General features: G+C 38.1%; 2 protein-coding genes and 6 pseudogenes across 10 annotated transcripts; all 8 read left to right on the forward strand.

Annotated features, from left to right (window-relative positions):
• The first annotated feature begins 231 nt into the window (after window positions 1-231).
• On the forward strand, window positions 232-160,213 carry LOC108713301 (protocadherin gamma-C5). Of its 9 annotated transcripts, none has more exons than XM_041588773.1 (4): window positions 232-2,788; window positions 144,401-144,462; window positions 153,794-153,882; window positions 158,837-160,213. In XM_041588773.1, the coding sequence occupies exons 1-4, from the start codon at window positions 374-376 to the stop codon at window positions 159,040-159,042; spliced, it is 2,772 nt and encodes a 923-aa protein (XP_041444707.1). In that variant the 5' UTR covers window positions 232-373; the 3' UTR covers window positions 159,043-160,213. The 9 variants fall into 9 exon arrangements, with proteins under 9 accessions (XP_041444707.1, XP_041444702.1, XP_041444703.1 ...); XM_041588768.1 differs by lacking the exon at window positions 232-2,788 and adding an exon at window positions 14,523-17,128; XM_041588769.1 differs by lacking the exon at window positions 232-2,788 and adding an exon at window positions 20,575-23,326.
• Window positions 39,847-42,748, forward strand: LOC108712501 (protocadherin gamma-C5). Its single transcript, XM_018254699.2, is given in 2 exon segments — window positions 39,847-42,587; window positions 42,590-42,748. Coding segments are annotated over 2 exon segments (2,337 nt in total). The 5' UTR covers window positions 39,847-40,337; the 3' UTR covers window positions 42,677-42,748.
• On the forward strand, window positions 69,106-71,768 carry LOC108712504 (annotated as a pseudogene).
• On the forward strand, window positions 76,743-79,516 carry LOC108713297 (annotated as a pseudogene).
• LOC108713298 lies at window positions 83,957-86,689 on the forward strand (annotated as a pseudogene).
• Window positions 89,608-93,308, forward strand: LOC108713299 (annotated as a pseudogene).
• Window positions 96,671-100,914, forward strand: LOC108713300 (annotated as a pseudogene).
• Window positions 104,508-108,418, forward strand: LOC121402218 (annotated as a pseudogene).
• Window positions 160,214-265,915: the final 105,702 nt, after the last annotated feature.

The following is a 265,915-nucleotide window of genomic DNA, read 5'->3' on the forward strand; positions in this document are numbered from 1 at the left end:
TTTTTCCAAATTCTTAGGAAGAATTGTCCAAGCAAACCCACAAAGTACGGGTTGTTCTTCTAGTCTATTAATATGTTTAGTAATGCCAAGACAATTTTAGTCATTGGAGGAGTGGGACCAACTCTCAACCAATAATCATATACGCTAACACATAATATCTGCTTTTTTACTGTCTTATTTCTGTCCTCCTCCAGTAATGACTCACCCTCCCTCTTACATGCTGATCAGTACAAAGTATAAAACCATCCATATACCAACTGCTTCACTACAAGAAACACTTTCAGCTAACTACATTTGTCTTGCTGGATTTATTTAAACTAGATCCTAATTTTTCATTACTGATTTTACAATCCAAGGGAAATATCTGGTTAAAATGGACTGTCATCTCCTTTGGAAAGCTTGGACATGGCAAGTAATTTATATCTTTTATTTTATTTGCTGGGGATGGTCAAATGGACAACTTCATTACACTGTTGTAGAGGAATCAGACCCTGGAACATTGATAGGAAACGTAGCAAGGGATTTGGGATTGAATGTGGAACATATTTCTGAAAGGAGATTGAGGCTAGGATCTGAGGAAAGTAAAAAATATTTTGCTATTAAACTGGAAATGGGTGATCTGCTTCTGAATGAAAAGATAGACAGAGAGACTCTTTGTGGCTCTGTTACTAGCTGTTTGTTGCCTGTAGAACTGATTATAGAAAAACCGCTGGAGTTGTTTCGCTTAATTATTGAGGTTTTGGATATCAATGATAATTCACCTCATTTTGTTAATTCTGAGCGCCTTATCAAAATCGCAGAGCTGGCAGCTCCAGGATTGAGGTTTCCATTGGAGAATGCTATTGATCCAGATGTGGGGACCAATGCGGTTATCGCTTACAAGATGAGTCCAAGTCAGCATTTTGCATTGAGTGTTAAACAGCTCAAAGATGGCAAGCTCTTGCCTGAATTAGTTCTGGAGCATTCGCTTGATAGAGAGAAGATAGGGGAGCATCAGCTAATACTTACTGCTTTAGATGGGGGACATCCACCAAGATCTGGGTCAACTAAAATGACAATTCATGTTTTGGATAACAATGACAATCCTCCAACATTTGATCAACCTGTTTATAAGACAAGCTTATTGGAAAATATTCCATTGGATACTTTGCTCATAAAACTCAATGCTACTGATCTGGATGAAGGCTTAAACAGTGAAATTGAGTATTCTTTTGCGGATCATACGGCCAACATGGTGGAAAGGTTATTTAGGCTTGACCCCATTAGTGGGGAAATACATGTTCAAGGAGAGATTGATTTTGAAGAATCAAGTTTTTATGAAATTTATATAAGAGCCAGAGACAAAGGTATACCTGTAATGGAAGGACATTGTGTTATCCAAGTGGAAATTGAAGACTCAAATGATAATGCTCCCGAGATTTTCGTAACTTCCTTGGAAAATTCGACTCCTGAAAACACACCAGTTGGAACTGTTGTTGGATTGTTCAACATAATCGATCGTGATTCAGGCAAAAATGGTGAAGTACAGTTACAACTCTCAGCAGAACTTCCTTTTAAATTTGTATCTCTTGAAAATCATTATTCCTTGGTGACGAATGCAATTTTAGATAGGGAAACTATGCCGCAGTATAATATACACTTTATAGCCTCAGATTTAGGCGTTCCTCCAATGTTCACTGAGAAAACACTTGTTCTTAATATATCAGATGTCAATGATAATGCACCATTGTTCTCACAGCCTTTTTTCTATGCCTTTATACATGAGAATAACTTGCCTGGGATGTTGCTATGTAAAATATCTGCAACTGATATAGATGAGGGTAAAAATGCCCTCCTTAAATTTTCAGTTATGGATTCTTATATAGCAGGTTCTCCAATATCATCTTTTATTTATATTAATGAAAACAATGGAAATGTTTATGCTCAGCACTCCTTTGACTATGAGCATATTCAACATTTAGAAATTCCAGTTTGTGTGGAGGATAGGGGCTTGCCAATATTGAGAACAAATGCAACTATACATATATTTATATTGGACCAAAATGATAATCATCCAGCTATTCTATATCCTGTGTGGACTAGAGAAACCATTGAGCATCAAAAAGTACCTCGTCATATATCTATGGGTTATTTGGTCACCAAGATAACAGCTGTAGATGCAGATTCAGGTTACAATGCTTGGCTAACTTATAGTATACTTCAGGCAACTGATACCTCTCTATTTCAGATTTCACCACATACAGGGGAAATAAGAGTAATTCGATATATACTTGAGACCGATGAGAATACAAACACCATATTTGTCTTAGTTCAAGATAACGGGGAACCAGCTTTATCAAGCACAGCCACTGTCATAATATCTTTTGAAGAAGTTGATCATGATGAAATTCCTATATCACAAGATTTCCAGATATCTTACAATGAACAATCAGATGTGACTTTATACTTAATCATATCTCTTGTTGCAATTAGTATAGTGTCTCTGGTAACTTTCACTGTACTAACCATAAATTGTTTAAAGACAGAAAATGCTCCAACAATGTGTGAAAGTTTTCCATGCCACCCTGAACTCAATCTCCAGTTACATTCTGAAAGTACCTTAAAGTACATGGAAGTTCAGACAATACCACGTTCTTCAACCCAAAGTTATAAAACTAGTTATTCACCAGTCCTGGACAGAACAGATTTTACATTTTTGAGACCTTTGGATTTCCCTCAGCTAAAAGATATTCTAAATGATCCGGATTCATCTTTCTCTTTCAATGGCGATTTTGATGAACTTAACCAGGTGAGGAATCATAAAATAATTGTTGGCTTAACCTATTTTAACAGCTTCATTTATTATTTATTTGGTGTGGGAAAGCAGAAGTTGCATGAGAGGAGTATGCTCAATAGTCATGGCCATAACTTGACAAGTGAAATAATCAAAGGCACTGACATAATTAAATGTTTATTGTCTTCTAATGCTAGAAAGCAAAACTGGCAGGACTAACAGTAGTAGTTGGCCAAGGTCTCCAGAAAAGACCTGAGAGGTGTAGTTTATGTTCATACTCCATAACGCCTAAGAGATATCATGGGGGTCATTTACTAACAATCACATTTTGTTTTGTTTCCACAAATCAAGAAAAATTCTTTTTTTTTCTTTATTTCTAAAAAAACCTCGATTTATTAAATGAAAAAACACAAAAACCTCTAATGCAAACTTCTATAGAAGTCTATTAGGCCGCTCAAATCAATTTGGATTTTAGAGGTTTTCAGATATTTTCTTCTAGAAATTTTTCCAGGTATTCACATTTTTTAGCGCATCGCACATGCTTTTTTGATCATAATTTTTTAATTCAGATTTTTAATTAATCTCACGGCATTCGTAGTTTTAGGGGCAGATTTATCAAGGGTCGAAGTGAATTTAAAGGAATTTCAAAGTCATATTTTGGATACTTCGACCATCGAATATGATACTACGACTTTGACTTCGAATTCGATTCAAAGCAAAATTGTTTGAATATTCGACCATTCGAAAATCTAAGTACTGTCTCTTTAAAAAAACTTTGACTTTAATACTTCGCCAAATTAAACCTGTCAAAGTGCTATGTTAGCCTATGGGGACCTTCTAGAGCAGTTTTCTACGTTTTCTGAAGTCGAAGAAAAATCGTTCAATCGATGGATGAAATCCTTCGGATCGTTCGATTTGAAGGACTTCATTGTTCAATCGAACGATTTTACTTCAACTGCAAAATGGTCGAATTCGGTGAAAAAAACCTCAACTTCGATATTCGAAATAAAGCCATTCGATGTTCGAATTTCGAAGTATTTATCACTTCGAAATTCGACCCTTGATAAATCTGCCCCTAAGAGTTTTGTTTAGTTTAGTCATGGTTTCAAAATATTCTAAAACCACTAAAATACAATCTTTAATAAATAAGCCTTGCATGTTAACATTAGCAGCTAATCCAGCGTGAACATCCCCAATTTGGCCAGTCTTTCTTCATTGCCAAGATTTTCCATAACTTTTACCAGCTTAGTTGCCCTTCTCTGTACCCTCTCTAATACAATAATGTCCTGTTTGAGTGATGGATTCAAAAACATTTCAGCATATTCTAGACGGGGCCTTACCAGTGCTCTATACAGTGGAACAATGACCCCTTCCTGCGTGAATCAATGCCCCTTTTAATACAGCTCAAGTCCTTGCCCTTGATGTTGCTGACTGGCATTGCTTGCTACAGCCAAGTTTATCATCTGCAAGGACTCCAAGGTCCTTTTCCATAATGGACTTGCCTAGTGCAGTCCCATTAAGGGTATAAGTGGCTTAGATATTTTTCCATCTAGGTGCAATTCTTTACATATATCAACAAACTGTATATATAATATTTCAAAATATAAGGAGTCACCAAGGAGTTCTGTGACCATATAAAACTACAATGCCAAATTGGCTGTGGGAGTTTTTGCATGAAGAATTTTATAGAGTTTTACCTTCAGTATACATCATTTGATATATGTCCAGATGAGTTTATATAAGCTCATTTGAGGTGTATATGTATTTTTTTCTTTGGTGTGCTAGGGTTAATTTAAATATAACTATGTCTTACTTTGAAATATTGGGATAAATATTGTAGTTGCTGTTATTGGGTCGAAAATGCTAACAAATTAAGCCTTTGTTATGTTTCTAGCTGCCACCTTGCAAATAAAGTGTGTAGCTAAAACCTAGTTTAGAGTTAATAAGCAAAAAATGTTGTTTGCTTAATTGTGTTGCTTCATCATTTTGTTCTAAGGCAGCAGGGAAGTCTGAACTGTATTTACCTATAGGCATTAGTAGCTCTTGCAATCAGAAGATAATTTGCTTTTATTATAGTACTTAGGGGCAGATTTATAAAAGGTCAAATTTCAAATGTATGTGTTTTTTTACTCTAATACATTTGAATGTACTCAAAATTTGACTGGGAGGTTATTTATGAAAAAATGTGATTGTCTAAATTTCAATTGAATGGAAACGACCCAAAAATTGAATTCATATAAGAATCGAATATTAACAAAATTTGAATCGAATACCTCTGCCATTGACTTTTAAATGAACTCGGCAGGTTTTAGGTGGTGAATATTTGAATTAGAACTGTTTCCATGGTCAAGTTGGGATAACTCTCCCATTAGAATTTACATTGAAGCTGGTGCTTTTTAATTCAAATTTGGAAGTTTTGACACGAAAACAATTCAAAAATTCGAAATTGAATTTACCATTCAAGCCTTAATAAATCTGCTTCTTAGTGTATTTTTTTTGGAAGGTGTAACTCTTGTATGGTTAAATGTTTTTATTTACAATTGGTAAGATTACATTTAGAATCTGTATAGAGAAGCTCCTTATATAAAGAAAAATGTTTGCATATGTTCCATTGAAAAATATTCCACACACCCTAAGCTACAGATGCAGTATTTTTATTGGTACACAGGGCTTTGTGGAGATTCCATTTCCTTTGAAGGTTAATGACTAACAAAAATGTTTTAGTTTTAATTAGTGCTAGAGCTTGTTTTGTTAAGTGTTTAAAAAATGTTTTCAGTTGTGAAGCTATAGCCAATGATAGGAGCTGTTACTGCAACCAGGCCCAGATCCACTTTAACTTTCACTGGTTTTAGCTTTTGCTGGATCTAAAACATGCAGTGCAAGTTGCAGTTTAATGTGGGATAACCCAGAATCATACAGAACAAGATTGAATAAAACACTGTTAAAATGCTTTTGCCCTTTTGCAGCTACATCCTATTCATTTTAATAGAATTTATATCATTGCTCACTGTCACTGCCAGGCAGAAATCACTTTAGTCTGAACTCACAGTCTCAAAAGGAGTAGGTGGTGTGCTCTTGATCCCATCACAAAAAGGTTTAAGGAAGTGCCTAAGTTGCAAATATTAAAAGAATAGGCAAGTTTCTTGTGGTGCTTTATCTGTAAGGTCTTTAAAGGAAAGCATATCTTTGGTAAGCGGGTTAATCAAGTCCCTTTCTGTCTGGAATTGAGTAGATCGCCATCTGGTGATAAAGTGGTGGGAACTTCCATCTTGAAATTTGAGATGGTTTACATGTCCCTCTGGTGAGAAAGCATTCTTTTTAAAGCTCCAAATGCTGTTTGAGGACCATCTTGACCATGCTAATACTTGTCTAAATTGAGCAGCCTCATAATATTTGTGGAAAGAAGGAACTCCCAAACCTACATTGTTAGAAGAAGTTGTTAACAATTTACCTGAGATTCTATGTCTGATATTGTTCCATATAAATTTGTGACAGCATGACTTTATTTCCTTTAACACATATATAGGGACTGGGATGGGATGCGTTTTAAATAAGTACAAGAACTTAGGTAAAATACTCATTTTTACAGTGGATATTTTACCAAACCAAGATATTGGATATGTGGGCAATTTTTGTAACAATAATTTGCCAAATTAAGGGGTTAAGTTTTGTTTAAAAAGGTCAGAGTGTAATTTAGGTCCCTAGGTACGATATTGATGCAGTTTTCCACTTACAGGTATACTGAAAAGTTCATTGTAGGGCCAGTAGAGTGTTCCGGGGGACATTGAGCAGGAGTGCCTCTGTCTTGTTGACATTCATTGTATAATTGGAAAGTTTGCTTTACAAGAACCTTGTGTAGATTCGGCAGAGAGATTTGCGGGTTTGTCAGCATGAGCAATACGTCATCAGTGAACAGCGCTTTTTTAAATAGTGTCCCATTGATACTGGACCCTGAGATATCTAGTGAATTTCTTATTGTAGCGGCTAGGGGTTCTATGCTAAGTGCATACAGAAGTGGGGAAAGAGGGCACCCCTGCCTTGTGCCGTTCGTGATATTGATACTGATGCTGTTTGGCCAGGGAGTTTTAGCTGTGTAGTCGGAGTGCTATAATGACATGTATTTTTATTATGCAGCGTTTTAAAGACTTCCCATTTTTGTTCTGTGTTTAACCCTGTGAAAAGCATTTGCCACTTAATATGTTGCAGAGATGTCCTTATACTGTCAAAGTTTGCACATCTGAAATTTAGTGTTTTAGTTACTCCCTTATAGAATTGCTTCTGCAACAGAATCTCAAAGGAGACCATGTTATGATCACTATTCCCTAAATGCTCACCCACACAAATGTTAGAGATGAGTTCAGTATTATTAGTTATTACAAGATCCAAAAGAAAGTTATTCCTAGTAGATTCTTGTACGAGCTGGAATAAAAAGTTGTCATTCAGCATATTTACAATTGCGCCTGCGTCCGCTTTGCCGCACTTCGCCAGGTGTATTTTCGCCAGTGCTACGCAAATTCACTAAAATTTGAAGTTGCGCTGAGGGGAAGCGTAAGGTTGCGAAGTTGCGCTAGCGTTAATTCGCAAAGCAAAACAAAGTTATGCTAGCGATGCTTAATTTGCATACGGCGCCAAATTTAAGTTACAATGGAGGTATATGTAGCAGCACTACACAAGCCTGGGAAACCTTCAAAACAGCAAATAAAATTTTTATTTTGCCTTACACATGTGCCCACTGTATAGTTAAAGGGCATGTAAAGGCAAAAAAAATAAAATCCCATTTTTACTTTCTTTAATGAAAAAGAAACTTATCTCCAATATACTTTAATTAAAAAATGTGTTCCGTTTTTATAAGAAACCTGTCTGTATGCAGTGAAATCCACACAGCAGTTGGATAGCGAAAGCAAAATTTATAGTTGATAATTTACCTTTTTGAAGCTCTGCTAATTTGGGCTTATTATTTCTATTTGAATTTGCTGCAATGGCTAATTTGTTGGCTGTGAAGTTTTGATCATTTACCTTTAGTAGGTTTAGGGGATGATTCAAATGTTATGTTAGTTGGGGTGTTGATCTTTTGATATAGCTGTGTGAGTTATACATGCAAGAATGGTTTGTATGTTATATTTTAGATTATACTATAATGGGTACACTATGGACCAGGTCCAAAGCTCATGTTGGAAAAGGAAGACTACTTTACATATTGCTCTGAAATTTGAATGCCAGAGATGTCAATTCCGGTCCAAAGGGATCTGGGTGCATCTTGGACACAACTATCATGGCCCTGGTCCCACCTCATACCCTCCCTGCTCTGCCTTCATCCCACCCCTCTCAGACTGCACTGTATACTTACACTAATGTAAGAGATTGCTCTCTTATATTATTTAATTACAGTTCTGTAAATGCTGTTTTAATAGTTAGTGCTTATTAAATAGAAGAATCCATTTGGATGTAACCAAATGTAACTTTCCACACAAGCCAAGGATATCATTTTCTGACTTTTCTTATGTTATACTGTATGATACTTATTGTTGGAGCAAATATTAGGATAAACCTTTAATGCCTTAGATCAGAATTTTGTTCGACTGCTTAAAACTTTTGAATACATTCTAACAATAAAATACAGGAATTGGGTTTGATAAATTTCTTAAAAATGTCCCTGACTTTCATGAAAATGTTTTCCACAATCAGGGATGTTTTTAATAATAGGAAATACATCAAATAGCAGGGACAAAATTATATTTATCACATGAACAATTCTATAACATAACATGATTAGAAAAACTGAGATAATGAGCATTTTATTATAAAGATATGTAAAATGAAACAATATATCAGCACAACAGAAATTTTTAGGCATAGTCAGCAGAAGTGTGGTAGTTTTTGTCTTTGTTTTGGCCTAATGTGGATTAGTAATGTTGCAAATACACTGAAACGTTGCACTTGGTTGGTTGCTTACTTATAATTAACAATGTAATTATGCAACTGCATGGGATGAAGTAGAGTATTTTTATATTTCTTAATTTGAAACACAATTTTATATTGTTTAATCAATAGCTAGAGTGCTCAACAATACTGTATAAAAAAAACATTAAATAAAGTAGAATATAAACATTTTCAAGATTTTATTCACAAAATGAAGTTAGCAATTTGGTCAGCAGAGGGTGGGCTTGTCATCCTTTCACTTCATTTCCTATACAAGTAAATCTTCACTTGTTATCCTTGCAATCTCCTCCCCTTGGCTCAGTGAGTCAGCCTCCCATTATTGCACAGACAACAAAGAATTGCTGCCGTTCAATGGATATATATATTTTCAAAGCATTAATTGGGATATTTACCTATTATTAACTGCAAGATGAAAAACAGCCATGAGGGATTATGCTAAAAAATATATCTGATGGTATCCAAAAGAAAGGACTTAAGATATGGACATCCAAAGCTCTGCAACGGCGTGGAAATGGCAAGTAGTGTATTCCTTTCTCCTTTGTAGCTGGGGCTGGGTTTCTGGGCAGATTATTTTTTATGTTGGTGAAGAAACAGAGCCAGGGTCAGTTGTGGGAAATACAGCTCAGGTTTTGGGGATAAACCTGCCAGATATATCTAAAAGGAGACTGCATTTAGGCTCTGAGAGAAGCAGGAGACATTAAATGGAGATCTAAGAGTAAAAGAAAGGATAGACCGAGAGAGCCTTTGTGGATCCAGCTCTACTTGTGTATTACCTATTGAGATTGTTGCTGAAAATCCCTTGGAACTTTATAGTCTGGAAATTGAAATCAATGATATAAATGATAATTCACCAACCTTCTCTGCTACTGATCACATAATAAATATTACTGAGTTACTGACAAGCCCTGGTGTTCTATTTCCTTTAGAGATTGCACATGATCCAGATGTAGGTAAAAATGGCATTAGCCAGTATAAATTGAATCCAACCCCATATTTTTCATTGTCTGTGAAGAATCGAAAGGATGGAACTCTTATTCCTGAGCTGGTATTAGAAACAATTCTTGACAGAGAAGAAAAAGAGGAGCATAGACTCATTTTAACAGCCCTGGATGGTGGTGAACCATCCAGATCAGGATCTTGTCACATTACAGTAAATGTATTGGATATCAACGACAATCCTCCAGTATTTGATAAATCAATTTACAAGGTAAAACTATTAGAAAATCCAAAATTAAATACAGTATTAACAACATTAAATGCCACAGATCTGGATGAGGGCAGGAATGGAGAAATAGAATATTTCTTTGACAGCCATACCTCTGAATCTGCAAAGGAATTATTTCATTTAAATTCACAAACTGGTGAAATTTATATTAAAGGCATAGTGGATTATGAAGAATCAAATTTTCATGAATTATCAATTCGAGCTAAGGATAAAGGAGCCCCTAAAATGGAAGGACGATGTTTACTTCAAGTGGAGGTCGAAGATGCAAATGACAATCCTCCTGAAATAATTCTGACATCTACGTCAACTGATGTCCCTGAAAATGCAGCATTAGAAACTGCTGTGGCTTTTTTTATTGTTAGAGACAGAGATTCTGGAAAAAATGGAGACATGACAATAACGCTTTCTCCAAATCTACCTTTTAAAATAAGAGCTTTGAAAAATCACTATTCTTTGGTCACTGATCAATTGCTGGACAGAGAGAAGATCTCTCAATATTTCATCCAAATGACTGCAAAGGATTTGGGTTCACCCATTTTGCAGACACAAGTTGCATTTAGCCTAAATATATCTGACATTAATGATAATCCCCCACTTTTCCTGCAAACTAATTATGATGCTATTATACATGAAAATAAAAATCCTGGTAGTTTTTTATGTGCAGTTTCTGCATTTGATTCAGATGAGGGCGTTAATGCAGAATTGACATACTCTGTGGTGAATAGTAAGATAGATGTTTTTTCTGTACCTTCGCTTGTTTACATTGACCCTAAAAATGGTAACATCTATTCCCAGCGTTCTTTCGACTATGAAAATATTCAGGTTTTTCAAATTACTGTAAGAGTAGAAGACTCTGGCTTTCCAAAGTTATATTCCAATGCCACTGTGTCTATATTTGTATTGGATGTTAATGATAACTATCCAACTCTGTTATACCCCAAATATTCAAGAGAGCTCATCATAGATGAAAGAATCCCAAACTCAGCTTCCCCTGGTTATTTAGTCACAAAACTCTCAGCAGTGGATTTAGATTCAGGTCACAATGCTTGGTTACTCTTTAATCTTGTTGATGATACTGATACCAGTTTATTTAAAGTATCTGCAGACACTGGGGAAATAAGAACCATTAGAGACTTGCAAGAAATGGATTCTAAAGAGCAACGTCTTGTCATTTCAATCAGTGACCATGGGGAACCCCCTTTGTCAACAACAATCATCATACTTGTCAATGTAATTGAGAACACTGAAGAAAAAAAACCTAAAACTCAGGACTTTCATATAGATTCCAAACCAGCTTCAGACCTGACGCTTTATCTGATCATTTCTCTGGTGGCTATAAGTTTAGTTTCCCTTATTACCTTCATAATATTAATAGTCAAATGTCTAAATAAGGCAACTTATGACAGCAGTCTTTGCTGTTTTACAAGCAGATCCTATTCAGATCAGAATGTAGATCAGTATAAACCAACACTTTACCTGAACACAGACGGAACCTTAAAATATATGGAAGTGCGGATGGTTCCCACAGATCCTCAGGGACAATGTTATCAAAACTGTTTCCAAACAACAGCAGAAACACCTAATGTCAGCATAATGAAGGCACAAACTTTTCCTCAATTAAATAACTCTGTCAATGAAAATAAAGTGTATAATGACACACACTGTCTAAAAGACCCACAACAGGTGAGTGTTTTTGTTTATTCATTAATTTTGTAATACTGATAAAGTAGTTTATATATTTATTCATTTTAATGAATGTACTTTTGCCACATTTCTGATCATGTTGTCTCTAGGAAAATAATCTTTATGATAATATTAAAATGTTTAATATTTATGCAATGAATAACTTTTCATATGTAATTTAATATTACTTTGTTTGATTTGTATGGTAGACAGTAATTTATGAAATCTTAGATTGATGCTAAAGATCTTTGGCTGATGTATGTCAACTAAGGGCAAAAATCATCATTATTATCATATGCAGTGCTTTACCTTAGTTATAATAATACCTTAGTTATAATAAACAGGGAATAAATGGTGGATAACAATCAAGGGTTACAGAGTACTATAGGATTAGAGGGCCCTACAAATTAGAGTTTCCAAACTAAAGGTTAGGGTACAATTGACACATTAGGATTTTAGAAACAATTTTGTGATTTATGATACAGCAATGATTGATTAATGAAGGTACATTGAATAAGCTTCTTTAGAGGTGGGTGGGTCTTTAAGGAGCACTTGAAAGTTTGGAAAGAAGGAGAAAGCCTGACAGCTCGAGGCAGAGAGTTCCAGAGAAAAGCAGAAGCCCGAAAGAAGTCTTGTACACAAGAATGGGCAGAAGTGATGAGAGGAGAAGCGAGGCGAAGATCAAAAACAGAACGAAGGTTTCGTGAAGGAGAGTATTAGGAGATCCAAGATGAAATATAGGGAGGGGCTTCATTATTAAGGGCCTTGAATGTGAGTGTTAGTAATTTGAATTTGATTCTAGAGGAGATTGGGAGCCAGTGAAGGGACATGCATATGGGAGCAAAAATATGGATTACATCCCAGCTCAAGTAAATTTTACAGACTAACTGGGATAATGTGTACAGTATATGCTGTAGAATACAAAATATGTAAGTTGCTGCATGTCAAGCCAAACACATTCAAACTTGTGTAAAAATATTCTGATTCTCATCCATAATTATTAAAAACATGAGAAATTAGTTTTTTTCTAGATATTTAAAAATGGAGGTTCGAGATACATAAATGTTTTCTGTTGTATATACTGTATCTATACATTGAACAACAAATATTTCATGATATGGTATCGTAGTAGAATTTTATAGTTTGCGATCCTGCACAATGTATGTGTTAAAACTTTTTACTGAAAACATTGTTACACTTCCTCCAAAAGTTTATACCACCTTCAAGTATGTGCTAAGTGTGCAATGCACAATTAAAATTTGCATTGCAATAAAAGTCTAGTAAAGAATATTACATTGCAAAATGCAATTGTATATTCTTATTTTTGAGGACATTTTATTATTTTTTATTATATGTCCCCCTATGTTTTTAAGCAGATGATTTTTTTGGTCTCTCAGAAGCTGCCAAAGGGCCCAAATGATTTAGAAGTTGATATATTTACACCTCATATTAATTTCTACCTTTCTGAATCTCTGCTAATTTGGGTTAATGTTTCTTTTTGAATTTGCTGCAATGGCTGATTTATTGGCTGTGAAGTTACCTTTAGTAGGTTTAGGGGATGATTTAAATGTCAAAGTTAGTTGGGTTGTTGATCTTTTGATATAACTGTGTAAGTCACAAATGCAAGAATGGTTTGTAGGTTATATTTTATACTATACCATAATGGTTACACTATGGACCAGGTCCAAAACTAATGTTGGAAAAGGAGGCATACAGTCCCTTTACATATTGCTCTGAGATGTCAATTCAAGTCCAAAGTGGTCTGGTGGCATCTTGCACACACCTATCATGATCCTGGCACCACCCAATACCCTCCCTGCTCTGGCTTCATCCCACCCCTCTTCCACTGCACACCCTGCATCCCACCCTATACCGTCACCTTCCACCACCCCCTACTGTGTTCTCTGCTTTACTGCTCAGATGCTATTGTAGAACTTTGGGTGACTATGTTATGCATTGGTTAAGTTAGGTTTCGGGGCATTACTAGCAACGGGAGAAATTATTCCATTATTTGCTGTTTTTACTTTGACAGTTAGTGCTTATTATAGAGCAAAGTCCATTTTGATGTAACCATTTTGTTTCCCACGCCAGCCCAGGAGGTCATTTTCTGAATCTTATGTTATGTAATACTTATAGTGGAGCAAAAATTAGGACAAGTCGTACTGCTCTGCAGAGCACAGCTTTAACTCCATAGATCAAAAGTGTGATTGTCTGAATCAAACTTTTGAATGCATTCTAACAGTATAACACAGGTTTCAGGTTTGATAAATCTTGCAATGCAGTCAATTTTCTTGGCTTTAATGAAAAACTTGCCACAACCAAGAACATTTTTATAAATAGGAAATACGTCAAATTGCTTGGACAAAATTACAATATTTATCACATTAACAATTCTATAACACAACATGAGTAGAAAAACTGAGATGAAATATGTATTTTATTATAAATATTGTATATGTAAAATGAAACAATATAACAGCACAACAGAACATCTATGGTAATCAGCAGAAGTGGTAGTGGTTTTTGTCTTTCTTTTGGCCCAATGTGGGTTAGTAATGTTAACAAATGAATTGAAGAGTCAAGCTTTGTTGGCTGTTTTCTTATAATTAAAAATGTAATTCTGTAACTACGTAGGATGTAGTAGAATATTTTCACATTTCGGTGTACAGCCTTCTTGAATTTGTTTCACAGTTATATATTGCCACAGTGCTTAACAATTCTGTAAAAGAACATAAAAATAAAGCAGAATATAAACATTTTCAAGATTTTATATAAAATGAAGTTAGCAATATTGGCCAGCAGAGGGTGGGCCTGTCATCCTTTCACTTCATTTCCTACACAAGTAAATCTTCACTTGTTATCCTTGCAATCTCCTCCCCTTGGCTCACTGAGTCAGCCTCCCATTTTTGCACAGACAACAAAGAATTGCTGCCGTTCAGTGGATATTTTGAAAGCATTACTTTGGAATATTTACCTTTTATTACCTGCAAGCTGAAATACAGGCATGAGGGATTATATTAGAAAATATATCTGATGATATCCAAGAGAGGACTTAAGATATGGACATCCAAAGCTCTGCAACAGCTTGGAAATGGCAAGTAGTGTATTCCTTTCTCCTTTGTAACTGGGGCTGGGTTTCTGGGCAGTTAATTTTTTCTGTTGGTGAAGAGACAGAGCCAGGATCAGTTGTGGGAAATATAGCTCAGGTTTTGGGGATAAATCTGGCAGATATATCTAAAAGGAGACTGCATTTGGGGTCTGAGGGAAGCAGGAGACATTTTGCTCTGAATCCAGCAAATGGAGATCTAACAGTAAAAGAAAGGATAGACCGAGAGAGCCTTTGTGGATCCAGCTCTACTTGTGTATTACCTATTGAGATTGTTGCTGAAAATCCCTTGGAATTTTATAGTCTGGACATTGAAATCTATGATATAAATGATAATTCACCAACCTTCTCTGTTAGTGATCACATTATAAATATAACAGAGCTAGTCGCAATCCCAGGTATTAGATTCCCTTTAGAGATTGCTCATGATCCAGATGTAGGTAAAAATGGCATTAGCCAGTATAAATTGAATCCAACCCCATATTTTTCATTGTCTGTGAAGAATCGAAAGGATGGAACTCTTATTCCTGAGCTGGTATTAGAAACAGTTCTTGATAGAGAAGAAAGAGAAGATCATAGACTCATTTTAACAGCCCTGGATGGTGGTGAACCACCCAGATCAGGATCTTGTCAAATTACAGTAAATGTATGGGATATCAACGACAACTCTCCAGTATTTGATAAATCAATTTACAAGGTCAAAATATTAGAAAATCCAAAATTAAATACAGTATTAATAACATTAAATGCCACAGATCTGGATGAGGGCAGGAATGGAGAAATAGAATATTACTTTGACAGCCATACTTCAGAATCTGCAAAGGAATTATTTCATTTAAATTCACAAACTGGTGAAATTTATATTAAAGGCATAGTGGATTATGAAGAATCAACTTTTCACGAACTATCAATTCGAGCTAAGGATAAAGGAGTTCCTCGATTAGAAGGACAATGTTTACTTCAAGTAGAGGTCGAAGATGCAAATGACAATCCTCCTGAAATAATTCTGACATCTATGTCAACTGATGTCCCTGAAAATGCAGCATTAGAAACTGCTGTGGCTTTTTTTACTGTTAGAGACAGAGATTCTGGAAAAAATGGAGACATGACAATAACACTTTCTCCAAATCTACCTTTTAAAATAAAACCTTTTAAAAATCGCTATTCTTTGGTCACTGATCAATTGCTGGACAGAGAGAAGATCTCTCAATATTTCATCCAAATGACTGCAAAGGATTTGGGTTCACCCACTTTACAGACGCAAATTACATTTAGCCTAAATATATCTGACATTAATGATAATCCCCCACTTTTCCTGCAAACTAATTATGATGCTATTATACATGAAAATAAAAATCCTGGTAGTTTTTTATGTGCGGTTTCTGCATTTGATTTAGACGAGGGAGCCAATGCCGAATTAACATATTCTGTGGTGAATAGTAAGATAGATGTTTTTTCAGTATCTTCACTTGTTTACATTGACCCTAAACATGGCAACATCTATTCCCAGCGTTCTTTGGACTATGAAAATATTCAGGTTTTTCAAATTACTGTAAGAGTAGAAGATGCGGGCCTTAAAAAATTATATTCCAATGCCACTGTGTCTATATTTGTATTGGATGTTAATGATAACTATCCAACTCTGTTATACCCCAAATATTCAAGAGAGCTCATCATAGATGAAAGAATTCCAAGCTCTGCTTCCCCTGGTTATTTAGTCACAAAACTCTCAGCAGTGGATTTAGATTCAGGTCACAATGCTTGGTTACTCTTTAATCTTGTTGATGATACTGATACCAGTTTATTTAAAGTGGCTGCATACACTGGGGAAATTAGAACCATTAGAGACTTGCATCAAACAGATTCTAAAGAGCAACGTCTTGTCATTTCAATCAGTGACCATGGGGAACCCCCTTTGTCAACAACAGTCATCATACTTGTCAATGTAATTGAGAACACTGAAGAAAAAAATCCTAAACTTCAGGACTTTCTTTCCAATGCCAAACCTGCTTCAGACCTGACCCTTTATCTGATCGTTTCTCTGGTGGCTATAAGTTTAGTTTCCCTTATTACCTTTGTAATATTAATAGGCAAATGTCTAAACAAAGCAACTTATGGCAACAGCAGTCTTTGCTGTTTTACAAGTAGATCCTATTCGGATCAGAATTTAGATCAGTATAAACCAACACTTTACCTGAACACAGATGGAACCTTAAAATATATGGAAGTGCGGATGGTTCCCACAGATCCTCACGGACAATGTTATCAAAACTGTTTCCAGACAGCAGCAGAAACACCTAATGTCAGTATAATGAATGGACAAATTTGTCCTCAATTAAATGACTCTGTCAATGAAAATAAAGGGTGCAATGGCACAGACTGGCTAAATGACACACAACAGGTGAGTGAGCTGTTTACTCTTATTAATTTTGTAATATTCGAAAAATACGTTATACATTAGATGTGATCATATTAGCACTATGGGGCCTATTTATCAAGCTGTGTAAAATTATTTTTTTACATTAAAAAACAGTAGTGCTAAATAAATTTATTGTGTGAAACAATATTTTTTGCAGTGAATTACAATCTCTGAAAACTTCTACAAAAAACAACTAGTGGCAATATTTACACCATTATTTTATATCAGCTCAGACTGGAGTAAACGGATCAAAAAACGTAGGCGGTGAGCAGATACCATCGTAACAGGTGGTGTAAAAAAACACAGGTTGTCTCAGTTTATGATAAGGTGCCCAGCAGGCTTGGCCCGGCCCTAAAATTAAGAGTCATAATAAGTAATTTGCTGTACTGTTTACAGTGTCCACCAAAGAGGAATTATTGTATTTATTTACAAAATAAGGAGATGGGTTTTGAATTATTTTCCTGTCTTATATCTAAGTCAAGGTGCTTTGCTCTTTGCTTAAACTGTTATAATACAAGGACTGATACATTCCCTTTTTAATGTTAATGAAGTATAAATTATAAATATATATTACATAATATATAGTATAAATAATTATATTTGTAGTTGTCTAGTCATAGTTATTTAGATGGGTTTGTGGTTTGCATGTGCTTTTTAAAGTCTTATGATCTGTAGCACACTTATGGTGACTATTATTTCACTGAATAATAAGCCAGTTAGTCTTAACGTCAGTGATAGGAAAGCTTTTCGAAGGGTTACACAAATGAGGAACCAGTAAGTGAAGGTTTCCTTCTTAACAGTCCCAATTCTAGTAATACAACTAATGATGCATGGTTCACACATGAAGAAATTCAAAAGAGACTAGAACATGTTAAGATTAACAAAGGTCCAGGGCCAGATGGTATTCATCCCAGGGTAATTAGCGAGCTTAGCTCTGTGATTGCCAAACCTCTTTACTTAATTTTTCAGGATTCATTGAGATCTGGCATAGTAGCGAGAGACTGGCGAATTGCTAATGTGGTGCCTCTATTCAAAAAAGGATCCCGTTCTCAGCCTCAAAACTATAGGCCAGTTAGTCTGACGTCAGTGGTAGGAAAGCTTTTCAAAGGGTTAATAAAGGATAAGATACTGGACTTCATAGCAAATCATAATACTATGAGTTTGTGCCAGCATGGTTTTATGCGTAATAGATCTTGCCAGACTAACTTAATTTCTTTTTACGAGAATGTAAGTAGAGACCTCGATTCTGGGATGGCAGTGGATGTGATTTACTTAGACTTTGCTAAAGCATTTGATACAGTGCCACACAAAAGGTTACTGGTTAAATTAAGGAATGTTGGCCTGGAACATAGTATTTGTACCTGGATAGAGAACTGGCTAAAAGATAGGCTACAAAGAGTGGTGGTAAATGGAACATTTTCTAATTGGACCAGTGTTGTTAGTGGAGTACCACAGGGCTCTGTACTAGGTCCCTTGCTTTTCAACTTGTTTATTAATGACCTGGAGGTGGGCATTGAAAGTACTGTTTCTATTTTTGCAGATGATACTAAATTGTGCAGAACTATAGGTTCCATGCAGGATGCTGCCACTTTGCAGAGTGATTTGTCTAAGTTGGGAATCTGGGCATCAAACTGGAAAATGAAGTTCAATGTTGATAAATGCAGGTTATACACTTTGGCAAAAATAATATAAATGCAAGTTATACACTAAATGGCAGTGTGTTGGGAGTTTCCTTAAATGAGAAGGATCTGGGGGTTTTTGTAGATAACAAGTTGTCTAATTCCAGACATTGTCATTCTGTGGCAATTAAAGCAAATAGAGTTCTTTTTTTGTTTCTTGGACAGACAATATCAAAGGCTATTGTGATACTAAACTCTATAGTTAGTATAGATATGTGTATATATAATTCATGTGACGGTATGGAGGGGTATTTGTATGGATGCTGGGTTTTCATTTGGAGGGGTTGAACTTGATGGACTTTGTCTTTTTTCAACCTGATTTAACTATGTAACTGAATTGAAATTCTATGTATGGTGGAACATGTTATTAGGCCCCAAAATGGCATCAGTGTTTGTGTAGTCATATAACTTAAACCTATTCTTTTTTTTTATACTTCAAAATAATATAAATACTTTTGCATTTCCTAGAAGAAGTTCTTCATCAAAAGTACACTTTCAAAACATATCCACTGGTGTTAGAAAATATATTTTATTTCCCAAAGGTTAAATACATTAATACAAATCTGAATTGGATAGCCATCGGGTGTGTGGAAGGCCACACAGGCTGAGCCATAGTGAGAATGGAATGGAAGGCTGGTCTATACTGAAAAAAATTGTGCTTATATGGTTGGTTCAGCAACATAATTCAGCAATGTAATTCAGCATGCTAAAGTACTAATACTCTTAATATATTTTATATAAATTGAGTAAGAGGGAGGGAGAATCTCAGCAAAAGGGGGCAGAATAAAATTTAAATCTATAAATTACAGGAAAAAATATTCAGTTCATACAATACAAATTGAAAGCTCTACATAAACCTTTATAATATCTCCACATGCAGCACTGAGAGGTACAACACATCTGTCAATTAACCTGTTTTGGTTTTTGTTATGTTGTACGGTATATTTTGAGCTAAAATATGACTGTTCATATTGTACATACATAGCAGATTTCTTTTTACATGTACTCCAACTCATGGCCCAGACAGAGTTTGTTCTTGTTGTATCCATATTTGCATTACTTGCATTTTTATGGAGATACGATCCATGTGGCCATTATTTGTTGTATTTATTGGATTCAAGCTAATTAAGCACATTTTCTAATTTTGATTTGACTTTTTTGTATTGCGGGGAGTACATGGATTTTTGCAGTAAAGAACTAATATGTTCCTAGCTGTGAATAACTGTTTGAAATAACATAGGGGTCCAGTTCCTTAGCTTGGAAAACTGTATTTTAAACATATTGGCATATGTTGACTGCAGCAATACAGTATACTGTAGTTGTCATGAGAAAAGTGGTGAGGATGACTGATCATTAGCAGTTATTGTGGTTTAGATTATTTTGACAGAAAAATCTATGCCTATTTAAACAGAAAATCATATTATCATATCTTATTAATTATCCAGCAGAGCTTTGGTTTTACTTTAATCTACATCTAGAGAACTGACTAAAATAAAATTTTCTTTAGTGTCTCCAAATTCTTTACTACTTAACAAATTAATCTTTACTTTTCACTCATAGATCAGTTAAATTGTATTGCTGAAATGTTTGCAATCAAACTCTGACACGTTTATGTGATTGATGAAAATCTGTGTTATGGTGACCAGAAGGTTTGCAGTGTCTCTTTATTTTAAGATATTATTTACAATAAAGTATTTTGTTTTTCAGTTTAGTCGATTTTATATAGCAGCAGATTTTAATTTAAATTATTATCTAATAACATGGAAAACAAAATATGACAGTATTTTCTAAGTCAAATGTAGTTAGCAATAATGTCCAGGAGAGAGCAGACCTGTCATCCATTCTGTATATCTGTCCCTGTTATCCTTCTACTCTCCTCCCCCAAACTCTGAAAATCACCCTCCCATCGTTTCAGTGCCACACAAAGAATAGCTGTGATTTCGTTGAAATTATGGAAGCAGTTTCAATACATATTTAAGGATTTTAACTTGAAGCTCATGGAATTACAATAGGAAAAAATTTCTGGATGATAACTGAAAGCAGTAGTTAAGATATGAACATCCTAAGCTCCAAGAAGGCTTGGCAAAGGCAAGTAGTATATTCCTTTTTCCTTTGTATCTGGGGCTGGGTCTCTGGCCAGATTCGGTATTCAATTGTTGAAGGGTCAGCGACAGGAACGGTGGTGGGAAATGTAGCTCAGGATTTAGGACTTCACCTGACAGATATATCTACACGAAGACTGCATTTGGAGTCGGAGAGAAGCAAAAGACAGTTTACGGTGACACAAGCAAATGGGGATCTAATTGTGAAAGAAAGGATAGACAGAGAAGACCTTTGTGCATCCAGCTCTAGCTGCATTTTGCCAGTAAACATTGTTGCTGAGCATCCTTTGAAACTTTTTAGTTTAGAAATTGAAATTGTGGACATAAATGATAATTCACCATCTTTTTCAGTTAGTGATCAGATTGTAAAAATAACAGAAGTATTTGCTATTCCTGGTGTTCGGTTTCCTTTAGAGACTGCCCATGATGCAGATGTGGGCATCAATGGCATTAGGCAGTATCAAATAAACCCTAATCCATATTTTTCATTATCGGTGAAGAATCGAAAAGATGGAACTGTAATCCCTGAGCTGGTTTTAGAAAAGGCTCTTGACAGAGAAGAAAGAGAGGAACATAAGCTTGTTTTAACTGCCTTGGATGGTGGGGAACCAGCCAGAGTAGGAACTTGCCAAATTACTGTAATTGTTTTAGATATCAATGACAATCCACCAATATTTGGTAAATCAAGTTACAAGGTAAAATTATTAGAAAATGCTAAATTAAACACAATATTAATGACACTTAATGCCACAGATTTGGATAAAGGTGCAAATGGAGAAATAGAGTATTATTTTGATGGCCATACATCAGATTCTGCAAAGAAATTATTTTATTTAAATTCAAATACTGGAGAAATTTATATTAAGGGATTAGTGGATTTTGAAGAATCAAATTTTCATGAACTTTCAGTTAGTGCAAAGGATAAAGGAATCCCAGAGCTGGAAGGTCGCTGCTTGATACAAGTGGAAATAGAGGATGTAAATGACAATACCCCTGAAATTATTCTGACATCTGTATTAAATGATGTTCCAGAAGATGCAGCCTTAGTAACTGAAGTAGCCTTTTTAACAGTAAGAGACAGCGATTCTGGGAAAAATGGGGAGGTAAAATTAATGCTTTCACCAAATTTGCCATTCAAAATAAAGTCATTACAAAATCACTATTCTTTAGTCACTGATGGGTTACTGGACAGAGAGAAAATATCTCAATATCGAATTCAAATCATTGCTATTGATTTGGGCTTGCCACCTTTGCAGACAGATACTGCAATTGTCTTAAATGTCTCTGATGTTAATGATAATTCTCCAGTATTTCTACAATCTCATTATAATTCTTTTATGAAGGAAAATAATAATCCTGGAAGTTTTTTGTGTATTGTATCTGCAACTGATGCAGACGAGGGTGTTAATGCACAGCTAATTTACTCTGTAGTCGATAGCCAGGTAGATGGTTTTTCTGTTTCCACTTTTGTTTACATTAACCCCCAAAATGGTCATCTCTATGCCCAACGTGCCTTTGACTATGAACAAATTCAGGTTTTTCAAGTAAGTGTAAGAGCAGAAGATTCTGGTGTTCCGAAATTATTTTGTGATGTTACTGTATCTATATTTGTATTAGACACAAATGACAACTATCCGGTAATGATAAACCCAGAATATTCAAAAGATTTTATCTCAGGTGGAAATATTCCAAAATCTGCTTCCCCTGGTTATTTAGTTACAAAAATATCTGCAGTGGATTTGGATTCTGGACATAATGCTTGGCTACTTTTTAGTCTTATTGACGATAGCTATTCTCCTTTATTTAAAGTGTCTGCTCACACTGGTGAAATTAGAACCATAAGAGATTTTCAAGATACAGATAACAAAGAACAGCATGTTGTTGTTTTAATCCGTGACCATGGGGAACCTTCACTGTCTACAACTGGAACTTTAGTTATTAACATCATTGAAAATGTTGAAGAACAAATCCTTAAATCCAATAATTTTCTTGCAAATTCCAACACTACAGTAGACTTGACCTTGTATCTAATTGTTTCTCTTGTGGCCATCAGTTTAGTTTCTCTTGTTACTTTTATCATATTATTAATGAAATGCCTGAAAAGAGAGCACTACATTGATGTTGGCATCTGCTGTTTTACAAACGAATCACATTCTGCTCAGCATGTAGACCAATATAAGCCAGCACTTTACTTGAACACAGATGGAACCTTAAAATACATGGAAGTGAGGATGGTTCCTTCCAAACCTCAGGGACAATGTTATCAACCGTGTTTCCAGACAGCATTGGGGAAACCAGATGCCAGCTTCATACAACCACTAAATCGTCCTCAGTTAAAAGACACTTTCAATGAAAATGAAGTCTCCTCTGATGCAAGCATTGCAGACCAAGTAACTAAGGTGAGATGCCAATGGTCTAGGGTTTTTTCTTTAATTTTTCAGCTCACAATTTATTACATTCTTTTTCTTTTAATATACTTTTAATTTTAAATGGCATGACTTTTTTTAATGGAAAATTATTTTTTTTTGCTTCTGATTCACTGAAACAAAAATATTTAGGGGTGATTTGTTTTGTGTGTGTGAAATTAGAACTTGCTCACTTTCTATTTATTCCTGTGGGATTTTTAGAAGCGTATTTATCAAATGGTGAACTTTAACTTTCTGTCTCAAAGGGGGAAATGTACTAAAGAGTGAAGCAGGTATTTTTAGCGAAAAATTCTCTCCAACAGAAGATATCTCCAATTTACTAAAAGGTGAAGAAGGCAATTCACTAGTAAAAAAAAGAGCATTACCTTTTTCGACCAAAATCTATTTCGCCAGGTTCTGGCTGGCAAATTGATAAGATGAAGCTACATTGTCAAAATTATTATGTCAGTGACTTCATATCCTGTACTCCAAAAAAGTCATAAAAAATTCATATCTTAATGTGGGATTATGTATGTTGTAGCTAATAAATATATGTTTTTTACACTTTTTGAACCATTTCAACTCAAATCACATTGTTTTAGGGTGGGCGCATGTCTTGGACATTTTGAATTATAAGTGGCTACTTCCAGCAATTTCACCAACATCACTAATAAAGACATACATATGACCTTTATGTAGCCGCCATATTTAAGTTGACATAAACATTTAGTACTTTAATGAAGTTTCGCTAGGAAGATAGTAACGCTAGAGAAATTTCACTAAGAAACTTTCGCATGGACGGATTTTCACTGGCAAAAGACACCAGCATTCATTTGGCAAAATGTTGTTTTGTATTTTGATAAATACGTGTATTCACTAGTGATGGGCGAATTTTTTCACCAGGGAAATTCCGCTCTTCGCCACCTGCATTTTTTTTTTTTTTTTGTGAAACTGTTGGAAAAATTGGCTGCGACAAAAAAAGTACGTAAAAATAAATTGCTGCGCATAAAAAATTTTTTTGATGCCCTTTGACTTTAATGAATTTGAACAAAAGAGTTGTGCATGTAAAAATTGTCACGCACATCAAAATTTTACGCATCAAAATAATTTTGATGCCCATTGACTTTAATGTGTTTCCCGATTTTTTTTCTGAGTTTTGTAAATTATTGGCTAAGCAAACACGACAGATTCACACATCACTAGTATTCACCATGAAATAACGTCTGCCGTATTTGCGCAGAATATGGCAGAGCCTTCCGAAGCAAATATTAACATGCAAGTAAATATGTCGCACAGTCTATAGTATGCATTTAGCATAGTACATTGTTTTTATTGGCATGAAAGCAGAAATAATGCATTAATATTAACATAAAATATATATATTTATAGTTTACCTAGACTAAATTCCACAAATCATTGAAAACGATTAACTTTCCTTTCATAATTAAAGCACAGTAAGTGGTTGATTTGTTATCTGTTTTTCTACTGTTAAAATCCATTTACTTGCATCAGAAAATAAGTTTTGGGATGGATATTAGTGCTTAGTGCTGCTGAGCTGTGCAATGCACTAATACCTCATAGAAAATTGGGTGCTTCTCAAAGCAGTCCAATTTATTCTGGCATATTGCTCAGTTTAAATACATATGTTCATTTATTGCTGAGCGACAGGAAAGCTCTTAAATTACAATATGAATGCAAATGGCAGTAGTCCTTCTATATTCACCACTTCAATATTTCATAAATGTTACCTGTACTTGACCCAGAATTCGAGTTTTCTTTCAAAGTGTATGAAACTGGTTTGTGTTCCTTACTTGTAACCTTTGAAAAAAAATGGCTTAATTCAAAATGTACTACAGTTATGGGACCTGTTATCTAGAATGCTCAGGACCTGGGGTTTACTGGATAATGGATATTTGCATATCTTCATACCTTAAGCCTACTAAAAAATCATGTAAACATTAAATACGCCCAATAAGCTGGTTTTGTTTCCAGGATTACTTATATCTTAGTTTGGATCATGTGCAAGGTTCTGTTTTATTATTGTAGACAAAAAAAGAAGATCATTTTTAAAAATTTGGATTATATGGTAAAATGAAGTCAATGGGAGATGTTACTATGTTACAAGCTGTTTCCATGAGAAATATTCAAAGTGCATTTTGGGTTACAAACAAATAACATTTCAGTCTTCTATGGCCATGGTTTTAGTTTTTGGTAAAGCATATTACAAATATAGATTTGTATTGGGTAAATATATACACTACAAACTCTGTATATTCATAGTGCTGAACTTCATACTGTACATGCCATAGTGATCAACTTATTTTACATTATAAACAGACACATATGTTATACATAGAAAACATATTTTATGTCCAGGAGAGGGCAGACCTGAATTCTTTCTTTAGTAGTGAATAAATTTGCCTGGCAAAAATTAGTGGCGAATTCCTGTGTTTCGCTGCTGGTGAATAAATTTGCTGGTGAAAATTCGCCGGCATCAATTTTCGATTTTCACTGTTTTTTCGTTAAAACGTTCGAATTGCTTGAATTTTTCGTGAAAACGTTCGAACTGCTTGATTTTTTTATGAAAACGTTCATGGAAACCTTCAAATTCACAATTTTTTTGTTTTTTTGTTTCACGATTTTTTTGTTTAAGCGATAGAATTTCATGATTTTTTCCGTGAAATTTCCGATTTCAGGATTTTTAGTGAATTTTTTGCAGTTTCGTGAATTTTGCGGGAAATTCGCAAATTGTTTTGCAAAGCGAAACGGGAGAGATTTGCCAATCACTATTCTTTAGCTACAAATGTACACGAATTTCCTTCAAATTTCCATTCTCCTTTCCATTTGTTCAATTCTAGTGGTTTTAAGAACTAATCATTTGATGCCAATTACATTTTTAATAATGGTCCTGCAAAAATATTATATGTCGTGGACTCTGGTTACAGCAGAAAATAGATACAACTGGTATATAACAATTTCCATTTCATTACGTAATGTTAAGTCATGGCTTAAAAACTATGGGGCCCATTTACTAAAATTCTGTAATGTTTACAGGGTGGTCGATTGGTTACCAATTCACAAACATACTGAACATTTTAATTTTAACCTTATTGTTACCCTTTTTCTTGTGATTTGCAACTGGGATTAACAATTGTGCTTTGTTTGATTAAAATCAATCCACAAAAATGTTCCTGATAGTCAGGAATGTATTCATATAAGTAAAATATTTAAACTGTTGTGAATGCATATGGATTCAGTTAAAAAGTTATAAGTAAATCTGCTTCTATGCATCTTTTAAACTATACCAATAGCACCTACTAAATCTGTATATATACTTTTAACAGACTGTTTCATCCTTTTAACAATCTGCTTTTCATTTCCTGACCACCTGTAGTTTACATCTATACCAAAATATATGATTAATGTTCTTTTATACATATGTTTTTACTCACCATTGAGCTCTCGGCATAGAACTGACACCCAAGTCCCTAGTTTCTACTGCAAAAAGCCAGAGCATTTAAATCATTATCCTAACATGAATGAGAGAATAAACTCTGCATGTAAATCGAATAGAGCTGTGTTTCCAAAATGTATATAGAGTGGGTTTAATAGTAGCATGCAGCAAGCCCAACCATATTCTTTCCTAATGACATAAATAATATGTAGCGTGTAACCCAAATGTAAAAGTAAAGTCTGTTCCATTCTTTAGTATAAAAAATAAATATATGTGTGTATATATATATATATATATATATATATATATATATATATATATATATATATATATATATATATATATAAGTATATGATATATACATGATTAAAAATAGGGGGTATACCAAGGCATAGTTTAAGAGTTTAAGAAAACATAGAAGACATGTTCAACACAATTGACTGCTACTATACTACTATATTCATGGAAAAAGCTTTCTCTTCTGAAACAACATTTGAACAGAAATGTTAATTGCTATAATGGTTTGCTTGGGCACAAAATGTAGAATTTTGGATGAAACCCAGAGTTTACACATCTTTACTAGCCGTCTGTGACTGCAAAACTATTGTTTCCTTTATAAATACAAAAGCCTTATTAGCATGTTATGAAAAATTGTCATTACGTTTAATTTTGTTGGCCCTTTTGGGTAGATTTATGTAAACAATAAACCTTGCAATGAAAAATGACAGAAGTGATGGGAAATAACATTTTTCTTCACTAAAATGTTAATTGCATTGCATTACCAGATACACCAATTTATATGAGTTGTGCGGCTATATCTAGCTGACCCATTTATAGCAGTGCGTGGCTTGTTTCCAAAGGATATATGTAATATAATTTATAAGGCTGTTTTAACAATTGCAAAGCAATAAAATGGCAGCAAAATTGTGTTTGTACATTATTTACAAAGGCTGCTACACAGGCTCATTACAACTTGTGCATATCACCATTATATTAGGCCTACTCTGATGAACTGGGTACAATTTCAAAGTACAAGATTAAACAATGCAAGTTTGACCTGGATATAGATCCTGCATGAGTAGTTTCTACTTCCAGAGTTCCCATAGTGTGTTGAGCCTACCCAGCAGCTGAGCCGCACCATGTCAATAATTCACTAATGTTGTTATTGATGTTTGCGCCACAAGTGACACTATTCACACACAGCTTTGCTAAAAAAAATGTTTCAATTATGCTGAGATTCCTTTATTTAAAATACCTACAATGTAGAGATTACTTTATGGCAGGAAATGTGTTACTACAGCTTCCTACACACAATAACATATGTTTAAATAAAGCATGCAACACAAGGAATATGCAGAATAAAGCTAGCAGAAATATGCAGAATAAAGTAGAATAAAATCTAGCACAGGTATGGGACTTGTTATCCAGAATGCTTGGGACCTTGGGTTTTATGTGGGTCTCCATAACTTAAATCTACTAAGAAATCATTGAAATATTAAATAAACCCAATAGTCTGCTTTTTCTTCCAATGGGGATTAACTATATCTTAGTTTGGATCAAGTACAAGCTACTGTTTTATTATTACATTTAATATTTGTACAGAGAAAAAGGAAATCATTTTTAAAAACTTGAATTATTTGCATAAAATTGAGTTTCTGGGAGACAGCCTTCCAGTAATTTGGAGCTTTCTGTATAACGGGTTTCCGTGAATGGATCCTATACCTGTATTGAATTCAATGCTGTATATACTGTAAATTGATTGTTTAATTCTATATGTTGAATGCTTGCATGGTCAATCATATTTTAGTTTTGTTGTTAAGTGAACTAAATTAATTATTATTATATTAAATTAACGTAAAATACAGTTTAGGATTTTTGTGACTTTTTGTGTTTGTGTGTGATATAAAAGTAGTATAAAACATTATGAACAAAAAAATTAATTGACATGAAAACATAAATCCATATAATTTGAATTCAAATTATATTTTATCCATATATTGCAGATCTTGGTTCTTTCTTTCCAAGAGTTTAAGTGACCTACATTTGTTCTCATGCTTGTTTTCGTATTCAAAAAATGAATAAAACTATGTATTTTGCTTGAAATTGTGGTTGACGTTAACACTATTGACCAGAAGAGGGCACACTTGTCATCCAGTCCATTTTAGCTGAACCACTAGATCAGTTCATAATGTTATCCCTCTCCACTCCTCCCTCTTACAAAAGCACCCACCCATCTTTTCACTGCCTAACAAAGAATAGCTGCTGATGTTAGTCGGTATGACAATTCCAGGGATATTTGCAAAGGAAAGGGTTTTTTTCTCATCAAAACCGTAGATTCCTGGATTTTTATATGGATTTATAATCAACTTTATTAACATAAAGGGATCTAAGATATGGACTTCCAAAGCCCAGAGAAGGATTGGAAATGGCAAGTAGTATATTTCTATTTCTTTTATAGCTGGGGCTGCGTCTATGGACAGCTTCATTATTCAGTTGCAGAGGAGTCAGAGCCAGGGACATTGGTAGGAAATGTGGCTCGAGATCTGGGGTTGACTCTGACTGATATTGAGAAACGAAGGCTGAGCTTGGGATCTGATGGAAACACCAGATATTTTATTGTTGACCAGAATACCGGAGAATTGACTGTTAGAGATGGGATTGACCGAGAATACATATGTGGTTCCAGCTTAACATGTCTACTGCCTTTAGAGCTAATCACTGAAGATCCGTTCGAGCTGTTCAGTGTAGAAATAGAAATATTGGATATTAATGATAATTCCCCCACATTTTCAACAGCTGATCAGATTATTAAAATTACTGAGATATTTGCAAACCCAGGTGTTAAATTTCCACTAGTCACTGCTCAGGATTTAGATGTTGGATTCAATGGCATGAGTAAGTACCAGATAAAATCAAACCCATATTTTTCGTTGTCTGTAAAGAAGCGTAAAGATGGGGCACTTATAGCAGAATTAGTGCTCGAAAAAATATTAGATAGGGAAGAAAAAGAAAAACATGAACTATTGCTCACTGCATTGGATGGGGGAGAGCAGCCAAGGTCTGGTTCTACTCAGGTAACCATTTTTGTGGTAGATTTTAATGACAATGCTCCTGTATTTGATCAAGCCAGTTATAAAATCAATATATTAGAAAATCTCCCTATAAATACAGTTATTGTAAAACTTAATGCCACAGATCTGGATGAGGATCTTAATGCTGAAATTAGTTATTCTTTTGATGAACATACATCAGATTCAGCGAAAGAGATATTTGACATAAATAAAAAAACAGGGGAAATATATATTAAGGGCTTTGTGGATTATGAAGTCTCACATTCTTATGAGTTATTTGTCAAAGCGATAGATGGAGGGACACCAATGCTAGAGGGACACTGCCTTGTCCAGATTGAAGTGGAAGACATAAATGATAATAACCCTGAAATTATATTTACCTCTAAGACCAAAGACGTGCCTGAAGATGCTCCAATAGGAACTGTGGTTGGATTTATCACTGTGAGAGATAAAGACTCAGGGAGGAATGGAGAAGTACAGTTGGATATATCATCAAATTTGCCATTTAAAATTAAGCCCTTCAAAAGTAGATATTCATTGGTGACTAGTGAATATTTGGACAGAGAGAAGATCTCACATTATATTATTCAAGTCACAGCTTCTGATTTAGGATCACCGACTTTAAGCAATCAGACTACAATTGTACTCAGTGTTTCAGATGTCAATGATAATCCTCCAGTGTTTTCTCAATCTGTTTACAATGCCTATATAAAAGAAAACAATGAACCCGGTGCTTTATTATATACTGTTTTTGCCATTGATCCAGATGAAGGATCAAATTCTGATCTGACTTATTCAATAAGTGAAAGGCAAATTGATGGCTCTTCTGTATCTACATTTGTGTATATTAATTCAAATAATGGTGATATTTTTGCCCAGCGTTCTTTTGACTATGAACAATTTCAAGTTCTTACTGTAACTGTAAGAGTGGGAGATTCTGGAACACCAAAATTATTTTCAGATGTGTTGCTCTACGTATTTATTTTGGATACAAATGATAATGCTCCCACTGTGCTATATCCAGGAGAATCAAAGGGATTTATAGCCCAAGAGAAGATTCCCCAGTCTGCCTCTGCTGGTTATTTGGTTAGCAAAATATCTGCAATGGATTTGGACTCTGGACACAATGCTTGGCTTAGCTACAGGATCATTGAGCCTGTAACTCAAACTTTATTTGAGATCTCTCAATTTACAGGAGAAATAAGGATAATTCGAAGTGTCCTTGAAATGGATAATGCTGAGCAACATCTTGTCATTTCAGTCAGTGACCACGGAGAACCAGCATTATCATCGACTGTTACAGTGATTATAAATTCTATTGATACCATTGCACAAGATTTACCACAATCTCAGGACTTGATCCAAAATTCTCAAAAATCCCCAAATGTAACTTTGTATTTAATCATTTCACTGGTGGCCATAAGTTTAGTCTTTTTTATTACTTTCCTCATCTTGCTAGTGAAATGCTTAAAAAGGGACAGCTATGGAAGTAGCTTTGGATTTTGTTTCTCAAGCAAATATCAGACCGAGCATTACACAGACCAGTATAAACCAACACTTTATTTAAATACAGACGGGACTCTGAAATACATGGAAGTGAGGATGGTTCCCCCAGACTCACAGGGGCAATGTTATCAAGCTTGTTTCCCTACTGCTTCTGAAAACAATGATTCTACTGTCATGAAAACAATGAATTTTCCCCAGGTAAATTTTTTTTACGTGATCAATAATAATATGAGTGTAATTAGGTTTGAAAATCTTTATATTATTAATAATGTTTCTGTGTCCAATAATTAATGGGTATATAATTATTACATAAAGTTGCTTTCATTAGAAATGTGGTTTAAACAAATTTATTTTAGCAGATAGAATATATATTTTTTGTTTAACTAAATAATTATATCAAACTTGCCTTGGAAAACATCTATTTCCTTGAAAAAAATGTTATTTCCAATTTCTACCTTCCTGTCAGGAGTCCCATGGTTCTGATATAGCACAAAGCACTGCGTATCTTGACAGCGCTATATAAATAAATGATGATGATAGCACGTCAGTGCAGGCATCAGGCTCACTGTGGTTTTGATGCAGCAGGTAAGGCTCAGAGTGGTTCTGATGCAGCACGTCAGGCTCACTGTGGTTCTGACGCAGTGCAGCATCAGGTTTGCCGTGGTTCTGACGTGGCGCATGAGCGTGGACATCCCTTTGTTTTGGGACGTCCATTACGTCATGACTTGAGAATCGTGATGCAGCACTGCTGGTGTAGGGGAAGATAATTGTAGTGTTCTCAAGGTCAGGACTTTGCTTAGACAGTGTCTTGGTGTTTTCCCAAACTGTACTAATCTTTGAACTTTTGTCCTCTGAATACTGACTTCGGATTAGCTTACCGACTATGCTCCTTAAACTTCCCAGAATTGTTACTATGCTTCTTGGATTCTCTCTGATTGTCCCACTCTGGGAACGCTTGCCTTCCTGGTTTGACCTATTGTTTCTGGTGGTTTTCCTGCCCATCCTGACCTCGGCCAATCTGACTTCCTGATTCTTCACTACAGAGAGTCGAGTTTGACAACTACCATTCATTGGTTAGCGGCTCTCATACCTTCCCCTAGCAGTCGTTCCTCTGTTCAGTTTGTGGACATACGGTGGGGTATTGTAAAAGTGGTCGTCCTTCAGCAAATTGGTTCCAGACTCCGGTAAGCCTTACACTTACTGAACAGTGGTTCCGATCACGGCCTCAGCACTTAGTGAACATCCAAAGAGTTTGTAGTTGGTATCATTAACATTTCTGGTTATCATAAGCATTTGGGTCAAGTCTAGACTTTTTTTCAAGGGTTATTTGTGAACCAGATTTTTAAATATTGTTCTGCTTTAATACCTTGGGAATTATGTAGTACAATATTTTATAAAATGCAAGTTGTTTATAGTAAGGGCTGCAATTTATGCAGCACATTTACTGCACCATTCAGTTCCTTTATTCTTTATAAATATAAATCACATTATGAGGTCCCCTGAGAGTGTTCTGCTCACTATTCATAGTAACTTCCAGTAATGTGACCAAGTTTGCAGTAATCCATAAATAGTATTCTATTTGAAATGACATTGTTTTTGAATACCAAGTATTATTACTTTAATATTTTTCCTGTATAATTTTTTAAATGTATTTACCTTTTTGCAAATTAAATTGATATTGCCCAAAAGCATGCTCATGGATTAACTGGCTTCTGATAAAAATCGACTATATTGCTTGTGTAGCAGGTGAATGGGTTAGGGTCTGCCTCAACCTTCCTTGGGTTACTATACACTGGTTCCAGAAGCCAGGAAAGGGGTCCAACTCCCAGCAATTTCTGGTAGGCACACTAGACTTTATCTTCGAGAGGGGCCCGCTTATGGGATAGAGGAAGGAATTACCACTTTGGTATTAGCACACACTTAACAAATTAGTCAAAATGTGTTTACTTCATTCTTTCAGAATCCACAATTACAGCATACCAGTGTCGGACTGAGCTGGCGGGACACTGGGAAAAAACCCGGTGGGCCCCCCGCCCAGACCTGTCCCCCGTTCAGGTGCCCCGTTAAAAAACTTGTGCCGCTGTACCTCAGCACAGGCATGCGGCATTATGACAGCACTGGGTTTCGCACAGCAACGCACATCGGCATTCGCGCAGGTACGCAATACACCTGCAGGCGCACACTACACCGTCATTCGCACAGGCATGCGCTGATGTTAGTTGGGAAGGGGCCCCCGGTGACTGCCTGGAGGGCCCACCTTCTCGGTGGGCCCACATTGCTCCAGTCCGACCCTGCAGCATACAGACAGGCAGGTACCATTTTGTGAACATTATCAGCATAAGGTTTGCATCATCCTTAGGATGTGTATATGCAACAGTGCAGGATTGTGAGACTGTGAACAGGAGAGGAAGGGAAAGTGTAATATGTGAAGTGGTTGCTATAATAGCAGCATAGAGGCAGGGGGTGACATATCTGGTTGACAGTTAAGGTCTATAAATATGTTTTAAAAAAAATTTGGGGTTCATGTCTAATTTTAGATGGGTCCTCTTTAAGTGCTGCTGTTCGCTGTGCTATTTCATACTGGTAGTGATTGCACCATGTAATTCTGTGGATCACTGTATGCTTTGATACCATTTAAGATACTTTTGATTGCAGGACCATTTCATATTAGTAGTCACCTTTATGCCTTAATGTAGAAGGAATCTACAACAGCTGGCAGACACTGTATCATTTTAATAAGCAGACTAGACTGATCCTATATAAAACAAGTTTTATGTAACTGCTAAATTCACTGTTGTCTCTTAAAGGGGGGGTGAGATCTTTGCAAATTCCTGGTATATTCTGTTATACAGTATTCTATCCATCAATAGACCCACTGAAATTTGACACCTTTACTCTCTTTTAGCCCTTAATCTAGTCCTGTCCACAAGCACATGATTAAAAGTATATGTATGCATTTCAACATTTTTTTAAGTACTTTTTTTAAGACTGAAATACAATAATCATTTGAGTGTTACATTATTTAGAAGAAAAACAAGGCACACAAGTATTTTGTTGTGGGAGCTGTTATTTACATTAGAACTACTGTATCTATACTTTTGTCTGTATTAATATTTCAAATAAACTCAAATTTGTTTTGCCTGAAATATTTGTGCTGAAATGAACACTTTTGGCCAGGAGAGGGCAATCCTGTCAACTATTTTTTAAGCTAGACCATTTTTCAGCTATTCACCATGTTATACTTCTATACTCCTCCCACTGACAAAAAAACACCCTCCCATGTTACTAACAAAGAAAGGCTGCTGTTGCTATGAAAATCCCAGGGATATTTTAAAGGATTATTTTCTTGTCAAAGCATCAACATCAAAACAGAAGATTCATGGATTTCTAAAAGGATCTATATTCTATTTTATTTTATTTAAAGGGATTTAAGATATGGACCTCCAAAGCCCAGGAAAGGATTGGAAATGGCAAGTAGTATATTTATTTTTCCTGTATAGCTGGGGCTGGGTCTCTGGGCAGCTTCGATATTCTATTGAAGAGGAGTCAGAGCCAGGAACATTGGTAGGGAATGTGGCTCAGGATTTGGGGTTAAACCTGGCAGATATTGAGAAACATCGACTGAGTTTAAGATCTGGTGCTAATGACAGATATTTTATTGTTGACCAAAAAACTGGAGCTTTGATTGTTAGAGATAGGATTGATAGAGAAAGCCTGTGTGGTTCCAGCTTAACATGTTTATTGCCTTTGGAGCTTGGCATTGAAAAGCCTTTTGAACTGTTCAGTGTAGATATTGAAATATTAGATATTAATGATAACTCTCCTTCTTTTTCATCAGCTAAACAAATTATAAAAATGACAGAGATATTTGCAAATCCAGGTGTTCGAGTCCCTCTTAATACTGCTGAGGATTTAGATGTAGGAATTAATGATATTAGCCAGTACAAGATTACCCCAAACTCATTCTTTTCGTTGTCTGTAAAGAATCGAAAAGATGGGACACTCATTGCAGAATTAGTACTTGAAAAAAAATTAGATAGAGAGGAAAAGGGGCAACATGAATTATGGCTGACTGCATTTGATGGGGGAGAACAACCAAGATCTGGTTCTACCCAGATAACCATCATTGTCTTAGATGTTAATGACAATGCCCCAGTGTTTGACCAGCCAAGTTATAAAATCATTTTAGCTGAAAACCTCCCATTAAGGACAGTGGTTGCGAAGCTTAATGCCACAGATCTAGATGAAGGAGTAAATGCTGAAATGACTTACTTCTTTGATCATCACACATCGACTGCAGCAAAACAAGTATTTGATTTGGATTCAAACACAGGGGAAGTATATATTAAAAAATTTGTGGACTTTGAAGACTCACATTTTTATGAGTTATATGTAAAAGCAATAGATAAAGGCACACCACAACTAGAGGGACGGTGTCTTGTCCAGATTGAAGTGGAGGATATAAACGATAATAGTCCAGAAATTATTTTTACCTCAAATACCAATGAAGTGCCTGAAAATGCTCCCAAAGGAACTGTGGTCGGGTTTATCACTGTGAGAGATAAAGACTCAGGGAAGAATGGAGAAGTTCGTTTGGCAATATCATCAAATTTGCCTTTTGATATTCAACCTTTCAAAAACAGATATTCATTGGTGACTAGTGAATATTTGGACAGAGAGAAGACTGCACAATATACTATTCAAGTTACAGCTTCTGATTTAGGTTCTCCTGCTTTAAGCAATCAGACTGTGATATTTCTTAATATTTCAGATGTCAATGATAATCCTCCCATTTTTTCTCAGGCTGTTTACACTGCCCATATAAAAGAAAATAAAGAACCCGGTGCTTTATTATGTACTGTTTCTGCCACTGATCCAGATGAAGGATCAAATTCTGATCTGACTTATTCAATAAGTGAAAAGCAAATTGATGGCTCTTCTGTATCTTCATTTGTGTATATTAATTCAAATAATGGTGACATTTATGCCCAGCGTTCTTTTGACTATGAACATTTTCAAGTTCTTACTGTCACTGTAAGAGTGGGAGATTCTGGAACTCCAAAATTATTTTCAAATGTGTCAGTGTACATATTTATTTTGGATACAAATGATAACGCTCCCACTGTGCTATATCCAGGAGATTCAAAGGGATTTATAGCCCAAGAGAAGATTCCCCAGTCTGCCTCTGCTGGTTATTTGGTTAGCAAAATATCTGCAATGGATTTGGACTCTGGACACAATGCTTGGCTTAGCTACAGGATTATTGAGCCTGTAACTCAAACTTTATTTGAGATCTCTCAATATACAGGAGAAATAAGGATAATTCGAAGTTTCCTTGAAATGGATAATACTGAGCAACATCTTGTCATTTCAATCAGTGACCATGGGGAACCAACATTATCATCGACTGTTACAATGATTATAAATGCTGTTGACACCATTGCACAAGAGTTACCACAATCTCAGGACTTGATCCCAAATTCTCAAACATCCCCAAATTTGACCTTATATTTAATAATTTCACTGGTGGCCATAAGTTTAGTTTCTCTTATTACTTTCCTCACTTTGCTTGTGAAATGTTTAAAAAAGGATAGTTATGGAAGTAGCTGTGGATTTTGCTTTTCAAGCAAATACCAGGCCAAGCATTACACAGACCAATATAAACCAACACTTTACCTGAACACAGATGGGACTCTGAAATACATGGAAGTGAGGATGGTTCCCCCAGAATCACAAGGCCAATGTTATCAAGCTTGTTTCCCTACTGCTTCTGAAAACAAGGATTCTGCTTTTGTGAAAACTTTGAATTTTCCTCAGGTAAAATTTATTTACGTGAATCAAGTTTATTTCCAATAAATGTTATATAGCAATAATTATTAAAAAAGTAGTTTTAGTTGGGAAGTTGTACTATTGGCATACAAAAATGTCTTGGTCTAAACAAATTTTTTGCTGTAGCTATAAAACCTTGTTTTTTGTTTTTTAAGGGTAATGTTGAGTTCTCCTGGTCTTTTAAAAAAACATGTATATACATAGTGGTGTTATTCTTTTATAGTCTTATATGCAGTCAATTGATTTTATGGGGTTTAATTTAGCATATAGATAAATAGATAGATAGATAGATAGATAGATAGATAGATAGATAGATAGATAGATAGATAGATAGATAGATACAGAGATAAATGGAGATACATATACAGATATAGAAAGAGAGAATGATAGATAGATAGATGAGAGCTGTATAAATAAATATATAGATAGATGATAGATACAGTAGATGTAGATGATAGATAGATGATAGATAGATAGATAGATAGATAGATAGATAGATAGATAGATAGATAGATAGATAGATAGATAGATAGATAGATAGTGAGCATCCAGTTTGTAAATGGTATGATCAACATTTGTGGTTTGATTGGGAATAATACTTTATAAGTTTCAAATTGTAGATGTTCTAGTAAAAACATTAAGAGCTTAAATTCCTATTCATAAACTAGTTACTACCTTTTTTAAATCTTTAGATCCCCTGTGTTCACCATGTCACTTTCACTTATTTTGCCAAGATTACATTAATTCTCAAACTATCTATTAGCTTTCTATTTTAATAATTTATATAAGAATAGAGAGGGGATGCACACTCAATAAAGAAAATAATACTTAGTTAACAAAGGTGGTATTTTAAAAATTCTCTTTTATATAGTGTATAGCAAACAAATATGCATCAGACGAACTGATATATTATGCACAACAGTATTAGCACAAATATATACATACCACCAAGTCACAAGACCAAGGCAAAAAGGGACAAACCACAGGGTGCAGATACACTTGCCAATGATGTTCACAAATAAGTTATTGTAGAATTGTTTTGTTTTATTAATTTACCTCTTTGCAATTCAGTTTTGAATTTCCCAAAACATGCTCTTGGATTAAATCTCTTCTCTAAAAAATGCTTATGGATTTGGTGGGGAAATAAGACCATAAATGTGGCACAGAATGATGGGAATGATTAAACATTCTCTCAATATAGTACTGTGTAGCATGTTCTACACTTATATATTGTATTATAGATATGTTCAAGATAATAATAATAAATATGCCTTCCCTTAAAGACTTTAACTGTTATTCAAACAAACCTCTATTGCGAAGATTAAAATTAAATTGTACATAGAGGGGCAGATTTATCAAGGGTCGAATTTCGAAGTACAAAAAACTTCGAAATTCGATTATGATTATGATTACTTTAAAATGGATTGTCCTAGTTTAAGGCAGATTTAAGTATATGCTTTCATGTCTGGAGGGGCAATTTTGATTTAAAATAAGCCTTCCTTAATACAAAGCCAACGCTTATGACCTGGATTAAGTTGGGGCATCAGTTTGCTTTTTAGTGTACATTAGATCTATGTAAGCATAATGGTCATTTCAAAATAAGTACCAGCACAACAAGACAATTTCCTTGATGATTCATATGTTCACAGCAGTGGTGTATGAAGCTGGGCCTCTAGATCTCATGGATCTTCCATACCACTTGAATGGGGAAAACATATTAAATACAGTAGGAAGGAGAAGGGATGTGAGTTGAAGTAATGTATATGGCAGCAATATTGAGGCAAGGAAGGATATATAAGGATATATAATAATCGGGGTTTCATGTTTTTTACTGTGCTATTTAGTAATGTACGTCACTATACCATATCATTTTTTGGATCCATGTTTTAATGTAAAAATTAAGAAGCTGTGGGTCCTTGAACTATTTCATGCTGGTAGACACTGTGCCATGTGTCGGGATTTACTATAACATTTTGGGGCAGATTTATCAAGGGTCGAATTTCGAAGTGTAAAATACTTCGAAATTGGACCATCGAATTAAAATACTTCAAATTCGAATATCGAAGTCAAAGTATTTTTCACCGAATTTGGCCATCGAACGGTCGAAGTAAAATCGTTCGATCAAACGATTAAATCGATTTAAAACGACAGTACTTTGATTATCGAATGGTCGAATATTCGAACGATTTTTACTTCGAATTGAAGCTGAAGTAAATTTGAAGTCATAGTATCCTATTCGATGGTCTAAGTATGCAAAAAATTACTTTGAATTTAAATTTTTTTTACTTTGAAAATTCCCTTGAATTCACTTCGACCCTTGATAAATCTGCCCCTTAATTGTGGTAGACAATTTGGGTCCCTGGACCTTTTATGTAGTAGTCAATATGGCAGTTAAGGCAGGGGGGTTCTGCAACAGGTGGATCATTGCATTATTTGAGATACAAATTGGACAGATCCTGTTTCTATTGAGTGTAACTTAATTTTCTCTTCTGTTCTGTCTGTGCGAATTCCTGGACTGGAATGTCCTGCTATACTGTATGATGTACATGCAAAGATTTTGCAGCGCCATTAGGTCCTTAATCAAGTCCTACCCATGAGTAGATCATATAAGTTTATTTATTTCTAACATTTTTTAAATATTAGTACATATATATATATATATATATATATTAAATATCATTAATACATTTGAAGAGTTACAATCAAATTAATACAAATGTTTAGGACTTCATTATCTGGAACAAATACTTTAATTTTGCTTTTGTTCAAAACAGGCAATTATTTATTAGCAATCAATTAGCAATTAAATTGTAATGTCTAATAATATAACAAATGAACACATTCTTTAATCCGAAGAATTTGGTGAAATTAATACTTTTGGCCAGAAGAGGGCAATCTTGTCAACTATTTAAAGCATGTTTTCAGCTGTTCGCCATGTTATACCTTCACACTCCTCCCTCTGACTCACTAAAAGCACCCTCCCATCATTTCACTGACTAACAAAGAACAGCTGCTGTTTATATGAAAAACCCAGGGATATTTTAAAGGATTATTTTCTTGTCAAAGGATCAACATCAACACAGAAGACTCATGGATTTTTAAAAGGATCTATATTCTATTTTATTTAAATAAAGGGATCTAAGATATGGACCTCCAAAGCCCAGGAAAGGATTGGAAATGGCAAGTAGTATATTTCTTTTTCCTGTATAGCTGGGGCTGGGCCTCTGGGCAGCTTCGATATTCTATTGCAGAGGAGTCAGAGCCAGGAACATTGGCAGGGAATGTGGCTCAGGATTTGGAGTTAAACCTGGCAGATATTGAAAAACGGAAACTGAGTTTAAGATCTGGTGATAATGACAGATATTTTATTGTTGACCAGAAAACTGGAGCTTTTGCTGTTAGAAATAGGATTGATAGAGAAAGCCTTTGTGGTTCCAGTTTAACATGTTTATTGCCTTTGGAGCTTGGCATTGAAAAGCCTTTTGAACTGTTCAGTGTAGAAATAGAAATATTGGATATTAATGATAATGCTCCCACTTTCTCATCAGCTGATCAAATAATAAAAATTATTGAGATGTTTGCAAATCCAGGTGTTCGATTTCCTCTAGATACTGCTGAGGATTCTGATGTAGGAATCAATGGTATTAGCCAGTACAAGATCAGCCCAAACCCATTCTTTTCATTGTCTTTAAAGAATCGGAAGGATGGCTCACTCATTGCAGAATTAGTGCTTGAAAAAAAGTTAGATAGAGAGGAAAAAGGGCAACATGATTTATTGCTGACTGCATTTGATGGAGGAGAACAACCAAGATCTGGTTCCACCCAGATAACCATCATAGTCCTAGATGTTAATGACAATGCCCCAGTGTTTGACCAGCCAAATTATAAAATCACTTTAGTAGAAAATCTCCCAATAAGGACAGTGGTTGTGAAGCTTAACGCCACAGATCCAGATGAAGGAGATAATGCTGAAATAGGTTACTTTTTTGATCATCACACGTTACCTGCAGCAAAAGAAATATTTGATTTAAATTCAAACACAGGTGAAATATGTCTCAAAGGATTAGTGGATTTTGAAGAGTCACATTTTTATGAGTTATTTGTCAAAGCAATAGATAAAGGCACACCACAACAAGAGGGACGCTGCCTCGTCCAGATTGAAGTGGAGGATATAAACGATAATAGCCCAGAAATTATTTTCACCTCAAATACTAATGAAGTGCCTGAAGATGCTCCCATAGGAACTGTGGTTGGATTTATCACTGTGAGAGATAAAGACTCAGGAAAAAATGGAGAAGTACAGTTGGACGTATCATCAAATTTGCCTTTTAAAATTCAACCCTTCAAAAACAGATATTCATTGGTGACTAGTGAATATTTGGACAGAGAGAAGACTGCACAATATACTATTCAAGTTACAGCTTCTGATTTAGGTTCTCCTGCATTAAGCAATCAGACTGTGATAGTTCTTAATATTTCAGATTTCAATGATAATCCTCCCATTTTTTCTCAGGCTGTTTACACTGCCCATATAAAAGAAAACAAAGAACCCGGTGCTTTATTATGTACTGTTTCTGCCACTGATCCCGATGAAGGATCAAATTCTGATCTGACTTATTCAATATTTGAAAGTCAAATTGATGGCTCTTCTGTATCTTCATTTGTGTACATCAATCCAAAAATTGGTGACATTTATGCCCAGGGTTCCTTTGACTATGAACATTTTCAAGTTCTTACTGTCACTGTAAGAGTGGGAGATTCTGGATCTCCAAAATTATTTTCAAATGTGTCAGTCTACATATTTATTTTGGATACAAATGATAATGCTCCCACTGTGCTGTATCCAGGGGATTCAAAGGGATTTATAGCCCAAGAGAAGATTCCCCAGTCTGCATCTGCTGGTTATTTGGTTAGCAAAATATCTGCAATGGATTTGGACTCTGGACACAATGCTTGGCTTAGCTACAGGATTATTGAGCCTGTAACTCAAACTTTATTTGAGATCTCTCAATATACAGGAGAAATAAGGATAATTCGAAGTTTCCTTGAAATGGATAATACTGAGCAACATCTTGTCATTTCAATCAGTGACCATGGGGAACCAACATTATCATCGACTGTTACAATGATTATAAATGCTGTTGACACCATTGCACAAGACTTACCACAATCTCAGGACTTGATCCCAAATTCTCAAACATCCCCAAATTTGACCCTATATTTAATAATTTCACTGGTGGCCATAAGTTTAGTTTCTCTTATTACTTTCCTCATTTTTCTTGTGAAATGCTTAAAAAAGGATAGTTATGGAAGTAGCAGTGGATTTTGCTTTTCACGCAAATACCAGGCCAAGCATTACACAGACCAATATAAACCAACACTTTACCTGAACACAGATGGGACTTTGAAATACATGGAAGTGAGGATGGTTTCTCCCGAATCACAGGGGCAATGTTATCAAGCTTGTTTCCCTACTGCTTCTGAAAGAAATGAGTTTACTTTCATGGCACCTACAGATTTTCCCCAGGTAATGAATTTTAATGTGTAAACTATAGTTGTGCCCAGTATTAATTATGAAAAACAATCATTATTAATTACATTTTGTAAATGTTTCCTAATGTGGATATACTTATTGTGTACTTTGCTATTAGCTTTAAAAATGGTAGCTGTACAGTTAATACAATAATGTCCCTTTTAAATGTATTTTTACAGCCAAAATACAGACATGGTGAAAGAAGTGTTTTCCCAGTTTGCTAGAAAAGTAAACTTTAAATACACAGATATTTACTTATTACAATTGTTTTTATTATATTTGTTTAATGTAAAATGTATGTAGCTTATACAGGCATATGGGACCTGTTAGTTAGAATGCTTGAGACTCGTGGTTTCTTGCATAAGGGGTCTTTTCATGATTTGGATCACCATATGTTAACTCTACTAAAAAATCATTATGACATTAATTAAACTTAATGGGTTCTTTTGCCTCCAATAAAAATTAATTATATCTTAGCTGGAATCAAGTACAAGTTACCATCTTATTAGAGAAAAAGGAAATCATCTGATAAAAATATAGTCTATTAGAGATGCCCTTTTGTTAATTCTGTGTTTTCTGCATAATGTGTTTTTGGATTAAGGAACCCATACCTGTATTTTATGGTGTTCTTAAAAAAAATCTATCTGATAGAAATAATATATAATAGTTTGTTTATATAATGCTTTTAATTTTTAAAAACTTAACCCTGTCTCTCAAAGTTATGTTTATACAGGTATGGGACCTATTATCCAGAATGCTCAGGACCTGGGGCTTTCTAGATAATGAGTCTTTCCTTAATTTGGATCTTCATACATTTAGGGGGTATTTACTAAGCCCCGAATATCCGAAATTCCCTGAAATTCCCCGAAATCCCAAAAATTCACGATTTTTTGTGTTATAATAGGCTTTTAAAAAAATCACGAATTTTTCGGAATTTATTAAACCCCGAGGGCTAAAAAGCCAGAATATAAAAACATGGCATCTCAAACCTGTCGAGGTTGCATAAAAGTCAATGGAAACTGTCCCATTGATTTTTGGTTGTGTCGAGGGTTTCGAGCAATTTTATGATGTTTGCAGAGTTTTCGGGGAAAATTCACGAAAAAAACGTGAAAATCTGAGTTTTTCCCGCCAAAGGTAATTTTTCAGGAAAATGTAATAATAAATAAGCGTTAAAAACCCGAGCGGGTTAGATCAGAGTTTGTAGCAGCCGATATTGAGATAAATTCGGATCTTGATAAATAACCCCCTAAGTCTACTACAAAATTATGTAAACATTAAATAAACCCAATAAGCTGGTTTTGCTTCCAATAAGGACTAATTATATCTTACTTTAGATCAAATACAAGCATTTGTTTTATTATTAAAGGAAATTGTTTTTTAAATTTAAGATTATTTGATTAAAATGGAGTCTATGGGAGATGCCCTTTCTGTAATTCAGAACTTTCTGGATAATGGCTTTCCAGATAAACAATAACAAATTAACTAAGATAAGGCTCGATAAGGTTATATCCGACTACAAGTATTGGGGTGTCCACAAAATTAGGAATATGAAAACAGGAACCACAAGGGACTTTTAACTCCACAATACAAGTGTCAGGAACGATCTAAAGATAATATGAGTAATTACACCTCAAAGTAGGGGCGTGGCTTGCCTGACTTCGTGGATGGCTGTGTGATTCTGAGCTCTGCCTCAATACGATCTGGAAGGGTGAGCAATTGAGCATTAAACATGGGGAAAACATACCGAACGAAAGCTGACAAGGAGGGCACCCCAGCTAGACGAAAAACGCTACCCCAAACTGACATAGCGCCCTTATTTTTAACTAAAAAGAAAGACCGTGCGCAAAACAAAATGGCGCCGAGAGCAGCGCAGCAGGGAGACGAGGGAGACTCGCAGCACCCAGACACGTCGGATATAGATAGTGAAGGAGAAGAAAACGCAGATTTTCATACTTACCTAAGTAAACTCCCTTCCAAATCCGATATAAAGGAGATGTTGAGGGAAGTCACCTCCTCCATAAAAGAAGAGCTGCAAGATATAAAGAGGGACATGCTCTCCTTAGCAGAGAGAACAGACAAAGTGGAAACAAACCAAAGCACACTTATACAGAACCAGAAGGCACTAAATATAAAGATCAAATCGCAGAAGCACTGCATAGAAGAAATGCAGAGACACATTGACGACCTAGAAAATAGGGGTCGCCGAAATAATATAAGGGTCAGAGGAGTGCCAGAAATAGTAAAAGCTGAAGATATACATGCTGTACTTTTACAAATATTCAATGGCTTACTCAACAAAGACCCTAGCTCAGAAATTGTGATTGATAGGGAACACAGGGTCCCGAAGCCGAAAGGAGCCCCCTTAAATGCTCCAAGGGACATATTGTGCTGCATTCACGATTTTAAGACAAAAGAGGAAATCCTGTTAAAGGCAAAGGATGTGAACAACCTAACATATGAGGATTGCAATATACATCTTTTCCAGGACATTTCACGGTTAACCTTGATTAAAAGAAAACAACTAAAGCCTCTTACGGCCCGGCTGAGGGAGAAAGGGATTATGTACAAGTGGGGATATCCCTTCAGCCTAATAGCAAGATATGAAGGATCTCAGCATACCCTACGCTCACCGACTGAGACAAAGGACTTCCTCAAGAGGCTGCACATGGATGACATTTCTTTACCAGGATGGGATGAAGAGACAGTGGCCGCACAGGAGATGGACTTTACACTACAAGGGGAATGGACTAGAACAGGGACTCCAGGCAGGTCCCCACATACTCCGAGATTCAGAGGAACACGTGAGCATAGCTTATCGGCAAGAAATATGAATGACTGACAGGACTCATGGTGCATTGAATCTAATACTTATATATGCCTTTAGTAGGCATCTGGTGAGAAGTGTCTTATAATACTTTAATGTTGTTGAAATGCTTAAAAGTTGCTAACAAGATCTAAGGTTATTGAAGGTCTGTTATTAATATACCCCATGTTATACGTTATAAAGTTATAAAGATATACACCTTAATTCTGTATTTTTTGGGATGGTAACATCTTATTACACCCAACCAGTTCTAAAGGAGGTAGACCATACCTTCGTTGCAGGTGATCACTGCCTGTACTTACTTAATTGTGAGCCAAATTCTTTCCCCGATAACCTCAAGATTAGCTCTGAGGACTTATTGGTTTGGCTTTTACCTCTCTTAACTATCATATGATCCTTTTCTCCCTTTCCCTCTTACTACCCCCTTCTATCCTACCTACTCAGAAACTTGAGAAAATTCTGTCCCGCAGAAGAAGATTTTTGCATAAGCATATTGGTGCTTGTAATAAGAGGAAAAAAAAAAAAGCAATATGTCCAACTTCAAATATGGTGTTAGACAACTGTATTATTTACTCGCTGAATGTTAATGGATTAAATGAACCAAAGAAAAGGGCGCAGATCCTTGGTGAATGCAAACGAAAAGGTGCTAAAATTGTTCTCCTTCAAGAGACACATTTTAAAGAAACCAAAATCCCTAATATACCGACTACAACGTATAAATATATATATACTAGTAATAACAATAATAAAAAAACCTTGGGGGTCATGATCCTTATCCATAAAAATGTACCCTTTACATATATAGATGCCATTAAGGATTCAGAAGGGAGATACATAATTGTTAAAGGCAAATTGGGAAATTCATTGATTACGATAGCCAACATATATGCCCCTAATAAAGGGCAGCCACATTTTATTGCTCATTTTCTAAAACAATTGGAAGCATTCGCCAGGGGTATCATCCTTGTTGGTGGGGATTTGAATATGGTGCTAAACCCTTTGGTGGACTCATCTAAAGGGGAAAACAAGTTTAGCTTATAAACAGTTAAAAAGGGTAAAAACAGCGTTATCACACTTGAATCTTATGGACATATGGAGATGTCATCATCCTAACACAAAAGACTATACACACTACTCAAAACAATTTAACTGTTATAATAGAATAGACTACCTATTTATAAATCAAAACTGGTTACATTTAGTAAAGAAAACTGATATTGGATTAACAACACTCTCTGACCATGCCCCAGTTGTGGTAGAAATATGTATACCCAATTCCACTAAACCAGTTTATAACTGGAAACTTAATGATATTTTACTCCATACTGAAGCCAACAGAACACAAATCGAACAAGCTATACGACAAACTATTTCAGAAAACAACTTACCTGGAACTGACCCGGGGATTTTATGGGAAACCCACAAATGCGTTATTAGGGGTCTCCTTATCTCCATGGGTTCAGTTCTAAAAAAAAAAAGAGAAGAAAAGGTTAGAAAGTTAACTATAGAAATACAGAAATTAGAGAATACTCATAAGGAATCGTTAGCAACTAGTACCTGGGACATATTAGTAGGGAAGAGATTGCAACTTAAAGCGCTATTAGATGAATATTCATATAAGTCCTAATTAAAATGCAAACAGAAATCATATGAACTAGGAAATAAATGCAGTAAACAGTTTGCTAACAAATTGAAAGAATTATTACCCCTTACACATATACAAGCTATTAAAGACAAGAGTAATGTAATGCAATTCACCTCCCCAAAAATAGCTGGATGTTTTAAAGATTTCTATCAAGAGCTATACAATTTAAGGACAGATAAGCCTAACACTAAAGAAGAGGAGAAAATTAAGCAGTTCCTAGAAGAAGCCAAATTGCAATCTTTGACGCAACAAGAGACAGAATGGCTAGACTCACCCTTCACAAGGGAGGAATTAACTAAAATAATACAAGAACTCCCAGCAAAAAAGAGCCCAGGTCCAGACGGGTTTGGAGCAGCTTATTACAAGACTTTTAAAGATAGCATTGTAACCCCTCTTCTCCAATATTTCAACTCTATAGGTTATTCATGCAAAATTCCAATTCATGCCCAAGAAGCCCATATAACGATCATACCAAAACCTAATAAAGACCCCCAGCTATGCAGTAATTACAGGCCAATTTCACTTATTAATGTAGATAATAAAATATACGCTAAGTTAATTGCCAATAGACTAAGAAAATTCACCCCACATATCATTAATCCGGAACAAACAGGTTTTGTCCCTAATAGGGAGGGAAAGGACAACACTACCAGGGTCATCTCCTTAATCCATTATGTTGAGAACAAAGGCATACCTACTATGATATTAACAACAGACGCGGAGAAGGCCTTCGATAGGGTGTCCTGGCACTTTTTAAAGCGAACGTTAGAGGGATTCGGTATAGGGGAAATAACAATTAACAGGATTATGGCATTATATAGTTCTCCCTCAGCAAAAGTAAGAGTTAATGGAATCTTATCACCACAAATTATGATAAACAACGGCACAAGACAAGGTTGCCCCCTGTCCCCGATCCTTTTCGTATTGGTTATGGAGACACTACTAAATACCATAAGACACAACCCAGACATTTCAGGCCTAGTTATTAATAAAAGAGAACACAAAGCAGCCGCCTTTGCAGACGACCTGCTCCTATTTATTACAAGGCCAATAACATCACTACCGAACTTAATGAACCTCTTTAGTAGGTTTAGTGATATATCCAATTTTAAGATTAATTTCCACAAGTCTGAGGCGATGAATATCAATTTACCCCAAAAAACAGTAAAACACCTAGCCGAGTCCTTCCCTTTTCAGTGGGCAAAAAGAACTATAACATATCTGGGGATTAAAATATCTAAAGACCTTTCAGCCCTATACAAGGATAATGTGGCCCCGCTACTTGACTCAATCCCTTTGCTACTGGGTAAATGGAAAAAATTGGGTTTGTCATGGATGGGGAAAATCCAGGCAATAAAAATGATAGCAATTCCAAAGATTTTATTTTTTCTGCAGAATATACCAATATTTTTCCCAAAAGTATTTTTTACAAAGATAAAAGCAATACTGTCCAATTTTATATGGGGTGAAAAAAAAGCTAGATTGAGTTATCATCTGTTAACAATGCATAAACAGAAAGGGGGCCTATCAGTGCCTGATGTACAAGGATATTATAAAGCGATCCATCTAGCTAGAATTTTGCAATGGAATAAGGAAACTTCAGAAAAAATTTGGGCAGAAGTAGAACAAGCTGAATCATCTATCCCACTAATAAACTTGATTTGGGCCAAAGAAGAGAATATTTTAGCGAACTTAAAAAAACACCCAACAATTGGAGCTACCTTGAAAATATGGTTTTTGTCGAGTAAGTTACATGGGTTATCAGAGTCTCCATACATCCTCCAACCATTAAATCAAAATTTAAACTTCCCTCCAAGCATGGATAAACAAGCATTTCGGCATTGGGAAGTATACAATAACAGATCTACTTTGATAGCGGACTTTGTAAAGAATAATAAAGTGATATCCTTGGCTAAGATACAAAGAAGGTGGGGATTCCACCCTAGAGACTCTTGGTGCTACAACCAACTACACCACTTTATAAGCAAAAGTAATTTAATAGGAGGGAATAGCCCACTTACGTGGTGGGAAAAGACACTTACATCTCCAATTGCACTTAAAAAACCTATGTCTGTAATTTATAGATATCTACAGGATAACGCAGTTCCCCAGACAATCAGATACAGAGAGGTTTGGGAAAAAGAATTGCAAGTATCTCTCACCAATGAAAACTGGACAGCTATTTATAACTCGACCCATAAATCAACAATAGCATCCAAAACACAGGAAATGAATTTCAAGTTACTATCTCGATGGTATTACACACCTGAGAGACTCCACAAGATATATCCTAATTCAGAAAACCAGTGTTGGAGGTGTCACAATGCTGAAGGTAGCTACATACACATATGGTATACTTGTAAACCCTTAAAAAAATACTGGAATAAGATTCAAAAAATGATGAGTGTGATACTTCAAGAGAATGTTGCAGCAGAATTTCTACCTAAACTTATTTTACATTTTGATATACAAAAGAACAAGATAATCAAAAACAAATTGTTATTACATATGATTCAAGCTGCAAAAGCGTTAATTCCTAAGAACTGGAAAAAAGTAGACCCTCCGACTTTTTCGGAATGGGTTCAGATGGTGGAGGAGACGAGAAAATTGGAGGAAATAACAGCAATTAGTCATAGTAACAGCTCTAAATATTGGGAAATCTGGAAGCCATGGTTAGATTATATGCACTCAAGTGAGTAAAAGTAACAGGTTGACAAAAGACTGAAAAGTGATATATAAGAGAAGATAATGGAAACATTGACAAGCATAGAAAATAGAGTAATTAGGGATAGGATGGACTCTTCTCTTCTCTTTACCGGCTTATAGCATCTGCTATGATGATAGGATGATGGAAAATTTTATGTGGATTGTATAACCTAAAAATTGTTTATATAATATATGATGTACTATGCTGGTACTCCCCCCCCCCCTCCCTAACCCTTTCTTCTTCTGTACCCCTACTCTCCTTTATTTTTTGGAAAAATAAAGATTTCAAAAAAAAAAAAAAATTACACCTCAAAGTAAAAATAAAAAAGCGATTTTTATTCACCACCATGCCATATTGATCAAATGGAATTAAAAACATTTAAAACAGATAACAGATCCCATACCTGTAGTAGTATCATAAACATTGTGGATTGATGTGAAGGACACAAAATATATTTAGGTCAATTCTACTTTTTTCAAGAGCAGTTATGTATTATTTTTTAATCAGATGAAATTTCATTCAAAGCTATAGTGGCTTTAGTGTGAAATTTTTTAATGTAGTCTCCAAGTTTGCCATGTAATTTTGCATGACCTATAGCAAATTAAATTATCTAATAACTTTAGTACCCTTATACATTCTATATATAAACCTGAATAGTTAACTGAGTTTTTGTAAAAAATGACCCAATGTTTATGCATTTGTGTGACAGTAGTAGGTAGGGTTGCAGCCTTTTCTAAAAAAAATACAGGCCTTTGTATATTTTAACCTTACTTCTATATTAATAATATTAGGAACAAGCATAGTTTTTACCAACTAGTCTGGTAAGATACTGGCCAGGTGACAACCCTAGTAGTAGGTAAAATAAATCAGGCATGGAGTGAATGAGTAAATATTTGTTCTGTCAAGTGTTGTATATTATGTTTACACACAGTCATATGAAAAAGTTTGGGAACCCCTCTCAGCTTGAATAATAATTTACTCCACTTTCAACAAAAAAGATAACAGTGGTATGTCTTTCATTTCCCAGGAACATCTGAGTACTGGGGTGTTTTCTGAACATAGATTTTTAGTGAAGCAGTATTCAGTTGTATGGAATAAATCAAATGTTAAAAACTGCCTGTGCCAGTAATTTTGCTAATTTGAATGCATGTAACTGCTCAATACTGATTACAGGCAACACCAAATTGGTTGGATTAGCTCGTTAAGCCTTGAGCTACATAGGCAGGCGTGTCCAATCATGAGAGAAGGTATAGTACAGTATTTAGGGTGGCCAATTGCAAGTTGTGCTTCTTTTTCACTCTGCCCTGAAGAGTGACAGCATGGGATCCTCAAAGCAACTCTGAAAAGATCTGTTCAATTTCATGGTTTAGGGGAAGGCTACAAAAAGCTATCTCAGAGGTTTCAACTGTCATTTTCAACTGTAAGGAATGTAATCAGGAAATGGAAGGCCACAGGCACAGTTGCTGTAAAACCCAGGTCTGGCAGGCCAAGAAAAATACAGGAGTGGCATATGCGGAGGTTTGTGAGAATGGTTACAGACAACCCAAAGATCACCTCCAATGACCTGCAAGAACATCTTGCTGCAGATGGTGTATCTGTACATTGTTCTGCAATTCAGAGCAATTTGCACAGAGAACATTTGTATGGCAGGGTGATGAGAAAGAAGCCCTTGCTGCACTCACGCCTCAAACAGAGTTTGTTGTTGTATGCAAAAGCTCATTTAGACAAGCCACAGTCATTTTGGAACAAAGTGCTTTGGACTGATGAGACAAAAAATTAGTTATTTGGTCATAACGAAAATTGATTTTCATGGCGGAAGAAGAACACCGCATTCCAAGAAAAACACCTGCTACATACTGTCAAATTTGATGGAGATCCCATCATGCTGTGGGGCTGTGTGGCTAGTTCAGGGACTGGGGCCCTTGTTAAAGTCGAGGATCGGATGAATTCAACCCAATATCAACAAATTCTTCAGGAAAATGTTCAAGCATCAGTCACAAAGTTGAAGTTACACAGGGGTTGGATATTCTAACAAGACAATGACCCTAAACACACTTGGAAATTTACAAAGGCATTTATGCAGAGGGAGAAGTACAATATTCTGGAATAGCCATCACAGTCCCCCGAATTAAATATCATAGAAAATCTATGGGATGATTTGAAGCAGACTGTCCATGCAGCCATCAAATTTAACTGAACTGGAGAGATTTTCTATGGACGAATGATCAAAAATACCGGCATCCAGAATCCAGACACTCATCAAAGGCTATAGGAGGCATCTAGAGGCTGTTACATTTGCAAAAGGAGGCTCAACTAAGTATTGATGTAATATCTCTGTTGGGGTGCCCAAATTTATGCACCTGTCTAATTTTGTTATGATGCATATTGAATATTTTCTGTTAATCCAATAAACTTTACGTCACTGCTGAAATACTACTTTTTACATAAGGCATGTTATATATTGTATTAAAAGGAAGTTGCTACTATGAAAGCTCAGCCAATGATTAACAAAACTCCATAGAATTAAGAGGGGTTCCCGAAATTTTTCATATGACTGTACATGTTATGGATGATTAAAATGCCTTTACTTCAAAACTGAAACTGTTAAAAGGGAAAAGGTATAAATTGCACCAGAAGCAAATAAAAGACTTTGGCAATATGTATATATTATTATTGCTTACAAAATACTGCAAAACACTATTTACATAAAGATGGTTAGAGGTAAAGGACATTTACATTTTGTGCTATACATTCGAATGAATCTTGTTTGCTGAGTCTAAGCTGCCATATTGTTACTAATCAAAACAACCAATTACAGCTCCAGTGAAATAGTATACTCCAGTCGCCTAGTTGTCATGAAAATTACAAAATGACAAAAAATGTTTGTTTTGTTTTCCAATTATTTTTACAAACTTACACCTCTTATTTCTTGGATTGTTTGTGTTTTAATCAGCAAAAAAAAAGCTATAATGAAAATGTTTTATGCGTGAATGATCAGTAAAAAAAATATTTCATGTTCATGAAGTTGATCCTGTCTCAAACCGTTTTGCTATTAAGCTAATGTCTCTAGAGGTGTTTTTGTAGTGGGAGTGAGAACAATTTATACAGTAGCTCCAATAGTAGAATGTTTTAAAATGAACAATATAAACCTATGGAAAGTATAGTAATAATAGCACTGTTTTTTCACATGCATTAATTTTCTTCACATTTTATTTTTACAATTTTTCTTTTACATTTTATATAATTTATTACACAGGGTCCAGTTTGCAAATTCTTAAAGGGATAATGGCATAGTGAAGTTTTTTTCAGTTAATAGTGCTGCTCCAGCAGACTTCTGCATTGAAATCCAAAAGAGCAAACTGATTTTTTTATATTTAATTTTGAAATCTGACATGGGGCTAGACATATTGTAAGTTTCCTAGGAGCCCCCAGTCATGTGACGTGTAAAAATCTGTATAGTAATAAGTTATTTCAAATTAAACACAAAACACTTTATTATTAAACAGCAATACCTGTTATAAAGGTAGTTAAAAATCTCAGCCATCAATCATATTGACAATTAATTGCATACCTCTGCATTGGACACCTCATAATCCTCCTCCCAACTCACATCTTATTGTTCTGCCAGTGCATGGACATGTGCAACAGGTCCCCTATTCTGGTGCATAAACAAGATTTTTAATTGATACAAATCTTGTCTGAATAACGGTGTTCACAAAATGGTGCCTGGCTGCTTTCTGTGATTGTCAATTCCAAGACTGAATGAAACAATATTTCTACAACAAGACAAAAACAAAAGAAAATAATTTTAAAGTATTTCTAAGGGTGTCAGGTCCCTGTTAATAATATAAATTGGTCACTAAATAAACAAAGTACCTTGGAGTTACCAAGACATTTAATTCTGTGTGTCACTCTGCCTTTTAATACTCGGAGTACTGGTGCCTTTTTGACACTGAGCCATGTATTGTGCTAGCACTGTGCATGAGCTTGTAGCGTTTCGTAGTGGGGGTCACTGCCATTTACACTAGACACTGGATATAGCCTATAAAACTCACATCTAGTAACTAATACTGCAAAAGTAGGGATGAGCGAATTTGACCCATTTTGGTTCGACAAAAATTTGTGGCCGGCGAAAATATCGCAGATGCCCGTTAAAGTCTATTTTTTGACGCGCGTCTTTTTTGACGCACAACGCCATACAAGTCTATGGGTGTCATTTTTTTGGCGAAAAAATTTGCACATTCCTATGCAAAAGGTGTAATGATCTCTAGAATTAGGTGTAGTTTAAGCAAATTTATAGTAATATACAAAATTATTTGACTAGTAGGCCAGTTACGGTGTTATGTGTCTACACCTATTAGGCAATTAATCCAGGCCTGACATGAGCATGTCAGATCTAAGATTGTGTACTTATAATTATCATGGCATTCATCATAAACGTTTTAAGCAGTCAGTTTTATATTTGACTATATGTTAGGCACCAAGCTAGTGTTGCCAGGGGAATCACTTATCTCACTCATCTCTTTCACTTTGTCTACCTACTGTATCTACATTAACCATTTTTGACCAGGCACACCCTTCCATTTTACCTAATTATCATATAACAAATTCACTGACGGATAGATGGGTGTTTAATCAAATAGTGAGACCCCTGCAATCTGTCGGGCATTAGTTTACACCAATTAACAAATTACACAAATTAACAACTGACTGTAAAAGGACCATGATATCATTGTGACTAGATTACACTTTCACACATCTGTGAGTTTTGACCAAAATCAACTGGATAAATTCAATGGAACCATTGTGATTGGATGTCTGGGTCTTTACTACCCTTAAGGGTATGAATGCTGGGGAATTCCTGACCACACAGTTCAACTGAATAAGTCACTTGGATGAGTGATGAAACAAGAAAACTCCAGTTGCTTTAGAATTATTGAAACTTCTGGAGAGGGACACACTTGTTGCTTAAGTGACAAACACAAACTGCTGAACAATTCTTAACAATCCTTAAAAATGCAGACAGACTGGATAGAACAGAGACAGAATGACCGGGAGACATACCAAAAATCAGTCTACATGACTGTAGAAAGTCAAAATAGTGATCAATGGTTTTCTGGAAAACAGACCAAATGAGTGTACTACTGCTAAATATGCAAAAACATCTGATTCTAGAGCAACTGTTTAGGAGATATTCCTATGCAGGTGGAATAGAAAATACTAGTAAGGAGGACTACAGCGAGAGAGAACTGTTGCAAAGTTGGTGTGGCCATGAAGAGTTTGTGCTAACTGGTGGAGAGTGACTAAGCTGAGTTGTAAAGTAAGAGGGACTTCTAGGTAACATTTTTGTAAAATACAATGTAAGCTCTACAGGATCTCCATCCTCTTGTCTCTGACCCTTAGCTCTTAATCTTTAGTGTAACTTTACTTTGTATTCATATGTATTTATTATTGTGTTGACCCCTTGTTTGTTCTGTTAATTTATTGTTCTGCTGCACAAAAATATTTTGCATTGTATGATAAATGATTTATATTGATTTGAGCTTTTTTAAATCATTCTAACACCTATATTTCGCCTATATATTTCTAAATGTTTTTATGGTTGTAAAACCAAACTAAATATTCCAAATAAGTAAAAAAAAAATAAAAGTAAATAAAAGTCTTTATTCTTTAGCCTGAAATATTTTGTGAAGTTAACACTATCAGCCAGAAGAGGGAGATCTTGTCAACCATTTTTAAGCTGCACCAGTAGATGTGTTCATCATGTTATACCTCCACACTCCTCCCTTTGACTCACAATAACACACTCCCATCTTTTCACTGACTAACAAAGAATAGCTGCTGATGTCGGTCGGTATGAAAATTCCAGGGATATTTATTAGCAAAGAAAGGATTATTTTCTTGCTGAAGGTTCAACAACCAAACAGACACATGGATTTTTAAAAGGATCTATATTCTATTATATTTAAGTAAAGGGATCCAAGATATGGACATCCAAAGCCCAAGAAAGGACTGGAAATGGCAAGTAGTATATTTATTTTTCCTGTATAGGTGGGGCTGGGTTTCTGGGCAGCTTCGATATTCTATTGCAGAGGAGTCAGAACCAGGAACATTGGCAGGGAATGTTGCTCTGGATCTGGATTTAAATCTGTCAGATATTAAGAAACGGAAAGTGAGTTTGGGATCTGATGGAAATGGCAGATATTTTTTTGTTCACCAGAAAACCGGAGCTTTGACTGTTAGAGATAGGATTGATAGAGAAATCCTCTGCGGATCTAGTTTAACGTGTGTATTACCTTTGGAACTAGGCACTGAAAATCCTTTTGAACTCTTCAGTATAGAAATAGAAATATTCGATATCAATGATAATTCTCCAATGTTTTCTTCAGATAACCAAATTATAAAAATTACAGAGATATTTGCAAAACCAGGTGTTAGATTTCCTCTAGATACTGCTCGGGATTCAGATGTAGGAATCAATGGTATTAGCCAGTACAAGATTAACCCAAACCCATTATTTTCATTGTCTGTAAAGAACCGAAAAGATGGGTCACTCATTGCAGAATTAGTACTTGAAAAAAATTTAGATAGAGAAGAAAAGGGGCAACACAAACTATTCCTTACTGCCTTTGATGGAGGAGAACAACCAAGATCTAGTTCTACCCAAATAACAATCATTGTCTTAGATGTTAATGACAATGCCCCAGAGTTTGATCAGCCAAGTTATAAACTCACTATACATGAAAATCTCCCTTTAAGGAAGGTGATTATGAAGCTTAATGCCACAGATCTAGATGAGGGAGTTAATGCTGAAATTACTTATGTCTTTGATCATCACACATTGGATGCAGCAAAAGAAATATTTGATTTGAATCCAGACACAGGGGAAATATATATAAAAGCAATGGTGGATTTTGAAGAGTCAAAATTTTACGAGTTATTTGTCAAAGCAATAGATAAAGGCACACCAAAACTAGAGGGCCGCTGCCTTGTTCAAGTTGAAGTGGAGGATGTAAATGATAATAGACCAGAAATAATTTTTACCTCTAAGACCAAGGTGGTGCCCGAAGATGCTCCTATAGGAACTGTAGTTGGATTTATTACTGTGAATGATAAGGATTCAGGGAAAAATGGAGACGTTCGATTGGATGTATCATCAAATTTGCCTTTTAAAATTCAGCCATTCAAAAGCAGATATTCATTGGTGACTAGTGAACAACTGGACAGAGAGAAGACTGCACAATATACAATTCACGTTACAGCTTCTGATTTAGGTTCTCCTGCGCTGAGTAGTCAGACTGTGATAGTTCTCAGTGTATTTGATGTCAATGATAATTTTCCAATGTTTTCTCAGTCTGTTTACAATGCCCATATAAAAGAAAACAATGAACCTGGCACTTTTTTATGTACTGTTTCTGCCACTGATCCAGATGAGGGATCAAATTCAGAGCTAACTTATTTTATTGCTGAAAGTCAAATCAATGGTTCTTCTGTATCTTCATTTGTATACATCAATAAAAATACTGGGGACATTTATTCTCAGCGATCTTTTGATTATGAATCTTTTCAAATTCTACAAATAACTGTGAAGGTGGAAGATTCTGGATCTCCAAAATTATCCTCAGATGTACCAATCTTTATATTTATTTTGGATACAAATGATAATAACCCCACTGTATTATACCCACAAAATGCAATGGGGTTTATAGCCCAAGAGAAGATTTCACAATCTGCTTCTGTTGGTTATTTGGTTAGCAAAATATCTGCAGTGGATCTTGATTCTGGACACAATGCTTGGCTTATGTACAGGATTCTTCAACCTGCAAGTCAAACATTATTTCAAATCTCTACCTATACAGGAGAAATAAGAATAATTCGAAGTTTCCATGAAATGGATAATACTGAGCAACATCTTGTCATTTCAGTCAGTGACCATGGAGAACCAAGTTTGTCAGCTACTGTTTCAATAATTGTTAATATAGCGGAAAATATTGCACAAGAGTTACCACAATCTCAAGACATGATCCCAAATTCCCAAACATCACCAAATGTGACTTTATACTTAATCATTTCATTGGTGGCCATTAGTGTAGTTTCTCTTATTACTTTCATCATCTTGCTTGTGAAATGCTTAAAAAGAGAAAACTATGGAAGTAGCTGTGGATTTTGTTTTCCAAGCAAATACCAGGCCAAGAATTACACAGAACAGTATAAGCCCACACTTTACCTGAATGCAGATGGGACCTTAAAATACATGGAAGTAAGAATGGCTCCCCCGGAAACAGAAGGACAATGTTATCAGGCGTGTTTCCCTTCGACTACTGAGAAAAAATATTTTACATATATGAAGCCTATGGATTATCCCCAGGTAAATGATTTCTTAGGTGATGCTGAGCCCAATAACACAACCAGTACTAATGAAACAAACCAGGTAAGCAAAGTATTATGCAATACAATCATAATTACTCCAAAAAAAAAGATTACTTGATAATAAAAATAAGGGACTTTGTGGTACTATTGGCAGTTGCATTTGTTTCCTTTACTTGACAGATGTTTTAGCTGGTTCCTATGTTTTCTTGAACTAATGATACCTTCCGGGTGCCCCTCTTGTAACTTAGAATGGATGAAGTGTTGTGTTTGTTGATTTTATGTAAGTTGCAGGAGTATAAAGTGAAAAGTAAAAAGAAAAAAGAAAATAGAATACAGTTTATTGATTAGTGTTTCAATATTAAAATTGTGGCAATAATAATATACGGACAATGAAAACTAACTATGCAGCACTGTACTGGGATTTTCCTGGTTCTTTGGTTTCCTTTCATACTGACCATAGGGTATGTGTGTTTTTGATAGTGAACTTAGATATTATAGTCCACTTGGGAAGGGACGAATGTAAATGATGATCATTGTCTTCAAAATGGTACAGACATTTGTCAGATCAATATAAATGAAGAATAACAATAATAAAATCCCCATGCTTATTTAAATATAATTTACTGGGTCACTAATGCAATTTAATTTACACTAACTGGTCTTTACATCTTTATACCATAGCATTATTAAAAAAGTTACCAACATGTGTAGCAATTTTGTAATTGTTGTAAAATATCAAGTTGCTTATTCATTATAATATTGTTTTTATCACTTTAATAGTATGTATTTAGTCTAATCTGTTATTTGATAATATTTTAATAGAGTTTAAACCTCAAATGTTTTTCTTAGAGGGAATCCATCCTGCTACCTAGGCAGAGGCAGCCTTAGTTTTGACAATCTCTATAGCAATTACACTATTAGGGCTATGGCACACTGGATGTAATCTTCACTAGCCTATTTTAGTTATCAAAGAAGCTCCCACATCTGTTTCGCCTTATGCGTTTCGGGAAAGCATTCCCTTAGTCATGCCTATGACTAAGGGAATGCTTTCCCAAAATGCGTAAGGCAATGATGTTACCCATCATGACACAATAAAGATACCTCTTTATACTTATCAGAAGTGCCGCCTGGAACATTTTTCTTTTTTAATAGATTTTTTCAAATTTATTAAAGGTTACATTTTTCTGGTCAGGCTTTTTGTCTCTTAAAATCTGAAAAAGTATCGGAAAAAAAGGGGAAACTTTATGGGATTTATTATGCGACAAAACTGCAACAAATACTGAATCTGAAAATATTCCAGCTAAACCCGTCGAAGGTATGTAGAAGTCATTGGCAGATGTCCCTTTTACAATTGAAAGATGTTTTTGCCTTCATGATCTTCGAGGGTTTTTGATGTTGACTTTTGAGCAACAATTCTAAAGACAATTTGAAATGCAGCACTATTTTTTTGCAACTTTTCTGGCACATGCTTTTTTTCTTCAGATTTTTTTAGTAAATTAAGATGGTTCTTGGTTGTTTGTTTGGTTGAATTTTTTTTTTTATAAAAATTAGAAAAAAACTAGTTTTAGTAAATCCCCCCCCTTAATTCTGTTTGTCATTTTGCCTATTAATACTTGAAGTACCTTTGCCTTTTTTTATGCTGAAAGGTACTGTTCCATTTAATATACTAGCACCGTGTTGTTTAATGCTAGAAGTCACTGTGGCATTTGACTCTGTAGAACATTGTGTCTTTTAATGCTGAGATGTAATATTTAGTGTAGAGGTTACTGTAGAAATTGAATGTTGAAGAGAAGTCACTGTACTGTTTAATGCTGTGGTCACATTGGGATATTTATTGCTCCATCAGTTTGTGCCATTTTACGGTGGAGGTCATGATGCCATTTTAGAGTGTACATTGGACAAAACCTATGGAACATACTAATGACTATGGCAGTAAAAGTGGGAATGGTCTTTAAAAGTGGGTGTGGTTTATGTAAATTTCAGTGATGCACACAATCGGCCATTATATTATTTTACCAGTGGGCAAATTAACATGTTGATTTATCCATGCCATTTTTAAAGCATTTGATGTTGCATTATCTTACTAGCAGAATTGCATCCAAGTGAACTACTTAGGGGCAGATGTATTAAGGGTCGAATATCGAGGGTTAATTAACCCTCGATATTCGACTGGCGAATTAAAATCCTTCGATATCAAAGTCAAAGGATTTTGAGCAATTCGTTCGATCGAACGATCGAAGGAATAATCATTCGATCGAACGATTAAATCCTTCGAATCAAACTATTCGAAAGATTTTAATCCATCGATCGAAGGATTATCCTTCGACCAAAAAAAGATAGCCAAGCCTATGGGGACCTTCCCCATAGGCTAACATTGACTTCAGTAGCTTTTAGGTGGCGAACTAGGGGGTCGAAGTTTTTTCTTAAAGAGACAGTACTTCGACTATCGAATGGTCGAATGGTCAAATAGTCGAACGATTTTTAGTTCGAATCGTTCAATTCGAAGTCGTAGTCGAAGGTCAAAGTAGCCCATTCGATGGTCGAAGTAGCCAAAAAAACACTTCGAAATTCAAAGTATTTTTTCTTCTATTCCTTCACTCAAACTTAATGAATGGGCCCCTAACTGTTTCAGTATTCTAAACTGGATGTTTTGCTGTGCAAAGCTGAAGGGGACAAAACAAGGTGAAAGAGTTTATTAGGCAACTATGTAGTGGTGCCACTCACTACTGTATTTCTGTAGAGGAAATGAGACACAGAAAACTCACATTATCTTTTTCACAGATGAATACATATTGTATGTAAAATGTAAAATGTTGACTACACAATGGACTTTTGCAATCTGTTTGGTTTTTGCCATTTTTTAAAACATATTAAAACATATATGGAATAAAAAATAGTTATAGCTTCATATAAGCAAATTGTTTAAGAGACATACCAAAAGTGATATTACATTACTACATGGATGTAGAAGGCCAGAATATCAGAGTGATACAGTTGCCTGTTGGAAAGCCATTGCACTGTAAAACAGTCTTATGGGGAAACATCTCTTAAGGAGACATTCCTTTGGATATGGAATAAAAGCAAGTTATTATGGAAGTGTGGTTTTGTACAAATTACAGGAAGTAGAGCCACAATAAGAGAGACTGTTGCAAAGTTGATGCTGGCATAAAGAATTATATCTGTCAGTAATGAGGTCTGGGGGAGCAGAGTTGCAGGATGCAAAGTAATATTTTCATAAAGTACTTAAAAATAACAAAAACAAAAAATCTTTTGATTTGTATGATAAATAATTTGCTTGTAAGATTTATGGGTTTTGGATTTTCAACTAGTTCTGAAAGTTCTAGCAAATTGTAGCTATCTTTCTAAAAAAAATTGATGGTTGTAAAACCACTGTAAAAAAACTAAATATACCAAATGAACTCTTTAATATTTAGTCTGAAATATTTTGTGAAGTTAACACTATCAGCCAGGAGAGGGCGATCTTGTCAACCATTTTTAAGCTGCACCAGTAGATGTGTTCATCATGTTATACCTCCACACTCCTCCCTTTGACTCACAATAACACACTCCCATCTTTTCACTGACTAACAAAGAATAGCTGCTGATGTCGGACGGTATGAAAATTCCAGGGATATTTATTAGCAAAGAAAGGATTATTTTCTTGCCAAAGGATCAAAAACCAAGTAGACACATGGATTTTTAAAAGGATCAATATTCTGTTATATTTAAATCAAAGAATCTAAGATATGGATTTCCAAAATACAGGAAAGGATTGGAAATGGCAAGTAGTATATTTCTTTTTCCTTTATAGCTGGGGCTGGGTTTCTGGGCAGCTTCGATATTCTATTGCAGAGGAGTCAGAGCCAGGAACATTGGCAGGGAATGTGGCTCTGGATCTGGGTTTAAATCTGGCAGATATTGAGAAGCGGAAACTGAGTTTGGGATCTGATGGAAACGGCAGATATTTTTTTGTTGACCAGAAAACTGGAGCTTTGACTGTTAGAGATAGGATTGATAGAGAAATCCTCTGCGGATCTAGTTTAACGTGTTTGTTGCCTTTGGAGCTAGGCACTGAAAATCCTTTCGAATTATTCAGTATAGAAATAGAAATATTAGATATTAATGATAATTCTCCAATGTTTTCTTCAGATAACCAAATAATAAAAATTACAGAGATATTTGCAAATCCAGGTGTTAGATTTCCTCTAGATACTGCTCAGGATTCTGATGTAGGAATCAATGGTATTAGCCAGTACAAGATTAACCCAAACCTATTATTTTCTTTGTCTGTAATGAACCGGAAGGATGGGTCACTCATTGCAGAATTAGTACTTGAAAAAAACTTAGATAGAGAAGAAAAGGGACAACATGAACTATTCCTTACTGCTTTTGATGGAGGAGAACAACTGAGATCTGGTTCTACCCAAATAACAATCATTGTCTTAGATTTTAATGACAATGCCCCAGTGTTTGATCAGCGAAGTTATAAAATCACTTTACCCGAAAATCTCCCTTTAAGGACAGTGGTTCTGAAGCTTAATGCCACAGATCTAGATGAGGGAGTTAATGCTGAAGTGACTTATATTTTTGATCATCACACATTGGCTTCAGCAAAAAAAATATTTGATTTAAATCCGGACACAGGGGAAATATATATAAAAGCAATGGTGGATTTTGAAGAGTCAAATTTTTATGATTTATTTGTCAAAGCAATAGATAAAGGCACACCAAAACTAGAGGGCCGCTGCCTTGTTCAAGTTGAAGTGGAGGATGTAAATGATAATAGACCAGAAATAATTTTTACCTCTAAGACCAAGAAAGTGCCCGAAGATGCTCCTATAGGAACTGTAGTTGGATTTATTACTGTGAAAGATAAGGATTCAGGGAAAAATGGAGACGTTCGCCTGGATGTATCATCAAATTTGCCTTTTAAAATTCAGCCATTCAAAAGCAGATATTCATTGGTGACTAGTGAACAACTGGACAGAGAGAAGACCTCGCAATATTCTGTTCAAATTACAGCTTCTGATTTAGGTTCTCCTGCATTAAATAGTCAGACTGTGATAGTTCTCAGTGTATCTGATCTCAATGATAATTCTCCAATGTTTTCTCAGTCTGTTTACAATGCCCATATAAAAGAAAACAATGACCCTGGCACTTTACTAGGTACTGTTTCTGCCACTGATCCAGATGAGGGATCAAATTCAGAGCTGACTTATTTTATTGCTGAAAGTCAAATCAATGGTTCTTCTGTATCTTCATTTGTATACATCAATAAAAATACTGGGGACATTTATTCTCAGCGATCTTTTGATTATGAATCTTTTCAAATTCTACAAATAACTGTGAAGGTGGAAGATTCTGGATCTCCTAAATTATCCTCAGATGTACCAATCTTTATATTTATTTTGGATACAAATGATAATAACCCCACTGTATTATACCCACAAAATGCAATGGGGTTTATAGCCCAAGAGAAGATTTCACAATCTGCTTCTGTTGGTTATTTGGTTACCAAAATATCTGCAGTGGATCTTGACTCTGGACACAATGCTTGGCTTATGTACAGGATTCTTCAACCTGCAAGTCAAACGTTATTTCAAATCTCTCCCTATACAGGAGAAATAAGAATAATTCGAAGTTTCCATGAAATGGATAATTCTGAGCAGCATCTTGTCATTTCAGTCAGTGACCATGGAGAACCAAGTTTGTCAGCTACTGTTTCAATAATTGTAAATATAGTGGAAAACCTTGCACAAGAGTTACCACAATCTCAAGACATGATCCCCAATTCTCAAACATCACCAAATGTGACTTTATACTTAATCATTTCATTGGTAGCCATTAGTGTAGTTTCTCTTATTACTTTCATCATCTTGCTTGTGAAATGCTTAAAAAGGGACAATTATGGAAGTAGCTGTGGATTTTGTTTTTCAAGCAAATACCAGGCCAAGAATTACACAGACCAGTATAAGCCCACACTTTACCTGAATGCAGATGGAACTTTAAAATACATGGAAGTGAGGATGGCTCCCTCGGAATCTGAAGGACAATGTTATCAGGCGTGTTTCCCTTCCACTACTGAAAAAAAATATTTTACATATATGAAACCTTTGGATTATCCCCAGGTGAATGATTTCTTAGGTGATGCTAAGCCCAATAACACAACCAGTACTAATGAAACAAACCAGGTGAGACTAGAATTATGCATTATAATTGTAATACCACTAAAAAGCTTATATGGTTGTAAAACTAAGTGACATTTATTTGTGGCACTGTTAACAGTTGCATCTATTTCCTTTACTTGAGAGATATTTTTTAGCTGATTCCTCAATTTTCTACCTGAAATAACGGTACCTTCCCAGTGATCCTGTTGTAAGTGAGAATGCATGAATGTTAAACCTGTGTTTATTAATTTGATATAAGTTGCAGTAGTGAAAAAGCGAAAACCCTTTTTTTTTAACCCTTTGCTTTTCCACAACATCAATTCTGTGTTGTCAGCAAGGGGTTAAAAACCTGGCAGAAATTTACTGTAATGTACTGTAAACGCAGTACAATGTATACTTGAATATATGTAGATTGTGGTTATGTGTGTGTGTGTGTGTGTGTGTGTGTGTGTTATTTATAGGGAACTGAAGCAGGGAATAACGTGAATGATGCCCAGTGGTACAGAATCAGCCTTGTATAAATAAAGCCTAATACTGTTATAATAAAAATCATATGCTTACTGTATATAGAGATCTAAAATTACTGGATGACTAGTAGTATTTGTATTACTTTAATATTATGCCTCACAAGACTGTTAGTTATAATCTGTCAGCCTTTAAAAAGGGTTTTATAACATTTTAATACAATGTAAAACCTTAAAAGTTTAAGAAGGAAAGAAGGGAACTCATCCTGCTACCTATCAACATCATGGAACCATCAGCCAATTAAATTATTCATAAAATGTACAAAAAAAGTGTTTTCTATAGCAATTGCACCATTAGGAGCATGGCACACTGGGGTGTTATTATTCAGTCCAAAAAAATACTGTAGTAAAAGTAAGAAGACAATATGTTCTATAGGCCTTATTTATGAATATAGATGCTACATTTTACTAGTGCAGTTTCCAACTACAACCAGTTGGGTCTGTGCTTCGAATTCTTAACTTGTTTTAGCCTATTTAAAACTAATTTCTTAGTTGCCATTGGCGAAAGCAATTTCAAAATCTTGCAGTTTAGAAGATAATCATTTTGCCCATAAATTCTAAATAATGTCTAGTAAGAAATGTCTTTAATAATATACAGTATGTATGTAGGTGTTGTATGTAAATGGAAACAATATCCTTTAACATTGCAGGTCTCTATAAAAATATTTTGCATAAAGCACATCTTCACATGTATGAAGTCCATAAAAATATGAATAAAGAGACGGGCAGCTTCATTTGGTACTTCATGTTAAAATAGCAATACACAAGTGAGGCAAAGTGGAAATGATGTCTGTTGAAATACATACCTAATGAATTACCTAATTGCCTAATTAATAATGTATTAAATCATTTATTATGGGAGGGGAGTGGTTTGTAGTTATGTCAATAAACTGTTTTAATGCTGTTTATAAACCCGAGAAACAGCTGTGAAACCATAAGAGAGTAGTGATTCGCGGTGAATTCCCGCGATTCGCCGCTGGCGAATAAATTTGCGAAACCACCGTGAAAATTCGCCAGCGTCAAAAAAAAAAAAGGACACCACTGTAAAAAAAAATGGACTCCGGAGCATTTTTGGCAGCGAACATGCGCTGGCGTCAAAAAAATGGACGCCGGCTACAAAAACAAGAAGCTGGCACCGTAATTTGCAAATTTTTTCCCCGTAATTCGCAAATTTTTTGGCAAAGCGAAACGCCCCAAATCCACCCATCACTATAAGATAGCATTTGCAAAAAAGTGATATAAATGTCGTAAACTTACAAACTGGCACAGTTAGTGTAACTACTCAAAATACCTACAATTCTTACACAAATTTGGTAACAGTGTTATCTTCTGTGCTTGTGTTGTTTTGCTTCACTTTATTATGATGTTTTAGCTGTGACCAGCTGCCTTACATAGTACTCATCATCACATAAATCATGGATAACTTAGGATAATATTATGCTAAATATTATCCTTACAAATAATTGAGCTATATGTTTAATAGAGTCTATGTTCAGTGGAATCAAACAACTGATGACTGTTTATTGTAATACATTGTATTGCTGTGCTGCACCAGAAGAGGGCAGACTGGGAAACAATCGTCTTAAATGTAGATATTCTGGTGTCAAGCTTGTCTGTTCTGCTTCACTAAACCCCCCTCTTGTTGTGTTTCATCAGAAACACAGCAAGCTGAGATTCTTTTGTGATTAAAATAAAGCGGATCTTATACATACTGATGTCTTTAGCTAATCCCCCGGTAGCCACCAGATTCCAGAACACAACAAGCTTAGGTTCTTCTGTAATTTAAATAAAACAGATTTTATGTCAAACGGGCATCTTCCTGCTGCTCCACAGTTTTCAGTTTCTGTTGTAAGTGTCATGAAAAGAGAATTAGGGATATGTGGATTAAAAATGCGGAAATTTGTTTTTAGAGCAAGCTTTGTTTGTTTAGGATGAGGCATTTTCTGTCTTTAGTAAGATTTTTTGAAAAACAAATCATACAGCTGTGTATGAGGTTAGTAAGCAGTGAATTAGGTGACAGCATATATGTACAGTAGCAAATACAGAATATATTGTTACAGACAGTTCATAATATTCAGAGTGACATCCTGGGCTATTGGATGGAAGTCTTTATGTAAACCTTACTGATTTACACATTAGACCCAGGGCAGATTGTGACTTTGCCTTCAACTAGTTATATTAGTTAGGAGGTGGTTCCTGGGCTATCCAGGGAAGGAGTATACATTTCTTTTCATACAAGAGTATGGCACACCACAGCCTCAGTGATGTAGTTCTTGGCAGCAATATTCTTTCTTGACATCCCCCTTGAAAACAAGTGCACCATCATTCACAATCTTCTAGGACCCAAATCTAGGCCAGATCCTATACTACATTATTATAAGAAGATTGCAGAGATTGGACTTAACATTCTTCTACAAAGCAACACCATCCAGGATACAACATTGACTTTTTTTTGCACAAAAGATACTCTATAGAAACTGGAGCCAGGCTCTATAAAGTGTTTGAAATTTAGATGGGAGACCATTATATTCAAGGTTTTATGAAAGGGGATAACAATCTCTATTGTATGTTGTAGTTTTAGGATAAGGGATTTGAACAACTTTTATTTTTTTAATTAAATATGTTATGTATGCATGGAATCAGCATAAAGCCGACTCATCTGTGTACTCAGGTACTCAAGACTTTTGGCAATACCCAGTTTCTTTTTATGAGACATTGGTCATGCACAACAATCAGGGGTACCCACCCAGTCATTCTTACATAAAGCCATGACATATTCTGCAACTAGGCTTGTATTTCACCAACGCCACTGGTAAAAATAATATTTAGTCCCAAGTTTATTTAAGAGAGATAGGTCTCCAAAACTTTGGCAACACTATGAACAGTGCTGTGCAGGGAAAGGACCTCACAGCTATAATGGAAGCAGTGCTATTTACTGTAAAATCCACTGCCTTCTGTCCCAATAAACAGGAGTAGGTATGGGCGAATTTCTACATCTTGTTTCGCCAAAAAAATGACGCCCATAGACTTGTATGGTGTTGAGTGTCAAAACAAAAAGACGCGTGCAAAAAAATTTCGCCGCACGACAACATTTTTTTGATGCCCATAGGCTTTAATGGACGTCGGCGACATTTCGCCAGCGGCAAATTTTTTTGAAACGAAACGGGTCAAATTCGTCCATCCCTAAACAGGAGGATGAAGTAGTCCAAAGATAAATTTTGTATAACTAACTTGTATATGATTATACATTTATTTACATATATGGTGTGCATGTGTGTATATTTATAAATAAATGCACATATTTGTCGAGTTTGTTTATCTCCTAATGCCATTCAGTAGCGCTGGGAGATGAGTGGAAGGGAAAACTCCTACTATGGAGGAATCTGCAATGTTGTGAAGTCAATATTAGCTTTCTTAATCTTATCTGAATTTTATGATATAAGTTTGATATTTCTTTTAAGTCTACCATACGTACAAAATGTACATTGAATTCAGTGCCTGTTTTTTATTTTACAAAATATATCTAAAAAGGAAACATTTTTTTTTTACCCTTTTTATCTGCCAATTATATAGTGCCATTTCCACATTCCCCAGTTGACTATTTGTACATGACACACTTGATTGGCATGTACTTCATTGACTAGGCACTCAAGCGTTTTTGTGTAATTTTTCTCAAGGAAAATGTGCTGATAAAAATGACCTTCCCCACTCATAGCTACTTCCTATTCTGCCCTATGGCAGTGACTTGATGGTAGTGCTATAAGCCACAGAAGAGCCTTTTCTCATTTGCCACAATGGGAAGTGGTTAACAAGAGCAAATCATTAATTATCCCCCATACTCCTTGAAAGTTGCATTTTTACGGCAGATATTAAAAAAAACGCTATGAAATGTAATCCATGGTAACAAATGTTCATGTGTTTTTTTAAACATTAACTTTTTTTAAGTACTGTAAAATGTTTCTTAATATAAATATTTCTATTTGTAAATATGTTACAAGTGTTTAGTGACTTGACAATATTTTTGCAATTGATGCCACATATCCTGCCTACAGTATGAATATTCAGGTTCAAAATTGGCATAAAATTATTTTCTGTCGAAATGGAGACAAAGTAATAATGCTTATTTTTACAGCAATATTTTCTTTAAAATTCAAGTTGTTTTCTTTAAAATTCAAGTTGTTATTTGAAATTCACTTTACTGGCCAGAAGAGGGCAGAGCAGTCAAACAGTCAGAATATGCCTTTCTTATTCCCCCCCTCAACTCAACAACCGCCTCCCATCTCTCCAGTCACACAAAGGCATAGCTGCTGTTCCGATCAACACCTTGTGGATGATTTGTATTCAAATATGGCTTTTTCTGAAATTAATCGAAGAACCTGGTTTACTTTTTCATTGGGATGATAAGAGTTTCAGCACATGTTACTTTAAGGGAATGAGGCACGTTATGGACATCCGCAACCTAATAAAGCCTTGGACATGGCAAGTAGTCATTTTTCATTTTCTTTGTAGCTTGGGCTGGGTCTCTGGGCAGCTTCATTATTCAGTTACTGAAGAATCAAAACCAGGGACATTTATAGCAAATGTAGCACGAGATCTTGTATTAAATGCTGCAGATATTTCTGAACGCAGAATGCGACTGGGTTCAGAAGGAAGCAGAAAATATTTTGCACTAAACCAGGGAAATGGAGACTTGACTGTTAAAGAAAAGATTGACAGAGAAACCTTGTGTGGATCTGGCACAAGCTGTATATTACCTCTAGAAATAGTTATTGAAAATCCACTGGAGCTTTTCAGTTTTGAAATTGAGATTCTTGATATTAATGACAATTCTCCAAAATTCTCAACAAATGATCAAATAATACAAATCTCAGAAGCATTAGCAAGTCCAGGAACACAGTTTCCTTTGGAGAGTGCACAGGATCCAGACATAAGCTCGAATACGGTTTCTAAATATACATTAAGTCCAAACCCATATTTCTCTTTGTCACTAAAGACTCGAAAGGATGGGAAACCAATTCCAGCATTACTTATAGATAAGGCTTTGGATAGAGAAGAAAAGGAATACCATAAACTGACAATAACTGCTTTAGATGGTGGCATTCCACCAAGATCGGGTACATCACAGATAACTGTAATTATACTAGACATCAATGACAATGCACCAGTATTTGATCATTCAACGTACAAACTAATCTTACTAGAAAATACATCAAAAAATACTGTCATTTTGAAGATGAATGCAACTGATCCGGATGAAGGACTTAATGGGGAAATTGAATACTTCTTTGATTACCATACATTGAATTCTATAAAACAGTTATTTAACCTGAATCAAATAACAGGAGAAATTTCAATAAATGGTATTATAGATTTTGAAGAAGCAGATTTTTATGAAATATCTATCAGAGCCAAAGACAAAGGACACCCTGGATTAGAAAGTCATTGTCTGCTATTAATTGAAATAGAAGATAAAAACGATAATGCTCCAGAAATAACATTAACCTCCCTGCTAAATGCAGTTCCAGAAAATGCAGCCTTGGGAACTGCAGTCGCTTTCCTAAGTGTAAGTGATAAAGACTCAGGTAAGAACAAGGAGGTGAATCTAGAGATTTCCCCAAATCTCCCTTTTAAAGTAAAGTCATTTAACAATCGATATTCAATAGTAACTGATGGAGTTCTTGATAGAGAGAAAGTGGCACAATACATTCTTGACCTGATTGCCACAGACTTAGGTTCTCCTCCTTTGCATACTAAAATGGCCATCATATTAAATATTTCAGACATCAATGATAATGCACCAGTATTTGCTCAGTCCCATTTAAATGCCTTTATAAGAGAGAATAATCAGCCTGGAAGTTTTCTGTGTACCGTTTCTGCAGCTGATCCAGATGATGGGTCTAATTCAGTCATAACTTATTCTATAGTTGAAAGAAAGACTGATGCTTCTTCAGTTCTTTCTTTTATACACATCAACTCTAACAGTGGAAGTATCTATGCACAGGGTTCTTTCGATCATGAACAAATCCAAGTTTTACAAATTACTGTAAAAGCTGAAGATTCTGGATCTCCAAGATTGTCTTCCAACATTACAGTCTTTATTTTCATTTTGGATAAAAATGATAATGCCCCTTTAGTGTTGTTTCCAGAGTACTCACAGCAAGGCATTCCCCAACAAAAAGTTCCAAAATCTGCTTCCCCTGGTTATTTGGTCACCAAAGTATCTGCAGTGGATATAGACTCAGGACACAATGCTTGGCTATCCTATCAAATAGAAGATAGTACAGAGCCAGCTCTGTTTCAAATAACTGATTACAATGGGGAAATTCGAACTGTCCGCGGAATACAGGGAACTGATCAAGTTGATCAAAGCCTTGTCATATCTGTTACGGATCATGGAGAGCCAGCTTTATCAACAACTCTCACCATATACATAACTCTTGAGGACAGTATTTTTCAGGAGAGCCCTAAATTCCACAATTTTGTTGCTAATAATAACAAACCAGAGATGACTCTGTATTTGATCATTTCCTTGGTTGCTATTAGTTTTGTTTCGTTGATTACTTTTATCATATTACTTGCTAAATGCCTAAAAAGAGAGACAAGCTCTGCTATGTGTTGCTTTGGAAAACCTGAGTCTAACTACTATACCCAACCATGCCGACCAACTCTTCACATAAATTCAGATGGTACTTTAAAGTTCATGGAAGTTAGAATGGAGCCCTCAGATCCGCAAGGGCAGTGTTACAAAGCATGTTTTTCTCCATCAGAAAATAATGATTTTTCCTATTTGAAACCTCTACACTTTCCTCCGCTAACAACCATGGTCAGTGATGCAGGGGGATGTGTTTCTGATACAAATGGTGCTCTACAGGTGAGATAGAAAACTGATTACATTTCCATGTTTGAACATGTTTGATTTATTAAGAAATATTATATATTTTATTGATGATTTTATCTGCCTTTTACTATACATTTTCCTCAGTTTACAAATGATTTATTTGGGTATGGAGTTTCAGTAATACAGGAGATATTATAAAAAACAAATCCCAGCAACTACTGACAAGCACTGACCAGCTACATGAACAAATGTGAAAATGTATAGTTTACTGTTTTTGTATTTAGGGTGCCACATTGGTGAATTCGTTAGCAATGCTAATGAATCAAACTAGACTCCCTTTTAACTGGCTTTGATTCTAACCAGGGTACAATCTGTATGAAACGTATGTGTTCTTACCATATCAGCATAGGTTTATTCCATTTTCGATTAATACAGACAGGTGATTTGTCTCCTGATTAATATTACCCTGCTTATGGGTATGTGTGCTTGAGTGTATGTGTATAAGGGAAGGGACCAAAAAAAATGATGTGAAATATAGATTAAATATGGAATTAAATCTACAGTTTGACATTGTCATGTCTGATGAAAGAAGTGTGTCATTTGCTCCCACACTTCTCCCTATTGTGGTTAGCAACCTTAATTTTTGCTAAACTCTTTTAAGTGATGAAGGACCTCATGGTTCCACCAGACTTTAACATTCAGAAATGTGTTTGCATATCTGCCATTATGTCATAATAATAATAATATAATAATAATAATAATAACATGTCAGATATAGAAATGTAGAATTCATGACTATACATCTATATAATAAGTAAACTTTAAACAAATAGTTTTAATTTTATGTGCTATTAAGGACTGAACAAAAACCTTTTTTACTGCACCACAAAACAAAGGTCTTGTGGTTGTTGTTTTCATTGCCATGCCCATTGACACACAGTTGTGAATACCTGAAACTTACGGTCATTCTGGTAATCCTTACATTTGGGAAATAATAAAAAGGATTTTCCCTGAAATCTCTGTTTGTAAGTGTTCTTATAGAATCATTTGGTACAGTAAGCGGCAGATTTATCAAAGGTCAAATTGAAAATTCGAGTTTGCATTTTGGAGTTTTTTTTATGGTCAAAACTGTCAAATTGGACTTTGGAGTTATCCAAATTCAATTCGAGTTTTTAAAAAAATTTGAATTTGATTTTCAAGATTTATCTTACTCTTTAAGAATTCAAATTCAACTATTCGCCACCTAAAACCTGCTGAATTTCTGTTTAAGTCAATGGGAGAGTTCCAGGGATCGATTTGGAGATGTTTGTAGCCTTCCTAATATTCAAGTTTTTTTCTGAGAAAAAAAACTTGAATCGAAATTCAATTAGAATTTTCAGGTTGTTTAAATACGTTCAAGTTTTAAAAATTAGATTTTATTAATAAATTTTGATTAGTCAAATTTTTCATTTATGGGAGTTTAGGGGAGTTTAATTCGAAATTCAACCCTTGATAAATGTGACTCCGAGGGGCAAATTCACTAAGAATCTAAGTTGCGTCAGGCGCAACTTCGCCGCTCTTTGCCGCACTTCGCCAGGCGAATTTTCGCCAGCGCTCCGCAAATTCACTAAAATGCGAAGTTGCGCACAGGGGTAGCGTAAGTTTGCGAAGTTGCGCTAGCGTTGTTTCGCTATATAAAACGAAGTTGCGCTAGCGAAGGCTAATTTGCATACGGCGCGAAATTCAAATTTCAATGGAGGAATACGTATCTGCACTACAAATGCCTAGAAAACCTTCAAATCAGCCAATAAACATTGCCATGAGTCAGGAAATGTAGGGGGGAGGAAGGGGAGCCCCAAAAATTTTTCGATCTTTTTCAGCCTATCACCCGTCATGTAGAAAACACGCCAGCGTTTTTTGGGACTTAGAAAAAATTTTGACTTTTTTTGAAACAATCCCTATCTACTCTATTGCGCTTCGCCAGGTCTGAGGTGGCGAAGGAAGTCTAGCGTAAAAGGTAGCGTTCGCTACACTGCGCAAGTTAGTGAATTTGCGTAGTTTCGTCGCTAGCGAAAATTCGCCTGGCGTAAGGTTGCGAAGTAACACTAGCGAAACTACGCCAGCGTTCGTTAGTGAATTTGCGCAGTAGCGAAAATGCCGAACGCTAGCGAAAAGTTCTAAGTTTTGGTTAAGCTGCAAGGTGATTGGCTCGGCTAAATAAGGAAATGTGAACCTTCCTCCAGCCTAGTCAATCCCCTAGTAGCAGGACCGGGACTTACACCTTGAAGGGACAAAGCTGAAGTCCCTGATATCTGTCTTCCATTTCAATCCCTCTGTGCCCTATGAATATTTAGAAGTCTCCTGGTTATGTGTGAGAAGACCAGCACCCAGGTACTTTTTTTCTCTTTAGAGCATGAGACAAATGGAGCACCAAAGGAGCCGATTATTCGTCCATTAACAAATAGAAATTTATTGAAGAATCAATGAAAATTGTAAAGGCTTGCCCAGAACATATTGTAGGCTGCACATTTTACGCGTTTCGTGGCTACCGGCCACTTCCTCAAAAGCTTCTTCTTAAGAAAATTCTAAGGCACATATACTGTATAACTGAAGACAAATTAAGTTAGATCACAGAAATAAAGGGGGTTCAGCAAAATGCAAGGTTAGCCGAAACAGAAAATACAAGTGGATAGGAGGGAAAATAGATTGGGTACATAAGCAGAAACAAGAAAAAAAAGGAAGGGGTGGAAAAAAAACCTGGAATGCTTAGGTGATGATTGAAAGCAGAATAAAAAAAAGGAGATGTCAAATAGTAGAGACAGGATAGAAATTAGTTATAGAGCAAATACACAAGGGAAAAGGCTAATAAGAGAGAAGAATAGGGGGTCCATCCTTAGAAAACTCATCTGTGCTACAGCTGCTACTGTTTTATAGTTACTGCCACACTGGGCTGTATATAAGTGCAGGCCAAGAAACAGCCTCATATCTGCAGTCTTCTGTGTGTGCACCCAAAGCCACTGCTTCATAACGTATGTCCTCATGATACCTATACCCAATGTCCAGTGTCGGACTGGCCCACCGAGATACCAGGAAAACTCCCGGTGGGCCCAGGTGTCAGTGGGCCCTCATGCTACTAAACTTTTGGCCTATTTCATGGCCATTCCCTATTTCTATAAGAACAAAGAGGCTAAATAGATGGAATAATTGATTATAGTATGTAAAAAAATAACAGACTAGGAGAATAGAAATTGATTGAGGGGATGAAGAATAATAGTACTGAGAGTGGCCCCTGGTGTAAGGTTTTATGGTGGGCCCTGGTCTAAGGTTTTTGGGTGGGCCCCTGGTGTCCCAGTCCACCACTGCCAATGTCTCTCACTATATCATGTGCTTTGGGTGTCAGAACTCATCCTGTGCTTGTGGGGCCAGTATCCAGTACTTTTGTTGAATAATGTGTTAGAAATGCAAACTGATCACATATTCTTCAGTGGTGGGGATGCTATTACCCATTACCATTAGTGTGCACTGGATTCTACCCAAACCCACTATTTCAGCTGCTACCAGGGTCCATCATGCAGCCCCAAGCTATTGTTCAACTGTACCTCTCAATATCCTTAGATAGCCAAATGCATTTAGTGTTTTTTTAAATTGGAGAAGAAATGAAACAGGGACCCTTATTTGGTAGATAGATTACCTGTGTAGAACCTCCTTTCATCACCTTGTTTTTAATTCAGCAGTATGATATGCAGGAATAAGCACTACTCATACACATCTTGCCATTAGTCAGGGACAAATAATTTCCTTGGCATTATGCTTAACAATATTAATTTTGTTAGCTATTAGGGATATGATTGTGCACAAAATTAAAATTAAATAGCCTCCCCAAACACAAAAATCACCCTCCACCCATGTAGTCGCTGGTAGATCCAACAGCACCTAGTATTGGCTTATTTTTTAACCAGGCATGAACACTAGCGGGCAGATTTATCAAAATGTGAGATTAGTGCTCACAACAGAAAATAATACCCACAGTCTATTTATTATTATGGAATTTTTAGAAGCGTATTTATTTATTTGTGAAAGTTCTATTCCCATTGAAATGAATAGAACAGAATTTTTCTGTGGTGAGCTCTAATCTAACAGTTTGATAAATTTGCTTGTAGGTTCATCATTCTTTTGGATGATTTATAGTGACACATTTTAAGCATTTGACTAAATAATGCACATGATTCCACAGACTTATGGCTAGAGCCTCATAATTTCTAGCTGGTGTATGAGAATGACATTTTTGTTTAGGGAGGCACAGTGGTGGAATTTAACCAGGGCCTTCTCCTCAAGGTTGACTTCAAAAGGTCATCAACGGTATTAAGAAGAGGTGTGACATGTGGTGGATGGGGGTAGTGCATTGTGGGGGGGTGGTCTGTACATATTTTGCACCGAGGCACATAAGGCTCTGGTTACATTACTAGCAAGTCTACCAAATAAAAGATTGCCACTGAAGAACATAATTACAAATCAATATATAGCAGTTCCTCTAATTTTTGAGAGGCTAAGCTTCCCTGAATCATCATTATTCTTCCCTATGTGGTACAGCAGCAACCTCAAAATGCATCTATCATCATAATTTGCCACAAATTTGTACAAGAACCTACACTATAGTGTGAACTAATAATGTGTCTCTATTGCTAAATTTCTTAGCATTATCATTCAATATTAAATGTATTAATATGGAATTGTACACAGCTGGGATGAAAATTTGTGTTTAATACTCAAAATCAGGAAGAAATTGCAATTAGAATTCAAGAAGAAAATATTTAATAAAATGCATATTTACATTTACTAGTATTTCACTATATTTTGTAGTCATTTGAAGATGATATTCCTTATAAAATCATACTTCAAAACAATAAAAGCGTCGGGTTTCTGTTAACATTTTTATTATTGTTCTGTAAAAGATCAATTGAAAGTAATATTTTTATAAAAATTGACTTTCAGATGGTAATTTTAATTCATAATAGTGACCAGAAGAGGGCAGAGCAGTCTACTAGTCAGTTATTTTGCTACCACAGTGGATCTGCTCATGTCACCCATTCATACTCCTCCCCTCTCAGCAGTTTCCTCCCATCTCTCCAGTCTCAACGAAGGCATATCTGCTTTTCTAACACAAAGCCTTTTGGATGCCTGCAATTTTTAATATGGCTGCTTGTATTCTGGTTTTATTTACAAGCAATTGGTTACCTTCTTCGTTGGGATGATAAAAATTTTAACACCACGTGCTGCTGTGAGAAAAGGATTAACATTATGGACATCCAACACCCACTAAAGTCTTGGAAATGGCAAGTAATTGTTTTAGCTTTCCTTTGTAGCTTGGGTTGGGTCTCTGGGCAGCTGCAATATTCTCTTGCTGAAGAGTCAGAACCAGGGACATTTATAGCAAATGTAGCAGAGGATCTTGTTATTAACGTTGCTGATGTTCTTAAACGCCGAATGAGATTGGGTTCAGAAGGAGGCATAAAATATTTTGCATTAAACCACAAAAATGGAGAATTGACTGTTAATAAAAAGATCGACAGAGACACGCTGTGTGGATCAGGCACAAGTTGTAAATTACCTCTAGAAGTAATACTGGATAATCCTCTGGAGCTTTTCAGATTGCGGGTTGAAATTTTAGATATAAATGATAATTCCCCAAGTTTTTCTACGAGTGATCAAAAGATAACAATTTCAGAAGCCTTAGCAAATCCTGGCACACGATTTCCTATAGAGAGTGCCCATGATCCAGACATAAGCAGGAATGGTGTTTCCAAATATACCCTCAGTTCAAACCCCTTTTTCTCTTTGACTACAAAGACTCGGAAAGATGGGAAACTTATTCCAGAGTTAATTATAGAAAAAATATTAGATAGAGAAGATAAAGAATCTCATAAACTCACAATTACTGCTTTTGATGGTGGAATTCCTACTAGATCAGGTACATCACAGATAACTGTAATTGTTCTAGATAGCAATGACAATGCACCCGTTTTTGCTCATTCAACTTACAAGCTTATCCTATCAGAAAGTACACCACAAAATACTGTTATTCTGAAATTGAATGCCACCGATCGGGATGAAGGGCTTAATGGAGAAGTTGAATACGTCTTTGACTACCATACTCTAGATTCTGTGAAAGAATTATTTACACTAAACCAACAGAGTGGAGAAATTTCAGTTAATGGAGTTATTGATTTTGAAGAAGAAGATTTTTATGAAATATCAGTTAGGGCAAAAGACAAAGGAAATCCTGAACTTGAAAGTCGCTGCCTCATCCTAATAGAAGTAGAAGATGTTAATGATAATGTACCAGAAATAACATTAACCTCCCTGTTGAATGCAGTACCTGAAAATGCAGCCTTGGGAATGGCAGTCGGTTTCCTTAGTGTAAGAGATAAAGACTCTGGTAAAAATGGTGTGGTTCATCTTGAAATGACTCCAAACCTCCCATTTAAAGTAAAATCTTTTGATGATCATTATGCAATAGTAACAGATGGAGTTCTTGATAGAGAAGCAACCACACAATATTTTATTGATCTGACTGCCACAGACTTAGGTTCTCCTCCACTGCGTACAACAATGGCTATCATATTAAATATTTCAGATATTAATGATAATCCACCAGCATTTTCTCAATCACACTTCATTGCTTTCATACATGAGAATAATAACCCTGGAAGTTTTCTATGTACAGTATCTGCAGAAGATCCAGACGATGGGTTAAATTTAGTCCTGACTTACTCTATAGTTGAAAAAAAGACTGATGATTCTTCAGTTCTTTCCTTTGTATATATCGACTCTAGCAATGGAAATATCTATGCACAAGGTTCATTTGATTATGAACAAATCCAGGTTTTACAAATTACTTTGAAAGCTGAAGATTCTGGATCTCCACGACTATCTTCAAACGTAACTGTTTTCATTTTCATTTTAGACCAAAATGATAATGCCCCTGTAGTTTTGTATCCAGAGCACTCAAAACAGGTTAATTTCCAACAAAAAATTCCAAAATATGCCTCTCCTGGATTTTTGGTCACCAAAGTTTCAGCAGTGGATTTAGACTCAGGACACAATGCATGGCTATCCTATCATATAATAGAAGGAACAGATCCATCTCTTTTTCAAATATCTGCTTCCAATGGAGAAATACGAACTGTCCGGGAATTACAAGAAATAGATTTAACTGAACAAAAGCTTGTTGTTTCAGTAAAGGATCATGGGGATCAGCCTTTATCAACCACTGTGACCATATCCATATCACTTGAAGAGAGCATTTTTGAGGAGGGCCCTCAATCTAAAAGTTTTGTTACACAGTCTGGCAACAAGTCAGAGATGACCCTTTATTTGATTATTTCCTTAGTTGCTGTTAGTTTAGTATCATTTATTACTTTTATTATATTACTTGCTCGATGCCTAAAAAAAGAGTCAAACTCTACAATGTGTTCTTGCTGCCTTGGAAGACCACAGTTGAGCTACTACAGTGAACAGTGCCGGCCAACTCTTCACTTGAACACAGATGGTACATTGAAGTTCATGGAAGTGAGGATGGAGCCCTCAGATCCTCAAGGGCAATGTTACAAAACCTGTTTTTCTCCATCAGAAATAAATGAATTTTCCTATTTGAGACCACTTCATTTTCCTCAGCTGCAAACTATGGTCAATGAGTCAGATGGACAAATCTCTAATAATAATGGGCTTACTGGCACTTTGCAGGTGAGGAAGCAATCTGATTAAATATAGAATTTGTATAGCTTGTTTTTATCTTATAATTTTTGTATTTGCTTTTTGTACATGATTTCTGCAAATGCTGTAGCATGCATGCAAATGACAATGCTGACCACGAGGCAGAGTGCAATATATGAATAATATGGTAACGTGTGCTGTAAAGAGGGCCTGATAGCTAAACAAAGTAAAGGAGATGTTTTGGATTTGAACGTTCATGACAGATTTTTTTTCTGCATCCAAAAGTAAGGGGGGCAGTAGATATGGTAGGGTGCCCTAAATACATTATTAACTGTACTTTAGTAATAATTCCAAACATATGCATGATAAGATATCTGTACCATATCAAAACATCCTAATTGTAATTATTTTATGTTGATTCTTTATGAAGTGTTGCATCTATTGATAGTGGGCATATATTCACTCTGTGTGACCTCTCTTAAAAAGGTAATATTAGGAAGCTTGATATGATCTAATACTAATTGCAGTAGATGTTTAATGGTGTTTAATTTTTCACGAATATGTTCTATAATAGGTCTCTGGTATAAACATAAATTGAGCAAATTTTTATTTAATATCCATGAACAACACAAAGTAACATGACAGGGCAATTGGGCAAATGTTTTTGTACAGTTTTTATTAGCAATTTCAACAGTTCTTCCTTATTGTCTTTTAAAATGCAAGGAAATTTCTAGTTTTTAGAAATGTTGAGTTGTAGCTTGGCATTTATGGTGCTTGTTTAGTGATGAATGATTATGAGCTTTCAAATGACATGTCATGAGTTGTTATTTGTGGTTATCTGTTATGCTCCCTCTGAATGTGGGATCCTTTCAGTCTTCTCAAATTCCAAATATCAAATGTGATTTGTTGGTTGAATATAATTTCCTGTAGGATGTTGGTCAAGCCACACTGATTTTGCAACATTATGTGGTTATCTCTCGTGTGCCCTCTGAATGTAGGATCCTCTCAAAGTCTGCTCAAATTTCAAATATCAAAATATCCTTTGTTATCTTTTAGTATCCAAAAGCAATAATACACAAATGATTGAATGGGGCCACAAGGTATGGTAGTGTGTCCTAAATATGTTATTTATTGTGTTATATGAATAATTCCAAACATAAACACGTACTTTGATGAGTGCACATTCCCCAACCTCATACAAGAATGCAATTTGTTTTTGTAATTGATAGTGTGACTGAAACCTCTAACCTGACTGGGATGCCTCTTCTTTGAAAAAACAAAATGGCCCTGGTACATTTGTTTATAGAGCTTCTGTACATGTTAATAGGTATTTTCATGTCACTTCATAAATAAAAAGTACTTGAGGGGTATATGTACTTGAGGGGTATATGTTCAATGTTAAATATTTTGAAATTTGTTTGAATTGGTGAAACTACTCAACTTACAAAGTAATATATATATATAGTTATTTTGTATATTACTCTAGGGCTATGCAGCACAGTGGTGCAGTGGTTATACTTGCTGCCTTGTACTACTGTAAATTTGGTTTGATTTTAGACAGGGCACTATCTGCAAAGGAATTCCTATTATTAATCTCGTTCTACTCCCATAGCTCATTTTTTATTTTGACAATTTGGCATATTTTTCAGTGGTACATTTCAATGAAGAACAATTGGCAAAGGTGTTGTCTGGAATAGAGTTTTATCCTGCTACAATATGTTTTTGTTCCCTTTATCAGAAAGTCAGTGGTACCATGGGAATACGGTACACAAACTGCTGTCAGGTAAAGAATAAATAGGATAAACCCATGGCTATAAGTTGCCATATTGTGTGGGATCCTGTGACATTTGTAGCAATGTTTTGTGGTCCATCTGTTCTATGTGTAACCTCTCTTAAAGCGATAAGATTGGGAAGCTTGATTCAATATTAATTTTGGTAGATATTTGATGATGTGTAAGATGATTAACTTTTTTTCTGGTATGTTCTATAATCTTTGGTATAAACATACAGTAAATGGAGCAAATATTAATTTAGTATCCTTGAACAACATATAGCAACATGACCCAGTAACACATTTTGCTTATTGGGAAAGTGGTATTTTAGCACCAGTTCCTCCTGATTTGTCTTTAAAATGCAAGGACATCACTGGTTTTTCGAAATGTTAAGTTGTAGCTTGGCATTTATGATGCTAGGTTAGTGACTCTTGTGTGAAATAATTATGAGCTTTCAAATGGCATGACATGACTTGCTATTTGTGGTTATCTGTTATGCTCCCTCTGAATGTGGGATCCTTTCAGTCATCTCAAATTTCAAATATCAAATGTCATTTGTTGGTTGAATATAATTTCCTGTAGTATTTTGGTCAAGCCACAATGATTTTGCAACATTTTTCTAGGATACAAGGTATGTTTTTGGTCCCAATACTTAAAGATACTTATGTAAGATTATATGATGAACATGATACAAATTTCATAACATTTGTTGACATTCTTTGACAAGCACTGGTACACACTCTTGTCTGACCATTGCAATTTTTTTTTTCAGGGGTTGTTTCATGTCAGGGTTTGGGGCTCATTATACGTGGCATTTTATGTCCCCAAACAGCTTCATGAGACATTACCAAAATGTACAGTAAATTACAGTGCGTTTTAAAGCAGCGTACTTTGTCCTAATCACATCACAAGACGTACAGTACCCCAACAGTTACCATGAATATGTGACTTGAAAAAAAAATTACAAATCGGGATTTAGTGTGACTAATCCTCATCTACAGTAATAATAACATTAAGTTATATAAGTTTGAAATACATGTTTCAAAAATTAGTGCGAAAAAAGTTTGCACCACTTTGTTTGGAAGCTGATGATAGATGATAGCGAAGGCTTCTTAATAAGGCAAGGATTAGGTGCAGTGGCAATTTTCCTGTTTTAATTGTATACAATTCTACATTTCCAGTTGTGGGGCACCTTATTTTTAAATAAATACGTTTTTTTTTTTTTATTATATATATTATATTCCTTTCATAATTATTGCCTGAATACTTGAAGACACCCTGGACTTGAATTTGCTTGAATTTGCACTTACTTTTAAAGTTTGGTGAGTAGGCAATTTTTTAGGTTAGCTGATTTATCATCCTTGGTCTAATCTACCTGAAGGGTCTACAGCATATTGCACTTTTATAAAAAAAAAAAAGCTTGAATATCATGAATGCTATTAACATCTTCAAATGGCTCAATGGACCTCTGACATTGACATGTACATGAACTCGGCAGGTTTTAGGTGGCGAATAGTCGAATTAGGACTGTTTCCATGGTCAAGATGTGATAAATCCATTCAAATTTACATTCAAATACGGGGATTAAAATTAGAATGTGGGAATTTTGAAACTTGAAAATTCAATTTCGAATTTACTATTTGAGCCTTGATAGATTTGCCAAAGTGTGTTGCACTTGGCACTTTATTATAATTAAACAAGGGTACTGCACCTCAGTATCCATTTTGCACTTCCCTACAGAGATTTGTTTTATAATTGGTTTAAAGAATGAATATAGAAGAGAATATATTTTCCAAATTTCTCAACATTTTTGCAAATATAGTCTAAAAAATGTGAAAGGCTTCTTCAGAAGTTGCAATAATGTATCTGAAACTTTTGAGCAAGTCCAGTGCACTGATAACGCCAAAGGCATTGGCAGCCTAGCAATCCCAGTGTGAAAGGTGATGCTTGTCATACTGTAGATGTGCTGCTATGACCTTTGACAGGTCATATTGTTTGTTTATTAGAGAATTAATTGTGTTTTAAGATTTTAAAAGGTAGATATAGACAATAAAATATCTCCAAAATATAAGAAACCCTGGACAGATCATTTCTATTTTGATCCAGTGTGTGTACTGATACATCTTCACAAGTATGGTAGATGTTTGTATTTTCATGGACCATTTTTAAAAAGATACTGACACCAGAAAATAACCTTTTTTTATATACATCATAACATTATCTTTGAATGCTATTTATAATTTTGCAATAAAGAAATTTGCCTGATGCTTTTACATTACTTTTCTTACCCCCTGTTCCTCTATGAGGGCGCTGCCATATTTGTGCAGCAGGAGTCCATTAGCATTAGAATCTCTAAGACTGAGAAGGGATCCTCAGGTTGGCAAAACAGTCAGGTTGGCAAAAATTCAAGTAATAATTACTTACAAAAGCAGAACTATCAGCAAAAAAATAATCAACATGATCTATATATAACATTTAATGTAGATTAATATTTTGAAAAGAAAATTTTTAGTGTCAGTATCACTTTAATATGAAACGTGGTAGCATTTTTTTTAAACATGTATTCTTGTATTTTAAATGTTCTTTTGTATTTTCTCCTACTTATTACTCAAACTGTTATATTAATGCTTTAATAAATGTACAATACTCAAAAAATGTATGCTAAGGGGATAAAAATATTTTTTAAAACAATATTTTCTTGGAAGTTTCATTTGTAATTGGAATTAATATAAATAGCCAGAAGAGGGCAGAATGGTCAACCAGACAGATATTTTGCTACAGCAGATCTGCTCATGTCATCCAGTCATTCTCCTCCCCTTCTCAGGAGTTTCCTCCCTTCTCTCCAGTCACACAGAAGGCATTGCTGCTGTTCCGAGAAAAACCCTCTGTATGACTCAGATGAAATACCTTGTGGATGGCTCTAATTTTTAATATGGCTGTTATTGTTTTGATGGCTTTAAATACAAATAACTGGCTCACTTCTCATCTGGTATGATTTTCACCACATGCTGATTCAAGAAAAGGATTCACGTTATGGACATCCACAACCCAACAAAGCATTGGAAATGGCAAGTAGTCATTGTTCCTTTTCTTTGTAGCTTGGGCTGGGTCTCTGGGCAGCTTCGTTATTCAGTTACTGAAGAATCAGGAATAGGAACTTTTATAGCAAATGTAGCACAGGATCTTGTATTGAATTCTGCAGATGTTCCTAAACGCAGAATGAGACTGGGCACAGATGAAAGTGTAAAATATTTTGCACTGAATCACAGAAATGGAGACTTGACTGTTAATGAAAAGATGGACCGAGAAACCTTGTGTGGATCTAGTACGAGATGTTTATTACCTTTAGAAATAATTATTGAAAACCCACTGGAGCTTTTCAGTTTGGAAATTGAAATTGTTGACATAAATGATAATTCGCCATTGTTTTTGAGAAGTGATCAGTTAATTACTATTTCCGAAGCAATGGCAAATCCAGGCACCCGATTTCGTTTGGAGAGTGCTCAAGATCCAGACATAGGCATTAATGGTGTTTCCAAATACACACTGACTCCAAACCCATATTTCTCTTTATCAGTAAACACTCGAAAAGATGGGAAACTGGTTCCAGAATTAATTATAGAAAATAATTTAGACAGAGAAGAAAAGGAATATCATAAACTGACAATTACTGCTTTTGATGGTGGCAATCCACCTAGATCAGGTACATCTCAGATAACTGTAATTGTTCTAGACAGCAATGACAATGCACCCGTTTTTGATCATTCCACATACAAAGTTGTCTTAAAAGAAAATACACCACAAAATACCATTATTTTAAAACTGAACGCAACTGATCAGGATGAAGGACTTAATGGAGAAATTGAATACTTATTTGACTATGATACATTGGATTCTGTGAAACAATTATTTACACTAAACCAACTGACTGGAGAGATTTCAGTTAACGGTGTGATAGATTTTGAAGAAGAGGTTTTTTATGAAATATCAGTCAGGGTAAAGGACAAAGGAATTCCTGAACATGAAAGTCATTGTCTCATCCTAATAGAAATAGAAGATGTTAATGATAATGTACCAGAAATAACAGTAACCTCCCTGTTGAATGCAGTACCCGAAAATGCAGCTTTGGGAACTGCAGTCGGTTTCTTAAGTGTAAGAGATAAAGACTCTGGTAAAAACGGAGAGGTATCTCTGGAGATTTCACCAAACCTCCCATTTAAAATAAAACCCTTTAACAGTCGTTATACAATAGTAACAGATGGAGTTCTTGATAGAGAGAAAGTTGCACAATATATTTTTGACCTTATTGCAACAGACTTAGGTTCTCCTCCATTGAGCACAACAATGTCTATCCTTTTAAATATATCAGACATAAATGATAATCTGCCAGCATTTTCTCAGCCACATGCAAATGCCTTTATAAGAGAGAACAATGACCCTGGAAGTTTTCTATGTACAGTATCAGCAGTTGATCCGGATGATGGATTAAATTCAGTCCTCACTTACTCTGTTGTTGAACAGAAGACTGATGCTTTTTCTATCCTTTCTTTAATAAATATCAACTCTAAGAGTGGTAATATCTATGCACAAGGTTCTTTTGACTATGAACAAATCCAGGTTTTACAAGTTACAGTGAAGGTTGAAGATTCTGGATCTCCAAAGCTGTCTTCCAACATAACCGTTTTCATTTTCATATTAGATCAAAATGATAATGCTCCTGTGATATTGTATCCAGAGCACTCCAGACAGGTCAGTCTTCAACAGAAAATCCCCACATCAGCTCCAGCTGGATTTTTGGTTACTAAAGTATCTGCAGTGGATTTGGACTCAGGACACAATGCATGGCTATCATATCATATAGTAAATGGTACAGATCCATCCCTGTTTCAAATATCTTCTTCCCATGGAGAAATCCGAACTGTCCGTGGATTACAGGAAATTGATCAAATTGATCAAAGGCTTGTCATTGTGGTGAAGGATCATGGGGAACCTGCTTTATTGACTACTGTTATCATGTATATTATACTTGAGGACACCGTTTTTTCAGAGAGACCCAAGTCTCAAAGTTTTGTTATTTCGAATAACAAACCAGAGATGACCTTGTATTTGATTATATCATTGGTTGCTGTTAGTTTAGTTTCCTTGGTTACGTTCATTATATTACTTGCTAGATATGTAAGAAAGGAGTTAAGTTCTACAATGTGCTCCTGCTGCCTTGGAGGCCCACAGCCCAAATCCTATACTGAACAGTGCCGGCCAACTCTTCATTTAAACACAGATGGTACGTTGAAGTTCATGGAGGTTAGAATGGAGCCCTCAGATCCTCAAGGGCAATGTTACAAAGCCTGTTTTTCTCCATCAGAAAATAATGATTTTTCCTATTTGAGACCTCTCAATTTCCCTGAGCTGAAACCAATGGTCAGTGATACAGATATAAATGGGGTTAATTGCACTCTACAGGTGAGGAAGAAATCTGACTAGATAGCTATGTATAAAATTATTATTTTTTTATTGAGACTATATTTGCAAATGTATTTTTATGTTTGTTTCCTGTACATAGAGCATTTTTCTCTTTTCTTACATATCACGTTATTAATGCATATATTGTCTAGCTATCGATAATACAACAAAAGCATATTCCAGTTAATCATCTGTTACTAGTGATGGGCAAATTTGCGCGATTTGCCGCCAGCGAATAAATTTGCGAAACACCCATGAATAAATTTGCGAAACGCCCGTGAAAATTCGCCCGGCGTCAAAAAAACCGGGCGTCTTTTTGCAAATTTTTCGCCGTTTCGTCAATTTCGCGGGAAATTCGCAAATCGCCGCAAATTCGCCCATCACTATCTTTTACTTGAAATCTTACATCTCTTGATAGACTTCTACTGTCATCTGCACTGGCATTTGATGTTTATCAACAGTGGACAGACAATACATAAAGATCTCAGTAACAAACGGAGACTGGTTCAATGAAGGCATTCATTACATTATGCATTTAAATAAGTGGCAAAAGATGAATATTTAATTTATTAATGTTGACACAATCTCGTGTAAGACCTGTTTTTGTTTCTAGGTAACAAGTCTGAATGTGAATCACACATTAATGTAGCATTAATGGAAATTGATATAAAACAACAAAATATAAATAGAATATGGGGGCACAGAAGTTCAGTGGTTAGCAGTATGGCTTTGCAGCACTGAGTTCCGGAGTTTGATCGTGACAGCTGCACTGATTTTGCATGTCCTCTTTGTCAGTTTTTCATCTGGGTGCTCATTGTTGAGTAGATGGACCCACTAGGTCTGCTGTATCTGGATGTTTATTGCCTCTTTGTATGTCTTTGTGGAAGTAGAATTGGAAACCCAGAAAACCCAGAAAGCTCCAAATTACAGAGAGGCTGTCCCATAGACTCCATTTTATCCAGATAATCCAAACTTTTAAAATTAATTTCCTTTCTCTGTAATAATAAAACAGTAGCTTGTACTTGATCCAAACTAAGGTATAATTAATCCTTATTGGAAGCAAAACCAGCCTATTGGATTTATTTAATGTTTATATGATTTTCTAGCAGATTTAAGGTATGAAGATCCAAATTACAAAACAATCCATTATCCATTAACTTGGATTTGGGTTTAAACTTTATTAAAGTTTTGTCAATTGTATTTATTAATATCACTAAAAAGTTACACTGATAGCAAAGACAGCAAATAAATTTGCCTGTTTGAGATCACTTAATTTTCTTCAGTTATAAACTGTGGTCAGTGATTTAAAAGAACAAATCTTTAACATCAATGGTTACTGGCACTCTGCCAGCGAGGCAGCCTTTTGATTAAGTAATAATAGAATTTTTTGTAAATGATTTTTATCTTATGGCATGCAAATTACAATACTGATCATGGGGCACACTTTCATATCCTATGTAAATAAGGCTGATCTCTAAACACAATGTATATATTTTGATTTTGAGCTGCCATCATTAATGTTATTTTTGCATTCATAAGCAATTCCACTCATTGAATTTGAAGGAGGCGTTGCGCAAGGTGTAGAAGTGTGTCCAAAATACAATAATAAACTAGCTTTAGCAATCATTCAAATGGCATGTGAAATGCTATCTATGTTTATAAAATCACAACTGCACAAATATGAAGGCATATAAGAGTTTATGCAAATTTTTATTTTTGTTTCACGTAAGTTCAGTGAAAATGCTTAATCTATAGAGTTATTAGTATAAAGTGTAATACTCTGTTGCAATCTGTGGTTCAGTTTATGCACCTGCCGGATCTGTAATTTCTGAATAATGTTTTTCTTTATTATATCTATGTAAGTAAGAGTAGGGGTAATACACAAGATATTCTTCCATATTGTTTATATTGAAAAAATAGGTTTGAGAATGAAAACATTGTATTGGGTTTTAATTAACAATAAGAACAATAATGGAGTCTTTTTATTAAAAACTTATAATTGACAAACTGTATTTCAGCTTGAACAAACCTCAAGCTGAGGCAGTTTCAGTTGGTTAAGAAATGGTAGGGAAGGCCACTCTTTCCCCCATCATGTATAACAACTAGTTTAATTTGATTTGTGGGCTGTTGTGATTTGACTATGGGTAGGTATTTTTACAAATATACATGAGCAGATACCTTTATCAATGTACATTCCCCAACGTCATAATTTTTCTGTAAATAATTAATTTTAAGTGTTAGCCACTCTCAGTGCATAAAACCACTGACTTTCTGGATATGCCTAATTTTTTTTTTAGAAAAGACAGTGGTCCGGGCCAGAGCCAAGGACTACTATTTTTAGTTTTCTCCAGGTATCCCTTGCACTGACTGAAGGTAGAATACAGTAAACTTTTGAAAATGTATGATTTTGTGCATGTGCCCTATCCAAACTTTTACTAGAAATTGCAAGCTACATTAAGGGGCAGATTTATCAAGGGTCGAATTTCGAAGTGGAAAATACTTCGAAATTCAAATAGACATTCAAATTCGAAGTCGGAGGATTTTATTCATTGTACGATCGTATTCCGATCGTACTTTGAATCATACGATTCAAACGATTTTATTGTACAATCGTACGATTTTCCTTCAAATATAAAAAACTTAAAAAAATAGCTCTGGAAGGTCCCCATAGGCTAACATAGCACTTTGGCAGGTTTAAGTTGGCGAAGTATTGAAGTCGAAGTTTTTTTAAAGAGACAGTACTTTGATTATCGAATGGTCGAATAATCGAACGATTTTTACTTCGAATTGAAGTCGAAGTGAATTCGAAGTCGTAGTATACTATTCAAAAAATTACTTTGAATTTCATTTTTTTTTTACTTCGAAAATTCCCTCTAATTCACTTTGACCCTTGATAAATTTGCCCCAAAGTGTTTGTACATGTTAAGATGTAATTTCATGTCAGTACTGTCCTTAAAAATAATATTTTAAAATGAGTTTGAATTGGTGGAGCTACTCAGCTTACAGTTACAAAGTAATGTCATTTTTTGTATATCACTTTTGGTTTGGAAATACAGCACAGGCCCTTGGTTTGATTTCAGTCAGGGCACTATCTGCAAAGGATATTCTACCTTTAATCTATTTGCTCATTTAGCTCATTCGCCAAGCACATTTAATAGAAGACATAGACAGGTCATTGACTAGGGAAAATGTGTATCTTAAATAAAGATGGATTGTTGGGTGATGATGTATATTAAGAGCATACCTCTCTAACAAATTTACCAATTATTTGAGTTATCTTTAAAAGTGAGAAGAATTCACTGGTTTTTAGAAATATGTTTTGTATCTTGGCAGGAAATATGCTCCTATTCTCATTTGAATAGATTATGAGCTTTCAAATGGCATGATATGGTTACCTCTTGTGTGCCCTCCGAACTGTGTAAATTACCTAACTGCACATAATGCTCTGATCATTACTCGTAATTAATTGCATGCATGTTTTAAGATTCTAAAAGGGAAAAAATAAGACATTAAAATATGAAATATCTCCAAAATATAGGAAAATATAGGTAATTTGTATTGTGAGCCAGTGTGTGCATTGCTATATCTTTAAAAGTGTGTTAGATGTATGTATTTTAATGGACCATTTTCATCTAAGATGGATGTATTATGTATAAATGTGCATACTTGCATTTTAAAGTAATGTGTTGTTCTTTGTAAGGACCTTTTTAGTATCTTTTCCTATTTATTAAATAATTTACATCTAAATCCTTAATAAATGCACAATTATGTAAAAATTTGCTAAGGGGGATACTAACATTTTATTGAAACTTTTAATTAGTATTGGGAATTAATATAAATGGCCAGAAGAGGGCAGAATTTCTCCTATTTGAGAAATGAGGCAAATGTTATACTATTTTTTTTCTTGAAAGTTTAATTAGTAAGTGCAATTAATATAAATGGCCATAAGAGGGCAGAATAGTCAACCAGACAGATATTTTGCAACAGCAGATCTGCTCATGTCATCCAGTCATTCTCCTCCCCTTCTCAGGAGTTTCCTCCCTTCTCTCCAGTCACAAAGAAAGCAAAGCTGCTGTTCCGATATCTTGTAGATGACTAATTTTTAATATGGCTGTTATTGTTTTGATGGGATTAAATATACACAACTGGCTCACTTCTCACCAGGAATGATAAAGGATTTTTTACCACATGCTGATTCAGGAAAAGGATTCACATTATGGACATCCACAACCCAACAAAGCATTGGAAATGGCAAGTAGTCATTGTTCCTTTTCTTTGTAGCTTGGGCTGGGTCTCTGGGCAGCTTCGTTATTCAGTTACTGAAGAATCAGGACAAGGAACTTTTATAGCCAATGTAGCACAGGATCTTGTATTGAATTCTGTAGATATTCCTAAACGCAGAATGCGACTGGGCACGGAGGGAAGTGTAAAATATTTTTCACTAAACCACAGAAATGGAGACTTGACTGTTAATGAAAAGGTTGACCGAGAAACCTTGTGTGGATCTAGTACGAGATGTTTATTACCTTTAGAAATAATTATTGAAAATCCATTGGAGCTTTTCAGTTTGGAAATTGAAATTGTTGATATAAATGACAATTCCCCATTGTTTTTGAGCAAAGATCAGTTAATTAAAATTTCCGAAGCTCTGGCAAATCCAGGCACAAGATTTCCTTTGGAGAGTGCTAAGGATCCAGACATAGGCACTAATGGTGTTTCCAAATATACACTGACTCCTAACCCATATTTCTCTTTATCAGTAAACACTCGAAAAGATGGGACACTGGTTCCAGAGTTACTTATAGAAAAACATTTAGATAGAGAAGAAAAGGAATATCATAAACTGACAATTGCTGCTTTTGATGGTGGCAATCCTCCTAGATCAGGTACATCTCAGATAACTGTAATTGTTCTAGACAGCAATGACAATGCACCAATTTTTGACCATTCCACGTACAAAGTTGTCTTAGAAGAAAATGCACCACAAAATACTTTTATTTTGAAACTCAATGCAACTGATCGGGATGAAGGGCTTAATGGAGAAATTGAATACTTCTTTGATTACCATACTTTGGATTCCATGAAAGAATTATTTACCCTAAACCAAAAGTCTGGAGAGATCTTGGTTAATAGTGTTATCGATTTTGAAGACAAAGGTTTTTATGAAATATCAGTTAGAGCAAGAGACAAAGGAAATCCTGAACATGAAAGTCGCTGTCTTGTCCTAATAGAAATTGAAGATGTTAATGATAATGTTCCAGAAATAACATTAACCTCACTACTGAATGCAGTACCAGAAAATGCAGCTTTAGGAACTGCAGTTGGTTTCCTTAGTGTGAGAGATAAAGACTCTGGTAAAAACGGAGAGGTATCTCTGGAGATTTCACCAAACCTTCCATTTAGAATAAAACCCTTTAACAATCGTTATACAATAGTAACTGATGGAGTTCTTGATAGAGAGAAAGTTGCACAATATGTTCTTTACCTAATTGCAACAGATTTAGGTTCTCCTCCATTGAGCACAACAATGTCCATCATTTTAAATATATCAGACATAAATGATAATCCACCAGCATTTTCTCAGCCACATGTAAATGCCTTTATAAGAGAGAACAATGACCCTGGAAGTTTTCTATGTACAGTATCGGCATTTGATCCGGATGATGGGTTAAATTCAGTCCTGAGTTACTCTGTTGTTGAACGGAAGACTGATGCTTATTCTATCCTTTCCTTAGTAAATATCAACTCCAACAGTGGACATATCTATGCACAAGTTTCTTTTGACTATGAACAAATGCAGGTTTTACAATTTACAGTGAAGGTTGAAGATTCTGGATCTCCAAAGCTCTCTTCAAACATAACAGTTTTTGTTTTCATATTAGATCAAAATGATAATGCTCCTGTGATATTGTATCCAGAGCACTCCAGACAGGTCAGTCCTCAACAGAAAATCCCCACATCAGCTCCAGCTGGCTTTTTGGTTACCAAAGTATCTGCATTGGATTTGGACTCAGGACACAATGCATGGCTATCCTATACTATAGTGGATGGTACAGATCCATCTCTATTTCAAATATCTTCTTCCCATGGTGAAATACGAACTGTCCGGGGATTACAGGAAACTGATCAAATTGATCAAAGGCTTGTCATTGTGGTGAAGGATCATGGGGAACCTGCTTTATCAACTACTGTTACCATTTATATTACACTTGAGGACACCGTTTTTCCAGAGAGACCAAAGTCCCAAAGTTTTGTTACTTCCAATAACAAACCTGAGATGACCTTGTATTTGATTATTTCATTGGTTGCTGTTAGTTTAGTTTCCTTAGTTACGTTCATTATATTACTTGCTAGATGTGTAAGAAAGGAGTCAAGTTCTACAATGTGTTCCTGCTGCCTTGGAAGCCCACAGCCCAAGTATTACACTGAACAGTGCCGGCCAACTCTTCACTTAAACACAGATGGTACGTTGAAGTTCATGGAGGTTAGAATGGAGCCCTCAGATCCTCAAGGGCAATGTTACAAAACCTGTTTTTCTCCATCAGCAACAAATAATTTTTCCTATTTGGGACCTCCTAATTTTCCTGAGCTGAAACCAACGGTCAGTGATACGGATGGGTTCTTTTCTGATATAAATGGGGTTACTAGCACTTTGCAGGTGAGAAAGCAATCCAGTTAGACTGCAATGTTTGAAACTATTGTTGTCATTCAGAATATATTTACAAATGTTTTTATTTGTATGAGTTTGCTATACATACAGAACCTTTTGCCTTTTTTTATATATTACATTAACAAATGCATGCTTTGTCCAGCTATTGATAATACATGAAGGGGCCGATTCACTAACTTCGAGTGAAGGATTCAAAGTAAAAAAACTTCGAATTTCGAAGTGTTTTTTGGGCTATTCGACCATCGAATGGGCTACTACAACCGACTATGACTACGACTTCGAATCGAACTATTCGAACTAAAAATCGTTCGACTATTCGAACTAAAAATCGTTCGACTATTCGAACTAAAAATCGTTCGACTATTCGACCATTCGATAGTCGAAGTACTGTCTCTTTAAGAAAAAACTTCGACCCCCTAGTTCGCCATCTAAAAGCTACCGAACTCAATGTTAGCCTATGGGGAAGGTCCCCATAGGCTTTCCTAAGTTTTTTTGATCGAAGGATATTCCTTCGATCGCTGGATTAAAATCCTTCGAATCGTTCGATTCGAAGGATTCTATCGTTCGATCGAAGGAATAATCCTTCGATCGTTCGATCGCACTATTTGCGCTAAAATCCTTCGACTTCGATATTCGAAGTCGAAGGATTTTAATTCCCAGTCGAATATCGAGGGTTAATTAACCCTCGATATTCGACCCTTTGTGAATCGGCCCCCACATGTCTATTCCAATTAATCATCTGTTACTTTGAAATCTTATAACCCCTGATACACTTCTGTTGTCAGGTGTGGTGGAAGTTGATACATTGATAATGTGATAAGTTTATACATTTAAAGGAACAGTAACACCAAAAACTGAAAGTGTTTTAAAGTAATGAAAATATCATGTAGTGTTGCCCTGCACTGGTAAAACTGATCTGTTTGCTTCAGAAACACTACTATAGTTCATATAAACAAGCTGCTGAGTAGCAATTGCGGAAATTGAAAAACGGCTTTATGGCACAGGATAAATAATGGATAACAGATATCATTATGTTCTACAACGTTTATCTGCTATCTGCTGTGTAACTTGAGTCTTTTCTCCTCAGTTTTGAACTGGGAGGCCAGGGGCTCACCAGCAAACCTTAGACCGTGGGCCCACTTTTCAAACTATTATTGCTCCTCTCCTCAGTCAACCTCTTTATTCTCCTAGTCTTTTATCTCTACAGACTATACTCAATTCTTCCTTGAATAAGCCTCTTAAAGTAATAGGGAATGACCATGAAATAGGCCAAATGATTAGAAGCAAGAGGGCCCCCTGACACCTGGGCCCACCGGGAGTTTTCCTGGTATCCCGGTGGACCAGTCCGACACTGTTTCTCCTTTGAATAGCTGCCCCCATGGCTACACAGCAGCTTATTTATATAAACAATAGTATATATTTATATAAACAATAGTAGTTTGAAGCAAACACAGCAGTTTTACTAGTGCAGGGCAACACTGTAATATATTTTTATTACTTTAAAACAATTAAATTATTTGATGTTACTGGTCCTTTAAGTCCTTTAGTCGTTGCATACATGCACCCACTAGATCTGCAGTCTCTGGATATTTTTTCCTCTTTGTATTTCTTTGACAATCCACTAAGAGTAGTAGAGTAGTGTTGGAATACAGTACATTTCCATTTTTATACATTTAACTCAGATTTGTTTAACACAGTTTTTTGATTTTTTCCAATTATATTTGTTAATATCACTAGAACATTACACTGCCAGAAGCAGCTAAAATAAAAGACCACTTAATTATTCTCAGCTACAAAATTATGATCCATGGTCATTAGAACAAATCTCTAGTATTAAATGGTTTACTGGCACTGTGCAGAAGAGGAAGCAATCTTATTAGAATTAGAAATTTTACAAATGATCTCATATTTTTATATTAGTTGTTTTGTTTATATTTGTTGACATGGAAATGTCACTTACTAACCATGGGTCAGGATGCAAATTACAAATAATATGGCGATTTGCATCTGTTTATAGTACTGGATTCTGCCACATCATCTGTAAATAAGGCCTGATATCTAAACATGGTGCAGGAGAGGTTGTGAATTCATTTGAACTGTTATCACACCTTTTATTTCTGCATTTAAAAGCAGTTATACACATACTAAGCTTGGGTCCAATATACACAAGATATTCTCTTATTTTTTTATATTCCTAGTCTTTAATATCAAAACATTTATCATGTTTTAATTAATCATAAGAACAAACAAAGCAGTCAGTATAAATAAATGCCTATTACTTTACATATAATTCATAGGTTTTCTTTGGAAAAAAGGTACAAAGATGAAGGCAAGTAAAAGAGTATATTTATGAAAAAAATCATAACTGACAAATTGTATATTAAGTTGAACAAACCTCAAGCTGAGAGAGTTTCATTGGGTTAAGATAAGATAGGATAGTGGAGGCCATTTTTCCCCATCTCTGGTGCATCTCCCCAGTTTTATGTGTCAACCCAAGAGACGCAACAATTTCCTATAGAAAACTCGCCAAAGTGAAGCAGTGGTCCAGGAGCTCCTGCCTCAGGCCCTCAGCTCAGGGGAGTAGTCAATCCATATAGAACAATAGAAGTTATAGGGTACTCTGAAATCCACATGCAGATCAGACCAAAAATGTTTGTAAAAAAGTAGAAAAATCTTTATTTCAGACAATCATATTAAGCTTTATGCATTTTGTGTCCATCTGACACTGGGAGGCACATTTATCAAGGGTCGAAGTAAGAATTCATGTGAGTTTTTTAAAACTCCCATAAACTCCCATGAACTCGAAATCCGACCAATTGAAATGTATAAAAAAATTTCAAACTCGGATGAATAGGATCAACGCGAAAACTCGAATCGAATTAGGTTCAAGTTTTAAAACTTGATTTGAGTCCAAATGTCAAATGGCTGCAAATTCACATTTTTTTAAAAACTCAAATCAAATTCGGATAACTCTCTAGTCAAATCAGAATGTCAAAATAATAAAGACATTTTTGAGTCACTTCATGAGTCAAATATCATGTTTGTATATCATATGTAGCATGGAATTGTGTTTTCTTCACATATAATATACAAACTACTTTTTTTGCAGAGCCAAGGACCACCATATTTAATATTTTCCATATACCCCTTGCACTGACTGAAGGTGGCTGCAGTACATTTTAAAAAGTATTATTCTCTGCATGTGCCCTATCCAATGTGGAGCACAATGCTCTGTATGAAAGTTTTTTTTAAAAAAAAACAATAGAAGCATGTGATTTTTGCTTTTATTATCCTTTAAAATCAAAATCAAATTGGCATAGACTACTTAGAGCTGTTTCTAAGTTCATTTTTGGTGAGGGACAGCCCAAGCCCAATATATTTTCTAGCAGGTGGAAACTGCATAGAGCTTCTGTACTTGTTAATTTCATGTCAATTCTGTCAGTTCTTAAAAATAAAAAGTACTTGTCGAGTATATGGTATTGGTGGCACTACTTAACTTACAGTTACAGAGTCGTGTATTTTGCTTTTTGTAGGTGCTCAGTGAAGCAGTGGTTTCCATTACTGTGTTGTAGTGCAGGACCCATGGTTTGAATCCAGTCTTAGTATGATTTGCAAAGAAGTTATGATCTTAACACTGATTTGCTCACTCAGCTAAATAATTATTTTGCCAGTCTTGCATGTTTGCCAGTGATACTATACACTGAAGAAGAACTGGCAAAGTTTCTTTCTGGAATGGATTTTTTTCCCCTGATCTTTACTTTGATATTCTTGAAATAATTTTTACACCCAGTGATAAAGTACCGTACAGAAACTGCTTTAAGAGAAAATGAGTAGTATAAACCTTGTGGCTGCTGAAAAACTTTACCCTGAGGCCACCAAGCACATTTTCAGTCATAGACAGCCCAATGACTAAGGTAAATGTGTATTTTAATATAGATTGTAGTGTGATGATATCTATTGCAATAATACCTCTCCAAAGAGCAAATTTGCCAATTGTTTATGTCTTATTGTTAAACCTGCAAGGAACTCTGTGGGGTTTTTTTTAAATGTTGAGTTGTAGCTTGGCATGAATGTTGCTACTATAGTGATTCTCATTTAAAGTGATTAAGCACTTTCAAATGGCATGACAGGACTGTATCACAATGTCCTAAAAAAGCTACCCTGTTTAAAGAATTCATCAAGAAGAACCTGTATATGCCAAATACATTTCTCCAATTTTTTTGAAAAATAGTCTAGAAACATGTATAATTTATATTACATGCAGCTACACTGTAAAATCTCCCTCTGTAGTTTCAGAAGTAGCAAAGATTTATCTGAAGTTTTAAATCATGTCCAGTGCACTGATGAATCAAGGGGCACCAGCAGCAGCATAGTGATTTAATTCAGAGTGTGGAACATGGTGCTCAGCATCTTTGACAGGTCTTCTCCATAAGAACAGTGTTGACCATTTGACAATTATGATTTGTAAGAGACATACGAGAGATATAATCAATAGAAACCAAATATCTTCAAAATATAGAAAAGTCTAGACGGATCATTTGTATAGTGATCCAGTGTGTGTGTATTGATGTATGTTCCAAAGTGTGTCAGATGTATGTATTGTAATGGAACATTTTAATCTCAGAAGAAAGTTTTTTTTAAATATGCATACTTGTATTTTAGTATGTTCTTCCAAGTTATATGTTGTTCCTTTTTGGTATCTCTTCCTACTTATTTCTCAATCTGACATTTAAATTCTTCACTACATGCAAAATGATCAAAGACATTCTGCTAAGAGGATACTAACATTTTTTAAAACAATATTTTCTTGAAACTCTTAATTAGTAAAGGAAATTAATAAATGGCCATAAGAGGGCAGAATAGTCAACCAGACAGATATTTTTCTATAGCAGATCTGCTCATGTCATCCAGTCATTCTCCTCCCCTTCTCAAGAGTTTCCTCCCTTCTCTCCAGTCACACAGAAGGCATTGCTGTTGTTCCGAGAAAATACCTTGTGGATGGCTCTAATTTTTAATATGGCTATTGTTGTTTTGATGGCTTTAAATACAAACAACTGGCTCACTTCTCATTTGGGATAATAAAAGATTTTCACCACATGCTAATTCAAGAAAAGGATTAACGTTATGGACATCCACAACCCAAAAAAGCATTGGAAATGGCAAGTAGTTATTGTTCCTTTTCTTTGTAGCTTGGGCTGGGTCTCTGGGCAGCTTCATTATTCAGTTATTGAAGAATCAAGACCAGGGACATTCATAGCAAATGTAGCACAGGATCTTGTATTGAATTCTGCAGATATTCCTAAACGCAGAATGCGACTGGGCACGGAGGGAAGTGTAAAATATTTTTCACTAAACCACAGAAACGGAGACTTGACTGTTAATGAAAAGATCGACAGAGAAACCTTGTGTGGATCTAGTACGAGATGTTTATTACCTTTAGAAATAATTATTGAAAACCCACTAGAGCTTTTCAGTCTAGAAATTGAAATTGTTGACATCAATGATAATTCTCCATTATTTTTGAGAAATTATCAATTTATTGACATTTTAGAAGCTTTGGCAAATCCAGGCACAAGATTTCCTTTGGAGAGTGCTCAGGATCCAGACATAAGCACTAATGGTGTTTCCAAATATACACTGACTCCAAATCGATATTTTTCTTTATCAATAGAAACTCGAAAAGATGGGACACTGGTTCCAGAGTTAATAATAGAAAACATTTTAGATAGAGAGGAAAAGGAATCGCATAAACTGACAATTACTGCTTTTGATGGTGGCAATCCTCCTAGATCAAGTACGTCTCAGATAACTGTAATTGTTCTAGACAGCAATGACAATGCACCGGTTTTTGATCATTCTAAGTACAAAGTTGTCTTGCAAGAAAATGCACCAAAAAATACTGTTATTTTGAAACTCAATGCAACCGATCCAGATGAAGGGCTTAATGGAGAGATTGAATACTTCTTTGGCTACCATACTTTGGATTCCATGAAAGAATTATTTACCCTAAACCGACAGACTGGAGAGATCTCAGTTAATGGTGTTATAGATTTTGAAGAAAAAGAATTTTATGAAATATCAGTTAGGGCAAAAGATAAAGGAATCCCTCAACTTGAAAGTCGCTGTCTTGTCCTAATAGAAATAGAAGATATTAATGATAATGTTCCAGAAATAACATTAACCTCACTATTGAATGCAGTACCAGAAAATGCAGCTTTGGGAACTGCAGTCGGTTTCCTTACTGTGAAAGATAAAGACTCTGGTAAAAATGGAGAGGTATCTCTGGAGATTTCACCAAATCTTCCATTTAAAATAAAACCCTTTAACAATCGTTATACAATAGTAACTGATGGAGTTCTTGATAGAGAAAAAGTTGCACAATATGTTCTTGATCTGATTGCAACAGACTTAGGCTCTCCTCCACTGCGCACAACATTGTCTGTTATTTTAAATATATCAGACATAAATGATAATCCACCAGCATTTTCTCAGCCACATTTAAATGCCTTTATAAGAGAGAACAATGACCCTGGAAGTTTTCTATGTACAGTATCGGCAGTTGATCCGGATGATGGATTAAATTCAGTCCTCACTTACTCTGTTGTGGAACAGAAGACTGATGCTTTTTCTATCCTTTCTTTAATAAATATCAACTCTAAGAGTGGTAATATCTATGCACAAGGTTCTTTTGACTATGAAAAAATCCAGGTTTTACAAGTTACAGTGAAGGTTGAAGATTCTGGATCTCCAAAGCTGTCTTCAAACATAACAGTTTTCATTTTTATATTAGATCAAAATGATAATGCTCCTGTGATGTTGTATCCAGAGCACTCCAGACAGGTCAGTCTTCAACAGAAAATCCCCACATCAGCTCCAGCTGGATTTTTGGTTACTAAAGTATCTGCAGTGGATTTGGACTCAGGATACAATGCATGGCTATCATATACTATAGTGGATGGTACAGATCCATCTCTATTTCAAATATCTTCTTCCCATGGAGAAATCCGAACTGTCCGGGGATTACAGGAAATTGATCAAATTGATCAAAGGCTTGTCATTGTGGTGAAGGATCATGGGGAACCTGCTTTATCGACTACTGTTACCATTTATATTATACTTGAGGACACCGTTTTTCCAGAGAGACCAAAGTCCCAAAGTTTTGTTACTTCCAATAACAAACCTGAGATGACCTTGTATTTGATTATTTCATTGGTTGCTGTTAGTTTAGTTTCCTTAGTTACGTTCATTATATTACTTGCTAGATGTGTAAGAAAGGAGTCAAGTTCTACAATGTGTTCCTGCTGCCATGGAAGCCCACACCCCAAGTATTACACTGAACAGTGCCGGCCAACTCTTCACTTAAACACAGATGGTACATTGAAGTTCATGGAGGTTAGAATGGAGCCCTCAGATCCTCAAGGGCAATGTTACAAAACCTGTTTTTCTCCATCAGAAAAAAATGATTTTTCCTTTTTGAGACCTATTAATTTCCCTGAGCTGAAACCAATGGTCAGTGATACAGATATAAATGGGTTTACTGGCACTCTACAGGTGAGGAAGCAATCTGGTTATATTGGCATGTTTAAAATATTGTTGTTATTGATAATATATTAACAAAAGTAGTAATTTGTGTACGTTTCTGTAAATACAGCATCTTTTCCCTTTTTTATAAATCAAAATCAGGTTGCATACATTGTCTAGCTATAATGAACAAACGTCTATTCTAGATAATCATCTGGCACTGGGAAATTTTTCTCCTGATAGAATTCTGCTGTTAAGTGTGCTGACATTTATTTATGAACAGTGGATGGACAATGGATACAGATCTCAGTTATAAACAGACATGTGTTCAATGAAAGTCTTCCATTCCTTTGAGCATTTAAATACATGGCCTTTAAATGAAGATATTATTCATTAATGATGACGTCTGAATGTGTAAAAAGAAAGACTTACACTCGCACACCCTGGCCGTCCAGACTTCAGCGACTCCCAGGTGCTCGATGCTAGAGGGAATGGGCAACCTCAGAAACAACGTAGGAACAAGACACACCGGCACAGCATGGGTGAGTTCAGCAGGTTAAACCTTGCTCGTTTATTGCGGATGCAACGTTTCGGGGCTTGAGAAAGGGGTCACGCCCCGAAACGTTGCATCCGCAATAAACGAGCAAGGTTTAACCTGCTGAACTCACCCATGCTGTGCCGGTGTGTCTTGTTCCGACGTCTGAATGTGTATCACATATTGATAACCCTATTTATGTTGCTGTTGACTTGATGTAGTGTTAATGGATATAGAAATCAAAAACAAAATATAATATGGAGACACAGTGGTTAGTTTTATGGCTTTGTAGCACTGGGGTCCTGAGACTGATTTTTTGAGACTTGATTCTTGGCACTATCTTCATTGAGTTTGCATATGCTCTCTGCGTCTTCAAGGTTTTCATCCTGGTGCTCTGAGTCTGTCCATTGTTGAGTAGATGGACCCACTAGGTCTGCAGTCTGTGGATGTTTATTTCCTCTTTGTATGTCTATTACATGTAGTACAAGTAGCATTGGCTTGAGAGTGTATTTTATTTTTCCAACTTGAATTTGGAGTTTGTGTTTTTGCCAATTGTATCTGTTAAAGGAGAAGGAAAGGTTAAAACTAAGTAAGACACCTAAATATACCAGTAAACCCTCAAAGAAACACTGCATTTCTTTCCTTCTATTGTGTACACATGGGCTCCTGTATCAGACTTCCTGTTTTCAGCTTAAACCTCCTTGCCCCGGGCAAGAGCATGCTCAGTTTGCTCCTCCCCCTCCCTTCTCTGCTTTAATCTGAGCCCTTAGCTGAGCTGAGCCCTTAACGGAACAGTAACACCAAAAAATTAAAGTGTTATAAAGGAATGCCAATGTAATGTACTGTTCTGGTAAAACTGATGTATTTGCTTTGGAAACACAACTCTAGTTTATATAAACAAGCTGCTGTGTTGCCATGGAGGCAGCCATTCAAGCACAGGATACACAGTAGATAACAGATAAGTTCTGGAAAATCCCATTGTATACTACAGAGCTTATCTGTTATCTGCTGTTTAACCTGTGCCTTTTCTCGTTTTTTCAGCTTTGAATGGCTGCCCCCATGGCCACACAGCAGCTTGTTTATATAAACTATAGTTATATTTCTGAAACAAGCACACCAATTTTTCCATTGCAGCCCAAAAGTACATTATATTTTCATTACTTTAAAAGACTTTCTTTTTCTGATGTTACTGTTCCATTAAGCTACAATACAGTAGCTCTAATATGAATAGGTTTACTGGCACTCTTCTGGCAAGGAAGCATTCTGATGACATTGATGATCATATATCTTTTTTATATTTGCTTTTTGGGATAATTTGTGCAAATGCCATAAACATGCAAATGGCAATACTGACCATGAGTCAGGGGGCAAATTATGAATGAATTGGTCACTTGCACCTGTTTTTTGTATGTTGTACTCTACTCCTTCCTCTGAAAATAAGTCTTGATATCTAAACATGGTCTAAAAGATGTTTTGAATTTAAGCTGTCATCAAAGATTGCATCTTCATCCAAAAACAATTATACACAAACACATTGGATTTCTTGGGGTGAGCACAAGTTGTGGGAGTGTTGTCCACATCCATTAATAAATGTGCTTTTTTAGTAATTCAAGTGTGGTAGGTAGTGAAAAACATCTGTAGCAAAGGCAAAATGCTGATTTGAGTGTTGACCTACTGTATATAAGATCAGAATTGCTGTTTTCATTACAGAAATATGGTATAGTTCCAGGGTAAAAATAATTCAGGAATAATAGCTTGTGCAGTTCTTATTGTCTGTCTGTGGTGAGGTTCATGCATCTGCTAGGCCTATAGTTTCTGAGTAAGATATAGAAGATGTTTTTCCATATTTTTTATATTGCAAAAATAGTTTTTACCCTCAATACAATTTTATTGGGTTTTATTAACAATAAGAACAATAAAGTAGTCAGTGTAAATAAACATTGTATATGATAGGTCAATCAAAGGTACAAAGATGCAAGCAAGAAAAAAACAGTAAGATGCAGTCTTCTTATGAAGAATGAATATCTAACATATTGCATATTAGCTTGAACAAACCTCAAGCTAAGGCAGTTTCAATTGAAAAGAAGAGATAGGGGAGGCTACTCTTTCCCCCCATCACATGCAACAACTAGTTTAATTTGATTGGTAGCCTGTAGTGGTCTTGCTGTTGGTAGGCATGTTCTAAAATATACACTAACCTAATGCTCTATCTGTTATTAATTCTCTGTAAGTGTTAGCCAAGCTCCAGTGAATAAAACCACTGGCTAGTGTGCCTCAATTTTCAAAAAAGCCCTGGCTACTTATGTGCAGAGCCATGGACCACCATGTTCATTCTCCGTTTCTCCAGGAATCCCTTTCACTGACTGACTGACTGTCCATGTGTAATATCCAATGCAAAGCACAATGCTCTGTTGGAATCCAAGGCTACGATTAAATGTCAGCAAATGTTATCGTTGGGATTTCTAAACAAATTGACACCCTATCAGTAAAATGTGCTGCCCTGCAGTGCTGGGATATTGGTTTGATTCCAGCCTGACTGCAAAGACATTTCTATCCTTACTCCCTCAGCTCATTTCTGATTTTGCCAGTATGGCATGTTTTCATATCAGTGATACTATGCACTGAAGAAGAATTGTCAGAGGTGTTGCCTGGAATAGATTGTTATCCTGCTACATTATATGTTTCTTTCCCCTTTAGCAGGACAAAAACAAAATTCCTGACTTTACAAGCAGTTCTATATTTTATTTTTACAGCCAGTGGTACTATAGGGTTGTAATACGCAAACTGCTGACAGAGAATGATAAAGCCAAACCTTAAGTTTACTGGAAAACCTTACCCAAAGGCCAACAAACACATAGACAGTTCACTGACTAAGGAAACATGTATTTAAATAAGGATGGATTGTTGGGTGATGCTATATACTGTATTTAGAGAGCAGACCTCTCAAAAGAGAGAATGACTTTGACAGTTCCTTCTGATTTATATTTGGAAATGCAAAGAACTTGCTGTTTTTTTTTAGAAAAGTTGTGGCTTGGCATAAATGGTGCTTCTATAGTGATTCTTATGTGAAATGACATTGAGCTTTTAAATGGCATGACATGATTCACCATTTGTGGTTTTCTCTTGTGCTGTCTCTGAATTGGGATCAAATTCATTTCAATGTCAAATATCAAAACATCCTTTGTTGGTTTAATATCCTCTCCTGTAGTATTTGGGTCAAGCCACAACCATTTGTCAACATGTTTTTAGTCCACAACATATTCCTTTAATAAGGGTGACATACTGAAAGATGTACATGATAAACATAATACAGGTTTCATACCATTGCTTGTCAGATAATATGCTTTTTCAAACTACTATTGACTGACAAGAACTGATACAAAAGCTTCTTTGATCATTAAAATATTATTCAGTAGGGGGCTGTTTCAGGCACTTTGAGTAATCTTGGGTTTTGGGGCTGCTTAAAACATGGCACTTAAAGCAACCAAAACATGGTAAATGAGACATTACCCTTTTGTAATTTATTGCCATTTTCCTGCAATCTAAAGTAGATCTTGTTCTATAAGACTTACTTCAATAGTTGAAGTTACTTGAAAACTTCAGAATGTATATGTAACATCAGTTTGAAACAGAAATACATTTTTCAAAAGTTTGTGTCAGAATGTTCTGATAATTACTAGTATGCTGGGACACCAGACAATGGAATGATTTGTCTAGGGTCACAGGGAATCAAACCAGGGTCTCAATAATATGATCCCACATCTAAATTATAACTTCTAGGCCAACTCCTAATTCCATATAATGGAAGGCGCTTGGCATACTGTCGATATGCCACTATGAAGTATGACAGGTCTTCCCCATAAATACACTGTTACTCATTTAAAAGTAAATTGTGATACGTAATTGGGTTTTTAAAATGGGAAACAATTAAAATATAAAACATTTCCAAAATATAAGATCATCTTGACAAATCATTTGTTTTATGATCCAGTGTCTGTACTGATAGATCTCCAGAAGTGTGTTAGATGTATTAAAATGAACTTTTTTAATCTGACATGGAAGCGTTTTTTAAATATGCCCACTAGTATTTTAAAGTACTATGTTGTTTCTTTGTAAAGGAATTTATTTATTACTTACATATACAATTGACATTTTAATAATTTAATAAATACACAATAATAAAAATAGTTATGCCAAGGGAGTACTAACATTTTTCAAAACAAAATTTTCTTGAAATACTTAATTAGTGATGGGAATTAATATAAATGGCCAGAAGAGGGCAGAATGGTCAACCAGACAGATATTTTGCTATAGCAGATCTGCTCATGTCATCCAGTCATTCTCCTCCCCTTCTCAGGAGTTTCCTCCCTTCTCTCCAGTCACACAGAAGGCATTGCTGCTGTTCCGAGAAAATACCTTGTGAATGAATCTAATTTTTAATATGGATGTTATTGTTTTGATGGCTTTAAATTCTAACAGCTGGCACATTTTACTTTTGGGATAATAAAAGATTTTCACCACATGCTGATTCAGGAAAAGGATTCACATTATGGACATCCACAACCCAACAAAGCATTGGAAATGGCAAGTAGTCATTGTTCCTTTTCTTTATAGCTTGGGCTGGGTCTCTGGGCAGCTTCGTTATTCAGTTACTGAAGAATCAAGACCAGGGACATTCGTAGCAAATGTAGCACAGGATCTTGTATTGAATTCTGCAGATATTCCTAAACGCAGAATGCGACTGGGCACAGAGGGAAGTGTAAAATATTTTGCACTAAACCACAGAAATGGAGACTTGACTGTTAATGAAAAGATTGACCGAGAAACCTTGTGTGGATCTAGTACGAGATGTATATTACCTTTAGAAATAATTATTGAAAAGCCACTGGAGCTTTTCAGTCTGGAAATTGAAATTGTTGACATCAATGATAATTCTCCATTGTTTTTAAGAAGTGATCAGTTCATTAAAATTTTTGAAGCTCTGGCAAATCCAGGCACACGATTTCCTTTGGAGAGTGCTCAGGATCCAGACATAAGGACTAATGGTGTTTCCAAATATACACTGACTCCAAATCCATATTTCTCTTTGTCAATAGACACTCGAAAAGATGGGACACTGGTTCCAGAATTAATTATAGAAAAAAAATTAGATAGAGAAGAAAAAGAATCTCATAAACTCTTAATTACTGCACTTGATGGTGGCAATCCTCCTAGATCAGGTACGTCTCAGATAACTGTAATTGTTCTAGACAGCAATGACAATGCACCAGTTTTTGATCATTCTAAGTACAAAGCTGTCTTAAAAGAAAATGCACCAAAAAATACTGTTATTTTGAAACTGAATGCAACTGATCAGGATGAAGGACTTAATGGAGAAATTGAATACTACTTTGGCTACCATACATTGGATTCATTGAAAGAGTTATTTACCCTAAACCAACAGTCTGGAGAGATCTCAGTTAACGGTGTTATAGATTTTGAAGAAAAAGAATTTTATGAAATATCAGTTTGGGCTAAAGACAAAGGAAATCCTGAACTTGAAAGTCAATGTCTTGTCCTAATAGAAATTGAAGATGTCAATGATAATGTTCCAGAAATAACATTAACCTCCCTGTTGAATGAAGTACCCGAAAATGCAGCTTTAGGAACTGCAGTCGGATTCCTAAGTGTAAGAGATAAAGACTCTGGTAAAAACGGAGAGATATCTCTGGAGATTTCACCAAATTTTCCATTTAAAATAAAACCATTTAACAATCGTTATACAATAGTAACTGATGGAGTTCTTGATAGAGAGAAAGTTGCACTGTATGTTCTTGTTCTGATTGCAACAGATTTAGGTTCTCCTCCATTGAGCACAACAATGTCCATCATTTTAAATATATCAGACATAAATGATAATCCACCAGCATTTTCTCAGCCACATGTAAATGCCTTTATAAGAGAGAACAATGACCCTGGAAGTTTTCTATGTACAGTATTGGCAGTTGATCCGGATGATGGATTAAATTCAGTCCTGAGTTACTCTGTTGTTGAACGGAAGACTGATGCTTCTTCTATCCTTTCTCTAGTAAATATTGACTCGAAGAGTGGTAATATCTATGCACAAGGTTCTTTTGACTATGAACAAATCCAGGTTTTACAATTTACAGTGAAGGTTGAAGATTCTGGATCTCCAAAGCTCTCTTCAAACATAACAGTTTTCATTTTCCTATTAGATCAAAATGATAATGCTCCTGTGATATTGTATCCAGAGCACTCCAGACAGGTCAGTCTTCAACAGAAAATCCCCACATCAGCTCCAGCTGGATTTTTGGTTACCAAAGTATCTGCAGTGGATTTGGACTCAGGACACAATGCATGGCTATCATATCATATAGTGGATGGTACAGATCCATCACTGTTTCAAATATCTTCTTCCCATGGTGAAATCCGAACTGTCCGTGGATTACAGGAAACTGATCAAATTGATCAAAGGCTTGTCATTGTGGTGAAGGATCATGGGGAACCTGCTTTATCAAACACTGTTACCATTTATATTACACTTGAGGACACCATTTTTCCAGAGAGACCTAAATCTCAAAGTTTTGTTACTTCCAATAACAAACCAGAGATGACCTTGTATTTGATAATATCACTGGTTGCTGTTAGTTTAGTTTCCTTGGTTACATTCATTATATTACTTGCTAGATGTGTAAGAAAGGAGTCAAGTTCTACAATGTGTTCCTGCTGCCTTGGAAGCCCACAGCCCAAATACTACACTGAACAGTGCCGGCCAACTCTTCACTTAAACACAGATGGTACGTTGAAGTTCATGGAGGTTAGAATGGAGCCCTCAGATCCTCAAGGGCAATGTTACAAAACCTGTTTTTCTCCATCAGAAAATAATGATTTTTCCTATTTGAGACCTCTCAATTTCCCTGAACTGAAAACAATGGCCAGTGATACAGATATAAATGGGGTAACTGGCACTCTACAGGTGAGGAAGCAATCTGACTAGATTTCTTTGTTTGAAATTATTATTGTTATTAAGAATACATTTGCAAAAAAGGATGTGTTGCCTAGCTACTGATAATACAAACAAAAGTCTATTCCTGTTAATCAATCATTTGCTGTTTACCAACAGTGGACAGACAATACAGAGAGATCTCAAAAATAAAAAGACACTAGTTAAATTAAATACTTCCATTCCATTGTGCATTTTAAATACATGGCCTTAAAATAAAGATTTAATTCATTAATGTTAACTTAGAAACTACAATCCGAATAGCGAGTCACAGGGTTAACATGGTTTATGTTGCTGTTGAATCGATGTAACATTAATGCATTAAATATATATATACTGTATTGTAATGTAAATATCGGGGCTCAGTAGTTTTCACTGTTGCATTGGAGCAAGTCCTCTGTGTGGTTTTCCTGATGAAATGTGCTGTGGGAATGTGATAGGGACACTTACTCTACTGTGGCAGGGACTGGATGATAAACAACTCCATAAACACTGTGTAAACATAATAACATTGTGTAAACATAACATCACAAGTGTCTCTTTTCATTTTTTAGTTGAACTTGATAATCTTTCTGTGAAGGAAGAACTTAAAAAGACTGTGTGTGACCAGTAAAACATAGCAGCCAATCAGTCATGTGCTTTCATTGTACAATCTGTGGTACAAAACTTTTTGCTGATGGGCTACTTGGTCACAAAACATCTATCATGTGATTTTTGAGTATCTGACCATAACTTCATATTGAAATTTTGTGGTTCAGATTCATTGTTATATTATAAAGGATGTTTATTTCCTCTTTGTATGTCTATGACGTGTAGTAAGAGTAGAGTTGACTTACAGTAGATGTATGTATCAGATTTTAAGTGTGCCTTTTTACAAGTTTAACTTGGATTTGCAGTTTTGAACTTTATTATATTTTTGCCAATTATCGGCCAGAAAACTTTATTTTATGAGTGAGATTTAAATTCGATGTGATTCAATTCACATAGACTTCAATATAGTTTTCATGTGATAAACAATGATATAAGTTTTTTCTCATAAGAATTGCACCCAGCCTTTTGGAAAATCCAAAGGAATGTTCTGATTAAGCATCTTGCGTTCCTTTCTGTATATAATGTAGAACATGTGCACTACTCACATTGACTGTTCTCTCTTTCTCTCTCCATATGTGTATATATATATATATATATATATATATATATATATATATATATATATATATATATATATATATATATATATATATATATTAAAGTTATTTCCAGCACTCCACTCTGAATATTAAAGTTGACCCAGGTGCTATCTGTACGTGCTTCCATACAAAAAGATTGTTGAGAAGGATTTCAAGGATCTCTTTATAATTAAAAAATAAATAAATAAATAAATAAATATATAACCAAACTACTGGGTAGGTGCACTCAGAAAACAATGGAAATGCCTAGGTGCTGGAACATATATCAAAATCTATAGAGCAAAGAAATCCGCACTCATACTGTAGGTCTTTTGTGAAGAAAAAAATGGGTTTATTCAACGTTTCGGCTCTTAGACTCAAGCCATCATCAGTCCATAAACCCATTTTTTTCTTCACAAAAGACCTATAAGTGCGGATAAATATAAAGAATGCATAGCTTGTCAAGGCTGTCCCTCATTGGTGCCCCTAGGCCTCATGGACATAAGGCCTGCTCGTCCATCTTCAAGCAGTGTGTCCCTAGTACTCCTTAGGGATGCGACTGGGCGACATTCCACCCCAGGCCTTTGTGGACTCACCACAAAACCTGGCCTGTAGATTGTTATGGTTATGTTAACATACTTAACCATTAAGATGCATGGTCAATATTAGCAATGGAAATTGCCTGTACCTGATTAATGGGGGAACATTCCTATTATTTGCACAGGAGCAACAGTCAAAGGCCAGTCAGGGTAGCACTGGGAAATTACTAGGGATTCCCCATTAATCTCTACTGTCTAGACGGTTTCTTGTAAATGATATGCCACAGGGTCTATGGTGTAGTTACTTACAGAAAGTAACACGCAAGGTTCACCTCACTCAGTAGGGAATATTAAATAATCATAGGAAGGGAAATACTATGAATTCGCCATAAAGTCACTACTCTCTAATAAAATTGTAATATTATAGATATATATAGAATACATTTTGAAGTTTACTTACAAAATATATCAGTATCAATGATCCATATATTTAGCTTTTTCATATTAAGATAAATAATAATAATAATAATAATAATAAAAGCATGTTAAAGGGGTATCTGTCCTAAACTAGGGCAATTTCAAGTATATAAGTATTTGCCAGTTAGCCAAGACCATCCACACAAGTTGTGCAAGTTATCTGTGACCTCAACACTCAACTTCAAATTTGAGATATATATATATATATATCCTCATCCACATAGGCCATTGGGTCATATGGGCTGAATTAGTGCTATGGCTGTACTTGTATTCTTTCTACTGCCATGTTGCCTCTGTGTCTCATCTGGAGCTAACTGGCCCATGGGCATTAAGAGAAGCATGGGTGTGAGAGTTTAGAATTTTCTCTTTAATTGGCTTCTTTCTACTCCTACAGTTTCTTTATTTGAAAGCCCATTGAGCCTTTTTGTTATAAACCCCTGTTTTTTATCTGCATTGTGCATTGGCTAAAGATATCCATTCATATGGGGCATTGGCATTTGCATTTGGTGCTTTTGGCAGAAATCCTTATCTTTGTATCTTACATTAGCTCTGCTAAACAGATGGTGTCACTGACTACCGCCAAATAGCTTTAAAAATGGAAATACACTTTTTCTGTTACGTTTTATGTGGGCGTACCTATACCTAGAAAACTGTCTAGAATAATAACAGCTGGAAGTGGTGCAAAACATCAATAGTTCTGAAAACCCTGTCGATTTATCAATGTTTGAAATCTCTGTTTTATCCCTCTTAGTGCTAAGCCTCATAGCTGTGCCTGGCAGATGTTTAGAAAAGCAAGGTCAAGATTAAGCTTTTTATCATTTCTGTATTTGCTCAAGTAATTCAATGCAAGACAGGACACCCACACCTTTATTTCATATCAGAGGAACAACTATGTATATGTGATTGTACAGTATAGGAAATATGCTCATTCACTAATTTTTCATAGATAAAAAAATATATAATTTTAAAGTAGGATCACTGCTTGTCACACCCCGCTCATCCTACTTTAAAAGGGGCACAATGAAGAGTGCATAATGTGTCCATCCTGCTTCTTACAGTGAATGGTGTCTTACTGAGGTTTGGTAACATGAAGTTACCACCGACCTGGACCTAGCTTTGAGAGGAACTATCATGAAAATGAAAATTTAATATTTCATACTGCATACTTAAGAAACTTTCTTAATACAAACAATTAAAAATTCTGTACAGTTTCTGAAATAATCTAGTTTATTTTCACTATTCCTCGCTCAGCATCTATTTCTCCTCATTCGGTCTTCTTTCAGGAGTTGGGTGTTAGATGAATGATCCAATATATATTATAGGAGGGCTCCTTTTGCCTAGAAGATGTATTAGAGCTCACTCTATTAAAATCACCAGACATCATGTCTCTCTACATGCAGAATTTGTCCAAATGGCAGTTATTTTGTTAGAATTTGTTTGTAATTGAGCTCTAATACATCTGCTAGGAAAGGAAGCCCCCTATAAGATATATTGTATAATTTATCTGACACCCAACTGCCGCATGAAGACAGAATGAAGATAAACAGATGCTGAGAGAGGAATAGTGAAGATAAACTTGATATTTCAGAAACAAGCGCATACTTTTTAACTGATTGTATTTAGAAAGTTTCTTACTTCAGTATGAGGAAGCTTATATTAAATTTTTATTTTTGTCATAGTTCCCCTTTAGTTTCAAGGTTCCCACTGAGGGTTGCACCAAACAAGCACTCTGGAAGTGACTTGATTTCCATTGTCACACAAGAGCAATCGTGTACATGTTCATGCATTGACAGTATTGTGTTGACTCAGCTCAGAGTTTGACTGTGTTTACTTTAAAATTATGGGAGAAACACTACATTATGGGTAAACAACATGGTGAGTTGTGTCTGAAATTGCATTTTGCACTTGCATTTGACGATGATCCCTAAAGTTTATTTTAACACTTTTGTCACATATTCAAAATACAATTATTTTAACCCAGATCAATAAGCTATGTTTTTTTTTAAATGTTACATAGAAATTACAGTTAAAAAAAATAGATTACCATAATGATAAATTCCCAGTGTGATTCTGTGGATTACTGAATATTTGGCATGGAATAGCACCTGGGTATATTATACCTCAGCGTCGGTGTGCTGGAACCATTGGAATCTATATATATATATATATATATATATATATATATATATATATATATATATATATATATATATATATATATAGATATAGATATATATTAGTGATGTGCGGGTCAGGGTTTTCCTGACCCGCACCCGACCCTAACCCGCCCTGCCGCAGCCAGCCCACACCCACGCTTCTGGGGTCCTTTTATAGACCCGTCACAAAGACGTCACAAACGAGCAGACGCGAGACTATAAAACCGGAACCCGGAAGTTGCAAGCCGGCATTTGAAGGTGGCAGGCGGGGAGAGCAGGAGAAGAGCTCAACCCGCACCCACCCGTCACCCGCCAGGAGCAGTGCGAGGTTGACCCGAACCCGCCCGACCCGCGTGTATCGGTTCAGCCCGCACATTACTTTATATATATATTTGTAAGAAAAAGGCTGTTGCACTCGAGGGGCTTTGTGAAAAAAGTAAAAAAGCATTTTATTTAGATCGACGTATGGGGTCTTTATCTGCAATAAAGGGGGATATATATATATATATATATGGAGAGAGAAACAGAGACAGCCAATGTGAGTGGTGCACATGTTCTACATTATATACAGAAAGGAACGCAGGATGCTTAATCACAACATTCCTTTGGATTTTCCAAAGAGCCAGCTGCAATTCAATGAGAAAAAACAGCCTTTTTCTTACAAATTTATATATATATGTTCTGTTGGCACCAGGGCATTATGTCCGTTTGAGGTGTGTGTAGCACATGACCCAGTATCCTATGAGGATGGATAGGATATATATATATATATATATATATATATATATATATATATATATATATATATATATATATATATATATATATATATATATATATATATCTAAAACCTTTCTATTGCACTGTATCAGCTGCTGATAATAATTTCATTGAGGAAATACAGATTCATTTAATTGAATGATTATAATGGAGTTTATGACTTTGACCAGTAGAGGGCAGAACTCACAACCAATCAGCTTTTCAGTGATTCTGTTGTCATCCATTCTCTCCCTGCTGGCTTCCTGAATCCTTCCTTTAACACAGAAAGCACGGAAAGCAGAGCTGCTGTTCCCTGAAAAATCGCGCGGAGAAGTTTAACTTTTAGGATACAGATGAAAACATTTTGTTACTTGGAGCTTCCAGTACAGCATACACAGTGGATTCTTTCTTGGGATTACAAAGATATATCTGCAAGTAGACTGTCAGGAGGAAAGATTTAAGTAATGCTCATCTTAAGCTCAGCAAGGACTTGGAAATGGCAAGTAGTGCAGTTCTTGTGCCTTTGTAGCTGGGGCTGGGTCTCTGGGCAGCTTCGTTACTCTGTTGTTGAGGAATCTGATCCGGGGACTTTTGTAGGAAATGTAGCTCAGGATTTGGGGCTTAAAATCACTGATGTTTCTAGGCGAAAGCTAAGAATGGGATCAGAGGGAAGCAGGAAATATTTTTCTGTGAACTGGGAAAATGGAGCTCTGACTGTAAATGAAAAGATAGACAGAGAATCCCTGTGTGGCTCCAGTCCCATCTGCTCATTGCCTGTCGAAGTAGTTATTGAAGATCCTTTGCAACTGCACCGCCTGGTAGTTGAGATTTTGGATATAAATGACAACTCTCCTGTGTTTTCTACTGCCCAGCGTACTATAAAAATCCTAGAGTTGCTGGCAAACCCTGGTACCAGGTTTCCCCTGGAAAGTGCTCATGATCTGGATGCAGGGGTTAATGGCATCAAACAGTATAGCTTAAATCCCAATCCTTACTTTTCATTGTCCGTGAAAAAAAGGAGTGATGGAACACTTATTCCTGAGCTGTTGCTAGAAAAAACCCTTGATAGAGAAGAGATAGGTGAGCATCATCTGATCCTCACTGCTGTGGATGGAGGCAGCCCACCTAGGTCAGGTACCTCCCAGATACATGTTGTAGTGCTGGATTTAAATGATAATGCACCCAAATTTGAAAAAAATTCCTTTAAACGTACCATACATGAAAATGTCCCTTTAGCTACAATGTTACTGCAGCTTAACGCTACCGATAAAGATGAAGGTGCCAATGGTGAAATAGAATATTTCTTTGATGACCATACATCTGCTTCCATTCAAAGATTATTTGCCATAAATACAAAGACAGGCGTCATTTCTACCATTGGTCCTATAGATTATGAGGAGTCAAGCTCTTTTGAGATACCCGTTACAGCAAGGGACAAGGGAGTGCCAGAACTGGAAGGGCACTGTACTATTTATGTAGAAGTTGAAGATGTGAATGATAATTCCCCGGAGATCCTAATAACATCTTTAATGAAAGCAGTTCCTGAAGACACAGCGGTTGGAACAGTTGTTGGCCTCTTTAATGTAAAAGATCGAGATTCAGGGCAAAATGGGCAAGTAAGACTAGAGCTGCCACCAAATATTCCCTTTAAATTGAAATCTTTTGATGATCATTACTCCTTAGTCACAGATAGGACTCTAGACCGAGAAAAAGTAGCCCAGTATATCATTGAGCTTAGTGCAAGTGACCTGGGGGATCCACCTCGTCATACACAACATAAGATTATTTTAAATATTTCGGATGTCAATGACAACTGCCCAACATTTACCCATGCCACTCTCAGTGCCAGTATAGAAGAAAATAATGAGCCAGGCCAGTTACTGTTTCAGGTATCTGCTGTTGATCCTGACGATGGGGAGAATGCTGACTTGGTTTACTCTATTGTGGAAAATACACCAGCAATCACCCCAATCTCCTCCTTTGTGTACATTGATTCAAAAAGTGGAAATATTTATGCTCAGCGTTCCTTTGACTATGAGCAGGTCCAAGTTTTGCAAGTTCCTGTTAAAGTCGAAGATTCTGGAGTGCCCAAAATGTTTTCCAACACCACCGTTTACATTTTCCTTTTGGATACAAATGATAACGCTCCTGCTATATTTAATCCAGACCTTTCCCATGAGGACCCTGTTCAGAGGAAGATTCCGAAGTCTTCTCCTTCTGGATACTTGGTTACAAAAGTGACGGCTGTGGATGCCGATTCTGGATACAATTCATGGTTATCTTACAAAATTCTTGATGCCACGGATCCAGCTTTGTTTCACATATCAGCTCACACAGGTGAAGTCCGAACCATCCGAGCTTTCCAGGAGACAGACACACCTGAGCAATATTTCACTGTATCAGTCAGTGACCATGGAGAGCCCCCTTTATCTGCTACTGTAATATTTCTTGTCATACTGGAAGAGGGCTCTGTACAAGAAAACACCAAACCGTCAGACTTTTTTCCTAGTTCCACCAGCAACGCAGATATAACCATGTATTTAATTATTTCTCTGGTGGCTATCAGTTCTGTATCTTTTATCACCTTTGTGATATTACTCGTTAAGTGTCTTAAAAGGGACGTCCACAGCCCAGGTTGGTGTTGCAAAAATGAATATGAGTCAAAGTATTACTCGGAACAATGTCAGCCAACCCTTCATCTGAACACGGATGGTACTCTCAGGTACATGGAAGTTAGGATGGCCCCAACGGAGCCACAGGGTCAGTGTTATAGGTCTTGTTTTTCCACAGTGTCAGATAAAAGTGATGTCAACTTCATGAGACCATTAAATTTTCCTCAGCTGAAAAGCATGGTCAATGAAACAGAGGTGTTATTTCCGCCTCTGAATGAAACGAGCCAGGTGAGAACTCAGAAAACCCTTTTCTCCTTTTGATCTATTTCATTGAAGGAATTATTTACAAACTGTTACCATTGGTTTTACTGATTTTACTATTCCTGTTTCGTTACGTTTAAACAAGGGACACTTTTTGGTTAAGTTATCTTACTAAAACCGTTGTCTAATTGGTCACGATTTGCTGTTGCTTTATGTCACAATAGCTTCCCTGAGGAAAACAATAATATTAGATATATATATCTGTATTCTAGTACTTTAACAGGACAAGGAAATGCTGAACCAATGGGTGGTGGCAAGTTGTTAGGGCCCTCTCATTAATTCTGGTCACTTGTTTCAGATCCTGGGGCAGTAAAACTGCACCAACCTGGGATACTTTTCTTCTTATTTCCCACTACATACTCTTCCGGCATCCTAGCATCATGTGCTCTGCCCAGAGGAGGTCCATGCACCATGCTGAAATTCTTTGCCAATTTCTGCACTATGCATGTGCAAAACAGAGGATTACAGGGTTGAAGAGTATGGTGACACAGTGATGAGAAGGAAAAGGCCGGAAATAGGGGCAGGCAGAGTAGGTGCCCGCCTAGGGCGCCATCGTGGGTGAGGGACGCACTTTTGAGAGGATTTTTTGGTTTGCTTGACCTTTAATAGTTTTTCAGTTTTCTAAACTGCCTGTTCTTGCCTGTGATTCATACTGCAGGCAGAAGCACTTCCCACCTCCCTCTTGGCAGCTGCTGGCACAGGTACATATTTGTGGTCAATATCTTGGCTGCTGCTGGCACAGGTAAACAGATGATATGGGGCAATGTGATGGATTTTTGGCTGCTGATGGCACATATACATATTTGGGGGCAAAATTATGGATTTTTGGCCGCTGCTGGCACAGGTGCATAATTGGGGAATATGATGGATTTTTGGCTCCTGCTGGCACAGATACATATTTGGGGGCAATATCTTGGCAGCTGCTGGCACAGGTATATATTTGTGGTCAATATTTTGTCTGCTGCTTGCACAGGTAAACAGATGAAATGGGGCAATATGATGGATTTTTGGCTGCTGATGGCAGATATACACATTTGGGGACAATATGATGGATCTTTGGCCGCTGCTGCCACAGATGCATATTTGGTGAATATGATGAATTTTTGGCTGTTGCTGGCACAGATACATATTTTGGGATAATATAATGGATTTTTGGCTGCTGTGGGCACAAGTACATATTTGGAAGCAATTTTGTGGATATTTTGGTTGATGCAGGAACAGGAATGAGGGATTTTTGGCTTCTGCTGGCACATGTACAAATGGAGCAATATGATAGGTGTTGGCACAGGTACATGAGGCAACACAATGGCTGCTGGCACAGGTACAGGGGACAATATGAATGGTAAGGTGGGAAATGGTAATGGAAGACCGGGTGGGGGGGCACTGATTGCCTGGCCCCAGTCAATGCATATTTTATGCAGGGTCTGAAGTAAGGGGCTAGAATTACTAGGGTGGGTGGCTCCTAAGTGCATGACAACCCCCACCCCACCCCTCAGCGAGACCAATCATTCTCCTTAAATGAAAAAAAAAACAAATGGAAACTCAGATTGTTTAGAACTAAGGATTTTCTTTATTCAGGTTGCATCAAATGACTGATGGCTTTATTGGAAATTTTAATGTAATTTGTTTATTGCTAAGCAAAATGGCAACTTGTTTATCCAAGGACACCATTAACAAATGTATGATAGTGGTATGTCTCTAAATTATGGAGGTGCAGTATTATGATGATAAGCTTTTGCTGAACAGCATTTAAACCTTCCAGTTACTGTTAAACTACAATTTCCAGCATCAACTGAAATCCTTTGCTTTGACAAATGCTGGAGCAGCACATGCTGGTGGTCACTGCTCTGAAAGGAAAGGGTGTTTCCAGTTGTAGGATGGAAAATAGGAAAAATAAAACTTTTCTTGATGGATGGAGCTGGCTGTACTCTGGCTGTACTCTGGCTGTACTGGCCAGATGAGGAGTGGGTGAGTGTTGCGCCATACTAAAAGGAATGTTCACCTCAACATTGTTTTTTTATAGTGACATAGATAGTGATGTCCTGAGACTAATGGTGTGTTTCTTTGTTGTTTTCTTGAGGAAAATGTGAGCAAATGTAGTTTGTCAGTGTTTATATCTATAAAATATTTTGTATGAGAGCAACTTTTTCAAAGTTTTCAAGTATTATGGTTCGTTTAACGGGTCCTCCATTTCTGAATTCTTTTACATAGTGTTGTACTTAATATTATTTGCATTCCAACAGTATAAGAAATAAGTTTACATGTATAAAATGTTTTCACAAAAAGCCGCTCTTTATACATTATACTGTTGCTTTATAATGTCTTCTTGGACTAATGTAAAAGTGTTGGAGCACAATAAAAAACAGAATTCATATTTTTTTTTTTTGTGGTCCTGCTATACCTGCTATCCCACAGTCACACTCCCTTCCCAGAGACTATTATCCACTGTTACTATAGACACCATCTCTCCCTACTATACCTGCTATCCCACAGTCACACTCCCTTCCCAGAGACTATTATCCACTGTTACTATAGGCACCATCTCTCCCTACTATACCTGCTATCCCACAGTCACACTCCCTTCCCAGAGACTATTATCCACTGTTACTATAGGCACCATCTCTCCCTACTATACCTGCTATCCCACAGTCACACTCCCTTCCCAGAGACTATTATCCACTGTTACTATAGGCACCATCTCTCCCTACTATACCTGCTATCCCACAGTCACACTCCCTTCCCAGAGACTATTATCCCACTGTTACTATAGGCATCATCTCTCCCTACTATACCTGCTATCCCACAGTCACACTCCCTTCCCAGAGACTATTATCCACTGTTACTATAGGCACCATCTCTCCCTACTATACCTGCTATCCCACAGTCACACTCCCTTCCCAGAGACTATTATCCCACTGTTACTATAGGCACCATCTCTCCCTACTATACCTGCTATCCCACAGCCACACTCCCTTCCCAGAGACTATTATCCCACTGTTACTATAGACACCATCTCTCCCTACTATACCTGCTATCCCACAGTCACACTCCCTTCCCAGAGACTATTATCCACTGTTACTATAGACACCATCTCTCCCTACTATACCTGCTATCCCACAGTCACACTCCCTTCCCAGAGACTATTATCCACTGTTACTATAGGCACCATCTCTCCCTACTATACCTGCTATCCCACAGTCACACTCCCTTCCCAGAGACTATTATCCACTGTTACTATAGGCACCATCTCTCCCTACTATACCTGCTATCCCACAGTCACACTCCCTTCCCAGAGACTATTATCCACTGTTACTATAGGCACCATCTCTCCCTACTATACCTGCTATCCCACAGTCACACTCCCTTCCCAGAGACTATTATCCCACTGTTACTATAGGCATCATCTCTCCCTACTATACCTGCTATCCCACAGTCACACTCCCTTCCCAGAGACTATTATCCACTGTTACTATAGGCACCATCTCTCCCTACTATACCTGCTATCCCACAGTCACACTCCCTTCCCAGAGACTATTATCCCACTGTTACTATAGGCACCATCTCTCCCTACTATACCTGCTATCCCACAGCCACACTCCCTTCCCAGAGACTATTATCCCACTGTTACTATAGACACCATCTCTCCCTACTATACCTGCTATCCCACAGTCACACTCCCTTCCCAGAGACTATTATCCCAGTTACTATAGGCACCATCTCTCCCTACTATACCTGCTATTCCACAGTCACAGTCCCTTCCCAGAGACTATTATCCCACTGTTACTATAGGCACCATCTCTCCCTACTATACCTGCTATCCCACAGTCACACTCCCTTCCCAGAGACTATTATCCCACTGTTACTATAGGCACCAACTGTCCCTATTATACCTGCTATCCCACAGTCACACTCCCTTCCCAGAGACTATTAACCACTGTTACTATAGGCACCATCTCTCCCTACTATACCTGCTATCCCACAGTCACACTCCCTTCCCAGAGACTATTATCCACTGTTACTATAGGCACCATCTCTCCCTACTATACCTGCTATCCCACAGTCACACTCCCTTCCCAGAGACTATTATCCACTGTTACTATAGGCACCATCTCTCCCTACTATACCTGCTATCCCACAGCCACACTCCCTTCCCAGAGACTATTATCCCACTGTTACTATAGGCACCATCTCTCTCTACTATACCTGCTATCCCACAGTCACACTCCCTTCCCAGAGACTATTATCCACTGTTACTATAGACACCATCTCTCCCTACTATACCTGCTATCCCACAGTCACACTCCCTTCCCAGAGACTATTATCCACTGTTACTATAGACACCATCTCTCCCTACTATACCTGCTATCCCACAGTCACACTCCCTTCCCAGAGACTATTATCCCACTGTTACTATAGACACCATCTCTCCCTACTATACCTGCTATCCCACAGTCACACTCCCTTCCCAGAGACTTTTATCCCACTGTTACTATAGACACCATCTCTCCCTACTATACCTGCTATCCCACAGTCACACTCCCTTCCCAGAGACTATTATCCCATAGCAAGTATAGGCAACATCTTGCACTAATGGTGATTTACACACTACTCTTGCTATCTGCAACTGTATACAGTATACTGTATACAGTATGTGTGCTCCAGTGCTTGCATATTTGCTTGCCCCACCACAAAGACAGGTTTGAATACTGATAAGTTGGCTGTGGAACATATAATCTGATAACTTTTGCAGTAAAACATTTGGCAGATCATTTCCTGCATAATACAGTAATATTCAAAAGCTTTCATTTTCTACTATGTTGGTCCAATAGTCATACTACCCATGGCAGCTGTGGGATTTTATGGATTCTTGGAGGAAGAATAAGGCCTTTTAGTTGTTTGGCACATATGTTCCCTCTAATTCCTGTGTAATGTGCAGCTTGGAAAATAATACTTGTTTATAAAAAATACTGAATATTCTGGCTTTGTAATGGTATAATTTTGTCATGTACGTCTATAAACAAACTGTTCTGTACCTTACCCTTTTCATGCCACAAGGCACTTAGTCATGCTGTATAATACTTATTTTCCTTTTCCATCCTGGTCATGGGTTCTGCGAGTGCAAACCCCATATGGATTTGTGATTGCATTTACCAATTATTTCCCATTGCACATTGTACTTAATCCTGTACAAGTTGTAAGGTGCAAAGCTGCCCTGTGCTTATCATAGGCAAGTAATATGGACCGGGCTCTGCAGTGACATGGACCCACTGACACTCCCTAACCTGTAAGTCTGAATGACACTCTAGTTAGGGAGTAGGTAGGAGGCAGGATAAGCTATGGTTATGTGCCTCTGCAACCCCTAATACAGCACCCCAAAACAGGCCCTGTAAATGTATACAGGTCCGGACTGAGAATTAAAATAGGCCCTGGCATTTCCAATCAGCCCACACAGAGGCCCAAACAGCCTCCACCAGCCCACTAAATACTGACTTTCTATGGCACCTTATAGCAGCCCCTCTGGCATTTGCCAGAACCCACAGATTGCCAGTCCGGGCCTGAATGTATGTTCCTGTCTTTTCTGCAATTATTCTTAAAAACAAACAGATATTGGAGTACATACAGTATATGTGGGCATATGGTGTCCAGAAAATGTGCACTACCCACAAGGCACATGTATGAGAACTGCTTCTTTGAGCCAACCTACCAGCATATGGGCCATTGTGGGATGTGGTTTGGAAATACATAAAACAGCGGCTATTTGTAACCTGATGCCACAAGAAAAACCATTTCAGTTGATAAGATATCATACTCATTTGTTTAAAAGGCATAAGGAATTCTGGCAAAAAGGCACAGGATCACTCTTAAAATATTCCATGTAAATGGATCAATGTGACAGTGATCCCAGGTTTTTAGACCAATGCCAAAACATTACTATGTTTTTAACTTTGAATTTATAAACCTTTTGCCTGTGCATTTTGTTCAGTTCAGTTTCTTCAAACTGGTTATCTGGCCATGCAAAGGCAAATACAGAATGATGTCCCACTAGCCAATAATTAAAGCAGTTCATGTGGTCTTTGCCGCATGAACATTTGATATCATTTCCAAACTTGAAATCTGACTAAATTCTATAAGACGTTGGTTGGACTGGTCACAGACATGGCCACATGAACATCTCGATGAGCTGCATATTCCTTTAGGAGTGACCGAGTCAGCACACAATGCAGTGAATGGTCAGTTTTATACAAAGCCACACATTTGTTGCTTAATAGATGGCTTTCCACTCATTCAGACTCTAGGATAATTTATACTATGATCTCAAGCAATTGAGAGAATTAAAGAGGGTTCACTCTCTGAGTATTTGGTTTGACCAAAGCAACCACAAATGTATCCATGGCTATGGCAGCCCCGGTACAAATATAGAACACTGTAGCTCAGAGAGGAGCTTTGCGGTGAACTATCGATCAATGAAATCAAAGAATACAAATTAAAGATGCGGACATGTCTCCTAACTTAATTTCCATGTTTTGTGGCCAGAATTTTGAATTACATTTGAAGTCCGGTAAGGGACTTCAAATGTGCCCACGCGATTTTTAAAAATATATACAAAGTGAATCATCATTGTTTTTTGTGTTGGCTGATTGTGATGGGGGATAATTTCCTCTTAAAATGACACTCCAACAAGAAGTTTGTTCTCTTATATCTATTGTTCCGGTGTTGTCTGTAGTTAAATATTTTACTAGCCATGACTTAAATTCACGCTTGGCAACCTTGGCCTTATAATGATTTTCTCTCCCAGGTTTAGGGCAGAGACACACAGTCAGATTCGGGGAGATTAGTCACCCGGCGACAAATCTCCTCTTCTTCGAGGTGATTAATCTCCCCAAACTGCTTTCCCGCCGGCTAGAATGTAAATCACCGGAATGATGGCACTCGGAGTGCTTCATTTTCCGAAGTCACCCCGAAGTTTCCTCGTGAGGCAACTTTGGAAAACAAAGCGTTACGAGTGCCATCCCGCGGATGATTTACATTCTAGCCGACGGAAAGGCAGGGGAAGGCAGTTCGGGGAAATTAGTCGCCCCCAAGAAGAGGAGATTTGTCGCCGGTGACAAATCTCCCGGAATCTGACCATGTGTCTCTGCCCTTAGTAATTCTTTCATCCAATAAGATAGCTGAATACTGAAGAGTATTCCGTATTTTATATTATATTACCCAGATATCAATATTCATAATAATAATTTGTTTTGCTATTAAAGGGCATGTAAAGTCTAAAATAGAATAAGGCTAGAAATGCTGTATTTTGTATACTAAATATAAACATAAACTTACTGCACCACAAGCCCAATCAAACAAATAATTTATGCTTTCAAAGTTGGCTACAGGGGGTCACCATCTTGTAACTTTGTTAAACATCTTTTCAAGACTAAGACTGTGCACATGCTCAGTGTGGTCTGGGCTGCTTAGGGATCGTCATAAACAAAGCTGCTTGAGTTTTGCATGGCTGGGAAGTAAGGGGCTCCCCCTGCTGTTCATAAGTATGATTGTTTCCCTGCTCAGCAGTTAGGGACCATCTGACAATTCCTATCCACAGCAGTAAATGAAGGGAGAATTTCACTGCATACAGTCAGGTTTCTTATAAAAACTATACACATTTTTTATTAAAGTATATTGGAGATACCGTATATACTCGAGTATAAGCCAACCCGAGTATAAGCCGAGGTACCTAATTTTACCTACGAAAACTGGGAAAACTTATTGACTCTAGTATAAGCCTACACACAACTACAGCCCTGTCTCCCAGCAGCGCACATTCTGCCAAAGCGACCCCCCCAGCGATCAACCGGACTTCTTTGCAAAGTTGATGGTGACAGAGAATTGCCAAACGGATTACTGTGTGCATTGTCCCACTGTCCCACTACCATGTGCAGAGGGTGCTGTTTGATATTGCCATCACTGTTAATCTTTCGTATAACCAACAGAGGGCGCTGTGTGATATTGCAGTCACTGTTAATCTTTCATATAACCAACAGAGGGCGCTGTGTGATATTGCAGTCACTGTTATTCTTTCATACAACCAACAGATGGCGCTGTGTGATATTGCAGTCACTGTTATTCTTTCATACAACCAACAGATGGCGCTGTGTGATATTGTAGTCACTGTTATTCTTTCATACAACCAACAGATGGCGCTGTGTGATATTGCAGTCACTGTTATTCTTTCATACAACCAACAGATGGCGCTGTGTGATATTGCAGTCACTGTTATTCTTTCATATAACCAACAGAGGGTGCACTGTTATTCTTTCATATAACCAACAGAGGGCATTGTGGGATATTGCAGTCTCTCCCCAAGTGAACTGTTGGTATAGGAATGATTAAAAGTGACTGCAATCTCAGCTACTGCCGGCTGACCCGAGTATAAGCCGAGGTATACTTTTTCAGCACATTTTGGATGCTGAAAAACTTATACACGGGTATATACACGGTAGGTTTCTTTTTCATTAAAGAAAGTAAAAATGGGATTTTATTTTTTTGCCTTTACATGCCCTTTAAGCAACATTAACAAGGAAAGGGGAATATACAATGGTTTCCAATGTGTTAGCCCTCCTCTCGTGTGAAGCCAGGGTGGTACTCCTGCTGCACACTCCCACCCATTCCCCAGCAATCCTCTTGTCCAGGAGCAGATCAGACATAAACTTCTTTGATCTCTGGGGCATCTTGGAATATAGTTGAGTGGATTGGCAGATACAGTTCTCTGGGCCTGAGCACTTTTCAGCAAACAGAAGCACCAGCCTGGGGTCTAAGGTTAGTGATGATATTCACTGAAGGGTGCCTAACACATCTGCACCGCCCAGTGAATTTCCATTTCCTTGTCCTTTAATATGATGCTGTTTTCCGATTTATTATTATTATTTTAATTTTGCACATGAATTTTATGTGCCTATAAGTATATGTAGTGGAATGTGTCCTTTGTTACCTAGTGAAACCTAGTGTTGCTTTATTTAATGTATAGTTTCCTTAATGACATTGTTTATGTTTGGGAAATTAGCTCTGTTGAAGGGGCAGACTGCAAACAATAAAAAGTAGCTGGACGACTGCCCTCCCTCTGAATTACATTATTGTTTGCAGAGATAACAACTGACCTTGCTGGGAGGCAGAAATATTGACAGAATCACGCGACCTCTACAACTTCCAGCATTGCAGCCTGACTCGGCAGGGGGTGACTGTTTATTTGATGTAGCGCCAGGACAGCAGGTCAGAGACAGATGTTCAGATGGAGCAGAGTTTGCAGAATTATTCCACGGTGTTTTGGAATGCAGAACATAATGATATTTACTGTCATAAAGTCAACAATGAAGTTGGGACCTAGGACAATATTTGAATGCTACTACACAATTGGATTACCTTTAATTAGAATGATTATTTAGCGCAGGAAGCCTGGAAAGGGCAATGGTTTTTTTTTTTTTTGTTACTTGGTCATATTCAGAGGAAGAAAGAGACAAAGTCTAGAGACAAAGTCTAGGATTGCTGTAACAACCTTATATTTGCCCAAAATGGCATAAGGCAAATGTGGTCCTCTAGAAGGAAAGGCAACAATCCAGTGATTGAATTCACTTTCCTGATAACCCAAACTGGTGCCCCAGTCAGCAGAAAATTGCCCTGGCCTGGGGTTCTACCAGCGAGCACAACAAAAGTGATCTTACTGCTTCTTCTTTCTTCACTGTGTCCATGCACAGTAGCATAAAAAGCCAAACTTTAACAATAAGGGTAGACTTTTTACTCTACTGAGAAGGTGTGGGCCCCTGGAATTATGAAATAAAAGTATTACTTTGTGGTGCTCACTGATAAGAATCCTGGGTCTGGCCAATTTCCTGCTACCAGGAGTACCAGACTAGGATATCAGGTAAGTGATTACAATCACTTAGGAATGCCTAACTTTTGGGACCCCCAGTGATTGTGACTTTCCTCTCTCTTAAGGGTGGTGACAGACGCATAGGGGCCAATTCACTAACTTCGAGTGAAGGATTCAAAGTAAAAAAACTTCGAATTTCGGAGGTTTTTTGGGCTACTTCGACCATCGAATGGGCTACTTCGACTTCGACTACGACTTCGAATCGAAGGATTCGAACTAAAAATCGTGCGACTATTTGACCATTCAATAGTCGAAGTACTGTCTCTTTAAGAAAAAACTTCGACTCCCTAGTTCGCCATCTAAAACCTGCCGAACTCAATGTTAGCTTATGGGGAAGGTCCCCATAGGCTTGCCTAAGTTTTTTTGGTCGAAGGATAATCCTTCGATCGTTGGATTAAAATCTTTCGAATCGTTTGATTCGAAGGATTTAATCGTTTGATCGAAGGATTATTCCTTCGATCGAACAATCAAACTATTTGCGCTAAAATCCTTCGACTTCAATATTCGAAGTCGAAGGATTTTAATTCCCAGTCAAATATCGAGGGTTAATTAACCCTTGATATTCGACCCTTGGTGAATCGGCCCCCAAGAGTCCGGGGAGATTAGTCGCCTAGTGATGAATCGCCTCTTCTTTGGGCGACTAACTTGATTCCTGTGGATCAGATGCAAACATGCTCCAGAAATGCACTATAAACATACAGTTAGTGTTGGATTGGCATAATAATGCAGGCACAATTGTATCGGTTTTGATGTGTCGTTTGCATTATTGGTGAAGAAAACCTGAAGATTTGTATCCTAAATTTCACACTGTACTTGCGTTTGCTATAATGTGTTTCTGTCATTCCATAAGTTTTTCCAGGCTGACGAGCTATTATTGGTGCAGACAGCACATTGAGCTTTTGTAACTTACCCAAGAACACAGAGATCTGGCCAGAATTACTTGCAACGAGGCCCAGCGTTTCCATGGAACATTTTCATTCCAAGCAAAAAAAAGGTTTCTCCAAATGTCCATGTTTGTTCTTGGTCAAAGTGAAAGAATACAGACATTCTGCACAGGTTATTACATAGCACTGATTAACTTTGTCATGACAAGTACCATTTAATGGAACAGTAACACCAATAATAAAGTGCTTTAAAGAAATGGCACTGTAATATACTGTTTCCCTGCACTGGCAAAACTGGTGTGTTTGCTTCAGAAACACAACTATAGTTTATATAAACAAACTGCTGTGTAGCCATGGGGGCAGCCATTCAAGCACAGGATACACAGTAGATAACAGATAAGTACTACTATAGTTTATATAAACAAGCTGCTGTGTAGCCATGGGGGCAGCCATTCAAGCACAGGATACACAGTAGATAACAGATAAGTACTACTATAGTTTATATAATCAAGCTGCTGTGTAGCCATGGGGGCAGCCATTCAAGCACAGGATACACAGTAGATAACAGATAAGTACTACTATAGCTTATATAAACAAGCTGCTGTGTAGCCATGGGGGCAGCCATTCAAGCACAGGATACACAGTAGATAACAGATAAGTACTACTATAGTTTATATAAACAAGCTTCTGTGTAGCCATGGGGGCAGCCATTCAAGCACAGGATACACAGTAGATAACAGATAAATACTACTATAGTTTATATAAACAAGTTGCTGTGTAGCCATGGGGGCAGCCATTCAAGCACAGGATACACAGTAGATAACAGATAAGTACTACTATATTATTTAAACAAACTGCTGTGTATCCTGTGCCTTTTCTCCTTTTTCAGCTTTGAATGGCTGCCCCCATGGCTACACAGCAGCTTGTTTATATTATATAAACTATAGCAAACATACCAGTTTTACCAGTGCCGCACAACAGTACATTATAATATTATTATTATTTTGGTGTTACTGTTCCTTTAAGTCAGTCTGTTTAATAGGGGGAGCGTTATAGAAGTGTATGGGCATTCTGGTTAGTTAACATTTACAAACAGGCTTTGTGAGCTTTTCTATCTTCATGCGCTTGTGTCTTTATTCATCTCCATGTAGCCTTTATTTCAGGAGGTGCTGGCATAGCTTAGCAACTTTGCCATTGATAAATACACAGGGGTGTAGATATAAATATAGAGAAAACTCTACCAGCTGCATAAAATCCCCATTGGGCACTTCCAAAATAGATGTCTATTCAAAGCAGTAGTAATATGTCTCTGAATGGCACTACTGGGTACTGTAATAGTGTGATTAAGTGAATGGAAATCTTTCCTGGACATATATTTATATTTCTTTGTGCGCTCCTTGTAACTGTCACTTACAGACCCTAGCCTATACAGTAGCTAGGGTTAAAGCACCTAACTGCATTCGATTTTAGTGACCCTGAAGGGTGGATGTGAGTTTTGTTTTTAGGAAGCTCATGCACTTATGGAGGCATTAAATGGGTTGTACATCTTAAAATTCAATTTTAATCTGACTTAGACATTGATATGCTGAGACAATCTGCAATTGGTCTACATTTTTGTTATTTTTTGTGAATTTTCAGTTTTTTAGCTTTCTGTTCAGCAGTTCTCCAATTTATGTGGTTGCTAGGGTCTTATTTACCCTAGCAACTAGGCAGTGGTTTGAACGAGACACTGGAATATGAATAAGTGAGGCAAGTAATAAAAAGTCATTGAAATTGTAGCCTCACAGAGCAATGGTTTTTAGGCTGCCAGGCTTGGTAACCCTCATTTGAACATTTGAAAGCTGGAAGGAGTTAAATAATTAAAAAAAACTATAAAAAAATGAAGTCCAATTGCAAAGTTGCCAGGAATTGGACATACTATAACATACTAAAAGGTAACTTATATTATGAATCACCACTTCAAGATCATAAATTCATAAATTTTTTGATGAAAGTCCCTAAAGTTTGTGTATCTTTTTTTGGCTGTTTGTGTGACTTTATACAATGAAGGGTTCCGATATATTTTGGAGGAAACATTTCATATCTATAATTGGGAAAAAAACTGCCTCTTATTATGGAGCGTAGCATCCTGATATTTATACAGTATAACTACTTGAAGCTTTTTACTAAGAGGGTATTAATGCAAAAACTATAGTCCTACCAGCTTCTGCTCTTGTTCTGTGCCGAGTCCCAGTAGATCTGGGAATTAAAACAATTTGACCTACAGGGAATCCAAATATAGTTTCAATTTATTTCTATTTGGTGAAGCCTGCCTTCTTTTAAAAGTTAATGATCATAAAAATATATTAAAAATATGTTATTAATTAGATGTCTTCAACGAGTGCAATGTATGTAACCCTCAGAGTAGAGAAGTGCTGCTACTGGGGTTGGGTTGTAAGACAGTGGGTTGTCATACAGTAACTATAGGGGACAAATATGTATCTGCCAAAAATCTGACTTCATCTCTCTTTTATAACCTGATCATATCTACAATTTATCATCCCCGTTTTGTGGTTTTCCAGTAGGGTTTAATTTATTGATGAATTTGCTAAGTGTCTAGTACGTCACATCTACTTCATAATAATCCACACTCGCTGTTGTAGGACTCACTCTGACTACAGGTACATTTTAGTAGTCACTGACGTATGGACAGTAGTGTCTTGTAATCCAGTGAAATGTTTAATCCGACTCAATGCCCTGAGAGCTGTTTGTTCTTCTCTTACACAGAGAAACACGCATTTCCCGTCAGAGCCTCCTTAGTCACACATCATGCATCAACACTTTGTGTGAAATACGATCATGGATTTAACAAACATTGTTTAATACAGGAATGGGATCCATTATCTAGGAAACCCATGATACAGAAAGCTCAGAAGGCCGTCTCCCATAAACTCCATTTTAATCAAATAATCCAACATTTTAAAAATAGTAACATAGTAAATTAGGTTCAACCTTTTAACTCAATTTTAACCTTCCTATCTGCCAGTTGATCCAGAGGAAGGCAAAAAAAAACCCCATCTGAAGCCTCTCCAATTTGGGGGAAAAAATTCCTTCCTGACTCCAAAATGGCAATGGGACCAGTCCCTGGATCAACTTGTACTATGAGCTATCTCCCATAACCCTGTATTCCCCCACTTGCTAAACACCATCCAACCCCTTCTTAAAGCTATCTAATGTATCAGCCTGTACCACTGATTCAGGGAGACAATTCTACATCTTCACAGCTCTCACTGTAACAAACCCTTCCCAATATACCATTATTTAAAAGAGCAACACTCTCCTTTCTCCGTAATAATAAAACAGTACCTTAAACTTGATCCAAATTGAGATATAATTAATCCTTGTTGGCAGTGTCGGACTGGGACTACAGGGGCCCACCCAAAAACCTTAGACCAGGGGCCCACCAAGTTATCTTAGACCAGGGGCCCACTCTCAGTATTATTATTCTTCCTCTTCTCGCTTAACCTCTATTCTTCTAGTCTCTTTTCTTTACATACTATAATCTATTATTCCATCTATGTAGCCACTTTGTTCTCATAGAAATAGGGATTGACCATGAAATAGGCCAAATGTTTAGCAGCATGAGGGTCCACTGACACCTGGGCCCACCGGGACTTTTCCTGGTATCCCAGTAGGCCAGTCCAACACTGCTTGTTGGAAGCAAAACCAGCCTGTTGGGTTTATTTAATGTTTCAATGATTATTTTAGTAGACGTAATGGATGGAGATCCAAGTTATGGAAACCCCCCCTAGGTCCCAAACATTCTGGATAATAGATCTCATACAAAATATTTTGTGTTAACTCTATTAGACCGTTGAATGTGAGCTGCCATATTGCTGAACTTAACTAGACTAGAGAACTCTCCATGTGCAAATAGAATATTTTCCCCCCGTGATCATAAGGAAATCTGTGTAGATAACCACTACCCTGTCTATTTAGCTCATCCCAGGGAAGCAATACATCAGCATTCTACCTTATAAATGTATAAATGGAAATAGTCATCAAAGGGATGTTCTGTTCACACATTAAGCCATGTTTTTATATGAAATTGTTTCTATAAAGGGAGTATAGTGTGTTTGTTTTATCCATGCAGTGTGCTGTAATTGGATCCATACAACATCTGTGCTGGCCAGACACCTCTACTTTTTTTGCCAAACAAAAACAAGTTGGGGATGTATTTTTCTCAGCTCTGTGCATGAGGGTTTCTGCACTGCAGGATGAGTGTAATGTTTCACACCTACACAAAACTCTTGCCTCAGCCAGTTGCAGTATCATGGGTCTTTATGATTGTCTGTTAATGATGCAACTTAGCCTGTCACAGCAGTGCAACACATGTTGACTACCACTCTTACTTTCCAAGTCATTTAGCATGGTTTCCTGACTCTTCTCAACTAGTTGGCTCTTTCCTGCCAATAAAAAAAAATGTCAATAATGTATTAGTGTCCCATTCATTGTCCCAGCTAGAGAAACACTGGTTCCAGGCTTGTGGTAGGAGCATCTATGGGTACAAGTAGTCACAGCTCAATGTTGCATGCACTGTTCTTGTGTTCCGTCTGAGAATATCACATTAGGAGATTAAAAGGTTTCCTTATATAATTAGATCTCTGAGCAATAAGGCGTGTGGTTGTTTTGCAGGGTCTGAAGATGTCTTTGATATAATTCATCTGAGGGGCTCATTGACTCTCATGACCCAAGCTGAAATGGACCAAAATGGCCTGCACATGTGACCTTTGTACAGTGGCGGATTAATGAGATGTGAGACCCTTAAGGTGGCCATACACATATGGGGCACATTTACTAAGCTCGAGTGAAGGATTCGAAGTAAAAAAACTTCGAATTCCGAAGTATTTTTTTGGGTACTTCGACCATTGAATTGGCTACAACAACCTTCGACTATGACTTCGACTTCGATTCGAACGATTCAAACTAAAAAACGTTCGACTATTCGACCATTGATAGTCAAAGTACTGTCTCTTTAAAAAAAACGGCAGTTTTAACCTACCGAGGTGCAATGTTAGCCTATGGGGACCTTCCCCATCAGTTTTCTAAGGTTTTTTTGATCGAAGAAAAATCCTTTGATCGTTCAATCAAACGATTTCATCATTTGATTGAACGATTTCTCCCTCGATCGATCGAACGATTTTACCATTGATCGATCGTAGGATTTGCGGTAAATCCTTTGAATTTGATATTTGAATTCGTAGGATTTTACTTTGAGGCTCCCCTCGATATTTGACCCTTAGTAAATGTGCCCCCATAGAGATCTGCTTGTTTGGATTGGATCATAATGCAACCAATACGGGACCGTATCAATGAACAGATGCGGCCGCAATCCGACGGGATTTTTAACCCTGCCCGATCGACATCTGCCCTACTTTCGGCCAGATATCGATCAGGGAAGCCCATTGGAGGGCCCCACTCACGGGCCAATAAGCTGCCGACTCGGTCTGTGTGTATGGCCAGCTTTAGAGTACACTTTCTACAGGCCCCTTTTCAAGGCTACTCCCACTCCCAAGTTTTTTTGAAATATATAACAATTAATCAGGGTCACAGGTACACGAGGAGATACAGGGGATCCATGTTCTAGCTTCTTTCAGTTATTATTTGTACTTTTTTTTATAATTACTTTTATCTGGGTCTGGTCAGAGTGGGTACATGGTCGGTACCTACTTGGACCCAACTTATGTCGCATAAATGTTGTGCATTCGAGCTCTCGTCTGGTTTGGCACACACCAGTGACTTGCCTTGCCTTGTCCGGCCACCTAATCTTTCCCCAGTAGGTACCGACTGTGCACCCGTCCAGACTGGTCCCAGGCCCAGCAGCACAGTTAAAAATAAACCGTTGAAAGAAAAAAAAAATAATAATTGAAAAATCTAGATGAACCCCTAGGCTATAGCTTATGGTAGCCTATCCATTAATCCACCTCTGCCTTTGTAATATAAATTGTTAATCTCTAAATAGATCAATAATAATGGTTGAAAACTCAAGTTGATTGATCATGTGATCTTTAGTTTTTTTAGTGTTGGCTTGAGAAGGGCAATGGATACTCTCGAAATGTGCCATGTTCTAATAAAATCTGCATCCAAAGTATTCTTCTTATCTCCCTATAGCACTTTAGACACACAGATTTCTCAATCAACACGTTTTTCCAGTGAAATAGCATTATGACTATTGTCTCAAGTTATTTTGTTTGTTCCAGGAATGTCCCTGCTGTTTCTTTTCGGGAAATGGAAAAATCCTTGCTGGACAAAGTTATGGCATGTTGCACCGGGTCACATGATGCCAAACTTTGGATGCAGCATTTTTTGCAAACCGCCCTTCCCAAATCTCTGCTGTACTTTTGCCTTTGCACTGCACACATTTAGAACTAAAGGGAATATCATGAACAAGCCCTTCAAATAAAATCGAGCCATTAAGTTGTAACTACATTTTATTTGCTGAAATATATAGAACGATCCTAAATAAAACAGTAGAGAGAACAATGTGTCTGTGGGCTGCCTTTTACATGTGATATCTATGAATAATATCCCAGACAAGTGAAAACAATGTTTTGGCATATTTTACTGCCTAGAAATTACCATATACCCAGGGACAGCTGTAAAATTCTGACACGCCTCCGCGCATTAATAAAGTACATTTGTCATGCTTTTAGTTAATACATCCGGAATGCTTTTAGCACCATTTATAAATATGGTCGTATAAAATGGACTTGCATTTACGCTTGCCTTTAAGGTGCAGAGGGCAAGGGAGTCGTGGGGAAATGGGCTACAGATGTGTAATATGGAATAGAGATGTGTTTTGGCTGTTACATAGTGAAAGGCAAAATCAGGGGTGTAACTACCGGGGGAGCAGGGGATGCAACTTCACCAGGGCCCGCACCCCCGCAGGGGCCCCTGGCAGATCGGGCGCGCTGCAGCCGGCTGGAGTCGACTGTCGAAGTAAAATCCTTCAACTTCGAATATCGAACGAAAAATCGAACGATTCGAACGATTTTTCTTCGACCAAAAAAAGCAAGGAAAACCTATGGAGACCTTCCCCATAGGCTAACATTGAGGTTCGGTAGGTTTTAGGTGGCGAAGTAGGGGGTCGAAGTTTTTTTTAAAGAGACAGTACTTCGACTATCAAATGGTCGAATAGTCGAACGAATTTTGTTCGAATCGTTCGATTCGAAGTCAAAGTCCTAGTCGAAGGTCGAAGTAGCCAATTTGATGGTCGAAGTAGCCAAAAAAACACTTCAAAATTCAAAGTTTTTTGCATTCGAATCCTTCACTCGAGCTGAGTAAATGTGCCCCCTAGAAACGTATTTGGATGCAGGGCCTCGTATTGTATGTCATGTAGTAACCAAAGCGCTAGCTCCCCACGCAGGCAGTTGTTGTATGCCAGGAGTGAAATAAACATGGTAGAAATACAATGAGTATTGCGATTCAGATTAAAGTAGGTATCCTGTGCTTAAGATGTTTCCCAGCACGTATACAAAATACACCTGTGGAAAACACCCGCAATATTGATATTTTGCCTTTTGTGCTTGATAGACGTAATTACTATTGAACTATTTTGACCTAAACTTTTTATTTTAAAAGCAAAAGTAAAATAAAGGTATGGGATCTGCTATCAGAAAACCCATTATCCATAACACTCTGAATTATAGAAAGACCATCTCCCATAGGCTCCATTTTATCCAAACAACCAACATTTTTAGGAATGATCCCCATTGTCTGTGTAATAATAAAACTGTCACTTGTACTTGATCCCAACTAAGATATAATTAATCCTTATTGGAAGCAAAAGCAGCCTGATGGGTTTATTTAATATTTATGTGGTTTTCTAGTAGACATAGGGGCAGATTTACCTCGGGTCGAATATCGAGGGTTAATTAACCCTCGATATTCGACCGTCTAAGTAAAATCCTTCGACTTCGAATATCGAAGTCAAAGGATTTTGCGCTATTCCTACGATCGACCGGTCGATGGAAAAATCGATGGATTTGAATCCATCGATTGAAGGATATTCCTTCGATCAGAAAATTGTTAGGAAGCCTATGGGGACCTTCCCCATAGGCTAACATTGGCCTTGGTAGGTTTTAGATGGCGAACTAGGGGGTCGAAGATTTTTTTAAAGAGACAGTACTTTGACTATCGAATGGTGGAATAGCCGAACGATTTTTAGTTTGAATCGTTTGATTGGAAGTCGAAGGTCGTAGTCGAAGTAGCCCATTCGATGGTCGCCGTAGCCAAAAAAACCATTAGAAATTCGAACTATTTTTCCTCTATTCCTTCTCTCGAACTAAGTAAATGGGCCCCATAAGGTATGAAGATCCAAGTTATGGAAAAATCCGTTATCTGTAAAACCCCAGGTCCTGTGCATTCTGAATATCAGGTCTCATACCTATGCTCTATGAGGGGTAGTAGATTCTCATAGGCACCGCGCAGCAGTGCAAGAGTTAACGGGTCACAGTTAATTAATCATTATCTGCCCTGTGAAGCTTTACCAGACATTAATATCTTCATTAATGGGATTCTGCATTTGCCATTGATGTACCATACAGTGGAGTACATAGGAATTCTCTTAAAATAAAACATATACATCCTTAGGTGCATATCATTAAGCTCAGACATATGTCAATTTTACCCAGGAGCATTAACCCATGGCAACTAAATGAGCAATTAGTTCTGATTAGTCATATACAGTAAGAATGAAGGGAAAAACGTGTGCACTGGTTGCTCTATTTTCTTCTTTGAACTTCTCTGTACAGATTCTTGCATCTGAAAATCATTTCCACTGGGAAAGATTTTTACGCTGTTTTGCCACCTGCTTGATATCCCTACATTTGGGGATCTAACCCCAAAAATGAATTGATTTGTAATTGATCAATTTTCTCTTTTTTTAGCGTGTTCTGAGCTATATGCATTTTTAGACTGCTGATATTTGGCTCAACTGAGAGATAGTGATGGGCGAAAAAATCCGGCAGGTGTGAATTTGTGGTGAATAAACTCGTGAATCTGCTGTGAAAATCTGCCGCCGAAAAATCCGCATCAAAAAAATTTGGGCGCAGGTCAGAAAATTTGTCAAGCATCAAAATTATTCGGATGCCCATTGACTTTAATGCATTTGGGCAAAAAATTGTTGTGGGCGTCAAAATAATTTTGACACCCATTGACTTCAATGCATTTCGCAAATTTTTCACGGGACATTCCCAAATTTTTTGGTGAAGCAAAACAGGATAAATTCGCCCATCACTACTGAGAGTTAGTAACCCTAGAATAAACTGAATACAAAGAAGTGTAGATAAAATACATACGCTTAGTTACAGGTTGCTTTTAGCAGTCATACCCCCATATGTAATAAAAGGCAAACGTTTGCCCAAGTGCAGTAACCTATAGCAACCAATAAGATGCTTGCTTTTAAACATGTGACTAGTGATGGGCGAATTTGCGCCGTTTCGCTTTGTCGAAAAACGGGCGCCGGCGTCAAAAACGAGACGCCGGCGCCGTTTCGCAAATTTTTCGCCGTTTCGCAAATTTTTCACCGTTTCGCGAATTTCGCGCGAAATTCGCGAAACGGCAAAAAATTTACGAAACCGTGCTGGCGTCTCGTTTTTGATGCCATCGTTCTTTTTTGACGCCGGCGACCGTTTTTTTTTTACACCGGTGTCCGTTTTTGGCAAAATTGCATCGGCGTCCAAAAAAACTTGAATTTTCATGGTGGTTTCGCAAATTTATTCGCTGGCGGCGAACCACAGAAATTCGCCCATAAAACACTAGTTACTTCTCCTCCTTAGTGCCTTTTATTACATTAGTGCCTTTTATTACATTACCCCCTAAAATTGCTAATATCGCAGAAACCACTAAAAACTTTCCGGACATGGGGGCTTTCTGGATAACAGATCTTCATACCTTAAGTCTACTAGAAAATCATGTAAACATTAAATAAACCCAATAGGCTGGTTTTGCTTCCAATAAGGATTAATTATATCTTAGTTGGGATCAAGTACAAGGTACTGATTTATTATTACAGAGAAAAAGGAAATTATTTTTACATTTATTTGGATAAAATGGAGTCTATGGAAGACAGCCTTTCAGTAATTCTGAGCTTTCTGGATAACGGGTTTCCAGATAAAGGATCTCTTGCTTGTATAAATTGTAATGGTACTCAGACCACGCTGAATATACTTACTTCAGATTCTTTTTCTGGGTTTAGATCCACTTTAAGTGACACTTTCTGGTGATAGAGACGCTCTAATACTTCTGTGCAGTTGGTCAGCCTTGAGAAAAAATATTTGCTGGAACTAAAATTCAAGCTATTGTTTATTAGTGTTAAACCAGATGGTGACTATGACTTTAGCAGAGCTCAGTCTTTGGAATGGACTGGTATAAGAATATCAAACCATATATTTGCATTGCATATCCATTGTACTGTATTAGCTCTTGAAAGCCTTCTTTTCAAAAGTGGAAGTTCACCATTCAAAGTATAGTTGGTGTTTTTGTTTTGTATTTGTACGACAAGAGAATACATTTGTTTTGCTCATTTCCTCTCGGTGCAACTTCTCTCTGGCACTGGTACAAGTCTTGAGATTATTCTACAATATCTGGTGGAGGAGGTCAGATCAGCCTAATTACTTACAAATGTGAAGGATCTCAAAGGATCTTCTTTCCCCCTTCATCCTAGTGTTCATATTACTAATGAATGGTTGTACCAAAGCCAATAGGACAATCGTTACAATATGCTAAATGTATATACAGAATTATGTTTCATTTCATTCCAGCAGTATTTGCTCATAAGCTAAAAATTCTGGCTCAAGATCATGATACAGGGTCCCTATATTGCTTTAGTTTTAACTTACTTCATGGTCTAATTAAAGTGGCAGTATTCACCTGAAAACACCTTTTGCTTAAACACATGCACTTTATATTGGACTTGTGTTGAAATTACATTCTGTCTATTGTTTTAATTTTAAAAAAAAATCAAATGTTCCCATTTTTTGCCATTAAAAAGCACTTCTCCACAAAAGCTCATCTCCACATTCTTTTATAAACAGGGCAATTTGGTCACAGCTCCCTACCTATCTTCAAGGAAACCAACCTCTCCCTTGTCTAAGCATCAGACTTTGAGCAGCTTATTGTCAGGGACTTCAAAGAAGCTGACAAATTATCAGTCTACTGAGAAGTTGTTTGGGACCAGAAACTAAAGGTGGCCATAGACGTAGAGATCCACTCATTTGTCGCCAAACAAGTGGATCTCTCCCCGATATGCCCACATTGAAGTGGGTGATATTGGGCAGATCCGATCATGGGCCCTAGGGCCCAACGATTGGATCAGGACGGAGGCCAAACGGGCGGTTGGATCGCGGGACTGCATCAACGAAAAGATGCGATCTGGGGCCTTAACTGGCTTTACATTCTTGTTTAGTGGCAGAAATAACAGAAACCATAGATATTTCCTAATTAAATGTAAAAAGCATGTATGTTGCTAGCCCTATTCATCCAGGGAATGTTAAAAAGGGTTGTGTAATGTCCCTTTAACAGGGCATGAAATGATCTTTGTCAGATCAGTTGTTCTACTTCAAGGTATCCCAGCAAATACAGTAGTACCCCCATTTTACATCCCCTGATTTTAAGTTTTCCCTCATTTTACACTGTTGTTTTGTGGTCCCATCTATATATTATGCATAATACATTTCCCTGATTTTACATTTTCCTGGATTTTACACCATTTTTTCTGGTCCCTTGAAAAACGTGAGGGGGGATCTACTGTAGAGTCCTGCAGTTGGTTGGCTACCTGCGGGTTACCCGCAAAAAAAGGGCACCCGGCAGAATGAGGGTAGGATTTTCAGGTGCGGGTCTCGGGTCTGCAGGTTGTGGGTGGGGTTTGCGTGTCTCATCTAAATCTCTTAGGTTATATATATATTGTCTATAGTTTAGTCCTTTTAAGACTTTACAAAACTAGTTTCTGTCCCCATTCACTTTTGATGATGTCACTTCCGGTTTGCAACAACATCACTTCCTGTTTGATGGTGGTCAGCGGGTCACGGGTTGGGTTGGGGATAAGGCAGTTGGAGATCCGGGTTGGGAAGCGGTCAAAGTAAATATGTGGGTTGAGGTTTGGGTCGCGGGTTGCGGGTTCAGGTCGGGTCTGGGTCTTAGAAATTGGTTCTGCGCAGAACTCTATTCTACTGTATATACACTTTCATTCAATGTATATAGATAGTGTATCAACTGTCAGCTATGGCCATATGCTACAGAAATCAGGCCTATCAAATTGCTCATTCTGAAATGAAAATGGCCAACAGTTGGTTATAGGAATATACATTTATACATTTGTGCATTTACTGTACAGGTATGGGATCCGTTATCTGGAAACCTATTATCCAGAATGCCTATCTCTCCTGTAGACACTTTTAATCCAAATAACCTATGTTTTTAAAAATGATTTCCTTTTTCTCTGTAATAATAAAACAGTACCTTGTACTTGATCCCAACTAAGATATAATTAATCCTTATCGGAAACAAAACCAGCCTATTGGGGTTATTTCATGTTTATTTTATTTTCTAGTAGACTTTAGGCATGAAGATCCAAATTACAGAAAGATCTGTTATCTGGAAAACCCTAGGTCCCGAGCATTCTGGATAACAGGTCCCATACCTGTATATGAAAACGTTGCTAACGCTTTAAAGATGTTATCCGCTCACATGTAGTTTAAGTAACTAAGCTGGAGAGCTGTAGGGAAGCCATTCAGGTTGAATTTGTGCGTGTTTGCATAGCAAATAACACGTAACAGCAATAGAATACAATGGTTGTAGAACTTAACCAGGGAGATAAATAGAGATCAGATGTTGAGAAAGAAAATATAAGTAAGAGAATGTTTATTTGTAGGTGCTGGTTGGACAAATACAAACTGTAAAAGAAAAAAAATAATTTCACATCTGGTGACGTTGTCTCCTCAAGCTTCCCATGTAGATGTGTGAGCTCATGTTTTTAACTTGCTCATGTGGGACAATGGTCCTGTAGAAGCTCCCCGTGACTTTGGGCAGCAGCATCCAAATGTTAGTGTTGATTAGAACACTCATGCCTTTGTGTCCTGTGAAGTGCATCACTATACATAGGTGAGGGACTGATATTTTTAAGACATGGTAAGTCCCCCAGATTTGTTGGAAGTCTCCCTGATCCCTAACACGCCTCTAAAGTCCCTCAGTACCAGGTCCATCTCCCAGCGTCAGAAATTTGTACCCAAACCTTAACTTACCCAGTCCATTAATATGCATAGAATTGTCACCTGAAGTCCTCTGGGATCATCAGTGGGGTGGGGATGGTCAGTGACATGACAAGCTTGATTAAGATTCCCCCTGAATTGCTTTGGATCCTGGTTGGCATCTCTGTAAATTGAGGTCACTGTAGCTGATTCCATATACAGAAGCTCTGTATGTCCAGCTGTCCCTGAAATCGAAATACAATATGATCATATAGTCTATGTTTTTTTAAAAATCTGCACCCTTTATGGGATGCACAATATTGCTATCATTATGTTTTTGGGAGTAGTTCCTTAAAATGTGTTATTGAAATTTCCAATGAAAGGTTCTTTGTTCAGACAACAGATAAAATATGCAAAGTTCATCATTTGCACCCTAAGGCTAATGGCACACAGTGGGGGTCATTTATCAACACTGTGCAAATTTGCCCATGGGCAGTAACCCATGGCAACCAATCAAATTGCTGCATTCATTGTTCAACTTGCAGCTGGCTTCAAAAAGCTAATCACTGATTGGTTGCCCATGGGCAAATTTGCCCAGTGTTGACAAATAAGTCCAGTGACCTTTGTCTTACGCTGTTGAGATATATAGAGGCAGATTTATTAAAGTTTGAATATCGAATTCAAATTGAATTTTCGAGTTGACAAATTCGAGTTGGGAATAATCCAGGGTCGAGGTATGATAAATTTCAAATTCGAGTTCAAGATTTATCATACCTCTACCCTGGGAACAACTCGAATCTGATAGTACTCCACCTAAAACCTGCCGAGTTCATATAGAAGTCAGTGGTACAGGTCCAGTGACCCATTTGAAGATGCTAAAAGCCTTCCTGACATTCAAGTTTTTTTGGAGAAAGAACTCGATTCGAGTTTGATTCGTTTTCAGGTCGGTAATATTCGTTCGAGTTTTAGATGTTTGAGTTTTTCATTGGAAGTAAAAAAACTCTATCTATCGACCTTTGATAATGTCAGATTTGCAATTGTAATGTCAATAAGCTAGGCAATATGCTGAATGGCAGGGAAGGCCAAAATGCCTAGACATCTCCTTCAGTGGAGAAATAGCTAAACATTCATTTTATGTTTTGGTGTTTGTATCTAAAACTATCGCCACATTGATGACTAAAGCCTTTACTTAAAGGGATTCTGTAATCATTTTTATGATGTAGTTTTTATTTCTAAATTACACTGTTTACATTGCAAATAATTCACTCTACCATGTAAAATTTAATTCCTGGACCAGCAAGTGTATTTTTTAGTTGTAATATTGGTGTGTAGGCGCCATCTCAGGTCATTTTGCCTGGTCATGTGCTTTCAGAAAGAGCCAGCACTTTAGAATGTAATTGCTTTCTGGCAGGCTGTTGTTTCTCCTACTCAATGTAACTGAATGTGTCTCAGTGGGACCTGTATTTTATTATTGAGTGTTGTTCTTAGATCTACCAGGCAGCTGTTATCTTGTGTTAGGGAGCTGTAATCTGGTTACCTTCCCATTGTTCTGTTGTTTGGCTGCTGGGGGTTGGAAAGGGAGGGGGGTGATATCATTCCAACTTGCAGTACAGCAGTAAAGAATGACTAAATTTTATCAGAGCACAAGTTACATGACTGGGGGCAGCTGGGAAACTGGCTAGCCCCATGTCAGATTTCAAAATTAAATATAAAAAAATCTGTTTGCTCTTTTAAGAAACTGATTACAGTGCAGAATTCTGCTGGAGCAGCACTATTAACTGATGCGTTTTTGTTTTTTTTCCCATGACAGCATCTTTTTAAGCCTTTTTTTTTTTATCTCTGGTAAGCTTCTGCAACCAAATAACATACATAGGAACATCCAAGGAAACTGAGGTTGAAAACCTACACATTTTTAATGTATTTATGAATGTTATTAATAATGCATACCTATCAAACAAATTTATGGACAAGTTTCCCTTTACAAGCAAAAAAGCATTGCTCCCCAAGAATGTGTGGTTTCACTCATGGCACTGTATGTGTCTCCTGTAGTTTTCTTCTCTAAGTGACCTTGAAGTCTTTAAGACAAGATTATTCTTCTCTTTATCTTCTAATCACTTAAGCTATTAATTAATAGCAATAACTTATTGTTAGTTAATAACCTGTTAACAAACTATTGGTTCCAGAAAATGTTCCATTTCCTACCATTTATCCATCATATTCTTGTCTGCGTGTAATGTTCTTTATATTGTTATGTCCGTTAGTACAGCCGTTATGAACAGAAAGCAGAAATTACGATATTAAAAGTATTTATGATGTGACTTCAATGCTCTTATTGTCACAAAGTCATATAAATTCAGGCCCACAAAGAACACAAACCTTTTGAAAGCGTCGAGAGATTTGGAACAGCTGCCCAAACTAACTTTGTGTTGAACCCTTAATGGCTTTCATGTTATTTTTAGGGGTCACAGAATGTTTGATGTGAAAAGGCTGCTTCTGGTATAATTAGCTGTCACTAATGTATGTGTAGGAAGAGCGATGTATGGTATTAATTAGAATAATGGCAAATCCCCTATATAATTAACCAATGTGGCTCTAGGTAATATGGAAACTTCTTGATTTCAGGAAGCGACCATTGACTTTTGCCCTTTATATGCTGGTGACCCTAGCAAGTGCTAGTGATTTATAGATCCTAAGGCCTGAGTGCTTCACTGGTTATATATATATATATATATATACACACACACACCATGTTTGTCCTGGGAAATGAGGCCTCTTCCATTTTAATTTTGTATCTTGCATCAGACCCATTACTAAGTCTGTACCGCAAGCAAGGGTCGAATTTTGAGTTTATGGGAGTTTCTAAAAACGCCGATCGACTGCCATAAACATAAAAAAAAAATTTACAAAAAAAAATATGTTTTTTTTTAACAAATGGGGGAATAGAAATCCAGCTGCAAACTCAAATCGAATTTCAATCGAATTTGATCAAATATGATTTGAGTTTTTTCACCAAAAAAATATTTAATTTTTTTTTTTCAAAAGTCGACCAAACGACTCAAAATTGATTGTAGGAGGTTCCCCAACACGATTTTGAACTATTCCCTAGTCGAATTACACTAAAATAAACTCGAAATTCTAAATTTCAACAATAAATTTTCAATTGACCCTTGAAAAAATCTGCCCCCATGCCTGTCACTCCATCTGTTCTCTTTTATGTGTTTTCAGAGTTTATGGGTTATATTTATCAGAAAGGGAAGTTAGAGATTGCCACAGTCCTTCACTCTCCATTCATTTCTATAGGAATTTGAAAGGCGTATTTATCAAAAGATGAACTTTGACTTTCGCCCATTGATAAATACTCTTTTAAAAATTCCATATATATACCCCTATATTTTTATACTGTCTTAAAGAAGATATAATGTGTTTTTATAGTTGCCTACAATACAGACATTGAGTTTATTCACAATTGAAAAAATGTAAAATTGTATATTTTTGTATTTAAATAAGCAAATATAAAACCGTGTATTTACAGTATAGGCATGCACGTGTTTTTGCATAAAAAGAACATTGTTTGATCTTATCCACTAACGTTAATTTCCTTCGTTACAGCAATTGCCATTTACTTTGTTCAGTTTCAATAACACAACGAGCACACGGGATTATTTAGTAACATGGACAAAGTATACTCTTGTTTGATACCACAGCTGTGGACATTGAGTTCTTGTGGTCGACACAGTTAGATGATTGGTTGCTGTAGGATATCAGTCAGGGGTAACCATGTCCATGGTACTTTATATTTTAAATCTGTTGTTATAAATGTAAATGGTGATAAATAAAGAACACGTCTGTTGTTTTCTGAAGAGCAGTTACAAGCACTTTTCTGTTCTTCTCCAGCAGGCACAACCTAACGCAGATTGGCGGTTCTCTCAAGCTACTCAGAACCCTGGACCCAGTGGGTAAGTGAGATGTGATTCGATAATATGTTTAAAGTTCAAAACAAGTTTGCATCAGTTTGTATGGTTTTAAGCCGCACACACTTGAGATCTGCTCATTTGAAAGTCACATATGGCCTATTAAGGTCTCCATCCAACTGGATTTTCCAGCCAGCCCAATCAATATCTGGCCAAACCCTCAACCTGGCCCTAATTTACTCATTCAACATTATTTCTGCATCATCACTGTCAAAATGGATTTTCTATTGAGAATTCTAATTTGACTACAAATAATAAAGTGACTCAAGTGCAAGTTTGTTGACGTTATAAAAGAAAGTCGAGAGAATGACTGATTTTAAAGATGAGCAGGACCTTTTTTAGTGAATGTTGATATTTCACTATACAGATGCACACAATCCATCACTTTAGGTTTTGACTAAAGTGATGAGCGAATCTGTGGCGTTTCACTTTGCCGAATAAATGGCGAAAAATTCGCGAAACAGCGTCTCGTTTTTGATGCCAGCGTCCATGTTGATGCTGGCATCCATATTTTTGGATGCCAGAAAATTTTTGGGCCGGTTTTGCGAATTTATTCGGCAGTGGCAAATCACGGGAATTCGCAGCAAATTCGCGCCTGGCGAATAAATTTGCCCATCACTAGTTTTGGCCCCCCCCCCAAAACAAATCAAATTTGCAACCAATATTATTTTAATCAGTTGCTAGTACAGTCAAGAATGGTTCAGAGCTGAGCCGGCCAAAGTCTTGCATTGGGTTGAAAAACTAGATCTGGTTCATCCCTACTTCATTACAAATGGAAGATTTTCCTGTTGTTTATCCTTCTGCTTCCTTCCCAGATACAAAGAAAATTCAAACCTGAACAGGTGGCCACATTGTGGGGCCGATTCACTAACTTCGAGTGAAGGATTCAAAGTTAAAAAGCTACCGAAGTCAATGTTAGCCTATGCGGAAGGTCCCCATAGGCTTGGCTAACTTTTTTTGATCGAAGGATATTCCTTCGATCGTTGGATTTAAATCCTTCGAATTGTTCGATTTGAAGGATTTAATCGTTCGATCGAAAGAATTATCCTTCGATCGTCTGATCGAACTATCTGCGCTGAATCCTTCGACTTCGATATTCAAAGTCGAAGGATTTTAGTTCCTAGTCGAATATCAAGGGTTAATTAACCCTCGATATTCGACTCTTAGTGAATCGGCCCCTATTTGTTTGCATATAGTACAGCACATTTCTACTTTCCGTGCAGTCTTTGCATTGACACACAGTTTGTGGACTTATCTATGTGACTATATTGACCTCTAGGAATTGGCCTAGAAGTTAAGTGATCAGCTATTGATGTTGGAGCTAATGCTGAAGACCCTGGTTTGGTTTCTTTTGACCCTGGGTCTTACTTAATGTAATCGTTTCTCAGCAGATTTATCAAGGGTTGAATTGAAAATTTGAATTTTTAAATTACATTTTTGTGCTATTTTTAGTGTACTTCAATAGAATAGGCCAAAATTCGATTTGAATTTGAAATAAATTCTTCCATTCTAATATAGAATTTCGACTTCGACCATTCGCCATCTAAAACCTGCTGTTTTAGCCTATGGGGGACCTCCTAGAACCTATTTGGAGTCAATTGTTTTTTTTTTTAAAATACTTCAAATCCAATTCGATCGAATACGATCTTGCTTCGATTCGAACGATTCAAATACAGCCTATTCACCCGCATGCAAAAAAACTTTTTTTTAAAATAATTTTCTTTTTTTTCGAATATCAAAGTTATGTCATTTCAAAATGTGAGCCACATTCAAATATAAAAAAAAAGTTGGGGAGCAAGAGAAGCATAAACAAGGTTCCTGGGGTGTCAAATAAGGGCTGTGATTGGATGTTTTGTAGCCCCTATGTGGACTAGCAGCCTACAGAAGGCTCTCTTTGGTAGTACATCTGATTTTTATGCAACCAAAACTTGACTCCAAGCCTGGAATTCAAAAATAAGCACCTGCATTAAGGCCACTGAGAGCAACATCCAAGGCAACCACTGGATGGTGGGTTAATTGATCATCATTGATGTGGTGTCTCGTGCTAGAGAGCTTGGTTCTTGTGCCCATGTACAGAACAAAGTCAAAAGAAGACACAGTCCCTTGATGATCTCAGAGCCACAAAAATGGAATAAGCGGAGATTCCACAATGTTCCTTTCTGCCTAATTTCCCATTATCTAAGTGTGAGGGCTGACAGCGTTTCCATTACTGGAATGGAATTGATTATGAGAATGACTTATTATTAAGCATGTGATGTGGATGGGGGATGCTATGAGATATTTAGCCGCCACAATGCTCTCTTACATTGCAGCTATTTTCAGACACCGCATATGAATGGCTTCATTTTCCGCAGGCGAAGAGACGCATATTTCCTTAAAGTCATTGTCAGAAGGTTTCACTTTGCAGTTCCCAACCAGTGGGCCATTTCCAGGACATCACAATAGGATAAAAGGGGACTGTAAAAAAGAATTCATTATCCTGACAAGTCTGTCCTTTCTTAATAGAGACACTGAAAACTGCTGAGTCGGGGTGGGAGGCGGGGGCGGACGCTGAGAAAGAGACGGGGCTTTGCTAAATGGCGACTCATTAAGTTAAGTGCTTGCAGTGCTCAAAGCATATCAGTTAATCACAGAGACGCTGCAGGTTGTAAAACAGTATTGGAAATATATATATATATATATATATATATATATAAATATACAGAATCATTTGGTGCATGAGGTGTCTGGATCTTCTCAGCTAGAACTGAGGTTTCTAAATACTTTTTCCCCCACCTGCAGCTGTTGGTTCTGCCAGATGTAGAAATCCTCCTGAGATACCACCAGTTTTTGTTTAGACAGCGTTTTTCCCTTTCATATAAGTGGCAGGTGAGTCAGTGGAGAAGGATAGTTCACCTATCAAAACTCCCCATCTGCTATAAGCCTTTATCAGCTGACATTGCACAATTGCAAGGGGCAGATTTATCAAGGGTCGAAGTGAATTCAAGGGAATTTTCGAAGTAAATGAATTTGAAATTCTAAGTAATTTTTTTGGATACTTCGACCATCGAATAGGATACTACGACTTCGATTCAAAGTAAAATCGTTCAAATATTCGACCATTCGATAATCGAAGTACTGTCTCTTTAAAAAAACTTTGACTTCAATACTTCGCCAAATTAAACCTGCCAAAGTGCTATGTTAGCCTATGGGGACCTTCTAGAGTATTTTTTTACGTTTTTGGAAGTCGAAGTAAAATCGTTCGATCGATTGATTGTTGAAATCCTTCGAATCGTTCGATTTTACTTCGACCGCAGGATACCCAAATTCTATGAAAGAAACTTTGACTTCGATATTCGAAGTCGAAGTATTTCAATTCAATGGTCGAATTTCGAAGTATTTTTAACTTGGAAATTCGACCCTTGATAAACCTCTTCATATAATTTTGAGAATTATCCCTTGTCCATGGATCCGTTATCCAGATTCCCGTGACCTGGGGTTTTCCAGATAGGGGATCTTTCTGTAATTTGGATCTTCATACCTTAAGGATACTAGAAAATCATTTTAAAATCAAATAAACCCAATAGACTGGCTTTGCTTCCAATAATGATTAATTATATCTTAGTTTGGCTCAAATACAAGGGGGCAAATTTTCTCCAGTGAAGGCTCCCCCACACTTTGCGCCAGGCGTAAATTCATTACCATTACGCTAATTTACTAAAATGCGAAGTTGCATCTCAGTAGTCGAATGCTGCCATAGTTTCGGTAGCGTTAATTCATCAGCATGAGCATTTCATAGCGAACTTTCACTAGCGTTCATTTCTGCCTAGCGAAACTTCGTTAGTATTCTTACGCTTAGGTACGCTGTGAAATATGCTGGTGCTTTATAAATAAATGTTAACAATAATAATAATTTGAATAGGGTGGGTACCTAAAAGTCGTAAGGACATCTTTATTAGAGACGTTGGTGCAAATGTTTGAAGTGGCCACTTATTATTACAAATGTCCAAATAAGCAAAAGACAGACTTAAGACATGGAGATCTAAATTGGAGAAAGATCCGTTATCTGGAAAAGCCCAGGTCCCAAGAATTCTGCATAATAGATCCAATACCTGTATTTTCTTTTATGCCATAATTGACATCATTGTTTTAACTCTGGGTGAACTTTTTTAAGTTTCACGAATACTTCTTATGATGACAGATATCAGAGTTGATTACAAAGGCTTGCCATGGCCTTAGAGTGTCGATGTTTGGTACATTTTTAGATATATTTTATGTTTTATGAGTGCCCTGGGAGTCCTGGAGGAACAACAGGAACAATGATCCACAACAGGGGAAATTGTTAGGAGCGGAGCCATAGTCAATGATTTTAATTGCCCCTCCATCCTGGCACCACTAAGCTGACATCACTCAAGCACATGATCTGCAATAAATAACTCCATTGTCAGTCAGTCAGCTGGGTTTGTGCAGTGATAAAATGACAAAACAACATATAGAGAGAGATAGAGAGAGCTCTCATACTGGGCACATCTACAGAACAGCAGCCCCATGAGCTACCACCATAAAGCCTGGCTGAATAACCAGACCCAGGGCAAACCATGCGCCCCGAAACAACTGATCAGCACCCTGCCCACCCAAGACTCCCACCAACTGACAAAAGGCCAAATAACACAAAAAATAAACAAAGTCAAACAGCAATACGTCTGTGACTGGAGGAACGAAATATCAAATTCCCAGAAACTTTCTATCTACCAATCACTGGGGAGAGAGTACAGACTGGCCCCATATCTGGAAAGGCTACAGAACCCCAAAGACAGACAGATCCTGAGTATGTACAGACTGAGTGCCCACAACTTGAAGATAGAACAGGGACGGCACAGACAGACCTACAGACCCAGAGAGAACAGACTGTGCCAGCGATGTGACCAGGAGGCCATGGAGGATGAGGCCCACTTCTTGCTACAGTGCCCCAAATACTCAGCACTGAGGGACACCCACTTCCAGAGATTTTCCAGTCACATCCCAGACTTCACATCCATAAAAGAAGAGAGGAAACTCCACTTCCTACTGGGAGAAGAGGCACGGACAGTAACAATAGCTGCACAATATATAAGACACTGTCATAGACTGAGAGAGACCCCACTTTCCCCTATTCCCATAAACTGCCCCCCTAACCCCACCCATTTCACCCCTCTACCTGCTTTGGCAATGCTTAATGTATTTGGTCCTGCCAATAAAGCTCATTTGATTTGATTTGATTTGATAGAGAGAGAGAGCGCGAGAGAGAGAGAGAGTGTGTGAGAGAGCGAGAGAGAGAGAGAGAGAAAGAGAGATAGAGAGAGAGAGTGACAGCGAGAAAGTGAGAGAGAGTGAGAGAGAGAGTGAGAGAGAGAGAGAGTGTGTGAGAGAGAGAGAGAAAGAGACAGAGAAAGAGTGTGAGAGAGCGAGAGAGAGAGAGAGAGAGAGAGAGAAAGAGAGATAGAGAGAGAGAGAGAGTGACAGCGAGAAAGTGAGAGAGAGTGAGAGTGAGAGAGAGAGAGAGAGTGTGTGAGAGAGAGAGAGAAAGAGAGAGAGAGGCAGAGAGAGAGAGAGAGAGAGAGAGAGAGAGAGAGAGAGAGAGAGAGAGAGAAAGAGAGAGAGAGAGAGAGAGAGAGAGAGAGAGCATTTGGTATTACATTTTATCCTGACATGAAGTTAATTGGATTTTTTTAAATAAGGATGAGATTTGCCTTTAAACTAATAAGCTTTACCCATTTCAGTTTTCTTTATTTTCAGTAGCTGTCCAAGCAGCTGTCTATATGCTTTAACCATACCATTCTGCTTGAATATGCCATGATGCTGTATAACTATATGACACAAAGATAGGCCTTTGCTGTGATGTTTTTGCCAGGGGCGTAACTATAGAGGAAGCAGACCCTGTGGCTGCAGGGGGGCCCAGGAGGTATAGCGGCCCCAAGAAGCCCTAATTCATATACAGTTTCAATAAATATTGGTAAAACAAGTCAACTGCTAAAAAATTTTGGGGGCCTGAAAAATAATTTGCTGTGGGGCCCAGTAATATCTAGTTACGCCACTGGTTTTTGCCACAATAAAACTCTATTTTTTACTGCATCTATTTGTGGAGTGTGGTCTGGTATGTGCCAGCCTTTTACTATTATCCATTTTGCACAAAGATAGGGAGAATTCTTCCATTAATATTCCATGGGAATGGTTGTCAATGATTCACAATGTACCAGCCACAGGGGAATATGTTGAAATGTGAATTAGTGCAGATCTGGCAGGTTACACACAATAACGCTGCATGGGGTGGTCTGGTTTTTGTGTAGTCATATTTGTGTGCATTCCTGAATCAAATCTCTGTAAGTATATAACAAATGCCATATTCAGAATCTTATCACTTGAACTTTTATTAATGAGAGTTGTGGAATGTTAAGGCCATTCATGTATGTTGTTCCCACATATAAGATAAACATCGTTTGTTAACTAAAAGAAAAATTGCATAAAATATTTCATGAAGGAAATGTTTTCACGAAGGCGGTTTCCCCTTTTAGGTATTTTAAAGAAAGACACTTTGTTAAACATGAAGGTGGGGCTAACATTATTTGTTGTCTTATTGGCCCACCTTCTTAGTAGACCAAGGGGTCCCCAACCTTTGTTTTCTGTGTTATTAAAAGAATTTGGGTGCGACACAAGCATGAAAAAGGTTTGTGGGGATGCCAAATAACGTCTGGAAGCCTAAAGGAGGCTACAAACCTGGTTTTTATGCTACCAAAACTTTCCTCCATGCTAGGAAGTGAAAAATATACACTGGGAACCATATACAAGTGGTTGGTTAGCAACATGTTGCGTGCAAGTCGCTGATGTGGACAATGCAGTAGGCTGGATACTACCTGGTCATGTCTTCCAGTCACATACAATAGACCAGTGATCCCCAACCAGTAGCTCTTGAACAACATGTTGCTCTCCAACCCCTTGGATGTTGCTCCCAGTGGCCTTAAAGCAGGAGCTTATTTTTTAATTCCAGGCTTTGGTCGTATAAAAACCAGGTGTACTGCCAAACAGAGCCTCAATGTAGGTTGACAATCCTCATAGGGGCTACTAAATGGCCAATCACAGCACTTCTTTGGAACCCCAAGAACATTTTTCATGCTAGTGTTTCTCCCCAACTCCTTTTACGTCTGAATGTTGATCACAGGTTCAAAAGGTTGGGGATCCCTGCAATAGAGCATATCCAAAGGCACTTGTAATATGGGTTCTGCTGTAATGGTCTGACAGGCAATGCCAGTAAATAAACAATAACAATATAAATGCTTAATTAATTGAACATTATTTCCAGCACTGGGGTCAAATCGAGCTGAAGAGAGATTGTCCACATCCCAATAGTATCTCTTCATTCTAGCTTTGTAACAGTTATGTGAGGGAGAAGGGGGACAACCGTGTGTAAATTTAGATGCCTCTGACTTGAATGTTCACCTCCAATGGGGGGTGAACTTCAGCACATACCACGACTTACATCACCCCCATTAACCTCAACAATTTCAAAGAGACAATGAGGAAGTCCAGATTGGTATATAACAGGCCACAGCTTTGACTAAGAGATAAGTAGATTTAATAACATTTAATATGAATACCACAATAAAGTTCAATTATACCACACAATGTTAGTTGGGCAAGAGAGAGGAGACAACCTTAATTGCACACATGTGCCAACACTAGGGACTAGCTTCTGAAGTTGAACACGCATTCCTCCACAGTAACAAAGCAGCCCAACACCCTGGTAAACTCACCAGGCCCATGCCAACTCATTCCTCAGGGTATGTGACTAGGATGCTGCTCACTGGCTAACTACAGATAAAGAAACCTACACTTCCTCTACCCTGCTAACGTATTTCTTTCTTTAACCTCACTTCCTAACCCCTCCTTATCAATCCTTATCCTACACCCACAATCCTTGAATTTTTCTATCTGCCCCATTTCTAGCACAGTCACAGCTCCTTTGCCTAAACAAGCCAGAAGCCCTTTCCATCAATACTCACAACTGGTAGGAGTGTCTTGCTTAAAGGAGAACTAAACCCTAAAAATTAATATGATTAAAAATGCTATATATTATATATTGAACTTATTGCACAAGGCTAAAGTTTCAGCTTGTCAATAGCAGCAATGATCCAGGACTTCAAACTTGTCACAGGGGGTCACCATCTTGGAAAGTGTCTGTGACACTCACATGCTCAGTGGGCTCTGAGCAGCTGTTGAGAAGCTAAGCTTAGGGCTCGTCACTAATTATCCAGCAGAAAACGAGCTTCCCCTGTAATATAAGCTGATGCTACAGGTCTGATTATTAAATTCTGATGCTAATTGCACTGGTTTCTGAGCTGCCATGTAGTAATTATCTGTATTAATTACTAATCAGCCTTATATTGTGACATTTCTATTCTATGTGTACTGTATATTGTGAGTGGGTCCCTAAGCTCAGTAAGTGACAGCAGCACAGAGCATGTGCAGTGAATCAGCAGAAAAGAAGATGGGGAGCTATTGGGGCATCTTTGGAGACACAGATCTTTACTGCTAAAGGGCTGTGGTTGCCTTTGGCTGGTACAGAAGCACAAAACATAATGTACAATATTTCTAGCTACTTCTTTACTTAGGCTTTAGTTACCCTTTAAGGGTAAATTCCCTGACAAGCACACATTTTCAGGTGCATATAAAGTATCGGACCATATAGCATAAGAACATTTTAGGTACATAGTAGCACAGTTTGTATTGTATTGTATGTTTCCTCTGAGTCCTCCAAAATTCCAAAAATCATGCTCATTAGTTAATTGACCTCTTCTAGAACTGTTAGTATTAGTTTCCAGTCTCCAGGGAATGATTCGAACGATTCAAAGTAAAAATCGTTCGACTATTCAACCATTCGATAATTGAAGTACTGTCTCTTTAAGAAATACTTTGACTTCATACTTCGCCAATTTAAACCTACCGAGGTGCAATTTTAGCCTATGGGGACCTTCCCCAGCACTTCTAAGGTTTTTTAGGTCGAATAAAAATCCTTTGATCGATCACTTAAAATTGTTGGAATCATTCGATCGAAGCTTTGCGCTATTCGAATTCGAAGGATTTTACTTGAAATTCGACCCTTGATAAATCTGCCCCTAAATGTTGTATACTGTGCTTTTTTAATGTGGGTTCATTTCTTTCAACTCTATGCAAGATACAAAGCTCTGTAAACAACATGACAAGTATTTTTGGTGGTTGTTTGTGGTGCCTTTTCTTATTGTTTTTCTTTTTTTTTATTCAAATAGTTAATATTAATCATATTGTGTGATTATGATTTCTTTAGGACTCAGCCCACGGAGGAAGCTGGAGTTTGGCCAAACAACCAATTTGAAACAGAAAGACTTCAAGCAATGATTTTGGCATCTGCGAATGGTTAGTCGATATGAAATGCATGCTTGAAGTTGGAAATCATTTATATGACTGCGTTTAAAAGAAAATAAAAATTGGCCAGTCCAATCCCCCTATTTCCGACCCTGGGTTAAACTGTAATGCATTGAGAAAGGACATGTTGTGATAAAGGCAGGTTAAATATAGCCAAGCTATCGCACGCAGCTTTGTACAGCCCACCTCAATTGAAGTGAGTGGTAATCACCCAAAAACACACAGATTCTGCAGTTTTGAGTTTTTTCCATGTGTTAAAAATGAAATCATTAAGCTCTGTTTATAACTGAAGATCCATTTATATAGTGAATAAAGTACCCCCTCTTGTAAAATATAAGGATATTAGAAGTTACCGAGGAGTTTCATGACCATATAAAAACACGAGGCTGAAGGCCGAGTGTTTTTATACAGGTCATGGAACTCCGAGGTAACTTCTAATATCCTCATATTTTGCAACTGGGGATACTTTATTTATTATAATACACAAGTTTCAGTCAGTCTTGTGACTGAAATGACATCAGAACTCACCGTTTATAACTGATGACATCAGAACTCACCGTTTATAAGGATATAATTTACAAGATATTCTTGGCTTTTGTATATATATATATATATATATATATATATATATATATATATATATATATATATATATATATATATATATATATAATATATTTTGTGGCTGGTACACACGGCGAATGATCCAGTGCCTGTGTGCTGGTTCAAAACAATCATATGGTATATTAGAAAACAAACCGCACCAACCAGGTCTTGATATACTATATCAAAAATCAAATTTATTATCGACGTTTCGGCTCCACAGCTTGAGCCGTCTTCAGGAAAAAAACGGTGAAGACGGCTCAAGCTTTGGAGCCGAAACGTCGATAATAAATTTGATTTTTTGATTTTGTATATCAAGACCTGGTTGGTGCGGTTTGTTTTCTAATATACTATATATATATATATATATATATATATATATATATATATATATATATATATATATATATATATATATATATATATATATATATATATATAATATATATATATATATATATATATATATATATATATATATATATATAGTAGTTCCCCAAGATTGACGCACTCCAGGGCTTCATAATGCAATTTAGAAAAGAAAATTTATTATCAACGTTTCTCAAAACCGAAACGTTGACAATAAATTTTCTTTTCTAAACTGCATTATGAAGTCCTGGAGTGCGTCAATCTTGGGGAACTACTATCTAGAACACATTTGACAGCACCCAGGCATGAAGAGAACGCTTGACTGGAGTGCACCACAGCTGTTTACAGAAAACGAAAAACTCTGTTGATCATTGTTTACTGTAAACCAAACTGAGCTAAAGGTTTGTTGTCGACTGTTTAGTGTGACTATTCAGCAAGCCCAGAGTTTGTTGTTCATTTTCTACAGAAAACAGACCGAACCCAGAGTCTGTTGATTTGTAAATGAATGCCTGTAAGCTGCTGTGTGATTGGTTGTAAAGTGTAAATCATTTTTTGGGCCTTAAAGAGATACTGACACCAGAAAATAACCTTTTTTAATACCTACCATAACATTATCTTTGAATGCTATTTATAAATATAAATATGCCTTTTAAAATCTCATAGAAATGAATGGAGAGTGGCAGATTTTCTCAGAATCTGAATTTTTCGGGAATTATTAAAGTCCGATGGTATGAAAACTCAGAATCCGAAAACCCGCGTCTCAAAGCTCTCGGGGGCCTGTATTAGTCAATGGGGAAGGTCCCAGTGTCTGCACTGTTGTCAGTACCGATATTTAATGATTTCGAGGATTTTGGGGCAAAAAGTCAGAAAATGTGTGTTTTTTGCAGAGAAGTCCGGAAACTTCAGACTTTTCCGGCAAAGGTCCGAAATTTGCCCAAACCAATTTTTTTGAATGATAACTAAGGTTCGTTCGGGAATTCGGAGTTGCTCGGATTTTTATCATAGAAACACTGAGATAAATTCGGAGCTTGATAAATAACCCCTGTGACATAACAAACGTACCACTTTACCAAGCAAAATGGCTACTGACAAACAATTCTAAACAATCAAGAATGGTAAGTCTACTACAGCAAAGTAAAACAGTTAAACAGAGGTTCCTGAAAAGCTTCAGTCTTTGCAAGAAAGTAGAATCTCTGGGACCCTGGGTCTTTATGGCCACCTTCCATGCAAGATTACTTGTTCAGGCACTTTCCAAGTCCTCAGTGAGATTCTAGTGACAATCCTGTGCAAGCTTATTTCTTGGGTATCCTGAACCAATCAAACTTCACAACCTAAACAGCCTAACTCTGCCTGTACATACTGACCTACAGTATAAGAACAACTTGATGATCCCTCCTATTTTTCACATATGCTGCCCATGTATAAAGTGTCTGTGGGCTAGGAGTTTTCAAACCCAACACATGACTATGTTTTTCATTGTTTACTGTAAACCAAACTTAGCCAAAGATTTGTAGTCAACTGTTAAGTGTGAAAAGACAGCAAGCCCAGCGTTTGTTGTTAGTTATCTACAGAAAACAAACCTCGCCCAGAGTCTGTTGCTTTGTAAATGAATGCCTGTAGGCTGTCTGTCTTTCCAGAAAATCATACTTGTCATAGCACTAGAACTTTCTAATATATTAATTTTCTATTTGAGCACTAGAGACCAACACTGCACAGCATTTTCATTGTGATTGCAGCCAAGTTTATTATGGAAAAGTACCACAAGTTATTCCTCCATTTTGACCAACACAGTTCCAATAAGGGCATAAATGGTGTGCATATACTTACACCCCAGGTGCAAAACATTGAATCCTGAATAGATTTGTGTCAACTGCAAACACTTTATACATTAGTTATAGTGCAAGTCATTAATGAACAAAATAAATAAAAATGGACCCTGAACCCAGCAGCACTTAACAGAGAACCCTGCACCATAATTTATGCAACTCTGTCTCAAAAGCATTGACAAAATCCAAACAGATCACATTTACTACAACTTCTATGTTTAGACATTGCCTAGAGACCATACTGACTTTTCTGACCATAGAAAGTCAGTCTGAGGAAAATGCCCACGAATGCACATGCGCATTAGAGCACCACGCATGCCCATGAGAGCGCTGCAGTTGTGCATGCGCGTGAGAGCACAGTAGCAGTGCATGCGCGTGAGATTTTTTGGAATTAGTCTGTGCCATTGAAGCAGTGCATTTCCAACCATTTTCCATCTGTGTCTTCCTGATTGCTGTTGTACAACACTTGTAAATGGGTATTGTTATAAATAGATCTTAGTATAAGTTATATAGTAGCCAGAACAAGAAGGGAATCAGATGGCACTTACGCATGCAAAATGTGCTAAATATGTTTGGTTTATTGAGATCTCCACACTATCTCAATAAACCAAACATATTTAGCATATTTTGCATGCGTGAGTGCCATCTGACTCCCTTCTTGTTCTGGCTGTAATTGGAACCCCTGAGTAACAGAGTTCCCTAATAGAGCACCACCTAAGGCCCCAACACGCAGAATCTAGATTTTTCTATAAATAAGTCATAAAGTAGTCTGTATCGCTGTATTTCCTTTGTATCAATGGAAATTACAAATACAGGGCAGAAAGAGGGCGAATCAGAAGTTCTCATATCACTTGTATATAGTGATTGACGAATAAATTTGGCAGGGTACGAATTCACTGTCAATTTCCGCATTTCACCACCAGCGAATAAATTTGACCGGAGTCAAAAACATTTCGTTGGAATATTCACGCGCATAAATGTTGTTGTGCGTCAAAATTATTCGGACGCCCGTTGACTTTAATGCATTTGGACAAAATAGGCCCGCGTTTAAAAATGATCGATGGCGTTGAAATTGAAGCCCGTCAGAATTATTTTAACGCCCATTGATTTCAATGTGTTTTGCAAATTTTTCGGCGTTTCAAGAATTTTTTCGATGAAACGGGACAAATTCGTCCATCACTACTTATAATATATGGTGATTTATTTGTTTTATTTTTTTGATTTGTTTGATTTTGTTTTTTTGAAGAACAAAAGTTCATCTCCTGTACCAGAAGAGAATGAGTTGGGAGAAATGAAAAAGACTAAAAAAAAAAAAACACCTATAAAAAATTATGCAAAATTAGAGACTTTTAGGGGCAGATTCATTAAGGGTCGAATTTCGAAGTTAAAAATACTTCGAAATTCGACCCTCGAATTGAAATCCTTCGACTTCGAATATCGAAGTCGAAGGATTTAGCGCTAATCCTGCGATCGATCGATCGAAGGATTTTTCGTTCGATCGAACGATTAAATCCTTCGAATCGAACGATTAAATCCTTCGAATCGAACGATTCGAAGGATTTTAATCCAACGATCGAAGGAAAATCCTTCGATCAAAAAATCACAGGCAAGCCTATGGGGACCTTCCCCATAGGCTAACATTGACTTCGGTAGGTTTTACCTGCCGAAGTAGGGGGTCGAAGTTTTTTTTAAAGGGAAAGTACTTCGACTATCGAATGGTCGAATAGTCGAACGATTTTTACTTCGATTCGTTCGATTTCGTTCGAATTCGAACGAATTTAACCAATTCGATGGTCGAAGTACCCAAAAAATACTTCGAAATTCGAAGTATTTTTCATTCGAATCCTTCACTCGAGCTTAGTGAATGGGCCCCTTAGGGTTTTCTTGACTCAAAGAATGCTCAAGAGTTGTATTATATATACAGTATATAGCCTTCAAAATGGACCAGCACACCAGATTCTCAAGTGTTCAAAATCATTTTATTTTCATATCACTCGTGTATCCAACGTTTCGGCCCACATTGGGGCATTTATATATATATATATATATATATACACTGTATATATATATGATTCTTTGTAGCAGTGATAACCAAAAAAGGTTGGTACATTTTGTGCAAACATTTATTTATTCTTCTCTTATCACAGAAGCTGCTGAGGGAACATCAGGCCTTGGAGGTGGAACAGGAACAATGGGACTCAGCGCCCGCTATGGACCTCAGTTTACCCTGCAGCATGTCCCTGACTACAGACAGAATGTTTACATTCCAGGAAGCACACTGACTCCTACGAATGGAGGAGGGAAGCGGGAAGGGAAAAACAAAAAGAAATCCAGCAAAAAGGATAAGAAGTAATCAGTGACATTTATTAATCAAGCAGAATTCCCCAAGCGAATTTGTGAAAGAGAATCTGAATGTCATCTGAGCTATTTGCAAAACGATTCTTTGAAACCAGATAATTCTGCCTCTAGTTCTTATGGTGTATGGAACAAGTGCCCTGTCAATATTAGGCCACGTTTTGTACCAGTGCAAGGTCATTTCATAGTAGATAATATGCACACTTTTTACAAACTGCTAAAAATATGGTTTGTGTCCACAGTTAAAATTGCGGAACTTCTTCCAAATGTAAATAATTGCAGCAAAATATCTATTTATAATTTAGACGCAGTCGGGTATTCAAGAAAAGATCCAAACGTGTGTCCCTTCTTTTCCAAATCTCTGTGATTTTTGTTTTCAAGAATCCACTGGCAGTAAATGAGTGTGTCTGAATGTAAAGTTAGCTGAGGTTTTGGGGACTGTCCAAAAATACACTGCGGACGGTCATGATCATTTGAAGCCAGACATTTCTCCAGCCAGTAATTTATGTGACCTCAGAATATGACAAATTTGAGAAAAGAAAGAAGCAACATTTAAATAGTTGAAATTTCTCTGCATGCCCTTCACAAAGAAAAAAATATCTTGAAACTGGAGCAAAGTTGATCAAAAATTGTAAAAAAAAAAAAAAAAAAAAAAATCTTGTAGTGATTGTACAACTACTAATGAAAATGTGTCCATGGTGTTATTTTAATACTGTAATTATTGGTGATTTATTTGTTTTATGTTTTTATTTTTTTTTATTTGTTTGATTTAGTTTTTTTGAAGAACAAAAGTTCATCTCCTGTACCAAAAGTGAATGAGTTGGGAGAAATGAAAAAGACTAAAAAAAAAAAACACCTATAAAAAATGATGCAAGACTTTTAGGATTTTCTTGACTCAAGAGAATGCTCAAGAGTTTTATTACACGTTCTGCACAGTGAAATGCATGTACAAAACCTCACTCTGCTTTGGCATCTTCACCAGACTGTGTTGCATGCTTCCAGCATGGGATAATTCATTCTTTATATAGGATGGTATATAAGTGAGCCTGTTTAGTGCAGGTCAAATAAGTATGTGATTAGAAAGGCACTTTTATGGCTGAAGGAATAAAGACACAGATCAGCAACTGTTCCAGTCTGTACAAATACAACATTTACTGACACGGCCAGAATTTAGGACTCCTGTTTTTGTTTTATTTACTGTGATAGCTCATAGTAAATATGATTTTAGCCAATTATTCACAATTACTATTACATTTGTCCCTGTTGCACCTTTAGGGGCCGATTCACTAACTTCGAGTGAAGGATTCGAAGTAAAAAAAACTTCGAATTTTTGTGCACCTCGACTATCGAATTGGCGTAAATTCGCCTGAGTAGAATGATTCGAATAGATCGAGCGCAAAAATGCTGCGACTATTCGCCATTCGATAGTCGAAGTACTGGATCAAGCGAAAAAACGCTGCGACTATTCGCCCATTCGATAGTCGAAGTACTGTCTCTTTTAAAAATACTTCGACTGCCTACTTCGCCACCTAAAACCTAACGAATTGCTTTAAAAGCCTATGGGAAAGTCCCATAGGCTTGTTTTCCAAGTTTTTGATCGAATAAAAAGGCATTCGATCGAATGAAAATCCTTCGAGCGAATATTCGATCGAGCGCCTATTCGCCTGGCGAATATTCGCCAAATCGACTATTCGCCAGCGCGTAAATTCGCCCGAATTGCCTATTCCATTCTATTCGATTCTATTCCCCAGTCGAATTCCGAGGGATTTAACCCCTCGAAATTCGACCCTTGATGAATTTGCCCCTTATTGTTGGAAGGATATCAACCAAGCCGAATCCCCATTGACTAAATTTCAGTATTTCTATAGCACGCATATTTCTGGCAATTTATTTTTGGAATCACTATGTTATAAACTTTATTGTATAAGGAGCAGCAAAGAGATAGATGGGTGAAATCAAGATTTATATCTCTGTAGCCCCAGGATTTTGGAGCCACCGGGATACTGGGTCTGGGAGCGGTTGATTTAGAAATACTGATATAACTTTAAGCAGATATGCCTTAAAAATATGTTCTTAGGCTGATATTTTTGTACAATATACAGCCAACTGTCAGGTCTGTGATACAACAAATTTAATACAGTAGATACATTTGAAAAATGAAGCCTGTTAAGCTCAAACTTTCCATATTACTCCACCAATTCACCCAGAGACAAACCTTTTTAAAAAGGAGAAACAATTTTCTGGGCCCCAAATGGCAATTGGATTTCTCAGTGGATCGAATACTACTGACTGTTCAATGAATCATAATTTAATATTCCCTTTTCCACTAGACGACATCCAACCTATTTTTGAACCCCGCCAATAAAGCTGTCGTTGTAAGTAAAGAAACCTGATGGAAAAAACTTTGAGTCTCAGTGAATATGACATCACAAGAACAGATTATGACTCATTAACATTAGGCAACTTCTTGCAGTGACAGTATGATAACAATGGCACTCTGATATTGATATTAAAATTAGGGATGCACCGAATCCAGGATTCGGTTCGGGATTCGGCCAGGATTTTGCCTTTTTCAGCAGTATTCGGTTCGGCTGAATCCTTGTGCCTGGCCGAACCCGAATCCTAATTTGCATATGTAAATTATGGGAGGGTAGGAAATCACGTGACTTTTCATCACAATAGATTAATTTTTTTCCACTTTTCCCTTTCCTGACCCTAATTTGCATACGCAAATTAGGATTCGGATTTGGTTCGGTATTCGGCCGAATATTTCTCCAAGGATTCGGGGATTCGGTCAAATCTTTCACCAAGGATTCGGGGATTCAGCCAAATCCCAAATAGTGGATTCGGTGCATCCCTAATTAGAATATAAGTAATGGTGGACGTACACTGGCCGTCCATGGAAAATATACAACTGATGCACTGGGAACCAAATAGAGAGATATTTGTTTAGCCAAAACCATTTCTATTGGCCTGATGAGCTGGATCTGCATTTGTTGATTTAGGAGCTGCTCATTCTGTGCAACCAATGAGCATCAGTTCCAGTTTGGACGATCAACAGGGATCTACTGTAGAATGATCTATTGCTTCTACTGAGTCAATGTATAGGAACAGTATAAATGAAGACTTAGGGGTAGATTCACTAAAGGACAAATTTTCGTCAGCGTCACACACCTCGCACCATTTTGCCAGACGCAAGTGTGCAATGACTACGCCAATTCACTAATATGCGAAGTTTAGTCCTGGGCAGCAAACACTGGCGACTTTTCGCTAGCGTTACTTCGGCAGTGAGAGCATTTCATAACGAAGATGCGCTAGCGTTTGTTTGTGCCTAGTGAAAATTCGCTAGTGATCTTGCCCTTAGGTCAATTTGCATAGGGCGGGTAATTTAAACTTAATTTGGAGGTTAATTATAAATTTTAGTGCAAATGCTTGAAGTTACCTCTTTTTATTACACATGTCCAGGGAACCTTATTAAATACAAGAGAGTTAATATAATGCCCTACACATGAGCCCACTGTAAAATGAATATTCCATATGTTATAAAATGTCTGGAGAAAACCGGTTACCCAAAAAAAGTTTGTTAGGACTTTTGCAGGCAATCCCGCTTCAAAAATGGAAAACTCGCCAGATTTTTTTGAACTTTAAAGGAGAAGGAAAGCTACGGAGGCATTTTATTGCCAATAGATTAGCTACAATAGTGCAAGCTAGAATGCTATATTTATTCTGTAGAATGTTTTACCATACCTGAGTAAAAAGCTCTAGAAACTCTCTGTTTGTTTAGGATAGGCGCTGCAGTATTAATGTGGTGTGACATCACTTCCTGCCTGAGTCTCTCCCTGCTCTGGGCTCAGATTACAGTAGAGAAGGGGGGGGAGAGGAGCAAACTGAGCATGCTCTTGCCCAGGGCAACGAGGTTTAAGCTGAAGGCAGGAAGTCTGATACAGAAGCCCGTGTGTACAAAATAGAAGGAAAGAAATGCTGTGTTTCTTTTGACAGGGGACTCAGAGCAGCACTACTTTGGGGGTTTACTGGTATATTTGGATGGACCTTTCTGATAAGGCTTACTTAGTTTTAACCTTTCCTTCTCCTTTAATGCATTTTCGGCGCACAGGTTATGATGTAAGTGACAGAAGATTGAGGAAGATCTAGTTGCTTTTAAACACTTCGTCTGGTCTGAGGTGGGAATGTGAAATCTGGCGAAACAGGTAACGTTCAGTAAAATCCGCACTTTACTGAATTTGTGGAGTAACGACCTTTCGCCAGAGCAAAAAGTGACCTGGCGCAAACGAACGCTAGCGACGATCTATTTCACTAGCGAATTGACGCCTGTTAGTGAACAGGCAATGTCCCTGTGGATGGTAACGAGGGCAAATTCTCGCTAGCATTAACCACTTCATCCTTTAGTGAATCTGCCCCTTAGTATTAGAGTGAAATTCCTTGTTCTCTGGCCCCAGCCCCTTAAATCAATTCCTTTATTAAACAGTCTAGCACTACTAAGGTTTTAGTTGATTCCAATATACTTAACACAATTTCTATCCTATTAGTGTACTACAGTAGTTTAACAACAAACAGGTTAACAATGTTTCATGGGAATAGAAAATAAAACTGATACATATTTATTGGCTTATCCTTCATTTGCTGAGGAATTTCCATTCTGTAAAACCGATGGCTGAAGTTTCCTACATTTGATTAAAAGGGACTATTAAAGAAAAAAAAAAGCTTTTCCTTTTATGTTACATTTTTACAGTAATAAAATAGGCAGCTTTGCTTTCCTGCGAAAATATATATTTTTTGTTGCTAGATAATATGTAGTCCTTGATCCTCCGCAAAACCTTGGAAATGTAATCGTTTTTGACAATCTATCATTTTGGTTCCATCCAGTTATAGGTTATTAAAAGTGCCTCTTTTCAGAAGACCAGCACGAGAGGGGAAATTGTGTGGAAATTAGCATTTGCTTCTAACCACGGGGGTTGGAGTGGTTGTATTGTGAGATTCTCAATTTGGGAAGCTGGCTGTTGTTTTCAAGCTTAAAGGGATCCTGTCATCGGAAAACAAGTTTATATCAAAACGCATCAGTTAATAGTGCTACTCCAGCAGAATTCTGCACTGAAATCCACTTCTCAAAAGAGCAAACAGATTTTTTTATATTCAGTTTTGAAATCTGACATGGGGCTAGACATTTTGACAATTTCCCAGGTGCCCCTGGCCATGTGACTTGTGCCTGCACTTTAGGAGAGAAATGCTTTTTGGCAGGCTGCTGTTTTTCCTTCTCAATGTAACTGAAGGAGTCTCAGTGGGACATGGGTTTTTACTATTGAGTGTTGTTCTTAGATCTACCACGCAGCTGTTATCTTGTGTTAGGGAGCCGTTATCTGGTTACCTTCCCATTGTTCTTTTGTTTGGCTGCTTGGGGGGAAGGGAGGGAGGGTGATATCACTCCAACTTGCAGTACAGCAGTAAAGAGTGATTGAAGTTTATCAGAGCACAAGTCACATGACTTGGGGCAGCTGGGAAATTAACAATATGTCTAGCCCCATGTCAGATTTCAAAATTTAATATAAAAAAATCTGTTTGCTCTTTTGAGAAATGGATTTCAGTGCAGAATTCTGCTGGAGCAGCACTATTAACTGATTCATTTTGAAAAAAAAATTTTTCCCATGACAGTATCCCTTTAATACAGGCTTGTGGCGCTATATAGTTTTGTATAGTAAAAAAAAAACATTAAACCCGTACTCCTCTATGCCATAATTCCTAATATTCCCTGTGTACAGTAAACACCCAGAGCAGATTATAAAATAATGTATTATATACTCTCCCCTGGAGATCATTTGTAGTGAATCATTAACATTGCTTGTAATGCAAACAGATAGGGAAAGTCACGTGACTAGCGGTAGACGACATTTTACTATTTTATTTTTCTTATAATTGCCAAAAAAAAAAAAATCCATTGTAGAGAAGCTATTGTCTTGTACGAGTAATGTGTTTCTTTTCATCCCTGTAACTCGTGAGCAGCAGTATTTTAATATCTTTCTATGTGGTTTGTGATATCAATGTACATGAGCTGAAATGCCCCTGTCCTTTCTATGTGTCTAATGACAGGCTATATCTACATATGATATACAGTATATATATATATATGCTTCTACCCTTTCCTGTATCCATATAGGCCCATGACATTGTCTCACATGCAAGTTTTATACTCTGTTTTTATATTGCTTTCTTTCTTTGGGAAAAAAAATAAAGAAAACATTTTCTTCAAAATAATGCAAGATCTTTCATTACGATTCTACAATGTGCCCACCATGTTAATCTCTGATTTTTAATCTCAACACAGACACAGGAAGAAAACATGGGTTAGCTACAAAATAAATATACAAATATTATATCAACTGTTAGGATTCCAGATAGCAAAGCCCCATTATAGAAAAATGGTTAAAGCCATAAATAAAATGGTAAAGATCACTCCTGGCAGAGGACTGTGGAAGAACTGTTATCTAATGGTCCTACTGGAATTAATTTTAGGCAGTCTGAACAACTGGTTATTTCAAACATAAACCCTTCAACCAAATGTTCTTTATTTCTTCCCCACACTGTACTGAACGCTTTACATTGTAGGATTATAGACCTTATGTCAGCTTGTCTTCCTCTTGTGATGTGCGGGCCGGGTAAAACTCAACCTACACCCAACCCGAACCCACAATCCCTCTACCCAAGCCGAACTTCTGGCTTCCATTTATAGACCCACGCCACCCTGCTGATGATGTCACAAAAGGGGCGGGGCGAGCAGGTGCGCGTCTATAAAAAAGGAAGCCAGAAGTCAGAAGCTGGCAGTGTAAGGTGGCAGGCAGGGAGGGCAGGAAGAAGAGCTCAACCCGGACCCACTCGCCACCTGCAAATGGAGGTGTGAGGTCAGCCTGAACCCATCCTACCCGCGGGTAAACCTGCGGATATTGGGCCGGCCTGCACATCACTTTCCTGCTCATCTTTCTTTACTTACGACTTTCCCTTGCAGTATTTTTTAGTGCCAACTGCTCTCCCATGAAAGAGTATTTTCAGGGATTCCTGCCTGTTTGCAAAGAGTAATGTAAGTACAGTTATGTACCTCTAAACAGTGGTGAATTAATGACATGTGGGGCCCCTAGGTTACATCCGCATCCCCCCCTTCTAGGCTACAGCTGGGTCCAGATGTGTGTAGATCTAGGCACACATACACCTGGGCTTTCTATTGCCTTTGAGTTTTGGGTACCTGCCTTCTTTTCCCAGCAGGTCTGCCTGATCAGACCCAGGCCCAGATTTGTGGGCAGGCACCAAAGGCCCAGGCCTAGGTTGGCAATATGCTGGGGACGGCAGGCTACCCGCTGGCAGAAACTGAACCGGTCCTGATCTGGCACTCTGAACCCACCCGCCATTGCATCTGAACCCGCCCTCCGAGTGCCGGCAATTGGGAGAATTGCGAAGGAGGTGAGCGCATCGGGGGTGCTAGCCGGTGGTGGGGTAAGAGCCGGAGCGGAGTCAGGGCAGGGAGGGATGCGGCCTAGGGGCATGCCTTTTAGAAAAAAACTGGCCCTGACCAGACCCAACAGCATATTAGAAAACAAATATTAAAAGAAAATAGAAATAATAATTAAAAAAGCTAGATGGGCCCCTGATCATACTTAGGCTATAACCTAGGCTAGCCTGTGCATTAATCCACCCCACCTTTACCTAAGTGAATAAGAGTCACTTATACAATTTAGGATATGCCCCTGAATTTTCTATCACTAAACTCTGAGATTCCAAGTTCAGAGATTATTCTGCCCTTCTGCGCCAAAGTGCCTGTTCATTGTCTTGTCCAGATCATTCCATGACTTCCCCAACAGAGGTAAGAACTAAACACCATGGACCCAGCCCAATGGAATAAGCTGGAGGTGCAATAAGGTGCTATAAGGGTAGTACAACTAAAGCTACTTAGTACAGCAGGCCCAAGGCTTATGATGAAATTTACTTCCATTGTAGGTAAATATTTTTCATTCTATTTGCCTTTACTGAACATTAGTGTATATAAAAAGTGATCACATATCTGGAATAGTCCTTGGATCTCTAGAAATTACAATCAGTTCTCTGCATGGAGAGAGCTCTGGTTGAATAAAAAGTAACACATTTTTTCACATCATTTGTCCATGGATTTGTCCTGTTGCAAACAGCCATTAATGAAGTTATATTGTTTGCTCAGCGTGCGCCTAACGGTGAGAAGGTTAATAACACAGCGTGTGTTTGCAGTAGAACATGATGTAAACCAAGGAGACAGTGTGATTCAGAGCGGAGACACCTAGAATTGAGGCATTTGACAGGATGAAACTACAGAGGAGAAAAAATAGAATGAGATATACAGTAGTCATACTGATGTAACCAGCAGTCACTTTAACCCTTCAAACAGAGTTTTCTGGCTCATGCCGGCTTGCTGATGGGCGGGTTGGGTTTTTCCTGACCCGCACCGAACTGCTACCCGCCCTCCCTCCATCCACGCCCGCCCAAGGCCGACTTCCCGGGTTCCTTTTACAGAGCTGGGTGAACAGGCGCGCATCTATAAAAGTTCAACTCGGATGTCCAAAAACGTCATTTGTAAGGTCGCGGGCAGGGGAGAGCAGTCAGAATAGCTCAACCCACACGCGCTCGGGACCGGAAATAGGGATGCGAGGTTGGCACAAAACCGCTAGACCTGCAGGTAAACTTACGGGTCCCTCAGGTATCGGGCCGGCCCACACAACACTACTAACAACCCGTCGTCATATAGTAAATGAGGCCTCATATCTTGGTTCCACAGCTAATTTTGAAAGTATCCGAGGAAAAAGCCAACATTTATATAGTTAATGTACTAAAATAGGTACAAATCTGCATTAGAACAAATGCTCAACCAATTAGCTTTGATCACCCACGAACAGAATTGAAAACAAACATTTAATTAGGTGCAATGGAGAACTGCGGATGGGCAATTGTGTACGAAAAAGGGGAACTGTAAAATCTCCAAAGGCTTATTTACACATTCCACAAAACACAATTCCACAATTCAGCCATAGTCAGCATGCAACTGAACCTTGCTTTTTCTGTAAATCTTAATTTATAGGGAAATGTTATTTAAAGAAACGGCAAGAAGAAAAATATCCAGTCTCATTATCGTGTGCCAGAATAGTTTATGGCGTCAGAAAGTCTTTGTTTCCACAAACTTGATTGATCCTCTCCTTATGGTGGAGCTAATTTGATTATGTTCTGTTCAGCCTCTCTGGCCCTGAAGCAGCAGCTGCAGCCACACTTTATGAGAAGAGAAATCTGTCTGGTAACAGCAGCAAACCCGGGAGAGGGGAGCAAATCAGAGGCAGGCAGAGCTAAGCGCAGGACATACAGACGAGGGGGAAAAAAGCAAATAGTAATGAGGGTGGAGGACTGAGACGTGATGCTCAGAGCAGGGGGAAAGGTCGGTTTGGTTAAAGACCATTATAACTAAAACAGAGGAGGTTATACAACTGTATTACTAAGTAAAGTAGACACAGAGATGAATAAAGGGGATATGAGAATACTAGGCAGCTGGAAGGTCGGGGAAGGAAAAGCAAAGGTGATGCAGAGGCAGATCAGAGAATTTTCTATTGCCTGTAAGCACAATATAGTCAAATGCACCATGAATTAGTATGACAAGGGGGACATGGATCCAGTATTATAAAGTGTTTGACCTAATTTTTTGTGACTATTGAGAGTTAAGTGGAATATGTTCTTTAAAATGCCAATAATTATATGGTGTTACAGTTGCCTCTGGCTTCCCTACCCTTGTTCTACGCCTGATTGAAAATGAATTCCTGTCCATTCCCATACAAGCAAACTGAGTAGCATCAATTGTGTGCTTACAGTTATATGTGTATTTACTAATGGCAGGTCCGGACTGGCAAATAATCTCTGGGCAAATGCCAGAGTAGGAGTGGCCGCTGTAGAATGACTAGTAATAGGCTGGTGGGGGCTGTTTGGTCCTCTGTGTACTAGAAATTGTCCAGGGCCTGTTTGGAATCCAAGTCCGGGACTAATGGCACCTTATTCCATGAAGCCCAGAGAAGAATTCATTGGCATGTTACACAGTGTCCTCCTCCAGTTCTTTAAATGCTCAGCGAATAAATTGTCACACACTGCGGTTACGCAAAAACACCCAGAGGAAAAAAAATGCCAGGGCATGAAACAAGTCCTTCCAAGACCTAACAACAACAAAAAAAATCCCTGTGAAAAGGAGTGAAAGAAAAGAAGGAGGGGAGTGAGCAAGCTGTAATTAATTCCACCCTTTCTGCCAGAGAAAAGGAGCCGAAGAGCAGGGAGGACTGGGTGCTACAGGGATATACAATGTGCAGCTCTGCAGCTAAACTAGGAGCTCTAGGTCATTCCCAGCATCTGTCTAGCAGACTTTTAAATCCAGGGATGCTGAGAGTTACAGTTCTGGCCGGAGATTATCTTTACTTGGCACAGTCAGTGATCGTTGTCCAGGGATCTTAACATTGATTTCAGCAACAGAAACCTGACGTGGGAGAAAATAATATTAAACTGTATCAGATTCAAATCTAAAGTTTCTTACTAATAAGTATATTAGACCGAAATAAGAGTCTTTTATATAGTAGACTAAAGCTTTTCCAAATATAAACCCAACCTCATACATACAACATACACATGTAAAACATATATATATATAAACAGTTCAGCATTGTGTACTCAGAAAACCAAAATAATTAATGCCTGGGTGCTGGTTAATCAATCGATCATATATTCCACACAACAAACCACACTCTCAGGACTTGTGTTGAAAAGCAAGTTGTGATTTTATTCAACGTTTCGGCTCTACATCGCAAGCCGTCTTCAGGAATATATATATATATAGTATATACAGGTATGGGACTTGCTATCCAGAATGCTCGGGACCAGGTGTTTCCCGGATAAAGGATCTTTCCATAATTTGGATGTAATAAGGATTAATTGTATCTTAGTTGGGATCAAGTACAAGCTACTGTTTTATTATTACACAGAAAAAGGAAATCAATTTAAAAAACCTGGATTATTTTATATATATATATATATATATATATATATATATATATATATATATATATATATATATATATATATATATATATATACTCGAAAACTTGCTTGAAGCCGGCACAGCACGTATAAAGGTTAAGTGATTTGCCTGGGTGCAAAATGCAAACAATAAGAACTGTCCCAAATGAGGCATGCACTCACAATTTTTTCACCTTTGATAAGACCTGTGAGTGCATGCCTCATTTGGGACAGATATATATATAATATGTATCGCTATGTCCCTGTAAGTTAAAGCACAGTCAGTGTCAGACTGGGATGCCAGAGGCCAACCAGAAACCTTAGATCACTATTTTTCCTCCTTTTTTATTCTCCGAATCTATTTTATCTTTTTATCATTACATACTATAATCTTTTCTTCCATTTATTTAGCCTCTACCTTCCCATACAGACTGTGACACGCAGGAGGGTTCACTGACAATTTGGCCCATCTATAGTTTTCCTGGTATCCCAATGGGTCAGGGCTGTGTCCATAAATGGAAAGAATAATGTGCCCAGGACCCACAAAGACAGGAGACAAAGCATAAACCATTTAATCTGCTATAACTTTTGGTTACTTTCTTCCCCAGTATAGAAGAAACAGTTGGCCATTCAATATCTGGCAGATTTTACCCCTTAAACCATACTATATATTTTTAAAAGGAGCATATACTATTCCTTTAATAGCATCAATGCCACTCCTTGCTGAGCCTTAGGCACCACATTGCACAAACTATAAACAGAAAGCACATAGAACCATGGGTAAAGGAGAACTAAAGCCAAACTAAAGCAGTAGCTAGAAATGTTGTACATTATGTTTTGGGCTTCTGTACCAGCCCAAGTCAACCACAGCCTTTTAGCAGTAAAGATCTGTGTCTCCAAAGATGCCCCAATAGCTCCCCATCTTCTTTTCTGCACTGCACATGCTCTGTGCTGCTGTCACTTACTGAGCTTAGGGACCCACTCACTATATACAGTACACATAGAATAGAAATGTCACAATATATTATTAATATAGTAATTAATACAGATAATTAGTACATGGCAGCTCAGAAACCAGTGCAACTAGCATCAGAATTTAATAATCAGCCCCATAGCATCAGCTTATACTGTATTATAGATAATTAGTGACGAGCCCTAAGCTTAGCTTCTCAACAGCCAATCAGAGCCCACTGAGCATGTGAGTGTCACAGACACTTTCCAAGATGGTGACCCCCTGTGACAAGTTTGAAGTCCTGGATCATTGCTGCTATTGACAAGCTGAAACTTTCGACTGGTGCAATAAGTTCAGTATATAAAATATGACATTTTTAGCCATATTTATTTTTAAGGTTTACCTTTAATTTATTATTAATTCAGGCTTTAATGGCTGGTGGTCCAGGATGACGCCCGTGAACTCAGTGTCTTCCTTGGCAATCACAGACCATTCTTGATTTAATACCTGCTTGAGGGTAGTTCTGGCAGAAAATTCTTGAGGTTGCTGCTGGGGTCCACCAATGAGTATTTTCCTTGGGCCCGTGAGCATCTTAAAGTATCCCTAGCTGTTACATGACTCCATGCAAAGTATAAAATAATTTGGCTTACAAAGAATTTGATTTTGATTAAAGGGAAAATATAACTCTGTTCCTTGAAGTAGTGATGGTATCTGGGACTTGAAGTTCCTTTCTTTTCTGTTTCCTAAGAGCCACCCTCTATGGAAAGCAGAGTAAGTCCTAGAATCCATTACATTGAAACAAGGGGATTGAAAAGATTCCATGACACTGGGAGGCTAAATGTGGTTGAGAAATGGTTGCCTCAATTATAATCACTAACCTGATCTGCTGGGCCAGTGCTCCTGTTAGCAGAAAACTGCACCAGCCCAGGGTAATCGAGCTTGGGACGCATGCACATGCAAAGTATAGTGAAATTGCACATGTCAGCCCAGGGCCATTGAAGAATGAAGAAGCCGAAGAGGATGATCTCTTTGTGGTGCACACACAGAAGTACCCTGACTTGGGCCAGTTCTGCTAACAGGAGCACTGGCCCAGGGTATCAGGTAAGTGATTACAATCACTGGGGGGTGCCTAACATTTGTCATCCCCCAGTGATCTCACCTTTTCTGCTCCTAAATTTTTACACATTGCATTACCTGTTATGCGGTAGGGAAATAGTTATGTCAGCACTGCTATCTGAAAGCTGCTGTTTGTGTGAATCTGTTAATGGATCAGAGTATATTTTAATGGGATACAATGTGGCTGGGAAAATGTTAATTTAAAGGAGAAGGAAATCTGCCGAAGCAGTTTATTACCAATAGATTAGCCACAATAGTGCAAGCTATATGTCAGGGCCCGAAGGCTCCGATGTAGTGCGGACCAAGGAGGAGGCAACAACACCAAGTTCGCGGTTCAAAAGGATTTATCAAGAGGATGGTCGAAAACAGGCAAATGGTCAAATACAGGCAGCAAGGATCAGAGTCGTAAAACAGGCAAGAAGTCGGAACACAGATAATCAGAAAGCAGTAAATCACACCCAGGAACTATGCAAGATAGACCTATAATTGGGCAAGGAGGTAAAGGGCAGTCAGGAATAAATAGTCCAAAGTTGGCGCCAAAACTTGACGCGATGATGTCATGACGCTGACGCCGGCGTCCTCACGTAAGCGTCCTGACGCCGACGCACATTCTGACGCCGGCGTCCATTCCGTCGCCGGCGACCAATCCGGGAGCGACTCGTTTCTGACGCCGTCACATTGCGACCAGGAAGAACCGCATGGTGGAGCAGGAGGTCGCCATCTTGGACATCGCGTGGGGTAAGTTCACCATCTTCCATTACAGTACCCCCCTCCTTAGGGGGGGCCTCAGGACCACCGAGGCTAGGGGAGGAAGGAAAGAGTCTGTGGAACTTACGAACCAGAACAGGAGCATGTACGTCGGAACTTCTCACCCAAGAACACTCCTCAGGACCGAACCCCTTCCACTCGATAAGATATTGAAGAGTGCCCCGGGAAATACGAGAGTCCAGGATTCTTTTGACTTCAAATTCCTTGTGATCGTCAACCAAAACAGGAGCTGGGGAAGAAGAAGAAGAAGAAGAACAAGACATGGCAGGTTTAAGCAGGGACTCGTTCAGTTCCTGAATATGCCATTGAGTTCCGAACTCTCGTGGCAGAAACTTCGTGGAATAACGATGGATACCATGCTGCCTTTTACAACGGTCTGGCAATGCGCATCAAGAATGATCTCGTATCCCGTGAGATTCCTCCTCGATGGGAGGACCTTGTTGCGTTGGCTGTAAAGGTTGACACCCGACAGAGGGAGTTCCAAGTCGAACTTGACAGGGATCGTGCTAGGAAGTTTTACAGCTGCAGCAAGGATCAGAGTCGTAAAACAGGCAAGAAGTCGGTACACAGATAATCAAAAAGCAGTAAATCACACCCAGGAACTATGCAAGATAGACCTATAATTGGGCAAGGAGGTAAAGGGCAGTCAGGAATAAATAGTCCAAAGTTGGCGCCAAAACTTGACGCAATGACGTCATGACGCTGACGCCGGCGTCCTCACGTTAGCGTCCTGACGCCGACGCACATTCTGACGCCGGCGTCCATTCCGTCGCCGGCGACCAATCCGGGAGCAACTCGTTTCTGACGCCGTCACATTGCGACCAGGAAGAACCGCATGGTGGAGCAGGAGGTCGCCATCTTGGACATCGCGTGGGGTAAGTTCACCATCTTCCATTACACTATAACACTATATTTATTCTGCAGAATGCTTTACCATACCCAAGTTAACAACTCTAGAAGCTCTCTCTGTTTGTTTAGGATAGGAGCTGCCATGTAAGCTTGTTGTGACATCACTTCCTGCCTGAGTTTCTCCCTGCTCATTTATAGCTCTGGGCTCAGATTACAGCAGGGAGGGGAGTAGGGAGGGGGGAAAGCGAGGGGGAGAGGGAGAGAGGAGCAAACTGAGCATGCTCAAGCCCTAGCCCTGGGGGTTTAAAATGAAAACAGGAAGTCTGATACAGAAGCCCATGAGTACACAATAGAAGGGAAGAAATGCAGTGTTTCTTTTGACATAGGAATCAGAGCAGCATTACTTTGAGCAGGGGCGTAACTATAGAGGAAGCAGACCCTGCAGCTGCAGGGGGGCCCAGGAGGTATAGGGGCCCCATGATGCTCTAGTTCATATACAATTTCAAAAAATATTGATAAAACAGAACAACCTCTGGATATGTTGGGGGCCCTAAAATTAATTTGCTGTGGGGCCCAGTAACATCTAGTTATGCCACTGACTTTGAGGGTTTACTGGTATACAGTATTTATATAGACCTTTCTGATAAAGCTTACTTAATTTTAGCCTTTCCTTCTTCTTTAAAGTAGGCCTTCCAAGCTTGTAGTCATTAATTTGTTTGTGACTTGCACCTCCCAGCATCCCCATTTCTAAAGTTTTCACAAAAGCCATCCACTGGGTGATGAGTGGGTGTTCAGCATGACTAGTTACACCGGCAGTTCAGTAACATTGGCTTCACATTAGCCAAAGGGCTTTAACTAGAATATAAATAATCTGTTTTATTTTTATCTTTAGCTACGGAAAAGAACTATGATTTTCACAGCCTCAGCTTTGACGCATTTCACACCAAATTTGTGTCAGTTATGAAATATCTCTGTGTGGGATTCTGTTCTAATTCTGTAATATGCAAATTTTACCCCCGTATTAGTTCCATTCAGTACCAGGAGATAAAGTCTCATTTGTAGTCTGCATATAATGGAAGCGCATTGAAAAAGCTGCTTCATTTTGTCAAATAACATTTGGCTTCAGACAGGGACTTACTTTATTTGTCATATTGCCTTCTGGGTCCAAAATTCAGTTGTTAGTTTTCTAGGAAAAGAGGAAATCAAATCAAAAGAGGAAATCAAATTGGCCTATGATTAAATGGAGGAGTCATTATCTCTGTTTAAGTCCCCTACACCCATGATGGGGTTACAAATGCGATAGGAACCTGAAGAATATTTTGATGGTGACAGACTTTGAGGGACAGACCTCTGGTGCTTCAAATTGGTTATCTTGTCAGGAAAAATTGTGTTGTTATAAATACTGTACTACTTGCCGTTGCCTACTCAGTGGCCCTGGTTATCCTCACTCACACACAGGCAAAAGATTCAAAATCAACCACAGATTGAGTTGTACCTCTGCTTATGTTATTTACATTATCACTTGCCCTTGTGGCCTATACTATGTGGGCAAGACTGTTACTGCATTGAGGGAACAGATTAGCAGCCACCGACCGGCTATCAGTAAGGCCCTCAGAGAGGGTCAGGCAGCTCAACTCTTTGCTAGACTTTTTTTTCTAATGGCCATAGCCTACCTACTTTCAAATGCATGGCCATTAGCCATCCACCGCCTCTGGCTAGGGGTGGGGATAGGGACAATGCTCTACTACTCAGAGAATCTCATTGGATTTATAAATAGAACACTATGGGGCAAATTCACTAAGCTTCGTAGTTGCGCCAGCGTCCGCTTCCCTGCACTTCACCAGGCGTATTTTCGCCAGCGCTACGCAAATTCACTAAAATCCGAAGTTGCGCTCAGGGGAAGCGTAAGGTTGCGAAGTTGCGCTAGCGTTAATTCGCCAAGAACAGCGAAGTTACGCTAGCGATGCTTAATTTGCATACGGCGCCAAATTGAAGTTACAATGGAGGTATATGTAGCATCACTACACAAGCCTGGGAAACCTTCAAAACAGCAAATAAAATTTTTATTTTGCCCTACACATGTGCCCCCTGTATAGTTAAGGTGCCATGAGTTAGGAAATGTAGGGGGGAAGGAGGGTAAAAAAAATTTTGATCTTTTTCAGCCTATCACCCATAAAAAATGAAAAAACCCCAGCGTTTTTTGGGACTTAGAAAAATGTTTCACTTTTTTTGAAGCAATCCCTATCTACTCTATTGCGCTTCCCCTGGTCTGAGGTGGCGAAGGAAGTCTGGCGTAAAAGGTAGCGTTCAGAACAATGCGCGCGTGAATTTGCGTAGTTACATCCATTGCGCAAATTCGCCAGGCATAAAGGTGCGAAGTAACACTAGCGAAGTTACGCCAGCGTCCGTTAGTGAATCGGTGAATTAACGAAAATTCACGCTAGCGTTAGGCGCTTCGGCGTTTAGTGAATTTGCCCCTATGACTCCAAGGGGTCTTAATCAATCACTACCTTTGGGTTGCTTTATGTAAAATAGTCCCTCTGATGGTCCTCCCTCGTTGCACTTTTGTTAATGTTCATTGGAAAACCTTTTATAAGCAATTCTGAATAAGGACTTCAGCCATACAATCAAAATTAGACGTCAGGAAGAAAAACAACTGACTTGACAATACCAAGTAAACAGCCATAGTGTTCAAGGTGATAGAGAGATGCCCTTGGGAAAGAAGCAGCACAGAAAATGCCAAACCTCATAAGATCAAAAGTATTAGGATTTCAAATGGTAAATTACAAACATCCAATCAGAAAAGGTAAAGATAGACTAGGAGATTAGTCCCCCTGTAATTAATCTTCTCTAGCCAGGGAATCATCTCTGGAGAAACACATCCGTGATACAAAGTTGCCTGAAGTTTCCTTGTGACAACACTTTAGCCTAGTTTGGGAATTAATAGCGCCTTATATGTTTCTTCAGTGGTGATTCATGTTAACCACTGCAGTCAGGTTATAGTCAGGACCGTACAACAACATTTCCTGGGCCCCCTTGGCTGCACCCACCGCAAGCCCCACCTACAGGTCCGCCCTCCCCACCACACAGTAAAAAAAACAAAAAAAATATTGGTTAACACACATGTTAATAAAAAATAAAAAGATATTGGTGGTCAGGGCCCCCCATTGTGGCCAGGGCCCCCCCATTAAGAAATATTGGTGGCTAGGACCCCACATGAGAAAAAAAAATTGGTGGCCAGGACCCCTTAAACGTCCATGCCTTCCCGAAGTCAGCAGCTCTCAGAAAGATGGGGGCCTGGCTAATCAATTAAGTGTGGTGCAGCCGGGCCCCCCTTACCCTCGGGCCCCCTACAACTCTCCCCCCTGTCCCCCCCTGGTGGCTGCCCTAGTTATAGTACAAGAGGACGTGACTTGTATGGCTTGAGGGACAGGATATTGTAATCATTGCAATCTTTGCTCTAGGTCACCAAGACCACAGAATGCTTTCTGATTGGTTGCCTTGAGTTTCTAACACAAGAGAAAACTATATCTATAATTTAGTGACCCTCCCTTGGGTTTCAAAAGTAATGTAGCAGATCCTAGCAGTCCCACCAGGAATATTGGCTGATGTCTAAGATTTACGATACCTACTTCCAGTGGTGTAACTAGACGTTTCTGGGCCCCACAGCAAAAACATTTTAGGGCCCCAACATATCCAGAGGTTGTCCTGTTTTTCCAATTAATGTTAAAATTTCTCATTAATTAGGGCCTCATGGGACCCCTTATACCTCCTGGGCCCCAGTGCAGCCGCAGGGTCTGCTTCCTTTGTAGTTACGCCCCTGCCTACTTCACTGTATCCAGATCATATAAATATTTTCTTCTTCTGAGCTATGGTTTTGTTCATCTACTTGGGAGCCTTATACCTTGTGTTCCCTGTCTTTTATTTGACTAGATCCTGGAGCCAGAGATTGCTTGCAGAGCTGTGCTTAACCGCTATGCAGTATGTCAGTTCATATTGAAGAGAAGCCAACAATGTCACAAATTATGCTTCATTTTTCCATATGTACAAAAGAAAAATATCTCCATTTGGCAAAAAATACAAATATCCATCATGTGTCAGGAATGCCTGAAAATTACCAGTGGGAAAATTAGATCCCAGAACACATATTTTATACCTTTATGTAACAGTAAGAATTTTCTAAAAACAGGGAACTTTCCAAAAGAAATGTACTGCATATTAAATAAATATTATTGGAATACTGATGGTGGACATTACATTTTGCACACAGAGCACATTTGGCAGCTATTGTACCAACCCAGTAAAAAATATATTATAAGATAATTATATAGGGATCAACATAGGGGCATGTATTTAATGTGGTCGGTATTGTCAGTTTCTTAACTCGCTTATGTTTTATACAATTTGTGCAGGATGCTTTAAGCACGTTTAAAAAATAAACAGCTCGCTATAGCCCTTGCTCTGGATGGGGGAGGCAGCTGTATTTTTTCAAGAATAGTCCCCATTGAACGCTGTGCCCCTTCGCACCAGGCAGCCATGCTGGGGCACACACACAATGGGATAGACAATGGAACTGCTGAAACAACCAAACAGTTCTCTGGCAATATGATAAATAAACCAACTGGAATTTATTGGCTATTTTGGACCCTAGTCACTACTTTTTGGCAGCTCAACACACACAAACCAACACAAGTGCATACAATAGGCATGTCCTGCAATGTAAAGAAAATGGAATTGTCTTATGGAAGTAGAACATTAGATGGGAAAGCTCCAGTCGATCTAGCAAGGTGGAGTGATGGTACTAGTGGGCATCAGCACAAGGATGTAAAGTTTTTGGCCAGTCCCAGATCTAGTATCTGAAAACCATAAGCAGAAAGAAGTAGTTCTTAGAAAACATTAATAAAAATACTCCAGAGTGGCAGATTTGAGGGCCCAGTTTTAAATGTTGCGTGCCACCTCAAGACTTGGACCTTTACCCGCAAGGCCAATATAGTCCTCTTTATAACCCACCATAGGATCTAACACATCCTTCTTAATATAAACAGCAGTTGTGGTACTTTCTTATCATTTATCTTGTCTTTAAGGTTCCCTTTCTTGTATTGGAATTGATTATGATTTATTTACATTGTATCAGTGTTATAATGATCTATATTGGCACTAGCCATACACATATTTTAATTATGCCTCCTATTTTATATTCAGGACTATGTTCATCATTCTAAAGTGCTAATGATGTATGTATATGTATGCAAACATTGCACTTAATGAAATAAAATATACTGTATACAATTCCATGTGTTAAGAGACACTGGGGAGGTCTGTGCCCCATAAAGCCTTCATTCTAAATTTCAGCAAGAATAATACACGTTAAGCAATCCTTAAGAATTACCGAGTGTATATTTTCTCTTTATGATAATAAAGTTCAATGTTGTAACTGGGATTTTGCAGTTCAGTGACTTGGGAATCTGAGTGTTGAAAGCTTTATGGCGTTTAATTCAAGCACACGTGTTCCAATGGATGTATTATTTATTAATTTTAACTATTTGCTTAAGGTGGTAAATGCTGAATTGTGTTTTGTTTTCAAAGGGTTTGTTGAACTTTGGAACTTTGGAGCACATGAAGGCTTAAATTATTTTGCCGGTTCCAAAACAAATAAAGATCTGCTTCTTCTATACCAATAATATCAGAGGCTTAAGTTTTATATTTTAAATATTAGGGGTTGATTTACTAGCGATCTCTATGAAAATGATCGCCCATCGTGATTGATAAATAAACAATCGTAATTTGTTATCATGAAGGTTATAACAAACCAGACCAATTTCTTATAAACAGTACTGATAACCACAATCAACACTGATTGAATCCATGCAATCTTTATCTTAGTTTGGTTGACCTGGACAATGACAAATATTGAATATTGATAAATATTTGTTGAATCAACCAAACTTGCCATTTGGTTGAATTTCTAAAAATTCTTGGATTCCTTCAGGAGACCTGAAAATTTTGAATTTTTTCCGTTTTTCTTCAGACACTGCCAACAAGATTGAAACTATCCAATTACCAAGGGCCTGATTAGCCTATAATTCTCCTAGATATAGAAATGAATTTCATTACAGAACTAGAATATATCTCTTTTTCTGTTCCATAATTTCAATTACCAATTAACCTTGAAAATGAACTGGAGTGTGCCCTAGAAATGACAACACGTTTCCATAGAAATTCCCAGAAATATATTAATAATTGAGGTCTATTTTCCCATGATGAATAACAGATTAATCTTTCCAGGCCTGTTTCTTCCTCGTGTAAACCATTCAGTCCATGTGAAGTCATCCGTTTTAAGTTGCGAGGATCAAATGCTAAATATTTCTACATTTCTGTCTGTGTTAAATATACAGTTCTGTTAGTAAGGTGGTATGTGGAAAACAAGGAACCATGATAATTTATCAGGTATTATTCTTGTTTCCTTTTTATTGTAAATTTTAATTTAAATGATTATTAAATTATTATTATTGCTAAGTGTAAGCAATCACATTTGCTATTAGGGGCCCATTTACTTAGCTCGAGTGAAGGAATAGAATAAAAAAAACTTCAAATTTAGAATGTTTTTTTGGCTACTTCGACCTTCGACTACGACTTTGACTTCGAATCGAACTAAAAATCGTTCGACTATTCGACCATTCGATAGTCGGAGTACTGTCTCTTTAAAAAAAACTTCAACCCCCTAGTTCGAACGACCCCTGGAACGATTCGAAGGATTTAATCATTCTATTGAACGATTTTTAACCCTCGATATTTGACCATAAGTAACTTTGCCTCTATTAGAGTTGCCACCTTTTAGCCTGGTGGAGAACAACCAGGGGGCAGGGATGTGATGTGAAGGGGGCGGGCAGTGATACATAGGGGGCGTTACCCGTACGTGGGCTGTGATGTCGGGTGGGGCTATGACGTGGCGAATGGCCGATCGTCGTGTCAATCTAAGAGAATCCTGCCTGGTTTTCTTAATTTGGAAAACCAGGCGGCAGAGTTGACCTGGGCAGCCTATCAAATTACCAGGCTGTCTGGGTCAAAACCGGATAGGTGGCAACCCTATTTACTATAGATTTGGCTCCAAAGAGAAGGGGATTCTCAAGCATTTCTTTGTGACAACTTGTTCAGAGTTGATGCACATTCATGGCACACTCATGGTGGAACAACAGCATTGGATAGAGGCGTTCATGAGCCCCTGCCTGTCCAAGATGTTGATGTACAATAAGTAAGGGCCACAGTCTGCTGATCTTTCCAGTGAGCAACCTTATACCAAGGGTAGATATCACAAGTCCTTACCCATTATTAATCCTTGATGTACCACCAACCTTTTGTGTGGGAGAATCCTTGAGTGAAGCACACCAGGCAAAGAGTTGTAGTTCAATCACGTTCTCTTTATTTGTCACAGCGTTTAGCTAATCTGCAGCACATTCACAGCGCTCAATCTCCCATCTTTGCATAGGACACTTCGGGGCCGATTCACTAAGGGTCGAATATCGAGGGTTAATTAACCCTCGATATTCGACTAGGAATTAAAATCCTTCGACTTCGAATATCGAAGTCGAAGGATTTAGCGCAAATACTGCGATCGTACGATCGAAGGATTATTCCAACGATCGAAGGAATATCCTTCGATCAAAAAAAGTTAGGCAAACCTATGGGGACCTTCCCCATAGGCTAACATTGACTTCGGTAGCTTTTAGCTGCCGAACTAGGGGGTCGAAGTTTTTTTTAAAGAGACAGTACTTCGATTATCGAATGGTCGAATAGTCGAACGAATCCTTCGATTCAAAGTCGTAGTCGAAGGTCGAAGTAGACCATTCGATGGTCGAAGTAGCCCAAAAAAACCTTTGAAATTCGAAGTTTTTTTACTTCGAATCCTTCACTCGAAGTTAGTGAATCGGCCCCTTCATGTAAGCGCACACTGTTCTAGCAAGAAGAATCCTTTGGTAGGATTAGTGTGTTACCTTCTCATCAGCTCAGATTCTTCTGCCATTGTTCAATCATGAATCACTGTGTAAATAAGAAATGGAAAGTTATAGGCAACTTTTATTAATTTTAGTAAACTGACAGCCTACAATGAACAGTACCCATAATACATATTATATTAGTATAACTCCATAACTGGGTCACAAATCTAAACTGATTACTGTTGTGCGATCTCTTAACATATGACACTCAGGATGGAAATTATTGCTGAACAGTTAAAAATAAAGTAATAACTAGACTTACTTATTTTATAATGATATTTTTAATGTCAGTTAGTTAAGCCTTCACCTTTAAGTCTAAATATAAATTTTAGCTGACATGTTAGTACAAATCAGCAGAATGCCAGCGCTCTCTATACAGGAGTTGACTTTTCCGCTTGTCCGAACTTGCTGCACATTTTTATTCGATTATAACCTTGACTATTTGCATGTGTACAAGCAGCACGGTAAGTAAACCCAAAGTAACAGCTAAACTAGACACAGTAGTGACTGGTTTGGTTTATTAAATCCCATAAACGGCTATGGGCAATGATCATTCTCTTTCCTGTTAACTCAATAAATAGCAATATAACGAAGTACTGAGAGAAAGCAATCAGGGCAGAGCTTGCTGCTAAATATCTTTTATTGAACACAACATGTTTCGGGCGGGTGCCCTTTATCAAGTGTACAAATAATCAGTGTTAACAGGCATTTAAAGAGTGAAACAGGAAGTGAGGTCACATGACCAGATATGCAAAAGGGGGTAATTAGTAAGTCCTTGTATGCAAAGTGTCCTTAATTTATTCAGTCCACCGTGTAATATTTGCTGGAAACCAATCAAAAAAGTCTCTTCAAATAGAAAAATTGAAAAAAGGAGGAAAAATACTCAAGGAACTGCCCATTTCTGGGCCTACCACAAACATATCTTGATAAATTACTCAATTTTTATCCAATTTTTATGGAAGGAAAAAGATATGCCCATATATCTTACCAATAGCCGTACATATAATGTAAATATCAAGGGCTCAGAAATCAGTTATCTGAAAAAGAAGCAAATAAAGCATCAGTAACAAGAAAAAGTAACGAAAAATAATCTTGTGTATTTTAACTGTACAAGTAAGCACAACATTGTAACAGTATCAAAGGAAGCATTTCACGCTCCAGCTGTCATTCAAGCCCTTAGGGTACATTGTATCTAGCTTCTTTTCTATTTGAAGAGACTTTTTTGATTGGTTTCCAGCAAATATTACACGGTGGACTGAATAAATTAAGGACACTTTGCATACAAGGACTTACTAATTACCCCCTTTTGCATATCTGGTCATGTGACCTCACTTCCTGTTTCACTCTTTAAATGCCTGTTAACACTGATTATTTGTACACTTGATAAAGGGCACCCGCCCGAAACATGTTGTGTTCAATAAAAGATATTTAGCAGCAAGCTCTGCCCTGATTGCTTTCTCTCAGTACTTCGTTATATTGGATATAGTTTAGCACCTGGAGCGGGGGTGCTCAACTGAGATTGAGAGCAGCAAACTACCATTCCCCAGTCGCATACTCTTTTCTCTGGACTTTATACCGCCTGACTGTGGGTAAGAGGTATTTAACTACTATGTCTGAGGATTCTACCCCTTCAACTGCAACTACGTTTGCTTATGATGAGGCAGACTTTGGAAGGATTCTAAGTAAAATTGATGCAGTAAATCTGCTATCTACACAAGCAATAACGACCACTGATACAGAGAAGGATCTGTTTAACTTACTACGCAAGGAAGCACACACCAGTCTGCATGTAAGCTCATTGGCTGAATACTTAAAAGTAAAAAGAATACCAAGAGGCTTGAGACTTGACATCAAACCCAATCTCTGTGCAGATAACACCTTTTTGCAGCAACGCTGGCATGAAATTTGCAATAAATGCAGCCAAGATTTAATGTTACTGACAGTGGAAACACTGACCTCTAAATTGGAGGAAATACGCATCCTGATCCAGACGAAGAAGGACCAATTAACGCTTGAAAAAGGCAAAGAATAAGCGGAGAAAATCTTCAGTGAGCAGGACCGTACACTAACCAAACTACGCGAGACTATCATCGCACGTAAGCGTAGCAAGTTTGAGAGAGACGCGCGGGACTACAGAGAAGGCCGGGAGTATTCGTGGCGCGAGGAGAGACTGAGTCATCGCACACAACCGGGGCAGCAGAGTCCACGCCATAGACGTACAGAACGTCCGGACAGAAGGAACTGGGCCCTATCGGATAGCGCACAGCCCCCTTACCGCCACAAGCAGCGTTACAGAACCCCACGCCAGGGTGCATACCGGGTCCCGACAGACGCTACATCGAGCAGTGAAGAATGCTCAGCCTCTTCTACGCAATCATCTGCGCCTTTTTTAGGTGCAGCGGCAACCCAGGAACCAACGGATACTCGACGCAACCTGAAGCCACAGACCACCAGGGAGCAATACCCCACACGGAACCGCAAGACAACAAGGTAAATCACCTTGTAGTTAATTTGTCTTCCTATGAACTTGACAAATTTGAAGTACAACTGCTAAACAAGGGGTTGGGTTTTGTACCTACTTATAATACTGAATTTGTCAATTGGGAAATCGATTTCCAAAAATTCGTAAGAAATATTAAATTAAAAATACATTTTGGTTCCCAAATTGCCTCAAGTTCAAGTGTTACTAAGGAACCCGTAGATATGTTGAAAGGGTTCAAAAACACTAGTACATTCGTACCAGATGTTACTAACGAATTTCTTTCCGCCTTTGAAAAAATTGTTACACATGAGGTGAAGCATATCTGGGATAAAAACACTGCTACAGGCCATACAACCAATTTGTCATATAAAGAAAGGGCAGCACTTCAAAAATTAAAATCAAATGAGTCACTTGTAATACGTAAAGCAGATAAAGGTGGGGCCATTGTGGTAATGAATAAGGAGGCATACCTCAATGAAGCCTTTAGACAACTAAATACACCAGGCCACTATGAGAAAATTGGGAATGACCCCACAGGTGCTATTAAGAAAGAGATTGAGTTGCTAGTATCACAGGCAATGGTTAATGGTCTTATCCCGAACCATGTGAAGGATTTCCTATGCAAAGAATTCCCAAGGATACCTGTGTTGTACCTCTTGCCTAAAATACACAAATCTCTAGAAAACCCCCCGGGTAGACCAATAGTGTCTGGAATTGACTCAGTGCTAGAACCCCTTTCTAAGTTTGTGGATACTTTTCTACAGCCTTTGGTTTCAAATATACCTACTTGCCTTATCGATACTACCGATCTACTCTGTAAATTGAGGGACCTTGGGAAAGTCAGTACCAATGTAAAATTGTACAGTATCGATATACAAAGCCTCTACACTTCTATTCCACAAGAAGAAGGCATAAGATATGTAGAGGAAGTTTTACTTGAAACTAACATCTCCCATCAGCTGCTGTATTTCATTATTGATTGCCTGTCAATTGTGCTCAAAAAGAACTATTTCAGATTCTCTGGCGAATTTTACTGGCAAAAACAAGGGACGTCGATGGGAGCGGCCGTCGCTCCTTCGTTTGCCAATATTTTTGTCCACAGAATCGAAAAACAGTTGTTCTTGATTGCACCATACTTACAGTATATAACTGGCTTTTACAGATTTGTGGACGATATTCTCGTCCTATGGGATGGTCCAGACGAAGCCTTTACGGAAATGATTACTGGTGCCAACATAGCCCATCCCACTATTAAATTCACTACAGAAACGGGGGGCCATTGCATTAATTTCTTAGATGTCACAATAACAATTGACAATGGCAATATCAGCACCAGCCTTTATCGTAAAAATACCGAAAAAAACAATATTTTACTCGCATCCAGCTTCCATGCCCCTAAAATAATAAGAGCAATCCCAAAGGGTCAGTTCATACGGGCACGTAGGATTACGTCTGATGACGATCATTACATAAAGGCGGCTGACACTCTCAAACATAGATTCCTTAAACGAGGGTACAAACCTAGGAATATTGAACACTATGTTAAAGAGGTGGGTACAATTCCGAGGCATGAGTTACTCGAATACAAACCTAAAGAGAAAAAGGACATCTTCCCATTTGTAAGCCAGTACAATGCACAGAGTAAACAGATTGAACGGATTGTTCACAAATTTTGGCCACTGCTACAACAAGAAAAAACACTCAGAGGCCCCTTAGCAAAACCACCGATATTTAGCTATAAGAAAGGGAAAAGCCTCCGAGATCTGCTATGCCCCTCTGAGATCAATCCCCCCCAACCAAAAGGAGCTACCAGGTTCCTAGGCGAACCCAAGATGGGCACATTTGCCTGCTTAAATTGCAATTGTTGCTCCTCCATCATCAAAGGGGACACTCTGAGACATCCTGCTAATGGCACACCAGTGAAAATAAAACACTATGCCACCTGTGATACAGATAACGTGATTTACCTTTTAAAATGCCCGTGTGGACTGGCTTACATTGGCCAGACTAAAAGATCTGTGAAGACTCGAATTAAAGAGCACAAAGGAAACATACGTAATTACAAGAAAGGAACAGCCACGGACACTACAGTGTCCAGGCACTTTAAGGAAGCTAATCATAATCAGTCACAGTTGAGATGGGCCATCTTAGAGGTGATCAACTCCCCACAGCGAGGGGGGAACCCCAAAAAGAGAATATTACAGAGGGAAGCATATTGGATTAAGAAGCTAGATACAATGTACCCTAAGGGCTTGAATGACAGCTGGAGCGTGAAATGCTTCCTTTGATACTGTTACAATGTTGTGCTTACTTGTACAGTTAAAATACACAAGATTATTTTTCGTTACTTTTTCTTGTTACTGATGCTTTATTTGCTTCTTTTTCAGATAACTGATTTCTGAGCCCTTGATATTTACATTATATGTACGGCTATTGGTAAGATATATGGGCATATCTTTTTCCTTCCATAAAAATTGGATAAAAATTGAGTAATTTATCAAGATATGTTTGTGGTAGGCCCAGAAATGGGCAGTTCCTTGAGTATTTTTCCTCCTTTTTTCAATTTTTCTATTTGAAGAGACTTTTTTGATTGGTTTCCAGCAAATATTACACGGTGGACTGAATAAATTAAGGACACTTTGCATACAAGGACTTACTAATTACCCCCTTTTGCATATCTGGTCATGTGACCTCACTTCCTGTTTCACTCTTTAAATGCCTGTTAACACTGATTATTTGTACACTTGATAAAGGGCACCCGCCCGAAACATGTTGTGTTCAATAAAAGATATTTAGCAGCAAGCTCTGCCCTGATTGCTTTCTCTCAGTACTTCGTTATATTGGATATAGTTTAGCACCTGGAGCGGGGGTGCTCAACTGAGATTGAGAGCAGCAAACTACCATTCCCCAGTCGCATACTCTTTTCTCTGGTCAATAAATAGCAAAACTGATCAAAATTTATCTAACTTTCTAGACTGGTCCCTTTTATGTTGATTCAGAAGAAATCATTCCAAGTTTGTAATTTTTTAAATAAATCAGTCTTTATTAAACATATTTTTTTGGCCAACAAGCTCTACATATGAAATTCATTATAATATGCTGATATGGACTGTGTCTGGTACATTAACAACATTAAAAGGATAACTTGCGTCCCTGCAGCAGGGGAGTTTGGTGCAATGATGCAGCGCAGGGTACAAGGAGCAGCTCCACTGGTCAGGCAGTAAGTACGAGGCCCCATTGTGCCCACTGCCTGATGGAACTCCCTATCTTGCTCTATTTATGTTCAAGTTTGGGGGCAGGATGGGTGATATGTGCCCCCCAAAAACGTCCCTCATGAACACAGTGAGGATGAATGGGAAGAGACAAAGGCAGATTCACTAAAGGGTGAAGTGGCCATTTCTAGATAAAATTCACTATAAATCCAATCCACAGGGACAATTCCCGAACAGGTGTAGACAACAATTCGCTAGCAAACCAGACTGTTTGCACCTATCGCCAGGTGACTTTTTTCTCAGGTGAATGGGCCTAACTTGAACTTTTTTTGGCTTAACATTTTTCTCCAGACATTTGAGAACATATGGAACATTCATTTTACAGTGGGCTCATGTTTAAGGCATTATATTAATTCTCTTGTCTTTATCAAGGTTCCTTGGACATTTGTAATAATAAGTGGCCTAATAAGTGGCCACTTCAAGCAGTTGCACCAACATCCCATACAACTTTAATATACCCACCCTATTCAAATTGACCTAAGCGTAAGATCACTAGCGAATTTTCACTAGACACAAATGAACGCTAGCGAATCTTTGCTATGAAATGCTCACACTGCCAAAGTAACGCTAGCGAAAAGTCGCCAGCGTTCAGCGCCCAGGCCACAACTTTGCATATTAGTAGGGATGGGCGAATTTTTTCGCCTTGTTTCGCCGAAAAAATTACGCTCATAGACTTGTATAGCGTCGTGCTTCAAAATAAAAAGACGCACGTCAAACAAATTTGACTTTGGGCGTCGCGAATTTTTGATGAAACGGGTCAAATATGCCCATCCCTACATATTAGTGAATTAGCGTAGTGGTGGTGAATTTGCACCTGGAAAAGTGGAGTGAGGTGCGCGAAGCTGACGCTGGCGACAATTCGCCCTTTAGTGAATCTGCCCCAAACACTTGTGCTCCTTTTTGCACAGATATGATCAGGGTCAGACTAGGTCGACAGGCAACCGGGAAAAAATATGGTGGGCCCATGCCATTTGCCAGCTTGGCCCCATCTTGCCAAGTCACTAGTTTACTGGGCCATGTACAGGGCCAAAACAAAGATTGTGGCCGTAGCCAGGTTTCAGAAACTCTTTGTTTTTAGAACAAGGTGAATAGATTTAACATTTAAATTGCCCAATACCACAGTAATAATTTCTTTATATATTTGAGCGTTAAATGCAAATTCACGGGAAGTCACAAATGATAAAAAAATACATCTAAGAGCTTAATCAGTCCCAAGTGCTCAATGCCTGTATCTTTACCTACTATAATAAAGGATAAAGAAAACAAGATTTCTTGAATTATATCTATTAAATAAACTCTCACCATGTCTGTAAAGGCCCAAACTGTAAGTGAAACAAGATGAGCGGAACAGTATATTCCACCCATGTTCTTCAAACAGTTATAGAAATGAAATTCTCCAGATATGAAGGACAAAAGAACATAAAGGAATGTGCAGCACATGCTTTAATCATTAGGCGTTGTGCAAATTCAGTTGGATTTGATTTCTGCCTAATCACATACAGAATGGACTGTACATTTTCCATACATTAAGCAGATAGGAAAAAGCGACTTGTGACGTCCCCCCACTTCCAGCTCTCAATAAAAGTGGCTGCAGAGGGGAGATTTACATGTAAGTAAGAGGAACAATCCCTTCCATCCAGGACCCTGTGTTCCCCGGGCTCCCCCAGTGGTCAGTGTGTTCTGCTTCTTCTATAGCCACTGTCTCTGCAGTATCAGAGAGTCTGAGTCACAATGCCCAGACCCCAGGTGCATTCTTTGATAAATTGTTATCTCTGGGACTTCTAGGGTTCTAAAGGTGGCCATGCACAGGCCGATAAAAGCTGCTGACAGACCGAGCCGACAGCTTATCAGCCCATGTGTAGAGCCCATCGACAGGCTTTCACACATACCCTCTGCGCAGGCACAGGCACCATTTCTTACATGCCGCAGCCGGGGTCAGGTAGGGAGGTAAGCAGCGGCAGTGCAGGGAGCGAATCTGGGCCAGCAGGGCCCAAAAGAGCTGGCACCCACTGGGTTTTTTCCTGGTGTCCCACAGGCCCAGTCCGACCTTGGACTGACCTGTGCCATCTCTTATCTGGCACAAGATGCATAGTTTGGCCATTTCCCAGGGAATCATTTTACAGATTTACTAACCGGAGAATTTTCACCAGCGTCCGTTTCGCACCCATCGCAACACTTTGTCACGCGCAAATGCGCTCAGACTACGCCAATTCACTAACATGTGGAGTTTCTAGGCGTCGAACGCTGGCGACTTTTCGCTAGCGTTACTTTAGCAGTGCGAGTATTTCAAAGCGAAGATCTGCTAGCGTTCAGTTCTGCCTAGAGAAAATTCACTAGTGATCATGCGCTCAGGTAAATTTGCATAGGGCGGGAAATGTAAAGTTGTATGGACATCTTTATGTTAAATGTTGGTGCAGATACTTACAAATTCCACTTTTTAAAACACATGTCCAGGGAACCTTAATAAAGACAAGAGAGTTAATATAATGCCCTACACATGAGCCCACTGTAAAATTAATGTTCCACGTGTTAGGAAATGTCTGGAAAAAAACAGTCTCCAGCGTTTTTTTGAACTTTGATGCATTTTCGGCTCACAGGGTATGATGTAAGTACGTTTGTTTTCTCCAATCTCTCTGCGTGTTGCTGTCATATATCGCCCCCCAGGTCCCTACTCCACCTTCTTGGATCACTTTGCTGCCTGGCTTCCATACTTTCTCTCCAGTGAGACACCTGCTCTCATTTTAGGGGACTTCAACATCCCCATTGACAACTCTGCTTCTGCTGCCACCTCTAAACTTCTCTCTCTAACAGCTTCTTTTGGTCTCTCTCAGTGGACCGACTCACCTACCCACATCGAGGGTCATGCTCTTGACCTTATATTCTGCCACTCATGCTGCCCATCCAACTTAATTAACTCTCCCTACCCTCTGTCTGACCATCATCTACTCTCCTTTCAGATACTTCTTTCACCTGCACCTTCACAACCATCTCTCTCTACCCACACGTACAGAAACCTTAATGCCTTTGAACCACAACAATTATCAACAGTATCAGCACAATCCATATCTCATATTAATACTCTCTCCTGTCCCAATATGGCAGCTTCTCTCTACAACGATGCCCTTTCAACAGCACTTGACTCCCTTGCACCTTCTACCACCCGTCACAGCCGGCCTGCTAAACCCCAACCCTGGCACACTAGTGTAACACGGTACCTCAGAAGATGTAGTAGATCAGCTGAGCGACGGTGGAGAAAGTCACGAACTGATCCTGACTTCATCCACTTCAAATTCATGCTCTCCTGCTATAACCAAGCTCTATCATTAGCCAAAGAACAATACTTCTCTTATCTAATATCTACTATGTCCTCCAAACCACAGCAGCTGTTTGCCACATTTAACTCACTCCTATGCCCCCCTCCACCTCCTCCACCTATTAATGTTACCGCCCAAGACCTTGCTCATTTCTTTATTGAAAAAATCGATCTCATTAGGCTGAGCATACCGTCTGACAACAATCTCAGACCAACGTGCAGTCCACTCACATCCACTTTGCACTCCTTCACCCCTGCAACTCTAGATGAAGTTAGCAAACTTCTAGCCAGCTCAAAACCCACCACCTGCTCCCTTGACCCCATACCCTCTCGCCTTCTCCACCCAATCTCTGATACACTCTCTCCTGCACTTACCCACCTATTCAATCTTTCACTCTCTACTGGTACCTTTCCATCATTATACAAACAAGCACTAATCACTCCTATCCTCAAAAAACCTTCCCTTGATCCCAGCTCTCCCACTAACTATCGACCGGTCTCCCTTCTTCCATTCGCATCCAAATTACTAGAAAGGCTTGTTTACAAACGCCTGATCCAGCATCTCACTCTCAACTCCCTTCTCGACCCATTGCAATCTGGCTTCCGCCCATCACACTCGACTGAAACTGCACTCACCAAAGTAACCAATGATCTTCTATTGGCAAAGTCTAAAGGTCATTATTCCATTCTAATCCTTCTAGATCTCTCTGCAGCCTTTGACACAGTTGACCACACACTCCTCCTTGACATTGTACACTCAGCTGGCATTCGGGACACTGCTCTTTCATGGTTTACATCTTATCTGTCTGACCGTTCCTTTAAAGTTTCCTTCTCTAGCTCTACTTCTACTACTTTCCCACTCTCTGTTGGAGTTCCTCAAGGCTCTGTTCTTGGCCCCCTGCTGTTCTCGCTCTATACAACTTCACTAGGGAAACGCATTCAGTCATTTGGACTTCAGTATCACCTTTATGCTGATGACACCCAGCTCTACTTGTCTACTCCTGATCTTTCTAATTCTGTCCTTTCCCAAGTCACAGACTGTCTCTCTGCTGTCTCCTCCTGGATGTCACAGCGCCACCTGAAACTGAACCTTTCTAAAACAGAACTCATATTTCCTCCAAGACCTTCCCCTGTCCCTCAGATATCACTCACCGTAAACAACACCACCTTTCATTCCACCACACAGACACGCTGCCTAGGAGTCATCTTAGACTCTCATCTGTCTTTTTCGCCACACATTCAAACACTTGCAAAATCTTGCCGTATTCATGTGCGCAACATTGCTCAAATACGACCCTATCTCAGTTCAGAATCAACTAAAACACTGATTCAGTCTCTCATCATCTCCCGCCTTGATTACTGCAACTTACTCCTCACAGGTATTCCAACAAGTCACCTTTCACAACTCCAATCTATTCTAAACGCGGCCGCTAGACTCATTCATCTAGCTCGCGGCTCAACATCAGCTGCTCCCATATGTATGTCCCTTCACTGGCTCCCAATCTCTTCTAGAATCAAATTCAAATTACTTACACTCACATTCAAGGCCCTTAATAATGAAACCCCTCCCTATATTTCATCTCTAATCTCCAAATACACTCCTTCACGAAACCTACGCTCTGCTTCTGATCTTCGCCTCACTTCTCCTCTGGTCACTTCTGCCCATTCTCGTCTACAAGACTTCTCTCAGGCTTCTGCTTTTCTCTGGAACTCTCTGCCACAAGCTGTCAGACTTTCTCCTTCTTTCCAAACTTTCAAGCGCTCCTTAAAGACCCATCTGTTTAAAGAGGCCTATTCGATGTACCTTAATTAATCATTGCTGTATCAAAAATGACAAAGTGTTTATATAATCCTAATGTCTCAATTGTACCCTAACCTTTTAGTTTGTAAACCCTATTGTACTCTGTAATCCTTGTCTGTTATCCACCATTTATTCCCTGTTTGCTATATCTGCAGTAAAGCACTGCGTATCTTGACAGCGCTATATAAATAAATGATGATGATGATGAGAGAAGATTGAGGAAGATCTAGTTGCTTTATAGCACTTCGTCTGGTCTGAGGTGGTGAAGTCAACTCTGGAGAAAGAGGTAACGTTCAGTAAAATCCGCACTTTACTGAATTTGCGGAGTAGCATCTGTTCGCCAGAGTGAAAAGTCGCCTAAGTGCGAATGACAGCTAGCGATGGTCTGTTTCACTAGCGAATTGGTGCCTGTGGCAACGCTAGCGAAAAGTTTTGTTTATAATTAAATTGGCTCTTTTTTTTTGTTAAAATTCTTTCCTAGAATCATTTTATATTTTTATTTTATTAAAGGTCACCCATGACTGGCTAAACCTTGGTCTTCATTGTTACTATTTAAAAAAAAACAGAAGAGCATAACTAGATTCATTAGAAATGTATTCCTCTGGCTAAGAGGACACTATGTTGTGCTCAGCACAGTTTTCCCACATTGGAGAATAGCGTCTGTAGAAATAAAAGCTAGAAATACAGTGGAAATATAATACATGTCCTCATCTGTTTACTTAATACATTTTTTCATTTTACAGAAATGTACTTCCTATAGGAATGTTTAGAGAAAGGGAATTGGGTTACGCAGTTCCTCATCTGTAGAGCTGCTCTATAGAAGCAGAAGCACTAAAAGCTTTCATGAGCTAATAATTACTTTACGTCTTCTTTTCACAGCTTTTCAGTTTGGCAGAACCCCTCCGAGCTCTCCTCTCTTCAAACAGTGAGGTTTAGCATTTAACATTAGGTCAGGGTTCATGATTCACAGTACAACCCTGATTTCTACATGTGATGCAAATCCTTCTGCTCTTCTGCTAGTTACGTGTCTTCATTTATAAGGAACAGTCTGTCCAATACAATACGGTTGTGAGAAACTTGCCTGGTGGTTTAGTGGGGGTGCAGTGGGGACTAGTGATGGGCGAATAAATTCGTCAGGCGAGAATTCCGCGTTCCACTGCCGACGATAAATTCGGCAAAATTTGCCCGTGAAACATCCACAGCGTCAAAAAAATGGGTGTGACGCCTATTGACTTTAATGCATTTGGGAAAAAAGGTGCAACTATAAAAATTATTATTATTAAAATAATGTTGACGCCCATTGACTTCAATGCATTTTGGGAGTTTTTTGCCGGTTCGCAAATTTCATGGTAAATTAGCAATTTTTTTGGCGAAGTAAAACGGGACAAATTCGCCAACTGCTAGCGGGGACACATGTTGCACCTTTGGTGGGACACCCGGCGCATCTGTCTAGTTCAGCTCCATTGCGCTGAATGAATCTCTTCCGGGTTTGCGACTTCAGCTGTTTCCACATTGATCCCGAAAGTGCCGAACATGACATCACCGGCCGGGGCGAAATTCAAATATTTAAAGAGGGAAAATCATTGCCCAATGTAAAGGTCTTTTCTGAAAATTCCTGGTTGCGATTCTTCTGGTTTTTCCTGTTGTTACTGATCCTGCATGTTCCTGGTTCTTGTCCTGTCTGCTGCTTGTCCTGATTATTGCCTGGTTTTTGACAACTCTTTTGGATTCTGATTTTGTACTGCGATTCTGTGTGTTTGACCTGGCCTGTGACCCCCCAATAATTCCTATGTCTCCTGCATCTGTACCATGTTAACTGTCTGTTACCAACCCGGTATGGCTTTTGACTACGTTTCTTGTTTCCCATTCTACAACACTACGTTCATTCCCCTTCCTCACTCTGAACTCTCTCCTAGCTTCTCCCAGAATAAAAGCTGGCGGCATCTGAATAGCAAAGGGCTCCACCCTAAGGAACCATGAGGTTTGTTCTGGGTTTGGGATACCCCGCATTACAATGGTACTCCAAGGACTCTTAAATCATCCAAGGGTCCTTAAGATAAAGTAAATATGAAGGTAATCGCTAAACACTGCCAAAACAAAATCTTGCAATCAGTTGGATTCATTAGTTGGCCCTAAATTTCATTAGTCCAACTTGAAACAATCAGAGCTTAAAAATCCTTACTAGAGGTAAGATGAAATCATAGGGGAAATGTCTACTGGAGAGAAAAAGCACAAGTTATTGAGCAGGGAGACTATAGTAGGAGATAGAGGAGAACACAAGTTATAAAAAAAGAAAGGAAAGGGGAAAAATTTAGGTAGTATGCCCAAAGAAGGAAAAATAGGGGGTGGGTTAAGGATTGTTTAAGCAGGACAACCCAGTGTTGATAGGAAATCATAGAAGGGTTTAACAAAATAAAGGGAATGTTCGAGAGCTGTACTTAGTGGGGGGGGTTGTAATAGGAAGAGGAAGGAGGTAGTGGTGGTGACACTGTAGAAGAGTGATCTCCAACTATTGGCTCATGAGTAACATGTTGCTCTCCAACCCCTTGGATGTTGCTCCCAGTGGTCTCAAAGCAGGTGATTATTTTTGAATTCCTGGCTTGGTTTTGGTGAGTGGGAAACAACTGAAACCAGAGGAACAACCATAGCACCCAAGCCTGAAATGAACTAAACACCCAGCTCTGCAAGGCTGAAGTGCAATCCACTGGCACACTATGCTGTCATGAACTTTGTGAGCAAGAAAGGGGAGGAGAATAAACAGACATTTTTAAGGGTCTTAAAATGTGTTAAAACTAAACTAAAATGAGGCTTTTGTAAAATTAAAAGCAATTCTTAAAAAAAATAGATGTTGCTATATAGATGTGTGTGTGTGTGTGTGTTGTGCAATCAGTGACATGCAAAGATATCATTTTCCATAAACCACATGAATTTCCAGTATCCACGTTGGTATCCACTTTCACAGAATGCTGTGATACTCTCTGTTTTATAAAAATAAAAATTGCCTGGCAACCAAAAGGTTACGTAGCAAATGTTCTGAAAAGAAACTATCATCAGCACTGTGTGTGGGTGTAATTTACAAGTGTATTCTGCTGATCCAGAAGAAAAAAAAGGAAATGTTAGGGGACATTAATATATTTTATTTTCCATTTTAGCAAAGGTTCTCGGATGAGATCTGAGCCCTGATTGTACATATTTGACACAAAATAGTGCAGCAAATGAGCCTGTTCTTTCCTACGTTTCCCTCGCCTAGAGGCCTAAACATCACAATACTGCACTGAATATGAAAGAATGCCACCACCATAAATGACCCCTGTCTCTCCACCTGTAAACTGCCATCATTTAGGTGAGCACTAGTTGACCCTCATTCAGCTGCACCTCAGTGTTTGAGTTACCACTAGACAAGAGCTAATCTGAAGGTAGAGAGTTGGTTACACCTTTTTAAAAGCTAGGAAAGCACTCCAACAGAAATTTCTTTATTGAATCTTATGTTAACACTATTTTGAAGATGAACAACTCCTTGGTGCTTAGAGCCCTGATTGTTCTTACCCAGACTCGGCCACTTGCAACTCCTGGGAGAGCATGCTTTAAAACATGGGACTTTTGTTCAGGAGGGCCCTTGCCGTAGGAAAGAGTAAGGGGTGAACCACACACTTCACACATACAGAAAATAACTTTAAATAATTTGGGCCTAGTGAACACATAAGGGCAGATTTATCAAGGGTAGAATTGTAAATTCGAATTTAGAGTTTATTTTAGAGGCATATTTATCAAGGGTCGAATTGAAAATTAGAATTTTTATTTTAATTTCAGTGTAAATGAACTAGGGAATAGTCCAAATTAGATTCGCGTTTAAAAAAAAACTTATCATGTACTATCTCTTTAAGAATTCCCATTAGACTATTCGCCATCTAAAACCTGCAAATTTGTGTTTTAGCCTATGGGGGACCTCCTAAAACCAATTAGGAGTCTTTTTTTTGGTGTGAAAAAACTCAAATCAAATTCAATCAAATTCGATTCAAATTAGATTTGAGTTTGCAGGTCGATCCTATTCACCCGGTTTAACAAACTTCAATTTTTTAAATACATTTCATTTGGTCGGGTTTTTTTTCCAATTTTGAGTTAACGGTAGTTGATGGAAGTTTTTAGAAACTTCCATAAACTCGAAATCCAACCCTTGATAAATCTGCACCTTAGTGTAATTCGACTAGGGAAAAAAATTCTAAATTCGAATTTTGAAATTTATCATGTACTGTCCCAATGGGGGACCACATACAATCAATATGGATTAATTTGGTGGACTTTTGAAAAAAATATATATTCTTTTTAAAAAAAAGTTTGGTGAAAAAACTCTAATTGATTTCGATTTGAATCGAGTTTGTAGTTCGATCCTATTCACGAGAATTTAAAAATGTAATTTTTTTAATAATTATAATTCTTTTTTTTTTTTTTCGGGTTTATGGGAGTTTATGGGAGTTTTTAGAAAATCCCATAAACTTGAAATTCGACCCTTGATAAATCTGCCCCATAGTTGATGGTTTAAGGGTAATGTAATAAAATGGTCTAAAGCTTGCTACTTGTCTAGCCTAGCCAGTAGCCACCAATCAGAAGGTAGCATTGCTGGTCAGCACATGTTTAATCTGAATGGTTGCTATGGGTCACTAGATATGGGTGACCTTTAGGCCTTTTATTGCATTACCCCAGCTGTTTGCTGGATCACACTCAGTCTCTTCGGTGTTACTTCACTGATTAAACAATAATCAGTAATAAATACTAATTACTGCATAAAATAGCTTCCACTGATTGTACTGGGTTCTAGCTGAGTATTGGGTACAACCCATGGGGATACTGACATATCTGCGGATTAGTCCACACTGTTACTTACTCCAGGAATCTCTCTATCTAACTCTCTATCTGCAGGTCTCTATGGTGGTCTTCTTCTGGTCTCCTTGTCCTAGAATGAGCTATAACAGAATCTTCCCTGACACTAACTACTCCTACTGAGACCTCCTACCTTAGGAACCAACAACTGCCCTACAGAATGTGGATTTCGAAGAGACAGAACATGTAGTTACTCTCTCTTTTTAAAGCCTAAGGACACCTTACACTCCTAACCAATTACAAATCTGCCAGGAACCTTTAACCTGGAAAGGGAAACTGCCCCACCCAATTCTGAACCACACTAAAGGTGCCCATACACGCTGCTGACAGACCAAGTCAACAGCTTATTGGCCCATGTGTGGGGCCCTCTGAAGGGCTTTCCCAATCTATATCTGGCCGAAAGTCGGCCACATGGTGATCGGCAGGGTTAAAAATCCCATTGGATTGTGGTCACATCGCCGATCGCCCATATTGGCAGCATTATGATCCGATCGTTGGGTCCTAGGGCCCACTATTGGATCAGCCCAATATCAGCCACCTCAATGTGGGCATATCGGGGAGAGATCCGCTCGTTTGTCGAAATCGCCAAATCAGCGGATCTCTACATGTGTTGCCACCTTAAGGCTTTGGCTGGATTAACGCTTATGGAGACTGAAGTAAAGGGGAGCAAAACCTTTATCCTCCTACATTAACATTTCCATTAGACAATACAAAGAGAAAATAAAAGCGATCCTGTGTCACTTGTAATATAGTCATAAGCAGTTCAGCTCTATGTGCAAGTTCTAAATTTTAAATCTGTGATCTGAGGCAAAATTATACATAAAATAATGTAATATATATATATATTATAATATATAAAATAATAATAATGTTTCAGTTATCTTGTTGTGGTTTGTTTATTTGCAAGAACACAGCCAGTGTGGGACTTGGACGTCGGAACAAAACATCTTTCCATTTTATGAGATTTTATCGAAAACATCACTTTGTGTTTTGCCTTTTGTTGCACTAAAATCAGCCTGAGTATATTACAATTTAGGTTTGTAGTTAACGGCTATAGAATGCTGGTCAAGAAAAAATCATCACATATCTTAGGCCTTTTACAGATTCTGTTGAATATTCTATTAAAAGTTGCAGGAAAACAATGACTCACAAACCCAGGGCAGATTTCACAATCAACACTCCAAACAAAGTGATTGCTTATAAAGCAAAATAAAGTCATGTGATGGATGAGGCACTACTTGGCATTCAAAAATGATATTTTATTTCATCTTTCCTGTTAAAGAGACACTGTCATAATACAAAACAACTTGGGTGCCTGATGAGTCAATAAAGAATAAAGTGACCCATGTAAAAGCAATGCGATTTTTTTTTAATTCTGCATAGCTAAATTAACAGTTGTAACCAATTAGGTATTTGTTTAATTTTCCAACCTGGAGTAGATTTGTTACTAAGGCAGGGAGTGCTACGTTTTGTTTATCAGTTTATCAGGCCAAGGCAGAAAGAGGAGGCTTCTGTGCTCAAGCAGAAAAATAAACTGTTCAAGCCCCACAGAGAGATATTAGGCTGGTTCCATTTGCCATTAGTCTTACCTCTTCCTTCTTCCTTGGCCTGATAAACTTATAAACAAAATGTAGCAATCCCCCTCCCCCACCCCCGTGCTCATAGTACTACTACAAATTGGAAAATAAAACAAATACCTAAGGCCAATGGCACATTGGTCATTAACAAACCAGTGAAGAAAACAAACTCCATTGCCTTTCTCTTCTTTAAAGGGATACTGTCATGGGAAAACATGTTTTTTTTCAAAATGCATCAGTTAATAGTGCTGCTCCAGCAGAATCCTGCACTCAAATCAGTTTCTCAAAAGAGCAAACAGATTTTTTTTATATTTAATTTTGAAATCTGACATGGGGCTAGACGTATTGTCAGTTTCCCAGCTGCCCACAGTCATGTGATTTGTGCTCTGATAAACTTCAGTCACTCTTTACTGCTGTACTGCAAGTTGGAGTGATATCAACCCACTATATTATAGTATTACCAATGCAATGTTACTGCCTACAAACAGTCAGCAGGTTGAATTTGTGGATCCACTAACCATACAGACGAAGCAAAGGTGCTAAATCATAGGAGCACATCAGATGATCTTATTTGCAGTCACCGTCGATCACACAACTTAGATAAATAAATAAAGCCAAAATTATATGAAAGAATGTCTGCCCCCATTTCTTGAAGGGCACAGTTACCCAACCCTCGTCACTTTTTAAAATCCAACGTTGCTGATATCTCTTGCAAAAGTAAAGCCGTGAAAGATCAGTCCATATACGGTAGGTTAAATATTTATCAGTCTGTTTCTGGTTTAGCATGAAGTGCACCAAGCCTGTGCTTGCGCTTTGAGCAAATTAGATGCAAATTAGATGCAATTGCACAGAGAGTTTTCTAAGGACTGAACCTCACGATGCGTCTTCTTGAGATCGAGAAGTGCATGCGAGGAGACGGATGCGGCGTATATAAGGTAAGTAATAGAAATGTCAGACCTTGTCGCTGTGTGCATCCGACACGCTGCACGTTGAGTCTTCATCCAACAATTGTGGCGTGTCGGATACACACAGCGACAAGGTCCGACATTTCTATTACTTACCTTATATTCGCCGCATCTGTCTCCTCGCATGCGTTTCCTCTCAGCGCGTCGGATCTCAAGAAGATGCGTTGTGTGCTTCAGCCCTAAATCTGGTTGGTGTCATTTCCAGCCGTCAGCATGCAAGTAACATAGTAACATAATAAGTTAGGTTGAAAAATGACAAACGTCCATCAACCTGTTAACTCTATTTAAACCTGACTAACTGCCAGTTGATTCAGAGGAAGGCAAAAAAAAACATGTGCTTGCTACTCTTTGATGCAGCAATTGCAGCAGCCTGGAACCCTGGAGCTACTGGTTGGTTCAAGGTGGAGGTGGCTCCAGGATTCCCCTGTGTCAATAGACGCAACCGCAATCACATGTCAACGCAAGTACTCTCAGTAGGTGGGGATTTTCACACGACTTTCTGCAAGAAAATTAGGGGCAAATTCACTAAAGTGTGAATCGCCTAACGCTAGCGCAAATTCACCAGCGTGATGTCATTTCGTTACTTCGTCGGTTTCGGGCGCTGGCGTAAATTCGCTAGCGAAGTGGACCTACTCTAGCGCTACATCGCACCCGTACGACAGGCGAAGTTGCGCTATGGCAAAGGGACGTAACTACGCTAATTCACTAACTTGCGCATTTTACTGAACGTTACCTCTTGCGCCAGACTTGCCTTCGCCACCTCAGACCAGGCGAAGTGCAATAGAGTAGATAGGGATTGCTTCAAAAAAAGTTGAAATTTTTTCTAAGTCCCATAAAACGCTGGCGTCTTTTCATTTTTTAAGGGTGATAGGCTGAAAAAGATCGTAAATTTTTTTGGGGTACCCTCCTTCCCCCCTACATTTCCTAACATATGGCACCTAAACTATACAGTGGGCTCATGTGTAGGGCAATATAACAACTTTATTTTATTTTATTAAGGTTTCCCAGGCTTGTGTAGTGTAATGTATTTGCTGCTACATATACGTCCATTGTACTTTAACTTGGCGCCATATGCAAATCAGGCATCGCTAGCGTAACTTCGATTTCCTTGACAAATTAACGGTAGCGCAACTTCGCTACCGTTCGCCTCTCTGAGCGCAACTTCGGATTTTAGTGAATTAGCGGCGCCCTGACGAAACTTCGCCTGGCGAAGTGCGTCGAAGACTGCGCTAGCACACCTCCGCAGGTTAGTGAATTTGCCCCTTATTGTCTCTGCAATTCTTCTTGCAGTCATTTTTGGCCCCTGTAACAATATGGAGAAAAATTGTCATTATACATTTATAGGTGTGATTTCAAATAATGTTTTTTGATTAACACGGGAACATTTAGAGATAAAATATGTCATTCTGCTGTTCATACTGGGGACGCTGTGTTGCAGTGGTTAGCGATGCTGCATTGCAGAGCTGCAGTCCTGCCTTATATTCATGCTACGTCTGAAATGATTTTTTTTTCAGCCAACAACGTGTTCCAGCATAATTGCATCTTGTACTTACAGTCAATTTGGAAAGATAGTGCATCCTCTTAAAGATAAATGGATACGTTATCTGCTTCAGCATGTCAGGGATTTGTCATTCAATTTGATTTTGTCTTTTAGAATTCTGGTCAAAATTGTCACCCCAATAAAACCTGCGATTAAAGAACAAGCAAAAACAAATGGGGTGTGTCAATATGTTTGGCAGCAATGAAAAATACTTGTAAGATGTGTAACTAGGTTAGAAAGAGTCCAGGGCCAGTGCAAAGTGATTTAATATACTGTAAGGCACCCCCTGCATGTTAGCCTTTACTTGTCCTTTAATGTTAGACACAATAAACTGTAAATAGCTTCAGTGCTTAGAATAAACCTTAACCATATATGAGTCATATGACAAATGATATCCAAAAGGCTTTATGGGTTGGGGAATAAATGGCAGTAAAAACAGAGAGTTAGGGGCCGATTCACTAAGGGTCGAATATCGAGGGTTAATTAACCCTTGATATTCGACTAGGAATTAAAATCCTTCGACTTCGAATATCGAAGTCGAAGGATTTAGCGCAGAGATTTCGATGGAACGATCGAAGGATAATTCCTTCGATCGAACGATTAAATTCTTCGAATCGAACGATTAAATTCTTCGAATCGAACGATTCTAAGGATTTAAATCCAACGATCGAAGGAATATCCTTCGATCAAAAAAAGTTAGCCAAGCCTATGGGGAAGGTCGTAGTAGCCCATTCGATGGTCGAAGTAGCCCAAAAAAAAACTTCGAAATTCGAAGTTTTTTAACTTCGAATCCTTCACTCGAAGTTAGTGAATCGGCCCCTTAGCAATTAATTTCCAATAGTTTCTGAAATGAATTCATATAAAACCTACAACATGGAAAGGATGTGACCGTGAAATCTGTACGGCCTTTTTACTATAGGCTTGAGCTATAAAAAAAATAAAAAAGCAGTAACAGCGATGCTCTTCTTTCTTGCAAGATAGAAATGTTCTGTTTATTACACTTCAGTCTAAGATGCTGTTGAATGGAATGGTAGAAGAGTTCAACCTTCCAAACACTGTTTTCAGTTGAGTTGTTTTCAGACTTTTCTCCAGTTATATCATTTTTTTTAGTTGCATGCCATCTTTTATTTTTTACGTTTTTTTTCCCTAAATTAAAGATGAATGTTCCTGGTGTTTTCGTTTTTCTGCGGCTCGATGATCCAGATGCAGTTTCTGAACTTTAGCAATTTGCTACTTTAGACGGTGCAGTTGATGAAACTGAGGGGTTCTGCTCAGGAGGACTAAAGATAAGAAATGTAACAACTAATGTATGAATTTAAAGCAGTCGGCGACCCCCCCCCCCCCCCGAGCTAATTTAGAACAAGAAAGATGAAATTTTACACTTCAATATTAGAAAAACAATTAAGTTCCAAACCACACCAAGTTGGGTGCGCTCAAACCCTGTTAACTTATAAATATGTTCTAAATATGCCAGCTTTACGCCTCGCAACACTCACCCTATAATTGGGCGGGTCCAGGTTCAAATGCCCCGAACCTATTGCTTAAAAGTTAAAACTGGACATTCAGATGCATTCAATAATGGCGGGTCACTCACCACTCTAGATCCATGTTCCGGGTGCAGCGACCCGAACCCGCAGCTTGTGGAGACCTCAGAACCGATGCACTTCCAAATCAGCGCGCACGCAACGGAACAGCAGGCAGCGGTGAATGTTAAAAAGCAACTTTATTTCCCGAACAATCCTCCTAACACGTTTTGCGTGATCCCACACGCATGAGTACGTGTGGTATCACACGGAAGGTTTTTCGGGAAATAAAGTTTCGTTTTAACATTCACTGCTGCCTGCTGTTCCGTTGAGTGTGCTCTGATTTGAAAGTGCATCAATATTAGAAAAACAGTCACAAATAGAAAATAGAAAGTAATTGAAAAATGTCATTATTTCTGTTGAACTGTCTGAAAACATCCGGACTGAAAAAAGTGTTCTAAGCGGAACAACCTCTTTAGAATTCTGTTAAAGCCAGTGGGATGTTTCAAGGACAAGGAAATGGTAAAATGCATTCTCCTAATCTTTGCCCTGCAGTGGACTTGTGCCATTGTGCCCTGATAGCAGGTCAGATACTGCAAAGACTCGCCGACCCAGACTGCATGCAGCACATTCACATGCACATTAGCCACCTCTGCCCCTTAGAATCTGTTATGTGCATGTCGCAGTCTGGCGCATTAAGAACTTGCACTCATGCCAGGGGGATTTTTCCAAGTTCACATGGGGTAACTTACATGAAAATGCCCAATAGTTTTTACAATTTCCTTGTCCATTTAAAGGAGAAGGAATATCATTTTACACTTGGGGTGCCAAAAGTTAGACACCCTCAAGTGACTACTTTTACTTACCTGACACTCTGGGTCGGCGCTCCTATCAGATGAAAACCACACCAGCCCGGGGTTATTCTAGCGACCACCATGGAGAGATCCTCTTCTGGATTCTTCGGGTCTTCTCACAGTTGTGCATCCGCATTAGAGTGGAAAGCCGGACTATTTTGCTCTACTGCGCATGCGCCTGCCCGGGGAAATTTGGAAGCAGGAAGAGAATCGCTCTGTGGTGCTAGAAAAACCCTGGGCCGGTGCAGTTTTCTGATGATCAGAACACCTTCCTGAGGTGTCAGGTAAGTAAAAATAGTCACTTGGGGGTGCCTACCCTTTGGCACCCCAACTGTATAATCCTATTCCGTCTCCTTATGTAGCAATGGAATGTTTGGCAAAGTCATAAAATCTAATAATAATATTAATGGGGTTATTGACCTGCTCGATGATATTGTGATGGCAGATTCTAGTGATGCCTTTCAAGGGGCTGTTTACCTTCAAGTGAACTTTTAGTATGATATAGAGAGTGAAATTCTGAGACAATTTACAATTGGTTTTCATTTTTTATTATTTGTGTTTTTTCCTTTATTTAGCTTTTTATTCAACAGCTCTCCAGTTTGCAGTTTCAGCCATCTGGTTACTAGTGCCCACATTTTCCTAGCAACCATGCATTGATTTTAATAAGCGACTGGAATATGTATAGCTGAGGGTCTAAGTAATAAGATGAGTAATAAAGAGTAGCAATAAGGATACATTTGTTGCCCTAGAGATAATTTGTTTTTAGATGAGGTCAGTGACGCCCATTTCAAAGCTGGAAAGGTTCAGAAGGAAAAAATGCAAATAAATAGAAAACTATATAAAAAAAATAATGTAGACCAATTGAAACGTTGCTTAGAACTGAATGCTCTATAACATGCTAAAAATTTAACTTAAAAGTGAATCACCCCTTTAAGAGGGGCTTGGATGATTTTTTGGACAAATGTGATCTGTCATGATTTTTATGGTGTAATTTTTATTTCTAAATTACACTGTTTACACTGCAAATAATTCAGTCTACTATGAAAAATTTAATTCCTGAACCAACAAGTGTATTTTTTTGGTTGTTATTGGTGTGTTGGTGCATCTCAGGTCATTTTGCCTGGTCATGTGCTTTCAGAAACAGCCAGCACTTTAGGATGGAACTGCTTTCTGGCAGGCTGTTGTTTCTCCTACTCAATGTAACTGAATGTGTCTCAGTGGGACCTGGATTTTACTATTGAGTGTTGTTCTTAGATCTACCAGGCAGCTGTTATCTTGTGTTAGGGAGCTGCTATCTGGTTACCTTCCCATTGTTCTGTTGTTTGGCTGCTGGGGGGGAAAGGGAGGTGGGTGATATCACTCCAACTTGCAGTACAGCAGTAAAGAGTGATTGAAGTTTATCAGAGCACAAGTCACATGACTGGGGGTAGCTGGGAAACTGACAATATGTCTAGCCCCATGTCAAATTCCAAAATTAAATATTAAAAAATCAGTTTGCTCTTTTGAGAAATGGATTTCAGTGCAGAATTCTGCTGGAGCAGCACTATTAACGGATGCGTTTTGGGGAAAAAAACATGTTTACCCATGACAGTATCCCTTTAAGATCTACAGTTAGTTAAGTATAGAAATGTGTGTATAGATAGGTCTTTATATAAACTGTATATGCACTTGGTTGATATGGAGGAGTTGAACCTGAAGAGTCTTTTGTGTTGTGTTGTGTTTTTTGTCAAGCCAGATAAATGGCAATTACCTTAAAGTGCATAAATAAAAGAGAGATCGTGACCTGGAATCCCTTTCCCTCATTCTTTACTTAAAGTGGTAACACTAGAGGTCAATATAAATAAATTATTCCATTTCAGTTCTCTTACCCTGAACAGTGTAGTAAAGGGAAATATAATTGCTGGAAGGATCCTTTAAATCCACTTAGATATAACCTCTCAGCCCCCCCTCCAAAATGCCCCCAGACCCAAGGCCTTGTTTTTCCACTTCAGGAGTTATTATTTTCATATATCATGGAAGAAAACGAAGTAAACAAATGCCTAGGTATCTGAAAAGTCACGTTTTTGCTGTTAATAATGCTCTATTGAAAGTCCCAAAGAGACTCGGTTGCCATAGCACCATGAGAGAGCTCTCCTCATCCTCACCGGGAACGGCTGAAAGCAGGATTCTATGGCCTTGTTGTGAAGCCTGCCAATGCAAGAATGAATGCATGAAGCTGAAACAGGATTCACTGCTCACATCATTTCATGGAGACTGGGACCTATTATACTAAAAGAAAGCATTTGGCTATGTGCAACAAGAAGGCAGACCTTTCATGTTCTATGAAACAGCTATTATGCAACATTTGTTTACTGCAAATCTTTTCTATTGGCTACAAAAAGGGAGCATCATCCTAAAACACAAACTATATATATATATATATATATATACACACACTCTATAAGAGTATCTTAATATGTTCACCCTCTCAGCCCACCCTTGTTTATTAATATAAATAGGAGTGTTTACACTGACCCACAGAGAGAAGATAGAGCCACCAAGACTGGGAAGCCATTTTTAAACACGGACACCCATCCCATCTAACGTTCATAAGTCTTTTAATGTTGAGGGTGGAACAATGCAGGGAAAGGCAGATTTGTTTTCATTCCTGTCCTCTCTATACACCTGTGTAGGGGCTGAATAAACAATACTCTATCTGAAAAACACAACATTTCCTCCTTGTTTAATTTGGCTTTAGGAAGGTTTGCCTATGGCTTTCTGTCAGCAGAGTTGGGGTATATTTATCAAAGAATGAAGTTAATAGTGAAGTTCCGCCACTAGAGTGAAATTCCGCCACTCTCCATTCATTTCTATGGGATTTTTATAGGCGTATTTATCAAAGGGTGAACTTTCACTTTCACCCATTGATAAATACGCCTTTCAAAATCACATAGAAATGAATTGAGAGCTGCGGAATTTCACTCTAGTGGCGGAACTTCACTATTAACTTCACTCTTTGATAAATATACCCGAAACTGTCAGGACCTGCCTGCTTGATGAACTATATCTGCATTAACTTACACAGCCACTGGGGGTTTTCGGTATGGATGCGGGTCAACTATCCTGATGGTCATGGGTCGCTCTCTGCCTGCTGGTCTCTCCCTCCGCTGAATTCATTTGCCTCATGTGTTACTAATTATTCAAGGGCAGGGCCATATTTATATATAGGCCCCTGAGGGCCTGTGCCTAGGGTGTCATGGTTTTGGGGGCGGCTCCTGGGGTGCGTGTTTTTTTTTCTAACCCTCCCTACCTTCCACCATGGATTTCCATAGGAAATCTAGTGACGGAGCTGAGGGGGTGACGGGTAGAGGGTCCAAGGAAGAATGTGAAAGTGACGGCATGAGCACGGGGCGCTGACGTCACTTCCGATGAATATGTCACGTGACGTCAGCACATATGGTGGGTGATGTTGGTGTGTGACATCAGTACACACAACGTAGGGACGTGTTTAGGTCCAATGCCTAGGGCGGCATCAGACCTAAATACAGCCCGGATTAAAGGAATTGTTCAGTGTAAAAATAAAAACTGGGTAAATAGATAGGCTGTGCAAAATAAAAAATGTTTCTAATATAGTTAGTTAGCCAAAAATGTAATGTATAAAGGCTGAAGTGAACAGATGTATAACATGTCAGTCAGAACACTACTTCCTGCTTTTCAGCTCTCTTGGTTTACACTGTCTGGTTACCCTGGTTACCAGGCAATAACCAATCAGAGACTTGAGGGGTGGCCCCATTGGAAGCAACCTCTGGTTGCTTGATTATTGAAGGTTAAGCTAGTTCTAGCGGTATTCTGTTCCAGTGTTCCTTTATTCCTGATTGCTGAAATTTCCTGATTCCTGCCATGAGTCCCACCTGGTTCCCTGTTCCTGCTCTCTCTATACTGGAAAGGTAACTGCCTACTGACCTTTAACCCTTCCTTAAAAAAAACAACCTTTCTAATTTACAATATCCCTCTTCTCTATAAAGTGGCTTAATCTCTCCCCAAGTCATGGCCCCTATCACTCCACCTGCCTGACTCCACCAATTTTTTAGGAACACCTTTCCCGAAACTTTTCTATGTTTGTCAGTGTATCTTCCCTGTCCTGAAATGTAACTTCCATATTTTCCTTGCTCTGCCCAGGGCCTAAAGTTTGTACAGAGATCTTCTATCTGCTCTATGGGACTAGCCACTCTGTCTGCCTGCCTTCTTCTTAATCAGAGCTGGGATCCTACCCACCTTTTTTCTCATGAAAGAACATTCTTAGGGTCAGGGCACACAGGCAGATTCAGGGAGATTAGTCGTCCAGTGACAAATCTCCTCTTCTTCGGGGCGAATAATTTCCCCGAACTGCCTCCCCTGCCTTCCCGCCGGCTAAAATTTAAATCGCCGGCAGGATGGCAGTCGGAGCGATTCATTTTCCGAAGTCGTCCAACGTTTCCTCGTGAGGCAATGATTTGAATTATACATTTACATTTGTATAACGATTTACATTTTAGGCGGCGGGAAGGCGTTTGGTGAGATAAGTCGCCCCGAAGAAGAGGAGATTTATCGCCGTGTGACTAATCTCCCCGAATCTGCCTGTGTGCCCTGACCCTTAGAAATAACACAGATTTGCTTTTTATTCTTAAATTTTTTTCCTTTTTATATAAGTAGCCTGCTATATATCAGGTAAATGTCACCCATGGGCTTAAGCACCAACCGTGGTAGTGTAGTACAACAATTATTATCAGGCAGCTTCTTGCATGGAATATGGCAGGGCTGTTCAAGTGGAGGCACATGGGATAGATGTGGCCCTCCAAAAGGATTTTTATCACCCCCAGTCTGTACAAAGTCCCCATAGACTTCATTATGCTTCATAATCATTTTTGATTTAATTCACCCCTTTAATATGCTATATGGGAAATAATAGTTGAGTAATAAGTTGGACAGCACTGGGATATGGAATTGCTTTTGTTTCATCTACCAGGACATGTTGTTTATAAGTGTGCAAGAGAATAATGTACTTGTCATTTTAATTCATAGGCAGGTGTTAAATACACCTTTCTTAAATAAATGTATGAATAGAACAAGCTTTTAGCAGGGTTTCAAAAAAAGTATTGAGAAATACCAAGAATGAGATGATATCAGGCTTGGCACAATGATGTGATCTAAAGGGTTCTGCAGAATGGGAATGTTGGAGATGGGAGGTGAAGCTGGCTGTTGCTAGGTCAACCCCCATCTATTTATTATTTCCCCTGTCTGATGATTGTTCTCCTTCTCTTTTCATTATTTCAGCACAAACAGCATTGTGATTTTTATTTCTGCTGAAAATGTGTTTAGTTATAGAGGTCTGGGCACAGTAATTCCATCTGTAATATTAATGCTGGAGGCCCAACCGAAGCCAAATTGCTGTATGCTGAGAATGGAACAAAGTGCCGGAGAATACAAAGTTTGCCTGTTCCCAGCAGAATGCCATCTGGGGGTTAATGCAGCTGTAAGCACTAATGCATTTTGCAGTAGGGAAAGGGGGCCCCAGGCCACCTATTGCTGTTTTGAACAGTACAAATTAATCTGTTTCCCCGAGCACTTATTCTAGCCTTTGACTAAGGACTGGTTAAGTCCGAAATGAGTCAGGTAATGATGCGGTTACATGTTTTTACGTAATCTTTTCTAATAACTAACAATAAAGGAAATTGTTTTTATCGGTGGTGCGGTCCATATATTTCTCTGATTCCAAATCCCGCATCTTTATTGAGACAAGCACTCCTGCACTAAAGCACCAGATACTACAAAGGTTGGAGCGGTCTATCTTTGATATCTGCTTATTCTAGAACAGTCATAAAAATCATAGAACACAACACTTTCAGTGAAACAATCACTACCAAAAATAAGGTATATTATGTCATTAATAGGACACAATGTGTAAGAATGTGTCACCGCGTCACACCACAAACTGGAGCACTTGTACTGAAAAACTCTATTATTTAATGTTTCATTGACCAAACCGTGTCACATGAGCAAGAATGAATTAATGATGTGTTCCCTGCAGGGACAGAGAGGGGCTTCCCTTTAGATGGCAAGTGTGACCTCTGGCAAGGAAGCCATTCTTCCCCTTCATAGCCCTCTAAAAGAAGAGTTAAAAGCTTTTGGAGGTAGAAGAGGGGGGAATCACTTTTGTAATTGACTGCTGCAAAAGAATAAATGAAGATGTCAACCTCCTGCAATGCAAGTGATGTATATAAGTAACTGCAGCACAGAATTCTGAAACACACAGGAAAGCAAGAAGGGAAAGGAGTAACTGAAATATAATTTGTTTTTCATTTGTATATAAACCTCCAAAATAAACAGTATTTCTGATGTCATTGTCTAATTGGACGCAATCCCTTTAAAAATAATAATTATTTACTGTATAGCCACAAAAGGTTAATAAGGGTGATGCATCCTCCTCCCCCATCCTGCACTGGCTTATTAGGATCTCTTGATATATATATTTTACGCTAGTTAATCCTATAATGCTTGCAGAGCTGTAATTGTAGGGGGGAGAGAGCGAGAGGAGGAATTCCACGTTCTGAACAAAACAACAGATGGGCAGTTCTAAATTTGGATCTTTTCGTTTGTCACGAGCTCTTAGTAATATAATGATTCTGCAAGTTAATCTCTATCTTTATCTAAACACATATAGAGTGTAATGTACATTTTTGAAAGCATAGAATTCGGCAGGGAGTCTCAAAACTACATAATAAGCACAAAGAACATTTACAGAAGCAGGTTCACAGTTTCTTATGTGACACAGGTGATATTACTAAGCTCCATGTATTAGAAAATATTTGCTGGTTATTTGTGACTCCAGTGAGGCCAGGATATGGGTGGAGCCTAGAATTAGGGCTTCCCCCCACATGCATGCCAGTAGAAGGTACGTGCCTAGGGCCCTACCCTCCACTTTTGTACCCTAGGCGTGCCTCCAGTGGCGTAACTACCAGGGGAACAGGGGATGCAATTGGGCCAGGGCCCGTACCCCCTCAGGGCCCCCCGGCAGCTCGAGCGCCACGAATTCCGGGCGGTTCCAGGTGTACAGAGGTGGATGGGGGGCCTTGCGCCATGGCCCGCCCCCCTCTAGTTACGTTACTGCGTGCCTCTTCTACCTACCCCTGGTATCAGCCATGGGCACTGACCACTTAAAGGGATAGGTAGTTTAATGTTAGGTCAAAGGTAAGAGGATGGAAGTGCTTAAAGGATAACTAAACCCTCCGCAATGTTATATCTCCACTGGCCCCCCTCCTTTGGCCCCCTCCCTGCCTCCCCTCTGCACATGCAGAGTGAGTGCAGGAGAGTTCACGGGCGCATACGCAGTTGGAGCAGTCTTCCAGTTCACGATAACTGTGCATAAGCTGAAAGAGATGGAAATTGTCGAAGGGGAGGATGAAGACACAAAGATTAGCGAAGAGAAGAAGATGGCTCTCATCAGCTCTGCTGCACTCACTCTGTATGTGCGGTCACTATTTCAAGAGGGGACAGAATTCTGGGGTAAGACTGTGCAGGGGGGAAGCAGGGAGGTGGCCCCTCGGAGGGACCCAGTGGGGACTTAACATCGTGGGGGGTTTAGTTCTCCTTTAAGACAGCATTTGACAGTAAGCAGAGCACCTGCATAGCTGGCAACTGCTTACATAGCTGGCAGGCATTAGGAAAGGTCCCTCACACATGCTGCCTTAGAACTAGGGTGGTGGTTTGTTGGTCTAGTTTGTTATTTTGTTAGTGGTCACAAGTGTGACAGGGAAATCCAGTGTTAGGCTTGGGGTTCCTCGTCAGTCTGCCAGGTGTATGGTGTAGTCATTGACAGGATGATGGCTGTGGTTACCCCCTAAGGTGGGAAACAATGGTGATCATTTGTGTTTGGTCATAGGCTTGGCCCATTGGTGATTGACTGGTTAATATTAGCAGACAATAGTAGGACAATGCCATGCTCATTGTGGGTTGATTTTTATTTGGAAGGTCAAATTTACAGACGCCCAAAGTGTTTGACAAATTAGAATGATGTTGCCATATTATACAATGCAAGTTTACGTTATGGAGCATATTTATCCAATGCTTTCATCTGAGTTTACTCTTTGAAAAATATGTCCCTAAAACTCTGTATTAGTAAGCAGAAATTGGGAATTCCCTTGAGAACTTTGTTGAACTTATTAAACCCTCAAAAATTTTAAAAGTGAATAGTAAGGTGTAGAGTTCCTCTCTGGTAAAATGTGGCAACATTTATTCAGATAAATATGCCGCTTGGTGAGAAACAGTCTTTTTGCTAAGATTCCAAGTAAGCAAAATAGGAACCAATGATAGATTCCTTCTCTCACTCTGTTATTTTGTTCAGTGCTTTGGGGAGATGTGACTTCAGTCAGGCTGGTACTGGATCTGCAATTCAATTAATAAAGTCTTTTTGACCAAGCACAATGGATCAGAGAAGACATTTTCGGCATCACCAGATCCTTTCTGCGTGCTGAATTGTAGAACACTAACCAGCCAAGCTCCTGAAGACGTTGTTTTGTTGAGAGCACAGAAAGGAATTGAAAAGAAGATTTGCAAAACAATAAACTAAAAATGAGGAACCAGTTAATGAAGGTTTCCTTCTTAATAGTCCCTTCTTAATAGTCCCAATTCTAGTAATACAACTAATGATGCATGGTTCACACATGAGGAAATTCAAAAGAGACTAGAACATATTAAGATAAACAAAGGTCTGGGGCCAGATGGTATTCATCCAAGGATCCTTATCGAGCTTAGCTCTGTGATTGCCAGAGAACTGGCTAAAATATAGACTACAAAGAGTGGTGGTAAACGAGGTGATCGTGTTGGATCGTGGACCACATCAGTTCGTTGATTCGGTACCAGAATGGCAGATTTCAGGTTTGGCCAGCAGGTGCCACTGTTGTGTAAATTCTTCATATAACTGAACAGTCATGTGCTCAGCCAGTCTATTTCCTGATTTCATTCCAGTCAGAAGTGCAGGACTGCAGCTAAGACATGAGGGGCCTAAGGAACTCAAGTAGCCTTAAGGGGCTTGAGGAATGGGGACCCAAGCTTGTGAGCTGAACAATGGAGAAATCATATTGGTGGTGATACCCTGTGTGGGCTCAGCGATAACGAGATCCATTTAAGTGATGAATGGAAATGGATTTCAAGGGAAGAAGCTTGTTAGTACTAACACCCAGGAGGCCTTTTAGCCTCTTCAAAAATGATACTATGAAAGGCAAGACATAGGTAAACATATAGTTGCCATATTGAGAGTTTAATTTTAACCACATCAAAGTTGAGGATATAGTACAATAAAATCATGGAGTGTTGGTTTAGTCTTTTACACTGTGGCCTCTTAATTTCATCTCTCTTAGTGGTCCACACTGTTCATCCTTGAACGCTGTCATCTTACCGGAACATGAATATTATCAACAAAAATAATATTTAGCTGAAATGGGCCACCAATATTTAGCTGAGAATATTGGAGGCTGTGGAATGTTGGAATGGCATATCCCCTTATTGCCTTGAAAAAAGCTTGGATGTCTTCATGGACAAGCAAAATATCCAGAGATATATTAATGTCCATGGCTACAGTTAATTTTGTGTACAAAGAGTCGGTGTACAGAGATGTGGTTCAGCAGCTGGGGGTCTGGTGCAGTGAGAACAAGCTGTCACTGAATGTGGATAAAACGAAAGAGATTATCATCGACTTCAGGAGAACTCGCCCTGCTCACACACCACTCAACATCATTGGCTCCATGGTAGAGACAATAAAGAACACCACATTTCTGGGAGTCCACATCTCAGATGACCTCACCTGGAGCACCAACACCGCCTCCATCACCAAAAAGGCTCAGCAGCGTCTTCACTTCCTAAGACGACTGAAACCGGCCAGCCTTCCGCCTTCCACCCTCACAGTGTTCTACAGGGGCACCATAGAGAGCGTCCTGACGAGCTGCATCTCTGTCTGGTACAGTAGTGCCAGAGCTGCTGACCAGAAAAGTCTACAGCGGACTGTCAGAGCAGCTGGCAACATCATTGGAGCAGCTCTTCCATCACTGCAGGACATGTTCCACAAGCGCTGTGTAAGAAAGGCCTCCTGCATTGCACTGGACTCCACACACCCCTCATGACCTGTACCCCGTGCCAGTAGCCAGGACCTTGTATAAATATATAGTACTTAGTAGTACTGTGGTTGCAACATCTTCTGTCAGTGCCTATCATCACAATGAGGAGGGTCTGTGAAGTCCAGCTCTATTCACTGGCCAATCAGAGGTGCTGATAAGAAGAAGTCGGTGACTGAGGGTTGCTTGGATTTTACCAGTGGGAGTTTTCAGTTGAGTGGGAGTTAGTCTGAGTTTTTAATAAAGAAGTTATTTCTTTCACCCCTGTAATTGTGGTTGCTGGAGTTTATTCAGGGTACCTCCCGTGACACCCCTCACACGGACTGTTCGCGCTGCTCTCATCAGGCAGACGCTTTTGCAGCATTAAAGCCCGATCAACCAGGATGCGCGAAAACTTTTTTTCCACAAGCGATCAGAGTCCTCAACTCACTTCTCTCTAGCAATTCCCGCTAATCCGGAACTCCATACAGGGACACGATCTGTTTCTTTCAAAGTGGCTTTATTTAAACACACACAGTGGTGAACTTCTAGTGCGGTGGATGTGCTAGACTTGAGGAAGTGCCATAATACTCGGCACTTCCTCAAGCACCCATTCATGCAGGAATTGCTAGAAAGAAAGGAGTATACCGGCGCAAAGTAGCCGGCGTCTCACGAGGGCAGCTTCTGGGAAGACACAACAGACTGGGTGAGCTCCCATGCTATCCGCATCATTCTCATTTCCTCAACTCACTGCCTGCCCTCCCGCTACGTTCCAGACACACCTGAACTGGGAACTGAATTTTTGTTTTACACTTTTGTACTTTACACACCTGGACTACCTCAGAGACACTCTGATATCTGTACTAGCTGGAGCAACGTCGTCTCGTCTCACTATTGTATTTGTATACTGCTGAGATGACAATAAAGTTTACTTTGACTTGACTTGAATATCCCATATATATATATATATATATACACTGTATATATATATATATATATATATATATATATATATATATATATATATATATATATATATATATATATATATATATATACACTCACAAGGAAAGGTACACAGCCTATTTTATTTAATTAATTCATTCATTTATTTTATTTTCTATTTTTAGAAAAAGACAAGAGGTCCTAGGCACTCACCTATATCAATATATTTAGGACATTAATAGACTAATTTATCAAAAATCGGATTTATGAATTGTGTGAGGGGTTTTCTACCCTGGATAACCTTGATTTTCGAATGTTTGGGTATTTATGAAAAAATCACAATGTCAAAAACTCGAATGAAAAAAGACAGGGAAGGATCGATTTTTGGATAAAAACCCTCAAATCAACATAAAAACTTGAGCTTTGCCTAGGACAACCCCCATAGACTTCTACATAACCTTGCCAGCTTTTAGATGGAGAATTTTTACATTCGAATTTTTGATTTTTTTCAGACTTAATAATTTATTAACTTGATAAATAACAGACATTCAAGTTTTTGAAAATATAACATGAATGTGTTAGTTTGGGTGCAAAAAAAATGGAAAAAAACAAATTCGGTTTTTTAAAAATCTGCCCCTAAGACATTTTGTGCATTAATCTACCAAAAATATGAGTTGTTTTTCCATATATTGCGATATATTCAAACTGGCTAACTAAATTTAAGTCATCCCTGCTCTGGCCAGTCCTACTATATCTACTTTCATCTGATTCATTGAGGATTCAAGAATTTCTTTAGGCAGTTTCTATAGGGACTAAGTTTTATCTGCAGTTTTTTTTTTTAGTTTACCTTTTTAAAATTGGGGTCAATGATGCTGGGGCATTAATCAGAATGGTTGAAGTTGATAGACAGTTTTTTTTTTCAATCCAAATTAACTATTTAATCATCCTAAAGTCAGTTAATGCTGTGACGATGGATCATCTTTCCATGCTGTTTATACCTGTTTTTAATCTTTTTCAGCTTAAAAGTATCACTCTTTATTTGAATAGCTGGGGTCAACACACTCCATTCAAAACAGGCAGAAAATAAATGGAAGCTTAGGCACACTAAGATAGACGCAGGTCAACTTAAATGCAGCTTAATGCATACAATTATTGACCGATTTCCCCTTTAGGAAGATCAAACTGTGCGTGAAATCAGAGTTAAATCAGAGGTAGATCCAGGTCTATAGGTCTTAAATAACTGAGCATCTCATAAAATAAATGAAGGGAAAGTAAGCATAGCTTGTCACACACTAGAATGCTTCAATGCACAGGACATGACAACCAAAACATCTTCTAAGACTTAATGAATCAAATTCCCAAGTAAGGATTCTGGTTTTAGTTGTGGGTGCTTTCAAGCTACAAACATTTGAAAAAAAACAACTCAGACATAGTGATGGGCGAATAAAATCAGCAGGCGCTAATTCATGCAGAATTTCCAAGTTTTGCCGCCAGTGAATAAATTTGTGAAACTGCGGCGAAAAATCCGATGATGATTCACTTGATGATCTTGACTTTATGGTACTTAATGGTAGAGGAGTGACCATTGCATGACCATAGCATAAATGTTGAAAGCAAAGACAGACGACTTACAGAATTTGCATGGTGTTAGTGCCAAGAATATCCAGGGTGTGTGTTTGTGTATTACAAGATACAACATCCAGAAGTGGACCTTGAATTATCAGGATTAATGACATGCCGAGTATATTGTGCAGTGTTAGAATGTTCCTATGTCTTGTGTAGGTCTAGTGATCTTCAATAATCGAATAGACATATGTTTTCTACTTATGACTTTATGACCAATGGCTTTGCTTTGTCTATGATAACTATGGTTCACCCCACCCCAAAACAGAATTTTTGTGAATCACGATTGAAATGCCTACTGGAATAGTTATGCTTCTGTGTGGACTCTTTTTTTTATGAACTATTCCTTTCTGGTCAAGTTTTCCTGATAAGATCAGTTCTGCTGCTTCCAGCCCTGGATTTGTGGAAAGACCACCAAGACCCAGGGCAGCAGGATTTTATGGGGCGGCATGCTGCCCAATCACATCCACATTGGTTCAGAAAAACTGGAGATGCATGGGAAATACAATAGTTTTTTTAAAAAATTTCCTGTGTGCCAAACCCCAGTGCTCTAGACCTGATGATGAAAATTTGCATACGTGCACAAATAAAGGGGAGGGGATGGGGGTGATGAACAGCAGCGGGACTAGGGGCACCTACTATGTAAAATCTGGCCCTGGCTGCTCCACTAGCACACGGTGATCCTGCTGCAGAAATCAAATAACTTATAGGAGAACTGTAAAGTCTCAACATTTTTTAGAATTCAGTGATGATTCCAATAAGTTTCTTTAATGAGACAATGGAAGTGGGTTTGCTTATCCTACATCTCTACCATAGTTACATAGTTCAATCGGGTTGAAAAAGACAAAGTCCATCAAGTTCAACCCAAGAACTGGTCTTGGCTGTTTTTGTTTGTATGATGATTGCAACCTAAAAAAGGTGTACAGTTTGTATGCTGGTTACTGTTATTGAATCATGCAAGATCAATAAAGAACACTCTTTATCCACACAAAGTTAAATAGGAATATAATAAAAAAAATTAAATTTTAAACAGCTTTTTTTATGATTAGTTTTATGGGGTATATAATCATAAAGAAAGGCTTGCTACAGTGGTCAATATATACTATTTTGTTGTTATATTATTAAACATAAAAGAAAGCGCTCCCATTGTGTAAAATTGTATCAGCCCCTTTAGTCAAAGAAAGATATATTGCACAATATAGCAGAGAATGATTGTTCATCAATAAAGTCTGTAAAATCTGATTCCCAACGCGTAATTCAGCACTCCATCACGGGACATGACAAAATGCATTGGAAACTGATTTAACAGACTTTATTGATGAACAATCATTTTCTGCTAAATTACAAGTGCAATAAATCTTTATCTGAATAAAGGTGCAGATACAATTTTACATGATGTGACCACCGCCCTTCTTTTATGTTTATTTGTAGACTTTGCCTGCATGGGACCAGAAGATTAAGGAGGCAGCACCCCACGTGGAACATTTGTTGGAGTTGTCAGATAATTTGCATAGAACCCTTGGAGCATCGAATATTTGTATTTTTGTTATTCGTGCGCATTATTAGTTTCTACACCAAACTGACTTAAACCAGTTGGCAGCCCTTTCTCTTATATACATCTTGTTGTTATATTAGTTATCTTTCTCTAAAACTTTTCATATTGAAGTAGTATTTGGATACTAGGGGCTTGTATTCAAGGAAATGTTTAACTTTATAAAGTGGAAAGTTGTTAGCAGCATCAGACTGGGGTGTCCAGAGCCAATCAGAGCTGTGACCTTAAGGCAGAGCCAGGCCACACTGGCCAGGCACCCTAGGCGACCCGGGCAGCCGCAGCGCCTGGTGAGCGCAAGCATGCGCAAGTTGATGATGCCGGCATGCATGTGCGTGTCAACTCCGGCACGCAAGTGCGTGTCAACATGCGCAGAAGCGCCAATCATCGTATGGGGTGGACCGGACATGGGGTAGGCGACAGAGCCCCCCCCAGCTTTGCGCCCTAGGCATGTGCCTTCTCTGCCTACCCCTAGTTCCGGCCCTGCCTTAAGGACCCCCTTGTGATGGTAGAGGAGGTCACAGCGCCATGGGGAGTAGGCCTGGGTCACAAGGTTTTTTTCTGGTATCCCACCAACCCAGTCCAACCGTGGATGATATCCTTATCTATGCTTTTATACATGAAATACAATTTTTAGTATATGTTACCAGACATTACCTACCACCTAAATATCTTGCTTAGTCTATAATAAGTTAATATTCTTTCTCCTCTCCTGATGTCAAAACTAATCTTTTCTTATGTTAAGAAGATTATGTTAAGAAGATAATTTCTACTAAACAAGGCATTCATGGTTCGGGAGAAACCTTCATTAAAATATATCTGATGCGATTCTATTAGTACTTCAGCAACTGCAATTTCCAGTGTTCTCATACGCCCCATCCTTAAGAGACACTGGTCATTATAAGCTGTAAAACGCCCCTCATGCAACTGATGCAATTTTAAGCAATTTAAAAAAAAATTGTAATTTTAATTTAATAAGTATCAGACATCAATACTTACATGTATGTATACTGAATGTAAATACATCTACTGGCTATTATTTTCAGGAAAACATGCCATAATATTATATTAAAGGGCACCTGTCACCCAGACACAAAAAGCTGTATAATAAAAGCCCTGTGCAAATTAAACATGAAACCCAAATTCTTTTTTTTATTAAAACATCCATGCCTGTTATAAACTCGTTTAAAAGTCACAGCTGTCAATCATATAATACTTGCCCCTCCTTTATGCCTTAGGCATAGAGGCGGGGCAGTCAATTACTTTCACTTTCTGTTCTGCACTTCCTAGATGTCATTGCTCTCCCCACATTCCCCCTACCTCCTCACCATCTAATTGTGTAACCAGTGCATAGGTATGGGCATCAGGTGCCCCATTCTGGTGCATAAACAAGATTTTGCCATGATGCAAAGCTTGCCTTAATAACAGTGTCCACAAAATGGCGCCTGTCTGTGTGATATTATTGTTATTATTCCAAGACTAAAAGAATCAAGATTAAAATACTTTATATGGTATAAGCGAAGTTTATTTTGCTTGACTAACAACATTACATAGGATTTGAAATTTTTTCTTAAGCTGGCAGGTACCCTTTAAGTACCTATCAACTGAGCAACATCTGCATTGCGCCACCATTTTCAGAAATGTACATTATTCCATTAGAGTTTCCTATTGTCAGTGAATGTGAAGTGTATACTAAAGAGCAAAATAACTTCATTATAAATAAAAGCTGATCATGGTTTATTTTGTTATATACACTACAAGAAATTCCAGATGTGCCTAAAAAATTATCCGAAAGTGCTGGCAACCAAATTTAACTCAAAGTCAAGCAGCAGCAGTGAAGTGTAATAAAAGGTTATTATGCATGAATAGGTCATAAACAAGGGAAATTTTTATTTTATTTTGTCTCAATTCAACTGACAATATGGGGATTTGTATAATGGTATTAGGTTTCTTTTATAAAAGGAAAAATAAACACAAACTTTAAATAAAGCAGAATATTTGCATTACAGAATCATAAAAAACTCTATAAGTGCAGTAACTTCTGAAGAAGTAATAATCTAGTACACATTAAAGGGAGTGTGATAAAAATGTAGTGAACATCAAACCAAAGCTTTCCTGTAACATAATGCACTCACAAAATCCAAAGGGATTAAAGCACAATACAATTTCAAAGGTCAGTGCAGAGCTCTACTCAGTAACTCCAGATTTCTCCCAAAATTCAGCAGGCATAGACCAAACAGGCAAACAATACAATAAAAAATTATTTAAAATAAAAATGAACTTATGCTACCAGGAATGAGATCAAAATAAGAGCTTGAGGCAGAAAGAATTTTTAAAATAACTTTTTAATTTCTGAAAATACCTCTCTGTCTAATTCAGTCATTCAAATCAATATCTCTACATATTATAATTTGTGATATTTCAGGCTGAAAAAGTAGCTTGGGCTTTTGGTTATTTTTAAGTGACAATTGGCTGCTTTATTTATTGTTTTTTGTAAACATATTGAACAAGATATTTAAGCGATAGTTACGTTTTTTTGTATTTTTTCAGTTACTGACCCTTTAAAAAAAAGTTAATAATAAACTCTCCTTGTTTCATTTGTTGTCATTTGAATCCATATTCACGTGGTTCTAGTAGGAGTAAACTTGGTGAACTAATGTTTATTTCTCAACCACAGAAACTTTAAAGTTGTGTAGAGAACAACCAGCAAAACCTTGTCTGCATCATACTGTGGGTTTCCCACTGGTATTTGTTGAGTGAAGGAATGTATGGAACAAAATTATAGCTAATACTGTGGGACGGAACAATCATCCATGTGAAAGATGACTATACTGTGCATGCGCCCATCAAGGTAGCAAGGCATACCTGGAGACTAAGCTAGTAGTGATGTGCGGCTCGGGTTTTACCCAACTCTAACCTGCCCTCCATAAGCCCGCAACTTCCGGGTTCCTTTTATAGACCCGCAACGTCCTGCTATGATGTCACAAAAAGGGAAACCGGAAGCCTGCAGACCCACAACCGAGGTGTGAGATCGGCCCAAACCCGCCCGACCCACAGGCAAACCCACAGGTCCTGCGGGTATCGGGCCGGCCCACACATCACTATAAGCCGATGGGGGTGCCAAATCTGCACCCATAGGGGGAAATTTACAAAAGGGTGAAGTGACTAAAGCTGGCAAAAATTCACCAGCGTGACTTCATTTCAGCACTTTGCCAATTTACTAACGGTAGCTGGCGTAATTTCGCCAAGGAGATAGACTCTGGCGCAACTTCGCACTCTAACACCAGGCGAATTTTCAGTCTGGCGAAAGAGCGTTACTACGCAAATTCACTAAGTTTTTGATTTTACTGGCCGTTATCTCTATCGCCAGACTTGCCTTCGCCACCTCAGACCAGGCGAAGTGCAATAGTAGATAGGAGTTCCTCAAAAAAACTTGAAAAACGCTGGCGTTTTCTCCTATTTAATGGGTGATAGACTGAAAAAGATCATAACATTTTTTTGGGGTACCTTCCCCCCTTCATTTGCTAACATATGGCACCTAAACTATACTGTGGGCACATGTGTAGGGCATTATAACAACTTTATATAATTGGATCTGTCACCTACACATAAAAAGCTGCATAATGAAAGTCCTTTGCAAATTAAATATGAAACCCCAAAAAAAAAATTTCAATAAATAATAATAAGGTGTTTAAATATCTAAACTGTCAATCAAATATTACATGCCTCGCCTCTATGCCCGTGGCATAGAGGAGGGGCAGTCAATTACTTTCACTTTCCATTCAGCACTTCCTACATGTCACTGCTCTCCTCACATTACCCCTTCCCTCCTCAGGCTCTATAATTGTGTAGGGCACTGCACATGGACATTAGGCCCCCCATTCTGATTCATACACAAGATTTTGGTGTGATACACAATTTCCCTTAATAACCGTGTCCACAAAATGGCAGCTGCCTGCTTGCTGTGATTGTATAATTCCAAGACAGAAGGAAACAAAATTTAAATAATAAATACAGTGTAAGTGCTCAACTAACATGATAGAAAAGAATTTGAAATTATTTCTTAGGGTGACAGGTCCCCTTTAAGGTTCCCTGGCCTTGTGAAGTGTAATGTATTTGCTGCAGCATATACGGCCATTGTAATTTAACTACACGCTGTATGCTAATTAGCCAACACTAGCGTAACTTTGAACTGCTGAGCGTAATTTTGCTAGCATTCGGTACCCTGTGCGCAACTTCGGATCTTCGTGAATTAGTGTTGTCCAGGTGAATTTACGCCTGGCAAAGTGTTGCGATGTGCGAAGCCATCGCTGGCAAATTTTCGCCGGTTAGTGAATTTGCCCCATACTGGTTTTGGTCTTTTTCACTTTTACAAATCTTTACAATCTTGCTTCATAACTGTTCCACATGCTTGCTGTGGTTAATGTAAGTTTATGGAGACTTTAACTAAATCTGATACATTCATCTAATTTTACAGTGTGTAAAACACCTAATAAATGACCAAAATATGTCTGCTTTTTAAACCTCGGATGAAAAGGTTCAAAAGTGTGGTTGCAGCAAAGAAGGATGCTCATATGTGCAGATAAAACAGGCTTAAATGAAGCATGCTGCAAACATAGTCATAACATACAGTAGCATAAATGCGCCATATGCATTTATCCATCAATAAAGCCTCCATCTGTAATTGATGCACATTCTAAGTGGTTTAGTTTTAATTTGCTTTTTATAGACCTTTCATTCCACTTTGGGGAAGGCAGTGGATAGAATCCTCAAAGTACTTTTTGATTGAATACACTGTTTATAGAATCTGAAATCACTATCCTTTTATATTGCATATATTACATATTATACTGTATATCCTCTGAGCTCAGTTTTGCATGCACTGGTCAATAGATTGCATATGTTGGACAACCTTGACACAATGAACAAAGAAAAACTGCATTAAGTTGTTCTCAAAGTTGTGTTCACAGTTTCCACCATGCTGAAGTGAGTTGAACAAATGTATATACAGTAGGTCCTATGGTCCTCCTTCCATTCTTCAAATACCCATGCAGATAATGATGGGTCTACCAGATTGGATTTTAATACACACATTTTTAAAAGTAGTAAATATAATACAGAAGTAAAAAAGATAATAGGAAAGAAGAGAAAGGCATTTAAAAACAACAAGTCTGTTGGGACAGAAGCTGCATTTAATGAATATAAACACTATAATAAATGTTGTAGAACAGCAATCCGGAGGGCAAACATAGGAAATGAGGAGCGCATTGCGGCTGAGGCTAACACTAACCCCAAAAAGTTTTTAAAGCATAATAACAGTAAAAAGAATCCGGTTGAGCTTTGCTCCTTTAAATAATGGCACCAGTATGGTTGTAACAGATACAGAAATGGCAAATGTGATAAATCACATTCATAAATTTCTTTAGTGTATACAATAGAGGAGTCACAGGCTCACTTTATAGCTGCACTGTTGGCTCAGCTCAATCTAGTCAGTGGCTGACTCAGGATATGATTCATAAAGCTTTAATAAAAATGTATGTAAACAAGGTGCCAGGGCCAAATGGCATACACCTACAGGTTCTATTTCTGCTTTTCTCAGATTCACTTTCATCTGGTATAGTACCTATGGATTGGAGAAAAGCTGATGTCATTACAATATTTAAAAAGGGATTCCAATCTCAGCCTGGCAATTACAGGCCAGTAAGTTTGACATCTTTGGTGGGAAAATTATTTGAAGGCTTGTTAAGGGATAACATTCAACATTTCGTCCTAGTGAATGGCATTATGAGCAACAATCAGCTTGGCTTTATGAAGGATAGGTTGTGTCAGACAAATTTGATTGCTTTTTATGATGAGGTAAGTAAAATGCTTGACAGTGGGGGGGGGGCAGTAGATGTAATCTATTTGGATTTTGGCAAAGCGTTTGATACTGTGCCCCGCAAACGACTGCTTTCTAAACTAAGGTCTGTTGGGCTTAAAGGAGAAGGAAAGGTTAAAACTAAGTAAGCCTTATCAGAAAGGTCCATCTAAATATACCAGTAAACCCCCAAAGTAATGTTGCTCTGAGTCCCCTGTCAGACTTCCTGCCTTCAGCTTAAACCTCATTGTCCTGGGCAAGAGCATGCTCAGTTTGCTCCTCTCCCCCCCCCCTTCTCTACTGTAATCTGAGCCCAGAGCAGGGAGAGACTCAGGCAGGAAGTGATGTCACACCACATTAATACTGCAGCTCCTACCCTAAACAAACAGAGAGTTTCTAAAGCTTTTTACTCAGGTAAACATTCTACAGAATAAATATAGCATTCTAGCTTGCACTTTTGCAGCTAATCTATTGGCAATAAAATGCCTCCGTAGCTTTCCTTCTCCTTTAATGAAGTCGTTTGCACATGGATAGGAAACTGGCTACAGGGTACAGAGGGTGGTTGTTAATGGTACATTCTCTACTTGGAGTAAGGTTCTTAGTGGGATCCCTCAGGGCTCGGTATTGGGTCCACTTTTATTTAACTTGTTCATTAATGTCTTGGCAGAGGGTATTGTAAGTAATGTATCAGTGTTTGCAGATGACACAAAACTATCCAGCCCAATTAATTCCATCCAGGATGTGGCACTTGCAACAAGATCTTGACAAACTGGCAATCTGGGCAGCTAAGTGGCAAATGAGATTCAATGTTGATAAAGGTAAAGTCATGCATCTGGGATATAAAAAATATCCAAGCCACTTATACCCTTAATGGGACTGCACTAGGCAAATCCATCATGGAAAAGGACCTTGGAGTCCTTGTAGATGATAAACTTGGCTGTAGCAAGCAATGCCAGTCAGCAGCATCAAGGACAAATTAGGTCTTGCACTGTATTAAAAGGGGCATAGAGGAGATGGTCATTATTACACTGTATAGAGCACTGGCAAGGCCCCATCTAGAATATGCCGTACAGTTTTGGTCTCCATCACTCAAACAGGACATTATTGTATTAGAAAGGGTACAGAGAAGGACAAGGACAACTAAGCTGGTAAAAGGTATGGAAAATCTTAGCTATGAGGAAAGACTGGCCAAATTGGGGTTGCTTAAGGGGTGATTTGATAACTATGTATACATATATAAAGGGATCATATAATACTCTCTCTAATGCTTTATTTACCAGCAGTTCTTTCCAGCTGACGCCAGGTCACCCATTCCGATTAGAACTAATGAGGTTCTTCCTAAATATTCAGAAGGGGTTTGTTACAGTGAGAGCTGTGAAGATGTGGAATTGTCTCCCTGAATCAGTGGTACAGGCTGATACATTAGATAGCTTTAAGAAGGGGTTGGATGGTGTTTAGCAAGTGAGGGAATACAGGGTTATGGGAGATAGCTCATAGTACAAGTTGATCCAGGGACTAGTCCTATTGCCATTTTGGAGTCAGAAAGGAATTTTTTTCCCCCTCTGAGACTACAAATGGGTTTTTTTTTTTTTGCCTTCCTCTGGATCAACTAGCAGTTAGGCAGGTTAAAATAGAGTTAAAAGGTTAAACTTGACGTCTGTTTTTTCCAGCTAACTTACTATGTTACAGTGTAATTGGCTGTAAATTGCCTTTGCATAATTTAGATACGGGAGTTTTTGAAAAATTGAGATGGTTGAGACCTTTGAGAGATCCAGCTTACATTCCCTATTTCAATATGGCTGAATTACAGCAGTAAGCCAATAAGTTCAGATACAGACATGGAAAATGCATCCTCATACTTCTTTTGTTTTTGTAAGAGGTTGCAAATTACCCTACTCAAAAGCACCTATGGTGCGTAGTTGTGCAACTGCTTTAAACTATGAAACTCTAGCACACTCTGCTGGTGAAAGCAAAATGATAATTATTTATGATGTTAGGCCATCATGCTGAAGATATTATCTTAGAAGGTCCTCACCTCATGGACACCGAGAGAAGGCTGATGCAGCATTATTTGAGAACAATATTCAAAATCATTGTTTATATGGAATACTGCATGTCTGTAAAGATGCTGGTTGAGAAAACCGTGGCTTTTTTAACTTGTCTCGTGATAACTACAACTTTTTCGTAATGTCACACAAAAGCCAGTATCAAAAGCCACCCAAAAACCTTAAAAACCACAAATCAAAGAATGATCTTCCAGTTGTAAAAAAGACATCTGCCATTGACTTCTACATGAGCTCAACAGATTTGTTGGAATATTTTTGGATTTGTAATTGTCAATGTTTTGCAGCATAATAAATCCTGGAAAGTCGCAACTTTTTCGAGTTTTAGGCGACAAAAATCCTCGCCCAAAAAAGTTGCAGTTTAGAAAATCGGCCCCTTAGATATCAATGTGGAAAGAAAGGGCTGCAAATCAAGTGATGGAATAGAAGAGACGACCTCTAGTGAAATGCACTTTTGTAATAATTTGCTACTGATCTTCTCTTCCTTTGTTTGAGGATATGCTTGAACCAGCGTATGTTCTTCATTCCCAGCTATCCTACAAAGGCTTATGGGTTCTTCTCGCTCTAACGCATTACTTTGGTTTTTAAAATGTCAAATCGGATCCATGAACATAGTTCAACATAATTATTTGACAAGACTTTTTTTGGTACTGATAAATAATGAATAATAAAAATAATAAAACAGCACTTAAAGGTGTCAAGACAAAATAAAACCTTACTGGAAGCAAAACCAGCCTGTTGGGTTTATTTTATGTTTACATGGTTTGCTAGTAGACTTTAGGTATGAAGATCTAACAGGCAACCCTTTTGAAATAAAAAATAACAAAGTAGTATAAAGGTGATTCCTTTATTGGCTTACTAATATAATCATAGCAAGCTTTCAGAACATTCCTTTTTCAAGCTGATTACAATAAAGCTATGGTGTCCTCTGGTGTATTTATAAAACATTCAGCTCGCACGTAGGTCAAATGACCAACAAATAGGAATATATATATATATATATATATATATATATATATATATATATATATATATATATATATATATATATATATATATATATATATATATATATATCTGCAACATCTGCCAGAGACAAGCAGATAAGGTACAAGATAATGTGGGTCAAAGATGCTGAAATAAATTAGGGCTGAATTATTCCAGTGTAGAATCAAAGGAATTCCATATGATCTCTCAGTCCATATCTGGACATGTTGGTATTTCTCACCTGGTGCAGTCCTTTCTTAATCCACATAATTAGCCATAAATCCAAGGCCCAGGTCTAGTCCATTCTTCAGAGAATTGAAAGTTTCCATTAATTTGTATTCCCACACTTTTCTTTCATTATCTGTTTTAAAATTGCCCTTAACAACCAAAATGATGTGGGCCATTGAAATGATCACCAAAAGGAACTAAAATGTTCAGAAAGCTTGCTATGATTATCTAAGTTAGGTATCACCTTTATACGACTTATTTTTTTTATTTCAAAGGGTTGCCCTGTAACATTTTTACTGGCTAACACAGTACAACAACTTTACCTGCAACTGGTATGAAGATCCAAATTACAGAATTATCCGAAAAGTCCCACGTCCCAAGCATTCTTAATAACAGATCCCATACATTTTATACATTTTATACAATGGTCAGTGCACTATACAAATTAATTTGCCATCTTCTTCACTTTGGTTATTTTCTGGTCTTCTTCCGGCGCTTCGGCAATCGCTGTTAATTTTGGCGCATGCGCAGTTGTCAAAAACCCAAAGACTGCTCCAACTGTGCATGCGCCGATACGGCACTTCCCAAAGAAGACCAAAGAGAAGAAGATGGTGCTCTTGAACTCCGATGCCCTGAATCTGCACCGACGGGTAAATAAAGAGTTAGGGACATTTACCAGGGGTAACCAATAGGCTGGGGGGGGGAGCAGGGAGGGGTCTATGTAGGGTAGGGGGTAGGGTTTTTTAATTAAGGGTTTAGTTCTCCTTTAAGTGGCAAAATACAGCATTCCAAATGATATTTTTTCTTTAAAAATGTGTTGAGCCGTAAGGGTTGCAGATATTGTGATTTTGAAAACAAATTTTCAAATGAAAGACGTAGGTTTTGACTGATAACCATGTGAAAAAGCCACAAAAAGGTTTTCTACATAACATAACCAGATCCTTGCCTAAAATTAGATTGTAAGCTTTATGGCCCTCGTGTCTAAAAGAGACTCTGTTGCACTTTATACCATTGTAATTGTTATTGTTGTGTCATATACAAATCAAAGGCTTATGCTTCCTTCAGTTGTAAGTGAATGAGTAGAGTTTGTTGAGACACAGGATATTCCCTAGATATTTGCATTTTGTTTCTACATTTATTGCGCTCATATTTCTCAGGTGGTTGTGAGGAACTGGAAGATAAACCATATTGATGATGTTCTTTAAATCACGCGCTTAATCATTCACTGCTTCGCCAGTAATATAATATTATAACAACTAACATTTTATCCCCAATTTCTCCTTCAACAACCTGACTTGACCATTTCGTTTTGATATTTTATTTGTACAAGCTGATCATACTGCATTCTTTAAAGACATGAAAATGCTTGCTCCGGCATTTGGCACATGTTTCATAGCTTCTGTCAAGAGTTGGCATTTCTAGTGCCAGAACAGGACAACTGGAATTCTACAACCTCACAAAGCTCAACATATATACCTGCCTTTCTTCCATTTATCCATTTCCTTTATTCACAAAGTTTCACACTCATTGCTTTGCCCTTATTATAAAGCATTCTACACCCCTCTGTGCTGGGGAAAAGCAGAATACTATTTATGGTCTGGTCAGTTTAAAAGACTTTTTCACCCTCTCACCGGGTCATTTAGGTCATTTGCTTTGTCATGCACTTCCTTTGCTAATGATTACAATGTGTTCCTCAGAGAAGAGAGAGGCGCCTGTGCCCATGTTTACTTTTCTTATCAAGGGAACATCAGGAAAAGGATGGGAGAGGTGCCACATGTACATGAGCTGGGAAGTTCTTTAAAGGATAAGTAAACCTTTAAAATAAGTGAATGTAAAATTGATGAGGGCGTTATTCTAAGCACTTTTGTCATTTACAGTACATTCATTATTTATTTTGTTTATATTCCAAGATAATAAGGGATACATGTTCTATTTATATGAATGGATTTTCCAGTTTCCGACCAGTCTGACCACCAAGTAGTCAAGGAAGTTGTCAGGAGAAAGAAAGAGGCTGCTCTGATGTTCTTCTGCTTAGGAAAAAAATTAGAAACCTTTCTCACATCTTTCCTAAGCAGAAGAACATCAGAGCAGACTCTTTCTTTCTCCTGACAACTTCCTTGACTACTTGGTGGTCAGACTGGTCGGAAACTGGAAAATGATAGATAGATAGATAGATAGATAATAGATAGATAGATAGATAGATAGATAGATAGATAGATAGATAGATAGATAGATAGATAGATAGATGATAGACAGACAGACAGACAGACAGACAGACAAATAGATGATTGATAGATAGATAGATGATAGATAGATAGATAGATAGATGATAGATAGATAGATAGATAGATCTGTATAAAACATGTATACATTCAATCCAATATATATCTGGAAAGTCAGACTATATCGCTTATCATCTATTACTATATTTATTATTAACTTTATACTGCACTAACATACTATAGATGGGTATAAACATCACATATTATTGTTATATAAAAACTGGGACCTGCTCATTCAAGCCAACAATCTAAAAGCACTGACTACTGTGCAGCTTTAAAGGCCAGCAGAACCATAGAATTTATTGGAGGGCTAAGTATGACTTCTAAGTATCTACACAGTATTATAGGTAAATAAGATGGCGCACAGATAACATGAAACACCACAAAAGAACAGGACTGTCTGGAACTCAAGGGATCCACAAGGCCAAAAATATAAGTTAAAAAATAAGTTCCTGCATTCTGTATCTGTTCCAAGTTTTACCAACTACCCCACCCATAGGGTTGCTTACCCAGTTGCAACGAGCCAGCCAGAAGTTTCTGTGGGGGAGCATAAAGCCACGGATTGCTCAGTCTATAGTATTTCGCCACCGAAACCAGGGAGGCCTGGGTGTCCCAAAGTACTTAAACTACTTTCATGCGGCCGTACTGGCGCAACTTGTCAAATGGCATGTAACCACCAACCCTCCTGCTTGGGTGGATATTGAAAGGTCGCATTGCCCGTCTTTGGACTTGCAACATCTATTATGGATTACAAAAAGTTCTCGACCCCCACTTTCTAATCCGGTGATACAATTTGCATTGCTGACCTGGGACAAAATTAGGCGACAACACTCCGTCATTTCCTCCTGTAACCCTGCCTCACCACTCTTCAATAACCCTGACTTTCCACCAGGATTGCACTCTTCACCATTCCAATGGTGGATTGACAAAGGCATTACTAAATTGTTTCATTTGCCCCGAGACGTTGTCAAGGATTGGCCCTCGTTCCGGGATAAGTTTCAAGCTCCTGATTCCGAAATCTTCCGTTTCTACCAACTTCAGCACTACTCCAAGTCTATTTGTGATAACTACTCCCAGCAACCCTTCACCATTTATGAAATTTACTGTTTGAAATACCCTACGTCTCGAAGGCTCATAGGTCCATTGTATAATTATTTGACAAACACCGCTCCGCTAATGGGACTTAAATATATTATAGACTGGACCCAAGAACTGCAACTTGATTTGGAGGAAGCGGACTGGATACAGGCAATAGAACGGTCCAATCACTGTTCCATTAACATACCTGCCAAGGAAACCTCGTATAAGGTACTGAGCAGATGGTACATGGTGCCTGCCCGCAAAGCGAAATGGGACCCCACGGCCAACCCTTGCTGCTTTCGGGGTTGCCGGGACCAGGGCACGATGAGCCACATCTGGTGGTCCTGCCCGCAAGCACAGAGATTTTGGCGTAGAGTATACCAGTTAGTCTACTCAGTCTTAGATATCAATCTACCCAAACACCCGGCACAAGCGCTTCTTAATTGCACTATTAAGGACATACCAGCACCGGCACATGTGTTGATAACGCATATCTTTACTGCTGCGAAGCAGATTATAGCAAAGTCCTGGCTCTCTACTTCCTTAAAATTTGGGGAACTGAAGGCTCGAATTAATGCCACCTTTATAATGGAAAAGCTGACTAGCATACTACACAACAAACAGAAGCGATTTCGTGTGGTGTGGGACCCTTGGGTTCGGTATAACTTTCCCCATGGCCTTAACCATGCTACGTTGTCATTATAACCCTGCTTGCTTCCCCTCACCATGCATAGGGTAATCAGAAAATTGGGGCCTGACCTTAGTACATTACTCCCGGACGACTGCATACTAACGCCCGAGCACTAGGGTGCTACTTTCCCAATTGCACTATTATCCCTACTCAATTCTCACGGACGCTCCATTTGCTCATGTACAGGAAGTTATTTCTTTTCCCTTTTGTTACTTTTATGGTTTGATTCAGTCCACTGATTTATCATCACTGTCTAGCTCTTCTGGTGTACATTGTATAGCCAACTTGCCATGTGCCTATCATTGCTTTATGGATCACCTGACTGTACTCATTTTGTACGCTGTATTATTGCAAATTTTGCTACTGTACTTACTATCTTTATGTCTTATCTGCTTGACATGATGGTGATGAAAATTTTCTAATAAAAACCAATGTTATAAAAAAAAAAAATAAGTTCCTTATTTGTCATATTTAAAAGTATAGGTACATCTCCATAGGCCCTATGTGTTTCATACCCAAAAGGTACTTAATCATGGGCCCATGAAGTCTTTATTCGTCATATTTAAAAGTATAGGTACATCTCCACAGGCCCTATGTGTTTCATACCCAAAAGGTACTTAATCATGGGCCCATGACTAAGTACCTTTTTGGGTAGGGCCTATGGAGTACCTATACTTTTAAATATGACGAATAAAGACTTTATTTTATTAACTTATTATTAAATCCCTTGAGTGCCAGACAGTCCTGTTCTTTTGCTGTGTTTCCGTTTGCCGCTCCCTGAAGCCGGGGGTCTGGGGCTGGTGCACAACCACATGATCTATTTGGTGAGCTCTTTACATTGTTATTCTGGAGCACCTATCGATTTTCTTTATTGCCACACAGATAACATGGCCGTTGATGAACAGCCAATGCAGAGTGGAGCCAGGCATGATCATGGCGGGCTACAGCTTTTATACATAAGATTAGTGAATGTGAAAATCATTACAAAACAGACTAGCGATATATTTGCAAATTTATTTAACTGTTACAAACTGCTAATTCTTCTCAACTGCTAATGAAACACAGACACCAAAATTATATAAATGATTGATATATAGTTTAAAGCACTACTTCATTAATGTCTGTGATCCTCGTTCCCTGGTTGCTCCAAGCCAATGTCAACCACAGTTGAAGGAAGAAGGCACATAACATTGTTGGGCATCTTTATGGTGCATTAGTTTTGTGCTTTATAATAAATGCTGTAGGGGGCAACCCCTCCAAGAGTGGGCCTTCTCCCTTTATCTGTAGTTCATACAGACAATATATGCTTGAAAATGTGTTTTGACTTTTTACCTTTCAGTCTAGTGGAGCTAGTCTTATGTATTTATAAATTCTTCTTTTTAGATTTCTGGTTTTCATTAAAATATCCGATTTTGCTTTCTTGAAACCACTGTAGATTGATTTTTATTTTGTTAGCCAGTTGTAAATCCATATGGATATCTGCTTTCAGGAAATGTAATTCCAATGGGGCAATTGTCATAGCGCTGAATAATTTGGCAGTGTAGAGAAGTTATTCCCAATTAGAGAATGGCTAACTATCTGGAGTTATGTAAAACTATACATCAGAGTGTCCAAGGCTACATTATTAATGCAGATATTTCTTGGCTCGTTACAGTTACATATCTGGATATATATTCAATGTATATTAAACAAAACATCTGGCTTCCTAAACTTTGGGTAAGATGATTGGATTGCAACATGTATTTAAAGGGATTCTAGTTTTTATTTCTAAATGACACTGTTTACACTGCAAATAAATCACTCTACAATACAAAATGTCATTCCTGAACCAGCAAGTGTATTTTTTTCAATTGTAATATTGGTGTGTAGGTGCATCTCAGGTCATTTTACCGGGTCATGTGCTTTCAGAAAGAGCCAGCAGTTTAGGATGGAACTGTTTCTGGAAGGCTGTTGTTTCTCCTCCTGAATTACTGAATGTGTCACAGTGGGACCTGGATTTTTACTATTGAGTGCTGTTCTTAGATCTACCAGGCAGCTGTTATCTTGTGTTAGGGAGCTGTTATCTGGTTGTCTTCCCATTGTTCTGTTGTTAGGCTGCTGGGGGGGGGGATAGGGAGGGGTTGATATCACTCCAACTTGCAGTACAGCAGGAAAGTAAAGTACAGCAGCAAAGTAAAGTTTATCAAAGTCACATGGCTGGGGGCAGCTGGGAAACTGGCAATATGTCTAGCCCCATGTCAGATTTCAAAATCATATATAAAAAAATCTGTTTTGAGAAACAGATTTCAGTGCAGAGTTCTGCTGGAGCTGCACTATTAATTGGTGCATTTAAAAAAAAAAATTCCCATGACAGTATCCCTTTTAGTTGTTCATCGACTAGAACTCCCACTGGGTGCTGTATACTGGGTCATCATGTATCTGCTGTTTTTTTGGGACACCCCTGCTTGTACCCTGGAGATCCTGGTATCTGGCTGTATTAGTACAAGTTATATGTTATTGCCCCCAGTTTACCTGCCTTAATTCTCTGTGATGATTCAGGTTGTGCATTTTTATTGTAAGACTAAGCTCAATGCATAATTTACTTCTTTAATCTGAATCTGCAAAACTTTAAGCGGTTCGGGTCCAGGTCTTAGAAATCGGTTCCGTGCAGAACTCTATCGTCTGGTAAGATGGGACGAGACAGAGGATCCTTAGCATACCTCCCAACTGTCCCGTTTTGAGCGGGACTGACCCGCTTTTGACAGCTCAACCTGCTGTCACGGATTTATACTGATAAGTCCCAGGTTTTTCTTTGATCTGCTGCACTCACTGAACAACCAGAAACAGATACAAAGTATTTAACTTAATTGTGTCTTGGCAGACAGCCCAGAATAGATACTTGACATTCTTTTGTAACAGTCTGATAAGATAAGAACTTAGACTCACAGTTTAAAGGACAATTCACCTTATTTGCAAAATTGTAATAACATATAAAAACCACAGAAATGTGTTCAAACTTTCATAACCTACCACATTATGTAAAATTAATATGGCAATTAGGGGGTGTGGCCACAAAAATGGGGTGGCCAAGTATTTTTGTCCCTCTTTCTGTTTACTAAATGTTGGGAGGTATGTCCTTAGCATGCTTCATGAATTACATAATATCAACCAGGACTGATACCTGACATACATTGTACTGGCATCTCTGTTAAAAATGAGTATTGCCAATATTATTCATATGGGATCCATAAAAACACCATAAAAGATGAGAATGCAGCTTAGGCAGAACCCCTAAACATGTTGGCAAGTAATAATTCCTTATGTAATGCAGCAGAAACCCTGTACTATAAATAAAGTGCTAATTAATATTATAAACCAAGACCACATGACAGTTTACAGTAAAATACTTCTATCCATTTTGTTGCAGGAAATGTACTGGTGCTGCTGGTTTGGGGAATCTTCCACTTCTTCACTAAAACCGACCAATGAAATCCAGGATTCAGCTTCAGATTTGACCAAGCCTCAGACATTTTGAATATGCTTTTATTATTGCTGTTGTTATCATTATTATTATTTTTATTAAAAACACTGCTGTATATTTATTTAAAAAAAAACTGCTGTAAGATGCTATAGACTGTCCCTATTTAGTGGGCTGGTGGGGGGCTGCTTGGCCTTCATTGTACTTGAAATGCCAGAGCTTATTTTGAATCTCAGTCAGAACCTGCAAATGACAAGGAAAAGCTTCTCTAAATAAAAGAAATCATTTTGCTAAATCCCCCTGTTGAGCCAAGCGAAGTCCAATTCATTAAGGTCATATGATTTTAAAGCTCCAGACGAATGAAATAAGCTATTTTCTTTTTCAAAGATGATGCAATTATATTTTATTTCTAAATAAGCAGATTTGTTAAATGTGTTTTGTGCTGAAATCTTTTGTGAAGATTTAGCGTTGAGTTACGTTTTTTTTTCTTTCTATTAATAGATGTATGGGATCTGTTATCCAGAATGCTGGGGACCTGGGGCTTTCCGGATAATGGGTCTTTCTGTAATTTGGATCTTCATACCTTAAAGGGATCCTGTCATCGGAAAACATGTTTTTTTCAAAACACATCAGTTAATAGTGCTGCTCCAGCAGAATTCTGCACTGAAATCCATTTCTCAAAAAAGCAAACAGATTTTTTTATATTCAATTTTGAAATCTTTCATGGGGCTAGACATTTTGTCAATTTCCCAGCTGCCCCTGGTCATGTGACTTGTGCCTGCACTTTAGGAGAGAAATGCTTTTTGGCAGGCTGCTGTTTTTCCTTCTCAATGTAACTGAATCAGTCTCAGTGAGACATGGATTTTACTATTGAGTGTTGTTCTTAGATCTACCAGGCAGCTGTTATCTTGTGTTAGGGAGCTGTTATCTGGTTACCTTCCCATTGTTCTTTTGTTTGGCTGCTGGGGGGGGAAAGGGAGGGGGTGATATCACTCCAACTTGCAGTACAGCAGTAAAGAGTGATATGGGGTGCTTCGCCAATGAGGCGAGTTGAGGCTGTCGCCTCAGGCGGCAGCGCCCCACTAGGTACCAGGGGCAGCAAAAATGCTGCTCCTGGTACTTTAAGAGCGAATTTCCAGGGGAGGGGGGGCAGCAGCAACTGCTGCTGCCTCGGGCGGTGGAGGGGCTAGGATCGCCCCTGAGAGTGATTGAAGTTTATCAGAGCACAAGTCACATGACTTGGGGCAGCTGGGGAACTGACAATATGTCTAGCCCCATGTCAGATTTCAAAATTGAATATAAAAAAATCTGTTCGCCCATCACTAATTATATCTTAGTTGGGATCAAGTACAAGCTACTGTTTTATTATTAAGAGAAAAAGGAAATCATTTTTAAAAATATGGATTATTGGATTATAATTGAGTCTATGGGAGACGGCCTTTCCATAATTCGGAACATTCTGGATAACGGGTTTCCAGATAATGGATCCCATACCTGTACTTTAATGACTTGATCAAAATGGAGTTTATGAGATTCAGAGCATTCTGGATAACAGGTTTCTAGATAACAGATCCTATACCTGTATTTTTGTTTTGCATGTCATGTTTTTTATTTGTAGTACATGAAAGCAATGTGTTTGTAGTGGATATAGTAACTATTACCTGTCAAATGTAAGCGTTAATGAGCAGGGCCCAGTATCATTTAAGTAAAAAACAATGTATACAGTCATCTGTTGTACATATCTGTGGAATATGTTGGCGATATATAGAAATAATAAAGCTAATTCTCAGAGAGTGCAATGGAGTCTCTTCAGGAATAAACGAGAGGAGGAGGAATGAAAAGCTGCAGAGGAATAAGCACTTACACCTACACTTTGTCTGTAATGACTCAGAATAAAAAGGAGAAACCTTTGCCTGTATCGTAATTAGATTCCAGCCTGGGAGAGAGAGGAAACACGTCCCTTGCCCCCAGTGCTACTGCCACCATCGGAACCTAATAAACAGCCAGAACAACAACGACACTTAATAACCCTGCAACTACCGTCTCCCCCCTTCCAACAGCAGCTGCTGCCTTCACACTGGCCTTCCTTAGTTTCCTTATAAAGACAAAATCAAAACCGGACCCTGTTTTCTAACAAGGAAAGGCCAGAATGGCACGAAGCTGCAGCTAATGTTGTCCCTGCAAAATGAAGCAACGGAGAGACAACAGGAAGGGAGAATTGCCAAACCAACTCACACAGTATCCTTGTTGCCATGGACCTGGAGCCTTAAAGGGAACCTGTCTCCCAGACATAAAAACCTGTAAAATAAAAGTCCTTTTCAAATTAAACATGAAATCCAAATTCTTTTTTTATTAAAGCATTCATAGCTGGTGTAAAATCATTTAAAAATCTCAGCTGTCAATCAAATATTGGCGTAGGCATAGAGGCGGGGCAGACAATTACTTTCACTTTCCATTCAGCACTTCCTACATGTCACTGCTCTCCCCACATTCCACAGTTCTCTTCACCATTTAATCAGGGGCATAACTATAGAGGAAGCAGACCCTGCGGCTGCAGGGGGGGCAGAAGGTATAGGGGCCCCATGAGGTCCTAATTCATATACAATTTAAATAAATATTGGTAAAACTGTCAACATGGGGCCTGAAAAATAATCTGCTGTTGGGCCCAGTAATATCTAGTTACGCCACTGCATTTAATTGTGTAACCAGGCCATGGGGATGGATATCAGGTCCCCCATTCTGGTGCAAGGCTTAATAACAGTGTCCACAAAATGGCTCCTACCTATTTGCTACAAGTAGGATATCCCAGAACGAAGGTAACAAAATCCAAATAATTTATACAATGCAATTAAAGTTAATTTTGCTTGACTAACATGATAAAATAGGATTTGGAATAATTTATTTTGGATGAAGAGTCCCCTTTAAGGGCCAGGGCACACAGGCAGATTCGGGGAGATTAGTAGCCTGGTGACTTCTTCGGAGTGACTAATCTCCCCTAACTGCCTCCCCTGCCTTCCCGCCGGAAAAAGGAATCACTCCGAGTGCAATCCCGCAGGGGATTTACATTTTAGCTGGTGGGAAGGCAGGGGAGGCAGTTAGGGGAGATTAGTCGCCCCGAAGAAGAGGAGATTTGTCAACAGGCTACTAATCTCCCCAAATCTGTCTGTGTGCCCTGACCCTAAGGGATATTGCTGAATTTATCAGCACCCTGTGCCCCTGTGTCATCGTGGAAACGAAAAAGGATGAAACATAAATCCATAAAAGCACATCAGAACATCTGCCATTGATTTAAGGCAACCCGACTTGCATTGGCAATACTGCCATCTGGTGGTAGAATGTATCTATTGCCACTGACCCAATTTCTAAAGGCATTGAAAGTAATATAAACAATTAAAATATTTATGCATTTTGCCCAGAGAACCTCCATTACCAAAACAAAGGCTCCATATGTTAAATACGGTGCCCTCCCTGGTGTAAACAGATTAAGCTGTCCATAAGGGACCTGAAGACACTTCGTTTGGGTTTGTCTGGGTGGTTTGTTTACCTCCCATTGTAAAATAAGTCTTACTGGCTTGTCAGCTTAAATACAACATCGGAAGAGAAACAAAGCTCAGCAGCACATTTAACCCCATAACTGCTATTTACTGTAACATATACAGTGCTGGCGGTCAAATCATAGGAAATCTTTCCATGGAAACAATATGCACCATCAAGAACTGATTCTGGTTTCTTCCCTCGCTCGAATGTATTTCATTCATTGCACCGTTTCTTTCCAGAAGACAAAGAAATGAAACATATCCTAGCCTGTAGTTGTAGAGGAAGTGGGATATTTATGAGGATGACAGAAAGAGGGATCTGTTTTGATTGTGAAAGGAAGGAGGCCGCACATGTCCTTTCTCATCAACAGGACTGAGAGGAAATCACTCGCTTTGTGCACAGATCCGTGAAAATATCTTTTGCTTCTCCTGTGAGATTTTCAACTGCCTTTACACTATTGTGCCCTTAAACAGACAGACAGTAATATAAAGCAGGGTCGGACTGGGGGCCCGGGGCCCACCAGGACGGCTGTCCAGGGCCCCCCTCCGGCCTCCCAGCCCACCCCCTACAATGACGTTTCACTCTGCGCACACACTAGTAGGAGAGCTCGCCGTGCACACATGGTGAAATCCCAATTTGGGGAGACGGGGTCTTGCCCCCTCTCCCCAAAAAGAATGGGGAGAAGTGGAATTCTATTCAATGGTCGGATTTCAAAGTATTTTCCACTTAGAAATTCGACCCTTGATAAATCTGCCCCTAAATGTACAGCTAATGTTAAGATTATTGCCTATTTCTTAGTGATGGGCGAATTTATTCGCCAGGCGCGAATTCGTGGGAAATTCCCGCGATTCGCTGCCGGCGAATAAATTCACGAAACCGCCCCAAAAAAATGGACGCCGGCATCAAAAACGAGACATAGTGCCATTTCAAGAATTTTTCGCCATTTTGCGAATTTCACGGGAAATTCGCAAATATATCGGCTCACCCATCACTTTTTTTTTTTCTTCATGTTATCCAGCCTGTTTGTGGTAGGTCTAGAAATGAGCAGTTCCCATGAGGGTCAGGGCCCACTGGGTTTTTTCCCGGGCCAGTCCGACGCTGACATAAAGTAACTATAAATGACCCAAAATAGTGAGGTGTACTCTGCCAAGCACATACTGCACATTGTTTCTGCAGAACAGATAGATGTCTGAAAGATAGATTGAATGATACATAGATCTATCACTTATCTATGTATCTCTATATCTATACACAATTTACACTGTCAGATTTATAATACATACTATAAATAAAACAGGGTGTGAGAAAAAAGCAATCATTTTGTACAAGAGCAAGATAAAAATGAAGTGAAACATGTACAGTACATCTAGCAGGGTGTGGAGAGCCCATAAGGCTAATTGGTTTAAGCACAGGTATCGAGGTGTGGAGCGAAGCCACAGTAATTTAACAATTTAAAAGTTTGTTGCAGAGACGGAGAACATTGTGGATGTAGAAGAGAGGTATCGTTTAGTTCTGAATCGGCATAAAGGAAGGGGGTTCAGCAAACGCCAAAATCAGTGCTGTGTTAGCGTTGGATTTGTTATACCAGGAAGAAATAATGATTCAGGAGTGTACAGGTTCCCTTGTCATGTGTATACCCCCCATAAATACAAACACAAGTGATTTTTAGTGTGTGCTGTGCCCTCTTCTTTTATGCCATGGGTTATTGACATTGCCATCTATCAGGGAGTCACACTGCCAATCAAAGAGTTATCTATAGTGCTGGGAGTGCTCCAGAGCTATACATTCTAATGTTATTCTTCACATCCACTTAGATGTCTGTATAGTCCTTATTTTATATAGGAGGGAATTAGTGCTTATTTTATATAGGAGGAAATTAGTCCTTATTTTATATAGGAGGAAATTAGTCCTTATTTTATATAAGAGGAAATTAGTCCTTATTTTATATAGGAGGCAATTAGTTCTTATTTTATATAGGATGAAATTAGTCCTTATTTTATAAAAGAGGAAATTAGTCCTTATTTTATATAGGAAGAAATTAGTCCTTGTTTTATATAGGAGGAAATGAGTCCTTATTTTATATAGGAGGAAATGAGTCCTTATTTTATATAGGAGGAAATGAGTTCTATTTTTATATAATAGGAAATGAGTTCTTATTTTATATAGGAGGAAATTAGTCCTTATTTTATATAGGAGGAAATGAGTCCTTATTTTATATAATAGGAAATGAGTTCTTATTTTATATAGGATGGAATTAGTCCTTATTTTATATAGGAGGAAATTAGTCCTTTTTTTATATAGGAGGAAATGAGTCCTTGTTTTTTATAGGAGGAAATTAGTTCTTATTTTATATAGGAGGAAATGAGTCCTTATTTTATATAATAGGAAATGAGTTCTATTTTTATATAATAGGAAATGAGTCCTTATTTTATATAGGAGAAAATGAGTCCTTATTTTATATAATAGGAAATGAGTTCTATTTTTATATAATAGGAAATGAGTCCTTATTTTATATAGGAGAAAATGAGTCCTTATTTTATATAATAGGAAATGAGTTCTTATTTTATATAGGAGGAAATGAGTTCTTATTTTATATACGAGGACATGAGTCCTTATTTTATATAATAGGAAATTAGTCCTTATTTTATATAGGAGGAAATTAGTCCTTATTTTATATAGGAGGAAATGAGTCATTATTTTATATAGGAGGAAATTATTCCTTATTTTAAATAGGGGGGAAATATTCCTTATTTTATATAAGAGGAAATGAGTTCTTATTTTATGTAGGGGGAAAATAGTCCTTATTTTATATAGGAGGACATGAGTCCTTATTTTATATAATAGGAAATTAGTTCTTACTTTACATAGGATGAATATGACTATGAAGATTTTCATTCATCCAGGTCAATCTAAAAACAACTGGACTTGCTGAGTAATCAATGAAGACGTTTCACTACTCATCCAAACAGCTTCTTCAGTGTAACTGACTGGTGTGGGAAGTTTTCGGCATATAAACTCTCCTACTACATAGGATGAAATTAGTCCTTATTTTATGTAGGAGGAAATGAGTCCTTACTTTATATAGGAGGAAATTAGTCCTTATTTTATATAGGAGGAAAGTAGTCCTAATTTCATATAGGAGGAAATTAGTCCTTATTTTATATAGGAGGAAAATAGTCCATATTTTATATAGGAGGGAATTAGTGATTATTTTATATAGGAGGAAATTAGTCCTTATTTTATATAGGAGGAAATTAGTCTTTATTTTATATAGGAGAAAAATAGTCCTTATTTTATATAGGAAGGAATAAGTGCTTATTTTATATAGGAGGAAATGAGTCCTTATTTTATATAGGTGTTATAGGTATAACATAGGTATATAGGTCTGCAAAATGGTATAGTCATTCCAACTAACTGGTTCTAGTTTGTTTATGTCACCTATCACCTCTTTCTAAGAACAACTTTTTTTGTGTGCACTAAGCAATTGAATAGAGCATGTATAATATGCAGTGTCTAAGTGTTTCCATTGTATTATACTCCTGTGGACCCCAGCTCACCTACAAGGCCAAGCAGTACCAGATGTACATTAGCAGCATGGCTTTACTTTATATCTGTGGGGAAGCCTTACCATATCTAAAGTGTTGGAGATTCTCACACACAGAAGTGGAATTTACAGGGCAGCTGGCGAAGATTTGTACATTCCTTTGTGACTGCCGCTTGTAAATGTCAGCTCACAGTGTAAAACACATCATCTATACACAGTTAAAAGCTAGACTATTTTAAGTGATGAAAGTACAGAGCAAAATAGTTCCCCTCAATTGCACATATAGAATTATAATTATCAGATACATATTGGTCAGATATCATATATATGATATACACAACTATAAGCATAGAGGGACAAATTACCATCATCTATGTCCTACAAGTACAGTTTCTCAAAACAATATCTGGGTAATTAAAATGCTCCATTATTAAACCTTGCCTCCATTTCTATTGGCAACAGGTACAGAGCCTCTCCCACTTTCAGTAATAAAAATGATATTTCTCATCACGTGCCATTATCTCCAGCTCTTCCATTTTACCAGACAAGGTTCTTGAATTAATAAACCTTAATGATCATGCCCAAATCTTAGCTAAGCCACAGAATTCCTCATCGCTCCTTTCCTGCCCATGCCTAGATTAAAATATCCCCCCAACGCAGCTTCACCATCATCATTGTAGGCCAAATTCTTCCTTCCTACACTGTTCTCTTAGCCACTCAATTTGCCACTGCCTCCCTAAAAGCACTTAACCTTTAATTCTACTGTCCCTTTAAGGAAGAAACTTTTGGAGCTTTTTTTATTAGCTAGTGAAACTTAGTGATCTTTTTAGTACATTTTTTCAATGAGCTCTTTTTCTGCATTAAAAAAAGAAAAGTAAATACAGACATGGGATCTGTTATTCGGAAACACGTTATCCATAAAGTTCCAAATTACAGAAAGGCTATCTCCCATAGACTCCATTATAATCAAATAAACCAAATTTTCAAAAATGTTTCCCTTTTTCTCTGTAATAATAAAACATTACCTTGTACTTGATCCCAACTAAGGTATAATTAATCCTTATTGGAACAGAACCAGCTTATTGGGGTTATTTAGGGGGTTATTTACTAAACTCCGAATGCAAAAATCATGAAATCATGATTTTTTTTGGAATTTATTAAACCCTGAGGAATCGGATGGAAAAGTCTGAATCTGAAAATCAGGAATCTCAGATCTGTCGAGGTTGCATAGAAGTCAATGGGAGAAGTCCCAATGATTTTTTTGATGTGTACTGGGTTTTGTGCAATACCCTGAAGTTTTCAGAGTTTCGAGGTGAAAATTATGAGAAAATCGTGAAAATCGGATGGAAAATCTGAAAAAAAAGTGAAAATCGTATGAAAAATCAGATTTTTTCCTGCAAAGCAAATTGTCTGGAAAATGCAATAATAAGTAAGCATAAAAAACCCGAGCAGATTTGATTGGAGTTTGTAGCAGAAAATATTGAGATACATTCGGACTTTGATAAGAATAATGGAAAGATCCGTTATGCGGAAAACCCAGGTCCTGAGCATTCTGGATAGCAGGTCCCATACCTGTAGCAATCAAAAGTCAATAACAGTAATCAGAATGCAGTGTTGTACAAACATTTATTCTTTAAAGGCCGATCTGTGAACTGAAGAAGAAGAAACCCTATTGGATTATCTATTTATTACAGATTTCATCCTTCTGAGCGGGAAAGGAACAAATAAATGTGGTAGTGTGGTCTGATTAAAATCAGATGTTGCATATGGCTTCCTTCTTGCAAACACATGCATGTCTGTTGGGTTTTTTTTTCGTTCAGGTTCTCTTTTTTACTTTCTGAAATACAGAAAGATTAGTTGAAACACAAAACAATCAATGTTTTAACCTTTGCATCCTTTAGCCCAGTTCAGGTCTAAAATAGAAATAGCTTTATGCCTTCATCCTACATACAATGAGCTTTCCTTCTGAATTCTTCATCTCCACAGAGAAATGGCAGTTAATGACTTCAATAAGTGAACTGTTTCCCAGAGGAACTGCTGGAGAGATCTTTCATACTTTGCTTTTGGGAAAGAATTTGGGAAGAAAAACAACACATGCTTTCCCAAGAAAAACTTTTTTTTCATGCAACATTCTTACTGAATACATTAGATACGCCACTCAGCAAAATACTCTCACCACAAGCATGTTTTTAAGGAATAACAGCCAAAAAATACCCATTTTCTCTGTGTCCATGCTGTTGCACTATATGTATAGTGAATAAAGAACTCAGAACTCACCATTTATAAGGATATAAATTACAAGATATTCATAGCTTTTGTGCATTATAATTTTATACACAAGCCTATTTTGCTCAAATGCATTAAAGTCAATGGGAGTCCGAATAATTTTGACGCTTGACCATTTTTAAGTGCATAGCAATAATAATTTCTTTCTAAACATATGTGTTAAGAAACTCTTATATACCTTAAAAATGCAAAGATATAAATATAAATCTATATACAGGATTAAGTCAGAACAAGGGAGAATTAGAAACTTGGCAATGATAGAACAAGATCTAAAAAAGAACCAAAGCTTATTTTTATTTTCCACTTTGATACAGTCATTTATTCTCTCCGCAAGACTGTAACAAACCGTTGGCATCTGATGAGACATTACCTTTCATGAATGCTAAGACCCCAATACTGGGTTTTCAGTTGGGTCCTAATTTCAGTGACCTTTTGGTGTGTATGGACATTATAACCTCAGGACTGAATCTTGGCTCCCAAATACCAAATTAGGCTATAACAGATGTAATAACTATGTTTTATGCAACTCTTTACTGACACCACTTTGCGGAGTCATTATGGACTGTGGCTACAAAAGGACTGAAGGAATTTAATTTATTGTTTTTTGTGATTTCTGACTTGCACAACATGGGTGGGAAGTTTGCCTTTATCTTTATGACACAGTGTACTAGCAAACTGATTGGATCACTCTAAGAAAAAGGGTGGGGGGGGGGTGTGGCTTGCCTGGTCAGTGGATGGCAGCGTAGTGCACAAGCTCTGCTCCACACAGGCCTGAGCTGTAAATTCAACCGGCGATTTGAGATGGGCAAATCAGGTAGAAGCAGAGGCGACATGTCTGCCACCCCAGCAGACAAAAAATCGCGTGCTAAAAACGACATAGCGCCGCTTTTTTTAAAGAAAAAAAAACGGGAGCGCTTTCCAAAATGGCGGCCGCCACAGCTATACAAAATGAAGAGGCTGACTCAGCGCAGCATGACTCATCTGAGGCTGATAGTGAATGCGAAGAGGAGCAGGACATTAATTCCTACTTGAAAAGCCTTCCATCTAAGGCAGATATTAAAACAATGCTCCAAGAGGTAACATCCACTATAAGGGAGGACCTGCAGGATATAAAAAGAGACATGCTGCAACTCACCACTAGAACTGATCATCTGGAAACAAATCAAAGTAAGTTGATCTGCAATCAAAAAGCGCTTACAAACAGACTGCAAATGCAGAACACTTATATAGAAGACATGCGACGCCACATAGATGACCTTGAAAACAGAGGAAGGAGAAATAATATTAGAGTAAGAGGGGTCCCTGAACTGATAAAAGCTGAAGAAATACATTCTGTGCTGCTGCAGATTTTTAACAGCATATTAAAAAGAGACCCTGCAACTGAAATTCAAATCGACAGAGAACATAGAGTGCCCAAACCAAAAGGTGCACCTCTTAATGCTCCTAGAGACATCCTCTGCTGCGTCCATCAATTTAAAGAAAAAGAGGACATAATGCAAAGAGCCAGGGAAGTGAAGGAAATATCCTATGAAGAAAACAGAATATGTCTTTTTCAAGATATCTCTAGACTCACACTCATACAGCGGGAAACAACTAAAACCTCTTACTGATGTATTAAGAGATAAAGCTATTCAGTACAAATGGGGATATCCATTCAGCCTTATTGCCAGGAAGGATGGAATACAGTACTTTTTGAGATCTCCACAAGAGACAGAATCCTTCCTTCACAAGCTACAACTGGAGCCGATTGCACTACCTGGATGGGACACAGCAGGAAGCAAAGCCCCCGAAATGGAGTTTGATCTACAAGGTGAATGGAAAACTGCGACACCCAGACGTACACCCCAAACTCCGAGGAACAGAAGTCGCTGGATTTCTGACCAAACTGAAAATAGGCCTAATGACTGAATCATGGACATTTACTATGGCAAAGTAGTAAATGCGGTAACTATAATATGATACGTCAATATGATACCACTGTTATGTTTATGTCTCTTGATGTATTTTGGTTGCAATATTATTTTGGTTATAATGTTCATAAGTTGCTTACGCTATTGCTAAACCCTGCTCCTCCTCTTCTTACCAATCTCTCTACCTTTTGAATTGACCCACTTAATAACCAATAATTAATGTTATATAATACATTATGACACAAATAGTGTTTTTGCTGTCTCCAAACCACAATGCTACTATTTATTCATAATAACATAGGAAAACAGCATTCCGGCTCAGGCCTGTTATTGTTGTGGACAGGCCCAATTGTTGTGCCCCTTACTAACACCCTGAGAGGTCTACACCTGAATGGGCGACCACTTCTCCCACAAATTCACCCCCAAGCCGCCAAGGAACCCAAACACTCCCAGGTTAACCCCTGGACTCTTTTTGGTGCGGCTAACAGTCCGTTCCCCTGATCCCCTCTACCCAGTTACTTTCTTTACTTTCTATCCACTCCCTACCCCCGTTTACAGAGAGCCAATGGTTTCAAATGATAATGATGTTAGAAATGCAGAAAAATATCAAAGCAATATCCAACAGGTTTTACAATGGTACTGGACACGTGTGTTGTATATTCACTGAATGCTAATGGGTTGAATGAACCAAAGAAAAGGGCACAAATTTTTAAAGAATGTACCAACCACAGAGCAAAAATAGTACTTATACAGGAAACTCACTTCAAAGAAATGAAAGCTCCAAAGATACCTACCCATACTTACAGCTCAATATATCAGAGCAATAACCCCTCAAAAAAGGCTACAGGAGTAATGATCATGATTCACAAATCAGTCCCCTTTAAACTTGATGCAGTTAAACAGGATAAAGAAGGCAGATATATTATGATCAAAGGCATGGTGAACAATACCAAATTAACTATAGCAAATATCTACGCCCCTAATTCTGGTCAAGTTGATTATGCTAGACCAAAGGCTAACCGACCTTGAATCCTTCGCAGAAGGTCTAATTATTCTTGGCGGAGACTTAAACCTAGCACTTAATCCATCCTGGGATTCCTCAAAAAACAAATTTAATGTCTCCTATAGACAATTTAAACGGATGAAAAAATCCCTCTCCGACATGCATCTGATTGACACTTGGAGATTATTGAATCCTAAAACAAAGGATTATACCCACTACTCTAAGACTTTTAACTGTTATAACAGAATAGATTATATCTTCATTAAACAAAACTGGTTACACCTGGTCACCAAAGCACATATTGGAGAAACGTTATTATCAGATCATGCACCTGTAATCATGGAATTTAAGATCCCAAATTCTACAAAACCGGATTATAATTGGAAACTGAACAACTACTTAATTCATGGAGAAAACAACAAAAAACTACTAGCAATTAAAATACAACAAACGATAAATGAAAACGAGACACCTCACACGGACCCGGGCATATTATGGGAAACAATTAAATGTGTAACAAGAGGCCAACTAATAGCATTAGGATCCAAAGTGAAAAAGGAAAAACAAGCAAAAATTCAAACACTACTAAAAGAAATTCAGCTGCTGGAAAATGTCCACAAAGCAACATTAGCTTCAATGACACTACTAGAATTAGAAGGCAAACGTACACAACTTAAGGCCCTGCTAGACCTTGATACTCAAAAAGCATATCTGAACTGTAAGCAAAGATCATATGAACTAGGGGACAAATGCACTAAATACTTTGCCAAGCGTCTCAAAAAAACACAAAACATGACTCATATAACAATGGTACAGGATAAGAAACAACAATCACATTATACGTCTCCCAAAATAGCAAAATGTTTCCAAGAATTTTACCAAGAACTGTACAAATTACAAACAAAACCAAATTCTGTGGAAACGCAACAAAAAATAGAGGACTTTATTTGCAAGGCAAACCTGAGAAAAATTTCAAAAGAAAATGCTGAGTGGATAAAATCTAAATTCACCAAAAAGGAACTACAGGAAACAATTAACTCATTCCCTAATAATAAAAGCCCTGGCCCCGACGGGTATGGAGCCTGCTTCTATAAAACATTTAACGATTTGATCAACATTCCACTATTGGAATACCTAAACTCTATAGGAGTTAACTGTAAGATACTAAACCAGTCTCAGGAAGCGCATATTACTATCATACCCAAACCGAATAAGGACCACTCCCAGTGCGGAAACTATAGACCAATATCCTTGATAAATGTCGATTTGAAGATATTTGCGAAACTGATGGCCAACAGACTAAAAAAAACTGATCCCCGACTTAATACACCCGGAGCAATGCGGATTTATACCCGGAAGAGAAGGAAAAGACAACACCACAAAAGTACTTTCATTAATACATTACGCTAAAACAAAACTTATTCCATCTCTCATATTGACGACAGATGCAGAGAAGGCCTTTGATAGGGTCTCCTGGGACTTTCTCAAAACTACATTAGCAGGCTTTGGTCTCCCAGATAATCTTATTGCAAAAATCATGGCATTGTATGACTCACCGACAGCTAGGGTGAGAACCAATGGCATACTATCCCATAGTATACGCATCCACAATGGGACTAGACAAGGCTGCCCCCTTTCCCCTATCCTATTCATAATGATTATGGAAACTTTATTAAATACAATTAGAGCTAACCAAGATGTGACAGGTCTAGTAATCAACAAAACTGAACACAAAGCGGCTGCATTTGCAGATGACCTACTGCTATTCATTACGAAACCTACTACTTCACTACCCAACTTAATGAACATTTTCAACACTTTTGGATCTCTCTCTAATTTTAAAATAAATTTCAGTAAATCCGAAGCATTAAACATAAATCTTCCAAAACAGATGGTGCAACAATTGTCCAGCAGCTTCCCTTTTCAATGGGCAGTCAAACCGATAAAGTACCTGGGAATTCTTATCTCAAATGATCTAACCAAACTTTATAGGGATAATATTGAACCTTTCTTAACGAGCATCCCAAAATTGTTAGATAATTGGAGACATATATGTATTTCGTGGCCAGGAAGAATACAGGCAATTAAAATGATAGTACTTCCCAAATTATTATACACACTTCAATGCCTACCAATTGACATACCTACAGTATTCTTCAAAAAATTGAAAACAATATTTTCTAATTTTATCTGGGCAAATAAAAACCCAAGAATAGCCTACTCTCTACTCACTCGCCCCAGATTGGAGGGAGGTCTAGCTGTCCCAGACATTTTCCTTTACTATAAAGCGATCCACCTTTCACGCATTCTACAATGGAACCTGCGTGACAAAGAGAAGCTTTGGTTAGAGGTTGAACAAGCTGACACAAAAATACCACTGATAAATCATATATGGACCCACAAACTTCAACCTCCACGCCATATTCTACATCATCCAACAATAGCAGCCACCCTCAAAGTTTGGCAAAAAAACTATGAGAAATATGACCAGTCAGCAGCATCAAGGGCAAATAAGGTCTTGAGCTGTATTAAAAGGGGCATAGAGTCACGGGAGGAGGGGGTCATTCTTCCACTGTATAGAGCACTTGTAAGGCCCCATCTAGAATATGCCGTACAGTTTTGGTCTCCATCACTCAAACAGGACATTATTGTATTAGAGAGGGTACAGAGAAGGGCAACTAAGCTGGTAAAAGGTATTGAAAATCTTAGCTATGAGGAAAGACTGGCCAAATTGGGGATGTTCACGCTGGAGAAGAGGCGCTTAAGGGGTGATATGATGACTATGTATAAATATATAAGGGGATCATATAACAATCTCTCTAATGCTTTATTTACCAGTAGGTCTTTCCAGCTGACACGAGGTCACCCATTCCGATTAGAAGAAAAGAGGTTCCGCCTAAATATTCGGAAGGGGTTTTTTACAGTGAGAGCTGTGAAGATGTGGAATTCTCTCCCTGAATCAGTGGTACAGGCTGATACATTAGATAGCTTTAAGAAGGGGTTGGATGGCTTTTTAGCAAGTAAGGGAATACAGGGTTATGGGAAATAGCTCATAATCCAAGTTGATCCAGGGACTAGTCCGATTGCCATTTTGGAGTCAGGAAGGAATTTTTCCCCCTCTAAGGCAAATTGGAGAGGCTTCAGATGGGTTTTTTTGCCTTCCTCTGGATCAACTGGCAGATAGGTAGTTAATAAAAAAAAAAAAAAAAAGGTTGAACTCGATGGACGTGTCTTTTTTCAACCTTACTTACTATGTTACTATGTTACTATGACCTGGCATATACACCTTTCCCACTTCAACCACTTATGTTCAACAATGATTTTCCCCCAAGCCTAGAAGAGAAAATGTTTGACAGATGGAGCAACTACCAGAACAAACCAACGTTAATGAAAGATTTTGTAAAACACAATAAAGTTATTTCGCTGGAAAAAATACAAAAGAGATGGGGTATACATCCAAGGGATTCATGGAATTACACTCAAATCCATCACTATCTTGATGCTTGTCAACTGCATAATATAAGGACTCACTACACCTGGTGGGAAAATATGATAATCAATAATACCGATCTTAAAAAACCTATGGCAACCATATATCAAAAGCTACTGCAAAGCACCCTAGCAGAGACTCCATCGCAACAAATAAAATGGGAAAAGGAACTAAAATTAAATCTCCATCAAGATCAATGGAGAAAAATTTACCTATCTACCTATAAATCATTTACAGCATCCAAAACACAAGAGTTTGTCTACAAACTCATAACCAGATGGTATTATACCCCGGTCAGATTGAAGCGAATGTTTCCGGAAGCCCATAGCCAATGTTGGAGATGTATACAACAGGAAGGGACATTCAGCCATATTTGGTACCATTGCAGTGTATTGCACAGTTACTGGCACGAGGTAATTAATATAATGGAGAAAGTCACAGGGGCAAAAGTTGCCACAAATTTTCTGTCAAAACTCATACTTCATTATGACCAAGAGTTAAACTCCATAATTACTAATAAACTGCTGTTACATATGATACAGACAGCGAAAGCCTTGATCCCCAAAAAATGGAAAGATACGAAACCACCCTCTAGGCAGGAATGGATTCAATTGATGGAAGAAACCAGGAAATTAGAAGAGATCACAGCGATCATTCATAATAAAAACACTAAATACTGGCAGACTTGGTCCCCCTGGATCAGCTATCTGAAGTTGGTTAAACTTTAGGAAAGTCCCATCAAGTAATTTAATTTAATTGCTTTATAGTCACTCATATTTAAGAGTTGGAAGTGTACAGATAGATCAGCCTGTCCTTATCTAGGGAAAAGAAACCATTGAATCTCTCCTTTCATAATGTATGCTCTATTTCAATATATGCTCTCTCACATCTGAACTTAATCTAATACTAATGTGACTTTGTAATTTCAAAATGAAGACCATTTATTGTACTAACTCGTATTTGCACCCTCCCCCCCCCCATTTCTTTCTTTCTGTATCCTTACTCCCCCCCTTTTTTACAAATGCTTAAATAAAGAGTTTAAAAAAAAAGAAAGAAAAAGGGTGGGGGCCTTAAAGCTGCAGGGCAGATTAACCCGTAGGCAGTGGCGTAACGAGATATTACTGGGCCCCACAGCAAATTATTTTTCAGGCCCCCAAAATGTTTTGGGGTTGACTTGTTTCTCCAATATTTATTGAAATTTTATATGAATTAGGGCCCATGGGGCCCCTATACCTCCTGGGCCCCCCTGCAGCCGCAGGGTCTGCTTCCTCTATAGTTACGCCCCTGCCCGTAGGGGCCCCTACATTCACCATGGGGGAAAAACCCATTTCGTCCTGACAATGGTTTAAACATCCCCAACACATATCAAACTTACAGTACCATCACATCCTCTTCTGGTATCCTCTCCTAAGGCATACCTGGTAACAATGGTCACTGCAATGGAAAAACAGCATACACAATACTGTATCAACATTTTAAATTGCATAATAAACAGTTGCAGTTGGTCAACTTTATTACACATCACTCAATCTCATTTCCCCCTCCCAAGGGTCCACACAAGCCAATCCTTGGGTGCAGAAACACTACTCAGCGAATAGGTGAAGGCAGAAGATTTGTGGTGGAGATCAATAGTTTTTGATTAGAACTCACTCAGTCCAGCATTCCTTCAAGCCACAAATAAAGCAGAGCTCTAGTCATCTCACTTTGCAGAAGTCCATAGAAGAACTGTAGAACATCAGAAGAATCCATCCTCCAGGTTCTTCTCTCACATCAGGGGGTCACAAATGAACAGGGAGTGGACCCAGCCTGGACATCCATCTTCCTCCCATCCATTCCAACTGACATCCGCAGGCCTTCGTGAAATTCGGGGGACGAACCTCCAAACCTGAACCCACGGCCAAATACTTCCATCCGAAAATTCGTGAAAAATACGTGAAGGACTGCCCTTTACCTATCAGGTCCGGCAGCCTGTCACAAAAACTTAAAGCAACAGTAGCTCAGCCTTTAAGAGATCACGCCCCACGTTGGGCGCCAAATGTAACACCTATTTGGGCCATACGGAGACAATTCACCAGCTAGTGCAATAGAGCATGGGTTACACGTGACTCTAAAACTTCAGGCTAGGGCCTTCGCTATATGGAAGATTAAAGGTGTGGTGTAGTGTAACTACAACTCCCACAGGCTACTATGCAATAACAAAAGACTTGGGCGCCAGGAGGTTCTTAATAAAACAGGAACAAGGTTTATTGAACTATGCACTAGGCAAATGACATCAGGTTTCTACTCACGCAGGAGTTGAGTCAACAGCATATAGAGAGTTCACACAGATCTGCAGGCAGGCTCATCTAGAGCAGACACAGGCATTTCATGAGGAAGAGCCTCCATTAGGCATTTGCAGAATTCACACACATTTCCTCCTGGAAGTTGTCAGGAAAGCAGCTTCTACCCTACAGTCCCTCTTCACTGAGGTCCCTGACTGGAGGCAATACACAGAGCCTCTGGAAAGCTACTCCCTTACTGCAAATCCTTGTTGGAGCTTCAACTGCTCTTTCTCTCTCACCTCTCTGCCTTTCTCTCCTAGAGAGACTATGACAAGTCTGCCCTAGTATATCTATTCCTCATTCACGGGGTTTCCTGGTCCCCGACTTGGACACATGCCTTCTTCTGGGTCTGGTGTACTCAGTCCCTCTGAGCACACCCAGCAGGATCAGCATCCAGAGGCGAAAGAGGAAGAGGCCACGCCTTACACACACTATAGTGTAGTGTAGCAGGAAGCTGTCAGACCTCTCCTGTCAGATCACTCTAAGAAAAAGGGTGGGGCCTTAAAGCTACAGGGCAGATTAACGAGTAGGGGCCCATACATAAATATACAAATACGTCTCCTGTGCAGGGGGCTTTCAAGGTGCAAAGGCAGACTAGATTATTAGGCAGTTCTTCGAGGTGGCAATTTGGATGGGATATGCAGATGTTTTATTGACCCACAAAGCTTGTGTTTTATACTAAATGGGGTTATGCACTGAAAGGCACTAAGTTGGCCCAGGAGCAGTAACAGAAAGTAGCATTTGCTGGTCACCAGTTTAAAAGCAAACATCTTATTGGTTGCTATGGGTTACTGTTCCTGAGCAAACTAACTTAGTGCATTTTATGCATGGGGGAAAGTCTGTTCAGCCTGAGATGGAAATTCTCCTGTGTGCACATTGCTGATTTGGTAACATACATATATTAGTTAGCCAAGCCTGTGTTAGGTGATGGGAATGGGGACACAGTTCTTCTAATACCACTATTAGTGCTTTATGCTTGTGGGTACAAACTTGCATTGCTTTGCCAATTCTTGGTGGGGACCTGAGTTCTCTGAGTGTGCATACGATGAGCCCATCTGCACTGACAGTGCCACTCCTGAAGATCATGTCGCTCTGTTAGCAAATCATTTGGACATGTTCCCATAGCAAAGTGATCAGACTCCTGGGGGCCTTTAGATCCGTAATGGCGGGCACCTACAATGGGAAGGTCTTTCTTTGCATCATGTTCTGCTCTGCTTTACACTTGTTAAGCCAGGCATGTCCAAAGTCCGGCCCGCTGGCCAATTGCCACTCATGCACTGCCTTTCACTTCTTTCCCGGAAACTGCTGGCCTTGGGCTGTAGAGCGGTTGACGAAGCAGCTTTACTTGCAAAGAACGCTGATTCTGATAGGAGGCAGGGGTTTGACAGGGAAAGGGGCCATTGATGGAGTCCAAATAAAAGTAAGGGCATATGGGAAGTGAAGGGGAGTTGAGACAGTGGTGGATGATAGGAAGTATTGCAGGTGTACGGAGTTTTATGGTGCTTTCTGCAGCTATTTGTCTATGAACTGCAGCTCCCAACATTCTAGACACCCTCCGACTGAACATACACTGCTTGATGCCCTTGTAGGGGAATCCTAGGCCCGCAAAAAGGATCTGCACCTGGTGGCCTTTTGGATATTGCAGAGTAAAATTCGCAGCATCCAAGCATGACTGAATATATGTGCTGGAATATGTAGTATAACTATAACTAGACAATCACAGCTTTATGCAAGTCTGGGAGATTTAGTCGCCTGGCGACTAATGGCCTCGACTAATCTCCCCAAACGGCTTCCTCCTGTTTTGCGCCGTCTATAATGAAAAGTCGCCTGAGACAAGGCACACGTGGCGCTTCGTATTCCGAAGTTGCCTACCAAGGAAACTTCTGCCGACTTCGGAATACAAAACGCCGCGTGTGCCTTGTCTCAGGCGACTTTTCATTAATTTCCATCCATGTTAGCACACCACATATAAGGACAGTATATCCTTCCTAGTGTTGGAGTGAGACATTTTTGCATCCAGTAAGAGCTGATGTTGCTTTTATTGTAGAGCTTCAGACACATGGGATATTAAATGCTGCCTGCTAAGCAACAGGTGTGAGACTCCACGGCCTCATGAGAATTGGGCTTTGCCTGTGTGATCTAAGAAAATGATTTCTGTCCCACACCTGTTGCCATATATATTTAAGAATCAAGTAGTCTCAAGCCACCCAAGTTTTAACCTTTTTGTATACTTTTTTATTTCAATAAGAACAAAAACAGAATTTCAGTAAATCCCATTGAGAACATAGTTAATTCTAACACCATCAGTGTTCTCTTCAAAGCTTCTCTATCTAAACATTTTTATTGTAAGTGAGCAGCCGGGCGTTTTCTATGTTTAAAAGCCAGAATGGCCTCCTGCTCACATATGCTCACCCCTGGGCAGTAAAACGTTCCTTTGATCTGTACAGAAAAGGCTACAATTTTATGTCCCTTTAAGAAACCAAGTCAGTTTTATTTTTCTCTAAAGTTTAAAGTAATTATCCGGCCATGAAATTTAATATCTGCCCTGTCAAATAATAATAAGAAAATAAAATAGGCAATTTACAATTGGGCTTGAAGTTTTCCGGTGTAGATACCTGAATTCTATTTGCGAATAGGCAAAATCATTTGAAAATAAAGCTGTCGGCATTTTCTGTCTTTTACTACCCCCCAACTATTGTATTGTTTAAGCCTTTAAATTTGGGTGGCATGGCGCCATAAAAATGTAATCATATTATACAAGGTATACCTGCATCTCAGCATCAACTGATTTCCCTTGTAAAAGAGAATATATTGCTCGTCAGTACATACAATTAAAGAATACTGATCTCTTTCACTGTAAATGAAATATGCATGTTGCATTTGCTTGTACAGGTATGGGACCTGTTATCCAGAATGTTTGGGACCTGGGGCTTTCCAGATAACGGATCTTTCCATAATACCTTCATACCTTAAGTCTACTAGAAAATCATGTTAACATCAAATAAACCCAATAGGCTGGTTCTGCTTCCAATAAGGATTAATTATATCTTAGTTGGGATCAAGTACAAGCGACTGTTTTATTATTAGGGCTCTTAGTGATGAGCGGTTGAAGCTGCGCTCCCCTGCGTTCCGTTTTTCTGCGTTCAGCCGCAGGGGAGTGCAGGAATAGACGCATTAAGCGTTTTTCAATGGGGCTGTACTCAGGCGCGTGTAGGCGTCAAACGCAGGAAAAATGCAGCATGTGGATTCTCAACCTGCGTCCAGCGCCTACACGCGCATGTGTGAGTACAGCCCCATTGAAAAAACGCTTAATGCGTCTATTCCTGCGCTCCCCTGCGGCTCTTTTAAAAGGCCTTTCTTGCATTGTAACGGAGCCCAAGCTGCCTTCTGTTTACAGGTCCTGCCGAAGTGTTACTATATTCATTGATTCCCTGATATTTTGAAACTTGCCTTTCTGTCCGCGATTCCTGCCGCCTTTCCTGAACCTTTTTGCCTGCTTTGATTACGTTTTTACCTGATCCTTCCCGGTACTGCTACTACACTCACTGGGGGTCATTTATAAAGTTCACGCATCGCATATTTTTTCTCAAATGGTTATATTGCCCATGTTTTATCTTAAACGCTAATATATTGCACTGCTCTGCCCATCTTTCTGGTTTTTGCGAATTCGCATTGTGAATAAATTTTCGCAAATGGCGCGCAAATGAGACGGGAGTTGGCACGAGCGCACCCACTGTGCATGCTTGTCGTGTGCGAAAATAGGGTTGACAGTAACTTGAATTCGTACTTTGCGAAACTGTTTTGCGAATATTTTCTCTGCCACCAAAGTTGCGGAGTAATTTAGTCACAGAGTGTGCTCATAAATATTCACAATTTGCGTTTTTTGACATATTTTAAAAGCTCTTATACACATTCGCATTGTGAAAAAAATTCACAATTCTGTTTGCACACTTATTCGGCTTTGCAAATATAACCATGCGCAGGGCAAATATATTCACTTTGCAAACCAATCTGCCTTGCGCAAAGTTTATAAATGAGCCCCACTGTTGGACTGTGCAAGTTCCTTGTTGTACCGCAGCAGAAAGCTCGGGGCCCCAAAAGGTCGTCGGTGAACACCGGTAACCGCAGGGGTTCCCCTTGCACATGAAAGAGTTCCAGTTGCTCCAAAAATGGCTTGAAATGTCACATCTGTTGCTTTCAAGATAAGAGAAATAAAATGCTGATTTGTTTATTGTGTTGGAAAATCATGGTGACTTTAAAAAACATGGAGGATGGATCTACACATTCTTATACATTTCTGTGCTGCATCTAAATGCTTAGAAATAAAAAGTGTAATGCCATGATCATCTCTATAGCAAGGAATGGATGAGCAGCATTAAACCAGCTCACAGATGTCTGAAGTTCACTTTATATTGTAAAGGTAGAACTTCACGAGCGTTTTTCGTCTGCTGAAGTCGGATGGAGACACAGGCATCAAGATTGTAATTGGACTGAATGAAAAGTCGCAGGTAAAAACACATTACATGCGACGCAACACGACTGTCGAATGTGGATGCAGAAAGCAGCTTCTTCATCTGACAGTTGGACCGTGGAGTTGTTACCTCCGACTTTTCATTCAGTCCAATTATATCTTGACGCGTGCGACTCCATCCGACTTGTCGCGTGCGTTTTGTCGCCGGATGAAAAATGCTCATGGAGTCCTACCCTAATAGAACAGATTCAATTGCGATTCACCTTTCATTCTAAAGTAAAACAGAAATAAAGGGCAGCAGCACTGAGCAACAACTGTTTTTATCATCTGCGTTATATTCATTGAGCCTTTTGCCTTAAAACCAATATGGCTTCCTGTTTTTTTTCCCCTAAGGAAGAGATCAGGAAATGGAGAGGAAGTGAAGACGGGGGATGTAGAATTACGGTGGCTTCCTCATCCAATTAAAACCGGCTGACCTCACCGCAGCTCTGAAAATCAAATCTAGCTCAACAGCACACATCTGCTGTCTGAATGCTGCAAGCACAAGTACAAGAATTTAAAAAAGGAGAATTTATTAAAAATTAATAAATTAATTAATAAAAAAATCATAAAGTGATTAAAATAATAATGCAACGTACAGTGGCATGTCTAGAAAAGAGAATGAGGTGTAAAGCAAGTATCTGAGTGGTAATATGTGTTTCCATTTCAAATATAGACCAAATAATAAAAATGATTGCCTGTAGTAACATCACAATGTCTAGCACATGATATTGTGATGGATGAAAAATTCATGAAATCAACAAGTAGATTTATAGCCATTTAGCAATTCATTTAGTTGGAAACTGTTAAGTGGGAAATTCAATGCTCAAAAAAAAGTCATACACTTGTAGGCAGAACGCAACTACTACTCGTGTACCGGCCCAATTTGTAAGATTGGATTTTAATTTGATTTTAATTTGAGTCTTTTCATGCACAAGAAATTATCATGAACATTTATTGATAAACAGGGGGGTAAATGTGTGTGGATTTGGTCAAGAGTGGTTTTCAGAAAATAGTGATAAAAATAAGGATTTTGATAAATAGCCCCCTCAATTTGCTTCCCAAATATACTGTATGGCAGTCACTCCCTTCTGGATAGAAAGAGGCAGAGGGGATAAACACACGGTATAATTAAGCAACAGAAAGCACTCAAGGCAAGTGGATTTATGCAAAGACTTGATTAAAACTGTATTCTAATAATAGGTGTTGAGGTTATATTTGGGTGCTTCATATATGTATGAGCGTGTAACACTGTTAGATACGCTTGTTGCATGGATGTACCACCGAAGAATGAATTCTAGAATGAATTCATTTTGGGGTTAATTAATTGGGGATTTAAAAGGCATATTTATGAATTTGGAGTTTTGGAATTAATACACATCGGCACTTTAATTATAATTAATATGCTAATAGTAGCAGCACATAATGTGTGATGTCATAATGAATGCACTGCACTGATTGGTCATTTTGGATTTAAAAGGTGTGTCTCACTTCTTGGCACTTTCCTGATGACCATCCCCTGTGGATGGAAACGTGTAGATGTGAATAAGGAGGAATAAAGTTTATTTCAGTTTTTGCACTTGTCGTGAGTAGTTTCTGTTGCTGGACCTTATGATTTTCGGTGAACACCTGGGTTTTGCTCTCGTGAGTGAAGAGTTAAGCTGGCCTTAGACGCAAAGATCTGATCGTACGAATCGAGGAATCGTACGATTTTCAGACCGTGTGTGGAGAGTCCCGACATTTTTCGTCCGGCGGAGATCGGTCGTTTGGCCGATCGGACAGGTTAAAAGATTTCTGTCGGCTGCAGATAATATCTCTGCGTGTATTGCCGATCTTACGATTTTCAGTGGGAGACTGTCACTAGCTTTGGTCGGACATAACTTTCGTACGATTGCTGTCAGGGGCAGAACATCGGCTGATCTGTTCTTTTCTACTTTATTTGATCTGTTAGTGGCAGGTCGGGAGATGGGGAAGTCTGATCGAGGATTTGAATGATCAGATTTTGAGTCTATGGCCAGCTTAACACTCCGTATATTCTCATATATTATCTGCCTAGGTGCTGGTAATAAATAATAGAATAGTCAAGTAAAGTACTGTACAGCACTCAACAGGTCTTGTGCAAACAAAAATAAGTTTTTTTTTTTAAATCTTAATTTACAACCCTGACTTTTTGGTCACTACTTGTGACTTTTCTCGAGGGAATACAACAAACAGTGATAGTGGGTACAAAGGCTGGATTTATACGACAGTCAGAGACTTTCCTACCACTAGTTTCCCCAAAACACCTTTCAGCTACATCCTTCCAAAAATTCATAAACCCCTAACTGTTCCACTGGGAAGACCAAACATTTCCGCTATTGACTCATTTCAACCAGTGGCAAAATATGTGGACCATTTTTTCAACCTTTGGTCCAAAACCTTGATTCATACTTACGGGATATCACACACCTGATCCAACTTTTAAAATCACTGAGGGTCCCTCAGGGGTCACTGCAAGTCACCATGAATGTGGGCAGTCTACACACCATTATCCCACATAATGAACAGGCCGAACAGACACAATGGTAACCCCTCAATGGAATCTCTCATGAGTCTATTGGATATAGCTTTAACAATTGTTTTATATTTGAGAACAATAATTACCTTCAAATAGCTGGGACCACATGGGATCTAATGTTGCTCCATCCATTGCTAGACTACATAGTGGTCTATGAGGATAAGCACCACTTGCTTTGGGATCCTATTTTGTTCTACAAGAGGTCACACATAATCGATCTGTTCCTAGTATGGTAGGACACAAGGAAGTCATTGCATGACTTTATTACTAAACTTAATTCTCTTCCTTCACCAGCCACTTTACTATGGAGGAGAATGAAAGCAGGGTCAATTTTTTAGATTTGATAATCTATACTATGGGTGACTTCTTGTGCACCTTATGCAGAAAACCCTCTGACTGTAACACAATGTTACATGCACATTCCCACCACCCTAAAACGACACACAGAGGGGTCCTCTTTTAACAGTTTCTGCAAGCGATGAGCAACAATCCTGAAGTCCCCAGTGCTGAACAATAACTAAACTAAAAACTAAACTAAAAGAGACGGATCAGCGCTTCGGAGATAGGGGTTACTTGAAAAGAACATTCAGCGGCAGCTTAAAAAGGCACTTAAACATCTCCAGGGGACACAGCAATGGACTGAGAAACCCAAGGACAACAAGCCAAATGGACCAGCTACGATGGCTTTTTGCAGCACACACTCTACTACTTTTGGACACTTAAAAAACTGTTTAAGTAACAGATGGGAAATTGTGAGCATGGGCACTACACTATCATTCACACATCTAGAAAAACCAATGGTGGCCTATAGAGGCGCTAGTAATTTGGGTGATTTACTAGTGATGAAGGACTTGATGCCATCTAACACGACTAGAGGACACACTTGGCTCTGTTCCCAAAACAAAAAAGGTTGTCATAACTTGTAGTGATGAGCAAAAGTTTTAGCCCCATTTCACCTAAAAAATGACACCCATAGACTTCAATAGATGAAAAATATTGTTGGCTATTTTGCCGAATTTTCACATTTCACAAGTTTTTGCAAAGCAAAGCGGTCAGATTCGCCCATCACTAAAGTGCTCTGGTTGTTTGACATGGAGTAATATGGCAAAAGGAAGCACTTTTGTCATGCCCCACTTAGGACGCCAATACCATATACAACATAGACTAACCTGCATCAGCATTAATGTGGTTTATATGGCATGGTGTCCTTGTTGCTTGGCATATTTGGGTAAATCCTCAACGACCTACCTGGAGAGAAGAACAGTAGATGTGCAATCAGGACAGCTCTCTCCACGGGAAAAGCTAAACAATTTTTGCTAAACACTTATTGAAAGCCAGACACAAACTTGACACATGATCATCGATCACTTAACTCCACTGAGACGAGGGGGTGATAGAGACTCTGCCCTATTGAGAGCAAGTGGATTTTCACATTGGACACTGTTGCTCCATGGGGACTAAATGATACTTTACTGCTTTATACGTTTATTTGATATTTTCTCTGGTTCTCTATATTGTAAAGTCAGCTAAATGAGACGTTATCTGCCTTTAAATTCTGTGGCTCTTAAAAGATGTATTCACATACTGGTTCATTCAACACGCCAGTATGTCAGAAATACAACCTATAGTCACTACTAATAACTTGCTGTTGCAGCTTCTCACTCTCTTACCCATGCACGTCTGTTACAGTGGGGTAACTTGATATCACTGGGCCCCACAGCAAATTATTTTTCAGGCCCCCAAAATGTCTAGAAGTGTTTTACCAATATTTATTGAAAATGTACATGAGTTAGGGCCACATAGGGCCCCTATACCTCCTGGGCCCTCCTGCAGCCGTAGGATCTGCTTCTTCTAAAGTTACTCCCTGTTATATTTTGATTTACTACTTGTGTGACTTGATATACAGTATAGTCCATATGACTGTCTTGCACATCATATACGCATCATTGATCTTTTAATAATTATTAGATTTTTTGATATTTTCTAGTTCCAGAAAAAGAACTACTACTATTATTATTGTGGGGCTTTACACTGAATTTTAGGTAACACATCCTCCTTACTTTTCTTTGATACTTTTTTCCTTACTTCATTTCTCACTATGTAATTTCTAGGCAATTATGGTTCATACCATGTTCACAGTGGGTGCTCCACCACAAGCGTTTTGGGTAATAATAAAAAACTAAGGGCAGCATAAAAAGGGTTTCCTGCTGGGTATATAACTGGGTGAATATACCCGTGAAGGCCTTTAATATTCTCTAGGTAGAAAAAGGGACAAATAAGTAGGCCATAGACGTAACAATTACGATCTTTCTTGGAAAAGATCTTTCCAAGAAAGATTGTTAGTTCCAATACACAAGTGTAGAGCTGAATCGTCAGATATACTGGTTTCAACAATAGAATTCTACCTGTATCTGATGACTCAGCACTAACAATGGCCGATGTTTGGGTTCCTTTAAAGGCACCCGATCAAAATTTTCCATCCAGCCCGATCGAAGAGCCGACTGATATCCAAGTCTTCTGCCGATCCTATGAAAATTCATACAAGACAATAGTAAACTGGTATTTAAAATTCAGCCATAGCACAGCACCTCCTCCTGTTGTTTAAGCTTAGGGTGAATTAATTTCTGGAAGTTTGCGTGGCCCCCCTCAGAGCTATTTATTTTATTCTTTGGGTGGATATTTTTTTTGTTTGTTTCAGTAGTGCTCTCTGCTGCCACCAAGTGGCCAACATCTCTCCTATAAATACCTGCTCAGAAAGCCTACTTGTCCTTTATGAAATGGCTGCTCTGAAAGCTCCAGGTAAAAAAAAGAATAAGAACCTGAATTTATTTATTTTATCAGTCACAATCCATTTTTGATTCAAATACAGATATGTTTGTACATGCACCTACACACTCTGCTCATCTGTTTACAGGGGTCTCTGGTGTAGTTAATGCACATGTGCAAACAACTGCAACACAGGCTTCAAACAATGAGTAGGCCTTGTTAAGGGTGGCCACCTTTTCCTAAATTTTTTACCAGCCGGGGGCGTGAATAAAAGGGACGGGCTGTGATGAAAAGGGGGAGGGCTGTGATGTAAAAGTGACAGGTAATGCCATAAAAAGGGGCGGAAGGAGTCAATGGCCAGAAGGAGGCGAACAGTTAAAGGGATTCTGTCATGATTTTTATGATGTTGTTTTTATTTCTAAATAACACTGTTTACACTGCAAATAATTAACTCTACAATATAACATTTCATTCCTGAACCAGCAAGTGTATTTTTTTAGTTGTAATATTGGTGTGTAGGTGCATCTCAGGTCATTTTGCCTGGTCATGTGCTTTCAGAAAGAGCCAGCACTTTAGGATGGAACTGCTTTCTGGCAGGCTGTTGTTTCTCCTACTCAATGTAACTGAATGTGTTGCAGTGGGACCTGGATTTTACTACTGAGTGCTGTTCTTAGATCTACCAGGCAGCTGTTATCTTGTGTTAGGGAGCTGTTATCTGGTTACCTTCTTATTGTTCTGTTGTTTGGCTGCTGGGGGGGGGGGGAAAGGGAGGGGGTTGATATCACTCCAATGTGCAGTACAGAAGTAAAGAGTGACTGAAGTTTATCAGAGCACAAGTCACATGACTGGGGCAGCTGGGAAACTGACAATATGTCTAGCCCCATGTCAGATTTCAAAATTGAATATAAAAAAAACCTGTTTGCTCTTTTGAGAAATGGATTTCAGTGCAGAATTCTGCTGGAGCAGCACTATTAACTGATGTGTTTTGAAGAAAAAAAAATTTCCCATGACAGTATCCCTTTAACGGCAGAGAACCTTTTTCATGGTTGGGCTTCACCTCACAGGTTAAACAGGATTAAAGTGGGGAGATTGGTTTTAATTAGCTTACCCCCAAGCAGTGTAGGCATTAGGGATTAGGGCAAAGTTACACGGCAAGAGGATTATTTTAATTTACTCTTTGCCGTTTTTTGATCGATTCAAATAAAAACTGTACATTTAGTTGGTATGATATACAGGAGATGACATTGTTTATTTTATGGACACATACTCCACTTACACATACTCCACTTCTGTTGTATTTGGCTTTACATCTGACACTCACATTTATTGTTCACCCCCTGGTGGTGTCTAAAGGCAGGGGGGGAGGTCAAAGAAGGATCCTCTGTATTTTCTAAATTCACAGTAACTGTATTCCAATACTTACCTACATTCTGCAGCAGGTGTGTCTGTATGAGAATAGCGAATGCTCTATCTGCTCCACCCCAGCGTATACACATCAGAAGGAATATGGAGACTGGCAAGTGCTAATGTCCAGGTCTGGACTGGGAATCAAAATAGGCCCTGGCATGTCAAATACACAGAGGCCCAACCAGTCCCCCCACAAGCCCACTCCACAGTGACTGTCTATGGCATTTTACAGCAGCCCCTCTGGCATTTGCCTGAACTCACAGCTTGCCAGTCCAGGCCTGCTAATGTGCACACACAGGTGTAATATGTATAAAATATACACAACTACACAAGTTTAGATTCCTTTCCTTATCCCTTGCAGTTCCTTCTATCTTGATAATAACTATTTGTTTCAGAAAAAGAGCATTGAGGTGATTTCTCAGAGTATAATCTCACGTGTGTGTGGGATTCTGTTTTGCTTCTGAAAAAAAAATAATGGCTGTTACTGTATCATTTAGGGTGGGGACGTTTGCATGGTGTGAGCACTGCAGCAAAAGCTGCTCCATCTGCTGTTCAAACATCCTAACTGCAGCCATCACTGCTCCATCTGGTGTGCAAAAAGTAGAATACAGACTGTATTTTCTTAAAAATGTTGATTATATATATAGTATATAGTATTTCAATTAAATTAACTGAAGTTAATTTAAGGTGAACAACCCCCCTTTGATGTATGTCAAGACCAATATTTAGGCCTAAAATTAGCTTTTTAAAGGTTTTATGTTAACTAGGGCCTTGCATACAGTGATTGAGAAAGACCCTTGAACCAATTGTTAATAACTAGTGCTCTAGAAGATTTTTGGGGGGATATCCTCTTTTTGACAGTTATTGAAAGCGCTCAGCAACTTGTTGGCCATACATAAATAAATCACGGAGGTGACGTTGGCTCAGAGCTCAGCTCTAATACTTATGATTCACATTACTTCCAATAAAACATTTATTTGATCCCATTAACTACAAGATTCCTCCTTGGCCCTTTTTAAAACTAATTTATAAATGACATGTTCTGATGTCAGATTGCACTGAATTATAAGAATATAATTTAAGAGACACACACTACTGTAGTAAAGCTTACTACTTCTTTCCCAGCTGCCACTCCAGTCCCAAATTCATCCCACCACTGGATTGCCCACCAGACGGCCCAAACTCACCGGGGCGAAAGGCCACTGCCAGATCAGACCCCCCACCCCCTGCCTGTAGTCCACCAGTGTCACATGCTGAATTTAACAAATAAAGTGGTTATTCTGGGTTTAAGGATGAAATAAGAAAGAAACTGCCAGGTTTAAGGGATGGTAGAGACTCTTGCACTACATTATACAGTGGAAAAGTCACCTTTGCATTTACAGGACCATATAAAAGAGTGGCTTGAGGTGCAAAACTATGGATCCCAGGGGCTCCAATGCTTTATAACACTTGCAAGGCTCTCATGTGGCTTAAATCAGCAACCAGGCCTTCCCAGAAACTCACCAGAGTCACCCTGAGAGAATCAAACCAGCAGCAACCTCCCCACCCCAAGACCAAATGCTTGATGCAAATGTGAAAGGTACAAATGGGGGTTCACAGGTTGTGTTCCAGGGGTAACAGCGGGGTTTATAGCAAACTGTACCACCTACTTAAATGTATAAAAAAATATCTCAGAGTTATGTGACGTGTATAGATGCACTTAGCCTTAGAGTTACCATCTGGCC

This window comes from Xenopus laevis, chromosome 3S (genome assembly GCF_017654675.1).
Source record: "Xenopus laevis strain J_2021 chromosome 3S, Xenopus_laevis_v10.1, whole genome shotgun sequence".
Taxonomy (NCBI): Eukaryota; Metazoa; Chordata; class Amphibia; order Anura; family Pipidae; genus Xenopus; species Xenopus laevis.

Bases quoted from the DNA above. Each gene is read 5' to 3' on its own strand.
- LOC108713301 (XM_041588768.1), top strand. From the start codon at position 14,681: ATGGACATCCAAAGCTCTGCAACAGCTTGGAAATGGCAAGTAGTGTAT. The intron at 17,129-144,400 runs GTGAGTGAGCTG...GTTCTTCTCCAG, and splicing joins GGCTAAATGACACACAACAG to CAGGCACAACCTAACGCAGA. The intron at 153,883-158,836 runs GTTAGTCGATAT...CTCTTATCACAG, and splicing joins GATTTTGGCATCTGCGAATG to AAGCTGCTGAGGGAACATCA.